Source organism: Parasteatoda tepidariorum, chromosome 6 (genome assembly GCF_982258835.1).
Source record: "Parasteatoda tepidariorum strain Cologne lab strain chromosome 6, Ptep-v5.0, whole genome shotgun sequence".
NCBI classification, from domain to species: domain Eukaryota; kingdom Metazoa; phylum Arthropoda; class Arachnida; order Araneae; family Theridiidae; genus Parasteatoda; species Parasteatoda tepidariorum.
Genome location: NC_141760.1, coordinates 5,085,296 through 5,373,653, shown reverse-complemented (window position 1 = coordinate 5,373,653; position 288,358 = coordinate 5,085,296). Strand labels below are relative to the sequence as shown.

The following is a 288,358-nucleotide window of genomic DNA, read 5'->3' as shown; positions in this document are numbered from 1 at the left end:
ATGGTTCTCATCCTTTTGTACATCTTTTCATATACTACACACACGTGAAGCTTCATCACTTAGGTGTTCAAATAGTACTTTCAGAGATTCGTTCCAACTTCTGGATAATACGAGGACGTGAAGCCATTAAACGAGTGCTCTATAAATGTCTACCTTGTAAACTCTCACAGGCATCTAGAAGTCAACAAATCGAAGCTCCTTTACCAAGAGACAGAATTACACCTTGCCTTCCATTTACTACTATTGGCATAGATTTCGCTAGCCCGCTATATGTTCGTAACTTGAAACCTTTAAATACAGCCTATATCGCACTTTTCACTTGCTCAACTACTCGTGCTGTACATATTGAACTAGTCTCTGACCTCACTACAGACAAATTTCTCATGGCCTTAAAAAGATTTGTAGGCAGAAGAGGAATTCCTCATACAATATACACTGACAACGCCACTACCTTCCATGCCGCTAATAAAGAGCTATCCATTTTATGGGACAACTTAACATCGTCAAAAGTTCAGCAATATTATGCCCAGACGGGAATTAAGTGGAAATTTATTGTTGCACGAGCGGCTTGGTGGGGAGGATGGTGGGAACGTTTGATCGGACTAACAAAAAGATGTTTGCGAAAATCCCTAGGTCGAACCTTGTTAGATGAAGAAGGTCTTTCTACAGCATTAGTTGGTGTTGAAGCCGCATTAAATAGTCGACCGTTAGTTTATGAACAAGGAAATGATGATCCTGAAGAAACATTAACACCATCCCATTTTCTTACCGGTAAAAGACTTACAACCATACCGTCACAACCTGCAGCATCCAGTAGAAATCTCAAGACCTGTTCAACTGATCATTCCTCTTGAGGTTGATCAGGGTGGGGAGGATGTTCCAGACGCAACTGCGTGAACGCAGATGCGTTGATTATTTATTATACTATTTATTATATTATTTCTTACATTATTCTTTTGTTGGCAACATGTATATATTCTTTGTGTACATTTGTGATAGTAAAAGAGTTTGTTCTATGAGATACTTGTTTTAGTGTTGATTGTAATTAGAAACATTTACGTTTACAACCAACACAAAAGGTATTAATTGATTCCAACCGGCGAATAAAAATTCATGAAATCATTCAGACATTAAAAGTCGAAGGTATAATCTTAAATCTTGACAAAGTCACGCGTTTTTAAGAAAAGAAGTTTTTTTTATATACATTGTATGTAGATCGGTTTTTGATTGGGTTGTCTGCAACAATGTCTCAATCAAATATTTTAGCATCATGCTTCTGCCAGGAAGATGGTAGAAGTTGCTGGACCAGAATGAAAAATATATGATTCAAAAAATTGTATGATTCAAAAAATATTTATTCACTATAAAAAAATCGCTTTTTATTTTCATAAAAAAAACTGAAAATATAAAATAACTTTCTGAACAACAAAATAAGAAATTCCTTAAAAGATTAATCTTAGCCCATTAAATTATAAGTATGTTCTACTAATACAAATTGAGTAGTTGAGTCTGTCGGAGTAAAACTTTTAAACTTTAAATATTTTTTCAGGAATTTTATGTGAGTTTGAAGTATAAAAAGATATCTTAAACTCGATCCACTATGCAGCTAGGGTTAAAAAAAAATTGAAAAAAACTTCATTCTCTAAACTATCACTACAGTTCAAGGGAATAGTAAATGGTATGTTTTTTTTTTTATTCCGAAATCAAAGAGTACACATATGTAGCAAAGATTACTTTCTTTCTAAAAAATTGTACTTTAAAGCTTTCATTGGGTACTTATGTCTTCTACTCTCTCCAATTGCTGCTGAAAATTGTAACCTTTCGGAGGAAACGACAAGAATAATAAGTAAGACGTCGTCGTTTATCACATTTTTTTTCGTAAACCAGTCCTTTCGGCAAATATTTTTAGATTTAAGCTGTTATTTTAAAATTTTGCCCACCAGATATTTTTATAACTTGTTGTTTTTAAATTTAATTATAATGGATGCTTTTGGGCGTTGAAAAGTCTACCTTACACAGACAATGTTCCTTTAAACGTTGAAATTAATTTTTTATTTTTAATATTTTATTATTTCTATGGATGTCATAAATCTAGCTTTTTGTGTTTACGCACGTATAAGAATCCTGGTATGCCAAGTATCATAAAGAAATACTCAAAATCTAGTGTAATATTAAATTAACGGTAAAACGTGTTAAATAGCACAAAATTAAAAATTATCACTATATATTAAGATAAATTTAGTTGTGCTTTTATCAAAGAATTAAGAAAAGGAGCAATTATGAAATAGTTGAGATTTTATTTTTATGATTAGGTACTTGTACTTCAAGAAGAAGATACCCGCACATGTGACTTATGACGTCAGCGTCAGATGGTAGTCATAAGCAAAATGGTGAGCTAAAGTTGAGCTAAGTTTCTCTTCATAAGTCAGAATGATAATTAACAGTAAGTTACTTAAATACAACGCCGTATCACTCATCGAATTTATTGAAATATGATTTATTCACTTCTACGTCTTTTTCATAACAGAGATTTATTATTTGTTTATGTGTTTTATTGTAATCGTAATATATTTTTTTTTGTGTACCTGGCAACTTCGATGCATAATTAGTTACAAGCGACAAGGGACAGGACGATTCCATAATACAAACGGACTTAGAAAATTTAGAAAGGGGAAAATGAGCTCGATATCGGGAAAACGTTGGTGGTGAGAGCTTTAGCTTAGCAAAATATCGCCTTATTTTAGCTCCAACATTGGAAGTCAAATTTTGGCGGGATTTTCTGAAACAAAAATGAAACTTAACTATAGTTATAATTAATTATAATTATGATGACCCTATAGGGTCATCAAAAAAGAAAGAATTGATTATTAGGCTTTACAGAGAAGACAGTCAGATTTGATTTTTTTTATCTTCAAAGAACGTTTTTTATGCAGAGAGACTAAAGGAGAGACTCAGTACTGTTGACAATTATCGGTCGCTGTTCCAGCAATTCTGTACATGTTGGATGAGCGTGAGGGGGGGGGGATCGTGAAAAGAATTCCGTGTATAAACCGGGCAGTGGCACTTGACCTTAAAAAAACATCAGTGTAGGGTATACCGGGCGCGAATTGACAAAACATACCGTAGATTGCAAAGGGTTGGCGAAAATTTCTATTGGCGTTAAATGAGCGTTCTCGCAAATCGCCAAACATCTGTGTGCTTATGATTTTGTTTTGTTTTCGGTATCGCATAACATTCAACAAGTTAGAGATGGGTGCGACATTTCAATTAAGCGGGTCTTCATTTGATTCTTCTGCATCAAATAAAATATAAAGCGTATTTTTTTGTTATAGCGCCGACATAATCGTTTGTATCTGTTGACTAAATTGTGTTTATTAGCGTTTTTTAAAAGGTCGTAACAGAACGAAGATAGAAAATTACACATTATTACATATTCTATAGTTTCATAACTTTCATTAAATGTATTTCGAGTAGTGAAATTCTTTTCCTACTCATCCACCAATTCGAATTAATAATTTCACAATAACCTTTAATCCTTAATAATGAAATGATTATTATAATAAACTTTGTTTACTTAAAAGATTTAAAAAAAATTTTTTTTATTGTTTAGCAGAGACTTAGTTCCCAATTCTATATTCATTAATTAAACTAAATAGTTCTGCTCGATAACCGTTTACAATTCTTTTAAAATTTTATTTAATATTCTCTTATTATGAAATTCTTTAAATATTTTTCGACGTAGAGATTATTTAGCAATAATGCCAAAAGCTGAAATTTATAAATGTATAATATTTATAAATGTTTAGGAGAATTTTTAGCAGCTATTTTGAACTAATTATTTTAATTGAAATGTTCATTATACGCAGTTTTATAATAATAATCGTAAAATTCATTGAACAATTGAGCATTACATTTCAAAATGCTAGTAATTATTATTTCATTATTATTTCATTACATATTCAATTATTATTTCATCACACGCATTTAATAATTATTTCATTTTATAACAGCAAAACGGTAGATAAGTAACTTCGTTATAAAGTTTTACATGATACGAGAATATTACACGATTACTTTATAATGAAAGAACAACAATATAAGTTTTAAACTTTTTGTGAAAAAGAAAAAATTGAAAATTTCTCCTGTCATCGGTGTTAGCGATTAGAGAGTCTTTTATCGTATAAATATTAAGTCAGTATTGTTCCCTTTTAAATAAAAATGCATTTTGCTCCGGAAAAAAAAATTACTTGAATTTTGTCGATAGAAATTCCCTAATTATAGCAGCAAAAAACTTTTAAATTTCTAATCAAACTTTCCTTAATTATAATTTTGTGTAAATAATTATTATTAATAATATAAATGACTATTGAAAGGAATTAATTGAGAATGTCCAATTTTAATGAATTAACTGTTTACGCAATCAGATTAATAATTTTTTTCATAATTTACAAATGGAGAAAAAGTCTTTACAGTTTAAAAGTGAAAAGAAAAATATAGTTGAGATTAAATTAATGAAGTAAGCACAACCCGAAGGAGATTGAAGTAATGGCATTAAAATCGAAATTTCAAAAGAAAAAAAAATCACGTTTTAGTGTACAGTGAGCAGTAAACAAAAATCTAAAACTAACTTTTTATCTAATGATCAGATGTTTACGTTCTAGGACTCAATCTTAATGGATCGAGAGGGTGAATTCAAATATGCCGCTTAATTATAGCAGACAATATATTTTAAGTTCGGAAATCAGACACTAAAACGAGCCTACTTTGAGAAATTTTTTTCCTGCGTATTCGGATTTTTCATCCCCAGTATATAGTGGTTGCGCAATCTGGAAAAATTATCCCAATAGTTTGGTCAGGAAAGCAATGCAATGTTAGGACCCCTTAGTGTCAACCTTACTTTTTGCGCATTTCACCATATCTTGGGAACTTTCCAGTGAACTTTTAAGTGAATTGAAAATTTTTTGCACTCAATGTTTTAATGTTCACTTAATTTAGAATTTCCTTCATTCCCTACCACTATTGCAAGATATTTACTTTTCACCTAACTTGTAAAATTAAAAAGTTTCGAAATTCTTTACAAAATCACTCAGGCGAAGTGATTGCCTTTTATTTAAATCTTATTTAGAAGGTATTTTTCTTAAAATATTTCATTTAAAGTTTTTATCATTTTAAGTTGAAATGAATGTCGCCCTGCTTTGCACAGTTCAAAAATTATTTCAAAGGAAACGTAACTTAACATTAAACACTCAGGACTTGCAATTATAAATCAAATAATCACTACTTTTATTTATTAAAAAACACTCTTATGAACTGATAATAAATTGATCTAAGTCCTAAATGTGAGTTCTATAATATATAATTTATTTAAACTCAGTATATACATCTGACCTCTGTTGTCGCCAATGGCTCAATTTTAAAATATAGTTTTTCTTTTACAAATTTTCGGATATTTTCATATGAAGGATAGTATTAAGTTTGAGAATTAAAAATTTTTGTTTAAAAAAGTTGTTAAATATTATAATTATTATTAATACTTGACAACAGGAAGTTTTAAATTAAAGGTTGAAATTTTTTTTAATCACGTTATTTTTTTATTCTGTTATTTTTTTAATTATGTTTTTAATTACCTAATTCATATAACAGTATTTAGGAATCTATAAATTTATGCTACGTATGATCGTTGCAGAATAACCTGCACCCAATATATGTAAATAAAATATATTTTTAAAATTGTGCATTTTCTATTAATTGCATTTATTATTCTTATACTGAAAGAGTATCAAGGTATCTATGACCTCCATAATAAATGAAGTATTTACGGACTTTTATATATATTAAGGAATTGAGTCAATTTTTCACGAAGTTCAAGATCTCATCCTATTGAAAAAAGAGTTATTTAATAAATATTTTTTTACAATAAATGCTTCTAGTAATAAAACAAACGCGATATAAGTCATCGAAGAAAAATCCCTTCATTTGTAAATTTTTCCCTTCTTGAAATTATTTCGCATATTTCTTTTTTCACTAGCGAATTTCCGATTACTTTAAAATTTTAAAAATATCGATTTTTTCATTTGCAAGAAATTTTTACTTTAAAGCGTGATAACATTTTTGAATACTCCAATTTTTTTTTCTAATAAATAATATGTCTTTGTTAATTTCTAAAAAAAATGTTCATAAAAAAGTTTACATTTTTCTTTTATCAAGATTGATTTAACAGAGAGAAAATCACTAAATTAAAACAGGTTATGTTTTCTTACAATAAAAGTTAAATACAATTAATTCTTTGAAATAGCGTTCCAATAAAACATGGTATTAAAATGTTACGTTATTTTTTGTGATTGGTTCAATAATATATTATTTTTATTTCTTCACAAACACAATTCTTGTAAAAAAAATTAAATCTGTTATATCAAAAACTAGATTGTTTTATAAAATATAAATTATTACGCTTAATAAAATATCAATACAGTTTATTTGTAACGTGATCCTGAGAATAAAAAGTTTATTTTCTTTTTTAATTCTCTACTAAAATGAATTAATGAGTTATTTTTATTCATCATGGCTAGTCGAGGAGGAGAAAAAAAATATCGAATTTCACTGTTTAGGTTAATGTAATTTCGTTCTCCCACCACATTTACGTGTAATCCATTGCTAAGTCCACTTGCAATCGCCTAATTTATAATCTACGGTATGTTTTGTCAATTCGCATACCGGGCAATGGCACTTGAGCATAAAAAAACATCAGTGTAGGGTATACCGGGCAGTGGCACTTAACAAGACCTTGTATATATTTCAGACATTTACCAAAAGTCTAGTCAACTAGACCTAGTATATGTGCCACTGCCAGGTATACCCTACACTGACGTTTTTTTAAGGTCAAGTGCCAATGCCCGGTATACGCTACACTGATGTTTTTTTAAGGTCAAGTGCCACTGCCCGGTATATATTTGCCCGGTATACCCTACACTGATGTTTTTTTAAAGTTCAGTGCCATTGCCCGGTATACCCTAAACTGATGTTTTTGAAGGTCAAGTACCATTGCCCGGAATAATTCTCACATATCATACTTTGCCTAAAAACATCCAGTATTCTATACAATGCCGGCAACATACATATATTAAGATCTAACTAATTTTAAAGTAAAAAAAAAATTAAAAACAAAAGCAAAACAGATAACAATAATAAAAACAAAGACATAACGAAAAAATTCAACAAATAACATATTTTATGCGTGTTCGAAAATGACAGCAAACGTCGCAAAAAATAAACCTAAAAACAAATGCGAACGGTGACGGTAAACCTTTGAAATTTAACCAATACGCCAAGGAAGCGAACAAAAAAATCCCCAATATTCTCAGTGTAATTTCCTTCTTTTCACTCTTCCGACGAAACTCTAAGTTTTTAACATTATGGAATCGTCCTTCCCCTAGTCGCATGTTAATTAGTTTGTTTATGTCCTACATGCCTTTGCTCCTGTCTTGATGTTAAATATATATATGTTAAAAGAATTGAAATCTTCGTGAAAGAATATAGATTACGCCACTTAAAAGAATTGATAATTGACGGGCTAGGTTTCCTCGAAATATAAAGGATAGAACAATTGCTGACGTTAACAAATGCCACGTTTCAACAACCAATCAGTATCAATTAAAGCTCCTTTACTATGAGAACTGAACTATCCGCCATGTTGAATCAGGCAAGTTCGCAAGTTAACGCTATGTTAGCATTAACGTGAGAGTTTAAAGACAATTTGGAAAACTAAAATAATTGATATAGATGCTTGTGCAGCAGTAAATGGTACAAACAGTTCAAAAAGAGGCTTTTGAATGCTTAAATTTCCTTCAAATTTGAAAAGAAAGAAGAAACGGATAATAAATTGCGGAAGATACAACTGACTGCCTGGAAGTGGAGCTCGCTAATGAGAGGTAAATGCTCATTTATTCTTAATGAAGAAGTGAGTCGTTTTTCTTCTTTTCTTTTTGTGCTTACTCCATTAATTTCTGTTACGATTCAAAATGCATTTTATTGGGTTTATTACATTTGCTTATATTGGGTTCGTTGCAATTTTTTAAAGTTTTGGCTCCATAATTTTCCATTGTTTTATTGAAATATCATTATGTTTTGGCCGTCATTCCTGTTACCACGGTGCTCCGCGCAAACAGGAGTGGAGCCAAACATAAGTCGCCAATTTCGCCAAGGGGCACCCTCAAGTATATTTTTACCTATAAACGATATTAGGTTGCTAGAATTAGTTTTTGAATGCTTGTTTTCGTCTATTTTTTTTCTTTTTAAAAATAAGTGAATAACTTTCAGGGTTACTTGAATTGCACAGTTTCAACTATGTTCCAAATATAATAATTTTCATTGAAAATTGCTTTTATTAAGTATATAGTTATTTAAAAAATGACTTTTGAACAACATTTATTAATTTATTTAACAAATTTTAAGTTTTTATGTGCAATAAAACCAATAAATTAAGGCAAGAGATTGGCTGAATAAGTATTCGCCAAACTTATTTCAGAATCGTCACGTTTTGTATTCACTTTTAAGTATTTCCTTTTGTTAATAACAAATATTTACCTGTTTTTTATTGTATTCCTTTTTATTTCACTAAGATCAAGTAGCTACTTTCTTAATCTTAGCTAATCTAAGTTTGTTTTTTAGTTATTTATGGTAATATATCGCCTGATGTTCAAGCGATTTATTTACATTTATCATAAGAAATCTATTTCATATGCGATCTTTCATGTATTTTTGGATCTACCAATGTTTTTTTTTTCTCTGTAATTCTTGTGTTGAATTGCTAAAATTATTAGTTTCTGTGTTGGAAAATTTCATGGGAGTATGTTTAAAAATTGTAAATTCAAAATTTTTTTAATGTGATTTGATTTAAGTATGAAAATAAAAAAAAAAAGTATTCTAACTATTTTTGCTGGTTCATTTTGAAGAATCTCAACTGGAAATAAACAGAAAAGATGCTAACAATAAATCAAAATCTGAAGCTATTCCAACAACTTTTAAACTTCCCCCTTAAAAATTCCCCCGAAAAGACTGAAAGTAATAGGCTGTCCCAAACCTGGATCAATTTTAGATAATCTTAAATCTAATGCTATTATAAATTTATTAATTTCTCTAAATTTCCTTAATTTTTATTATTTCATAATTATTAAAGAACCAAAAATGTGTAAAAACTATTTCTATCTAGCAATGAATAATATATAGATATATTTTTTTAAAAATTGTATTCCTTATTTATGTTCTACTTATTTAAATAAATGTTATGAAAATGTGATTAGAAACAAGATGTTTATCTAAATAAATTATTTAAAACATTTTTATGCTTAGTTTCTTACCCTCCCCATAAAACTCTAGTTTCTATTTACTTTATTAATTCTTTTTATATAATAATAATAGCTAAAAATCTTCAATCGTCTTGTCCTTTTATGTTTTCTTCCGAAAAACAATGTTAATCGATGCACGCGTTTCTTTACGGATTATTCTATAGTTGAGGTTAACGTCGTTTGTAGCGATAAGTTGCCAAATCTTGTAGCTCTTCATTATTGATGGAAAAGCTTTTGCTCTGAAATGAATGATAAGTCTCTAATTTAGGGGCTCTAGTATCGATATACTCGCACTACGTCATTAGCAGGTATCCCACTACCTATGGAACTTTTACATACTTAATAAAATTATTGAAGCTACAGGTAGAGCATATGTAGTTTTGTAAATTTGTGTTGTGCTTGATTTTTGATGATTGGTTGATGAATATTTTTTAATTGCTTAAGATTATGGCTTTTTTCCTCGCTTTATATCGCAAATATGTCCAAAAGACGTTTTTCATTGTAATCCAACACTCTCTAAGCTAACCAATGGTAGAACACACATAACATGAATTAGCAAATCAGATGCGATACATCTGTAAATTTATCCAAGCAAATAAATTTTTCTTAATGAAAATAAATTTTTTTTAAAATACAGATCTCAAATTTACTGTTCTTATGCAGATGTACTACTAAATGCAAGTTCATTTTTTTCATAAATTGAACACTACGGTTCTGTTCATATACTAAATTTTCATGTACTTTAAACGTACTTTGAAGAAAATAAGGTTTTTAAGGGGAAAAAAGGGATTGTTTTAATCAATTCAAATTCTTAACAGAAGAACTGAAATCGTAGATCATAGTTTCAAGTACTGTCAAACCATTACAAAATGAGTTCTTGAACTTACTGAAAACTTTTCGAGATGAGTTCGGGAAATCCAAAGCTGCTCAAGTTCGAAGAGTCGCTCATCTCCACCGAAGGAATAGAGCTCTCACATCCGAATGAGGAGACCCAGGTGCGATCCCAGTGATAACTGGTCAATTCGAATTTCGAAAACGGGTCGCACAGACCACAGTTCTAATGCAAAATATCCTCAGTGGTAGACGGATCATGGGTTAGAGATCCGTTACTGTCAGGCTAACCATAAAGGTTTTCACGGTCTTCCTCCCCAGGCAACGCAAATGCGAGTTAGTTTCATCAAACAGTCCTCCAAGAATTCAAAATCTTAATACTTGATCTAGGAGTTCCTTTGTCTTCCGGATTGGGTTCAGAATTACAAGACTACGGAGCTGAACATAAGTAGCCGCAAATCTTAAATTGGGTCAGCTCTTTAACGACGGTTGGTTATAAAATAAGATCCGAGTCCACCAGAGCTTGAGTGATTACTTAGAGTCTACCTGAGGATATACGTCGGAAAATTTCTTCGGTTCTTAGTGTGAGGACATCTAATCTTTAAAAATATGCATTGACGAATGGAAAATACATAATAATAGATTAATAATATGCAAAATGTGTGTGGTATTAAATAAAAAAGGGAAATCAATGTTTTACGTTTCTGTTAGAACGTACTTTTACGGACAAAAACTATGATATACTTGGAGGCTAAGCCTATGTTCGCTCACGCTCGCCAACCTTAAAACGGTGCTCACTTCACATCATTCACGATGCATTAAATATTACATTTTACTACTAGACAAAATATAATCTTTCACTTAAGTCATTTGAAAGCTGTAAGTTCGCCACACTTACTATAACTTTTGCTCAAATCGACCTGTTAAGGAATGACGTCATATGTCTGGAGTAGTATTGACGGAAACTCCAAAATGATTAAAACAAAAATTGAAAAAGAAGAAAACAAAAAGAATTAAAATTTTAAGCTAAAATTATTAATCGTAAGCATCACAAAATGAAAGCTCCGAACAGAAGTAGCAGATCTCTAATTTTTTGTACCTCATAAATTTTACAGTTTTTGAATTTAATAACTGAACCAAACGTTTGTATAGAAGTAGTGAAAAAGTTTAGCAAAATATACCTTATATAACTAATATATCCTAAATTTCCTGCAATAGTCATATTGCTTTTCTTTAATACCAAAGATAACTTTCTGAGCAAGGAACTTAATATGATTAAATTATCTGTGCTAACAGCGAGACTTTTCATAGACAGTTATTTGAAGTGCGAATTATATCTTGGAATTCTGACATTATCTTATTTTTCGGTTTTGGCATCAACTAAAGCAAACTGTCAACTTTGTTAGATATTCCTTGACATAAGTTTCCGCCTGGACGACCGCCGAATGGATTTCACAGAAAGGAACTATGTCTGATACAGCAGTTTCATGAAGCCACGACGGAGCTGCTTTTTGAGTTGCGTCGATAAATGCCTTTTAGCCATTTTTCTCCTAAATTCAATAAAACTAAAACATAAAAAAAAAAACGTTTCTATTTGTTCATCTTTCAATGTGCTATTGTCAACCGTATAAGAGTGGAAAGTTGAATTTCAACATTTCAAATTAAATCTAGCAAATCAAAAACTGTCTCTTAGAGGATAATAAAAATAATAAGAATTTCTTGCATGAATACATATTTCATTTAGTATGGGATTTGGTTCGTAAATTGAAGGAAAAAAAAATACTAATTGAGAGTATTTTCCTTCCTTTAAGAAATTCATGACTATTCTTATGAAATTTCATAAATCTTAAAATTCGTTTTCATATATTCAATGCTAATAAATTATAACCTATAGTTCAATTAAAAATTAAAAATTAACTTCAGAAATTTTTTTAGAATTTTGAAATTTATGTACAAAAAAAAAGTTATTTCTTATAAAATAATTTCAGAAAGCTAAAAATATGCAAAAATGAATATAGAAGTATGCACCAAAGAAAAATATGGGATAATTTATTTTAAGATTTCGTCTGAAAGAGAAAAAAGAAGTCCCTGGGCAAAGTAGAAATCGGGAGCCATCACCGATTTTATAGTTAATACATTCAATGTCAATTTCTCTTCTACTAATCAATTTTCAGGATCTCTTAAAACGAAAATCTTCGCTTAAGTTCCAATTGTTCATGCGATTTCCTGACAATTTTGAGGAATCTCAACTAAAATTATTAATTGTAGCATTTAGAAGAAGCAAACACATATTCATCGTCGACATTGACACCCAAATCTTAAAAAAAAGTTTTAAACATTGCACAATTTTATAAAGAATTATTAAAATAATTGAATATCCATTTAGTAGGAAATTATATTTAGTTTTTTTTGCATCACATTATTTTTACTAGAAAAGCGATAAAAACAAAGATAAAAGAAAGCTATTGTCTTTTCATATTCTAATTGGTCAGTTAAATGTGAAAATTTACGGAACATGTACAGAAACGGCTAAACCGTGCAAACACAAATTATTATTTTGTTCAAATTTAAAAGTTTTTTCGTTACTTGAGTGGTGAGGTTTAGCACTTTCTTGTAATATCTCGCATGCTCACGCACTCTTAATTTTTGATTCAGTGCAGTGCAGATAATAATTATTTATGTACGTGAACTAGCAAGAAGCTAAAGTTTTCTATTTTGTAGCAAAATCAAACAATGTATTGAAAGTAAATAAATAAATAAACAAAGCGACCACTCTTAGATCAAACAATCGCATTTTCATAGGACTCAATTCGGATAGTTCGGGAACCTGACTTTAAATATGCGAAATAATTAGTGTAAGGGTAGACGATTTTAAGAGTCAAGAAATTTCCCCCACGAAAACGTACTTGCTTTGAATAAACTTTTTCAATCAACGTTTAGAGCCTTCTTATGTTTGCGATTTGAATATTTTTGTTATACACAGGGCTGACGATTCTAAGGTTGTTAAGTGATGATCAGTAATCTTTTAATTTATTCCTTTTTTTGTGTACGTCAGACATAGTTTAATGCATTTTTTGCAGGTATACCTGGCTCAGTAATTACGATTTTTGTCTGACATTATTTACTTTCTATATTTAGTCATGTATTATTGAAATGCTTTTTCCGAACATTTTAATTTTCAAACTTCGTAGTTTACTTTGATTATTTGTCAGTTATTTTTAAAAATAATTTTTTTTCGGATTTTTTTTTTCTCTATAATAATTTCTATTCCTCTGTCCTTGTTATTTTTCAAACATTTTTAAGCTAAATGGGAATTTTTGTGATTAATTTTGTGACCAGTAACTCTTTATTCTCATTAATAAAATAATAAGTCTAAATAAAAGCTATGTTATAATCATATATGGCAACGTTACTTTTAAAAAGTAACGAGTAAAAGTACAAGTATTTTTAAAAAAAGTAACGAGTAAAAAGTAAAAAGTTCTTATTTTAAAAAGTAACGAGTAAAAAGTACAAGTAAAAGTACAAGTACTAAACAAAAAAAGTAACGATTTAAAAGGACATTTTTAGGAAATCGAAAATTCAAAGTAACCTAAAATTTTATTGAATAATATTCTTATGTTCTTTAATGTTTTTGCAAAATTGTTGTTATTTATTTAATTATTTTTAATTTTGAAAGTTATGGATATTAATTTATTTTTAAATTCGGAGGAATATTATAATATAGTTTTATAATATAATCGTATAATATAATTTTAATATCAAACTTTTTATGGATTTGCACGAAAAAGAAATTTTATCTATTGACTTTAATTTTTATTTTTTTATTTTTGTTTAATTAAATTACCATTGATTTAAAATTGTTTTACTCTTTAGAAACGCGTTTTAAAAACACAAACATAAACAAAGCAAACACGGGGTTTCAGATAGCTTTGTGATCTTTGAGCTAGTAAAAAAATAATTGAATGTGTGTATAAGTTGAAACAGAAGGTATTTAAAAACGAAGTTAGCTGTGAATGCATATATATTGCATTCACAGCTTTTTTTTTTTTTTTTTTTTTTTTTTTTTTAAGAAAGCTTACCGAGTTTTAGAAAAAAGTAACGATTTCATTCGATATTTCCGTTACAAATACTTTTACTTTTTCCCTAAAAAAGTAACGAAAGTACAAGTAAAAGTACTAAATTTAAAAAGTAACGAAGTACAAGTAAAAGTACGTACTTTTTACTTGTACCGGCGGTACAAGTAACGAAAGTAAAAGTACTGCCATATATGGTTAAAATACAACAAATTTTTAATAAGTACAGCAAATTTTTCAGATTTAGTCTTTGTTTAGTTGTAATAATTTTTTTAGATTTCATTTTTATCGGATTTTTGCTTTTACGCTTATGTTAATGATATTTTTGTTAATTGTTTTCTCTATATTTTGTTAGAACATTTTAAATTCTTTAAATATATTTCATTCAATTTATACTTGAAAATTTTTAAATATTTTAAAAGTATATAACATAATTTCCCAATATCACTTGGTTTTTCGAAAGATTCTTTTAAATTTTCATTAGTCTTTTTCGCTCTACAATTTTGTTTCGAATAGCTATAATTCAAAAAATAATATTGCATTGTTAAGTTAAAAAAGCACGTAGCCTCTAATATACAATAAAATTTTTGGTTATAATTTTATAATGTGTTTAGATTATACTTCTGTAAATAAGAAACATATTTAAATATAGCGAGCTGGAAATTAATTCCTTCATTTGTTTTAATTTTTTCATCCCTAGTCCTTTATCATGAAAACTTAATATGATAAAGTTAATTCTACTTCATTAAATTACTGCATATTTATATGTTTAAAATTGCATTTTTTTTCTTTGCTAACATTTTAAGCTTACCTTGGAATTAACCAGAAAAATCAGAAGACTTGTTAAAATTCAAAGTCATTTTAAAATAAGATTTAATTTTAGAAATCAATCTCTTTTACTCCTTCATTTATTTTAATGTTTTTATACCTTGTGCTTATCATTAAAATTATGATAAAGTTAATTTTCCATTTTTTTGTAAACTGAAAATTTATATTCATGATTAAATTCAAATCTATGCTAGAATCAAAATTTAAATAACAAGTTATTTTTAATTCAATATGTTTTTGAGGAGCGAAAAACCATTCTATGTCATTATGTTTAAAATGTATCGACAAAATGAATTGCTCAGCATTAACAAGTTTAAAGGAGTAAAATTACAAAATTCATTAATTAAATTTTTTACATTTTAATACAATTTTTTTCTTTTTAATTAGTTTCGGATTGATAAATCATTTTTTGTTAACTAAATTGATGTGGATGTAATAGTTAAATCATTGTAGTCATAAACAACGGAAATAGTTTAGATAATTACAATTAGACAAATTACAATATTAAAATAATACAACTAACTTTAAAATATTAAATCAAGCAAAGCTTATGACTTTGCATTGGTTCGCCCCCCCCCAGTCAAAAAAAAGTTGGCACGCCACTGAACTTCGATAACAGTTTTGAAGTCCCTGGCGGTAACCTCTAAGAACGACCCCCCACCTCCATCAACGACTGTAGAACGGAGAGGGGTAGCTCCCGTGAGGTTTCACTGTATTGTATTTATTTTTGTTTGCCACTATTTTAGCTCTGAAATATATTTAGTCTGCATAATAAATTCCATTAGTGAAGCATTTTTTTTCCAATGCCCACCTGGAGAATGACCTTTCGTCCTACGAGAATCTGAAGGGACCACTCTTTCTTGTTGACCATTCTTTCAGGGGACCCACATTAGGTGGGCCAATCTTACTCCCACAGTAAGGACAGATAGTACAGAGAATGAAAGAACATCTATGCATTAACCAAGATTCGAACTAAGGAACCTTTCTGATGCAAGACCAGTTTCCTGACCCCTACACAGGCCTGTCGGCTTAGTGAAACATTAGTTGTACCACTTTTTTTTCTTTTAAAAGAAAGATTAAAGAAAATACCTTTTTCTATGAAAACAATAGGCATAAGTAGGTTATGCGATAAAAGTTAACAATAAATGTATGAGTAGTAATATATAATTAAAAATGGTTTATGCTTATTACACAGAATGCAGATTACTAGAAATAACAAACAATTTCAACAAACAAAAACAGAATTTCAAATATACCCTCATATCATTTCCAATAGAGCAAACTAAAAAGCTATCTTTCGTAACAAAAATAAAAATAAAAGAAAGGGGGCGAAAATGTGCTATATGAAATTGACAAAGCAGGAAAATCGTGCAAATCCACTGAAAAAGTATTTCGCTGTGAATCCGAAAAAAGGGTTAAAAAAAATCAGATAAAAAATGGCGCGTAGAAGAACGTAGGTCTCCATCCTTGTAGAGTCTCTTTCATGGAAAGATGTAGATAAACGCGTGTCTACCATCTTTCATTCGTTGTTCTTTATTCTATAAAATTCCAATATGATAGAACGAAAAACGATAAAAAGGAAGAGGGCCTCCTTCTGTCAAAGTTTATTTATTTATGTCTACTTTTTAAAAGAGTGCATCTGTCCATTTTTATACTGTTTTTTTTTTTCTCTTACTGGTCAGAACGTGAAACTTTTGTGTGGAGGGGGGAGGGTATCCTTTTTTTCGCCCTTGCTCGTAAATAATGTCAAACTTTTAGGGGTGGAGAAGAGGTGAACATAAATGTCGCATGTGTGTATCTACTGGTTTTTCGAACAGGAAAATTTGAAAAGGAAAATGTGATAAGAAATGCATTTTTTTTTTTTTCGATCTTGGTAAAATTTATTTAGGGTTTTTCTTACTCACGTTTTTGATAACGGATAAAAAAGGATTTCTAAGTTGTTGCTGCTGGCTGCATATAAAGTTGAGCTATTTTTGATCAAATCGTCAAGTTTGTTTTAAACTTTGAATTGTAACTTCTGAAATGCGTGAGGACCCTGTATGATTTGAATTTCAAAGAACATTTCCTTTGCTTTTAAATGTAATGACAAGGATTTCAAATTATTCACGTGAGAAAACGGTTTAAATTCGCGAAAAAGGTTAAACATTTTGTGAGAAGACAAACAAGAAAAAATTAAATAAATGCACTGGATGACATAGACATAGTACGAAAAATGAATACGAGCGATCAAAAGAGTTGAGATAAAACATTTCTTTTAATTTTATACAACATAGATATTTTCATTCAAATGAACAGTGTTTTAAAATTTTACTGTACAATGCTAAAAAAACGGATCACACAAAAACGGAATATCCTGAATCATTTGATCTAATAATTGGATTTTCACGGTCTATGATTTTTCACGATCTAGGACTTCTCGAGATATAGCGAAATACGCAAAACGTAAAATTAACATTAAAAGGTCCAAACTTTGGAGCACTTTCCTGATCAAACTATTGTGACATTTCAGTTAAGACATTTTCACAGAGAGCCTTTTGTTTATAGGCATTTATAATAAAAATTAAACCCATTATCGCCTACAATACTTTTTTAGAATTTCCGGAAAATAATCTTACGCAAAAATATATTTACATTTTGATCAAGTTGAAATTCGCTATCGTTAAGGCTGTTATGCTTTAATAAATTTTGTAATTGCGCAATAGTGAGCAAGCTAATTTATAAGTATATTATTATCATCAAGTGTTAAACGTTGTCGAACCTAATGGTGTCAGAATCCTCTTAGCTATCATTTTTTAAATATAGAAAACGGCAAAATAATTATATGAATATTTAAAAGTTTAAACCCAGAGTAATATTTCATTGAAAAAGGAGCTACGAAATAAATTTTTAAGCAATCAGTACTATAACAATCAAGGAAGAAAGCATCTGCATAAAAAAAGCAGCTTCGCCGAATCATAAATTCATTTGTAGGATAAATAAATAACTTTTCTAGCAGTTTTTAATCTAAATATTTGTCACGAATTCAAAATTCCCTGTTGATTAAACATAAAGGTTGCTTTGAATGTTTTAGAAAATGATACATATGTATCCGAACATGAATGAAAGTCAATTTGCCAGTTTCTAAATTATGCATTTGTTTCTTTAGAAGAAGATATGCATGAAATATTACGATGTTTTGTCGAAATGTATATTGTTTTGTTCACAGTTTTTCGTTAAATATGCATATTGTTAGATTTCGTCAGCTTACATTTAGTGTTGTTTTATTTCAGAAGATATCGCATTTTTATAGTGAGCGCACTCGAGATATCGCATTTTTATATAGCGCACTCGAGATATCGCATTTTTTAGTTTGAAATAAAATGGATTTTAGCTAAACATGAATCGTTGGACTTTGTGGTGAAATATTCATAAACCACAAAAATAAAATTTGGAAAATGTCAACATGTAATAGAATATTTATGAGTGAGAGGATTGAATTTTTAATATTCGACTTTATAATTTACACATGTGGTGGCTAAACTAAAAGTCAGGCTAAAAGAAGAGAGTGGTAGCCAAACTAATTCGTTATCAATTTAATTGTGAGGAGGAACAATGGTGCTTTTATTTTGCTCACCCCCATTTCTTTTAAATAAAAGCCAGGCAAATAAATTTATAAAATGACTCACTATCCTGGTTGGTTTAGATCCATTCAGCCATCTGGTGACGTGCGTATTTGCACTAAATTTTAACTTACATTTCTTTGTCAGGGAAGAATAATTTATTTAGCTTATTTAATGTTTTTGATGATTGATGCTGTCGCTCTCTAAACTACAGCTGGTTTCTGACTCACCTCGTGCTGCTGCAATTGCAACTTTCAGATTCCTGACCGGGGGGACGATTATATTCATGACCACTTTTTTCGTTTGTTGCTGTTTATAATGCCACTTGCCCATACCAGCAAACCTGCTTGGTGAAACGAAACGAATTTTTAAGGCACAGAGTGGGTTTCTTGTTTTATGTGGTGCCCTCTATGGCCAAGAGTACGACTTCAACCACACAAACGCATCACTGTCCGTTTATAGGGCGGACCCATTCATGCATCCATTCATCCACAGATCGTAAGTTTTAACTGAACTAGGGAACAATCAATCTCCAATTCAGTACCCCCAGAGGTAAGATTTGTTATGGGAGCATGGAAGACTTTGTGACCCGACAGATTTAACGCGCACCAGTCACTATTTACTACACAAGGAGTCTTTGGAAGGTAGGGATCGAACTTACGGCTTCTTCGTCCAACGCCCTACCAACCAAACCAGGCTGTCCAGCCCCCTTTTTCGTTTAAACATTGTTGATTCTCCTACATATCTACTCCTCTGTAATTTTCTAGGTTGCGGGTGCTATGTATTTGGTGGGATGCATAAATGCAGGACTACCAATTACTACGCTTTTTAACGAAATATTTTACAGAGGTTTCAGTTTAGAGTTTTGAAAATAAAACGATTTCAAAATAAAAATTCAGTAAAAGTTTTTTTGTGCTGGTAATTTTGCAAACATTTTAAAAGCCTCACCATCAGATAACTGAAATAAGTGACGCTTCACATGAACTTTTGAATCGTTTTAATGCAGTGCCGCCATCTTTCTAAGATTATTGGGAAAATTTCTTCTAGTGGTAGCTACGTTTATGCTTAAATATACAATTCATTACTTTGTGAATTTGATTTAAAGTTATTTTCTACACCACTACACATAAATAATTCAAACCTTCATATAAAATGCGCGTTTGTTCCATCTCGCGCATGGTGCCGCTTTTAAAATGTTGGTAAATTAGTAAACTTTCTGAAAACTTTAGTTTTTAATGATCAACTAGTATTAAATATTTTCCAAATAGCGTAGAAGTTGGAAATCCTGTAAACGGAGTAGTGTGTAAAGTACTTTTAATGAAATTTGCAAAAAGTAAGAATTATACTTTAAAACATAGACAAAGAAAACTACTTAAAGAAAATGTGACAAAAAGCAAGTAAGTTAGTCTTCCTGTTAACATAGTGTATCACAGTGTAAAGTATTTTAAATCGACAAAGAATTATATCTTAAAACATAGACAATATAATAAAGAAAATTTGCCAAAAAGCGTAGAAAGTTGGCAGTCCTGCTAATATATGTAAAATGTGCAGAAAAAAGCAGACTATTTTGAATATTTTTTGATTTAGTAATCATATTTTCTTGGGCTCCGGCTCCATCTTAATGGTCCGAGAGGGGGGAGCACAAATATCCTAATGTATTAGTGCAGACGATATTTTAAGTTACGAAATCAGACACAAAAACGTACTTTCTCTAATAAGAGAATTTGGAATCTGGGAAACACGGCCTCAATAGTGTGGTCAGGAGAGCGGTTCATAGTTTGGACTCATTTATTTTTTGTGTGTTTCGCCATATCCAGGAATGAAAGCCTGTATATATACCCAGACGGAAAAGAACAAAAGATGGTACAAAAGGCATTTCATTCCATCATTTTTTTCGAGAAAATTTAAACTTCCGTTACTAAGATTTTTTTTTCATTTATAGCATTTGTATAAAATTGCTTCTGTCCCGAGAAGAAGTAGATATAGTTGAATAGTTTGAAGAATAGACTATCCTCCCGAAAACAAGTTAAAACAGATATGGTTATACTACTAGTCTTTCCTCTTTCCCGTCTCGCTTTCGCCTATGGCCATATCTCGAGAACATTTTAGGTGAATTGAAAAATTTTTACAAACAATTATAGCATTTATTTATCTAAAGATAATTTCATGCAAAAAATAACTTTTAGCTAATACTTATTGTTTTTTATTATTTTGGTTAATAAACATAAAAAAAATTTGAACTTTAAGATTTACAATTATTTACATCGTTATAAAGAATACAATTTTACATGGAAAAACATAAAAATTTAGCGAAATCAGTTTAATATTTCCTGAGAAATCGAGGAAAGACATATATTTCGTCAATTTTTTAGCGCAATATTTAAAAAGTTCACGAGATATGGCGAAATGCTCACACACAAAACAAAATTAACGTTAAGGGGACTTACTTTGAATCGCTCTTTTGGCTAAACTTTTGGAACAATATTTCCCAGATTGCGGGCACCCCCTATATATTTTCCGGATCAAAAATCCGAATCCGTCGAAAAAAGTTACGTTTATTCAGAGAAAGTGCGTTTTTTTAAGTCTGATTTCGTAATTTAAAATATCGCCTGCATTCATTAATTTGCATATTTGAGGTCACCATTAAGATTGAGTCCATTACCATTAACCATTAAGATTGAGTCCTACAACGTGAAAATCTGGTCATAACTTTATCAAAAGTCATTCAGAAGGGTTGATTTATTTTTTTGCGCATTGTACCTTTGAACCATTTAAAAGTTGTGGTGTAGAAAACAACTTTAAATCAAATTTAAAAAACAAAGAATCATACTTTAAACATAGACAATAGAAGAAATTTTCCCAAAACGCTGAGAAAATTAAGAGCCCTGCAAATGAATATTTTGGGACTGAGAAGGTTAGAATAAAATTTTATTTGATGCCGGAACCTGCATTAAATAACAGAATTCATCTTTCTTCATTTATTATATCTGATTTTTGCAAGTTACATGGGAAAAGTATAATTTCAATCACCTTGTATAATAATTATTATGACTCAATAATTCTCTTTACTTATTATCTTATTTTATATTTTTTTGCGAAAACAACTAATTAACTTAAATTAAGCAACTTTTAGATTAAAAATTTTATTTTTAAAAGAAACACTTCCATAAAAAGTCTATTGAAGATAAACTTCTCAATTGCTTATTATTTATTCATACTAATTTTGTAGAAAACTAAAGTCATTAAGTTTAAACGTTTCTTTTTGAATACGGAAAATTTAATTTCAGCTAATTAGTTTCTCTATAAAATCTAATTAATCTATCTCAAATGGATACAACTGTAAAATGTGGATAAAAATTGAAATTACAGTTCAGATTCTATTCTCTGGGATGAAGTAATTTTACAAAATAAGACCGACTAATTAGATTATGAAGTAAATTCAAATGAAAATCAAATTACTTTTCTCATCAATTGCAATGTAATGATTGTTTTCATTGAACTTTCGTCTTCATCAATTTTAAATGAATAAGTACAGCATTGAATTAATAATCCTATTTATATTTTTTGCTTAAAATTAATTAAATACTAAATTTCATCAATTACTGCGAATTCTGTGTTAGCGTATTTTATTTTTAAATTTTCTTTTAAATGAGCCTAAATGTTTATTTTTTGTTGTATGCAATTGTTTCACGTTATTTTTTTATTTAAAATTTTTTATAAAGGATATGAGGCTCCGAGCCCCTGCTCACTCCGTTCGCAAGCCCTTATAATTGATTCTCATTCATCATAGTTTATGTTTTTTTAAACGTCAATATTTTCTACAAAAACACGGAATAATTTTGTTTCAAACCATGCAATTATTTTAGCTTTATAAAGGAACATTTTGTCAACAATTTAATCATATCGAAATGGATTATTATATGGATTTGAAAATTAATCATCTGAACTTGAAAAAAAAACAAAGTTTATCCTTAAGAACACAGAATGTGTAACTCAACAAAAAGTTATGAAATGAAAAGTAATTTTACCTAGCTACGAAATTTATAACAATTCAAATGGGAAATATCGTTCTTCATTAAGTTTTTTTTAAAAATTTTAAAATTTTCACTATAATTAAAACTTAGTTTTGGCAACATTAATCTATTTTCTTCGCTCTCTGTCTTTCGACTTTTAGTTGACATCTCCTCCAACTCAAGTTTATGAAATAAAGAGTCAAAATAAGTTTTGTTCAACAATTGATAAATAGTCAATATTTAAAGCGAAAAGGCTGAAAACATCGCAGTAAAACTCCTAAATTTTCAACAACTTTGAAATAAATGGGAATTTTAAAAAAATTGTTAAAATTTATAATATAAAGTGATCTTATCAGCGCATTAAATTTCAACACTGTAGTTCCATTTCAATGGGCAGTACATCGACGAACTTTGTTTTTTTTTCCTATTGCAAGTTTAACAATTAATTCTCGAACTAACAATCGAATCGTATTTTTTTATTCCATTGAATTTCTTGAACAATTTTCTACACACCTAAACCTTCTGGATTTTGAGAAGTAAGGCAGATTGCAAAGCAAAAAAAAAAATAATAAATAAATAATTTTCTAAAAAAAAACTTAAAAGCGCAATATTTTCGAACAAAAGTGGAATTATTTTTTTATTCTACGCAAATAGAGAATCCTAAAATTATCCTTTTCAATTATTCTATTACAATAATAATGATTGACCACCACTACAAATAAATAAATACAATAAATAAAGAAAAGCAAAATAGTCTTTTACGTTAGAGAATTTCATCCTGTTTAAAATATAAAGATTTTTTCGAGTAAGATTGTCTTTTGGTAATTGCTTTACTACCACTTGTAAAATCTATTCTAGGAAAGAGTGAAAAGTTGGCAGATAGGTAGGTGCACTGAGAAAATTACTACTGGACTCGTATTTACTGGATTATTCGTTTACTTTCCTTCTTGTTATTTTTCATACATTGATACTGAGGGTATATATGACCGTAATATCACATTGCCTTCCATAGTATTATCGGGGCAATTGTCATCGTACCAAATTAGAGCTTTCAGTTAGAATTTAGAACAAATATACTAATATAAAATTGTCCATTAAATAACTAATAGAATTGCAACACCTAATTATAACCTAATAAATTCATTACTGGCCAATAAATAACTTATTACAGAAACTAACAGAATTTGTCCTTTTCTGTACATTTTTTGTTCTCCACATTTAAGCGCTGTTTTTAATCACGCTGTAATAGAAAAGATTCGAATAAATAAGTAATTCAGCTTATTTAACATCATCAGAAAACTCCATGAGAAATTATGATATCGATTACAAGTTATGATGAAAAGGGAATTGAGGAATTGGAGGGGAAGATTTCTCAATCGTTATGACTTGCTTCAAACATAGATCTGTGACGTTCTGTGCTGTTTTGAGCACTTTCAACTTTAAGGCTCTCCTTTTTTCTTGTGAAGGTGAATTTGCAATTTATAACTATCTGCTTGTACTTTATAGATGAAATCATTTTATTTTATAAACGTCGTTGAACAGCCTACCTAATGTTTGGGTTTACGTCAACTTATGTTCAACTACGTAGTCTTGTAATTTTGAACCCAATCCAGAAGACAAGGCAACTCCTTGATCAAGTATTGGGAGAAATATTTGCCTTCATGGAGGACTTTTTGATGGAACTAACCCGCATTTTTGCTACATGAAGAGAAAGAATACTAGAAACTTCCACAGTTAGCTTGACGACAAGGGGACTCTAACCCATGATCCGTCAACCACTGAGGATATTTCACATTAGCACTGTGGTCGGTGTGAGCCGGATGCGGAATTCGTATCAACCAGCCCTCGACGGGACTCATATCCGGTTCACGCTCAAAGACAAAATCATTAATATGATCCTCCCAGTTTAACCTTGTTCCGGACAGCAGGATAAATATTTTAGAGTTTTAGTCTTTTAATGTATGATTCTTAACTTAATAAATTAGATTTATAGAGTTTTACTGCCCAATACTTCTAAATAATTCAAAGGCTTATATGATATGCCACTTTATTACAATTAGGCCTCGTTGAGCTTTGTAAAAAGTGGAAAAAATTCTCTGAAAATCTGCAAATTTTAGTTTGTGGTTTTCTACCTTTTCTTAAAATATTTTGTCGAATCCGGATTAGTTGGCATCCCTGCAGAAGGGATTATTTTTTCTGAAAAGAATAAAAGGTCTTTTTTGGAGAATGGTTTTCCCATTATGTGGAATAACTTGGAAAATCTGATATTTGACCGTTAACTTAGAACTTTCAGCGAATTTCAAATTGTTTTTATTTGAGTTTAAAAAGAAAACTGTTTGGATGCATGGACTTCATGGTGATGTGCTTAAATTTCCTCCAGTTCAAGATGGCAGCTGTGTTTTTAACAGTAAAAAGCGTATAAGTGTCTAATTCCCAACTGATACTAGGAGTAGAACATTTAAACCGTGTTCTGCTTTTTAAAAAGTTGGTAAATCGAAGGTTGGTTAATTGAAAATCTGAAAATTTAGTTTATAGTTCCGTAATGTTTTTTTTTTCTTTTTTAAATATTTCGTCGAATTCGGAGCAGTTGGCAACACTGAATATGCATCAATGATATACTCATTGCTGCTAACTTTTACACTTCTTTCAAAATATTTCATAGAGTAGTTGACAATTAAAATTTAAGCTTTCACATTTTTTTGTAATTTTGCCAATGTTTCAAAAGCCTCATGATGTCAGAAAAGGAATGAAATGGCCTTTAAAATGCAATTTGAATCATTTACATGTACTGGCATGGAAAATAACTTTAAGACTAACTAAGAATAATACATTTAACCCTTTCCTTCTCGCTCCTGTCAAAATAACTGGGTGAAGTGTCATCCTCTATTTCTCCCGCCCGGGAAATTTCCGGGCTGGAATGTTCAAAAGTAACGCACCAAAAATATTAAAGCAATATGCACAATCCAGTCACATTAATGTGACCACCACCTACTTTCGACGTCAACGTGAAATAACCAATCACAGAAGGTAGGTGGCAGCACATTACAGTGGAGTGTATATAAAGGATGTCCAAGGGCATCGGGAAGAATTTCAATCGTTGGCGTAATGCAGAGAACATATCGATTTATCCGACCTCAAAAAGGGTATAATTATTGGCTTTCGGGCCAAGAAACTAATTTCGGAAACGGCTAATTTCGTGAACTTCTCGAGTGCCGCCGTGGTAAAAGTATACCATGAATGGCAAAATGGCACTATCCAAAATCAGTGGCGTGGCACACGTGGTGCACCACGGGCTATAGATGACAGAGGCGAACGAAGGCTACGGAGATGAGTTCGGGCGAATAGACGTGCAACAGTTGAGCAACTGACCGCCCAGATGAATCAAGAGGCTACCAAGAGTAAACCTAATTGACTCTCTTCCTGTAAGTCTCCCAGCGGTCCGCTCTGTCAAAGGTGGTTATTCTGGCTTTTGACAGGTGATCACATTAATGTGACTGGACTGTGTAATTTCCCGGAATCATGCTTATTTCTCAATCTGTACGCCAGATGGCAGCACCAGACTATTTGCTATGTGTTTAGAGACAGCATATATTAAACTAGATGTAAGCATTATCAACCACATAAGCTGAAAATTAACCCAAAAATTAAAAATGTTGCATATACAGTCCCTGGCCAAATTATTAGGCGCGCTATAAGATTCTATGCAAAATCTTAATTATCAGGTGGTACTATACAGCATTATTGTTTTTACGCTGCTGAAACCGGTTTACACTTATTTTTATTCGTGTATTAATTAGTTAACATTGCACTGCAATTCATTAAAAATAAATATGAATAGTAAGTATATAAAAAATCTCCTGAATAAAAACCCATTATATGTAGATGTTTAAGTATAAAAGTAGTAACTATAAACTCGCGCAAAACATGTAATTATTTAAATACTACAGTGAATCTAGTAATTTAGTTTAATTATTATAATATAGTAATAAAATACCTGATGTAATAAATATTCTATATTTATATAATATATCGTCTAATTTATCCAATCGTCGAATTTATATTATAAATCGCCTAATTTTAAAAAATTATACATGAGCGTAAGCAAGTACAAACCGGTTACAGTCGAATAGAAACAATTAAGCTGTATAGTATCACCTGTTAATTATTTTTCACAGAATCTTATAGTGCGTCTAATAATTTGGCAAGGGACTGTAGACTTTGTTCCATATAATTTTCTTGAATATGAAAATGGGCCCTTTTATGACCGTTTTCTTTAAAATTATGCGACCATTAAGGGGCTAAACATAAATGGTGTTACCATTAAAAGAAATTTTTTTCCCGAAAACGTAGAAAGTAGACAACCTGCACAATTACTACTATAAATGACAACAGATATTATTTTAAATATTACATATCATTGTAGAACTCTTTAAAAAGTCTTCTTTTTTTGCTGAATCCTCTGTAATCTGTGTATTTAGTTAAAAAGAATAAAATAGTTTAAAATCGTTGTTGAACAAAGAGACATGAGTTTACCAATATTTACTGATAATTGAAATTCATTCCGTAATGTTCAGAGCAATCCAGTATCGATTTCAAAGCAGGAAATCCGATAGTCGGACAAACAATTCTGTTTAATTTATTTGTTCCCGTTCTTTTAGTTTTGTCCCTCCAGGTACGAAAAGTTTAGTAAACTTTTATGTTGTTCACTGAAAGGTATTCATTTGCACTCATTGTTTGAACTCTTTATTTTCACTTTACGAGTAGTAAGAGTTAAACGAAATTCTTCTAAACTATTCAATTTTTTTATTGGATAATTATTCCAGACATTTTAGTAAGAAATAAAAGCCTTACAGTATGAAACCTGCCATCTTTTACGTTTTCTGAGAAATATTTTCTTAAGTAGTAGGATGGCAAGAATAAAAGTATTTTCACCAAAATCAAGCACAATACCCAAGAAAGCACAATATTTGTCAGGTCTTTTATAAGAACAGTACGCAAAATAAAAGAACAACTGGAAAAGAACAACTTTTATGGAATCATTGTATCACAAGATAGACCTCGAAGACTAGAGTTCAATTAAACAATCGTCTGCGCTACTTAATTAATGCAGATGATACTTTAATTTTCGAAATCATACAGGAAAACACACAAGAAAAGGTACAGAAGTTGGATAAAAATTCACAAAAAAACTTCTATAAATCTATGTTAACAATGCGTCTTTTAGCAGCAACTATTTTGAAAGATTTAACATTTAGATTTAGAGTTGAATTAAACTATCGCCTGCTCTATTTAATTAGTGCAGACGATATTTTAATTTTCGAAGTCATACAAGAAAAGGTACAGGTGTAGGATAAAAGTAAAAAAATAATAACTTCTATAACTCTATGCTAACAATCTGTCTTTTAGCAGCATCTTGGAATATTTAACATAACAAAAACGTTTCACTATTTAAAAGATTATGCTTAAACTTTTGGAAAAGTTGTCCTTTTTACTCATGCCAAATTTGTTTCGAATAAAACTATTGTTGAAAGTTAAAAGCTTTATTCCTTTTTTAATACCACTATGTAGCAACAAAATTAATAATTTTATTTCAAAATTATGTAGAAGCAAATTCACTTAAAACTAAAGTGGTGCTGGATTTTTTACGATTATCGAATGGGTTTTACTCATAGGACTAAATAATTTCTTCAAATTAAAGTAGAATTATTATTTCGTTGAAATTAGTTACAAAGTTCTTTATAAGATGGCGCTAGGAACTGAAAAATACTATAGCATAATTTTAAATCATTATCAGGAGCAATATTGTGTTTTTTTAAGACAAAATTAACAGATGCCAAAATTTAAAAAAAATTCAAATGTTCAAGAGAAGAAAAATTTTTAGCTTTTTTTTTCTATAAGCAGCACCATGCGAGGATGATATTTGTTATTAATTTGGAACTTTTAGAACAGAAAACCTAATAGGTTTATTGAATAGAACGCATGAAACTATTCATTTCTCTTTTCTTATATTTCGCTTTAATTGGTTTTTTCAAATTGTCGGTCATTCTTTGAATACTTGGCAGCTAACATGGCATTATATTCACTTTGTTTAACAGTTTGAATACTGAAGAATTTTCTTGTGTATATGCCAAAAGTGCAAAATAAATTATTTTATTTTATTTTTGTTGGAATACAATAAAAACTATTATCATTAAAACTAATCAGAAAATAAAAAGCAATTATTATACAAGGCACATAGGTATGATAATTATAAGGTATGCAGGTTATTTAGTATTGAGAATTAAATGTAAATTAAAATAGAAATTAACAGCAGCGCAATAACGCTTTTTTTAATATTTGGCGCAAAGCAAAAATTGACGATAGCGTTTTGCCTCACACAAACAAAATCTTTTTTTTCCTGGGAGCATCTTCAAAAAGAATGAATAAATAAATCAGTCAATAAATAAAAATAATAAATAAATAAAAATAATAAATAAAAATAATAAATAAATAAAAATAATAAGCAAATAAAAATAATAAATAAATAAAAATAATAAATAAATAAAAGTTATAATAATGATAAAAAAAAGAAAAATTAAAAAAATTGCCGCTTAGGTGAAAAATAAATGAAACATTTCTTCAGTTGCAGTTGCAGTACTTTATTTGCGTATCACTACAGCTGCACAATTAGCTATTGGTGACCTACCTGATGCCTGCTTGAAGAGGATCCGAAGACATAAGATCAAAGTTTTGATTCTCTGCATAGGGGATGGCATCCCGCTTTGGTAGTCCGACGATCTGCGTGTGAAGTCGACACTTTACAGTAAAACAATTTAACGATACTGCACACTCGAGGTCTCTTCGTAGTCTGATCAAAGTTTTCAAACACCTGCACACCAACAGCTGCCAGTAATGCTTTACTTTCGTAATCTGATGAGAACTGTCTACAGTGGGCCTAAAATTTATTCAAATTTAAAGAGTTTTCATTATTTTTTAATTTATTTTCGAAAAAGAACTATTTTATTTTCCAGAAACTATATTTTTTAAAAGTATTCCTAGCCCTAAAAGTTCCCATACGTAATTACAATATTCCCATACATATTTATGTTAATACCATTCAAAAATTTTATAAAATATCATTCCCGTGGTGCATCAACAATATGTTGTATTTAAATTAATGAATCCTTATAAAGGTAAATTCGTGTATTCAGATATCATTAAAATCCCATTTCCCCCCACGCGAGTCCAACTAATTATGTTCTGTTATGTAATGACTCCACTTTAATGGAACTTCTAATTTTATTAAAAACGCGTGTATTTTGCTCTATCGCTTTAATTTTGAGTTAACAACATTGAAATTTAATTTTCTGAATGTAATATTACTTTAAGCTTGCATATGATCATTAAAGCATAGTTGTTAACTCTTCTAGATTAAGGATTTTAATTTCGATGAATTATTTTCACTGATAGGTGTCATCAAAAGTACGGAAATTATATATTGTTTAAGATGATATGCAAACCTAAGTTGGTATTTTTTTTTTTCAAAATTAGATTGTTTGTACTTTTTGAATTCGAACTTCTTGAGAAGTTGCAACCAAGAAATGTGCAAATTACAGGTCATATATATTTTCCAATTAACCGATGCCAATGTGAATTTTGGGTGTACCCTTTCCTGGGGAACGTTTGCTCCTTCATAGAAAAATATAGTATTGATTGAGGGAAAAGAGGTGGAGAATTCGTGTTAGCAAATGAACATGATGAAATTAATACACTAAAAGGCTATGTACAAGATAAATCAAGGGTAGAATACAAACTATCTGCAATATTTACACTCTATTCAAGGTAGCTGAGAATAATAGAAAGAACAACTAGACATCTTGAATCCCTGCAGCACACCCTCGCAAATTAAAAGGTTGTCATAACCAAAGGTTTTAGAGAAAGTTTGGCGAGCACTGTGAGCTCTAAGGACTCTTCACCCTTAATGCTGAAACTGTTGGGTTTTTTTATCCATTGTAACTAACTTTTTATCAATTTTTCGCACCGATGCGGCTCGTACCGATAACAGTGCTGCCTCCCAATAGGCTGACGCGGGTTCGAATCTTGGCGAAAGCTGGTTGATTCGAATTCCAACAACAGTGCTGACGTAAAATATCTCAGTAGTAGACGGGTCATAGGTTAGAGTCCCTTTGTCTTCAAGCTAATCGTGGGAGGTTTTCTTGGTTTTCCTCCCTAAGTAACGCAAATGGGGGTTAGTTTCATCAAAAAGTCCTCCACAAATGCGAAATTTCTCCCTATACTGATCTCGGAGTTTTCTTTTCTTCGGGATTTTGTTCAAAATTACAAGGCTTCGGAGTTGAATATTAGTAGTCGTAAACCCAAAATCGGGTCAGCTACTCAACGACGGTTATAAAATAAAATAATATTTTTCCATCAAAGTATTTTTATATTTTTTATCCATATCATTATATCTTTTCCCAGATCTCTGTTAAAAATGATTTTGATATTTTTGCATTCCAGTCCTCGATGAAACCCGTTTCTTTTCTCCAGCGTTCGTTTTTATTTGTTGGTGAAGAGATTGCGACATTTTGATTAGCTAGAGTGCTCAAAGTTTAACGGTAACTCTGTACCGGATATAAATTCCCACCCTTTCTAAACTAAAATCAGAATTTATCCTTTATTGAAAATTTGATAACTATTCTTGATAAAAAAAAAACGAACAGACACAAAATTAAATTAAAAAAAGGTTCAATTAAAAAACAGATTGCGCTTTTCAAGTGGATTAAAATGGAGAAAATAATTTTAATTTTCTCACACTAAAAACAATATACAAGATAACAGAAAACTATTTCAATTGATTCTTTATTTCATCGAAAAGTACCCCTCGTTTTCAGTTTTAGGTGTGATATTCATTTCATTCCACTTAAAATATGCACTTTTTTATTAAATGATTTGAAATCAAGCAATTTAAATAAAAAATTAAGAAATATGCAAAACGGAATTATAAAGATATGTATGTTAGTAAAAACAGCACTTCATCAGGGGACACACTGTCTGCTAACATGATCCCCTGATGAAGTGCTGTTTTTGCTAACATAACATCTTTAAAATTTCGTTTTGTTTATTTTTGGTTTCGAACCTTTTATTAAAATTCTTTACATAAGAAAAATTTGGCTTCAGCTGCTTTTATCGCTTTTCCAATTTGACTTAATGTTTTAAAATTTTATCCAAAAATTTTAATCTTGAAATTTGTTTCAATCAATTTCATACTTTGATTGGATATTTTTAAATTACTTATTTGTTTTTTTCTAGTGAACAGAAAAGGAAAAAGCTATACAAGTTATGAAAAATATATTGAAATGAATGGAATTTTACTGGTGTGTCCAGCCCTCGATGTCACTTTTATTAAATTTAATGTTTTATTAAAGTTATTCTTAAGAAAAATATAAATAATTTATGATATAAATGCACGTTTTGATCATTTATTTTAAAAAAATAATATAAGCTTTGTTCTTAATTTTTAATTTCACTGTTCACAATCAGATCATATTTTTCGTACCTAACCTTAAAAACATGTTCTCAAATTGCACTGTTTCATTAAACTAAATCATGAGCACAATTTAATTAAATTTTCGTTTTTGGCTAAATGTTTGATATAATTTACTATATGAGTCTTTCATCTCAAAGTTATCAAAGTTTTTCAATTCCAATTTAAATTTTGCCCTTTAAAGAAATTAAAATTACGCATAAAGGCAATAAAAGTCAATTTTTGTATTCATATTCATGTTTGGTTGCATAATTAAGGACATAATTTAAACTATTTTTTTTCTTTTTCTGAAAATTTAACATAAAGAAAAATTATCTATTTCATAGTAATTTAAAAATTAAATAATATTAGTTACTAATTTTTCAGGGAAATAATAATGGTTAATTGGAAAATATTCACCTAAAAGAGGGCGAAGAAAATGTTCATTATTTATGTTTAACTTTTCCGTTTTGGGGGGGAGGGAATACTCACAGTCAATTAATGCAACAAAAATCTTCCAAGGAATTTAATTTTCTGAAAATAAAATTAGTAGAAGGAATTTCATTAATAAAGAAGAGATTTAACTGCATATTAATAAGTGCTTCTTACTTCGAAACTTTATCGTCTTGAAAATTAAATTATGCACTCCCTCCTAAAGTAGAGACTAAAAAAAAACTTTTTTTTGGTTATTTTGTTGATTTTATTTAATATATTTCAAACTGAGAAGAGTTTAACGAACAATCTTCAAACTAGGGAAAAGTTAAATTTGAAAAAATAATTTATATCATTTTTTTCCCTCTATCTTTACTCAGAGCATTAAAATTCATAAAAAATAATATTTTCTTAGTAGCTTTTACCTTCATGGAGAAATTTCGAGCAAACATCAATTCTTGAGATATTCAAAATTTTTAAATCTGAGGAATAAAAATCAAAAGAATATTAGGCATTGGAAGTTAAGCCAAAATTAAAGTTTTGAATAATGGAACGGATGTTTACAAAAATAATATTATTTAAATATTTATGCAGTATACAGCGAGAAATTTATTTTTAGAAATATTTATACTGTTTCAAAACGCCTTAAATCAGAATTTTAAATAAAAGTTTTTTTCAATGAATTTTGATATTTGCAATTCGTTATAGTTCGCAATCTTTATGTGGTGATATTAAAAATGCTAGAAATATGTATTTTGATCTTTTATGTAAAACATTTGCCTTACTATGACCGTCAAATCAAAAGACCGGCTATTTTATTTTATTTTATTTTATTTTATTTTATTTTATTTTATTTTATTTTATTTTATTTTATTTTATTTTATTTTATTTTATTTTATTTTATTTTATTTTATTTTATTACCGTCGTTAAACAGTCGGACCAATTTTTGGGTTTACGACTACTAATGTTCAACTCCGTAGCCTTGTAATTTTGAATCCAATCCGGAAGACAAGGTAACTCCTGGATCACGTATTGAGGGAAATTTCACCTTCGTGGAGGACTGTTGAATTGTAAAGTGTTGGTATGTTTAGTGTTAAAAACTTCATTTGCATCAAAAATATACAAATTGAAAATAATAATCGACATGTTTCAAGCGCTCAAAAACAGGCTCTCATTTGCAAGAAAAATAAAAGTGATTTGAAATACTAAATGTAAAGTTGGCAACGAAAAATGGAAAAACAAAGGTGAGAAACAAAACTAGAAAACTGCAGTCGAGAGCGAATCAGGGGGAAATGGTAAGATGTGTCACAGTAACAGTAATTACTAACCTAGTTTAGCCTTGGTTTCGCCAAGCATCTGATATTTAATACATTTAAAGCTTTTCTCTTCCAATAATGAAATGCATATTATGCACTGAATATTTTATTAAAGTAGTGCATAAAATGAAAACATTAATAAGAAACATCTTAAGACTTCGAATCTTTTGATCAAAATTTTTATGAAATACGACTTGATCGTCTTTGAGATTCTAAGATTAAATATGCTAAATAAATTGCGCTTTCAGGTGATATTTAAGTTACGAAAATTACCTTCATGGAAGATTTTTTGCTTGAAGCATTTGCATAACTTGGAAAGGAAAACCACAAGAATGTCCCATGGTTTGCCTAATGGCGGAGAACTCTAACCTATGATCTGTCTATCACTCAGGACCTCAGCACTGTGGTAGGTGCCAGCTGGGTGTGGAATTCGTATCGACCAGCCATCGTCGAGTTTCGAACCCGGTTGACATCTTTTGGAGGCTTGCGCTGTAACCTCTGAGTCACCACGACGTCGAATTTTTCCATTTAATATCTTTCCATTATCAAATGTTATAAGGTTACTGATGAGTGGAGGAATTTCGAATTCAAATTAATAATCATTTGCTTTTAGTCACTAGTACCATAATTAAAAATTTCTAAAAATTGTGTGAACTTTGTATGAAACATTCAATATCAAGCAACATGTACAAGTAAAATTTTCAAGGATGATCGTTCGAATTGAGCCAACAGATGTGCTATGTGGAATCTTCCAAGACATTTACTGCTAAAAGAAAAATTGTTTACATAGAGTCACTATGGATGATGTTTTCTATGCTGGTGAGCACTGCTAGCTCTTTAATGCCTTTACTTCCGGATTACTGTTTCCGGTATATTTGGAAGCCATTTGGTTCACAAAGTGATCCTTGTGTTTTGAGACTCTTTTGAGATATGTTTATTGTATTCGTGTATTTGTTATCTGATTTATTATTTGTGTTTGAAAAAAAGAATCGCGTCATTTCAAGACGTAGGAATCGTGATTGATTAAAAAGAATATTTATAAAACACTTCTTACCATGTCAACACTATACGAACTTCAAAATTTTAACCTAACTGATAATTTGTAAAATGAACTTGGTCTCACTGCTCGAATAATAATTAACACTAACACAATAATTAACACTAATAATGAACACTAATTAACACTAACGTATTATGGTGCAAGACTTGCAACTAACAAACAGTAATATACCAGCAAAAAAGACTATATCGGGATTGCCAAAAAAGAGAATTCTTTCTAAATCTGGCAACCATGTCACCTTTTTTAACAATAACATCTATAAATAACTAAAGCAAATTTTCACTTTAAACTCACCAGAATTACTTAATATCATTAATATCTTATGAAATACAGCAAATTTGAGCTCAGAAATAAGTTAAGGATTTCAAATTATTAGCCAGTAAATTGGCCAGATATCAAAAGTAATCGCCAATTTTCGAAACTCTTTGCCAAATGCAAATTTCGACAATTTTTTATGATAATTTTTTCCACCCGCAGAAATCTATTTTACGGTAGTTTGTTTCAGGCTGATATTATTTGGACCTAATTCTAATTGGTTATGCATTTACCGAAAATTACTGTAATCCAATAAATAATACTGATTTGTTAAGAAAAATTGATTTTGACGTAGTTTCGAAGATCGAGTTAAATGCATAATTTTCTTTCTCGTAAAAAAGATCATTCTCCAATACTTTTGCCAAAAAAAAATTTATTAGCTAAATTTACAATTTTATCGTATTTGGAAAGCTGGCGAATGCTTAGAATGTTTCTTTTATTAAAAACAGAATTATCTATTTGAAAATATCGCCCCACAGAAAAAGCTGTATACTTCCTAACAGGAAGTAGAACAGGTAAAGAGCACGAGATTGTTGTTGTTGTTTACATTTATGTGTAAAATACCATCCATAGAAGTGCTTCCATTATTTTTATCAACACCTGTATTTTTAGATCTTATTTAAATTGCAACAAAGAACTCGGAATATTTGATTATTTACTTTTGCACAACTATTTTTTTCGGCGTTGTAGGATAACATTTATTCCAAATAATACCAAACATTTAATAATATCTTATTCTTATTAATCGATTATTTAAAAAATACATATAATCGCCGACTAAGAAAAGATGACATTTTTCCAATTGATCCTCATTTGATTTTTTTCTCTAGGGAATGCCCTACGCCATGCAGGTATCTGAAGGGCACATTTGTTGTCCACTTTCTCAGGGGCACCCTATTAGGTGGGCCAACGTTGCTCCCACAGTAAGGACAGAGTATGAAAGAACATCCATTCCTTGAACACAGAACCTTTCTGATGCAAGGTCAGTTCCCTGAGCCCTTCACAGGCCGGTCGGCTCATTTGATCTAATAACGTTAATTTTTTTATCCAGGTAGAATTTACTTATATATTCTTTATTAAAATCTTATTAATTACTTAAATATTTTTTATTAATCCAATTAAATACTCTGTCATAATATAAAATAAATTCTTATTGTTTAGAAATATGCGAAAAATATAAGCAACTTCCGATTTCAATAACTCAAATGAAAAATATTAATTTTTTTTAATTAACAGGATCATTCTCACAAAAAGGTGATTTTTTAAGTCCCTTAGTAATAAATATTGGGAAATACAGCAGATTTCTTAATATTTTTCTTCATCATTTTTCGTAAAGTTCTAACTAACAAATCATATGCATTTCTGCTAAATGTATTTAATATTTCATTCTTATTTTTTAATAAATATAGCTTCAAAATCCCCTCCGAAGACGTCCCTACGTCTGTGACGCGAAATATTTTTTAATGGCTGTTAAACAATTTAAATGTTATTTTAATGATTTTTGAAGTTTTACCTAGTTAAATGTTTATAGTAACTTTTTATTTAATATTTCTTTTAAAAAAAATTATTTTCATAAAATTAATGACTAGTAAACTTTGTCCATCAAAAATGAAATCGCCCTCCATGGACAATTAATATAGTTCGGTAAATATGCAATAAAGGGCAGCATATGCGAAATCCCTATAAGACAGCTGCTGGGAAGGGTAACCATTCCATTTTCTAATGTTAACTATCAGTTGTTTTTGTTCTCTTTGGTGTCAGTTTTGGATTGTTGTGTTCTGCTGGGGTTTGGCAAAGTTCTCACCGTATACTCCATGGACATCGTAAAGAAGGTAAGAGAAAATTATTTTACTTTTGATGGATGAATTTTAGATTGTAAATAATGTAAAAAAAATGTGATAGTAAATTTAATAAAAAGAACTGCTCCATTTTTGTAACTTTAAAATTAAAAATCAGTAAAATTCAAGAACTAGTTTTTGTCTCCTCCGTGGACATAACACGACAGTCAATGGAAAAGACAATGTGTTAGATAAGTAAAATTAAAATTCAAGAACTAGTTTTTGTCTCCTCCGTGGACATAACAACAGTCAATGGAAGAGACAATGTGTTAGATAACTATAATACAATTTTAATAATTAAAAAACTATTTTCTTTTAATTGACATTTTTTAAAATGGAACAAATGAGTTAATTTGTTTGTATTTTTAAAGAAAATCAATTAAGTTTAACTTTTTCTTATCGGAGAAGTAAATATTGGCAATTTTTCTAAATAATTTCTGTGGTGTTTAAAATTTTTGCTCTCTTCAAATTTTAGGAAGAAAATGGCAAAACCAAAATGTAAAAAAAGAAAGCAATCAAATGTGCAAATGCAAAGGAGAAGGTAACAGAAAAAACTTAGTATGAGACAAGCTAGACAAAAATTAAAAGAAAACCCTATATTGTTTGAAGAAAGTTTAAAAAAAAAGAGCAAGAAACTTTAAAATCTGTATCAGAAAAAGATTTAACAGAAAAAGTGATTAAATGTACTTAAATTTCTAGAAATTGATAGAACAAGCCGCTTGTGCCCAGGGATAAAAGAAACAATAACAAGAAGAAAAGAGAACAAACAAAAACGTTATTTGGATGACAGTATATTTAACTTGCATAAAATGTTCATAAAAGAGCACCCTCAACACTCAACTTTCATGTGGAGTCTGAATTTTTTTTTCAATAGTCTTTACATTTTAATTTATTAATATTCAGTAAGAGTTACTTAAAAAATTGTACACCTAGGTTAAGAATGGATGTTTCCTTTCATAGCAGCATGATTTATCGGAAGTAGCTCTATCTCTAATAATGAAATATTTTATTATTTACTTATTAATGTTAAACTCATATCAGTTGTACCCAATAATTAATGAATTAGTCTTCATTGACATTTTATATTTCATAACATGAAATGTCTCCTCCGTTGTCTATTACTTCTCCTCCGTGGACAAGGCAGAATTTAAAATATTTTAAATATAGTTAAAAATAAAATAGAAAACTTGACCATTATTATAAGGACATATAACAAAAATAAATGAAGGTATATTTATGTAATTTTTATCACCTTTTTAATTACTTTAATTTAAGAAGTTTTTTAGTCTATTTATGCCTTCTCAGTGAGAATGACTCAACAGATTTTTATGAACTTCAAAATAAAAAATACGAAGTTTTATAAAAAGAAGTAGTGAATGTAAATATAATTAAACAATCACAATAATTAAAATTTCATAATTTTCAAACATTACTTTTTACATAATAAACATTGTTAAATAGAAAATAAATTTTTGATATGAGTATTTTTAGAGCTTAAATAACTTTTTTTTAATTAATATAATATAAAGTTTTAAAATAAACAATAATTTCAGTAGCTTTTCTGATTCAATTATTGTAATGAATGACACGATCTTAGTTTTTCGTCATTTGTTTCAACCAAAGTAGGGTAGATGGCGCTTTGTATAAATTTTATAGAAAATGTGGAAAATATTAGATGTTTAGATTTGTCGTTATTACACAATTGATAGATTTAATTCTAATAAAGTTAAAAGTAACCTTTTTTTAATTTTTCTTAGAATGGCTGATTTGGTTATGTATATTTTACTTATAAAAAAAGTTAAACAAGGACTTTTTTTTTCGAATATATTTTTGTACATGAAGCCAGCTCAAGTATCGAATTTATAACTATTTTGCAAAGGGTCATTTGGTTTCTTATGCCAATTTGATTTCACTGAAAAGTCATATGAAACGCAAAAAAAGTTATACTTTAGATTGCAAATGTTTTTTACAAGTTTTATTTAGAATAGCAATTTTTGTTTTCATTTTTGAACAATAATTTTTAAATGCGAACAGTTAAAATTAATTAATACTGTGAGAAATTGAATTTAACACGTTCATTGTCAGCCGAGTGCAGGTATAGCATGGAAAAGATTGATAATATATAAATATAAATTCGAACATTTATTGATTAACAACAGATTATGATTTTTTTTGCAGTAAAATAAAGTTTTTCAAATCTATTATGAATTTTTCACTTTAAAGAAATTAATATTCTCTTACGTCATTTCCGTTTCCTATCTACAGCGTTCATGTCTTTCAAGTGGAAACGGCACTTACCAAGTTCTTTATATTCTAGCTGTCTGTTAATGAATCTGTTCTACTTGTCAGCGTAAATTCCATTCTTTCTACGCGATAATATACATCGAGAATTTCTTTTTTCGTTTTATAACACTAGAAAAGTTATAACACCTATATATCACTATACATTTCCTAGAGATGTTATAATACGTACACGTATCTAAAACTTTTCTAAATCTTTAAGGAAAGTTATAATATCTCTATATCACTAGAAATCCTAGTGATATCAGTTGAGAAGTTTTGATACCTATATATTCCTATCAAGATAATATTTTCCATTTCACTAAAGGAGTTGTTTTAAGTTGTTAAAGGAGTTGTTTTAAGCTGCTAAAGGAGTTCACTAAAGAACTTATAGTAATACTGCAGAATTGTTTTTACGTTACACAACACTAGAAAAGTTATAACACCTATATATCACTATACGTTTCCTAGAGAAGTTATAATACGTGCACGTTGCTAAAACTTTTCTAAATCTTTAAAGAAAGTTATCATACCTCTATATCACTAGAAATCCTAGTGATATCATTTCAGAAGTTTTCATCATCATCATCATAGTTGGCCAGACAGCCCAATGCGAGCCAATGCCTTCCTCTGAAGATTTCTCCTTGACGACTTCCGGTTCATCTTTGATCTCCAATTTTTTTCATTAATTGCGAGAAAATCAGACTCCATTGAGTCGGCCTATCTCAACCGCGGCCTTCCCCGCTTTCTTTTTCCAGTATGTCTAAAAGGCAGTATCTTTTTTATTGCGATGTCGTCACTCATTCGAATCACGTGGGTGATCCAATTCATTTATTTATTTTTATGTATTTAATAATATCAGGTTGCTTATAAATCTTGTACAGTTCAAAGTTAAATCTCCTTCTCCAGTTATTGTTTTCATTTACACCACCAAGAATACCCCTCAAATTCTTTCTTTCAAATATTGCGATACAATTTTCCTCCAGTTTTGTCATTGTCCAAGCTTCAGAAGCGTATGTCAAGACTTGTCGGACAAGAGCTTTGTAGATTATGAACTATGTTTTTCTAGAAAGAAACCTAATTTAATAAATCTTCCCAACCCATAGACAGCCCTATTCGCCAAGTAGAGTCAGGTTTTTTTTTCAGGAGTAATTCTGTTGTCAATGGTAATAATTGATCCTAAGTAAGTAAAACTCCTCACTGTTTCAAATCTATAAGAAATTATTTCAAGATAGGGGTATGGGACTCTGTTTCTTGAGAATAACATATATTTTGTTCTCTCTACATTTAGGACCAAGCCCATTTGCCTTGCAGCCACCTCAAGGGCAGAAATGCCTCTTTCATAGCAGGAAGGGAACGAGCAATTATATCAACATCGTCAGCATATGCAAGTAGTTGTACTGATCTAGTGAAAATGTGACCACTTGTATTGATGCCTGGATCACGAATAACTCTCTCAAATGCAGTATTAAAAAGTAGACAGGAGAGAGAATCTCCTTGTCGAACACCTGTGAATGTGTCAAGATTTTCTGACAGAGACCCCAGAAACTAAATCTTACAATTTGCATCTTTCAATGCAAGTCTCGTCAATTTAATGAGTTTTGAAGGTATTTTAAAAGTATTCATTGTTTAAAAAAGATAATTTCTATTGATACTATCAAAAATAGCCTTGAAATCAATAAAAAGATGATGTGTTTCAATGTTAAATGAAATTTAGCTTACGAATGGAATTTATATTCCTATCACTATAATATTTTCCATGTCACTAAAGGAGTTGTTTTAAGCTGTTAAAGGAGTTCACTAAAGAGCTTATAGTAATGCTGCAGAATTGTTTTTACGTTACATAACACTAGAAAAGTTATAACACTTATATATATCACTATAAGAAGTTATAATACGTACACGTAGCTAAAAATTATACCACCACTAGAAATGCCTGTGATACAATTTGAAACGTTCAAACAACTATATAGTCGTAGCACTATAATTTTTCCACGTAACTAAAAAAACTTTTTTCAATCTATCTCAAAATGCACTGGTATTTTTTATGCAATATTAATAATTCATAACATTTATAGAAATAAATTTATAATTTAGTTATTTTAAAAAGACTATATGTTTTGTAAACTATATTTAAAAGTGTTGCTGATCTCACAAGTCAGTCTATAAGCTCTCTCGCCATTCCGATTTAGTTTTGATCTTCGAGAATCTAAAATATAAGCTTAAACAATATTGATATATTGAAATATGAAACCTTTTTATTTAAACTTGAAACCTTTTCCTTGCTTTATGTATATTTTCTTTTATTCTTGACTTTTGAGATCCCAATGGAATAAAAAAAAAGGATTTTTCAAAGTAAAATTCAAGAAAAGCTTTGAGCTATACGAGTTTATTATTTCGATATTTTATTAAGAAAAAAAAAACAATTTTGTAAGATACAGAAATAAATATTTATATTCTATGTGTTTCTGCCAAAAGCATGTTTTATAAATTTTTGTTCATTTTTTGTGTAAGAGAGCTTATTATCTTTCATTTATCTTTAAGTTATTGATAATCAGATTACTTGTTAAAATGCCATCGTCTAAACACTTCAATAATACCTATACATCAACGCCCCCTTTGAGGGAAATATATACAATATTTAGTTACCATATAACATGGGAATTAACATGTAAATACAGAAATAATAATAGTATAATAGTATATATTAAAAGTACGAAATAATTATATCAATAACAAACATCTCAACCAAAATGTTATTAAATTAAGTTAACTATCTAACTGAATGTATATATATATATATATATATATATATATATATATATATATATATATATATATATATATATATATATATATATATATATATATATATATATATATATATATATATATATATATATAATAAATAAATAAATACAAGAAAACACGAAGAAAGTTAAGAAAAGCAATAAGTTTTATTTATTGCTCTTAAGCTGCAAGTAAACAGAACTCATTAGATAAGTTCAAAATGAAGATAAAAGAAAGAAAAATTATAGACATATGAAAAAAAGGGAGGGGGGAAATAATAAGTAAAAAATAACAAACAACAGTTTAAAAAAAAGAAAAAGAAAAAAAGGATTAAATTTTAGTTAAAAGAACCGGAAAAAAAAGATAGAATCTTTTCATCAGCCCCACACGATTATATCCGCAAAATAGAGTGCTTTCGGATATAATCGTGTGGGCTGATGAAAAGATTATATCTTTTTTTCCCCGGTTTTTTTAAATAAAATTTCATCCTTTTTTCTTTTTTTCTTTTTCTTTTTAAACTGTTGTTGTTATTTTTTTACTTATTATCCCCCCCCCCTTTCTTCAAATGTCTATAATTTTTCTTTGTTTTATCTTCATTTTGAACTATAGACATATGAAATGTGTATATATATAATATATATATATATAATATATATATATATAGCTGTTGTTAGTGTCCACGAACCAGCTTTATTAAAAACAATCAAATGTACAGAACAAATTTAATTTATAAAAGCAATTAAACTGACAAAGGTTTAAACTATTTCAATTCTGCAGCAGATTGATGGAACGTCAAGATTGTCTCCACAGACGGTTGGATCTCAGGACCAGAAGCTTGTTCTTTGAATTCTTTCGATGGCTCTCTATTGAGTTGTACAAGATTCACACGTCATACACGTCGAGAAGTTTTTGTAACAAAATTGTCAATGACGGGCAGTAGACGTCGGCAGACATTAATCACAGAATTTAAAAAGAATGTACAGTGCGCAAAAAAGGAGCACCATGAATAAATTTCGATCTAATGATCGGATCTTCACGTTCTAGAATTCAATCTTAATGGTTTGAAAGGGTTTCAAATAAGCTAATTAATAAGTGAAGACAATATTTTAAATTATGAAATAAGACACAAAAACGTACTTTCTCCGACTAAACACACCTTTTTTTAGACAGTTTTGGATTTTTGACCCCCAAAATATAGGGGGTAGCTGCAATCTAGGAAATATGGTTCCAATAGTTCAGTCAGGGGACCTCTCCAAAATTTGGTAACCTTAATGTTAATTTTACATTTTGCGTAATTCGCCTTATCTCGAAAACTTTTTCAATTCCTTGCTTAAACTTTTCAATTTTCTTAAAAAGTTTTCGATATATAGTGAAATACGCAAAATGTAAAATTAACATTAAGCTGTTTAAACTTTGGTGCGCTCTCTACTAACATAACTATTGTGTACCCTATTTCCCAGATTACGGCTACCCTCAATATTTTGGGGGTCAAAAATCCGAAGCCATCGAAAAAAAGGTATGTTTATTCAGAGAATGTACGCTTTTGTACCTGATTTTGTAACTTTAAATATCGTTTAGCTTATTTGTGGTTACCCTCTCGAGCGATTAAGATTGAGTCCTAAAACGTGAAGATCCGATCATTAGATCAAAAGTTAATTGAGGTTGATCCGTTTTTTTTTCGCATTGTACATAGTTCGTATAGTAGAAATTGAAAAAATTGTTCCGATCTCTACAGATATTTATAATGATCTATAGAGCATCGCGCGCTTGACACCTCGCTGTGAGAAGCATTCGAATGTTTTGCTAAGCGCGTCTGCGTATTACTTGTAAGTTGGTTAAGCTTTCTAACCTATACACGTTTGCTTATAAACTTTTTTTTTACGGCAAGCACTGAACTTACGCTCTTCACTTCGGAAGATGCCAGAAGGTGTTGCTCATTTATCGTTACCCAGTGGGCACCTGCGAACCTAAGTCACAGAGGCGAGCAACATTACCCACGCCACACTGCCACAGATATATATATATCCTTTTATCGGGTGGGTCACATCCTCAGATCACACAACAGAGAGAGAGAGAGAAACATCCATGCCCTGAGTGGGATTCGAACCTGCAACCATTTGCTTCACAGTCTGGCACGCTGACTGCTCGGCCACCTGGCAGACTGATTATAAACTATAAACTTCTGCGTGAACCTCGTGGGCTAGAAATCAACTATATGTACAGTTGCTACAAAAATGTAAGTGCTTGTAGTAAATTTATTTAAAACAAAGCTTCGATGTAATAGCGTTTTAAGGTTTTGATTTTCAAACGATAAATTCGATTATTTTTATGTCTAACTATTCATTCAATGGAAAGTGACAACTGATTTTGTTTCGCACTATGTTTGCAAATTTAATTAAAATCCTATTTTCGAAACTTTTTCCTCAGAAATGAAACTAAATCTGAATATAAAAATCGGAAACAAAATTCTAATATTTATAGTTCTTAAATGAATTTAAATGTCATTTTGCGGATGCTTTCATTTCCCGAGGCAATTGTCTTATTTTGCTTTGAGTTATACAACATTCTTTAAAGAAATAAATTTTAATTTCAATCTTTTACATATGACAAGATATATTGGTTTTCAGAACTTCATTTTTGTAAAATGACAAATACTTTCTTTTTTCTCTTAAAAGTTTGAAGAATTTTTCTGAAAAATAATAAGGTTTAAAGGCAGTTTAAAATGTCACTAGTGAATATTGGAATGAAAAAGAAAATGACATTTTTAGTCACCTGATTAATAAAGATGAAAATGGTTTTAGGGCGATTCTTTAAAGACGGATGAACTGAACTTTAAGCTTAGACAACAATTATGTTTAAATTTAATTTACAGTAAAAATTTTAAAGAAAAATTTTAATTCTGCCTTCACTGAAAATAATGTGGTATAATATATATCCGAATATAATGTTGAATAACCGACTTGAGTCAAGGATCAGTGTAGTTAAAAAAGATAATTTTTAAAAATTTCCGCACTACTCTTTGCACCAAAACATGCATAAAAATAAAATTTTACTTTTTTTCGCTTAGTCTGTAACTCGAAACATGTGTGTTATATTCATAAAGACTCATAAAAAAAATTGTGGACAATTACCTCAAAGATAGCGTAAAATGTGAAAAAATCTAATTTTGAGATAAAGGCAGCTAAAGACCTAAAATAATTAGTCTATCCACTGTTATTATTGTGCACAAAAACTGCTCAACCTTTGTAAATAATTGATGTCATTCTACTTTTATTTTTTGCTGGAGTTTACCTAACATTATTAATCATCACTAGTCAGATACCTAAATTAGGAATGAAATTTTAACAATTGAAAACTTGGAAAGAAAATATGAATCTCAGGCCAATTAGCTGCTTTTTCTTCGTACTGATGCATCTTTATCTAAAATACAAGATATTGAAGGAGTTAGGACACATCACCAGGAATAAAATTGCAAAGTAACTCATGTCCGGAAATGCCGTCTAATAAGGATGCTTCCTTATTATGACCTGTTTAGAAACACTCGAAAAAACAGTTCACAAGGTGCCTATGCAATTTTAATCTTGATGATACTACTGACTCCCCTGGAAGTTTGTCGCAAAATTTAAGCAATCCCCTGTTACATATAACGTTTTTAAACTTCGAAATTTCGTCTAAAAGTCCATTTTTAAAAAAATATGTTACTTGAAGAGAGAAACCAGTTGCAGATTTAAAATCAGTGACTTGAAAATACCCAAGATTCAATATTAAACAAAATCTCATACAACAGAGAAAAAAATCGTTTTCCAGTGTTTTTAAGGAATATGCACTGAGGTCTGTTATCGATCAAACAATGCTATAAGCTCTCAAACATCACTGAGATAATATTGTAGTTAAGATAAAATAATATTATAATTAGGATTAAATAATATCGTAATGTAATATAATAATATCGTGAAAAATATAATATCGCAATTTTATTATAAGTAATTAAAAATAGAATCAATATCTCTGGAGGTACTGGATAGGAGATTGATCTTGCTCTGGTTCAGGTCAAAATCATGATCTGCGAATGGATGGGTGTGTTAATGCGTCTTCCCTTAAAACGGGCTGTGACGCGTGTGTGTAGCAGAAATCGAATTATTGACTATAGAAGACACCACTGAAAAACAAGAAGAAACTCGTCCCTCAGCATCAAAGTAGTTAATTTTAGTATAACTAATATACAATTTTGGAATTATTAGACAAAGATACATGGAAACACTCATAGACAAACTTTTTCCATTATTGCTATAGTTTATTTTAAATCATTTGAATTTTTCTGGTTAATTTGACGCATTTCATTTTTGTTTTTTAATAAAAAATCGTTTTTCAAGATATTTTAAGCAGCAGATGTCACCACAGTCTATAATGCATTGATCTAGATTTAATGCTATTGAATTATATTTATATACTAGCTGAACATAGGTTTTTTGAAAAGGGTGAAAAAAGGCAAATAATCAATAAATCGGTATTAATCAACAAATACTGATACAAATAATTAGGGTTAAGCTAGCTTTATTATTATTATTTGTTGCTTTTATCAGTGGTTATATGCTATCACGTTATACAAAATATGTTTTTAGAAGTTCATCCCTTCAAAATAAAATTTTATTATATTCAGAATCACTTGGCATAATACTATTGCTTAAAATTAACCCCGGATAGTCAAAAAATATAATAATCAATAATTTCGATACTTATTACTTTCGGTGGGTGGTAAAAACCTGATTTCACAGTACTACTTATAGCAGGTATCGTGATTCCAATAATAATATATTGAGTACCTATTAGAAACACCAATTAACATAATATCATTAGTATCTATTACTAAAATTAATTGAGAATCATTCTAAATAAATAGGTATCTATTCTACATTAATTTAGCTTTTTAGTAGAAAACTTATTTATTTCTCGATTTCAATTTGTATCGATTTCCAAAATTAATTAGACATCATTGTCGTCAGTAAAAATATGCCAAATGTTTGCAAATCTCTTAAGCAAATACCGTTTCCCTACTATTTAGTAATTTAATTTTAAAAAATTCATCTCAATTTGTACCTATCACCAAGTTTAGTAGCTTATTGTAATTCTAGAAAACTATTAGTGACGGTAGAAACAGTTTTAAAATCACTTTGGGTGAACGAGCAATTGCTTCAAAGACCGTAAGAAATTGCCTAACTATTATTGACTCCAGTTATGCTTAATTATATGTAGTATTAAATACTACTAGTATCACAGCTACAAGAGCTGTGACAATTAGAACCTTTCATACTAATAAAGGTGCCATATATAGGCACTGTGTTAATGGGTTTTTTACCTCACTCCGAAATTAATAAGTGCCCTAATATCCCCATACGACTCATTCACTGCAATCTTTGTTTTATTTTTATTATTATTTGCTGCATATTTTGGTGACTATTTTCCAAGACTTAATGCATAACTTTCAATCTATTTTATTAGTTTTTGTTAAGTTTCTATCATTTAAGTTTATAGAGATACGCTTTAAAAGCTTAAATATCCATGCAAGAAATTCGTGGTCTCATATACCTTTCGAAAATACAAATTCGAATGGCGTCAAAGTAGAGCTGCAAGCTAGAGAATCACTCATATTACAAAAGCTTTATTAAATCCTATGGAACATTCTTTCTTAGGAATGTAGCACACGGACCTATGGTCGGAAAGGGTTTTAAAGTTGGCCTTTATTTCCGCTTTTTTAAACTGTACAGATATATATTTATGCTAAATTTGGTGAGATTTAGTTCAGAATTTCGAATTTGTATACGTTACACACATACACTCACACGTACATAAACATTCCGCTTTCTTTATAAATATATAAATGAATAATCCGTTATAACAAGATCATTTATCATCCTGCAGTTTTAAACTAAGATGATCAGTGAAAATTAAATGCTTTCAGGTTTTTCTAAAACAATTTCAAAGCACGTTTACAATCAAAAGTAAAATTGTTGTTTTTGTTAATTTGCGTCGCACTAGAGCTGCACAATGGGCTATTGGCGACGGTCTGAGAAACATCCCTGAGGATGATCCGAAGGCATGCCATCACAATTTTGATCCTCTGTGGAGGGGATGACACCCCCGCTTCGGTAGCCCGACGACCTGCGCGCGAAGTCGAGCACTTTATGGTAGCACAGTTTAACGAGGACCAATACCGCACACCCTCGGTCCCTACGCAGACAGATCCAAGTGGTCACCCACCCGCACACTGACCGTAGCCAGTGATGCTTGACTTCGGTGATCTGCTGGGAACCGTGTCTTAACGATCAGTACACTGCGGGACCAAAAGTAAGAATGACTAAATACGATAACGACGGTTTATTTGAATTCCATAACTCATAGCTTAAAAAATAGTTTTATAGATACAAAACTACGCAAGAATAATTAAATAAACAATATGAAATATAAAAAAATAGATTAATTGTTTAACATCATAAAAAAATTAAGAATGAATTCTTATTCTTCTAAACTATACATTCTTATTCTATTAAATATAACGAAATATTGATTAAAAAATGGTACCATTTTGTATTGTTCTTTCTTAACTTGTTATATAACGCATTTCCATGCGAACGAAATTAGTTTATTAAATATTTTTATAAGATTTGAAGAGAAAACATGTTGGTTTATACTTCAACCGACTTAAAATGGTAATGTATAATAAAAATAATATCGTCCTATTAGTTTTTACACGGAGCATTATCGTAATACATTCATTAAGTTCTCGAAATGTCATTTTATTGCTGATTTCAATGTGATTTGAACATTATTCTGAGGTAAAAAAAAATGCAGAAAATGTACTCCGACGAATAAATTATTTAAATGAACTAATGAAACGAATAATAATATTGTTAATCTCAATAACTCTAGTTAAGAATATAGTTTAAAATAATTATCAGCCAAATTTTAATCTCAGCAGAAAAATATCAAACGTAACTTTTTTATTCAAAAAACACTGATCGTCGTTAATTTAAATGAGTTATTTTCCAAAAGTTTTCGTTTTCTTTAAGCTTTATTTTCTTCATTTCACTTTTTTTTGTTTATTAACGTTTCATTCGAATTCATTATTAACCTCTCATTTCATACATTCTATTATTGTATATTAGAGTCAAAAACTGCAGATAAAGTCTTATCATTAAATACAGCAAAGGTGATCCAAAAAATCTTTATTTATAAAGATTTTTCTTTTTAAATTCCGATTTATAAGACTCATTAATTAATGAATAATTGTTACATTATAATTCATTGAACAACTCGCATTTATGAAACAATAAATTAGTTAACAATAAACAATGAAAAGTCGATGAACTGAATTAATCAGAATTGATCCAACTCTGTATGTCATCCATTTTTGCATCACGTCAGAAAAAATCAAAACATAAAACTACTTTCTGCAAAATCATTTCAAGTATTTATACTTTTCTAATGCATATATTCGCAATGCTCCAATTCATCAAAAATAATCACTAATATGATGTGTTTTAGAAACATACTAACCCTTGTGTATGTTTTTGTGGCCGTATTGTCATTGTTATTGTAGTATTTCTTTGTTACCGTTCGAAAAAAGATTCACAAGCTAATTCAATGTATTAATACAAACTTTTTTTAACTTTAGCAGTTCATTTCGACAAAATAGGTACACAGTTAAGATGTGTATTTTTGCAGCGCTATTGTTGGTTGCTATCTTAAATCCTTAATTGTTTATTTTAGTATAATTAATCACCTTAAATGCTAAATTATTGAAAATAAGAATTTCCAGATTTCCCTTGATTGTTAACCGTATGATTCCATGGTTTATAATGCTATCGTCTTTTTTTTTAATATTTATTCGATCTGAACTTCATCAATACCATTTAATCTTAAAGCAGTTAACGCTTCGTTTCCCCTCTCAGAGGGTCATTTTAATATTCAAAATTAGCGTTTCAAGTACTCATTAATTTTTCATCACCGTCTTTTCTTCTTTCTATTTTCATTAGTGAGTAATAACGTTTGGGTGTGTTAATTAGTTGGGTGCGTTAGTTTGGCTTAAAGCGTGTTAGTAAAGTTTGGGAAACTTTTTCTAAGTTAAAATTACGGGCTATTACTTATAAGCCCATATGAGTAGTTTTTTTTCACAATCCTAATATTTTAAACAATAAATCTGCTCAGTACTTGAAATAAATAAATTGAATTAAATTAATTGAATAAATTAATTTCTCTAAACAAGCAATGAAATTATAAATCCAAATGATAAATCTACTCATATATACATTTTTTAACTACTGGGACCAGGATAGCCTGGCTGGCAGGGAGCTGGACTCATGTTCGTGAGAATGGGATTTCAAATCCAGCAGGCCGAAGACTCTCCGTGTAGTAAATAGTGACTGGTACACGTTAAATTTCTTGGGTCACGAAATATTCCGTGTTCTTATAGTGAATTATACCTCTGGGGATATTGAATTGGAGATTGATCGTTCTCTGGTTCAGGTTTAAATTACAATCTGTTGATAAATGAATGGAATGGGTCAACCCTATGAAACGGGAGTAGCAGATTTCGAATTCTTGGCTATCGATGGCGCTATTGGAATAGAAGAACGATAGCACCCCTTCTGACTTAATGGCCGACGACAACAACAACAGCATTTAACTAATATTAATCCGAATGCGAAATCTATTCATTTATCGAAATAAGTTATGAATTCATTAATACAAATTAGGAATGAAATACGTAAATATGTATACCTCAACAGACAAATTAAAAATTCAAATGAAATCTGTATTAAGGCAACCTATGATTATTAAATCAGTTTTGTTGATTAGTTAGCGGAGTAGCACAGTAGTGAATGAAAGTGTTATCTCACATAAAGAAACTTGAAGATTTAAACATTTCTTTATTTCGTACAGTACCATCTCGATACAGCGTACAACTGAAAATATTAAATATAAATACAGCATAACAAAAAGTTTGATACATCACCGGAAACAACAACACAGTGACGTGACATAGTGAAGAGACAAGACAAGAACACATGCTTACAACAATGCATACCTTATATACAGATTCCATAATTATATGCACGGACGACGTCACTTATGTTATATGAAAATAAAATATCTGTTGCCAACACACGACCGAAACTTAATTCTATTAATTTAATGTGTTCAGAGAAGTAACAAACCACTCCAACAAGTTTATTTGTCAATGCTGTTGAATGTTCAAAAGCTGTAGAAATTAAACTAATTAATCAAAATGCGCAATATTCTCGCCAATTCACATTCTTTATCTATTAATTATGAATTGTCTCAATAGCCCGAATAAAAAATAAATAATCAATTTGGGGAATCAACTGTTCATTGATCAAAATAATGAATCTACTCATCAATTTATAAACGATTCAACTGCCTAGATGTCTCTTACCTCATCGGACAACGTGTAAATACAAATGACATTTGAATTTCAACAACTTGTAATATATGTATGGTATAATTTAAAAGCATTTCAAATGTTGTAGGAAGTTTATTAATGCCTGGACAGTTGAGTTTGGATAATTAGATAATTGATAAATCCTCTTGAGTAATCATTTCATGTCAAATTATCAATCCTTCCGATTAAAGAATTTACTTAAAAAAGACAAGAGGAATCTATTCATTTATGCAAATATGGAATGTCCCAAAAAAAATTTGAATTATCAAGCTTTTTATTTATCCAAATGATTACTATACTCAAAAAAACTAAATAAGGTATGTACTCATTTAATATAAATTGGTAAATCTATTTCAAATCTGCTAAATAGTCAAAATAGTCAAAATCTAACATATAATTTAATTAAATGGTTTAGGGCAATATAATAATAGGCCACATTATTACATTGTTAAGGACAGTCTATTTTCCGAAAACAGCTTGATTTCCTACCAAAAGGATAAATAGTAAAAGAAATATCTCTTTTGATAGATTTTGTCTGGGAAAATTCTTGCTCTCACATTTTATTTATTTCAATAAATTGGACTAACAGATATTTCACTGTACTAAATAATAGACAATTAAAATGAATGATTTGAAGCATTGGTTCCTATTTCTTTTTGGATCACCGCCCACTTGGCAATGCAAAACATTTCCAGCCCCACCTTACCACGACAGAAACAATAGTAATAAATAATTATTAAAACTCTTTCGCCCCTTTTTTAATATATTCTTTTTAATATTTTTACGGTACAAATCTATAACCATGCCTTTTAGTCATTAAAAATGTTTTTAATAACCAATGTCTTTATAATGGAAACATGTTTTCCATTGATTTTGAATAAATCATTTTAAAAGTAAAATCCTTAGTAATATATAAAAAAAGTACAAATAATAAATAAATTCCTTAATAATTCCATATACATAAATTCAATATCTATTGCGAAGTTTAAATTAAATAATTAAATGTTACTTTTCATATACATTATAAAAAATGTGAAATAAATGACGATGTCGATTACGAATATAATCAGACCGACTTTGGCAATCCATCGGCTGTGCTTTAAGTACAGTTAATTCTGAATGAAGCAAATTTAAAATCAAATCAGAGAGTTAACAATAGGAAATTTGAAATTAATTTTATTTTAATAATATCGCTTTGAATTATGTAACAAGTGGAAAAGCACATATATTATACAAATAAATCAACTTAATATATTCTAAACTTCCTAGTCGAACGTGATAAATGTAAACAAAAGTTTAAATAATCTAAATTTCTAGGAAAATAAATATCTCACTCTTTTAACTGCCTGCAAAAGAGTGCATGTTTAATAAAGTTAAAGAATATATCAGCCTTAAAGGCATAATTTTGAAAAGCTGCTGGGGCTCAAAAATTACAAATCTGTGATTTCTTTTCTTTTTTTTTAAAAAAATAATAAAAATAAAAACTTATAACATGTTGCTGTTTCTGATAAAATTTAAACAAGCCAAGCTCTCCAGCCATTGGCCTTTCATGAATTAAGTCAGATAAGAAAGCAGCGTAGCACAAGAAAGCACTCGTTTGCCAAGAAAACACCGTAAGTATGAAAAAAAAAAGTGAAAGCATGTCTTGGCTGAGTACTCCCATGGATAGATGGCAGCACTACTCACTCGTGAAGCCACTTCCTCAATTTAGACATAGATCTATAGGGGAAGGAAATTTTCGGTAACGATTAACAAGATTGACCTTTGGACGTAGGCTTCATATACTAGATGTCTTCTCATTCTGGTAGATATGAATTTTGCATGGATACGTAATTATGTTTCCATTTCAAAACATACGCTCTAATATTTTGTTAAAATCTGCATATAGAATTCAACTAAAAAATTAACTTTTTATTAAAATGTTTAAAACATAATTTTCGAATGATACAACATCTTTAGCGTTTATAAATAATACATACACAATGTGGCATGCATTTGTTTTTAATTTTTAAACAATACATATATATATTTTAAATTTAAGCTCTTTTATCGATAAAATGTGACAGCTTATTTTGTCTCGTAATATTTAGACAAATTTAATTAAAATCTGATTTGAAGCCTCTTTCTATAAAAATGAAATTCAATTTTAAAAATGCGAGACAAAGTTCTAACAGATAGTTTTGAAACAAATTTGCTCAGTCACTTTGTCGATAGCTTTATCTCTTGAGGCAATTCTTTTGTCATGTTTTGTGCTACATATTTTCTTCAACGAAACAAAATTACATTTTAGTTATTTATAAATGAAAGGATATATTGGTTGAGAGATTTTTCTGTGAAAAGAAAACTAACCACTTTTAAGAAAATTCGGTAAATGTTTCAGAAATATAATAAAAATTAGAATCGACTGAAACGATACTTTTGAATCTTAAATAAAATTTGATTAAGCTAATCTTTTTAGCCAATAATTTTCTAAAAACTCGAATGTTTTAAAAAGCTTTCATTCGTGTTTATGAAATTACAACCCTTGTTACTTATTAACTGTTATTTTATGGAAGGATTTTATTATATTTTACGTATTAAAGGGGTAAACTCACGCATCGTGGTGCACTTTATGATAATTTAAATCAATTAATAGACTAGACAAAATCATTAAATATCATAATGCATCAAAATTGTTGTTTAGCTCCAATAGTCATTACGATAATTTAAAAGTGTTTTTAGCGATTATTCTTTTCTCGACTAAATATAATTTAAGTGTTTTTTTTTCATGTCAATAGTTAATAAGATAATTCTTTCTTTCTTTGTTATAAACTTTGTACACAATATTTTCCTTAATAAAAAGCACCACTAAATGGAATAAAAGTTTTTTTTTCAAATTTGATTGCTCATAATGTTTAATATTTAATTTCATTCGAAAAAATTAATTTATTATGGAAATGTTAAGACTCTGGAAAATTGAAAATAGATAATCACTTTATTTTACATGGAAAAATACTTCACTTAATTAGAATAGAGTAATCCATAGCTTAAGTTAACTGGTCTAATGTTAAAATCATATATAAAAATTCTGGTAAGCTCCTTGAGATTACACCTGAAAACTTAAATTTTCAGCTAGTAGCCAGTGACTTTAATGACGTAGTAGCCACTTTTTCCTCCAACTTAATAAATCTGTGACTGATATTAATATGACCTTTTCATTTAATAGTCACTTTTTGCAAACTTTTTATTTACCCTGATTAAATTTTATTTCTTAAAAAAAAATCATATTAGAAGTAATTTACGGACATAGAAATTAATTCAGAGATAAAAATAATATAAATATGTGACAAAATTTAGTTAAACATACTAACTATTAAAGAACTGTATGTGAAAATATTTGGAAAGGCAAAATAAATTTAATTACATTACAGTTTTGAAATATGTGAAGAGCTCTTCTTCCTTATGAATCTTTCCATCACAAATTGATGGATTCTGAAGGATCAAAATTCTGAATTGAGATAATAGACATTTTAATTGAAATTCTGTTTACCGGAGTCTCTTTTTACATTGATGTGTCTTTAATCATTAAACGATTTCTGGAAGAAGAAGAAACTGATAGTAAAAAGTGACCGGTTGTTTATTTCATTTAAGTCGCGACATTTTCTTATTGACTAGCCAGTTATTTTTCGAGCGGTTATTTTTAGGTCTATTTAAGATTATGTATTGTTAATAATATCGTATTTCAATTGCGCGCATATAAAGTGTTTTGATTAATAAGCGTTTTGGCTTTCACAGGAAGAATTTAAGACAGATAATTTGTGATAAAATATTGTTGAATGTAAGCAAGATATAATAACTCTAAACGATGACGCTGTTACATTATGAAATTCGCAGCGAGAAAATCTTATTATTTATTAGGTTTAATAGGAAAACAATTGACCTGGCTTTTACAATTTTGAAAGATGTCATAAGAATACTTATTCCATATGTATGAAAACAAAAAATGCTAACACCTTTGCATTGGATATCAAAATTTATCCTTTTTGGAAAGGTAAAGTTTTGTGTGAACTTTAAGAACAGAAAAGGTAAGGTTTTATCAAAAGTGACGGAAAAGTCTTAATATAATTCAAACTTCAATTGAAAAGTTGATTAGGACAAGCAATTGCAATTATGAATGCATAGATACTGAACTTTTTTATGATTATGGTAGCAGTGAATGAGTTATTTCTTTGAAAAACAAAAAGTCGACTAAATAGCTATGACAAACTGAAATTTATCCTTTTTGGGAAAGTAAAATTTTGCGTAAAACTTTCAGGAGACATAGGTAAGGTTTCATCAACTTTGTCTGAAACTTTTTAATATAATTCGAACTTCAATTAAAAAGTTGATTACGACAAGCAATTATAATAATGAATAAATATATACTGAACCATTTATGATTATGGTAGCAATGAATGAGTGATTTCTTTGAAAAACAAAAGGAGAATGAAATAGCTATGACAAGTTGCAATTTATCCTTTTTAGGAAAGTCAAATGAGGAGAAGAGATAGATAAGTTATAAAATCTGGCTCATACAAGGAATCTTCAGAAATTTCAAGAAGGAATTTTTTACCTATCTCGCATGAGAGGTGTTAATTAAAGGTTCTCATATAATAAGTTTATACAGATCGTTACTCACAATTATTAAAATAACAAACATATTGGAATATATGTATGTTAAAGACATGATAGCGTCGCGAATCTCCAATTAATTCCAACATTTTATATAAATGACTCGTACTAAAAACTTGGCGCTAAGCATAATGTCTGGAAATAAAAAGAAGAATATGAAAATAATTCAAAATAATAACTCAAATAAGTTACAGTTTCTGAAGTTTGTATAAAGCAAATATTTATGAACATAGAACTAAGTTATATGAACTTATTTAGGAAATTATTGAGCAAAACTTTTTATAAAAATTTGAATGTGGTTCTATCAATACAATTATAAAAATTGGAATGTGGTTCTATCAATACAATTATAAAAATTGGAATGTAATGAAATATTTATATCAGGTCGATGCCAATAAGGACAAACATGATTTTAATAAAGATCATTTTATAGATATCGGAAAATAATAAAACGTAAAAAGAAAAACGAAAGTAAGATAGATGATGAATTATCACTTAATATTAAAAAATATATGAATAACTCAGTCATTTTAATGAAAAATTATATTTTGTTTAATAACAGTACAGAATAAAACGTGTAAAGATAATGTACCCAGAAAGTATCTGATCAATCAACTTTTCAGTTTGACATGTATATACAAGAAAAAATCAGTTTTATCTCGTATATATTTTACTTCTCAACAGAATGAAACTAATTAAAATCAAATTTACGAGAGATAATTAATTTTTTAATGAAATAAAATTTAATAGGAATGAAAATTTGGGTATAATAAATAACATGTTATGATAAATATTCAGTTAAAAAAATTAGGAGAATAATTATACTGCTGCAAATCCCGCAAATAAAAGAAAATTACATATTTTATCTGAATATTGACCCTAACTAAAATATATAAGTAACATAAATACTATTTTGATTGCAGGAAAAAGAAAAATCAACAGAAAACCAGAGGCTAAAAAGAGCGCTATACTTATGGACATTTGTTGTAGAGAAAGACATTAAAATGTAATAAAATATATTTCAATATTGGGGGAACTAAACTTGTTTAAAAATATCAAAATTACTCAAACAAATTATAGAAAAAATTATTATAAACATTTACTAATTTCAAACTAACGTAGTAATTTAATGGTAACTAAATAGATGAGTTAAATGGATAAAAAATAAGTGAGATGTTGTATGAGGGCTGATAAAAGAAATAATTAAAAATGATATGTGAGGAAATTTAAAAGAAAATCAGTACTTGAATTGGACCAATCAAATTTAAATAAATAATAGATGAACTGAAATTTGAATTTAAATCTACAGGCCTCATTACAATATAATTCTGCAAAATATCAACTGTTTTGATTTTTTAGGAATAATGCATACTCGCCAAACAATGAGGCGCAAGGCTGTATTAGCATGCTTTGAGCCTACTATATTGTTTATTTTGTCACTAAATAGCATAAATATTCGATATAAAAATGCACATTTCTACAAAGTTATTTCATTTCTTTATGCTTCTTCGTTTCATGTATGCGTAGTGCAGCAAATTCTGAAAGGAATCATAGATAAGAAACATGCAAAAAACAAACTAACTTTTGCATACGTTTTGGTAGCAATATTGTCCTTGTTCCTCTGGTATTCTTGTCTTGCCGTTCGGAAAAAATTACACGAGTTCATTCATAGTATAAATACAAACGCTTTCAACTCAGACAGTTTATTTCGACAAAAAAGACGCAAAGTCATTAAATGTATTATAGCAATGGTAATGGTGGTCGGTTTTTTAAATAGTTTTCTATATGTGTACCTCATTATGCGAAACTTAAATATTTCAAATCACTATGAATACTGGGTAATTAAAAATGGAAATCAAAGAATTTTACGGATTTACCTTGATTGTGTGAGCAACTATATTGTTTACCATATGATTCCATGGTTTATAACACTATCCCTTTGTTTAATACTTATTCGATGTGAATGTATACTTCATGAATACCATTTAACCCTGAAGCAGCTATCGCTTCATTTTCACTCACAGCAGGCCATTAATGCGTTTATGAAATATTTTATGATTCAAAAATTAATTGCTAAATTAAAAAAATTTTTGTCAGTACCTTCGTTTATTTTGTTAGTTTTTAATTTCACTCAACTTTTTTACGTATTGGGAAATATTTCTTTGCATAACGAAAATTGGTATCCGAGTGACATTCTCGAAACATTCATAAATGCGATGTCTGCTTCATTCATGTTTGTGACATTCAACTTATTTGCGTCTCAGATACCTGAAAGTATGAAGAAGGTCAAAAGAGAAGTTAATAAACTGGCTGTCGCACAAAGAGTATCTTTTTTGCTCAACGCAGATGTCTTATACCTCATCGAGCGAATTGAAAATACAAATGAAATCTGCATCACAGCTTGTGGTATGGTAGAGTTTAAAAACAGTTTAGTAGTCGCCGCTGCAGGAAGTTTGTTGACGTATGGACTACTGCTCATCGATTCAAATGTTGGTTCGATCTCTAATCCAAATTTAGAATCTAAGTGATTCGACCAGACAATATAATTTATTTTAATACATATGCATAACGACTCAAGTTGTATTGCATTCTACGTATTAAAAAATATTTCTTTGGTTCAAAATATTTGGGAAAGATGGTTCCCAAATGAAATATACGGAATATTCATAAATACGTCTACTTCCCTGATGTCTGTGACATTTACCTCATTTGTATCTTGGACTACATGAAGAAAGCTTAAAAAAAATAATAAATTGACTTTCACCCAAAGAGTATCTTGTTTGTGCAACGCAGATGTTTTATACCTCATTGGACGAATTGAAAAATCAAAGGAAATTTATATCACAGCTTGCGGTATGGTATAATTTAAAAATACTTCAATAGTCACCGCTGCAGGGAGACGCATGGGCTACTACACATCAATCCAAATGAAGGTTCTACGCAATATCGAAATGAAAGTTTTATCTGTAACCCAAATGAATGTTTTATCCCTAATCCAAATTAAGGATTTACTCCTCATAAATATTCGTAATTTAGACATTCATTTGAATAATTTTTTATACTTTGCAAAAAAAAGGTGAAATTATTTGATATCTGTTCTACGTATTTCGAAGCATTTCTTTATATATAAAATACGATGGTTTATGAATCCAATATTGGAAACATTCCCTAACTTTTGAGACATTATTTTCATCTGTTTCTGGAATACTCGAGTACATGAAGAAGATTTAAAGTAATTTTAGTATTTTTTTAAAATTAGTTGTCACACAAAAACTAAACAAATATCTAGAGGGCATGTAACACAGATTTCTTATACCTGTTTGGATGAATTGTAAATACAAATGAAATTTACAATAAAACGTGCACAGTGATAAAATTTGAAACCAGTTTAGTAGTTTTTGCAACTAGAAGTTAATTGGCCAATTACTGCTCATTGATCAAATGTAGGTTCTGGTATTCTTATTTGCAATCTACTCATTCTTTCAAATAATCGATTTAGACTAATGCAAATAAATAATTCATCTGACGTAAATCCTATTTGCGTATTGAATAACTCAGAACATGATAAGGGTTAAAAGTAAATTTGATAACAGGTTGTCACCTAAACAACCCTATTTTTGTAACACAAATTCTCATACGTCATTGGACGAGTTGAAAATACAATTGAAATTTACATTACAGTGTGTCGTATGGTATTGTTTAAAAGGAGTTTAGTAGGGGCCTCTGAAGGAAATTTGTATGTATGGGCGTTTACTCCTCAATCCAGAGATTTTACTCATGAATTCAAACTTGTTTTTAATTAAACCATCCAAATAAATCAAGCAAACTATTCATACAAATTACGAATTCATCTGATAAATGCAAATGATTAACTTTAACTATTCCAGTTAATGAATCTATTTATTTGGTTTAATCTACTCAAATTTGTAAATAATGGATTTTCGCCTTTGTTTGAATGATTAATCTGCATATTTATCAACATCTTGAATCTAATTATCTCATATTTGAGAATCGATCGATTGATTACTTAAATTGTTTAATCTACTCATTGATTATGTCGAATTTATATTTAAATCGAAATATTAAAAATACTTATTACTTCAAAAAATGAATATACTGTTTACGTAAATTTACCATGTATATCACAGATATGGAAATTTTTCATTTATGAGATAATCATAGCTACAAATTATGAAAAAAGTTTGTCGACTAGTTTTAAATTATTTTATACAAAATACTTGGTTTAAAAACGGCATTAATTTTTTGCTTTTAATTAATTAGACAAAAAATTGCTATTGTTAAATTTTAAAGTGAAAAGGGGGTAAAATTACTTGTTTTGCTTCCTATTTAAAAAACGCTTAAAATTCCAAATTGATCATGAAATAGGGAACTTCTTCTTTTTCTACATTACAGCCCGACACAGGCCTTCTCAATAAGTTTTTGTCATCTTACCCTATTAGCCGCTTATTTAAAAAAATGAATGTGAAATTTATTAACTACTTAAAAAATGAATAGAGTGATTATGTAAATTTACCAAGTATGTCAAATGTGGAAATGTGTCATTTATTCGTTACTCGTTATTAGAAATTATGAAAACAAAAAGTTTTTTTATTAATTAAATATTTTTTATACAAAATACTTTTTATAAAAACTCTATAACTCAACTTCTAATTAATTATAAAAAAATTACTTTACATTTCATTTCTCTCGAAGTTAAATTTAAAAAAAGAAAGAGGTGAAACTACTTCCTTTGTTTTCTACATTAAAACATATTTAAAATTCCAAAAACAATTTATCGTAAAATAGGGAATTATTGCTTTCAAATTTAAAAGCACTATATAAACTAAAAATGATTGCATAAAACACCTTTAATGAAGTGCAGTCTTACATGAACCATTTTTTTAAAACAAAATTATTTAAAGCCCTTAATTCATTTATTTTTAGCTGAGTTGAAATTCAAAATAACTAAAATTGAAATTAAATTGAATGCTTTATAAATGTGGAATTTATGAAAGAATAAAAGGACAGAGTGAATAAAAAAGAAGAATAGTTCAAAATTGTAATTATGTTTTCTTTATCAATACGAAGGAAAGAAAAAGCAGTGTAAACAAAACGTAGCATTTTAAACGCAGGTGTGAAGAAAAATAATCCATGTGCCCAATTCCATTACTTCCGAAAGAAAAAAAAAGCGTGTCAATATTTAGAAATGCAAACACTATTTGCTCTTTTATCTTTTACAAAACGCTTTATCTCACTTACTTCTGCCAGACTTTCAAAACAATATCATTCAGTAACAATTTATTCAATTTCAATTGTTTTGCTTATTTATTTAGTCCATTTCTTGTCAGTGTATTGGTTCAAGTAATGCTGAAATATATTTTGTAAAATAATGGAATTAAGTAATGCAGAAATATATTTTGTAAAATAATGGAATAAACCTCAAAAACTAAAGAACAAAATAATTTTAAAGTGCTTCTTGTTCAATTTAGTTGGAGATTAAATTGAATGATAAAAATAATAAAGAAATCTAATGCTTCTTAAATAATGGAGTTAAAAATTGTCAGCTACGAAAATCTACAATCGAGAATAATTCCAATAGATGGAGCAAAGCTTTCTTTTCAATATTTCAGAAATAGAAATCTGTGTAAACAAATCACGATCATTTGAACAGGGCCAGCCATAAGAGAAAAATTACGAATGCCTAATTCTATTACGAAATAAATGAAAAAAACATGCCAATATTAGAGACTCAGACAATGCTTTATTTCTATCACCCATAAATTTCGTTTTTATACAACAAATCTTGAAATTTCAAGATAATATCTTTGTATAATGTGTACATTCAATATGAATTGTTCTTTTTATTTTTGTGGAAATTTCTATCAGTGTATCGATATAATAGAAGATTAAATACACAGTGAGAAAAGAAATGTGTACTTAAAACTTATGTCTTTCGTAAAATTGTGCTATCTGTTTTTAAAAACTGAAAAAAGTTTTTAAGCCGTTTTTTGCATGAACAACGGAACCCACATAAATACGTAAATAAATAAATAAATCCCATTACTTCATAAGAGATAGGGGAGGGGCTCCCTAGCAGAGCGGGGGAGACCGCCAAACGCTGTACGAAGCGCGTAGGTAGTGGGTTCGAATCCCGCTGTTTTCCTGGGTTTATCTTCGTGATGTCCTTATATTAAGAAAAGTTTCTAAGCAATAATTGAACACACTTGCCTGCAAATGTATGATTTATCAATAATCATAAAAGATGAATAAAGCAATCACCATGGTTATGATAGATATGAGTTTTGTATCGGTAGAACACTTTAATTAAACATTTGGAGCAATCATTTTTGTCCCATTAATCCTCGTTATAATTGCGGAATTATAATAGAATAAGAACTAATTAACAGTCATCGAACTCCTATCAACCATTTAAATAAATTACCATTTTAAACAAACCAGAGAAGTGTTAACAAATTATTACTCTTGTATTTTAGTAAGAGGCAAAGACATCAAAAGGTTTAAAATAACAAATATTCAGAAGAATGATAGATGATTCTTCAGATCATTTTGATAATTTTATCTCGATACTTTAGAGCATGGTATAAAAGCCATTTATTGGGTTACATTTACTTTTGAGATTTGTATTTGTTACTTAAGGTATTGAAATAAAAACTATAATTTTGAAAAGCATAATTTCCGGTAAACTGTAACAAGTATGCGAACGGTAAAATTACCATATGAATGTTTTAAATACCGTGTATTTTGGTTTAAGTCTAAGAAATGTGGTTTCTTTCCATGGATGTGTCTTTACCGTACAATCATGATGCTAAAATCATCATGATTATTTGCTGAAGATTTTTTTCTCCTTGGTTAAAACTAATGTCCGTTCAAAATTGACGAGAAATTTGTAAATAAAACTTTTTCAATTCAATTAAATAATTAGATTTAGAACGCAATCTAATGAATTTAAAAAGAGGAATTCAAAAATATCTTTTCCGAACTTCAACAACGGAGACATAATTTAAATTAATAGAATTGTATTTTTTTTCAAGACTTCGGGGAGAGAATTTTGGCAAATAAAATACGGTTTTTTGAACAGATGTTCAAAAGAAATTACTAGTGCCATTCGTTAACTAAAGAAAGAAAATTGCGTGTAAATTATTATACACACAAATAATCTTTGCTCCTCTGCTTTTGAAAAACATCTTTTCTCAACGCTATTATATTTTAATTTACAAATTCTTAAATTTTCGAAATAACATATCTCTGTGATACTATTCAATTTCATTTTTTCTGCCAATTTTCTGTTAAAATTTATTCCATCAACCGTTTTCAATTGTTCTGCAAGTTTATGCAAATTTTCTTTCTGACTAACTATTTAATTAATGATAAAATATTATTTGTAAAATAATAGCTTTAACAAAAAATAAAGACTTTTCAAAAGTGACAAAAATTTCAAATTAACTTGAGATTAAATTTAATAATTAAAATAAGAATAAAATCTAATTCTCTTTAAGAAAGAGATTTTAAAATCGTCTGAAGGTGAACTTGAATAACAGAGATTAATTCAAATAGATTGAGTTAGGTTTTCTTTTCAATACTTGGGAAAGAGAAAGCTGTATAAACAAAACATGAACTGTTCGAACAACGTTGTAAAGAAAAAAAAATATATAAATTCCCAATTCCATGACTAAAGGAAGAAAGTAAAAGGACGTGTCAATATTTAGAGACACAAACTCCATTAGCTCTTTCGTCTCGCACCAAACGCTTTATCTCAATTACCTGTGCTGTTTAGCAAGTCTGATACTTCAGAAAGAATTCTATGTTAGAAAAAGATTAGAGAATGAAGCGGTATAAATTAGTTTTATTAACAATGGAAAAGCAACATAATTTTCTCATTTATTTTTATTCATTATTATTGTGTGAATTGATAATATAAAATAGTTACAACTTAATTATATTATATTGTTTTTACTTTTTTATTGCGGTAGTATATTATTTTTACTGCGGTATATTATTGCGAAATATGAGATTTATTAAAATCAAGTAGGAAATACTTACGTGATAAATAATTAAAGTAGAGGTTTTTTGATGAACTAATTATTTTTACACGGCTTTTTTTAAACTATTTTAATATTTCATCACTTACTTGTACAGTTTTCATTCAAATTGTCTGAAATTTTATGACTTTCGTTTATTTAGAGAGAACAAATATTAGAAAAAATTTAATCAATTTTCAACTATTTTTTGTTTAAGTTTTGTGTTTTTATTCTATAACAATGTATTGAATAATTTTTGCGATCATGATGGTGATTGTACCGTAATACATATAAACTGCAAAATATTTTAAAGATACTTTTATAGAAGATTTTAATTTGTATAAAGTAACATCAATGCATGCATGAAGATTTCAAAAAAATATTTGCCTGTATATGAAGTTCTAGAGGGCTGTCTGCTTGACCAAATAAAATTGAATTGCATACAGTGTTATCTGCGCTTAGGATTGTAATGTTGTTGATGATGTCATAGTCGGCTATTAAGGCAGAGGGAATGCGACTGTTTTTATATTTCAAGTGGCGCCATCTATGATCAAAAAGTCGACTTCTGCCACACCCATACGTCACACTCATTTATAGGGCGGACCCATTCATACATCCATTCATTCATCCACAGATCGCAATTTTGACCTGAACCAGAGAACGATCAATCTCCATTTCAGTACTCATAAATATACTGATTTGTTATGGGATCATGAAGACTTAGTGACCCGACAGATTTAACATGCACCAGTCACCATTTACTAATCGGGGTGTCTTCGGCCGACTGGATTTGAACTCCCGCTCTCACGAACGTGAGTCCAGCGATCTGCCAATCAGGCTATTCCGGCCCCAGAACTGTGATGATTTCTAAATAATTCAGCTTTGGTAGTTACGGATACACGCAGTGAACAAACATTGAAATTTTTCAAATGGTTACATCTCTCTTTTTTTTCTGACCGACACATAATTCTCACTAAATTAGAGTTGGAACTATAAGTTTAGCTCAAATATTAGCGATGATACATAGAGACGTAGAAAATAAGATGCAGCATACAAGTTTTTGAGCCTTCGTTTTTGGTTTGCATTGCAAAGTCTCAAAATTTTGTAATTTTTTCCATTTAATAAAAGAAAAAATATAGGTTCCAAACAGGATATTTCAGTAATATACCTGTTAACCGCACAAATTATTAAAATACAAAATAGTTTTGAAAAATTACGACTGGGGCATTAATCTATTACTATCTTGAGATATCTTATTCGTATATAGTATACGTAGGGAGATGGTATATCCTTACTGGTTCTTTGATAGAATCTCAATCATTTGTAACTTTTTCACCTTTTTTGAATTGAACAATTTTTTTTTATTTCATGTCATTTTTTTCCTTCTGTTCCGCGTATTTGTTCTTTCAAGTTAGTATAAAAAGCAAAAATTATGAGTGCAGTATCATTTCTTGCAGTAAACAAAGTGAAAATAAAAATAAGATCAAAAACGATCTTTTGGATCATTATTAGAGAGAAAAGTGTGGTGGAAAAAAATCCAAAACCAGTTAGATTACCTAATAGATTACCGTTGTGTTTCAGTTTTCTTTTTATTTATTTCTCGGTCAGATATTAATTTGTGACCTCTAATTTGCATACCTTTTCTGGCAAGAATTCTAAAAATATTTTAAAGAGGAGGTCAGTACGACCTTTTTACTTTCCTTTCTTCTCAGAAGGTTTCTATTCTGTTTAACATTTGTGTTAAACAACAACAACAAACCTTGAAAGATATCTATTTTTCAGACTACAGTTAAGAGGTGTGGCCATAACAATCAGCCACCATTTCAGGAGCAATGGTCTAGTATTACTTATAAAGTTTAAAAGTCAAACTTCGTATTTTTCTCTTATCAGCTGTTTTTTTTGCATTCAGTCACCACTTTTTTTGCAGACGGCACTTCATTTGTCAAAGGGAAGCATAAAAGCTATTTCTTTAAAACTTTTATCAGTTTGTGAGGAATGTGCGTCTCGTACTTAAGAGATATCTGTGTTTTGGATTACCAACTTCGAGGAGTGGATTTGAGTAAGTTTGTTTATTGATAGCCAAGGTCCTTCTTCATAAACACTTAATACTGGCAGCATTTTTTTCAGATATTTGTGCTTTTCTTTTAATATAAATAAATAAATTTGTCACCTTGAGAGTAAAGGTGTTCGAAATTTGACCCGAAAAAAATCCAATTTGATATTTTTCTAAGAGTGATAAATCTACATTGGAGGATCTTTAATGTACTGAAGCAAGCTTAGAGTCTTTAAGATGCAATTGCAAGCGTATTAATTACATTGGAGGATATTTAAGATAAAGCAAAAGCATATTCAATTCATTTCTTTAAAATACAGTAGTAAGTGTATTTCTTACATCAAGCTCAGAATTTAATAGGTAAACAACAATTAATGAAAACAACAATTTAATAGGTATTTCAATACATTTTTTAATTAATATTGAATAGATATTATTTTCATACTTAGAACTAATATGACAATTTCTTCATCATTATACCTTACTATATGTATAAGATCAACGCATAGGTGGAAAACCTACTAAGAGTCATTCAAAAAATTCTATTTAAAATTTAAAACGAATTGCGAAACCTTAAAACAAAATAACAAAAAGATATGATCTTGTCATCAGCTCACACGATTATATCCGCAAATTTAAGTGCTTTCTAATATTGTATAATTATAGTCAAAGCAAAATATATTAATGCTATAGTGTGAGTACACTCACGTGCACACACACATAAATATATATATATATATATATATATATATATATATATATATATATATATATATATATATATATATATATATATATATATATATATATTTGTGATAAGTAAGTATCGCGCACACGCCACCTTTACTTTCTTTTACAGACAAGCTGATATCCAATTGATGCCCCAGTTGCTTACAATGAGAGTCAAGAAGCATAACATTATCTCGACGTTTTTTACCTTTTGAAACTATAGTGACAGTAGAATTAAAATCTTGACACTAAGGAAACTGGTCAATTTTTTCTTAAGAACTAAAAGTAACTATTATACAATTAATCGTTTTGAAATTTTTTTAAAAAAAATACACTTTACAACATACAACTAAAATTAGAAACCTGTAGCTCTAACTAAATTCATCAAATAATATATGAACACATATTAACTTGCATATGATACATAATTAGTTTTTAAAATATTTGATTAAATAAACAGTGTTTCACAGGAGCTCCCTTATTAATATTTCATACTAACTCTTTCATTTTAATGAATTTAAACTCTTCGCACATATAAAACTGAAAAGTAGCGAGAGGCTTATTGATTACGAATGAAAACTTTTTTTTCTTTCATTGAAAATACTGCATCGCCTGCGCATACTGATGAGAAATATCCATTAGCGAGATGGATATTTCGCATGTCTTTGGAGATTGCGAACTCTGATTTTATGTTAACAAACCCGAACTTTTGCTTTGACTTTATTCCTGTGTTATACATATCCAAACAGCTCTTCTGACATCGATTATTTGTTTGGGTTTGTAAAATTAAACAAGCCCCTAGAATAACTTATTAAAACTGGCATGCATTTAACATTAAATACACGTGTTCACATTGCAAAATCCATTGACTTAATGCGTACGTCGTGTCTTATATATTGATTTGTAAAATATTAAAGCGTTCGTAATTAGTATAATGTTCGGATTTTTCTTTTGTTGTCATTGTTTACTTTCCATTTGCTAGTTGTTGGAGCATAATAATTAATCGTTTGGTACCCTAATCTGAACAAGATTTGCTTTAATCGGAAAATATTAAAGGATCAAAGAAGGAAGTATATCTATGTAATGCAGTATTTAATAAAGAATTACATTAGAATGTTAGAACACAGATAATATAGTTAAACGATATATTTAACTATAGTAAATGATTTGTTAAATGATATATTTTAGTACTTTAGATTTACAAAGATGACTAAAACACGATTTATAATTAGTGCAACAGACACGCTGAATATTTGTATTGATTACGTTTCTTACAATATTCGGAATATAGTTCTATTCTAATTATTTAATGCCAAATCGAGATTGTTAGAGCATAAAACGTAATAATACAAAACTTGGATCCTTAGTCTGAAAAGGACTGGAAAAATAGAAAATGTAAATCATTGGTTTAAAGTGGGGCGGCACACAGAAAATATTAAAAATTTTACATTCCATGTCTGCCTACACGAAGAAAATAAATTCAGGAGAAATTACTGTGCTGTACGGTAATGACATTATTGGAGAAAAGAACTATAATTCTGTAAATAAAACCCAAATTATACGTTTTTTAAATCACGTATTTGGTTACTTTTCCGCTCATATGGTTTACTCTGGTTTTCAAAATTGTAGAGCTAAGGTGAAACGAAAATTTTACCAAATAAATGCTATTTATACCATGCTCTAAAGTATCATGATAAAATTACCAAAATTTACCACATTTACCAAATTTTTATCACGCATAATAAAACCATATTCTACTGTTAATTTTATCAAAATCATGACCATAGCTGTTCGGTAAAAATTATAGAGCTTCTTGATGTTCCCTTAGAGGCAGAAACATATGAAATTTTATTATATTCTGGTAGTTTTGATAGTACTTTTTTTCTTAGTGTGCAAAATACAGATTCGAACATGTTTTTTGATTACAAGGTAATGAAAACATATTGATTCACCTATTATTAATCATTCGAAAAAATGACCTTAGCGAAATTATATTTACAACAGCATTTGAGGTCAAGTCAGAAGTATTGGGTATTAATGGCAAAAAAGTAAGAAAGAAGTATTAGGCCCAAATATGCATCTATGGAATAAATGCAATGTATTATTGACAGAGACGATATATTATTGAAATTATTAAGTACTGTCGGCAAGTGCACATCTTCCGACATGTAAAAACGATGTTTAGTAAATTCCTTATTTATATAATTAAATTCGAAAATATTTAGGTCTTATCAAATAATTTCGATTTCTTTACTATTTCTCCCTCTTTGATTATTATCTCTCTCCCTTATTGGACACATCTTCATTTATGTCAAACCTTTAGGAGCACATCATCGGTATTTTATGGTATTCTTCAGGTTGAAATTTTAGCGTTGTAAGGGTATGTCTGATCAGAATTTAGTCATGCCCCGGCCATGCCGGACAATATAATTTTCGAGCCCTGATGCTGACAAAAAATTTTCTCAGTCAAACCAATGAGCTACTTTTAAGATTTTTCCGGAGAATAATTAAACATTTTAGCGTCTATAGAACAGAACGAATCTTTGAGATGCACTATTTCGTGAAGCAAAACAATGAACACACAGATAATCTATAATTCTGATAACCTGGTAATCTAACTCTGATAACCTAATCAACTACATTATTTGCTAACTTCATTCGGAAGCTTGTTTGTCACATTTACCTTCAATACAATAAAAATTGTTCCAAAATTAACACCAAATTGATTTTTGCACCGTTTGTGCTGTGAAGTTCTTAACTGTTTGAAATGCAGTGCCTAACGGAATCAAAATTTTAATCAATATTGTGTACCAATATTTTGAATATGGTTTTGTTTTTCCTCTTCGTATAACTAGTCCTTCTGGTGATCCAAATCTCTCCGATTTAACACTTTCGTAGACTTTTTTTTTTAATATTTACTACAAAAGGGTGATAATATGTTCCCATATATTGTTAGATGAAATAGATCTACTTACGAAGGAAAGTTTGCCAAATAAATGTAAAATTATCATTAAAAATTTCATTGAAAGAGTGTTAGCCTAACGGTGAGGCTCTCACTTCAATTATCCTATATGCTATGCCCAATGATTGGAAGTAGCGCACATCAAGTAGTGAAGCTACTGTAGTCGCTACTTTTAATTTGTAGTGTTGTGTGCTACTTTTTGGTATTGTAGTGAGTAGTGCGAAAGAAAAAAATAGTAGTTAGTAGGGATTTCTGACAACTACTTTTAACGTTAGTTTAGAAAAGAAACATGGTTCAAAAGCAACTATTTTTTTTTTCGAATTTGAGGGGTACTACGCTCGTCCGTCAAAGGATGCAATGAAAATGACCCTGTAGCTGCAACTGAGTGTTAACAGAAATTACGAATTTAAAATCACGAGTAACTAATATTTGAACAAACCATTACGCAAAGAAGCATAAAAAGTAGAAGGTTAAATGAACAAATTTGAAAAAAATGTCTTAGAATAACTGGCTCATGTAAACAGCATGAATAAATATATTTTAATTAATCCCTTTATGTTTAATCTGTAAGCCAATTTCTTGTTTAAAACCATAGGTGTAAATTAAATTCTCCAGCAAAGTTCGTCTCCTTATAGTAAGGAAGTAGATACTAATTCCTAAGTAATTTCTAGTCACTACATTTAAGAAAAAAATAGTTGTAATTAACTACATTTGTAACAAAGTAGTTGCAGTTGAAGTAAACTGCAAAAATAATGTTTTTTTTTACCGCTGGCTGTGCCTTACATAACACTATAACATGTATCCTTTTTAAATGTAAAAAAAGAACTATTTTTAAACAATAATCTAACCTGCGTTTTCTATCCAGCTACTTCTTGATTGATTTTTGGAACATTTTATGATAATAACAGTAAGAAAACAAAATGCAACGAATTTTACAACTAGCAATTTTTAATACTATTATTATTGTTATTTTAATTCCAAACGCTTCCAGAGACAATTCTGACACTTTTTTTATTCCTTTTTGACGTTATTTTTTCTGCCAAGGGCGATAAAAAAAAAGTTGCTTAGATCATATAAGTTTACTTTAGGCGGAAATTTGAATCCAACTAGCAGCCGTAAAAAGAGAAAAAAATGCAATATACAGAAATAAAAACAAAGGTAGAAACCGAATTATATCTGTCCAGAAAAGGAAACTCCGATTTGAAAGAGAGAGGGGGAAAAAAAAACATTTTTTTTTTTTTACTTTGTTGAGTTCAACCAATTTTTAGTTTATATAGAAATTTTTTTGTCCGAATGTATGAAAAATGCCCGGAAATAAAACTATAGCAACTAAAAATCTAGCAGAAAAAGCTCAGTTTTTTTATTGAAAATATTATTTATGTTTCTTTTTTCCTTTAATGGATAACGCCATTTTTGAACTATTTTCTTTCTAAGAAAACTTTCACTTGTTTTTCTGCTTTCTTTATGTAAACAATAACTGAGAAAATAAAACGAATACTTCTATACGCAGTTTCTCTTACAAGTAATACTAAATAAATAATGTGTAAAAGTTATTTTGTCGGTATTTCTTAGGTAAAAATAAAAAATTTTTTTCAAAAATTTTACGCATAATAATTTTCTTTGCATCAGTTGGTTCCTATATTCTTTTTAAATTTTTATTTATGTCATTTTTTTTGTAATATTAAAATCAGCGTTTATTTAGTTTTACGCCCTTGTCCCTCCCTGATTTGCCCCTCTCAGCCACTGTGGTTTTTCTTGTTCCGTTTTTTCATCGTTATTTTTATTTCCTCTCAGCAACTGAGGATATTCTGGTATTGTTTCTCACTTTTATTTTCCATTTTTCGTTGGCAACTTTACGTTCTATATTACAAATCCCTTTTGTTTATTTTCATTCACGTCTGTAAAGTCTTGAAAACGAGCGTTTATTTGTGAGCGCTTGAAATATGTCGACTGTTATATCCAATCTTTGAAGTAAATTTAGTTTTTTAATCAAGTAATATCTTACCGCTTTTGTTTCTTGGGATTCTTTACTTAAAATCCTTGGACTGTTTGTTGAAAAAGACTGCATTATTTTGGACAGAATAACAGTGTTGCAGCATTACAATTAAAGAACTGAATGGATAAAAAAATACGAGATTATTTTTATAATTTATATAGCCCGTGGAAGGTTCTTATTTTAATCTCATTTAATTATGCGTCAAAAAATCATTTTGTTAAGTCCATTGGGTACCGCAATGGACGGGTCGTAGAGACACGGTTCCCAGTGAAACACCGAAGTCAAGCATCACTGTCTGTGGTCAGTAAGCGGGTGGGTGACCCATTTGATCAGCCTGCACAGGGACCGAGGGTGCATGGTATGGGTCCTCGTTAAACTGCTCTACCGTAAAGTGCTCGAGTTTGCATGCAGGTCATCGGGCTACCAAAGAAGGGGTGCCACCCCCACTGTAGGGGGTAAAAATTACGATGGCATGTATTCTTATCATCCTCAGGGATGTTTCCCAGACAGTCGCCAATAGCCCAATGTGCAGTTATATTGCGACGTAAATAACCTAAGTCCATTGGTTTTTAATTGTCGCTGTGATCTTTCATTTCCGGTGATTTCACTGGAGGAAGGATCCAAGTGACAGTCACTGAGTGTTTTTGGAGCGCAAGTATAATTCAAGCGCTTTGACTGTAAGAATTCAACGTGTCACTTTAAGAACATATCTCTTTGCAGCTCCAAATTAATCTGCTAAGAATGGTAATGACACGATGTAAACATCTTGAATGAGTATAGATTCCGCCAATAGAAAGCGTATGATCTGGAAACAAGTCATGGCAAAATTTAATTTCCTACTGTGAAAATACAACCTTTAAAACTTATCTACAGAAATATACTAAACTGTCACATAGATAATAACCTTTAATAATTTAACTTGATAACAACTTTTTCAATTGTATTATAATAGCGCAGTTCCACTCGCAACTAATCGAACAACAGAAAAAAACAAAGAGTCATAAAATGCGTATAAAAATATACAGCAGAATTATCTATAGGAGTTAAAGCAAAATTTTTGCATACATTTGTGTGCAACTCAAAGATACGGCGGGTCTACTTTGAAGCTTCCTCCGATCACTGGTTTGCACTACACCCCTCCCCCCCCCCAAAAAAAAAATCCGTGGGAATAAATGATAAATATTTTACAATAATGAGCAGTGGTGGCTCAGAAGATAGAACTCTTGCCTCCCAATGAGATGACCTGGGTCCGAATCCCAGCGATGTCTGGCGATACAAATACCGCACCCGGGTCACACCGACCACAGTACTGAAGTAAAATATCCTCAGTGGTAGACGGATCATAAATAGAGTCCCCTAGCCATCAGTCAAAACGTGGGATGTTTTCTTTGTTTTCCTCTCCATGTAACGCTAATGCGGGTTAGTTCCCTCAAAAAGTCCTCCACGAAGGCGAATTTCACCCAATACCTGATCCAGGAGTTCCCTTGTCTTCCGGATTGGGTTCAAAATGACGGGGCTACTGAGTTAAACATTGGTAGTTGTAAACTCAAAATTGAGTCAGCGACGGTTATGAAGCAAAATATTTCATAATGTGAGTCATTTGCTAGTTTGCCCCTCTATTCAATCAAAAATTAGTTTTATCGCAAGTGAAATATTCATCTTCAGTTTCAATGTTAGGGTATCACAAGTAAAATCAACGTTACTAATTTCGCAGGAACTGACGTCACTGTATTCTGTATATCTCATTCAAAATGATATGGCTAGTTAATCTTTCTTTTAGTGAGTTTAACTTCTAACTCAAACTGTGGTGAATCTCATAGTATGGAGCCGCACCGTAATACACATCAAATATTTAAACATAAATAAAGGTTGTATATTAGGTGCCATGAATGAGAAGGATAGAGATATTTTTGTTAAAAGAGTGTCATCGACAATGCCAACCTTCATCCATCAGAAGGTGCCTCGTCATAGAATCGAGTTAGCAGGTCTTATATACCAGTGAATTGTTGTTAAATAATCATAGTGGTAGTTACGCCACAATACTCCCCTACCAGAATTTTATCTAGGATGTGATTCAATGAAAGGATAAGATCAATTGCCGTTTTTGCGGAAGACCGGGAGAGTTGTATTAAAGTCACTGGATTTTGAGCGCTTGTGGTGAGTGCTGTATTCAATTCACTGATTTGTTTCTTGAGCGCTTGTCGTGATAGCTGTATTAAGTACACGGCTGAGTGTATGTTCTCTCCTGTGTTGCTTTTAGTAGTCGAGTATGTGCAGGATTCCATTCTGTGAGATTGAGAATGAGACGCAGCAGCGTGAGGAGGACAATGCCGCAGTCACAGCAAGTCAACTGCTCAATGTGGACCATTCATCTAAGTGAGCTTTACTTTCGATGTAGGCGAGATCATATCACGTCCATAAATCGCCAATTTGGGGATAGTGTTATCGACAATGGCAACCTTTATCAATAAAAAGGTACCTCGTAATAGAGTCGATTTGGCATGTCTTATATATTAGTAAATTGATATTTAATAATCGTAGTGATATTTACGCCACATTATGCGTATTAGAGGAATGTCAAAAATATATTGCCACAGTACCAATATTATGCCACTTCGTAAAATAGGTTCTTATCACCACATTACTTATAACGGCAATTCCGGAAGTATTTTATACCGCATTTAATAAGGCATTACTGGCGTCAATAATAGTTTTTCGAATTCTCACGACTTTCGAAATGAGTACTGATGTAAGTCCGATCACCAATAACGATTATAAAATTAATAAAAACTATTTATTTCCGATAATTACAATTAACTAATTATTGTAATAGGCACAAATTGAAATAAAAAATAATCGTTAAATTAATGAATAAAAGATACTTATTCGAGTACATAAACCATAAAATATTTACATATTGTTATCGACGCCAATGGTGCATAATTAATTTTGGTAATCGGTTCAAATTGAAATGAAAAAATAAGTTTCATGCTAAAAAGCTGAATTAATGGATAAAAGTTTTTTGTTCACCTAGAAAAATCTTAAAAAATCTCCTTATTATATTAGCGCCAATGATTCTTATCTCATTTTAGCAATTGTTACTACTGCTTTTATGTTAATGAGTGTTTTTTCATAAGTACAAAAAAAACTAATATTGGAATTAAAAGATACCTCTGCGAAAATAGGTTTTCATGGTTTCAAGCGAATCGAAAGTTTGCGCACAATTCGCTAATCCGAAGAAAATTCTATGTTGAAAATAACATTAAAATAATAATTTTTTATTAGATACTTAATTTCATATTAATTGAAAAATTCGTAAATCGTAGGGTAGGCAATTTTAATACGATATTGAACTATGTGCTTTCAAATGAAATTATACGAAATTTAAACAAATCCAATTAAATATCATTTAAAAATACTTTTTTTACTCAGCTATTGTGCCGATAAACGATTTTATATTTACGTGCGATTCGCTTCAAAACATTCTAAAATAGATCGAAATATGCAAAAATTGAAATTAATATTAAGAGGCCTAAGCTTTCGACCGCTCCCCAGCCTAAAATATCGGACTTTTTCTAGATTGATTCTTCCCCCTCAAACATTTTCGATATTAAGAATTTAAATTTATCGAAAAAAGGTATGTTTATTAAGATAAATTAAATTCTTGCGTCTGATTTCGAAACTGAAAATTTCGTCTGCACTAATTAATTAGCATATTTTATGTCATCTCTTGATCAAGATAGACATTTAATTCGTAGGAATGCGAAAATGCGATCATTAGAGCAAAAGTTATTAAAGATATTCGTTTTTCCACATTTTTTTAATATTAAATCGCAGTATATATTGTCAACAAAGGATCAATCAATTTATAGTTCCAATATAATATTTATCTCGTAACAGATATCCTTCAGCGTGGTAGCGGATGTTGCAGATTATAGAGAGAATCTGCAGTTTATTTTTCATTTAAGTATCATTTTTAATTTTAAAAAGTAAGCAATCAAATGGGAGAAATTGCTGAGGCTCGTTTTTAAAACATTTTTAAATTTTTACTTTTACTTTAATCGTACATTTATTTTTTTAAACTTTTATTTAATCATTTACTTTTTTTAAAAAATTTTTAAAACTTTATTATAATAAAAATTGAAAATTTGAATTGCGAAAAAGAAGAGAACTTTTTCTTTCGATTACGGGCACAACTAGACAAATCAACTTAGACAAATTTTTGCAGACTTATTTTGATGTATAAATATAATGTCTCACATTTATTTCGTAAATTCAGCTACGTAGATCTTTATTGAAAGCATAAATAAATCATTAAACATTTTCAATAAGTATTGGAAAAAAATTATAATAAAACTCAATACGGTTTATATTTTTCGCTCAAATTATACGAGCTTTAACAAACATGGATTTTCGATCTTTTGGTTGAATCACTTTGATGTACAGTAACAAATATCCGATATTAAATTCCGAACTGAATTTTAAAATTTGCATCGAGCGTTGGTCTACTTGCACTTCCCGAGTTTCAAGTGTTTTCGATATTTCAAAAATGTAAACAAGTGGATGAAAAGTTTTCATCCCAACTTTTATTCCTTTGCGAAGGTGACCTGCAAATTCTGAAAAATTCCAATATCCAAGAGGGAAAAACTTATAAAAAGAAAATTGGTAAATATTTTTATTGTGAAAATACTTGTTAGGTCGAAGAAAGTTTCGCAATTTATTGAAATTAAGTCGTAGTAATTTTGTTTAAAATGTACTTTTTCAGTAAATGTGTAAATGATAGTCAGAGCTCCATGGCGTAAAATAGATTTTTCGGTGAATTTAAAAGTTGTTTAAGAGAAAAATTTATAGATTGAAAGGAAAATGATTAGAAAGGTCATTAAGCATTTTTAATTTTACTATTTTTAACCATTCAAGCGTTTTTTCAGATTTTTCTCTTCGTTTAACCTTTCTCCATTAAACAAATCGTTTTCACCTCATGTTAAACAATAGAAAATGTTTTATTTAAATGAAAAAATGAGCAGACATTCGTAGGAATCTCTGCTTAAAAGTGCTCGATTCAGATTTTTCTCCCTGATTAACCGTTTCTCCATTGAGCAAACCATTTTCACTCCATGTTAAGCAATAGAAAAGTTGTTATTTAAGTGAAAAAAGATTATAAATTCTTAGAAATTAATGCTTAAAAGCTTTTGATCCAGATTTTTCTTTCTGATTAACCATTTTTCCATAGAGCAAACCGTTTTCTCCCCATATTAAACAATAGAAAAGGTGTTATTTAAGTGAAAGAAAACGAGCATACATTCATAGAAATTAATGCTTGATATTATAATTTATATAACTGAATATTATATGATTAATGTGTCGTATAAGGCAGGTGTCCGCTGTAACTTGCTAAGGAGGTAAAATGTTGTTTTTAAAGATAGATTTTTAGGTTTGAAATTAATATGTAAAAAATTTATTCCGTCTATTGAAAAGTAAGTATAGAATTATAAATAGTTAAAATTTTCAATATTTTTCTTCATTAAGTCTTCAAGTTCTTTTCGTTCCGTAAGTCAAGTGCTATATCGATTGGACAGGATTGATTTATTTAAAGATTCTTTTTTCTAAGGATTCTTCAATGTATTTTGTTCTTTTTAATATGTATTTTAAAAATTGGTAATTAAAGATAAAATTTAATAGCGTGAATAAATATTCTGCCTTTTGAGGAGTAAAATCTAAAGTCTTTTGCATAATTTCGCAATTTTTAAGCATATTTAAGATTTTATTACATTTTATTTGCTGAAATTAAGTATTTTTCAAAATAAATCTTTGAGAATTATAATGAATTTTTTCACTCATCACCAATGAAATGCTATTATAAAAAACAAAAATAAAACCCATTGATAAAGTAATTGAAACGCGAAAATTTTGCTTTATTGGTCATAAATTAATTTTGGATAGAGATAGAATTCATTGTGCACGCTCTCCTATGGGAACCAGAGGGAAAAAGACGGAGAGGAACTCCCTAAACTAACATGGTGAACGATGATAGAAGGAAAGGCTGTGGCTAACAGAGGATAGTGGAGAACAAGACTGAGGGCCTTATGTGTGCCACTAAATATGAAAAGAAATGATGATTTTAATATCTAAATTTGAACTAAAACGAGACATCGTTTGAAATTTATATTTGAATATGATTACACATGGCTTTATTGGAAATATTAATCCATGTACAATGTTCAGCGTTTAGTGGACGTAAACAAGGAGTGAAAAGGAACAAAATTACACTAACAAACGCATATAAACACAAAAAACCACAAAGATAAAATTAAAGTTTTATATATATATATATATATATATATATATATAATATATATATATATATATATATATATATATATATATATATATATATATATATATATATATAAGAATGATGAGTAGTCTTTACAGAGAGTTCATGTGATCTTTTGCATCCCAGTAAAGTTTACAGAGATCACCCCGCTCTTGAAATTGTTTGTCCAGTAAAGGGCATACAAGCAAGTGGTCTGAGTTCATGGTTCCCGAATTGCAGATTTGGCACTCGCTAGATGGAAGGATACCTTCTGTTGAGGTGCTCTGCCAAGCAGTCATGGCCTGTTGAGAGTCTATAGTTTGCCACAGCCTTCTTACGAGGACTGTGACAAAATTTCTTCCAACTGTTTTGGATGTTAGCCCAGGGTTTTCAGGTGGATTTCACTGCTTGGCTGCACTTTAGGTCTGTCATAAGTTTCTCGGAAAATTGTTTTTTAAGGGATTCTGGTGGAATGGGTTTATTACATAGTGGTTCGAGTGTCCCTTTCTTGGCTAGTTGATCTGCCTTTTCATTGCCATTGATTCCCACATGCGAAGGGATCCACTGGAGCATAATAATTTTGTTGGCATTCTCGAGAAAAATAAAATTATCTCTAATTTCTGAAAGAGTCTGAGTATCTGAATCATGGCTTATGGCTACTGCCTGGATAGCTGCCTTAGAGTCGACAAGGATTACTGCCTTAGTGAAGTAATTGATCTTATTCTTAAGAGATATAGCGAAGATCAAAATTTGACATATAGTATCCCACAGGTGCACTGTGAGAAAAAAGCTTACTCCTGCTCCGGTGCTGTCTTGTATTTTTGAGCCGTCAGTGTACACTCTCGTCCATTCTGGGTTCAGGGTATTGTTCTTGCAGCATGCATAATGCATTTATTTTTCGTACTGTGTGAGGTATGTTTTTCTTACCCAAATCATTGGTATCTAGTTGGTGCCTGACATCTATAAATTTGAGTGGTTTTGTTATGTTCTTGTTACGGATAATTGGCTCATCTTCTTGGAAATCATGTAGTAATTTTTCACATACCTCTAGAGGAGAAATTTGGGTCTTCATGGAACTTGGTATGCATTCATTCATCCATTGCGGTCAAAGGGAGGCTTTCATTTTAACACAAGTGCCTACTGCTTGTTTTTTTTTTTTTAATATTTGAGTATAATTTTCATTGCAGATATTTTGTTTATAATGCACTGTTAATATTTTCATTCAAAAATTAAAATGTTTAGATGTTAAAATTAAAGTTTATGGTAAAAAAAAACTTAACTTTACGGATTGCAAATCATTCACAACTAGTCTGGTTAAAAAATCATGACTACTGAACTATATGGTTTTTTAACCATTTACGGCCAGCATTTTTCAAAAAACCATTCAAAAGGAAATTTACCAGGACATTGGAGCTAGGCTTTTCGTTGGGTAATGGGCATTGGAGTTCAGAGCACAGGACGCTAGTAACTCCACATGTATTAAAAGGAATGGAGGAAATATTGTGGTGTCAAGGCTGGGGCTCGAACCCCCGCTCCGTCCTTCAAGAGATAGCCTATCGGCTATAAGAAGTACAAAGCTGAATGAGAATAAGGAGAATTATATAACCTACTATAACTATTGTCACTTCTGAAAGTTTAATTATATCCACCTAAATTTATTTACTTTGAAACAGTAATAAATATATATAGAGAGAAGGAAGTGATTACGAGCGTCTTTTTATTTAATTCATATTTTCTTCCGATTTGCTTCTACTTCATTTAAAATTTATTTTTTAATTTAAAAAATTTATTGTAAAAGGAAATTTGCAATCGTCTAATTGCACCGAATCCGAAGTAAGAAACGAACGAAAGTTAGGCACGTAGTCAAAATAACGATGCTAAACGGTGCTATAGGCTGCACAAAAATAAATAAATAGATAAGTAAAAAAAATAAAGGAGAATAAAAAGAAAGAAAGAGTAAATGTATTAGAAGGAAATAGGAAGTCATCTGCACGTTTCATGTTAAGTAATTAACAGAGTGACTCGAAATTATCTTTCAAATATTGACGCGTAATAACGTATGAAATAAATAAGATAGTTAAGCTCTGTTGTTTGTATATGTGCATGTCATAACAGTAAATCATGTTTTTAACTTTTTTTCTTCCTTCTTTTTTTTAAAAAAAAACAGCGGGTTTTATGTTAATTTTGGCTTTTAGTATGCAAAAATAACGAGAAGTAAATAGTATACAAAAAAAAGAGACGAAGTCAAATTTTACTTAATTTATTCAGATGTGAGAAACAGCTACCTTAAAAATATTATACTCCGTTGCAAGTTAAGAAAAGACCATTACGGTGTATAGGATTTAAGCAATCATCTGCGACTAAATATAGTTCCGTTTTATTTCGTTATCAAATCATACAAATATCAACAGTTTCTTTCATCAATTTCTTTAAATTTGAACTTTCGATATTTTTATTATTCGATATTATATTTTGATTCGATATTTTTATTAATTCTTATTACTTGTTCATTGATTATTGTTGTTAATAACTGTAATTATTATTAATAAGAAAGCAAACAAAAAGGAGGTCGTGCAGTGTCGTTTCAAGAGTTTGCGATATTGATATACGTTCACGCTATGAGCTTGGCATCCATTTGGCTTGCACTTCGACACAAACAGGCTTTCCATAGGCATAATGGTTTTTTCATAACTTGCAACTGAGTATAGATGACATTGGCGATATCAAATTTCGTTATCAAATCATACAAATATCAACAGTTTCTTTCATCAATTTCTTTAAATTTGAACTTTCGATATTTTTATTATTCGATATTATATTTTGATTCGATATTTTTATTAATTCTTATTACTTGTTCATTGATTATTGTTGTTAATAACTGTAATTATTATTAATAAGAAAGCAAACAAAAAGGAGGTCGTGCAGTGTCGTTTCAAGAGTTTGCGATATTGATATACGTTCACGCTATGAGCTTGGCATCCATTTGGCTTGCACTTCGACACAAACAGGCTTTCCATAGGCATAATGGTTTTTTCATAACTTGCAACTGAGTATAGATGACATTGGCGAAAAAACTGAAACGAGACTTTGATCATGGATGCTAATGGTAGATTGATGGTTATTGCTTACAATAAAATAGTTTTTACTTTCAACTTTTGATCCCATTTAAAACATTTTTTCCTCAGGCTGAATATTATTTTTAATACGTATTATGCGAAATAAAAATAATAATAATAATAATAATAGCTGTACTTATTAATTATACTAACACTGTTTTATAGTATTTGTGGAGAGCAACTATTCACGATTTAAACATTTAGATTTTAAACTTTTCTATCACCTCAGCTCTTCTTAATAAAACGTGGAGAACCAAATTAAACAATTAAAAGATGCAGCAATTAAATGACGTTTTTAGAAATTTGGTTCCTCAGACAAAATGTGGAAAAACGGCATTACAACTTTTTTTTTCGTGAAACTATGGGTAGAAATGAACACTTTTTGTAAAATTGATTGAAAGCAAAATTTGAAGCTCTAGAGCTTTCTTCTTTTATTTAGAGATGAGTATTTTTTGGTCACAATCATTTGAAAAAGATCATAACGCTTTTTTTAATCAGAAGTAGATTCGTTATTTGCTTTTTTTACAACATATTTAACAATGGGAGAAAAAGTTTCGAATCAAGTACACACTCTTATTACATTTTAAACTATTTCATTTCAAATGACAAAATACAATATTTGAATTGAATCTACGGTAGAATAGTTTCTGAGGAAAAAATTTTTGAAAGAAGACTTATTGTTAAACTTTCATTTCTCATGAACTTTTGCCCAAATTTTGTATTTTGTCATTCATAATTATCTGAGTTAAAATGGTGATAAAGTTATTAACAAGTGTCTCAGTCAGTCTAAAATGCTTCGACAATTACTAAATAAAATATTATAAATAATAAACATTTATTTTTTATTAGTTTATAATTCAAGGCGCCACTATTATGGTTCATCCTTGAATTAATTGTTTTGATAGTTTATTACTCAAATTCAGCAAGTTTCAACTCTTGTGTGATAATAATAGAGAGGTTTTGCCTGGTACTACAGTTTCTTTTGACTTCGTTGTAAAATATTTAAAGCGCATGCTCGAAAATATCTCTACAATTCACAGAATCGTTCAGGGGAAAAAGATAAGGTTAGTGCTACCGTTATCGTAAGATAAACTCTATGCAAAATCTCTCTTTTAAAATTAAACTTTGTACTGAAGAGTAAAAATCCTTTAAAAATATAAATATCTTTGGATCAAAGAAATATCTTAGTATATCCATATGAGTATATCTAACCGTCTACAATCCACAGAATAGCTCAGGGGAAGAAGATGAGGTTAATGCTGCCGTTAACATAAGTTAAACTATGTTCAAAATTTATATAGCAAAAAATAAATAAGTAAAACACTATGTTAATTCAACGGCACCGAAACGATAGTGTTGTTCCACCAACGATATTATTTGCACCTTCACAAGTAAGATGCAGATCATCTTATGTAGTTTTCAGATTTCGTAGGTAATTTGTAAAATTAAAGTATATTCAGCGCTTTAACGAATCGCCCTAGTTAATCTGCTCATTAATTAATCTAAAGAATAATTGATTTCTACGCTCTAACGATAACATGCATCATCTTGGAAATGTATGCCTCAAGCATAGTTTGAAATGAAAATTCATTTAATATTCGAAAAAATAAATAAATACGTTTTCATCTATTTTATTTTAATTTCTTTTTTCTTCTATTAAATAAAATCTGAATAATTTGAAAACACTTTCATTAAGAATTTTTTTTGTTCAAGTTTTAAATAAAGAATTTAAGGTGGTGCACATCAACAACAAAAGGTCAAAAAAATGTTTATTTAGCTTGTTTATTTAGCTTGTTTACTTCTTTATTTAATACATTTCCTTTGGAATTTTATTTTAAAAATAAAGATTTATTTTAAAAAAATCGAACTTGACTTTAAAAATTGGTTATAAAAAAGATTCCGATTAAATGAGCTAATATTTAAATAAAATAAATGCTTAAAATTTTTCGTTTCCAATTGTGCAACCCTAATAAAAGTTGGGAAAAAACATTCATCTTTATTTTAAGAAACATCTAAGCTCTTTAGTAAGAAATAATATTAAAAAAAATCGTAAGTATTTAAAAAAAAAATTAAATCTGTTACCGAGTCATAAAAGTCAATATCCATTCAAAAACTCTAGAGAAACAATCTTTTGTTCTGTTGTCTCAAAAGCTTTAAAATCATTCATAAAACATAAGGGCAAAATGGAACTTCAAAAAAAAAAAAAAAAAAAAAAAAAAAAAAAAAAAAAAAAACATTTTTCCCGTTCTTTTAACGGAAAGAATAGAGGAATGTTATTTTTTTTCTAGTCTTGTAATAATCCTTTCTTTATTGTTTATATTTTACCGAAAAAACAAAATGGAATAATTATGCCGTAACATTAACTTTTAGAATGAGTGAAAATAAATATTTATCCTTTAAAATTCTATTCTCTTCATAATTGAGTTATTAAATGTTTACATTAAACAAATCTCAGTTTTTAAAAAAAATTTCATTAAAGTTTCTTCTTAAGTATTTAATCTTTTATTTAAAAAAAATTTCAACCCAATGCAAAAAAATTCACCATACTTTAACATAAAATTGGGTTAAAAATATTTCAGTGCGCAAGAAAATAAACAGATAACGCTGAATAACTTTTGATCTAGTGATCGAATCTTCACATTCTAAACTCAATCTTAATAGTTTGAGGGAGTGACTTCTATCCAATAGGCTAATTAATCAGCAGTGACAATAATGAAAATGAAATCAGACACAGAAACGTACTTTCTCTGAATAAATAAACCTTTTTTTCGCCGAATTCGAATTTTCGACCCACAAAATATAAGGGGTAGCCGCAGTCTGGGTTCCAATAGTTTGGTAAGGAGAGGGTTCCAAAGTTTGGATTCCCTAATGTCAATTTAATTTCTTAAGCGAATTGAAAAATTTTTGCAATCATTTATAAAATTCGTTTGTCCATTCCATGCAAAAATGGATTTTAGTAAATATTAATTATTTTATTTAGCAATAATCAGAAAAATTGTAAAGTATAAAATTTTTTGCCTCATTTTAAAGTACGTAATAGTTCCTGAGAAATAAGATTTTTAAAGATACGACTTTTTTAAAATTTGATTTCTCTGCAACTAATTGATCGATTTCGCTCACATTTTCTGATTTTTCATGTAAAAATACAAACCTTAATAAGATGAGGAAAAAAAAATGCTATTCCTTACCACTCAATTTTTTTTCGATTATTAGTAAATTAAATAATAAATATTTTAAAAAAAATTTGTTTTGCATGGAATTATCTTTGAACAAATTTTTATGTTTTCATTTGTGTGTGCAAAAATTTTTCAATTCAAAAGTTTTCGAGATATACTCAAAAAAATAAAATAAGTATTAACTGGTCCAAACTTTGAATCCCTCTCCTGACCAAACTATTGAGACCATAATTTATAGATTGCAGCCCCCCTCCCTATTTATTGGGGAGAAAAAAATGTATATTTATTCCGAGAAAGTGCGTTTTTGCTTCTGATTTCGTAACTTAAAATATCATATGTACTCATTATTCAGCATGTTTGAAATCACCCCCTTCAACCATTAAGATTGAGTACTAGACATTAGATAAAAAATTATTCAGGATGGTCGTTTTTTTTTTCTTTTCTTTTTCTTTTCTCCCTGTGCATTACATTTTTATAACTTTCTCTTACTTGTTTCTTATCTTATCAAGTAGTGGTAAACGAAATATTTCAGAGCACGGATCCTATTTCTGATCCTGATCTTACAGCTTCTTGCGATTTTACGAACTTCCTGCAGAAATGACATTATAATTTTACTAAGAATTTATTTTTAGCGCTGTTATCAAAATAATCTACATTAAACTGGCTACTATTAACCATTTGAAGCAGAATTTTTATTAAACATATTTTCCATACTTATTTTCATCATTTTGTACTAGTTTGGGTCAAAATAAGTGAAAAATATTATATTTAGCATTTTGATATTGGTATGACTGCAAGTGACGCAGTGAGGGCATCTCTATCCTGATGGTTTGTTAAAACGTGGCATTAGTTTTCGTTAGCAATTGATCTTTCCATTCTATTTTGAGTATGCTAAGTCCGTCAAGATTCAAGTCTCTTAAGAAAAAATAATAAGTGCATTCCATATTCTTTCACGAAGATTTCAATTCTTTCACTATATATTTCTTACTTAACACAAAGACAGACACGAAGCCATGTAGAATATAGACAAACTTGTCACGCATCGAAGTTGCCAGATGCACGAAATAATATTATATCAAAGTTACACACAATAAAAGATATTATCAAATAATAAATCTAAGATAAATAAAAGTAGACGAGAAAGAATTATGTTTCAACAAATTCAATGTGCGATACGGCGCTGTAATTAATTAATATCACGTTAATTAACATTATGAAGAGAAACTGTAACTTTGATTATAAAAGATCAACTTTACGCGAACCTCATAGATCAGTTGTGTGAGCATCTGTAATGCTCTTCCTCTTGAAGGGCAAGTACCCAATTTATGGTTTGAAATGCACCATGAACCACAGGTGTCTTTTTCTGTTTTAAAGGTAAAATCTTCCAAACACGGCTCAGTTCCAAACAAAATGTTTTCAAATTTGCACTTATTTGCAGTTCCTTAAATTTGAAAAAAAAAATGTTACTTATTATTGAAATTTCCTTCATTTACAAAGTCAAATTATGTACGGGAAAAAAAGGAAATATTGAAGAACATTTTTTGGAAATATGACGAAACATCGTTTGCTAACAGAGTCATCTGATTTTCAAAAAACGAAGTACTTTAAGAAAATAAATTTCTAGAAATAAGAATGTATCTGGTGCTTTCCGTAAATGCGGGTATTGTAACAAACTAAACTTCTTGAAACAAAATTCATCAGAGGAAAACTTTCTAATGATTTCCTTAAAATTATTATTATTATTATAGACAAATTCAGTTTCGAGAAATGATTATTTATCTGATGATTGACCTCTATGTCAGTTTCCTTAAAACTAAATTTTCTTTTAACACAGTAACTTTGTAAAAATGATAGTTCCTCTAATTACATAGCCACCAAGTACCCCAGATCTTACACCCTATAATTTCTGCTTTAGGGTAATATAAAAGACACAGTTTATGAGCCCTCTATGGTAAAATCAGTAAAGTGAAAGTAAAAAAAAGGAATCACTTAAAAGAACATTTGATAAAGGAACAAAAATTTAGTGTACTTTTCTTCAATTTTGCTTACAATTCTTTTTAACATAAACATAAGAAGATATAAATACTTAAACTCGAAGGTATATATATTTAAACTTTAAATAATTATTATATATATTATATTATTCATACTTTATATTATTTATTTCATACATAATCAGCGATTTGCGCTTGACCTGTTTTATTCTGAGACTTGCCATATTATATCCATAAAAAATAAGTTAAGAAATCTTTATTGAGAAAATTTCCTAGACATAAAAATAAGTTCATATAATTTTATTTTAACACAAATATAAAACAATATTAACAAAAAAAGTCGTTAACTTTGACATCCTGTTCTTAACATCGCATCATTACTTACTAGAATGAAATGACAAGTTCATTTTTCAATAAAACTTTATACTTATCTTTCTCTCAGATTGTCAGCAATATTGTATTTAGAAAAATACATAAATTTCCATTCTCGTTCAAATATTTGTTGCGACATTCGCCGACTGGTGCGATTTAAACCGTTTTGCTAACATCATCATTGCTATTTATTCAGATGAAATATTTGCCCTTGTGTAATATTTATTATTGGTGTGATTTATAACTGTAGTTGCTACTAAAAATACAGATAGTTTTATGAATATAGCTTCATACGGTGTGAAATAGAAGTATCAATAAAATGACGTGAAATAAAATCTGGTGTCACAAATGGATAAAACATCCTGGCATTAACACTTAATACTGTTAGAAGCAGGTGCTGTCATCATTTTTATATGATAAAGCGGATTCTCATTTTCTTAAATAGAAGTAAGTAAGTAAATATATGTATTTACTGAACAGTTAGCAAACACTTCATTATTTTCCTTCTGATCTCGACTTTTGTCCATCGTCATTGTTCTCTAATGCTTAAAAAAAGATTCTTTTAACTTTCAACTGATAACATGAACATTATCTTTCCCCTTTCTATTGTTTGCAGTTTGTTATCATTCGGGGGCGAACCCGAACACGCAAACAAAACTGCTCGCGCTAACAATAATCATTCCTTTCAAAAAATTTCTGTCACTTAGTGAACAGAGCACCAAAATTTGTAGCCATGGAAACTGACATTTTAGTTGCCAGAGTTGTCTGTTTATTTTTACTCTTAATTGGAACACTTATATTTGGAATATTACCTGTTTTTGTGAAAAAGACCTTGTTCCAATGTGATTGCGTTGGATTAGTCTGCAAGCCAAATTGCCGTGCCCGTAGGGGTAAGATTGTGACATCCTTTCTTATTTATTTTGGAGGTGGTGTCCTTCTTGGAACTACTTTCTTGCACCTTTTGCCTGAAGCACGAGAGGGTTTCGAAAAAGAAGAAGAGGCCGTTAATTGCACTGCTGAGTTCCTGAATCCGAAACCAACAGAACCAACAAAAGGCGACGATCATGACCACGAAAAGTTCCCAATCCCGGAATTCATTGTTTGTATTGGTTTCTTCGCAGTTTATCTATTCGAAGAAATCATTCACTTCTACCTCGGTGGACACACCCACGTTCCCAGCGAAAACAGGGCCATCCGATCATTTTCCCGTTCCAATTCCTGCTCACAACCAGGATCTCTCGAAAACAGCATGCGCTCTAAGAGAGCATCAACGATATCAGAAAAAGCAGCTGTCGATGTTATACAGCACTCTAATCTTGGACAAACCTTCTCCCTTGCAGCTCTGCTGACCGTTGCAGCTTTGTCTTTCCATTCTTTGTTCGAAGGATTCGCAATAGGACTACGACCAGATGCCACGAGCACTTGGATTGTTTTTGCCGCCATCTCCGTCCACAAATACGTGATTTCTTTTGTTGTGGGACTCGAAGTCCTTGCAACAGGTGGTAAGAACATGCATGTGTACACATACATGAGCGTCTTCGCTTTAATGTCTCCTCTGGGAATGGCCATAGCCATGATCACAGAAAGCAACCTGGAAGAAAGCAATCCGCTGACCGTAAGTGTTCTGAATGCCATTGCTACAGGAACACTTCTATATGTCACATTTTTTGAAATTCTGCAACGAGAAGAGCACAAGGATATTGCAACTTGGGTGCAGTTAATAGCAACGCTAACAGGGTTTGTTGTCATGGCAATCATGCAATATGTAAGCACTCTTGCATGAGAATTCACAATTAGAATTATCCAATTTGCAATTTTTTATTGACAAACAATGAACAGAAATATCTACTTGAAACTTTTAATGAACACTCCAATAATAGTATGAAACTTCAATAATAGAAATCTATTTGAAAATTTTAATGTGAAAAATAATATGAATAGATAATATGCAACTTTGATTATAATAATCTACTTACAAAGTTAACTCTCAAAATAATAATAATGCTTAATTCCATTTATTATAGTCAATTCGTCAAACGAAATAATAAATACTTTAATATTTTTACTTGCAGAAAAAATATTAATTGTTATGGAAAAGTTTTTAAAACCAACTTTGGAAATTTATTTTGTTAATTTCAATTTGAAGCAATAAATAATGTTTGTATAAACAATTTTTTTATGGTTATGTGTGTTAAAAATGTGATAAGACGATTGTAGATTCCTCATTTTCTGTTATTACAAAAGACTTTTCATTGTTGATCTTGTTTTTGTTCTATTTTTACCTTATCGCATTTATACTATCATAGTCTTTGAGACTGTTTTTTTGTGAAATGTGGCTGAAGTCTTCGGAGTTTCCTCTTTCATTATTCAGATTACAATAAATGTTTTAATCTTACTAGTTTCATTTAATGACTGAAAACATGTGACTTTATATGTGATGATGAGATTGTAAAATTTAGATAAAGCCACATTTTATGCAGGGTGTCACTTATCAACAGCTTTTAGTATATGTATTTTTTGAATCCCTCCGAAATGGAGATGAAGCTTGTAAACAAATAGCGGTGTAAAATTAATATTCGAGTGAATTTAAATGAAAACCATTATGAAAGTTTGACACATCAATAAAAATGAAAGCGAGATTCAAAACATAAGACCTGTTTGTTTAATGAACGATTGAAAAGCGTGTGAAATGCAACTGTAAAAAATGTATTTAAGTTTTTTTCAGGTACTCAAAATGATTTTGATGCTTTAATTTTGTCTTGCTTAAATAGTGATGTTGAATTTCAGAAAAAAATATTTTCTCGCTTAAATATCAAATTTCGATCACTTTAGGGCTAAAAATGAAGAGAATACCTTGCATGCAAAAAATGAGATACAGTCTAAAAATCCCAATTGTGCTGTTCATAATAAATAAAAACAAAACATGACATTAATCATTATAAGATATTTAGAATTTTTTTTTTAAAGTCAAGAAACATAATTTTTCTCGGTAGTGTCGTATAGTTAAAGCTTAGAAGCAACCAAATAACTTATAGTAAAACATAAATTAGCTCAGTGCATTTTAATGTTATTATTTAAGAAGATTTGTTTGCATTTCAAATATTAATTTAAAAAAACTTATGAAAATAAACATTTTTTTATAATTCATAAACGCCTTTTAAAAGGAAAATGAATTTAATAACAATGAGGTAAATGATACCCAATCTGAAATTTTATATTGTGTAAAATTTTTACATTCTTCGTGAAATTAAATCTTTTTAGCATTATGTTTTAAATCATTTGCAAGAAGATACTTTGTTCTACTGAAATATATATATATGTATATATATATATGTATATATATATATATGTATATATATACAAGAAAAGCATATATATATATATATGTGTTTTTCTTGTTTGAGTTAATTTAAGTTAATTTTCAGGTTATTAAAATCGAATGCAAATCTGCAAAAAACGAGCATTTTTGCGTCTTCTTTTTGTTTTTAATAGAGGTTCTACACTGTTAGAATTTTCTATCTAAAATTATGGCAATTATAATTCAGTCTAAAATAACTGACAACAGTCTATCATCCAATTAACCGTAAAGTTTACGGTAAAGAACATTTTTTACCCTTACGGTTATGAAACCGTTTGCAACTAGTAGAATAGCTAAAAAAAACATGAACACAGAACTATAATAATTTTTGACCATTTAAAACTAGCATGATTTTCAAGTCTAAAATAGAAATTTAACAGGACATTGGAGCTAGGATTTTTGTTTGGTAATTGGTGTTGCAGTTAAGTTGTGTTCAGTTGTGTTTTATCAAATGAACAGTGGAGTGTGGTTTATCTGGTTGTTTCACCTATTGTAAGAGATATGGAATACTAGACTTCATTGTGTTAAGCAACTTTATGGTGCTGCCATTTACGCATGAATGAGACTATCTCATTCTAATAGTCCAGGGTCACAAATGGAAAGTGCAAGATACTGGAAACTCTTCACGTATTGAATGAAATGGGAAAATATTGTGGTCGTGTCAACGCAAGGTCTCGAACCCATGCTCTGTATGTCATGAGCCCTCTCTACTATAATATGTTCCCATCTGCAAGGAACTAAGTGATTTTATTAGGAGGGCCTAGTTGGTGTGATAAAATTCTGGTTCTTTAAAGGTATTAGATGAAAGCAGTTAATAAACGTTTTTTCTCACAATCAACAGTTTGAATACCATATTATTTATGGTTATTTAACAATTTTGTTTAAATATGGTAAAATAACAATTAAGTAAATTATTATTTTACCTTTTTTCCGAGAAACTTATAACTATGTAAGATCACTAAGGCTGCTCGTGACATTTGTGATGTGTATGGAGAAAATGCAGTAGCTGCTAGAGCCGCTTTTAATTGGTATACCAAGTTTTAAAATGAAAGTTTTGACAGCTAGGAAAAACCTCGCTCTGGCCAACTAATTGAGTTCGTGAAAAGCGATTGAAACCATGAGGGAAAGGTAGAGAAAACAGAATGTTAGCGCGCTTTAAACTTAAAAAAAATATTTAAAACGTTGGAAACATTTTTCCGACCTAATACATTGCTAATTATGTTTGTGTTAACTGTTATACTTACTTTTCATGTTTTCGCAACATTATGAATCGTTGAGTCATTATAGGTTGGCTCCAGGTTTTGACCCACACATGCGGCATAAAATTATATAGTATATTTGTCAAAATAATATTTTGAAAATATGTATTTCTACCTAAAAGATTATATATGAATAACTTAAAGCAATATTATTCATATCAATAGAAAAAAAACAGCGTAAAATTATAATACCTAACTGTCCCTCTGCTGTATTTTGTTATAAGTAATAATTTCGTAGCAAAATCTAAACAATAACTCATAATTAAATAAATAATCCTAAGAAACTGAAGCTGTGAGATATTACATGATTAAAAACGTCATTCGCTTCAAAAATATAAAAATAACAGTCGGCATGTTTCAAGAGCTCATAAACAGGCGCTCATTTTCAAGACTTGACAGACGTGAGCAGACACAATAGTGATTTAAAATATAAAACGAAAAGTTGCCATCGAAAAATGAGGGTGAGAAACAAAACTTGAAAAACCTCAGTAGCCGAGAGAGAAAAATGATGAAAGACAGAAAAAGAAAAAGCACAGTTGTCGAGAAGAACAAATCAGGATAAAATGCAGTTCCAAGCACTATGGAGAAGTAGTGAAGAACTCATGACATTTTATCGGAATGACATTGTTATCGTTAACGTAAATTGTTATCGCTAAGATCACGCTTTTAAACATTCGAAAATTAGTTGTCAAAACTTGATCGCTGGAACAGTAGTTATTCAGAGGGGCATCTTTATTATTGCGCTCACTGTATGTTCGTAATTTTATCCTATTTAGAACTAAGCAGAATTTTTTATCTTTATGTAGCCCAGAAAAGTCTTTTAGCGGGTAATGCGAATAAAACAGCTCTTTCTCTCTGTATAATATGATAATGGTTTATCCAACCATACAAGTAATTAATTCTGTTATTGTTTAATATATATTTAAGACAAGTATATAGTGGGCCGGATGCCTAAAGAAAATTGATGGACGTTACAGAACTTTGGAAGGTTGACAGCATTTAACTTTATAATAACAAAAGTTTCTTAGTTACATCCCTGCTGCCACTTTAGGTTTTGAAAAAGTTATTTCAAGGCTGTTCCAACTGGACGACAACATCGATAGTTTATACTGAGGTGTTGCCACCGTTAAGCTAGTAGCTTCAGCACTTATGTCACTTAACTGACATTTTCAGCACCGGAAGATTTATTATGAGTTTTCTTTATTTTATTATTTTTTCAGTTTTTATGAAACTGCATTCGTGAAAGTTATCATCAATCTCTATTTTTCCAAGATATAAAGTGCTTGTATCTCCCAGTATATAACAATTTTTGAACTGAATTGTTTTTGTTTTTTTAAAGTTTTTGTCATTTTTCTTTTAACTGATTGCACTGCGGTTTTAAAATAAACAATATTTATATTATTGGACATGCTTTCAAAAACACTAGACTTGCTTGCATTTCGGGTTTGAATGATTTAAAGTTATCAGGTTAATTTAAAAGTATCAGGTTATTGTAAAATTATCAGGATATTAAAATTATTTGCACTCCTAAATTATTTATGTATTCGGGGGGGATGGTATTGCGGTTGAAGCTTTGCGACAGTTGTTTAGTTTATTTTTTTATTTTAAAACTGCTTTTTCTACAGTTTTCTCTTCGTATTTTATTAAACTTACTTTTACTCAACTTACTGCGTAACTTACTGTACTTCTTATTTAACTTACTGTGCATTTTTTTACTTAGTATTGGTGAAACACTGCTTTTCCACTCTATTGTTTTTTATCGTTTATTTATAATTATTTAATATGTTTATTTTTAGCTTATTTATTTACTTTTTAGCTTATTTATTTACTTTTTAGTTTTTGTTTTCAGCTTATTTGTTTATTTTTAGTTTTTTTTCGCTTATAAACCTTCTTCTTTTTATTTACAATTTGAAAATTTATTGTTATTAATACTATTATTTCATACTAGGCGGCTTCGCCCCCTGCTCGCTGGCTCTTGCCAACCCCCAGAACTGCTTTTGCATTTCATTTCGGATTGCTTCGCAATCCAATGCTCGCTTTGCTCGCTCATTTGATACGTTCTTAACGTCTAGCTTTTGTATACTTTTTTGAATATTGAAGTTCCGAAAACTTTTCACTGTAGAAAATTCTAAACCTGTACATTGAAATATTAATTTGAAATTGCAAACAGTTCACATATTTTTCTTAATCACACTATTCTAAATTTCAGTTGTTGAGAAAAGTAACTGTTGTTGTAAGTTTTGTTTTAAAGTCTTTCCCACCAGAGGGTTAAAGACACGTGTTGTAAAACGATATGAAATAGTAGTCTGCCACTGAACGCCGGATGTAAAGCATCGGCTTCGATGAAGATAATTTTGTATTTTTAATTCTCTGAAGGGCGCCACCCTAATAAAATGGAATTTGTAAAATAAATGTATATATTTTTGATTGTTGATGAAGCCCATCATTTTGTGTTTTCATCAGTGTTCAGAAACAGAACAACTATAAGTTTTTTATTTTATCACAAAAATATAAAATTTATAAAAAACAAAGAAATGAGTGTAGTCATAGAAAAAGTTAAAATTATAATATAGTATTTGTCAGTTAAAATAAAATTTTTTGTTTAAGTCATTGTTAACAATTCAAATTTCTCCGAAGTAATTCTAAACCTTAATTTTGCTCTAAATGTCAGTATTCAGACACACAACAGAAGTTTAATATAAAGTTGTAAAATGCAAAAATTTGGGCATTTGGCGATACAACACTTATAGAATTTGTTACGTCAAGCGTTCAGGTACCATAATTTTGATCTAGTTGCGCTTCTATGTCATTTTGATTTATGTTGCTAAGTTAACTTTCAAAAAATTCTATGGCTGGCAACAGCATTTTTATTTTTTAAGTTGTTTATTTTTATTTTTTTTAGAATTCGTTCTTTTTTTAGCAAAATGTTTTTTAACCTAACAGAATTCTCTGCCGACTGTTCTCTCTATAAATGAAGAAAATAAAGTAAATGTTATTGCAATAATACTTCACAGCTCTTCTTAAATCCATCCTTAATTCTTAATCAGAAACACATCATTAAAAGGCAGAATGCTTTGGTGTTTTCAAAACGTAAACAAAACAAAGCAAACGTTGCCACCGGTGGAAAAGAAATACAGCCAAAATTTGGGAGCCACGTAAGAGAATTATATATATTAGATGTTTAGTTATTTATTCTTATTAATGCTATTATTTTATTTTCATTTATTTGTTGTTAGAAATATTATTTTTTGTAATTTATTTATGCTTTCATTGTTCTTGATTTTTTTATTTAATTCATTATTGCAAGTATTATTATTTTAAATTTTAATATTTATTTATTTATCATTATAATTTTCCGTTTTTTCCAAATTCCTAGTATTTGATTTAATGGTGTTTTAAACAAATAAAATTAGACGTTGCAAAAATTTAAAAAATCTTGAATTTGAATTGAATTTTGATAACGACGAATTTTTTACATGGGTATTTTTTTTTCAAATTTACTTCAAAGTAAAATTCGCAACAAAAAAAATTTCTTACATAATCTCATGATTATTTTTTTTTTCTTAAACTGTTTTCAAGAAAAAGTAATAGAGAACACTCAGCATTAGATATATTTTTAATTAGTTTCTGAAGAAACAAAATCTATCCCAAAATTAGGCATGTATCGTAAGAATTTCTAGCCTATGTTGTTAACTTCAAAACCTATTCAATCAAAACTAACTTTTTTTAACTACTAGGAGCCGCCACCCCATACTCGCCCCTAGCACCAACTCCCCTAATTGTTTTTCATTTATCATTGTTTTTTATTTCTCAAAAGTCGATATTTTTTACAAAAGTAAAGTTTTCGATTACTTAAGTTTTAAATAAAAAATATTTTGCAAATATGTTTATTAGACTACTACATGAGTTTGAAAAATACTCAACTATACTCGAAAAAAATTTAACCAAAGGAATACAAATACAGTGAATGAATAAAAAGAAATAAATGAGAAGTAAGTTTACTCGTTAAGCAGACTTATAGCTCCTCATATAGGGTACGGTATTAATTCATCTCATGTTAAGAAATAAAAAATTTTTAAAAATTATCATCAGATTTATATGCTCTAGCTTATAAAATAAAGATCTTGAGCGAGAAAAATAAATTTCGCTGTGACAATGGATAAGCAGTCAGTTCCCGCAAAAAGCATTTAAAGTTCTTATAACTTTCAAACAAACTGAAATTTCAAAAAAGAAAAAAAAACTATCGTTATAAGTTTATAATTGCGCAATTTACAAACAAATTTATAGAAACAGTGACTTGGTTCTTAAGCCATGTGACTTTTACATGAATACAGGTTGTTTGATCTGCAAATACCGTATTTATTAAGTATTTCTACCATTCATCCAGAAATTAAGAAAAAAATCATACACATTGATGTTCGCCAATTAGTATATAAGGTGGGACAAAAATAAAAATACTATTGAAGTCTATAGTCTGTCTAAGCTAAGAACTCCTCCCGCCACAAAGTCTGAGGCCGTCTGGTGCTATTGAAAGAAGAATGGTGCATTTTAGGGAGAGTAGCTGCACTCTAGCACTAACACAATAGACTGAAGAAAAAGATCACCTTTCTCCCGCCGACCCGAGCCGAAATCACTCCAAAACAGTGACCCCTACTTGAAATAGTCATGCCTCATAACCATAGTCACCGCCACAGGTCCAGACGAATGTCTGGAGGAGCTCTTATTTTAGACAAACTACATATGTGTTGAGAAAAGCAGGTGCATAAAACGGGGTCGCATTCATTTCATCGACAATCACTTCATCGACACACCATTTCATCGACACCACTTCATCGACAGGCCGTTTCATCGACTAGGTCATTTCGTCGACAGGGTCATTTCGTCGACAAGTCATTTCGTCGACAGGGTCATTTCGTCGACAGGGTCATTTCGTCGACAAGTCATTTCGTCGACAGGGTCATTTCGTCGACAGGGTCATTTCGTCGACAAGTCATTTCGTCGACAGGGTCATTTCGTCGACAAGTCATTTCGTCGACAAGTTATTTCGTCGACAGGGTCATTTCGTCGACAAGTCATTTCGTCGACAAGTCATTTCGTCGACAGGGTCGTTTCGTCGACAGGGTCATTTCGTCGACAGGGTCATTTCGTCGACAAGCCATTTCGTCGACAAGTCATTTCGTCGACAGGGTCATTTCGTCGACAAGTCGTTTCGTCGACAGGGTCTTTTCATTGACAGGATCGTTTCCTCGACAGGGTCATTTCATCGACAAACCATTTCGTCGACAGGGTTATTTTGTCGACACGGTCGTTTCGTCGACAGGGTCTTTTCATTGACAGGATCGTTTCCTCGACAGGGTCATTTCGTCGACAAGTCATTTCGTCGACAGGGTCGTTTCGTCGACAAGTCGTTTCGTCGACAAGTCGTTTCGTCGACAGGGTCATTTCGTCGACAGGGTCATTTCGTCGACAAGCCATTTCGTCGACAAGTCATTTCGTCGACAGGGTCATTTCGTCGACAAGTCGTTTCGTCGACAGGGTCTTTTCATTGACAGGATCGTTTCCTCGACAGGGTCATTTCATCGACAAATCATTTCGTCGACAGGGTTATTTTGTCGACAGGGTCATTTTGTCGACAGGGTCATTTCATCAACATGATCGTTTCATCGACAGGGTCATTTCATCGACAAATCATTTCGTCGACAGGGTTATTTTGTCGACAGGGTCATTTTGTCGACAGGGTCATTTCATCAACATGATCGTTTCATCGACAGGGTCATTTCATCGACAAATCATTTCGTCGACAGGCCGTTTCGTCAACAGGTCATTTCGTCGACAAGTCATTTCGTCGACATGATCGTTTCCTCGACAGGGTCATTTCATCGACAAATCATTTCGTCGACAGGGTTATTTTGTCGACAGGGTCATTTCGTCGACAGGGTAGTTTTGTCGACAGGGTCATTTTGTCGACAGGGTCATTTTGTCAACAGGGGTCATTTCGTCGACAATATTAAGAGAAGATTATTTTGTAGGCAAAGTCATGCGTAATTTTGAAACTAGTCTTATGATTCTTTTACAATAGACGTTATGCCCCTTGCACTTTTTTGTAATTTAGTATATTTCTGATGAAGCCTAGCCTGATGCAAAATCTTAATAGTATGTTGAAGTTGCCGGAAAAAAGCATTTCATTTGAAAATTGCCTACTCCTCTATTCATATCACGTTGCAAAAACGAAACATTAATTGTATTTTACGCATTTAAGTTGTATATTACACAATTTTTTTCTAATCATATTTAACACATTTGTTTCTAAGATTAATTTTTAATGTACATTATTGTAGATTATCATCGCAAAAGCAATTGCAACAACTATTGTGAATGATTCTTGATGTAGGGATTGAATGATGGGTGAAATTAGGAAGGAAAAAAAGACGGTATAAAATGAATCTGTGAGATAATGAAACCATGTGGTTGATAGATAATTTCAATGACAAGGTCTTTTCGTTAACAGGCCATTTCAGCTGCAAAAATTTTCTGTCGATAAAAAAGAAAATTATACTTATATAACGTTCCCCCGCAATGAGTAAAACGCATTAATACAGTTAAAAATCTTGTCCAAAAAAAAAGAGAAGGAAAAGGAACTAACTTTTGCAATGATATCAATGGTGATGTTTACGAAGAATTTAATCCGAAAAACACAAACCTTTTAGATAGTTAGCTAGTAAGATTACTTCTTGTTTTATCAAAAATTTATATATTCCCTGTGTTTAGATATTTATTTTTTTTCAAGCTCAGTTGATTTTTTTATATGCAAGTAATCGTTAATTTTGTTACTATTGACATATTAATAAAATTTTCTTACATGAAATTTCAATATTTATATATTTTCTCTTTAAAAGAAAGATCGATATAGGAAAAAAACAAACTAAGTTGTATGAGTGGCTATTACGAAGGTTGGCGAGCAAAGTGAGCAACGGGCTGAACTTTATAGTATTATAAAATTCTTGGGAAAAAAATGCATGAGGGGAAAAATAAAATGAAAATCCAACTTGGAAAACATATTGGGAAATAATGTTGATAAATTTTTTGTTCTAATCCTCTTCCTCATGTCTTTGTAAGCTATTCTGCTGAAGAGGGAAGTTTCTGACAATTCTTGTGAAATTTAAATGAAATATTATTTTAAACAAAAATCTTGTTCTCGCATTTCCAGTCTATTTTATTTCTTATTTAATTAATTATTTATAACGTTGTGGCGTTTAATATGTATTTTATCCTATATGTTCCCTAAACATTTATAAATTCTTTTACCTTATAAAATAAACTTCGTTAAAGTAAAAAAAAAAAAAAAAAAAAAAAAAAAACTCACAATGACTCCACATCCTCGGTATGCGATGCAATCGAAATGATATAAAAAATGGTTCTAAATCAGAGGAGGGGAGGAAACCTGTCTAATTGGTTTTTATGATCTAAAACATTTGGGGAAAAAACGCAATTTACTACGATATAACAAATAAATTGACTTTTGAGTTTATAATTGAGGAGAGTTATCTATATGCATCTGATTTTATTCCCATTAATGCTTTATTAAAATAAGTTCAGCAAACTTGTTTTTTTACTCAAATATTAAAATGCTTTTCTTTTCGATTTGCAAGAGAATAAAAATTTATTTAAATTAATAAAATTTGCAGGGAGAGTATATATTTTAAAGGCGAGCAATAAGTCCTTTAAAAAGTGTAAAAGTGTAAATTTTTAAATATCATGTTTGATATGTGTCCTGATAAAGAAATGTGAATTTTCGTTACCAAAACGAAAAAAGTGGAATTTTGAATGTTGATAGAATATTTTGTGAAATTTTGTCCTTGTGGTTTTTGCTATGCGTGAAAATTTTTATAAATTGTTTTTCTCATTTGTAGTCTATTGAACAAACTTGATATTTTAAATACATATGCATTTTTTATTTTCATTTTTTCTACATTTTAGTTTTGAGTCTCCTGGCTTGTTCAGGCAGAAAATAATCAAAATTTTGGTTGGCGATAAGTCGTGCTAATAGTGGTCAGTAAGTGTTTGAAAATTGTGTTTTCATCCTGTGTAGAAAATCAGTTAAAAATTTCAGCAATTATACTAGTAAAAAATTGGTCAAATTTTAATTGCAAATTTTTTTTTTCTTTTTTGTAGAGTAGGAGTTATTTATTCTTACATTTAAATTCCAAGCTTAACTTTTTGTTAATTTTCTTTTAAGCAAAATGTGTCTAATTTAAATCCTGCAAATAAAAAATGAATTAATTCATCATTTACTTACTACTATTATTATTCTTATTAAATTATACTATTATTATTTAATTATATAATAATAGTATAATGCAAAAATAGTATAATTTGATAGTATTAGATTAGAATTGAATAATTAATACTATTATTAAATTCACTATTCATAGAAAAAACATATTTTGTGAAGACCAAACACTAACAGGCTTGCAACGTTACGCCCGTGCTTCTAAACAATTTTGGTAAGGTGAGTAGCACTTTAAATATTGTGGGAATCTACAACCGCCTCGGTAAATACCTAAACATCAATCTTGTGTTCCTATTGTTCTTCGAAATCTCTAATAGTAGTAACGAAACTAAGACTCAATTCGATTGTTCGAATAAGCATATTCCTGTCCTAATGTTAAAGATGCTGAACAAAAAGTTCAAAATTGCAATTAAAGTGAACATTAAGAAATTACTTTTCCATCATTAAAAACCTAGAATTTTTTTTCTACTTAAGCAGATATAATAATTAGGTCTATGATTATTTTCATTTCTGTGAGAATTCGACTGATGTCTATGTTTTTGTTAAAATTTATGTAAAAATGTTGAAAATTTTTACAGCAATAAATTTAGCTTTCCTTTCCTTGAAATAATGTCTACATTTTCATTGTAATATATTTTTATTGCTTTCAATTCTAAAAATATATTTTATTAATTTGATTTGATATTAAAAACAATTTGGTTGTTAACGTCACACTATATTAACTGTAGCCACGGTCCGGATATCATGCTTGGCCGGATATCATGCAATGTTCTGAAGACAATCCTTACCTATCCTAAAAATAAGTGTCGAGCTATTACGATTTAGATATAGAAAAGTAGATTTCGATACATCAACCGTTTAAACGCTTCTCAACTACCTATTAATTAATTTAAAAAGCGAACTTCTTTTAGTGCAATTGGAACAATAAACCGCCATAAAGAATTTTACTTTAGTATAAAATTAAATAAGTGCATTTTTCTAATTAATAATAGAAATATTTAGATTAAATCTCTAAAATAGTTTCAGAATTACGCATGACACTAGCAACGAAATGACCCTGTCGACGAAATGACCCTGTCAACGAAAAGACCCTGTCGACGAAATCACTTGTCGACGAAATGACCCTGTCCACGAAATGACCCTGTCGACGAAATCACTTGTCGACGAAATGACCCTGTCGACGAAATGACCCTGTTGACGAAATCACTTGTCGACGAAATGACCCTGTCGACGAAATGACTTGTCAACGAAATGACCCTGTAAATGAAAAGACCCTGTCGACGAAATGACCCTGTAAATGAAAAGACCCTGTCAACGAAATGACTTGTCGACGAAATGACCCTGTCGACGAAATGACCTTGTCGACGAAACGACCCTGTAAATGAAAAGACCCTGTCGACGAAATGATTTGTCGACGAAACGACCCTGTCGACGAAATCACTTGTCGACGAAATGACCCTGTCGACGAAATGTCTTGTCGACGAAATGACTTGTCGATGAAATGACCCTGTCGACGAAATGACCTGTCGACGAAATGACCCTGTCGACGAAATGACCCTGTCGACGAAATGACTTGTCGACGAAATGACTTGTCGATGAAATGACCCTGTCGACGAAATGACCTGTCGACGAAATGACTTGTCGACGAAATGACCCTGTCGACGAAATGACTTGTCGACGAAATGACCCTGTCGACGAAATGACCCTGTCGACGAAATGACCCTGTCGACGAAATGACCCTGTCGACGAAATGACCCTGTCGACGAAATGACTTGTCGACGAAATGACCCTGTCGACGAAATGACCCTGTCGACGAAATGGCCTGTCGACGAAACAACCCTGTCGAGGAAACGGCCTGTCGACGAAATGACCTAGTCGATGAAATGGCCTGTCGATGAAGTGGTGTCGATGAAATGGCCTGTCGATGAAGTGATTGTCGATGAAATGAACCAGACCCCATAAAACGTTAAAACCAGTTTACATACAGAAAAAATTGTGCTATTGAAGACGATTATTAGAAATACTTTCAAGTTTCAACCTGCAGTCAAGCAAGTTATAATGTTTTGTACACCTACCTTTCCTTACAGCGATTTCACAAAATTCACTGTAATTTGATTTTATAATCTGCAATAAATCTTCAACTCATAGATTTTTTTTGAAGAATTTTAAATTTACACTAATTGTGATCATTATTGTTGCTTTCAAACGTTATTATTAGATAATTCTACAAAAATCAGTTGGTTGAACCTAACAGTGGGTTATTAAAACTTTAAAGGCAAGACAAAATTTTAATTTTCAAAACAAGTATTTCAGAGTTATTCAGCTAAAGTAAAATACCACGAAATTCTATCTTTATGCTTTATAAGAGAAAAAGTCTGCGTGTGTTTGTTTATGCGCCTCACTATTATAATTACAGAATCATGTGTGTCAGTATCCTAAAATTGGGAAAACGGGAGCAAGGGACGGATTTAGCCTATGATCCGAAAACTTTTTCGAAAATTTCAATTTGTTTCTTCAGGAGGAAGGAATGAAAAAATTATTTTTTCTTCATAGATTTAGCGGTATTTCCAAATTCGACTGCAGACGATTCTGTATTCACAATTATTAAATAGTGAAGCATCAATGACAATCGCTAGTTTACAGCTCTATTCATTAAAAACGAGTTCCACAGAAGTTTATTGTACATTCTTATACACCACGGGTGACGTTACCCGAATGTAATTGTGAAATCAATCTGAAACCATGTGCATATTTTATTTCTATTTTATTTATTTATTATTTCTATCCATTTATTATTTCTATCCATTTATTATTTCTATCCATTTATTATTTCTATCCATTTATTATTATTTTTTTATTTATTATTTCAATTTGTTAATTATTTTTATTTACTTATTTGCAACTATTTATTTATTTGTAGCTATTTATTTATTCATTTAATTTTATAGATACGTTTTATAATTAGTCTAAGATACAAGCTAATGTATCTCCATATGTGTAAATAATGTAAAGTTAATAGCAATATAAAAAAATTAAATTATGTAAAGTGCAAATTCATCGGAAAAATTGCCTAATTGGTACAAATATATTTAATAGTCTTATATTCGATGTCTAATTATTTTAGGCATAATTAATCCTTCCTTTGACGAGTTAGCCTTTTCCTCCTAATCGACCGGAAAAAGCAACGGTAAGACGACTCCGCAACGAGCAACCTCCTAATCGACCGGTAAAACGACCGGAAAAAGCAACAAATAATGATAAAAAGGTAAAATAATTTTTAATCGTTTCAGTGTTTTAGTTTTGTGCATGATTACACAGAATTAATTCATAAAGATTTATTTATTATTTTTACCCTTTAAGAAAAACAGGAATTCAATTATTTCAATTTATAATTTAAATGATATTGAAACGAAACCACACAATATTTAAACCAGGATAATGCGGTCTGCAAAAAGACAACATGACGACGCTTAAGAAGACCAGGAGGTCAGAGAAGAAAAACTGACAAAATCCATAAGGTGAACAAAGCTGCTCACTAAAGAAATCACCAAAGCTGACAAAACCTCTTACAGGAGAAAACTAAAAAGTAGATAGAACCACTTATGTACAGATGTCTTGAACTGTGCACTAGAATTAGCAAACCCATTCAAAATCTAAGCAAAACTTTTATTCAAGAAATAAACAAAAGCCATTAAATTAATTAAATCGCATTAGCATTTTTATCAATTAATTTATTTAGCGCAATCTCCTAATTAATTTGATTGTTTTCTTCGTTAGCCGGTTAAAACTTTAACTTTGATACTATCATTGTGAACATAATGCACTCAATGGGTAAAATTTGTCGAAGTTTTCTCTAAACTTGTTTCAACCTGTTCCAGCTAAAACGCTTTTAGAAAATCCAATTTCCTATAAAGCCTTTTTTTTTTAAAGAAAAAATGCAAATGAGTTTTAAAAAAGAAATTACTTTTTTCTCTCTTCTCTAGTTACACTTGGGTCTTTTGTTGTTGCTTTGAAGATGTTTTAGAATTACGAAGCTCACTTAAATAATCAATTGCTGATCTCAAATTATTCTCAACAGATTAGAATTTCTTCAAAACTGAGAAAATTACTTCGATTAAAAGGGAATGAATTTTAAGTTGTAGGTTTAATTCATTTAAAAAAAATTTAAAACACGAAGATTGCTTCGGAGAAAATTTTAAAAGAAACGAAATAAATGGAGCTTATCAATAAATAGCGCAAATTAATTACCGTTTCATAGGCAGCTGTGCTAAGTTAGACTGAGAAAAAGAGGATACCCAAAAATTCAATTTTTTTATGTTACTTTTATTTTTGCCGCAATCCTAAAAACAAAGGTTTGAGAGCCGTGATGACTCAGGGGATAGAGCGTTCCCCTTCCAATAATGCAAACTGGGTTCGAATCCCAGTCGATACGAACTCCACATCCGGCTTGCGCAGATCACAGTGCTGACGTGAAATATCCTCAGTGGTAAGCGGATCATGGGTTAGAGTCTCCTTGCCGTCAGGCTAACAGTGGGAGGTTCTCATGGTCTTCCTCTTTATGTGACGCAAATGTGGGTTATTTCCATCGAAAAGTCCTCCACGAAGGTAAATTTCTCCCAATATTCGTTCTAGGAGTTCCCTTGTCTTCTGGATTGGTTTCAAAATGATAAGGCTACGGAGTTGAACATAAGTAGTCGAAACCCATAAAATTGGGTCGGCTGTTCAAAGACGGTTATAAAATAAAATAAAACAAAGGTTTGAGGGCAACCTGAAATTGACCTCCAATAATGAAGAATTCCAATACCATTTATTTGACCACAAATGACAACCTTTTAATTTTTCACCACCTTTATTTTAACCGTTATCCTAAAAATAAGGTTTGAACTTGAAATTAGCTCCCGAAAATGAAGGAAATGATAAATGTCAATACCATTCGATTGTTCACTGTTTTACCTCAAAAAAAAAACTTTTAGTTTTGCACGACCTTTATTTTAACCTTAATCCTAAAAATAAGATTTGAGAGCAGCATGAAGTTAATCCCCAAAAATGAGAAAAATCAAAACTTTTAACCGCATTCGTTTGACCACAAATGACCTCTATCAGAATACGATGACATTTCCAGTCATGGATTGGTATGCAGTTCTCTATCTTTCATATGTGCCATGCCTCCCCTTAAAGTTTTTACCAATATTTATGAGACACCCTATATTTATTTTTAGCTTTAATCTTTCGTCTATCCTGTACTATAATAGATATCCCTAATTTATTATCGGTTGTTTGCGTCATTTGGAAAAACGTAAATGTGGATTACATTCAGTTGCTTAGTATATGCATTGATATCTATTTAAAAAGAAAATACTTAATGAATTTACTCGTGATAGTAATCATCTTAGAAAGTTAAGCCCATTTAGAAAACAATAGGTTTGATTAAGGGGAAAAAATTAGTTTCAGTTCAGAAATTTAGTTGCCCAACCGACATCAATAACAGATTACTGATATTGATAGCTGAACAGTTGCTTTTAATTAGAATTTTACCCACTGATGTTTTAGCAAATGGGAAAAATTGGGAGAACGTTTCTTCCCTGTACACTATTCTCCTATGGAAAAACCAGCTTTGCTATGCGAAGAAGACTGCAAGTTAGAATACTTTTTTCGTGCAGAACTGTCAGTGGGTTAAAGAGTTGCTGCAAATCGTAAACGTAGAGAATTTCGGAACACCTTGGAAAGTCTTTTCTAAAAGTTTTTATGTGTAATATATTAACATGAAAATACTTCACATGTATATCGTCCATCTGTATATGAATCGGCTGTTCGTCGAGGGAGACAAAACTAAAAATCGATAATATTTTATTTCGACAAAAAAAATAGTGATATTTTAATACTTTCTAAGTATTGTTGCCACATAAATTATTACTGAAAACTGTTCAAATTAGTATACTGTGGATCATATTTTTTTCAAATAACGGAGAACTGTATGTAAGTAAGTAAGTATAAATTTTCCCAAATGAAGTTCAACCTTCGTGCAGGTAAGACTTAAATGTACGATACTAAACTTAATTCCATTCAACTTAACTTTATTAAGTTGAAGCAAAATTTCTTTTTATGATAAAAGAACAAATATTACGGTTCAATTTTATGACCCATTCTTAATAATATAGAGTTCAATTCCTAAATCAATTTTTCAGTGCTCAAGAGCAAATGTATATTGGTGTTAAATGAAGAACATAATGAAAGAACCAGATAAATGATATTTTCAGAGTGGTTAAAATCAAGTGGATAGGAAAACATGTCACATCCGAGCTATTTAATTATAGATTTATTAGAAAGCGGAACTTATTCTTTGCCTTATTTTATTTACCACTACCTAATTTAAAATACAAATCATGCAAGTATACTCAAAGCTAATGTGGATTAGTTATGTTAAAATTAGGTTGAAAGCAAAGACATTTCTGTTACTTGAAAAGTTACCCATATTGATATTACCTTATTACGTATATTAATTTATATACCACTTAATATTATTTTACTGGATTAATAAATACCCCTGAAAATGTCACTTATCTGCTTCTTATCACTTATCTTCAAATGTCACAGTATCAGATTTTTGGTTGCGAGATACGTAAAATTCTAAATCCGACAAATGGAAAAAGTTCTTCTGAAATCAGTATTAAAAAATATAGCATTGAAGTTTTTACACAACGATCAAAAAATAGATTTTCATTTTAAAAAAACTAAATATTAACACGAATATCAGTTAATTTTTCAAAGCAACTTAATGATTTTTTTTTTTGTCGAAATAAATATTAAACTGAAAAAATTCCCTGGTTAAAACACTCTATGTCTAAATCTTGATTCATTTTTGACCCGAGCAGTCCATTGCTCGAAATACATCGGTGGATTTTATCTATTAAAAAGCTTCAAGTCTGGTAAACAAGGGTTATAAATAATTTTAGAAATTCAAAGCATCTTACACGAGATTTTAAAAAAATAAGCTTAGCAAGTTAATTAAAATGCTTTTAATGTATTTGAGCTCTTGGGGCACCTTCTTGAATTATCACTCTGTAAATTCATACAGTAAGTGCTTTCTAAAAGTTTCAGTGCGATCTTTGATTTATGCTTAATTAGAAGAGGGTTCATTAATAAAAAGTGCATAAGTTATGCAGCAGTTTTTTATGGTTTAATGCATCTCAGTATGGGCTTATTAAAGAAAGAAATCAATAAGCTACTTTAAAAGCGGGAAACAACATTTCTCCTTTTTCTTTATTTAGAAGATATTTTCAAATGTTGTGCAGCTGGCAAAAATTAATAGTAATAATAAATAAAAATAATAATTTTTGCTTTAATTATCACATTTTTATGTATTAAGTGCTAATTTTAATAATTCGGAAAGATGACTTTAAGCATGCTATGTGTAACATTATTTAGAATCCGCTATTGATTAAGCCACGAAATCAGGCATGAAAACGTGATTTCTCTAAATAATCATGCCACTTTTTTCAACGCCTCTAGATTCTTGCTCTTCGAAATATGGCATCATCGTGCATGCCAACACCTCTGGTTTCTACTGGAGATTTTTCCTTACATATCTATAGAAGTAGTAAATTTTATGCTCAACTATTTTGCTTTGTATTCAATAAATATGTGATACGATGATTTTGCCTTCCGCTTATTATGAACAATTTAAACAGACACGTTAGACATCATCATAGCTCAGTGAAGTTGCTCATATTTTTAATATTCTCAGCATGGCAGAAGGAGCATGCCAAGCACTCAAACCCATTATTAACCATAACTCAAAATTGACCCTGAAGAAAAAAAGAATGCTTTACTTGCAACGTATACGCTCCGTTATAAGCTATGCTGCTCCCGCATGGAGTACACAACAACGGAAACACGGAGAAAATGTCTCGTGATAACACAAAATAAATTCCTGCGGAGGATCACTGGAGCTCCCAGATTTTTAAGTTCGGCAGACTTAAGAAAAGACCTCGAAGTTAACAACGAGCATATCGCACGGCTAAGTACCGCATTCTTCAAGGATGCACTCAAATGGGACAAATGTAATTACAAAAATATCTTTGCATTTTAACTATTAGAGAAGACACAATAAAATACAGTTCGGCAACTGCGTTCTTCTTCTCGGACGGTGTACTATCGAAAAGATTCAGTTGAAAACATGTAAATTACGGATAATTTCTCCACTTTTATTTTAAAAATGACCAAGACATCTCCTGTGAGCCAGTAAAGCTCGGGGTTGAACACCCGGGGGGAGGCGAAGCAAGAGATGTTGAGATTAATAGTTATTTTTATTATTTCTGATTCACAATTCGAGAATGTATAGTTTTTTCTTTTTATCACTCAACTCGGCAATTTATACTTATTGCCCACACAGATTAATGAGTTGAAGCCTATCGTAGGGATGGGATTTGGATAAACAATGCACATAAGCATAGACTCAGCGAAGTTATCGAGGGCTTGCAAAATTAATTATAAATTATATTTATTTTGGTTGTTACCACTTATTTTGTTCAAGCGGGGGGCCGAAGGCTTCTATTGGGCTGTCCACTTTCCACACTTTTTGAGAAAAACAAATTTCTAGTGGTAGCTAAGTTTATGCATTATTGTATTATTATTCTTTGTTTTACAAATTTTATTTAAAGTTTATTTTCCACACCCCCAACGAGTTAAAAGTTTAAAAGAAACACCACGTTGTATCAGCTCTATCGTGGTCAGATTTTTAAAATGATGGTAAAATTATGAGAAATTATGAAGGCTGCAGTTTTTCTTTATAACAATAAAATTTCTTGCAAAAAGCGTAGAATTTCGAAGCCCTGCTCCCCAGTGGAGCACATTTGGGGAGAGTTTGAGGGACAAACTCCTCTCCGAAATTATACATTACTTGATTAATGGGCTCTTGTACTGTAAGTAGGATGTAGTTATAAATATATATATATATATATATATATATATATATATATATATATATATATATATATAAGTTCAAAATGAAGAAAAAAAAAACAAAGAAAAATTATAGACATATGAAAAAAAGGGGGTGGGAAATAATAAGTAAAAAAACAACAAGCAATATTTTATTTTTAGAAAAAAAAAAAAAAAAAAAAAAAAAAAAAAAAGTGAAATGTTAATTAAAAAACCGGAAAAAAAGCCGGAAAAAAAAAAAAAAAAAAAAAAAAAGATATAATCTTTTCTTCAGCCCACACGATTATATCCGCAAAACAGAGTGCTTTCTGATATTGTATCAATAAAGCCAAAGCAAAATATATTAATACAATAGTGTGAGGAGCACTCAAAAAATTTTTTTAAAAATAACTACATAAAAATAGATCATAAAAAGTAAATATAACATGTAAAAACAGATAATAAAATAAAATAAAAAGAAATAATAAAATAAAAATAAAAAACATTAAAAAAGGGGGGACTATAAAGCGAGTAGCAAAATCATCACAACTTACATGGACAGTTATTTTTCAAGAATGATTTAGAAATGTTTTCGCAGAAAGATTGCCAGATTACAAAATATGAAAACAGAAGATGAAAACAAAAGCTCAAACCGAGTGTAACAAAAGGGTTCTAAAGTGTCGTTCTTACTGCACTGCTGAAGTGATTTGTTATTCTGAGTTTTGATTTGTTAGTTACCAAGGATGGGCCCGAAATGGATGTGCACAAGGTAATATTATACTGGATAATTTTAAAAATTGATCATAAATAGTTTTAGAAGATAGATGTTTATTTAAGAAAAAATATAAAATAGAAAAGAGAAACATAAATTGCCTGCTTTGCAAATAATTTTAGCCGCGGATTTGCACGATATGGATTAGTACATAGAAATATTTAAATTATCAAAGAAAAAAGTTTTAATAGATAATTTTCAACAATTATCAACAATCTATTAAAACTTTTTTCTTTGATAATTTAAATATTTCTATGTACTAATCCATATCGTGCAAATCCGCGGCTAAAATTATTTGCAAAGCAGGCAATTTATGTTTCTCTTTTCTATTTTATATTTTTTCTTAAATAAACATCTATCTTCTAAAACTATTTATGATCAATTTTTAAAATTATCCAGTATAATATTACCTTGTGCACATCCATTTCGGGCCCATCCTTGGTAACTAACAAATCAAAACTCAGAATAACAAATCACTTCAGCAGTGCAGTAAGAACGACACTTTAGAACCCTTTTGTTACACTCGGTTTGAGCTTTTGTTTTCATCTTCTGTTTTCATATTTTGTAATCTGGCAATCTTTCTGCGAAAACATTTCTAAATCATTCTTGAAAAATAACTGTCCATGTAAGTTGTGATGATTTTGCTACTCGCTTTATAGTCCCCCCTTTTTTAATGTTTTTTATTTTTATTTTATTATTTCTTTTTATTTTATTTTATTATCTGTTTTTACATGTTATATTTACTTTTTATGATCTATTTTTATGTAGTTATTTTTAAAAAAATTTTTTGAGTGCTCCTCACACTATTGTGTTAATATATTTTGCTTTGGCTTTATTGATACAATATCAGAAAGCACTCTGTTTTGCGGATATAATCGTGTGGGCTGAAGAAAAGATTATATCTTTTTTTTTTTTTTTTTTTTTTTTTTTTTTTTTTTTCTAAAAATAAAATATTGCTTGTTGTTTTTTTACTTATTATTTCCCACCCCCTTTTTTTCATATGTCTATAATTTTTCTTTGTTTTTTTTTTTTTTCTTCATTTTGAACTTATCTAATGAGTGCTGTTTACTTGCAGCTTAAGCGCAATAAATGTTACTTATTGTTTTTCTTAACTTTCTTAGTGTTTTCTTGTATTTATTTATTTATATATATATATATATATATATATATATATATATATATATATATATATATATATATATATATATATATATATATATATGTATTAATAATTTTTTTTAATAAAGCTTATTAATTTTCTTCGTTTTTCTCTTTTTTTATTGTGCTATGTTATAGTGATCAGATTTAATGCAATTTTATCACTTGATATTATCTACTATTAACTTACTTTCGTTTTCTTTTTGTTTCCCTTTTTAGTTCGGTTTTCTTATTTTAAGTGTTTAGGGCATTGCTCTATGAGCCTAATTTTTGGATTTATTGAATAATTTTCTATGGAATAATTTTCTTCTCTTATAATTATTTTTTTATCATTTTCCATATTTTCTCAATATTTTAGCTTATATATATATATATATATATATATATATATATATATATATATATATATATATATATATATATATATATATATATATATATATATATATATATATATATATATATATTAAAACTACAACTTTTTTTTTCTTATATATAATTGCAATGTATATATAATTTAGAACCGGTGTTAAAACCGGTAACTGAACTGACACAGAGAATTAAACAGATAAAAAGTAACTTTACTAAAACTTCGAATTAAACTAAATATTTAAAAGTGGAATTATCTATTTCTAGACGTTATATAATGTACATACAATAGCTTGACTCTTTATTTCAGACAACGTTTTTAAATTTACACTTTTACAACCGCCGAATATTGTCTTGAAAATGCTCGGTATTGCATGCTGATTTAATTCTTCTCCGAGCGACGATTTGGGTGAAATGCTTCTAATTCTATCATATTGTTCGCTCTATCTATCACTTGTGACTATTCCCCAGATCCATGCCGCATCGGAATTAGAAGCGAGATAAATTTTAAATAAGGGCCGTCAACATCCCCCCCGAGATGGTGTAGAAAGGATATTGAAAATTGAATTATTTTAAAAGCTGTAATGGATGAAAGGGGTAAGGAGAGCTGGCTGCTGCTTTTAGATAAAAATCTATTCACATCCAACGGATTGTTTAGTGTAAAGACAATTTCTTACTCTCTCTTTATAAAAATTTAACATTTTAAAGTTGATAGAAAAATATTGTTATTTTTCACATTTTGCACGAAAGTATAACTAAATAATAAAAATTTATTTTAATATCCATTAAACGTAAATTTCTAATTTTATCACAAGGAGTAAATAATGCGAGTGTCATTGTTTACAGCAGAATTGCGAAGGATATGAGAGAAATATGTCTTTAAATTATTTTTTCCTGAAATCAAGTAACTGTAGACAGTTTGAATGAAACATAATCTCAAGAAATAAACAAAGCGACTGTAATTATTAACAATTGAATTGTGAAGGATACAGATGAAATTTTTTTTAATTATTTTCCCCAAAAATCAAATAACTGCTGACAGTTTCAATAAGACTTAATCATAAGAAGTAAACAATGGTAGCGTTATTGTTAACAGCAGAATTGTGAAGGATATGATTGGAAATGTCTTTTAAATATTTTCTCCTAAAATCAAATGTCTGCTGAAAGCTTCAATAAATCATAATTCTTTTAATCTCAAGAAGTTAAAAATATGAGAACTATTATTAATTGCATAAAGGACATACTTAAAAAGCAATTTATGAAATCAAACAAATACAGATAATAATGAGATTTTTTATCATCCTAAGCTAAATATGCTATTCTCATACTCTTAACGATTGCATTTTGATGGATTACAATTTACAAGAGAAAATTTAGTTAATTTTTTCCTTGAAGCAAATTAGAAGTCCAGCTTAGTTAAGTTCTTTTACTACGGTTTTCCTTAACGTTTCGCGCTTGTAACGGTAAAATTTTGCAATTGAGATTTTGATCACTTTTCGACTTGCTAGAATGTTCGAGTTTAAACTAAAACTTTGTGCCCTATGATAATGCAAAGTTAAATCGTTATCTTGATCGTTACAGGCAGAATTATTCTCGATTTATGATTTATTGCCGAATAAAATAAAGGCCTATCGAAATTCCGATCACTTTAAAATTAGCTAGCTGAAACCGTCTGTCTAGTGATATGACAAATTTCAATCTTTATCATCAATTTTTCTCGAAACATAGTTTATCGACAGTCAAAATGTTAACCATTTTCTATTCTACTTAAGAGTTACAATTGTAACTGCACTTATGAGCTTCACTACAACACAAATACCAATCGGTTATTGACCTCTGAAAGTAAAACCTCTGAAAGTTAAGAATTGAACCAATTCTGAGTTTACGACTATCAATGCTCAGCAAAGTAGCCTTGTAATTTTGAATCTAATCCTAAAGACAAAAACACTCATGGATCAAGTATTGGGAGAAATTCGCCTTCACTGAGGACATTTTGATGAAACTCATCTGCATTTGCGTTACATGGTATGGAAAAGAATTAAAACCTCCTATGGTTAGCCTGATGGCAAGGCGAATCTAACGCATGACCCGTCTACCACTGAGGATATTTCACGTCAGCACTGTGTTCATATCGACTAGCCATTGCTGAAATTTAAACACGATTCACCTCATTGAAAGGCGAATGGTCTATCACCGGAGCCACAACGGCTCATCACGTAATATTTTATTTTATAACCGTCGTTGAACTGTCTATCCATTTTTTGGGTTTACGATTACTAATGTTCAACTCCGTAGCCATGTAATTTTGAACCCAATCCAGAAGACAAGGGAACTCTTGGATCAAGTATTGGGAGAATTTTGACTTCGTGGAAGACTTTTTGATGGATTCAACTCGCATTTGCTTTACATGGAGAGGAAAATCAGGAAAGACCCCCACGGTTAGCCTGACGGCAAAGGGACTCTAACACATAATCCCCCTAACACTGAGGATATTTTATGTCAGCACTGTGGTTGGTGCGAATTCGTATCGGCCAACCATCACTGGGATTTGAACCCGGTTCACCTCAATGAAGGTGAATGCTCTATCCCCTGAGCCACCACTGCTCTCAACACATAATAATGTAATTTCCATAACTTGAGCTTATAACAGAATAGCAGCCTCTTTTTTTCTCCATGAATTATACATTTAATCTAATTCTAAACAATCGCCAAACTTCAGATTCAAATTTTAGCGAAAAATTTAATCGGTTTATACAACATCAAAAAGAAATTATAATTATTTCATGTATAATCAAATGCATTATATGAAATGCGAACTATAGTTTTTCTATGAATTTTAAATATATTATAAAAACTAAGTATATTATAATGTAATTCCTTATGCGTTACAAGTATTATATTTTATAAAATATATATATTTGGCAATTTTGTTAGTGCTACTTGTAAAAATCGTAAAAATTTAAATTTTTGCAATTTTTTTTAGTTTATTCAATACAAAATTAAAGACATTCTTAAAAAAATTCTTAGATTTAAAACATTTACCTAAAACTCTTTTGAATTTAAAACAAAGCAATAGTAAAAGAAGGCAGCAATAGAATAGTCCTGAATTCATCTTGTAATGAATCTGATTCAAAATGAATGCATTTCAAAATAAGGAAATCAGTAAAAAGGTTTCGCTAGATTGCAAGATTGCTATTGAGTTAGGAACCTATGGAATTATCAGATCTATAGAAATTCGTGAAATTCCTCAACTCTAAAACCGTAAAAGTTTCAAAGAATCGTAATAGCTTGAAAGCTTTGACAATACGGTTCTTCTGATAATAAAGAGGCTAATGGATTTCTGAAGCATTCGTCGTTATTTTTAACCAAATTAAAAACTTAAGAAGCGCGTCTTAAGCAGGTGGATTAAAGACTTAGTTTGGAAACACTGTCTAACAAATCAAATAAATTGGTGAGCGATTTACTCAACCTTTTCTTCAGAAGTACTAAAACTAATACTTATTTGAGTGTTTTCAAATGTTAAATTTGTTAACACTATTCTTGCATGGAAATATTTAACACTTTCATAAACCTGCTTCAGGAATGACAACTGCTTCGCCTCTACAAAAGATTTTTTATAATGGTAGATAAATTATATATATATATATATATATATATATATATATATATATATATATATATATATATATATATATATATATATATATATATATATATAATAACTATTTAAATTGGAATATTAAAAATAGCATTCAGGTTTTAAATACACTAAAAACTTTAAAAAATGTAGATTCAATTCACTGTTTTGATTTCGAAAACCTCTATACTTCCCTTCCAACTAATAAAATTCATGATGACCTTCTTCAAATTCATAGCATGTTTAATCTCAGTGATATTATTAATGAAGATAACTGGAACTTTCTAGTACATATTAACCTTAACAACAATTATATTCTTTTCAATGACCACCTTTTTCAACAAATTAATGGTATTCCCATGGGAAATAATTTCAGTACTAACATCTGCAATATTTTTCTTTTTCTACAAGAATATAGATTTGTAAAATCACATGTTAATCTTCCAATTGATTCTCTCTTTCTCAGATTCATTGATGATCTATTAGTTATTAATTTTAATGATTTCGATATTCTAGCAAAACATATTTATCCAAATGAATTAATTCTTAATAAAACAAATAATAGTAATTCTTCAGCAAATTTTTTAGATTTGACTCTTAATATTAATGCAGATAAAAATATTACATTTAAACTTTTTGACAAAAGAAATGATTTTAAATTTCCAGTTAAAAAATGCATAGATTTCAACTCTAACTTAGCCAATAAGGTTTTTTCCAATATTATTGCCAATCAAATTCATAGATTTTACAGGAATAATTCTAACTATAACGAGTTTTCATTAGATACTGATATATATAAAAACGATTTAATTAATAGCCATTTTCCTAGTTCATTTCTTAATTTCTATTTTAAAAAAATCTTAAAAAACTTGGTACATTAATTTTTAATTTTTATTTAATTTTTCTGTTTTAAGAATAAGCTCTGATTTTTTCAAGGTAGGAACTAACTATGATAAACTATTCCTAAAGCCACTGGACGGAATAATTTGGATGTATGACCTTTTATACTGGATTAGTTAAATATTTTTTAGTTACTTTTTAATATTTGTAGCCTCTAAAAATTAATTTAATTTTAATTGTCCAGTATAATAAACAGTTTATTTATTTATTTATTTATTTATTTATTTAATTATTTATTATTTTTGAATAAGTGGAATGGGCTCTGGTTCCTAAAGAACCACCCCAAATGAATGCAGGTGGTACGTGTATACTTTAAAATTATGTAAGGTTGTATGAATGAAGAATAAAACCTATAAACGGTTTTCTATTCCTGTATGCAGGCTCTGATTTTTAAATAAGTCACCCTATGAAAGATGGATATGTGTATTCTGTAAAATTATGTTAGAATTTATGAATGAAGGATAAGTCTACAAACGGCTTTCTGTCCTGGCAGACTGACTTTTAAATTAATTTCCCTATAAATGATTTTTTTTTTTTTAAGACTGCAAATTTATTCAATCCGTTAAACATTTTTATTATTATTTCAATTTTATTACCTTTTTACAAATTGTTTCTCATAGATGGCAGCACTAATATTTTACCTAAACATTTTTTTCTTCTTCTTCGATCAAATGTTTTTTCAATTTTATTATATTCGATTCAAGCTATAAGCAATATTTTACATCTTCGCGATTTTTGTTAACTGTTTTATTATTGTACTTTTAAACCTAAACCGCGTTTTAATTCACGCCGGTAAGTTTGATTTCCTTTTACATTTTTCTTTTATTTCATGATTTTTTACAACATAAGGTTTTTTGCGATATCGACACATATAAAGAATAATTTTTATCTTAGGATAATTATTCTTTATTCAGAAATATCGCATTTATAGCAATAGATGTGTCTTGACAACGACTATTTGCTTTTACCATTCTTGTTTCTCTACCATTTAGTTTTGTATTTTATTCATGTTTTTCATGTTAATTTGTGTATATATATATATATATATATATATATATATATATATATATATATATATATATATATATATATACTAGAGGGCTCCGCCCCCTGCTCACTGCCGCTCGCCAACCCCCGATAATTGCTACGCAATTGCATTTTCGTTAAAACTTAAAGTCGTTTTCCTGGAGATTAGCTGGCAATTTTTCTGCCCCAAAATCACATAGAGAGAATATGATAGGATTGTAAAATGTCAGAGAAACTTATTATCAACTTTATAAAGTTATATAAAGCAATTTCAATACAAACAATATTATAAACTTATATAAAGCAATTTCAATTCAAACAATATTATAAACTTATATAAAGCGAGGAAGCAATATTATTTTACACATTACTACCTATAGGGCATTAGACGGAGATTAATCTCCGTATCCAAAGCACGCGTGGTAGAGCCTAACTAAAATCATTGTTGATCTTACAGGATGCCGGACGCTCCCTATATGGTGCTTTATCTCTCCCCCCCCAACCCAGTAATTTAAATTTTAAACTAAAAACAATTAAAACCTGATGAAAAAAACTTTACAGAAATTACAAACAAATTGAAACATGTAATATTAATAAGTTGATTCTAAGTAATATTTCAAAAGCAAATACCATTGCAAGTAGTTGCTCAATTAACTTTAATACTGACAAAATATTTTAGTTTCAATCAGAAGAAATTCGTAAGTACACCAAGGTATTCGTTTTCATTTAAACGTCTTGACTTTTCAACGTTTCTTCGCCGAGCATTCCGCCGTTGCATATTGATATAGCACTACGATTATTTTCCAGTTAATTTTGTGCAGCTAAATCATGTTCAGATCTATGCCGCTGCTGATATCGCCTAAGATATTCACGGCGATCCATTTTTAATGAAAGATGTAAGTATTTTAAAGTAAACTCTGTTCAATATATTTTGATAATTTGGAATGTAAATGGTTTTTTGAGAGAGTGTTGATTCGTGCTTCCAATAACTCTACCCGATTTATCAAAGCTATTAAAATATATTGGAGTTCTAAAATAAATAACTGCGTTCTATCAAAACAATCATTTTATTATAAAACTTTAGAACAACTATCTTTTTACATTGCCACTCAAAATTATTAATAAACACTGGATAATATTGCGTTAATGACACTTTTATCTAATGACGTCATAAACAATCGTTTGCATAAAGTAGAGCCCCTGAATTAGGATAGTATAGGAGCCTCATAATAATCAAATATATTTGTTTGAATAAATAATCGTTCGGTCTTTTTATAGCTTTACGTTTTATATACGTTTACTTTTTATAGCTTGTGGTCATTTGTGACTCATGATCAGCTTTTAACATGAAGGAAATGAAATCAGATAGGAATGTTATATCAGTGACTTCTTAAGAGATAAAAGAGGCGATTCTAAGAATGGAAGCTCTTGGGGTGGTCAGCAGTGAGTCTTCTTTTGTCAGAAAAGATGAAAAAAATGGCAAAAGATGATAAAATAATATTTTTTACAGTAATTGAAAACAAATATTAAATGACGAAAATAAGGTTGAAATTTGGGGAAAAAAATCGTTTTACTAGGGTTCATTGCATCAAAGATTATCGTAACATTGAGAGGAGCATATTTATTCATATGCAAGTTCATCGGGACACGAAACATAATCGTAATAGAGAGAGTTATTGTTGTATTGAATATCGTTGTAGTGAGAGTTCACTGTATATATATTTTTACCGATAATTTTATTCGATTTAGGTTAAAAGCACATTTTTATATTTTTTCTTCCTAGCGATTTTTGTTAACTGTTAGATTAATATATCTAATATTAAGGCATTTTTATTTATTTCATTCCATATCGGTAAGTTTGTTTTCTGCTTTTCTTCTTTCATCTTAAACTCATTTTCAATTTGCATTTTTTAATTATTTAGTGATATAGACACGTAATAAAGAATGATTTTCATCTTAGGATAATTATTCTTTATTTCGAAATGTCGCCATTTGCCATCATAAAAAAATTATTTAAAAAAAAAATTCTAACTCTAGTGTATGTGTGCGTGTGCAATCTCTTACACACATTCCGTAAACATTCACTTCTGTAAACATTCACACATTCACTTCTATAAATAAAAAAAAAGTAAATTTATTATTTATTTCATCAATGTAGAAATATATTTTATTTGAACACCATTGAGCTTTACTTAAAAAGCGAATACAAAAAGCGAAACGGTGATTTTTCTGAAATGTTCAAAAAAGCTACCTTTCAGCGAGATAAAAAAAATATTTAATATAAAAAAGGAGTCGAAGAGATTAGAATATTTTTTTTAAAAAAATAAAGCTTTGTTTGATTAGTATCGCAGCATAAAAATAAATAGGGAGTGTAAATAAATGTATGTTTAAAAGCAGTAAAAAAAAATTAAATCCAGAGAAAGATTAAATGTTATTTCGGGTAGAACGAAGTCTTTAAGGTGATTAAAAAATCAATGAGGTAATTAAACCCAAAATAAAAAAAATCTTTTTATTTTCTTAAAAATTTCCATACAAAATATTCCGTATATTGAAATAAAAGATAACAAAATAATAAATAACTAAAAGGCAACTAAAAGTATTACTGATGAAACAGAAGATATATATCTATTAATTCTAAAATAATGTGCATGATTTATTGATAGAACTAATATTTTTATATTAGAATAGTAAATTAGGCATTTATCTAATAATAAACTTTGTTGATTTAATATTTTTATTTTAATTCAAGATTGTTGAATTGTGGAAGAGATAAAATGGAAAACATTAATTTTAAAAACATTTAATTTTTTTTAGAAGATGAGTTAATTAGCAACCAACTATAGTCATCTGTTGCCTCACATTGTTGGAGTCATCATAATTAATTTAACTTTGAAATGACCCAAAATTATTTCCACCTTTGTCATATCAGCTGATCTTGATGATCTGCAATCTTGTTTCATATAAATGCTAATTCATTAGTTGAACGAACCGTACACAGAGGGAGTGACCGGAGTTTAAGAAACATACAGGAAGGCGAATACATGTGTAGGATGCGCAGACAGGATGCGCGAGAGGAATTAGTCTCCTTTATGCCTTTTGTAATTTACAACAGGTTCACGACACGAGTCCTCATCAACTTTCCATACAGCTTGGAAATGCATCCTCTTCTAATAGACAGGGTTAGTCCTACGTCATCAACGACGTCACTAGCTCTCCTCGTTCCAAACTTTGTTTCGGACGGAGCAAACAATATGGCGTTTCTCATGTAGTTAAAAGTGGGTCAACTAAATCGTTGAATATATAAATATAGAGTCGAATTTAACCACTGAAATGGCAAGAAAAAGTGTTGCATATATTAATATTATGTTAATCTATTTTTATAATATTAATTGGAGTAGCTTATTAATTGTAAATTATTAGGAAAACTTTTTATTGTATATGAATGGGAGAATTTGCATTTAATATTTTCCATATAAATTGTATTTATAATCTGGAAATTGGAAATTTGGGAATTTTATTATTTGGAAAATGTTATTTCTATTTTATGCTTAATTTTTTTTAAAATATATATTATATTATATTATATAATTTTTTATTATATAATATAAAGTTAAAAAACTAAAAATATATTATATAATATATTTTAAACAAAAATAAATATTAAAAATAAATATAAAAATATAAAAAATGAATTTTAAACTAAAAATATATTATATGACAACTAAAAAATATATTATATAATATATTTTTTATTATTATAAAATTATATATTATATCATATAATTTTTTTTTATAATATTGAGACAACTTATTAATTGTAAATAATTATGAAAATTTCAAAACAAATTAAAAATTTATGTAAGGAGCATGAATAAAGTCAGATAAATTAGCGAAAATTATAAAGCATTTAAGATACACGTTTTTAAAATAGCTCCAATTTATTGGTAAACTTACTAAAATGATATGAAGTAAAAAAAATATATATATATCAAACTTAAACAAAAGTTAGAGAGTCGACAGATCTTAAAACATATTTACAACCAATTAAACTGTAGGTATTCGTATTATGAAATTAAAAATAAATTTGGATAATGGTGACTTGAATGTTACGTTCAACATAAGCCAAAGCACTGTAACAAATAAAATATTACTATGAAGGTAATTTAAAAATTTTTGATTTAGACTGTCAAATGCAAATTTTATTACATAAAAAGTGATAACCGTAACATTTGCCAAATATAAAAGCTGGTAACTAAATATGTATACAAACATTAATTAAAAAAGAGCTAAGTTTCTAAATTAAAAAATTTCTTAAAAATGTGAATTATATTTACTTGAAATGCATGTGAAATTAATATTATTAAATAAGTAAAATTTAAACACCTATGTGTTTACATAGATTAATAAATATGAATGTTAAATAAAAGTTTATGTGTGGGATAAGTAAGTCTTAAAGAATTCTAAAAAAATTAATGTTGCACTTTCTTATCGAATAAAATAGGAATCTGAGATTTTTAAGATAAATTCATATATAACACCTAAAAAAAATTGTTCCTCTCACATTTTGAAATGAAAATTAAAAATTCAAAATTTTAAAATAATTTAGATATTCTATGTATTAAAATTCTGGAAACTAAACTTAGTATTAACACTGCACTATCATAACACTACACATTAACATAGCACTACAGTAGTTACGTTAAGAAATAATCTAATATTAATTATCTAATAATAAGGTATCTTAATTTTCTCAAAAAATTAAAGCATAAAACTACTGTTAAAAACTAATCAATGATGTATACAACAAATATAAACAAGAAAAAATCTCAAGTCAAAATAAATCTGAGTTTAAACTAAAACTCTGTGCAGATTTAACCATACGTATACATATTAAATTAGCCTGTTACATAATTTATTCCTATTTAGTAGTTAGAAACTAAAGGTTATGAGAATTAGCAGCAATAATCAGAAAATCTTAAGCAAACACAGTTTACAATAACTACAAATTTAATCATCAGACATAATTAAATAAAAAGATATTAGTATTGATAAATACAATCTAATTACAGATTGAAAACTAATATCAGAACTTTTTAAAACAGTGCATGCCTTTCCATAACTAAAGAAAAAAATTAGATATAGGTCAAGAATATGTAACAAATTCTAAATAAAATAAGACATTATTAAAATCATGAAACAAGAGTTAAAAATATTGACGCTTAAATTTTTATACATCAAAACTAAAGATAACTTAACCATTTTGAAACTTTTTTTATAACATTTAATGCACTTAACTTGTAAAATCTACTGATACCCCGTATAATGAAAACTACCTAAATTAGGAATAAGTCCCTTAGAAGCGCTATATAAATTTATTTATTTCAATAATAAACTAAAAATCTTGTCGTCTTGAATTCATATGGGAAATGCCATTGAAATGGTTCGTTCGACATATTGTTTGGAACGCGTTTGGAAGGAGGCGGGGTTTGACGTCATGAAATACGTCATCACTGTCCCTGTCTATTTGCAACTTTCGACTATCGACGTTTCCCTGGGAAACCACGTTTTTTTTTTCTGGTTTTGACACATGACAAGTTTTATTTATGACAAGTTTTATTCATCTCATTCACATCTGATGGGACATCAGAACTGGTACCTTTGTACTGAGCGCACGAAACTCATGGACAATTTTTGAAGATAATGAAGTTTTTCCATTATCGAATGACTAACACTATTCATAAATAATTGTATTATACAAATCTTTTCAAACTTCATAAGATCGTTAAGCCCTTCCTCGTCCTATTTTTTTTCGTAGTTATTAGTAGAAAATATATATTTTTCAACAGTTAGTAAGCAGTAGTCGTCGAGCCGCGGTGGCTCAGACTATAGAGAGTTTGCCTCCCAATGAGATGCCCCGGGTTTGAAACCCAGCGGTGGCTGGTTGGTACGAATTCTGCTCCAGCTTGCACCAACCACAGAACTGACATCAGTGGTAGATGGGTCATAGGTTAGAATGCGTTTGCCTTCAGGATAACCATAGGAAGCTAAGTCAACTTTACCCTGCCCAAGGATCGAACCAGGGACCTGCGGCATGACAGCGCGAAGAGCTATAGCTCAGCCACCGGGACCCTAAAGTGGTTACTGGAACAGGTAAACTTCCATTGCTTTGATAAGTTAATTACCACTACAACAATTTTGTGGCACCGCTAAGATGCCCTGCATTAAGCCTGAAATGTATCAGCCTCATTATAAAATACGGGGAACATTTCCAACTAACCTGGAGAAAAGCAACGGTGACTATTTTCAAAGAGGCATATTATTGAATTAGCCTACGATATATACTTAAGCGCCGCTGCTGTTCCGGGTATTCAACATAGCGTAACATTTTGTTCTGTTGAGCAAGAGTTATGAAACTTACGATCTGTTAAGTATGAGAGTTTTCAAAAAATAGACAGGGTTTGCTATGAAATAAAAAAAAATTATCATGCGTTGATTCTAGAATTATTGACTGTTTAACTTGTAAAAAAATAACATGAGACCTCTCTACAGAATTAAAATTTTACGAGCGAAAGTGAAATTTTCATTAATGAAAATTTAAGCGAGTTCATTTCAAAATTGTAATTTATTCGAAAATTATTTCAATTTTAAAAACTTTTTTCACAAAAAATTAAAAATGTGTAGTTTAAATGTGGACAGAGCTAATTTGGCAGAGACTTATTTTGCCTTCGTCTTTATCAATGTTAGTATAAGCACATATTTAATTAGTGATAGTTCAAAGTGTTACTACACATTTTTTGAACTAAATTATGGTGATTAGAATAAATCAAACTATTATAACCCAACCCGCAAATTAGAGGCTAAAAAAAGTAATTTGGCTAACAGTTTCATCATCTTACATTGATTCAGACCGTTTCATGCTAACACACATTCCTGCTTTTGCATGAAAGGACTAAGAAACAAAAAAAATAACATTGGTGAATGCGAAGCCACCACTCAAATTTTAAAACTGAATCCGAGGTTGAGTCCCAGCGATAGCTGGTCTATACGAATTCCGCACCCAGCTCGCATCGAACACAGTGCGGACAAAAAATAACCTCAGTGGTAGGCGGATAATGAGTTAGAGTCCCTTTGCCGTCAGGCTAACTATGGCAAGTTTTCGAGATTTTCCTCTCCATGTAAAGCAAATGCGGGTTAGTTCAATAAAAAAGTCCTCCACGAAGGCAAATTTCTCCCAATACTTGATCCAAGAGTTCCCTTGTCTTCCAGATTGGATTTAAAACTGCAAGGCTACGGAGTTAAACATTGGAAGAATCAAACTCAAAATTGAGTGTCTGTTCAACGACGGTTATAAAATATAAATAATTACGGATAGTTCTTTAATATCAAGAAATAGTGAATAATTAAATGAGAGTAAATACAGACCAATACTTTCCCAAAGATAAATCTATGCATCATCAACATTGTCCTTCTATTTATTCATGGAATAAATGAAATACTATTTCTAACTGAAAATACGTTTAAACAGACTACATTCTTTTTTAAAAAGAATTATTTTATCCATTCTCTTAAGAGTTAATAAACGTTAAATTGTTTCGATAAAAAATATCTTGGCAGAGACAATCTATTAATGAATCTTTGAATGGTGTTTTATCAATCAGCGCCGATACGGAAAATGAATAAAGTATAATAATTATCGCCAACAAAAGCCGTCATAGCTTTCATTATATTACATGCGAAAACTCTAGAATGGAATCCCCGATTAGAAAAGATTAAATTATCCAAAGAAAAAGGCTTTGTAGATTTGAGTACTTTCAAGTGATTTAAATTAATTAAACTGTCAAGTTATGCGTAAAAACCGCCAAGATTAATGTCGTAATTGATTTAACTTCCAACTATTTTATCTTTTGTTAAAAGAAAAACGGAGTTATAAGCGTTTCGAATGAAGAAACAGGAAAAAGAGTTTCGTCAAGAAAAATAAAGGAAATCCCTTCAAACTTAATTAATTTATTCCTCAAAGGCAATGCAGTATCGTTTTAAAGTATTGTTCTACTAATATTTTAAAATATGTAATGATTGTTTTTAAAAATAGAGCACTTGTATTACAACTTGCATTCTTTTTACCTAAGCTCATATTTAAAAATTTTAATTTATTTTATAAAAACTATATAAAGACATATCTTTTCATTGCAATTATTATTGTTTTTTTCTAACTAAATATTCACGGAATTTGTGATTAAATAGACAACATTAAGTACTGAAATAACTACGTTGCCACATTTTAACAGCAATGTTTAAATAATTATGTTAATACCAGCGTGACTACATAATTTCTATAGATCTTGAAATTTTTAACATGCCCTGGTAGTTAAAATATTTGGTTTCACCTAAATCTAGGCAAAAATCTGTTATAGTTACTCTGCCACTATTTTATTTTTAATAGAACGCTACAACCACTCCTAAAAGCATTTGGAATGGTTTTTTTAAAGTAGTCCGAATAGCTCAACAGAAAAGTGAGTCAGCTTGCCCATAGGCCGTTTTATAGGAAATCATGTGCGCACAAGAAAATGGAAGCAAATACTTATCATAAAATCTACTTGATTAGAGAATTAATAAAGTGGAGAAAAAAATTGATATTTCTCACTTCTTATTCTTATATAGCAAATATTAATATATAAGAATATAAATATTGAAATAAAAAAAAAAAATTCGTGCTTTCTCGTAACAGAATATGGTTAAATACGCCGACTGATTCACTAACTGCTACGAGGGTGTGCGGTATTGGTCCTCGTTAAACTGTGCTACCGTAAAGTGCTCGACTTTGCGCGCAGGTCGTCGGGCTACCGAAGCGGGGGTGCCATCCCATACGCAGAGGATCAAAATTGCGATTGCATGTCTTCGGATCATCCTCCGGGATATTTCCCAGACCGTCGCCAATAGCCCATTGTGCAGCTCTAGTGCGACGTAAATTAACAACAACGCTAACTGCTACGTAGTCTAAGCTGAATACCTTTAAGAAATCGTGTTCAGATTCCCTGGGATTACCCTAAAACATTTTCAATTTAAATTTTATGATAAATCTGTTTGGTAATTACACTTTTATCTTAATTTACTCACATGGCAACCACTATTTCTAATCGGATTTGAACTCAAATTTCGATATTAGTAAACAAAAAACATAAAATTAGCCAAAATAAAGATATTTTAGATAAATAAAAGTACTGTTTCAATTGCTCACGAATAGCCAGTCCATAACATGAAGCTATTCCAGCGGCGTATGACAATATGCTGTGCAATGGTGTTTTCTACATTCCCTGCTAGTTCACGACATATAGAAGGTCAGATAGTCAAATTGATATGCTTTTAAGAACTGATGAATGTTCTATAAGGAGTTGTTCAAGTATTACGTAGGCACCCAACAGTGGTAAGAGGTTAGTGATTTCTACTTATTTATGCTGATAAGGAGGGAGGAAGAGTGTGAGTGATGCTTACGAAAGATACAAAATTATTTTTTAAATAAAAATAAAATGTAAACAAAAAAAATACGTTTACGAAAGTTTCAAAATTGGAATAAAGTCTGAATTAGGGAATAAGTTTTAAAAAAAATAATAATAATTCTTGGAAGTTTTTCAAAGGTCAAGTTTTGAGCACAGAAAGAAAACACACAAGATTCCTATAATTTTAATTAAAACGCAAATTATGTTTTATGCAGAGCTATACTTGAATTTTAAACTAAAATTAGAAAGTATAGTTAAAGCAAAAATCAGAGAGGGAGCGTTGTGATTTTCTTGTGTAAACAAGGAAGAAAAGGAATCCAAAGCTGCCAAATTGCCTACGTATTGTTTTAACGGACCCTAATCGTATAACATTTATTAGTTCTTAAAATATCAATCTATATGATATATAAAAATTATATCTGCCTGAAAATTTTCCACACGAAAATATTTCGCGAAAAGCTCAATTGAAGGAGGGTTTTGTAAAAACATTTAAAATGCAAAAAAATTATCTTCAAATTAATTTGTATCATTTTCAAATCAAAATAAATAAATATATATATATATATATATATATATATATATATATATATATATATATATATATATATATATATATATATATATATATATATATATATATATATATATATATATATATATATATATATATATATATATATATATATATATATATATATTAGTCATTAAATCTCGTACAAGTTTATTTTAAAAAAATCGAAGCACACTTTTTATTAGCGTAAAAAGTACAAGCTTCTTAACCATAAATAGCTACCAAGTTTATGCACTATAAAATGTATTCTTCATATGCTATTCTTTAACACGGGTCTCGTAGTAACATAAGTTATAAAAGAGCAGCTGCAGAAGTGAAATTCAGATTTGCATATTGCAAAGGGACTTAAACAGTTTGATTGAATAGTAGTCGTTCGGAAAAGTTTTGAGGGATACTCGTACTATGAAAAGGCACTGTTTAAATATAAATCGAATAAAAAATTAAATTTATTGAAATAAGTTGGTGGCCCGAGTTCTAAGAACTACAGCAGAAAATTTTATGAGTTAAAATGTAAGAAATAAAAATTTTATTTTAATTGTAAATAAAAAAAACTAAGTAAGGGGACTAGAATCTCATATGTTCTTTATTATTGCTTAACACAGTGCTAAACAGAAATGTTACTCAGAAACTGTGTCAAGTCACAGGCAATTATTTTGTAATTGAATATGGAAGTAATGTAAAATATTGAAAATATTGACTTCATGCTCGTTCTTGCGATTCTTGTAAGTTCAAAAATCAAACCAGCATTTATAATGTGGTAACAACCTTACCACATTAGGTTGTTAAGTTAAAAACCTTTTAACATATTAAATGATCAAAATTCCACCAGATTGTATTTTTTTTTTAATTAAACCCTTAGTTTAGCTATGATTACGCCTTAAAAAGGCCATGATGGAAGGAAAAAAAACTTTAAAAGTACATTTCTTGTATTATTTTCTTTTTTACACTCTATCAAAAGAAAAAGAAGAAATCCAAATTTCATAGAAAGAAAAGGAAAAATGAAAGAAAGAAAATCATTAAAAACTAATAAATAGAGAATATAATCATTACGAACAAGATTCTTCTCTGTGCAAATTTTACACTGTCAATGATAAAATAAAATGTAAGTCACATTTTTACTCTACATTAAAATCAGAAGGAGAAAAATAAAATTCAAACAAGTTTTTTTTTCAAATTGAAAAATAAAGGAGTAAAATATAATTAATAAAAATGTAAATATATATAAAAAAATGAATAAATTCTTCTCTAAGCAAATTTTACATTAAAAGTTAAAATAAATAAATAAATATTAGTTTACCCAGTTGTACGTACCGGAATGATTATTTTTGACACTTTGAAATTCTTTATTGTAACATAAACTCGGAAACTATGTAAAACCCAAAAACAAAAAAAAAGGTTAGAGAAAAAGGAAGAAATAAAACAGATTATCTGGTCGATCTTTGTTGATGAAACGCACCTTTCACTTAATTAACACAGTAATTATAAAGTAATAATTAAAACTGAAATATAGCTCAAAATTATCGCGCTTAAATTAATAAGGAAAACTAAAACGAAAATATGGAACAGTTTATTTACATGAATTGTTCTCTTATAACCTCTCATTCAAGTCAAACATGTAGCTTGAGCCACGATGGCTCAGGGGATAGAGATCTCGCCTTCCAATGAGGCGAGCCGGGTTCGAATCCCAGTCGATACGAATTCCGCATCCGTCTTGCACCGACCACAGGGCTGACGTGAAATATCCTCAGTGGTATCGTGGGTTAGAGTCCCCTTGCGGTCAGGCTAACCGTGATAGGTTCTCGTGATCTTCCTCTGCGTGTAACGCAAATTCGGGTCAGTTTTATCAAAAAGTTCCCCACGAAGGCAAATTTCTCCCAATACTCGATCCAGGAGTTCCCTTGTCTTTTGGATTGGGTTCAAAATTACAAGGCTACGGAGTTGAACATTAGTAGTGTCGTAAACCCATAAAAATGGGTCGACTGTTCAACGACGGTTATAAAATAAAATAAAACATGTAGCTTGGCCAGGATAGTCTGGTTGGTAGGGCACTGGGCCCATGTCCAAGAGGTCGTGGATTCGATCCCCGCCGGCCGAAGACTCCCCGTGTAGTAAATGGTGACTGATGCATGTTAAATTTGTCAGATCACGAAGACCTCCATGTTCCCATAACAAATCATATCTCTGGGAGTACTGATCCAGGAGTGTCCTTGTCTACTGGATTGGTTCAAAATTACAGGAGTTGAACATTAGTAGTCATGAACCCAAAATTGAACGTGCTGTTTAAAGACGGTTATAAAATAAAATAAAAAAACGTGTAGTTCAGTTTGTTTCACCTTTTCATTCCTTACGTGAGATAAGAATTTTCATTGAAAAATTTTATTTTACGTTTAAGCGTTCACGTTTACGACTGCTAACTTTCTGGATATTTAAGTTTTTTTTTTATAGCCAACGCGAATAAGAAATTTCCTCCATTATACTACATAATGCATACGCGGTAAGGTTTAATATAATTTAGATAGGTAGATAATTTAAAGATTTTGCAAAGAGTAATCTCTAACAATAGCGTTGTTTTAGCTTCAGAGTGCATACGCAAAAATGTTCCGCTTTTTCGCTAAGAAGATCCAATATACGCTTTAAGTATAACTGAGAAAGGATTTCTATTTTTTCTTAGATTTTCAAAATTTTAGAGAAGTATGAAAATTTTAGAATAAAAAATTTGTAACTTTTTTTAAAAAAAAATATTGATGTTAGTGACGTAGTGTGGCAATCTCGGCCCTGATAGGTTATTGGAACGTGGTATTTATGATAGCAACTGTTCTTTTTATTTCAAGTAATCCAAACCAGTCAAGTATCAGTTCTTTCAAGTGACAATTCTTTCTCCAAGACTTCACTATATATTTTCACAGAGACTTAACACGAGGACAGGTATGAAGCCTTGTGGAACATAAACAAACTAATTATGCATCAAAGTTGCCAGGTACACAAAACAAAAATATATTACGGTTACCATAAAATACGTAAATACATACGGTTACCATAAAATACATAAATACATACGGTTACCATAAAATACATAAGTACAAAAATACGTAAACAAATAATAAGTCTAAGTTAAGTGAAAGACGAGAAAGAATTTTATTTCAAATAATTCGATTTGCGATACGTCTCTGTATTCAATTAACTTATGGTTACTTGACATTCTAACTTATGTAGAGAAACTTCGCTTAGCTTACGCCCTTTGGCTGATAAAGATAAGCTGACGTCCTAGGTCACGTGTGTGGGTAAGAAAGGTCTTCGTCTTGAAGTGGAAGTACCCAATTCTAACTAAAACTGCATTTCAAATAAATATTTCCTTAAAATTTAAAATAAATAACAAAAAACAAATAAACAAAAAGGTCGTTGACAAATACCATTTTTTTACTTTTTAAATAATATTTATTTCAATAAAAAATCAAATTTGTAAGTCGATTGCATTTTTATTGATATTTCTTACAAAATCTCCAAATATTATATGTAACACTTAAACAATCTGCCGAATATCAGCTTACCAATAATTAGTGCACCCAGGGCTGTAACTTCACGAACTGCGGAAACGAAAGAATTCGTCGATATGACCTTATGTGCATCGGTTTTAATTACTTGTGTTTGGTCGTGGTCAAAAATTTTTTAGTTCTAATTTATTAAAATATAAATGCATTAACCTAGTGGTAACCTCGTTATCACTAAGAAATATATTTTCTAAAACCACGGAGAATCCGTAGGAGTCTCTGCCAACTATTCTCCTTCTAGTAGTAGCAAAGTTTCTTCTAATGGTAGCAAAGTTTATGTTTTAATGTATGATTCTCTGTTTAAAAAATTTGATTTAAAATTATTTTGATCACCACTACGTGTGAATGATTGAAACAGCATTCATATAAAAAGCCACTTTGTTCCAGTTATCTCTTCTAAATTGTTGGCGAGATATTAGCTTAGTTGTTGGAAATGTAGTAGCTGTGACTTTCCGTTCATTTCATTCTCCAACCATCTCCGTGATGGCCTAAAACTGTAAGAAAAGAGGACTTATAAAAAGCAAAAACCTAATAAAAGAGTAAAAATTGCAACTTCACTAGCATAATTCTTTTGACTTCCTCTTGAAGGTCATATTTTTGTAAGGATATATTTTTGCATAGGTAATATTTTTCAAGGTCATATAAGGTCATATTTTTGCATATATATATTTATTTTGCAATGCAAGTCACGGTAGTTACGATAAATTAACTAAATATATTAAATAAATAAAGATGAATTAAGTTTCCGTCGCTTTTCCTACATTTTTAAACCTCTGCCATCTCTAATACAACTTCAAATCCAAATAACTGTATAACGATTGAGGAAAAGGGCCGGAAGCAGTTCTCTATACCAGGGCTTCTTAAACTGTGGGTCGCGACCCCCAGGGGGGTCGCGAGACTACTGAAAGGGGGTCGCAAAGATCTGATACTTTTCAATCATTATAAATAAAATTTTAAAATTAGTATACACACTACGTACAAATATAAATACAAATAAAAATCATACAAAATACTATTGTAGTTTTATTATAACTATTTTTTGAAAAAAGTGGCAATGCAAAACTGTTATGTAGGGCCTATAAATGAAAATATGGAAGTAGCATTTAAAATAATAAATACAACGCGCTCCTCGATTTTCAACTGAACGTTCGACATTGATGTCTGGCCGCCGGCGTCAGTGTTTGCAAGATAACTTAGTGATTATAAGTACCCAGACGCCGCGTCGCCTTACAGCTTACACATACAATACGGAAGCATAATCAAGCTAGGCTAGGCGAATCGGCATATTATTTTTATAAAAGAATAATAAAAAAAATTAAATGAAAGCTTCTTTTTCGGCGTCTTTGTGATACGGTGCCTTTGTGCGCTGCACACTTTGAACGCGCCATGCGTCGGGGTTGATCTGATCGTAATTTGTTGTCATTGCACTGGTAAAGATTCGAGTGTAGTTATTTTTCTGTTTGTACTTCAGTTTGGACTCAGCTTTGTCTTCGTAGTGACATGTGTGTATTTACTGTGTAATTTTCAGTTGGTGTTTTTAATTATTACGTTAAAATTCAACTACATTTTGTTTAATTATTTATTATTATTTAACCATCATGGATAAATGGCTAATTAAAATTCCAACTAATAAGTCTGCCACGCCGTCACAACCAAGTTGCAGTGCTTCAAATCCGACTTCTAGCAAAACAAAAAAAAGAAAATATGACAAATAATATTTGCAGTATGGCTTCACATGCTCTTCTCACAACAATGAAGAACAACCAGTGTGCTTAATTTGCAAAGAAGTTTTGGCTGCAGAAAGCATGAAACCGTCAAAACTGCAACGACATTTGAATACTAAACATGCAACGTTATCAAAAAAGCCAATAGAATATTTTGAGCGTCTTTTGCAAACATCAAATAAAGAAAAGAACACTTTGGAGAAGTATGTTACTTTGAATGATAAATATCTATTGGCATCGTATGAAGTTTCGTATTTGATAGCAAAAACGAAAAAGCCTTTTACTATTGGAGAGCAACTTTTACTACCTGCAGCTATAAGAATGTCTGAAATTGTTCATGGAAAACAGTATGCTGCTGAAATTAGTAAAATTCCATTATCAAATGACACTGTGTCCAAAAGAATTTCAGACATTAGCAATGATCAATTTCAACAGCTTCTTATGAGGCTTAAAGACAGCTCAAAGTTTGCAATACAACTGGACGAGTCGACAGACATTTCAAAAATGGCACAGTTGTTACTTTTTGTAAGATATATTTATGAGGGAAGCATTCATGAAGATATACTGTTTTGTCGTCCTCTGGAAGGTCATACTCGTGGAAAAGATATATATAAAAAAGTAAATGAGTTTTTTGAAAAAGAAGGATTAAATTGGAAAAATTGTGTTGGTGTGTGCACTGACGGTGCTGCAGCAATGACCGGACAAGATCTTGGTTTTACAGCATTTGTTAAAGCTGGAAATGATCATATTACATTTACACATTGTATGATTCACCGAGAGGCACTTGTTGTTAAAAAAATTGCACCAGAATTAAACACTGTGTTTTTTGATGCAGTCAAAATCATTAACTTTATTAAAAGTCGAGCACTTAATAGTCGATTGTTTAAAAATTTGTGCATTGATATGGATTCGGATTATACAAGTTTATTGCTACATGCTGAAGTTAGGTGGCTATCAAGAGGTCGAAGTTTGAAACGATTATTAACTTTAAAAGATGAAGTTCTTATATTTCTAACAGAGCAAAATTCTAATTTGGCCGATTATTTTCAAGATAATTTATGGCTTCTCAAGCTATGCTATTTGGCAGATATTTTTGATAAAATCAATGATATGAATTTATCAATGCAGGGAGTCTGAGTTAATATGTTTATGTTAAAAAATAAACTTGAGGCCTTTGTTAAAAAAATTCTTATATGGAAGAACAGAGTGGAAAGTGGATCGCTCGAAATGTTTCCATTTACTGACGAGTATATAATTAGTAACAATATTTCAAAAAAAGATACTCCTATAACAAAAATTATAGTTAATCATTTGAAGGATATGGAAGTTTACATGCATAGGTATTTTCCCAATGAAATCGATACACAACAATGGATTTGCAATCCATTTTCAATTGAAATGGAAGAAATTAATTTTTTAAACTTAAAAGCACAAGAAGAATTTGCCGAATTAACAAGTGATACTACCTTGCGACTTAGATTTTCTCAAGTGCCTGTGCATGAATTTTGGATAGAAATCAAATCAGAATATCCCCTACTATCGGAAATGGCAATGAACAAATTACTGCCATTTTGTACAATATATTTATGTGAATCAGCCTTTTCCACATTAACTTACATAAAATCAAAATACCGTTCAACTTTAATAAACGTTGAAAATTTATTACGATCTGCACTAACTCAAATTGAGCCTAGATTTAATTATTTGTGTAAAAATAAACAATCACATCCGTCACATTAATATTGTTTGATGTTAATAATATGTTTTTATTAAAAAAATTGTTACAAAAGTTTATTTTTTCTATTGAATAAATATATATATAGTTTTATGTCATTCTATTTATTGTGTTTTATTACGACCGATATCCCGTCAACGTTTCCAATTATATATATGTGAAATGAATGGGTACGTATTCTTTAATCCTTATTTTATTTGCATTGTAAAATAGTGCGATATTACATCTACATCTACGGTTAATATATATTTCATTATATGGAGGAGGGGGTCGTTTAAAATTTCCTAAGCTTGAAGGGGGTCGCTATATAAAAAAGTTTAAGAAGCCCTGCTCTATACATATGTCAAGACGGAAAAGAGCAAAAATTGAAGCGAGAGACAATTTATTCCAGCATTTTTTTCGAAAAAAATATAATGTCTGTAAATATATATATTATTTTTACAGTTATAGCATTTATGTAAAACTGCTTCTTTCCCGAGAAAAAGTAGATGTTGTTGAATAGTTTGGAGAAAAGAATAGATTTTCTCCTACCGAAAACTAGCAATAACTGAAGTGGTTTTACTACCAGCTATTCCTCTTTTGCGTATCGTGTTCACTCCTAGCCGTAAATGCCAATTTATCAACAGTTACTGTTATATTACTCTTATTATATTACTGTTACAGTTTTTAATACAATTCTAAATGTTATTGAATTTGAAACAATTTTTGCTCACGTTACTTAAATCAATTGTTTTTGACCAACTACTATAGGGAAACCTCTCGTTGGAAAATGTAGCTGTTCGCAGCTATCCTAAACCTATTGAATCTGCAACCATGTAGTATAGCATTCTCTCAAACAGCCCGTTGTGGGCCAGGGAGTTACGGAGGGATATGCTAATCAATTTCATGACCAATGTCCTGATTGTAGTAATGTGGTCAGTACCGCATTTATGTGTCCACCTTTACTTCCCAGACATGCTGGCACTTATCGATTTGTATCGATCTTCAAGCCGCCACCGAGAATCAAACCTCCGTCTTTCCCGATAACAGCTCAGTAGGCCGGGAATAGCCTGGTTGGTAGAGCATTGAACTCGTGTTCGTGAGAATGGGAGTTCGAATCCAGGCTGCCGAAAAATCCCCGAGTATTAAATGGTGACTGGTGCACGTTAAATTTGTCGGGGTAACAAAGTCCTCCAAGTCCCCATAACAAATCAATACTTTTAGGGGCACTGATAAAGGAATTCCCTAGTCTTCTGGATTGGGTCCAAAATTACAAAGCTACGGAGTTTGACATTGGTAGTTGTAGACCAAAAATTGGGTCTGCTGTTCAACTTCAGTTCTTAAATAAAATTAAGAAATGACAGTTCAGTGCCTTTTACTACTGAACAATCATGGTATCGACGAGAGAAATATCAATTCATCTCTGTATAAGTTTTAAAATGAATCACCTATGCCAGCGGTTCTTAACCTATGGGTCGCGAAGCATATTTCTTGGGTCACGCTGAGTCGAACCAAAATACACCAAATAATAAGTAATACCAACACCTCCTAGAAGAAGTCATTGTGGCTTACTCAGCCTAGGCTTAATGAGGTACCTGGGTAACTCAATACCCTTAATCCTCGTTCATAATAATTAAAAAAGGCACATGACTCTTATTGTAAAATTGTAATCACCCTAATAATGGCAAAACGTGAATACAAGGAAGCATTTTTAGAATTAGGTTTTACTTGCATTTATGATCGAGGATTGAACAAGCCGCAATGCGTGTTGTGCAATGAAATATTAAGTAATGAATCGATGAAACCGAACAGACTTAAAAGACATTTTGATGCAAAACATAAAAAATTTTCCTTTGAGGGAAAAGATCATACTTTTTTCGAAAGAAGCCCATTTAAAAAGACAGCGTTTGGATGCACCAAGTAGTAGTGGTTTCATAAATTCTGCCAAACAAGCTACGCTTGCTTCTTTTCATGTGGCTTGGCATATTGCAAGACAAAAGAAACCCCATAATATTGCTGAAAAACTTATAAAACCTGCTGCCATTGACATGGCACGTATCATGTGCGGAGATGAAAGTTCAAAGAAATTACAAAAGATACCATTATCAAATGATACAATTCGTATACGAATTAATGATATGTCATTTGATATTAAGAATCAACTTATTTCTGCTATAAAAATTGCTGGTTTATTTAGTATTCAACTGGATGAAACGACAGATGTAAGAAAAGATGCTCACTCATGGTTTACGTGCGGTATCCAGGTTTAACAGATATACAGGAGGACATTTTATTTTGCAAACCAATGTCAACAACAACTAGAGGTGAAGATATTTTTCTTATGGTCGATTCGTTTTTTAAAGAAAAAGGATTAAATTGGAATCAGTGTTTCAGTATTTGCACCGACGGTGCAGCTGCCAATGACAGCATCTCAAAAGGGATTTTCGACAAGAACAAAACAAATGAATTCACAAACTATATCGATTCATTGTTTGTTACATAGACAAAATCCTGCTTCAAAAAAATTATCACCCGAATTATGTATCGTTTTAGATGAAATTGTTGCGGTAGTCAATTTTATCAAATCAAGAGCTCTTAACTGTAGAATTTTCCGCGAACTGTGTTTCGAATCTGGTGCAGAATACGAACATTTATTATATTATTCTGAAGTTAGATGGCTGTCCCGGGGCAAAGTTGTTCAAAGAGTATTATCATTACGGACAGAAGTCGAATTATTTTTGAGTGAAAAGAAACACCCGTTAGCATCTAAATTCTCCGAGTTGAAGTGGATTACTCAAGTTGCTTATTTGTCAGATATTTTATTTGAAATAAATAATCTAAATACTTCTATGCAAGGACGTAATCATACTATTATTGAATAAACTGAAAAAATTACATGTTTTAAAAATAAACTCAAATTATGGAGAAATAAGGTTGAAGTAAAGAAACTTGCTTCATTCGCGACTCTTAATTTACTTGTTGAAGACAATAATATTGATATCACAGATTTTGAAATACAGAAAATTATTATTAATCACTTAGAAAAACTAATAGCAGACTTTGATCGATATTTCCCTGCAGACGATGTTTTCAAATATAATTGGGTTCGAATGCCATTTAATTTTGATGTAAGTGATTTGCATGAGGAATTTGTTAATATTAATCAATTTCAAGAACAATTAATAGAAATACAAAGGGACCAAGCACTTCGATACAATTTCTACAAAAACACTGAATCTTTATGTGCTTTCTGGTTAAAATTAAAAACCGAAAAGTCAATAATTGTTAAAGAAGCCCTAAAAGTATTATTGCCCTTTTCAACAATATATATGTGTGAGGCTGGGTTTTCGGCTCTGTGTGTAATCAAAAACAATTACCGGAACAAGTTAAATCCTGAAATAGATATAAGGTGCTCCTTGACAAGCATTCAACCGAGGTTTGAAGATCTTTCAAAATGTATTCAAGCACAAGGTTCTCATTAAAACTGTATGACGTGCATTTAAAATTTAAAAGACTGAACATATGTATTGATATTTCATTTTTTTTTTAGGAATAAGTTAAAATGTCAATAATTTTCAAAAAGTTATAAATATATTTTAATTTGGTCAATAAAAATTATTAAAAACACTTGATTATTAATTAAATTTTCCTTGGATCGAAAAGTACTTTTGTTTATCTTTATTACTAAAAAAATAAATAAAAAATTTGTAAGTTAAAAAAAATCATCATCGTAGGATTACAGATTTTTTAAAAATACAATCTAAAATAAAGCAATGAAAAAATTTTGACTTTTTTTTGGGTCGCGACATGAACATATTTCTCAAATTTGGGTCGCGGCATAAAAAGGTTAAGAACCACTGACCTATGCTGCCTAACAACCACTAATGTTGATTAACAACCACTAATGTTGGCTAATAACTATTTATTCTGGCTAACAAGCATTAATGGTATCTAACTTTATTCAACCCATTTTCTGCCGGAAGGCATTAAATGCAAACGTTTGTAAAGACGAAATAGACAAGTTTGATATTATTATCTACCAAACTATTATTATCTACCAAATTTAGATTTAAAAAAACGTATTCCATATTTTTTTTTAAATAATAATCTTGTGTACGGAATGCAAAATAAAAATAGAACACAGGAAAAAAAATTTTTTTTTATCAAAGCATCGAATTTTTGCATAAGCATGCAATCTTAATCGGATTTTTCTGACTGATTTATACCTAATATTTGAGCTGATGATATTTAGAGATTTATCTGAAATACCTAAATTAATATGTGCAGACGATATTTTAAGATTATCTGAAATACCTAAATTAATTTGTGCAGACGATATTTTAAGATTTATCTGAAATGCGTGCAGATGATATTTTAAGCTACAAAACCAAACACAAATTCATATTTTTTTTAAAAAGAAAATGTAAGACAATGTAAAAAAGTTTGATAATCTCCTTTATTAGCCAAAAATTTTAATTAAAAAAACTTGTTCGATATTTTTATTATAAAAAAATAACCTTATGTACAGAATGCAAAATAAAAAACAGATTAACACGAAAATTTTTCTTTTTATCAAATAATCGGATTTTCATGCATTAGCACTCAATCTTAATCGTTAGATGGATTTATCTGACGTTAACTAATAGCTAGGCTGACGATATTTTAAGATTTATCTGAAATATCTAAATTAATTTGTGCTAAAGGTATTTTAAGCTACGAAACCAAACACAAATACATACCGTTGCTTGTTTGTTTTTTTTTGAAAAAAAATATAAGGATAAGGATTTTGATTTTTGAATAAAAATATCGTTCAAACTCCAGTAAGGTTCTAAGCGGAAGTTTCTTTTGTAAGATAGTCAGTCAATACCTTTAAACAAAGGGAGGCAAGTCATAGGTTGGCAAAATATTTCAATAACCTACGAGTGTGCAAGACTAAAGTTTGATCAGAAATCACTCTAATAAAATTTATATAATTTTACTACATTTTTTTTCGAGCGACGATCTAGGTTCAATCGAACTCAACCACGAAACGGTCAACTTTTTAAATGCCTCCACCCCCCCCCCCCAAAAAAAAACGCTCTTTTACACCCGCAGGTATAACTTCAGTACCGGGAGAGAAAAGGAACTGAAAAGGACAGACTTCGACTTAAATTTTCGCTTCAACCATCAAATCCACTCCTTTCGAAAATTGACTCCATGCTTCAGGCTATAGTCAAGGTGGTTGAAACAGAAAGCGAAAAGAAAAAAAAAAAGTGTTTTAAATTGAAATTTCTGCTCACTTCTATTTCTTACTGACTTGAGTAACACCTCAAGAAAAAGGGAAATTTTTTGGTGGATAAAAGAAAATCTTTCTTATATAAAGCTCACCGGAGTAGAAAGACTTTCGAAAATAAAAGAATATTGTTCGCCATTTTTCTTAACTTCTATGTTGAATTGAGAAGACATTTCTCCCGTTTTTATTATTTTAATTTTTTTCCCCGGCTTTTTCGAAAAGTAATATTTTTTTTTTCTTCTGAAACTGTCTTATTACAAAACCATTGAAAGATTAGACTGCAATGAATTTAGTTGAGTGTGAACGCGATTTCAATTGAATTTTAAAAAGTAGAAAAGGATTTTAAAAAAGATAAATTCTTTTCCACGATGCGTGAATGCGTGACAGTCTTTTGCGAAAGCACAGTTTATTAAGTAGTCAACATTTTTTTTTTCCTTTTGAAGGTTCGTAAAAACAAAGAAAAATGAAACAGCTAAACTGCTTTTGTTTCAAATGTATTTTTAATGACTCTTTAAATGCTTAAGCATATCCTAGGGACAATTTTTTTTTTTAATATTTGTATTTAGCTAACACTTTTATTATCATATTTAAGGGTAGAAAAAATTAAAACAAAAAATTATATGCTTAAATGAATAATACACTTGTGTAATATTTTACTCTTGTTTAACAAATAAATTGAAATTATTTCGAAAAAAAATTGTTATAAAAAATTTACTACAGAAAAATAAGTTTAATTTGTAATGAGCATTTTTGTTAGTTCATTTAAAATAGATGGATTAAAATTACAATATTTTGAAGTCACACGAGAAGTGTTTCTTTATAAAAAGTGACACCTTTATATTTAAGTAGTCATTTTCAATTTAGAACAACCAATATTTTTATTTTTTAAAAAAACGCATTTGAACTAATTTATGACTTTTAACAATAAGGACACTTCGGGGTCGCTACCAAGGAACCAGTATATCGATAACTACAGTGAGGTGAGCAACTCAGAATACGAGTAGTTTTACCCAGGACTCCTGGATCTTCACTTCAGCAGAACTACAGACAATGTAAATTATACTTATTGGTTCTTTCTATCACGTTAGTTTCACACATTTTTTTTTGTTTGTTTTTTCCACGCCTATACGTCACGCCCGTTTATAGGGCGGACCCATTCATACATCCATAGATCGTAATTTTGACCTGAATCAGATCAATCTCCAATTCAGTACCCCCAGAGGCATTGATTTGTTATGGGAACATGGAGGACTTTTCGACTCGACGGATTTAACGTGCATCAGTATTTACTTTTTGTTTTTAATATATTACGATACGATTGACACAAAAAACGAGATCACTAGTAGTAACTAAAAAATAAAATCAAATTTTAACTCTGTAAAGCGTTATGATAATGTCACGGAAGATTCTAATATTACGGTTTTGGATGACATGATTACGGTTTTGAGTTGACGCTTTTCGTGCTTCAAATTTCCCTACAAATCGATTGAGAGAAGAAAATAAATTAGACGTTGCGGTTTAAGTAAGAAAAACGATACGCAAAATCTCTTTATGCATAGCATTTAACTCTAACAGTAGCGGGACAGGTTATTTTGAATGGGGAAAAGATTTTTTTCTCCTTACTCCTGTTCCCTTCCTCTAGTCCTGCTCACCTTCTTACCCCCGTTGACTCTGACCTAACGCGTAAACTCCCAGTTCCGAAACCCCCGGCGATGCCGAAACATTTAGACCGACGAGTTCAAAAGCGATTCCACCATTAGACCGTCGGTTTCTTAAATTGTTTAGGTGCATTCTGGACGCAGCTGTAGGTTGAGCAGAAGAAGGTTTTCGATATTCTCAGGCAACGGGGTCTTTTAAACCTGGAGTAGGCTTTTCTACACTAGGGGGATCATTTTTTTAAAACTCAAAATCGAACTTTTTTTTTTTTCTTGAAGAAATGTATCATTTTTTTCAATATTCGATTTAGCAAAATTTAAAATAATCTGCAGAAATAGTCAAAATATTTCATATAAAAAAATTTAAAAGTTTTGGTGTTAGTAAAACAATATTAATTGAGGCAGTGCTGGGAATTTATGCTCCTTTTAAGACTCTCCATATCTTCTAGTGTTTTGAAATAAGTGGTCCCCAGACTGAAGACACGACGTTGGCCAGAGTTTATACAATATAGCTATTTTTATTTAATGATGAAATAAAAAAAATGATTATTTAATAAGAACTTGCGATTCTTTTTTTTCTTTGTTTTTTAAATAGGGAGATTTTGAAAATTTACGTTAGCTTCGGTACATACGATTTAAAGTAATTGCACAAGCGTCAGTTCTCGTGAAAAGCGTATGCGCCAGTGAAAAAATATCAAACTTACGAAAGTGAAAATAAGAAAATTTGCAAAATTCCGTAAGTTGAAACCCCCCGCATACGTAGTGAAATATCACTTTAATTTCGACTACAAAATCGAAACCAACATTTTCAATGAATGTAGTCTATATCTTTAAAGCTGTGGCCTATTATTGAAGATGCTTTACTCTGAGTAAAAGTGAGCTTCTGTGAGCAGACAAATTTGGTAAATTATAGATTTTAATGATTTCACCGATAAAGAATGCAGCTTATTATTATTAATAATATTTTGAAAAAATATTATTGAACTTTTATTGATTAATTAACTTCTTTCAACTAAAGTTTATAGTTAAGATAAATAGTATAATTTATAATTTTAAAATCGCGAAAATATATTTAGTTTCTTATGAAATTAGATAGCCATATTATTAAATAAAAACCAATAAAAATTTTTTTTTATTGAATGAACCAATTGTCGTACGATCACACGATTCATTTCTGAATTTCATTAATACATTTCTTCAAATTCGCATTCCATGTTCAAGCTTTTAGTTCGAAGGCAGGCTTAAAGAGAAAACAACATTTAACAATTAGCATACCTCAAATCATAAAATCCTTAGTGCACGAAAGTCAGATCATGTGATCAAAAGTTATTCAATGTGTTTCTTTTAAATTTCCTTTTTTTAAAAATAAAAAAAACTCCACAAGTGTGGAACAATTTTTTTTTTTTTTAAATTACGCCCGCCATCGTCTTCTCAGACATAAGGCGTCTTGCAGTTCATAGTGAAGTAGCTCCATAAGATGTGGAGGCACGAAAGTCGTCACAGGAACGAATGTCAAGAAGAGAGGGGCAATCAAATAGATGCTCCCCAGTCATAGGCGAAGTGTTACAGAGCACACAAAGAGGTGAATTGACCAGGGTAATTTTAAATAGATGGGCCTGCAAGTAGTCATGTCCAGTAATAATTCTAAGACAAGCAACTCCCTCTACCCTGGGAAGAAGGGAAAGATGAGAGCGCTGCTGGCCATCAAGAAGGCTAGCCCAAGATTTTAGATCAGCTAAGTCCCTAAGAGCAGATATTGTCCTGTGTCTGAATTTGCTCTTAAGAAGCCGCCTTGCATTTCTAAGAGGAACTGGATGAGAAGGTGGATGCAATGCTGAAGCCTCTCTAGCCAACATGTCAGCCCGTTCATTTTCGTAAATGCCACAATGGCCAGGGATCCACTGGAGGACTACCTCTCTTCCAGAACAAAGAAAAGAGTCGAAGCGTTGTTTACACTCAGATTCAAGTTCAGGGGGGTATAAATTACATTCAAAAATGGTCTGAATCGCAGCCTGAGAATCGATGAAGATAACAATGTTTTGTTCAGATGGTTCACCAATAGCTGTAATAGCTATAAGGATTGCAAACATGTCTCCATCAAAACTATCTGCCCAAGTGTCAAGAGGTTCTCTAAGGCAGAAATATTTGGAGTAAGCACCGGCTCCAGCTCTACCAGTTGAAAAAGTGGCGGATCCATCAGTAAAAACCGGCAGCCATTCCTGACAAGGGTATCTCTCGTGCATAGTGGCAAGAGCAATGGGATACAACTCAGTCTGGTGGAAGTCCGATTTCCGGACAGGCTGTACCAAGTCAAATCTAGCGGTGGCATATCTCAGAAGGCCTATAAAAACAGGCTGCCTATAGATGCAAAGCCTGGAGTTGGAGACCTTAAAGATCTCTGCAAGTCTCCGGTACTCAAAAAGAAAAGAATGTTGAAATGTAAGTCTAGTTTGAGGAAGAATGTGTAGTATGGCCAAAAGTGCTCCTTTCTCAACAATCTTTCACCAAGAGAAAGGGCAGCATAGCTCAGTTGTGTAGAACAACTGAGCTATGTGTACCAAATATTTTCAATACAATTTATTTGAAATAAAAACACTGCCAAAGAAAAACTCAACACATTTAATATAGTTTTGAAATTATACAGACCTTTATTATAATTTCGTATAATGCAATTTTTACAGTGAATCAAAATTACACATTTTGAAGATAATGAAAATTTAAATGGCAATTTAAAAAATTGTATTGCTTGGATCAAAACTGAATCTGCAATAAAAAACACATAGAGATACACGAAATAATTGACGGTTTTGTTTTACGGCCCATGTAACAAAATGAATTAATTTTGTATAGAGTATACGGTTTTAAAAAGGAAAAAATATTCTACAGAATAGAATACAGAAAACTGCCTTATACTAAAATTTAGACTTTTTTCAATACACTTCTAAAACCAATAAACTGAATACAATATATTACGCTTGATCCTAAATGCTTATTTTTAGAATTCATGTATGGTGGATGGATTCATTAAAACCTACACAGTTTATTAACCCAGATAATTATTAAAATAAAAACTATGTAAGAAGGGGATGGTGGGAATAGTTGTAATAAAAGAAATTATAACTGTATAAAATTGTTAGCTAATTGAATAGATTATGATTGATATCACTAAATGGCAATTTATAACCTTCATTGTTAGTGAAGTTATTGAGCACACCGATTTCTCACAGAAGGAAATAGATCAAAAACCATTTTTCAATTATATATATATATATATATATCATTAAGCAATTAAGCAAACAAAAAATCTCAGTTTAAAATTTAATTATTTTAGAAATTGAACCATGCCGTTTTCACAAACAAAGTTGGGAAAGCAAAAAATAAATAAAGCATCAGGAAACATCATGCAATCTAAAACCAAAATTAACCTTATTTACACCTTAAGCGAAGTTACTTTTGCTTTAATACATAAAAAATATTAAATTAAGTTTAAAGAATAATGAAATTTCTCGTAATTGCTATGATGCTCTAACATCTATGACCTGCAATAAAATGTAACTACGTAGCAGTTGGGTTGCCATAAAATATAAAAAGAAAACGGATTGAACACTTTTGATCATAGTGGTTGTTAGATTCACTTTTTCAAAATAGACACCAGTATATCATTGTGTTAATGTAATGATAACATTTATGTAGGGTAACATCAACTGGTTGACGTTATCAAGTGCCTATTATATTACTCAATGTATCATTAGCATCCATCAAATTAAATCATAATTGAGAAAGAATCACTACTAAATAAAATAAATATAACATTTGTGATTTTTTTTTTAAACAAAGCAATAACTAAAAACTTTATCGTTTTATATTCGAATAAATCACAGCCAAAAACAAGTCAACAAATATTTTTTTTTTTAAATGGTGTGCGATATGAAAAGTGCCAGTTCTAAAATCCCAAAAGCATATTTTGGATACCCCTTCCTGTTATGAAAAATAAGCATATCGAGAAAAAAAAAAATCAGTTTTAATATCTATTATTTCAAACAGCATCAAGTGTTGAACAAACCATACAGTTCAAAACTTCAAGAAAACGCTTAAATATAAATTCCATCACTAATTAAAAATAATTATTACTTCTAAACTGTTTGGAAAACATCTTTTAAAAAAAAATTAGATTAAATTATTTCATCCAATCTAGCTTAATTTCATTAAAATATTAATAAAATCCATATTTTCTTCTTTATAAATGCTACTTAATATTTAAACAAAATCATTATTTAAATACATACATGTTTTCAAATACAAAAATAACTGATTTTGTTACACAAAGGAATTGACAATACCAACAAAGAAAACTGTTACATCATAGGTTGCTAGTTATACAGTATTGTTATTATACTGATTTCATATTTTTCTTTCAATTTAAAAAATTCCAAAGGTGATTCCACTAAATGTTACCTTAAGTTATGGCCACTTTAAGTTGAAAGCTTAAAAAAACCGCAACTTAATAATTTGAAGGAAGATTTCTGAGTTATAATTAATATTCATTATATTTTGAATTTTAGTGTAAACACTGATTTCTTAAGTGAAGTTTGTTATAAACATTGTAATTTTAATATTTTTCATAATAATTATGAATTTGATATGTTTGAAAAGTTTATAACAAGAATTAAAACAAGATTTATGAAAATGGAGCTAAGATTTTTTTTTTAATTTTGAAAAATAGGTTTTATTTCTATAGTTCAATAATTTAAAGTGCCAAGTAGCAAAATACATATAGCAAACAATGCGTTTAGAATTTAAATTAATCGGAATTTTGGAAAAATTTTGTTTCAAAATAAAGACTTGCCCAATTTTTTTTTTAAATTTTTGATTACATACAGCGGTTTCACAGAGATACGCCGCACCCGCAAAGTTCAACTAAAATGGCATCAGAAAGGCCCCACCATTGAATACGCTGCACAATATATTTTACGTTATGAACGATTGCGGACTTCACACTTGTAATAAACAATTAATTATGAAAAAAATTATTAAATAGTAAAAAATCATTAATTATAAAATTAATACAGGCGAGCTCATTTTAAATCAGAAAACTTTGATTTTCAAAAAAACATTTTTCCATGTACATTAAAGGTGAAACATCTATTATATATATCACCTTCTCATGAGGTTTGAATCCCAGCGATGGCTTGCACTGACCACAGTGCTGACGTAAATATCCTCAGTGGTAGACGGATCACGGGTTCGAGACCTCTTGCCGTCAGGCTAACCGTGGAAGGTCTTTCTCTCAATGTAACGCAAATGCGGGTTAGTTCCATTAAAAAGTCCTGAACGCAGGCAAATTTCTCCCAACACTTGATCCAGGATTTCCCTTGTTTTCTGGATTGGGTTCAAAAATTTATATAAAAACGAGAGATTTTTCCCCTCCGTGAATTGAAAACGTAGACAAAAAAATTATATATAACACTTACGCTTTGTTAATGCAACAAAAAGTAGATTTCTTCTCCCATAGAACAAAGAAAAAGGCAAATGATTTTACAACCGCTCTTAGTTTTGCCCTCTTTTGTTACACCATTATGACTTCGTAGGTTTTGAAAGTTTCATCATTGAGAGGAATTTGAAATTTATTTTATTGATTTAGAATTTTTAAGTTATACAATATTTTACTTACAATTTACATTCACAATTTATTTATTTAATTTCTTTTTCTACGTAAGTTATATATGTACTAGTCATAACATAAATTTTAGAAATTAATTTTGATGTTTGGAAAATTTTTCAAATATAAATGGCAACATTGTGTGAACTCACCCAGTAATCAATACAAAAGCGATTACAGTTTTTAACAGTGTAATATTACAGGTGATTACAAGGACTTGATCAAAATGGCCCCAAAATCGAGAAAGTTCACATCTATACATAGTATATACTCACAGAAATAATTACATTAAGAGTTAAAACTTACCCAACTCTCAGGGACATAAATTACGGGTAAGTTACCGTGCTTTGCACAAACGAGACACTCATACCATAAGCCAGTAAAAAAAAGACAACAACATACTATAAGCTATCTAAACAAACAAGTATACTATTGTGTATTTATACAAAATCTTAGGAGTGTCTTTAAAATAATTGGCCGTGAGCTGAAACCATTTATGGATCAAACGTAATTTAGACTTCATTTTTTAATTTGTAAATAATGTATCATAGTGCTTCACATTAAAATAGTTGCATATTATTTCAAAAGTTGTTTAAGAAGTACTAAGAAAGCTGTATTATTTTAGTAAATAATAATCCAAAAGAATTAGTACTTATTTTAATCACATTATTGTGCGATGACAAATGAAATGGCTTCATTTTTTAAAAAAAGTTCTGTTTAAAAAATAAATTCCAAGTTAGTTACAAAAATAAATTTCAAAAACTTATTTTTAATTTAAAATTCCTCCTCATTCCGTGTGTTTAGTCAAGCTTCCCAGTAATAAACATCGATATTGCATGACAAAAAGGTGCAGCTATAAAAGTGATCATTTTCCATGATGACGTAATGGTACAACAGGTAGATCACAGTTAATAATAGGTACATCTGGTGCGAAACCAATGTGGGTAGTCATCGCCAGCAATTAAGGCAGAAACGAGCAATGCTCTTTATTTCAAAAATTAGATTTGTGATCGAGTTACACGTACATTTATGAAAAGAAATCTATATTTAAATAGTAAATCTTGGTAAATCTATATTTAATAGTAAATCATTTGATGGACAAATGTCCAACAAAAAAAAGGACATTAAGACTTCTGACAGAAGAATTGTGGGACAGCTTGCTTACAGCTGTACATCGAACTTACAGAAGAACGCTAATTAGAATCGTGAGATTCTTATATCAAAGCAAATCATTACCGCAACAGCCCTTTATAAACCAGGGGTTCATAGAGGATAAGGCTTCAGAATTACAAGGCCAAGAGCAGAAGGTCGCAAACTGGTCAGCACGGTGCACTGTTTTATTAAGTTAACTTCGTAGACAAAGCTGGTAATCATGCCATAAATATAAAGATGAGTGAGCTTGAAGCCGCAACCTTTTCTTTCATATAAACAGCTCAATTCCAGCTTTCATATAAACAGCTCAAAGGCATTGTGGCTCATTCTGTTCGTTAATGTTCTTTAACATACATGATTAGAAATTTTTTATTATAGTACCCACTGAAAATGAATAAACTTTAACATTTCCTCTTAGTAGTCAGAACAAATATCCTTTCTATGTTGATCTTAAACATTCAGCTCACGGCTTAAATTGGAACATGAAAATTTTATACAAATTAATAGATTTTATAAGAGCTAACGTTTTTCTTAATAAAAACACTCATAATTATAGACACAGAATTAACAAATGAATGTAAAGGAAAAAAATTTAGTAAGATTAGTTAAACGTTTCAATGAATAAAAAACTCATAACAAAAACAAGTTCACTCAAAACATACATAAATATATTTTCCATTCAGACTTAAAATTTAAAAAAAAAAATATAAGCTCAGAGAACATATCAAAACAAACAATCAGTACAGATGATAAAATTTAAATATAATTAACAAATATGATTACAATAAAGCAAGCTTATAAGTAAATAATAAATTTTGTAAATAATTTTATAAATTGTTGTTTGATATATGAATAATATTTTTATTCCAGATACAATTATAAAACATTACAAAATTCATAAACTAAATGATTAATACTTTTTAAATCATGCATATATATATAGAGAGTACACGATATGTATTTTCACATAAAGACAAATATGGTTTTTTATTGTACATAAAGAGTGAGTATTATTTTAAATAATGGACATAGTACATTGAATAAATTTAGATTTAATACACAATCTTTTCAAGTATTCTAAAAGTATCATAAATCAATACTGATTAGGGTAAGCTGAATTTTTTTTTCTAAATCCTCTGTGTAGAGCAGACCAGAGGAATCCAAAGAGGGAGTTCTATGGGTACATCTCTTCAAATTACTTAAGCTCCTCACTAGCGCACAAAATAACAGAAAAACCAAATTTTTTTAATCAATTAAAAAATTCAATCACATTGTTCTCATTAAATTATAACTCAAAATCTCTCTGGTAATTTATCAATTGCAAGCTTGAGATCTTTATAATGCAAGTCTTGTATTTTTAATGCAAATCTTTTATCTTTATAATGCAAATCGTGACGTTTTGCGCAATATAGAAAGTTGAGTTCTATAGACCATTTCGCTTATCATTAAGCCTACCTTTTGAACATTGCAAAATATGTCTGGATCAGATTATTATTTAAAAATTTTAATATAATTTTTCGATGCAAATTACTTTGAAGCACAAATTATCACACTTAAATGCTCCTTATTTACCAAAAAAAAAAACGTAATTTATTAGGAGCATTAGAATAGCAAAAATAATATCAAATTTGGGCTGCTTTTGAAATCATAACCTCTTAGAAAGTATTTGTTCTTGCTCGGTTTCAGAAATTTATTCAATGTGGTTTTAAATGTTTACCTTGCAAAGTTAATCTTCTACTGAATATACAATTTATGATTAATTTTTTGACGACAAGTGTTAGTAGTCAAAAAAGTATAGTGATTCACTAAAATAGAAATAAGAAAATTGGAACAAAAATGTTTTAAATCCATTTTTTTTTGTCTTGTTCTTAGCTTTTGCTATGCTGAAAAACTGAGAAATTTATGATCCTTTTTCAACACAACAATGCATTTTATTATTATATATTAAGCATTCATATACAGTTCTGCAATTAAAAACTTCATTGTTTATTGCTCATATTTAAATCTATTAATAAGTTCAGTTTTGAACTTACTAGAGTGCATTGAAAATATACAACATTATTGGGAACATATTTCACGTGGGGAAAAAATTGTCAAAGAACAAAATTATGCAAAAACCTAAAAAATATTTTAAAAAATAGTACAAAATAAGTTTTTTTTCTTCTTGAATTAAAGTAAGTTTTAAAAACAGTTGATGAAATCATAGAAGAAAAAAAAGGAGTTTCAGCTCACTCTAACCTATACTGAAATATAGTATTTTCTACATATTTTTCCCCCAATAAATGGTCGAATAACTAATTTTTTAGATACAAAAGGCACAAATTATTATAGTCTATATATATTACATAGAGAAATACAATATACAAAAACGGCAGAATATAAATTTAAAACCATTTCTGCACATATCACTACAAAAATAATCAACACTCAAAATAAGGAACCAAAATAATTATTACCAAATTTTAGAAATTGAAAGTATATATAACATATAGGTTGCTAAGTAATAAATTACTATACAATGTTTTTAAATTATTAATTAAATTATATTTTGTCAAAAGAATAAAACTAAAATGTTTAAAACATTATTAAATAATAATAAAATAATGATAGGTTAAAGTTCTTTAAATCTAAGTTTTTAATTAAAAAAATCAACTACAAATATTAGAAACCCAAAATTCAAATTTTTAATATGGTATTAAATCAACTAAAAGAATAACACATAAAAAAAATATTCTTACATAATTCATAAAAATAGTTTATTATTAAAAAATTTATCAATCAATGATTTAAGTAATTTACAATTATTTAATTACAAAGTTTACACTATATATTTAGTTTAACATTAAAGATAAATAATTAAATCATCAATAATTAGATAATTAAGTTTATATTGATAGAAAAAAACATTGAAAAACAGTTTTTCGTAATAACAGGCACAAATATCCTACTTTAAAGATACATTATACCACAGCATTTTCTATTATAGTTCCTTATAGATTACAAAAATTTAACTGTGCTCACATTTTCCAGAATTCAAAAAAATTAAATTTTTATCTTGAGCCTGTTCCAGCAAATTGTATAACACCCACTTACACTTCATAATTATTTTCTAAAACCACAAACTTTAAATAATATAAATAAAAATGTGTCAAAAACAATTAAAGTTTGTTTTTTCTTTAACAAACATAATTGGTGAAAGAGTAATTTTTTTTCTTCAAAAAATGCTTTAATGCATTTATTGATTTTAATTAGTATGTAACTGAAATTTCTGTATTTGAGAAGTCAGAAAGTCAAGTCAATGCAATATATATACATATATATATACATATATATATAACTCAACCTGCAAATATTTCAGACCACATGTTTCTTGAAAATATCTCAAATAAAAAAATATAACCTTAACATAATAATAAATAACGTGTTTCCTTAAAATGCATAATAGAAAGCTAAGATTAAATGACACAGCAAAGTTGCTGATGATGTTCATAAGCCTTTAAACAACCATATCACGTGATAAAAATGAGCCAAATATATGAATTGAAAAGTCTCATTAAATTTTCATTATAAAAATTACTAACCTATTTCTAAATTCAATATAACTGATGTCTAATATCTAATTAATTTTAAAAAATGGCAGGATTTTTCACGAATGTAAAAATTTTCATTTTAGAAGAAAACTTTATATGATATAAGTGCGGTTCATAACTATATTGTCACATTTACTCTACATTATACTACTAGTTTTAATTTTCATATCCTAATTGTTAAATTATTATTTAAAGCAAGAAGCACGCATTTTTTTTACAGATTTTTTTGATAATAAATATTAACAAGCTTTATTAAATGACTTAAAATGAAACATCATAGCCCCAATAATATAAATTTCAGAATGATGCAATGAATAATAAACAAGTCAATGAAAGAAATGATAATGCAAAATAAATTATTTATATTTATTATGCAAGATTTTCTCAATTGATAATAAAAACCAATGAAAGTACCTTATATTAGTTTAATTTAAATTAATCATTATTATGGTCTCCCAATAATCAGTGTTTCACTGAATCTTAGGAGGCTCAGTATAGATTTTATTTATATAAAAAAAAAAAAAAAAAATGAGTAAAACTTAAAATTACTTGAATAGTAATTGATTAAATTACTATAGATATTGATAGAAGCAATACATTACAATATTTCATTTATATATTTCATTATATAGTATTTATAATGAAATATATAATAATTTCATTTTTATAATATATTTCATTATATATATATTTCATTAATATATTTCATTTTTTAGTATTATTCAAATGTTCTAACATTGTGTTTATTACAATTAAAAAGTTTTAAGCATATGGTGAAAAGGAAATAATCAACAATAGTTTATAAACAGATTATTCTTTTCAATGTATTAAAATTGGCTTACTCCAAATTGATATAAGTTCTGATGAACTTATATTGAATTTTTAAACTGAATGTAAACTTATTCATAGTTATAAAAATTGAAAATACATAAAATGGACTTTTTTTTTTTACTGCATCAATGTTCAAGTCTTTAAATTAATAGGCAATCTGGATAATCTGAAGAAAAAATTGAGGAAATCAAATAATGCAGACAGTGTTAAGAAAGATTCTTATTTTGTCAATATAAGAATCAATTTCAATTACACAATTCATAGTTCGGGTAAGAGATTTTTAGAAAGATAACCCACTTACTTAAAAGAAATAAATAACTTAAATATTTATAACTTTCAAATGCTTTTCTATAATCTGAACAAAAATACCATAGTTCTCGGTATCCCTTATATTATAAAAATGTATATGAATGGCAAATATTTTTAATTTTAATACTCCTTAGAGGGTAATGAGTATAAAAAAAATCTAAATGTATTATAATTCAGGCATTATTTATTATTCATGATACATTCATGTTTTCCACAGAGAATTTTGCTTTTATCAACCCACAAATTTACTTTTTAAATGCGAATAAATAGTTTAAGAATGTTTAAAAAAGGGTAAAATTCAATGATAATATTTCATTGCACATTGGAGGCTATTTCATAGAAAAAAATTTATTTAAATAAACTAGAGAATATGGATAAAAACAGTTTATTTTTTCTACAAAGAGCTAATTCAGATCAAACCATAAAATTACATTGTAAATGACCAAATGTAAATTAACAGATCATGTATAATTTAAAAAGGTAAAAACACTACAATCATATTTTCCTTAAATGAAAATTTCACAGATAAATAACAATAAAACTATAAAATTTATACTCATTTAATAAATTTTGAGAATGAAATAGAGCTAATTTTAATAACACAGATGTAAAAACACAAAATTCTTATTTACAAGAGTATTTGATTCACAATTTCAAATAAAAGATAAATAATCAGTCTCATGTATAGAAAACTTCAATAAGCGTTACATTCGCATTTCAATATGCATTACATTTGCATAATTAATACTTGTAGCAATAAGGCAACCATTATTCAAATAGACCAGCGATTCTCAGCCAATAAGAGTCCCAAGACTTGTCGTGAACCTAAACTTATAAAAGGGGAATGTAGATTTAGGTCACACATCTAGTACTTTCAGCATTCTGTTAAGACTCCATAATTGCTTTTAAACAACTAACTTAATACATAAATGAAAACATTATTTTCAGATAACACCAGTAACCTTGGTGGCATTTTTTAAATTTCACACATTTGAACTTTTAATTAGAAAAATTGCTTTTGGGCAAGATTTTGAACTCTGCAACTGATGATTGACAACTTTAATCCTTCAATTGCTTTCGGACAATTTTAATTCTACTATTAAAGCATTGCTTTCAGAAACAGTTTTATTGACAGCTTATATTTTTAAATACTCATTGACGGATTGCTTTCAGTGAACATCCTTAAATTCTAAAATGTCTAAAAATAAATAGGACTTTCAGTTTAACCAAAATTGAGCATGATCTTATTCCAGAACAATCTAGCTAATATTGATCACCAAAAAAGGAAATCTTTAAAACATTATCTTTACTTGAATATATTTTTTATGAATAAAAGAACTCAACCCTATTCCTCATGGTAGTTCTACAATGAAAGTAATTTTTTTTGTCAAATATATAAGCAATAAAAATTTATACTTTTATTCTTATACAGAATAAGGTTATTTATGAACCATTAATTATGAATTACTTATTTAATTATGGCTGATTATGAATAACTTGTTTTGTAAAACACTAAAATAATGAGAAGTGCTTAATTTTTAATCAGCACACAATCACTACAATTCGTAAGACTTTTTTCACCTAAAATTTTGGTCTTTTTTTTTGCACAGCAAAGGGTTTAACAGTCTCAATAAGTGATTTTGAACATCAACTTTTATAACGCATATTTTTTAGACAAGAGTAATTATTCATTTTTAGCATAACTTTATTTTGTTGTTAAAGCGTATCTGATAGCTTTAGTGAAAACTGCAAGCTAAAAAGAATGTACTGAAAGCTAAATATTAGGATAGTTAGTTTGGATTATTCCAATAACGCTTATGTAACCTTTTATTAATAAAAAGAGAATAATTTGATTTTGGAAAAAGATAATTGATTAAATTCCTAATTGATTGAATAAATTAGATTCGTAATTGATTAATAAGATTTAATCTTAAATACATTTTTTAAAATTCATCTAGGATTAAAAAGTAAATCAGAAGTGTGTTGTAAATTGCATAATCTTATCACTGTAACAATGTTGTGTATTTTAGAAATGCTGTATTAAAGAAGAGGCTGAGAATCCCTGAATGAGGCCCACACAAGTCAAGAGATGAAAAAGAAAATCCATTTCATAATGTTTGTTTTTCCTTATCTGTTGTTGAGATTATCAATATGGAGTTGCAACACACATGAGAAAGATTTCTTATTTAGAGTCATTCGAATGGCACTAATGGAAAGAAACAGTTTGTCTGCATCAATATCCTCAGGAAGTTTGGTCAGAAATTGTGCTAAATGTATAAAATCCATGTCTAACAAAATCTCCTCATACATCCTCAGAAGACCTGAAAAGTTAAATAGAATTTACTCATATGCATAATACAGAACAGATACAGAAACAAATTAACAGGTCAATAAAACAAATGTTAGTTTTACTGAACAATGAATAATAATTAACAAATAAATCAAAAAATTTTTTAACAAGTTTATTCATAATAATACTAACTAATAGTCTGAAACCAATAACAAATATTTAAATAAAACAACTTTTGCTGTACCAAACATTTATCAAATAACAGTTAATGAGTAAAATAATAGCTTTTAAAACAAAAAAGCATTGATAAGAATTCAATGCTAAATACATTAATCAATACAACATCTATCTATTTATAAATTTTTTTACTGATTATAAGAAATTGCTGCTTTAAAAAAATGCATAGCCCATAAATAGTTAATGGATAAAGTAGTTTAATTGTTTCTAAGTAAATAAGTTCTGTTGCTTCATATATTTGTCAATAACATTCAATAGATAAAGTAACTAATTATTTTTTTTTAAATTAAAGTTTGAAAAATGCTGTTTATAAAAAATTATAGATCAACAATAATTCACTCAGAAATCAATTTCTTAAAATTAAAAAAACTAATTATGTGCTAAAAAAATGTGTTTAAAAGTTAATTTCAAATTCATCCTCAGCTAACATGTCAATTGATAAGAATTTTTTAAGAACCAATTTTTTAGATTTTCAAGTTTTTAGATTTTCAAACATGTAACGACATAATACATGGAACATCTTATAGTGTGTATTGCAGGGATGAGATTAGCCAAAACGCAAAAAAGCTGAATTTCCACGATAGTAAATTTTACGCAAGCGCAACCCTTTAATAATAAATTCCAGACAGTTTAAGGTAATAAATAATGTGGCGACATACAATTGTGTACTAATCTATTATTATAAAAACGATCACATTGATACTTAACATTTAGTGAAAAAAAAATTTACCAATTGAAAAAATAAAGCTGGAAATTATATTTTTCCTCAGTTCACATAAGAGACAATTACTACTTGAAAAAGTACCTGGTTTAGCAAATTAAAACTACTGAGAATATATATTAATATTTCATTTCTTTTAATAAATACTGTTATGTGATTTACAGGAAATATATCAGTAATATTACTTTTTAAATTGTATTGGGGGAAAAAACTTTAACAATGGACTGAATCATTATGTTCATATTATAGTCTAATCTAACTACAGCCCTCTGAAACATATTAATAACAGTGAAGTAGAAATATATATAGTAACTCCTTAACATACAAAAATTGCTATTTTAGTTTGAAAAATTACATGACAATCAGCAACTGTTTAGATAATTGTTTTTTATTTGATAAGAATTTTGCATTTTATAGCATAAATAACAGCAATTATAAATAAAATTTTGATGATGAGTTAATTAACTCTTTTTCCCCCCAAAATTTTTTTAATTAAATCCCTTTTTAAGTGATTGCTTTTGTTTGCTATATCTTTTATGTTTGCTATATTTAGTCGTTAGTCCATCTTCAAACATCTTGTGACAAATCCTATTTTTTCTTCTTTGCAAGCACAGAATGTAAGTTTTGAATACATTCCCTTCCAGTTTCTCTGATGTTGTAACACTTACATATACTAATAATCGTCGTTAGAAAAACAGTCATCTTTATAGTAACTAATTTAAAAAAAACTTTACTTCTTACAAGAATCACGATTGTTGATCTTAAAATTGCGTGAATATGAATAACAATTATGGATTTTGAAATCACATGAATATGAAACTAGATATACGATTTTGAAAATGAGAAAATACAAATTGGGAGATAGAATTTTTAAAACGCGTAAATACAAATCACGATTTATAATTTTTAGATCGCGTAAATACGAATCATGATGCGCAATTTTTAGATTGCATAAATAAGAATTATGATGCATAACTTTTAGAATGCGTGAATGCGAATCCCAATGCCTTATTTTAAAATCACGTATAAATACGAAAATCAATGTTTGATATTATAAACCGCATGAGCAAATCAACACATTGAATTTTAAACTTGCATGAATACGAATCACTACATAGGTTTTTAAAAAAGACGTAAATACGAATCACTACATAGGTTTTTAAAAAGACGTAAATACGAATCACAATATCGGATTTTTAAATCTCGTAAATAAGAATCGCAACGTACAATATTCAAATCGCTGAATAAGAATCGCAACATGCAATATGAAAAGCTATGTTTGATATTAAAATCGTGTGAATAAGAATTGAGATATTAGCAGATTCCAGGCTTGAGACCTCTAAAAGGCTTGTCAGAAGCATCGTCGTTTGAACTAAGAAAATCGGATCTATCTGGAGGGCGTGTAAAAAATTCGGAAAATCTTATCTGCTGCATGTAAAAGGGGAGAAAATAGGTAAAATAAGTAAAAATGAGAAAGGATTGGTATCTATGTTGTTTGAATTTTCTGTTTCTCTTTGAAAATCGGTGAATTTTCTGAAAAAGCGGAATACTTATTAAAAAAAATGAAATTTTTAGAAAATCTGAATTTTTGATAAAAAAGCTGAAATTTAAGAGATAAAAGTGAAAAAAGCGGAAATCCGCTAAAAAGCAGAAAAATCTCATCTCTGGTATTGAAATTGATTCGTTAATCACCCAAGTCTTTCGTAAAAACACTTTTTGAAACAATTTGAAAATGAGGGCAATCATTAAATGGCTCAAAGTCCTTCATATGTTAGACTTTAAAATACTGCTATTTTCCTTTGGAAAAAAAACTGCCAAATTAATAAAAAAAATTCCAAAAACTGGCATAGATCAGGGGTAATTATTACACAAAGTGAAAAACCTGGAAACTTTTATGTGCAAAAAGTGGATATCAAAATATCAATTTATATACTATAACATTTCTCGCATTTAATATAATTTTTTTTTTAAATATTACCTACTAATGAAGAGTATCACACCTTTATAGTAACTAATTTAAGAAAAACGCTAGTTCTTACAAGCAAAGTTGGAATTTTAAAATTGCGTGAATATGAATTGTGACATTGGTTTTTTAAATCACATGAATACGAATGGCAGTGTATGATTTTTAGACAACGTGAATACGTATCGCAATGTGTAACTTTTAAATTAGGTAAATACAAAAATCGATATTTGATATCTAAATCCGGTAAACAGGAATTGCGATATGAGCAGATTCCCGTGCATTTCTAAATATTCAGAATGATGAAAATCCATCAATTCAAAAAAATCAAGCGGTGGGGAAAATCACGTATATTTAAGCATCTCGTTAGCGGGAATTAGCGAAAAATTCAAAATTTTAATTGAAGATTGAGAAATTTAGTGAAAATTTTATCAGATTATAAGTTTTGAATAAGAGAAAGTATGAGAACCAATGGCCTGGAGAAACGGGGAATTTTGCAATATTCCCAGAAAACTCATATGCTTATTCCTAATTTTTAGACCTGGAAGGATAATATGAAAAACCCGGAATTCCTGGAATACAATCACCTCTGACAGACAAAACTTTTTATACATATGCAAAGTTAAATAGCAATTCAAATAACAAAAGTGAATAATTAGTACCTAAAGCAGTCTTGACCAAAAACTCTTCCCCATCTCTCAGGTATACATCCCAAACTCTGCATGCAACATCAAGAGGCAAGGATTTGCTATATAAGGTATACAACCTTTATGAAAGAAAAAAAAAAATTCTTATCCGTAAATTGATAATTTACTATAAACTATAGTTACGAACACAACAGTAAAGAAACTCATATAGATTAGAATTTTGAAAATCAAATACTTAAATCTTTGAACAATATAAAATATTTCATGTAATATTTGTAAGACATTAAAGGTAGTATATAAAAAAAATTTAGACATATTGAACATTAACATTAGTCTTCAATTGCATATAAGTCAAAAAAAATTCTTCATATACTCTCATTTCATATACTCTCTAAAATAAAAAATAAAAATTGTAGCAATTGTTCTAGGTGTTTAGCTTTACATTAGATTTTGATGATTTAGAAACTTGAAATTATAATAATGTGTACTTAAATGTACATGGAGTTAGTTGGAATAAAAACCAACATTCAATATTAGTTCGATAATAATTAACTACTTGACTTGTAGTAATAGATACTCTTGTAGTCCCTTACAAGCTGCAATGCAGCCTGGAGTGCACTTTTGCGATATTTCAAATCTTTGGCCACTGGAACACATCTAAGAAGTGAAAATATGACTGGCTGAGAGAGCAATTTTTTAGTTTTCTTTTTCAAAATTCCAATTTGCTGCAAAGTTTTTTAGCTCTCAGTTAAGTATTTTATCCCCCCCCCCAACTTTTTCTATAGTTTTTTTTTTTTTTGCTTTGAATATTGACTATTTGTCCTTTCTTATGGAAAATTTCATTTTAGACTCAAGATAGTTATTTATATTTACTCTTAAGTTGATGTATGTCAAAAGTAAAAAAAAAAAATTAAAAAAAATGAAAGAGACTGAGAGGATAGATCTTGTCAGATAAAACTCCTAACATTTTACATTAAAAAAAAAAAAAAAAAAAAAAAAAAAAAAAAAAAAAACTAAAGCAAAATAGATGAAAATTGTACCATATTTTAACTGTTATCAGTCTCGTTGACACGTAAAATTAATTCTCATTTATTTCTTCTTATTTAGTCACGCAATCTGTATTCTTAGTTAAATTTCTTTTTCAAACACAGATGATTTTTTTCTTTTCAAATACAGATGATTTTTTCTTCTCAAATTTAAATAATCATTCCTTTTGTTACAATGAACATAATGATTTACAAAAAATTATAGCAATTAAACACATAAAATTATAGCAGGTAAATATAATAATAAAAATATATATTTTACAAACAAAATTATTCTTTTTTTTCTGAAAAATATCATTTTTTAAAAAAATCAAAGATGAACCTGAAGTAATCACAAGGAATAGTGGTAGAAACCTCATAGTTTTATAAAGAAATAGCTATATAAATTATAAAAATTCTAATTCCTATTTAATCCTAGTTTTATAAATTTTTTGTAAATTGTCAAGCAAACAAGTAGCCAAGAAAAATAAACTGACTTGAATTTTGTCTTACTTCAACTATGGATTTGTCTAAATTATAAAGAAACCAGAAAAATTCTAAATTTAACTAGTAAATTGGGAAACACTAGATGATCTACTAGATTTGCAGCTATGTATGAACATGAAACAAAAAACATTTCTATTCAATGCCTAATATAACATTACAAAAATAATTGTTTTTAAATTTATAAATACAGGATGAACACATGGACTAAGGAAAAAATAATATGTGGAATTTGTTTGCACAACAAGACTCAACCTACAGAAGCAGGGGTAAAATGATAAGTATGCTCTTAATCATTCTTATTTAAAAAATAAATAAAAACTTAATTTTAAAATTTGAAAGATATAGAGAAAAAATTCAATAGTGCAAACTGCATTTCAAATTAAAAGTTCACAAGAGCAGCTGAAATGCATTTGAAACATGATTTTTATTTTTAAGATTCCATAACACAAACTGCATTTCAAATTAAAAGTTCACAAGAGCAGCTGCAATGCCTTTGCAACAGTAAGATTACTTTTAAACTTAGTTTTAAAACAAAACTCAATTCTACTTTACATAAAAAACATAATTAAAAGCATTAAAAATAGAAATTATTATACTTTAGACAAACATTAGTACATAATTTTAAACAAAGATTATTTGAGAAATAAAAAAAAGGAAGAAAAAAAAACTAACCAATCAACCAAATATAAATCTGGTGTAAGATTTTGCTTCTCAAACAAACTGAATAGCTTAGGCAAGTTTTCCTTGAAAAATTCTTCATAAACTGAATAATAAGCAGTCATCTAAAATGTAAAAAATAATTATTATTAACAAATACTGAAAGTTTTTTTAAAATTATTTTTTATAACAAATTCAATGCATAATTTTTTTACACAGTACATACATGAATTAGGCAACCTTAAATTTAAAAATATACATTATAATTTAAGTGTAAATAGTTGATCTTTAATTTCAGCTAACAGAAAAATTTCACGTTAAAATTATCTCACTTCCCTCACACAAAAAAATAAGTTACCTTTTTAAACAGTTTAATAGTCAAATTTTTTAAATTTAATAGTTTAATAGTCACAATTTTTAAATTTAATCACTAGTTAATTAAGAATGCAGATAATTACTAGTTAATTAAGAATGCAGAAGATTAATTTTAATTTCTTAAAAATCGCATTTATCTATTTTTGAAAAAAATTTATAGTTAATTATTACTTATTTATTACATAACTTGAAATAAATATATTTAATATTTCATTAAGGGATTATCAACTACAGTGCTTATTACTTTAAAATTCTCTGTCTAAAATATATAAGTGTCACCAAACACGAAGCATTGTTTTATAACATGTAATAAAAACAAAAAAAATTTTTAGTAACTGTTTTTAATGTTAATAAAAGACTAATTCACAGAATATTGTTAAAATAGCACTATTCTTAACAGAAGATATCTATAGTTATTAACTTTTAAAAATCTCTAGCCTGTTTTCAGATAGCACAAAAGAAAATTACTTCCTGTCAAAAAATTTCTATTTATGAATAATTAAATTTTAACCGTATATTAAGATTTAAAAACTCTTTTCAATAAATTTCTTTAAACATTGGATGAATTCCATGATTATACATTTTGATAGGCGTTCTTATTTTTAAAATTTCTTTCCTTAATAATTTTAATAATTATTTAATTATTAATTTTAACTCAACATTTTTTTTAAAAAAATAATATGAGATATTTTTTAAGAGCCTAATATTATGCATATAAGAAAATGGTGAGAAAATTAAAAATGCTTTATTTAGATTGAAAATATGAAATGTCACAAACGTTATATATATATAAAGAAAGGACATGAAGTGTAATATTTGTTTTTTTTTAAAACTTATTTACAAAAAAAAATTTAATAATAACAGAAAACATTGAACGTAACTCTTATGACTAATGTTACAGATACAAACTATATTAAAATTTTAATAAATTTTTTTTCATTATTACAAAATATTTTAAAACTACTATTTTTTATTTTATATCTAAAATAACTAAATAAGAAATTTGTTAATGGAGGGATGTAATTAAATGTTTATTTTTTTGTGATGTTCTGCTTTGTATAGCCTATTGATGTCAACTGATTACCATTTTTTGCTCAATTCTGAAGAATGACAACTGGCATTGCCTGTTCAATAAATTACAGAAGCTAATAAATGTATCAACATCATCCATATTTAAAAGTAACATTGCAGCAAGAAATGACATTCCCTGGACCTAAAAAAAAATTTATGGTTTATATTGATTAAAAGACTGGAAAATCTGATTCACAAAAGTAAAAAATATTAATATCTTAATTTATAAATGAAGTAAAATGCATTGTTAGAGAAAGTATGCACATTTAAGCAACACATATTCATAGTATAAAAGAAATATTTTAGAAAAAGCTAAAAAAATATATAAATAAATAAAAAAATTAGAATAAAAATTCCTTATATAAGTAGAATACTATCACTATAAAAAAAATAAAAGTAAAAAAAATAAAGATATCAATATAAAAAAATCAAGTTTTAATAACAAATCAAGTTAGAAAGAATAACTTAAATTAAATTAAAAACAAATATGGAGCATGGAAAGTATTACTACAATTTTATTTCTTGAATACAAAGTATGGCAATAATATATGCATTAATTTTTGCTTTAACCAGTTATAAGTTTTAAAAAATTATGTGTTGTATTAGATATTACAATAAATTGCAAGGACTTAAATTTCGTTCCATCCTAATTTGAATCCTAATAAAAAAACTAATTAAAAGAGAATGAATATTATTCAATTGAGTATATTATTATACAATTAAATTCCAGATCTGTAAATACTACGAATAACAAAAATTGAGAACAAAAGCTATTTTAAAATATGACAATACAACTTTCATTTATTAAAATTTTTAGCACCAGTTAGATATCACAATAACAATTTTTATTTAACTTTCTTAAATTCCCACATAAAATTTCCAAAGAAGTTTTGAAATAATGTGAACTCATTAAACATTTAAAATTCAAAATTAAAGCAAAAGCACTTTCATTAGAGCTGTACAACGTGCGGTCATCCGCCTTGCAACCAAAAATGAATTGCAGAAACCTCATAGAGTCGGCATCAAACTTAACATCAACCGCAGATAATTATTTCCCAGATTTAACATCTTTTCAACTTGGTCCCCTTTCATATCTTAAAGCAATAGCGTAGCATCAGTATTTCAGAGAAATAAGAGTTTTCTCATTATTTCTCTGAAATACTGATGTTCCAGAAAAAGAGTTCAGAAAATAATAGTTTTACACCAGTACTGACCACAGAACAGAGCTGAAGCCAACTTTATGGGGTATTTTTAATGTGATAACTATCTAATGACTTGATAATCAGAGGAGATTTCAATAGCTGAAATTATGGAATCTAGTAGTGGAATGAAAAAGAAAAAGACTGAATCTTCAGATTCACCAGCATCATTCAATGAAGCAGCAGTTATGCCGCAGACACAGACATTTTTTTTTTCTTCCAAGGACATGCAGCACAAAAGAGAAATGGATACCCTTGAATTGTTTGATAATTCATTGTGCACTTTAAGACAAACAAAAAAGAAGGTAAACAATGTCAGATTATTTTTCATTAAAATAGTTACATTTTTTCTTATCAACTAAATTAATTAAGAATACACAAGTGGGAGACCTTTGTGCTAAAATACAAACTAAAGTAAACAACATTAAGAGCACAAAAATATTTATAAATGCAGACAGCTGTTTCGGTTGCTCAAAGGGCAACCTTCATCAGTGCAACAGAAAGAAATGAGAGAAAACAGGGTAAATATATAGAGAAAGGTGACGTCACAAGGAGGTTAGAGCAACGGCCAATAGGTGGGAAGGGTGAATGGATGACGACAAACGGGAAGCAAGGAACAAAATGGGGAGGGTTAGTTAGGTTTAATCATAGATTTCCAAACAGGAGAAGGATAGGGAACGCTGGATAGGTCATTGACCAACAGTTTGGAATTTTTGAAAACATTATAGGACTCATAAAAATCTAAATCATGATTAGAGTCCCAACAATGTTGGGCAATAGATGCGCGTTTAAATTCTTGTTTTTTGACATAGGCTCCATGTTCCTTGACACGGCACTTTAAGACACGCTTAGTTTGGCCAATATATGAAAGGCTGCATTGGCAATTGATTTGGTATATACCCCAGCTACTTTGACTGTCAATGGGCTGTTTGAGATTAGAAAATTTTATCTTATTAATGGGACAGAAAATAATATTAAAAACAAACTTCTTTAGGATACTAGCAACTTGCCGACTTATTTTAGGAAAATAGGCTAAAATGACTAAATTGTTAGAAAATTCTTTGTAAGGTTTATCGGTAGGCGATTGTTTAGTTAAGTTTTTATAAATATTATCAATAATGTTAGGAGAATAACCTCTGTCATGAGCAATCGCTTTGATGTAATTTAATTTTGCATCAAGAAAATCAATGTTAGAACAGATATTTACTGCACGGTAGACAAAAGACCGAAAAGAAGCAAGTTTTTGATTGGGAAGGTGGGAGAATTTGTAGTGAGGGGGAAGAGAAACAGCAAAAGGTTTACGAAAGACAGTAGTATGGAATGAATTATTCCATACAATTATTCCGAGTCACAAGAACATCTAAGAAAGGAAGTTTTTGATCAGTCTCTAATTCAAAGGTGAACTGAATGCAAGAATCAATGGTTCATAACATTAAGAATTTGATCTAAATTACAATTATTTTCCTCTAACAAAGCAAAACTGTCATCAACATATCTTTTTTAAATAAATTACATTTAAGTTTCCGATTTTATTATTGTATTTAACAATTAAAAAATATAATAAAAGTTGTACAGATTTAAATTTCTGTTTCCCTAGGAATCGCTATGTACCTGATACAGCAATGTTATTGTCCAGCCATTACGAAAGTTGTTAAATCGAATTTCTACTGTAACTTTTTTTTAAACCAATTTCAACAAACTTAGGAGAAACCTGGAGTCAATGGATAAAAAATTCCATAATGTAGGTGTCATAAGAAATTTTTAGACATTCTGATTTTTTTCCCTTTAAAATAAAATTCTTTACGCAAATAATGTTTAAACACATATATGTAAAACATTTATTTAAAAATCAAAGAAGTAATTCAGATGCAATAAAAAAATTTATAAAAACAATTTTGCTACATAGAAAGTTAAAATATTACAATAATTTTAATATTTTCAAATAAGACTAAATGAGCCAAATTTAAAAGGCTTTTAATTTGAGAATGTTACTCTTAGACTTTGAAAATATTTTGTACAATTTATCTTACGCCGTCTCTTTATTATTAAAATAAATCGATATTGCTCTAAAAAAAAAAGTCAAATATCACTTAATGTAAAAAATTAAATAAGTGTGGACCCCTAAAACTAGGAGATATTATAGAAAATGCATTAGCCTTAAAAGATTACTACTATCTTATGCAATACAAATCATCACAAATATTCTAGAACAAAACAATTATCAACCTATATTACAAATTAGGGATGTAACAAATATTCAGCCATCATTTTGTATTCTGCCTATTACGCCCTTTTGCCGAATAATCGGTTGGCCGAATGTTTGCCTAAATATTTGGTCAAATATTCAGCTAAGTATTATTTGGAAAAGTATCTTTTGACAAAGTTTTTTTTTTTTAAAGGGGAAGGTAGGGAAATTTGAATAGATTCAATAACGAATAATCTAAAATCGTATTTCTTACAATAAATTATCCGAAACTTTTTTAATATACATTTAAATAAGTTCTAAAACTTGTTAATTTATGCTTTGAAAGACAAATGGAAAAGCATCATTTGAAAAATCGAAACTAGATTACTCTGTACTGAACCATGAGTTGTATTGCTGATCTATCTGTACATATATATTTTTATTATATTCAGGCAAGTAGTTTAGTTGCTTTTTCAACACTTTATGTTTTAAAAATTGAAAGTTTTTTTTTTGTTTCATTTTTTGTTGTCTATCTATATTAACTATTAAACACAGCATTTCAATTGAGCGTTTCTAATAGACTTTATTCTTTTATTCTTCCCTTTAACCTGTATGGTAAGACAGATAACAGATAACTTACAAAACTGCGATTCTCAACGATAAAGATATATTTCAAAGCTAAGAACAATTTTTCTTTCTGTTTCTCTTTTTATAATCTGTTCTTTTCATCAGCGTTTTCTTTTAATATGACATCATTTTTTAAAGACCATTTCTAATGAACATTATTCTTTTATGGTCACTTAAAAAATAAAAAAAGCAAAGTGAAAAAGTTAAAGTGAGATTTTTAGCGTTAAATCTTTCATTTAAAATTAAGAACAATTTTTGTTTTGGTCTTCATCTAGCTTTTTCTTTTTCAAAAAACTTTTGTTTTTATAGACATTTTTATTATGACGCAGCAAATAAGAGGGCTTCTATTAGACTTCAAATTCCACTTTTTCTTGACATACAGAAATTGGAAAACTGAGATGTGTCGCTTAAAAATTTTTTTTCAAAAACTAAGACCATTTTTAATTTTTTCTGTTTTGCTTTTGTATTGTAATCTTTTTCTTTTTTGGATGATAGCGCTGCATTTTTAAAAGCATTTCTGATAGATATTATCTCATTTAACATTTGATGGAAAATATTTTTAGCTCTAAAGTCCTGTTTTTAAGACAATGCTTTTTTTTTCTATTTTTCAACTTTACAACTTTTTTTTCATAGCTATTAGTCAGTTTTTTATTTATCTTAAATACTTCTAAATGCCTTTATTTAATTATCTTTATATCGTAAACAATTTTATTTAAGTTTTTTTCCTTTAACTCCATACCAATAATACAACTAAGTTTTGATTATTTTTAATAACTAAACTCATTTATATATAAAAATATTTATCAATGATTTTTTTCTTTAAAGTATTTTTCGACCGCCAAACATTTGGGATTCAGACGATATTTTTGAATGAATATTTGGTATTGGGCCAAACCACTATTCATTACATCCCTATTACAAATAGAAATTTTAGACATGCAAAGGGAGTAAGGAGAGGTTGGATCAGTAAGGAGAGGTTTAAGGACGGGTAATAGTTTAAAGGATTACTAGTTTTTCATATAACTTACAAAAATATGGAATATGGACTACTGATTTTTGTGGAATCTTGGAGTAGAATTTAGTTAAGTGCTAACAAAAAATCCTAAAATTAAATAAGAAAAAAAATTACAAAATTATTATTTTGTTCACACTTACATATCCAATGTCAGGTCTGTAAATGACATAGGCACCCAAAATACCCTCTAATGTATTGTGGTATGGTCCACCCTAAAAAATTAAAAGTTTATTCCAAACACATGAAGGAAAAAAAAATAATCACTTTATTTTCATTCAACTATAAAACTTGAAAACTCAGACATGGCACAGCAAACTACTAAAGTTCAGCATCCATTGCAAAAACTGATCACTACTGTAATGGATTGCAGTAAATGTTTACTGAGTAATTACTTGTATTTCCATGACATCTGGATTACAAGAAATCGAATTCAATATTTAGATGACAATCAGGACAAAAAATATTCACAATTATGATAAATAAATAATTTTGATAAATGACAAGTAATAGAGTAATCAGATTCATTATCATGGATATTTAACAATGCCATGGTTAAGTTGTTTATTACATTAAAATTTGCTTCATTTTGGCAAAAAAATTAAGTCACATTAAACATTTTTTTTAATTTTAAATTTTTAGGTGTAAACAGGAAACACTCTTAAGAGAAAATTATAAGTAGACTACATGAAATTAAAAAATGAGAAAAAATTAAGCTTTTATTTATACCTTTTGAAATATACCAAGTTGAGGAAAAGTTCTTGAAACATCTAGCTTAATAAAATCTGCAGCATTTTCCATAGAGTCTGCTCCATCTGCAAATAAATGTTTTCAAACAAATTAAGGAGTGAAAAAAGAATTTGCACAAAATTTAGTAAAAAAAGAAACATTATTATTTTCAAAATATAATCAGGTCTTAAAAATAATGAAAAGATTTTTTTATACACAAGTTAACTAGTGAAAAAATTAATAAATAAAAATATAAATATTTCTGAAATAAATTTTAAATTCCATCTTCATTCAAATTTTGATTTATTTCTATTTTAAACTAAATTTTTAAAATGTGGTTTTAAAATTCAAATTTCTATCCTAAACTACATTTTTTCTAAATTACATTTTTAACTATATTTCCACTTATTTCTATTCTTAACTACATAGTCTAATAGTGAGTAAACTAATTTACACACTTTGATAACAGTGTTTTATATTGATGTTTATTTTTGAAATAATGCTGTTCAATAATTAAAATATTTTTATTTTAAAACTGATGTCCTCTTTTTTTCAAATATATTCATTCTTTTGTCATCTTATGTAATTAAATTGTTTGAAGATTTTAAAAGACTTTTTAATAAAAATTTCAAATGAACAGCATACTTGTTATTGAGGAAAGTTTAAATCAAGTTCACTTAGCTATCTTTAACAATTATACTATAAAAGTATGCAAGAGAAAAAGAAAATGGCAATGAAGTTTTTATCATTTTGGAAAATATCTTGACATTTCTGCGAGCATTCTTTACTTTAGAATTTAATAACTTTGAGCTATTCTATTTCATTAAACACTTTTTCAACACATACACCTTGCTTTCTTTCCACACTCCAGATATATCCTACCCCGCAAAAAAGTTAAAATCCAATTATCAGTAAGCAAATATGTATAATGATAAGCATTAAAATTGATGTTTATATCATTCTACTCTTTAAAAAAAAAACAAGTCTAAAAAGTTATAAGAAAGACCTGAAATGGGATTCAGGGGACATGGGGGAAAAAGGGGGTCAATCAAATTCATGACTTCTATCAGGTGTTACCAAAAAGCAGAGCAAGACTGCAATCCTGTAAACGTTGAGATCATCATTTCAAAATTTTAACTGAACCATTTTAATAAAATATTTTAAGTTATAATACATAAAAAAAATTATAGAACAATGAATGATTTTTTAAGTACAAATATAAAACTAATAAATAAATTCAACTTTTGAACTTTCATCAAATCAATACTTCATAATTAAAAATAGAAAAATAGAAAAATTGTTATGAATTGATTTGTATATTTCTATTGTTATAAATATAGATTACTTCAATTGCAATGCTGAATTTATAACCAAATAAGAAAAAAGAAAAGTTTTTCAATCCTAGCGAATTAATAAAATTATCTAGATAGATAGAGAACTTAAATTTTAGAATTTTCCACAAATTACCTTCACCATTTTCACATGATGTGACATCAGTGGTAACCCAGATCTTTTCTTTGGAACGTGCAGTGCAGATTTCAAATAGTTCGTGGGTAATGTTTAAATCATTTCCAATAGCCAACTTCCAGACACGTCCCCGAATGCTTGGAGGTAGACCTTTCCACCACAAATCTTTCGTTTTTCTATAATCCTTACTGGAAACGAAAGGTGCACAGGTTAATAAAATTATAGATTCAAAAAAGTGAATAAGAGAAATTAATATTAATAAGCAAAACATAATTATGATTAAGAAATATTTTAGTATGTATGTCATACACATAGTAACCAAATATACATGGAACATAGCAAAAAAAATCAAACAAACTTTCTCTCGTCAGTGTTGGTTTTGATAAAAGCATTCAATCAACATGACATGTTATAGTTACTGAAAAGCATATTTTGCTACATAAACAATCGATTTCATACTCAGAATAGTTTAGAGATGAATTTCGCTGATTTGAATCAAATTTATGCATTCAAAGGTTAATAAATTATTTTACAATTCTTCTTCTTCAGGAGCGCAACAGCCCTTTGCAGGCCTTGGCTGCCTCAACAGCACGCCTTCTCCAGCTCCCTCTGTCCATGGCAACTCCCCTCCAGTTCTTAAGTTTTAGGACTTTGAGGTCGTTTTCAGTGTCGTTGAGCCATCGAGTAGGTGGTCTACCTCTAGAGCGGGACCCCTGAGGGTTCTTGAAGGTGGCAATTTTTACAGGGCTATCTTCAGAGCCTCTCCATATATGGCCGAGCCATCTTAGTCGGTTGCTTAGGATTATCTGCATAATTTGAGGATGTTTATAGAGCTCATAAAGTTCAAAGTTGTACCGTGTTCGCTAACATCCCCCCTCTGGTATGGCACCAAAGATAGTTCTAAGTATCTTTCTTTCAAACGTTTCTATCGGGCGTTGGACGTCAAGGTTTAAAGTCCAGGTTTCGTTTCCGTATAGCAAGACAGGCAGAGTGAGTGTCTTATATAATTTCAGTTTTGTTTTTCGGCTAATAAAATTCGATCTTAGTTGACGTTTTAGTCCAAAAAAACATTTGTTGGCCATATTGATTCTATTGTCAATTTCAGATTTCAGTTTGTTTTGGTCATTGATAATTGTACCAAGATACTTAAATTCTTTAACCTTTTCAAAGGAATGTCCGTTTATCTGCAAAGGTTCACTATAGTTTACAGTTGAGCTTGAAATCTCCATGAATTTGGTCTTGTCTTCGTTAATGGAAAGGCCCATATTTATAGCAGAGGCCTCAAGGGCTTGAAAGGCATCTTTAACAGCCCGTTCTGATCTTCCTATGATATCAATGTCGTCCGCATAAGCGAGGATTTGGAGAGATCTGTTCCAAATAGATCCTCCTCGGTTTAATCCGCTATCCCGAATGCATTTCTCCAATGCCAGGTTAAAAAACAGACAAGCAAGAGTCTCCCTGACGCAGGCCTCTTTCGGTAATGAAAGGTTCAGATAGATGGCTTTGGATTTTAATCCTGCATCTCACATTGTTGATAGTGGCACGGGTGAGACTTACGAGTTTTGTAGGGATTCCGAACTCGTTCATCGCTTCAAGTAATTTATCTCTTTTAATACCATCGTAGGCAGCTTTGAGGTCTATAAATAGGTGAAAAGTCCTGATGTTGAACTCTTTAGTTTTTTCAAGGATCTGTCTTAGAGTATGAATTTGGTCAATGGTAGACCTTTGAGGCCTGAATCCACATTGGTAATTTCCGACCGCTTTATCAGCAAAAGGTTGGAGCCTTTTGAAAAGAATATTGGAGAAGATTTTATATGCCGTATTGAGGAGTGTTATACCTCTGTAGTTACGACATTCAAGTTGGTCTCCTTTTTTAAAAATAGAGCAGATGGAACCTTCTTCCCATTCAATGGGTATATTCTCAGTGTTCCAGATTTCAATTAGGAGTTTATGGATAGCATCAATAAACTGGGGTTCGCCGGTTTTAAGAAGCTCAGATGGTATACAATCGGGATGAGCCGATCTGTTGTTTCTGAGTTTTTTAATAGCCATTATCACTTCATCGATTGAAGGTGGGGGGTTATCTGCATCCCTCAGTATGGCTAGATCTACTGGGTTGTTGCGAGGGACAGAAATATCATCCTTGCCTACTAGCAAGTCTTGGAAGTAACTCTTCCAAACTTTGGTTACCTCTTGAGGCTCACTTACAAGTTCACCTTCGTTGTTTCTGCAGGTAATAGTTCTTGGTTTAAACTCACTTCACATATAATTAACTTTTTTGTAAAACTTCCTACATTCATTTTGGTTATTCATGGTTTCCAGATCTTCAAGTGATTTCTCAAAGAAGGCTTTCATTTTTGCTTTATATAGTTTCTTTTCTATTCTTCTCAGGTTCTTATATTGTTCTTCAAAGAAACGTGTGCGATGTTTCTGTAACATTAGTCTATATGCCTTATTTTTTTCCTCAGTTGCCTTATGGCAGTCTTCATCGAACCATTCGTTTTTGGAAGGACGCCCCAGTTCTGGAATAGTATCACTAGCAGATTTCAAGACAATGTCTTTTATTGTATTCCAGTTAAAAACAATGTTCGGTCTTCCTTTTTCTTCAGAAAGTCGGTTGGATAGCTTGATGTTATACTCTTTAAGAATTTCGTCGTTTTTCAGTTTAGAAATGTCAAGTTTAAAGTCCTTGTTTTCCTTCTTTTGATAAAAACTTTTACAGAGTCGAAGTCTCACTTTGGACACGACGAGTACATGGTCTGTATCTACATTTGCACCCCTGCAGCTTCTCACATCAAGTACATTGCTGCGGTGTCTCTTGTCCACAAGTAGATGGTCAATTTGATTATGTGTAGAGCCATCTGGGGATCGCCAGGTGTGTTTGTGGACTTCGTTATGTGGGAATGCTGTGCTAGAAATAAACAAATTCTCTGAGACTGCAAGATCAAAGAGTCTCTGTCCATTTTCACTGGTGTAGTAGTGCAGGCTTTCAGCACCCGCATGGTATCTAAGGTGTTGCTCTTTTCCAATTTTAGCGTTGAAGTCTCCGATAACGATCTTCATGTCTTGTGCTGGGCACGAGTTAATGCTTCTCATCAACAGGTCATAGAAGATATCTTTTTCAGAAGCATCTTTTTCTTCAGTTGGTGCATGAGCACAGATTAAGGTGGTATTGTAATGTTTTCCTTTTAGCCTGATTTTACAGAGTCTCATGCTAATAGCCTGGAAGTCGATGACAGTATTTCTTAGTCTTTTGCTCACGACAAAACCTACACCGAATTGGCGAATTTTGTCCTGGCAACTGTAGTATATTCTGCAATCCTTTTTATCCATAATTCCATTGCCCAACCATCTGATTTCTTGGATTGCGAGGATGTCAAGTCAGTAGTCAACAAATACATCTATCAGGCTCTTTAATGCTCCAGCTTTATACAAGGTGCGAATGTTCCATGTTCCAAATCTCAAGTTCTTTTTCGTTCCAAGTCGTCTGGGTGGATGTGAGCCGGGTTTTGCATTTTGTTGAGGTTTCTTAACTTGAGTTTTTTTTTCGGGGTTGACTTGAGTTTAGCCCCACGTCCAACCCCCAACCTGGAGGACTAGGGTGTTCCTCTTGGTCTGGTGTCTCCCCTCCGACCTGTCCGGCTTGGGTGACCCTGCCAGTAGCTAAGCTACCGCCGACATAGCTCTTGGGATCGACAACACACACAAACCACACCACCACGATAAGGATTTTACAATTAGTCAATCAATTTAACTGGAATAATCTTTACATTGTAAATATAACTAAATAATACTCAATTGATAATACTACTTAGAAAATTCTACATTTATAACCAGAATTTCAATGCCATGTTAAGAATGTTTATTTCATTTATTTAATTATTTTGTGCATGCAAGAAATAAATCAAATAATTTTAGGCTTTTTTTTTTTTTTTTAAAAATCGAAGTAAATTGATTTTTCTTATTGAAATCATATTTTTTTCATTTAAGTCAAATTGTTTTTATTTGTCAACTAGTAACTTTTTAAAAATATTTAATTTTTTATCAACACAAAATATGCAATTTAAATGTGAAGTGTAGTTAAAGATTTTGAATAAATGTAATTAAGACACATATGTAAAATTTTAAATGTTATTTAAAATTTTAAGCAATAACATTATTTCAAGTAGACATATAATAAAATAAAGTTGTTTAAAGATCACATTATAAACTTTACTATCTAAGAAAATGAATTGTTGTTCCATTTATGAGAATGCATACACATTTATTGATTTATTAATCATCATAAGATCACAAATATTCAGAAAAAAAGTAATAAAATGAGTAATATTAAACTAGAAAGGAAGGAAAATATCAGAGAACTGTAGGAAAAATTTTAACATGTGCTTTTAGAATATTGTTCAAAAGTTATAAATTATAAGGGGAAAAAATTTAATACATCAGATAATACTATAATATGTTTAGCATTTTCAAAAAATAACTAAGGCATGAACAGTTTGTTCAAAAATATTAATTTTCTGGCTTTTTTATTTCCCAATTTATTTCTAATCTTTGAATATACAAAACAATGCACAAAAATGATAACATAGCCATTACAAATAATGACTAGTTAAATGAAAGAAGAAAAAAAATATTTTTTTTAAAAAAATTCAAGTGTTTTAAATCATGATTTTAATCACAACTCAAGTCAAATTCATTGGTTGATTTGAATATAATGTGACATTTAACAATATTTTCACAATAATTAGTCTTCAGAGAAAATTTTTTTTAAAGCTCTAATAAGATATTAAAATTTATTAAATTATTTTATAAATTTGTTAAATTATTTAAGGAAGAGACTTCATACAAATTGTTTAAGAACTAATGATGAACAAAAAGACTATAGGCAGACATAAACATAATAGTACATAGATATAAAAAATTTCCTCTAAGACATCCTCCTCTTTATCTATACACGAATAGATTATATTTGTAATACTTTTTAACAATCATTTAAAAAAAATAAATAATCATTTCGATAACTCACTTCAAAAGAAGATTTTTTTTTCTTAATGAAACACAAAATTATTTAAGACTTAACATGAAAAGTTTTCCTCTATCTGATGAATTTTAGGCTAGTAAAATAATGATTTACAACACATTTTTTAAAAAAAAATCAAGGCTCTAGATTTCTTTTGACATTATCTAAACAAAAACAATGTACATACGCAGAGGTCCAATTAGGTAATATATCTTCATTCCAGGCTTTAGTGGCAGTAATTAATTGCTCTTCTAGCTTTTGTTGGTGATATGCTTGCTTTTTTCTAATCTTAGCATCTTGTAATTCTAAAACAATTTTTAAAAAAAACAAGATTGCAATTATTTTAACTTTTGCAAAAACAAAAGTTTACAAAATGAACAAAAATGCTCACACCTTTTTTTCTAGCTCCTTTAACCATTTCTTCATAAAGCTGCTTGTGCTTAATTTCTTCCTCTACAGATTTTGCAGGGAGATTCCTACAATATAATTTTAAGCATATACACATTATGCATTTTTTTTTTCGTCCAAAAAAGCAAAATATAATAATTTTGAACATTTTACAGCCAAATTCAGTCCGATAATAAATACATTTAACATGAAATTACACAAAAAATACCTCATTGAGAAAGTCAATTGGGAAATTTAATCTTTTGTTAGCATATAGTGCCATAGTGGTCGATATTTCAAGCAAATAAAAGGACTTTTTCAAGACATTTTCTTTTCAACATATGATAATTTCTATATGAAAAGTAATTTAATATTTAGCATTATATGATGTGCAATTTAATGTAAGAATAATAATATTTATACCAATACAATATAAATGCAATTTCTTGTGTTTTTGATGCAGATGTGACACTGAGTTTGGTTACAAAGATGTGAAACTCTCATAATACACCATTTAAAACTTTTTCATATACAGCCACATAATGTCACAATGTATTTAAAAAGAAAACTGAAAAGAAACAGCTACTGGATAAAAAAAAATGAGCATCAAGGAATGATGTTTTATACTTTTAGATGTAACAAAGTTTTACACTCACGAGGGTCGGTTTTCGAGAATAAGGGCAGTAGTAGAAGTTGCTATGCATTCATCACTTCTTCGACTGCTTGATGAACAGGCTGAGGGACAACGCTGCAGCTGGTCTGATATCTCAGCTTCACTTTCAATAGTAGGTTTTGACTTCCATGGCAATCTAAAAAAAAATTAAAAACTCATTATTAAAAATATGATTAGCACAACTCAGTCAAAATTTATACTTTCAAACGATACTAAAAATTTACACTACACATTACTTACTTTAAAAGAAAACTTGAAAGACCCCATTTCTTTGGTTTGGTTCCTTTCTGGAAATCTTCAGGTAGACTCTGTAAATTATCACAGGAATAACAGAGAGATAGGTTGGATCCTCCTTGTGAGCCTCCGATGCAAAATGATACTTCCGTTCCAGCGGAGGACATACTCGTGAACGATGAAGTGTCAGTGTGCTGAAGAGATGCTGAGGTGGGAGATTGCGAAATGTGATTCTCAAAGTTCATAGCACAAACATCGTCATTAATCTCGTCCATCACGTCCTCTTTCTCCTCCTCTTCCACTTTTCCACCCATCGCTTCACCTTTCTCGGAATACAAAAGCCGACATTTGTGCTGGTTTTTGTGTGCTTCTTCAGCACCGGCGGCCGTGATTCTGTTTTCACCACAGCAGTCCCTCGATGCAAGGGAGCCATCACGATCCATTGGAAAATGGGTTCCATTTCCAAACCTATGAGGAATGTGTTTACAGTTTTTTGTTTGTGATTTCGAGCGAGATTCGAGCTCGAGTTGTTTTGTGAATGGATTGTACACGAGAGGTATGCTTCCTAAAACCTCGTCTAACGTAGGTTTCTCCTTTTTGCCTACTGTGTAAACTGGTGATCCCTTCCTGTGTATGAGAGGCCTTTCGTAGGGAAGTTTAACGTCGACTTCACTGCTTTCATTTCCTACGGTATTTATAAGCCTGCATTTTAAATGCAGCAAATCATCGAAATCTTCTTTGGTGTCGAGTTCAGATTGTGGTTTGGCAGGAGACTTAATTGTTAAATTCAGTTGCTTCTTCGTCCAAACTTCATTGAGAGAATGTATTTCAGTCCCAGAAGAAGGCATCGACCATCACGCTGATGAGCTAAGTTGAACCTGAAATTATAAAAACTATTTAAGAAAAACAGCATTTACTGTACTGAAGTGTTTAAACTTTACTAAAATATCGGAAAAGATGAAGGATGGGTTCAAGTAATACACATGATAATATACAAATTTTTGCCTCATTTCATAAACAAATCATACAAATACGCAGAAAAGCAAAAGAAAAATTTAAAAAATAAGACACACTTGCTTAAAACAGACATTTGATTTGCGATATCTTTTAAGATAAAAGAAAAATGATTATTAATTTTTTAATTTATGAAAATCTTTTTTATAAGAGAAAGAACAACAGAAAGAAATACAGTACAGAACCCGTTATCCGGAAATCAGAAAACCGGAAAACCAAAAAACCGGAACGAAATTCGATAAATTTTCCCGCCATTTAAAAAAAAAAAAACTTTTTTTTTTTCCTCATAAGATTTTAGGAATTTTTTCTCTCGTTTGAAAGATGTTTACCTTACCATCATTTTGGAAATAATCAGTAGTGTATTACTTCATCGTTTTTTCTTCTTTTTAAGATTATTTCCAAATATTTTTTTTTAGTTGGGTTTAACAATAAAAAAACGGCTTTTTGTAGATTTTCAGAAAACCGGAAAAATCAGTTATCCGGAATAGCGATGGTCCCGATCGTTCCAGATAATCGGTTCCCTACTGTACAAATGGCATCAACATGGAGTAGACTGGGAAATTAGGGCATAGAAATGCACCAAAACATGAGGAGGAATTAAGTTGAATTAAAACTAAATCTTAAAATAGAAGAATGATTATCTCACATTAACGGTCAAATGTAAATTTTATTTTGTTAGGAACAAGATAATTGACAACTGAAAACTGACAGTGGCATCAGAAAAATAAAAAAACATCATAGAAGGACATACTGAAGGGACATGATGCGTACCCTCAACCAGCTAAACCACTATATATATTTTTTTTAATTTACTGCAGGTAGTAGAACTTAGCAGTGGCTTTTTGGTTTTGGGCTACTTGATAATTGCACTTGGCACGTGTAAGTACTGTTATCCCCATTAAATAACATATTTTTCATTTTAAAAAATTTGTTTAACTTGCAATTTTTTAGTTTTCAAGTTTTTAAAGAAAAATAGTTCTTTAAAAAACTTTCACCACATTACTATACAGATAAAATTAAATAAATAAAAAGTCTTAAATTTTTTAATATTAAGATTTTAATGAAATAATCACTTTCTCAATTTTTCTTACATAAAATTCTTATATATATAAATTTCTTTCTTCCATTAATGTACTTAATAATTAATAATAAGGTTAATATTATTTTAGATCAATTTTAAAGGAAAGTAATTAAATTACATGAATTTACTTGTTTGGTTTTTGTACTTCTCCGCATAATGGGAACTAGCAGTTAATCTATTTTTTTTAAAAGCATGTATAGTTTAATGAATCACTGTATTTAACAACACAATTTAATCAACACAAATAACAAATTATTAAAAAATTTCCAAAAACTAATGGCAACAAATTTACTAGTAAAATATATCAATTTTTTTTAATAAAAGGAGAAAAGAAAATTAAGAAAATTTTTAACCATATAACCCTTTTTTTAAAGTACGTATAATTTTATTTCAAAAATTTGAATATTTGCTTTACTAAAAATCTCTGTTTTAATAATTAGTCAAATACTAATCTTGAACTATGTTTTTAATCTCTTCATAATCTCTCTAAAATTCAACTCTTTTTAAGATTTAATCTTCTAATGCATAAATTCTGTTTCACTCCTTTAGAAAAAATAAACAAATGATAGTATAAAAAAAACATTTATGTAAAAAAATATCTTCTATATGTCACAGTAATATATAAAATCTGGCTCTGCTCATTCAATTTAAGAATATTTTTTTTAAAATGCAATTCTAAACAAATTATAAATTCGTAATCAGAAATCATGACATTAAATTTTCAATTATAAAGCTATAAGTTAACAATATAAATTTCAAGAAGTAGATTAATGTATGCAGTTTTACACGACTATATTTTTAAGTTGGAATTAGAAATTTCTTAACTATTTGAAACTGAATAAATAATTTCATTCACCTAAAAGAAAGGCACCTAAATATTTCTCATTAATTATAATATTAATGATTTTTTTTAAAAATAAGACTTAAATATTGATTTAAATTTTCAATTCACTAATTGAATTAACTGCTCTGGTTAATAAAGTGTTAATCTTATTATATTCACCAAAAATCTTACTCCTATTATATTCACGGAATCTTATAATAAATCTCTTATTATTTTAATCTCATCATATCCTTATCTTATATTAATCCTTAAATCTTATATACACCTAGAGTATTATTCAATTTGATTAAGTTTCAAAGAACTGTTAAAAATTTTATAAATTATTAATTTTTCTTAATTTATTAAAACTTTCAAAATGCGGACACTTTCACAAAAATTGTTAAAAACAAGATTTTTTTTTTGTTTTTTGATTAATTAATTTCATTTTAACAGCAATTAATTTTCCTGAACTTAAAAATTAATAGTGAATAATAAATTGAACTTTCAGGAGAATAGATCAATAGCAAAATGACAATAATCCGGTCTTCTTACCCCCTGGGGTGAAATATTCACAAGAATAGATACCATACCTACCTGAAATGCAATAAGAATTTAAAAAAGTGGAAAAACTAGAATAATTTTAATAGAATACAATATTTTATAATTTTGCCCATTTAAATAAAAAAATAAATATTGCAAAATTTTCAAGATTTATTTTTACCTAGTATATTTTATTACTTATACAATGTTTACATCTTTCAGTGCATAATTTTAAGCTGTTTTCATATTCCTGGATTACTTAAATTTAAAAGAATTTTGAAGACGTGAATCCTACAACAAACTAACCCTAATTAAAATTACATAATTTGAATAGTTTTATGCGAGTAAGCAAGCTTTATTTCTTATACATTTCCTACAAAGTGTTAAGTAGTTATTAATTCTCCCATTTTGCTATTTCTATAACAAATAAAACTTTATGGCAAACTTTAAAAAAAATGGAAAAAAATATTAAAAAAACACTATTGTTTACAAAATGTGGGATATTTTAATATCAATATTTGTTCACACCAACAGAAATCAAAAGATGCAGCAAATAAAATTACCTGGTAGTTTAATTTGGAATAAATGAAAGACAAATATATAGTGATTAACTTGGGGGTGGTTATGAATTTCACTGAAATTAATTTGGGGGTGGTTTTTTGTATTTTTATGTTTGGCTCATACTATTGTCTGGAAGTTGCTAAAACTTGGTGACTATTTTGGTGCAGATACAGACACAGAACTCTTCTCAATAAATTAATTTTTTCTCTTTAAAATTAAATTTTATTTGTACAATACACTTTCTTACATTTAGCTTTCAGTAGCATTTATTTGGTCAGATTTATCTTATAAAACAAAGTAGCTATCAATACAATTAAACTAATATAGGATATAAAAAATTATTTATTTGCATTAACTAAAAGAGTTCGAATAGCGGCTTTTCACTCTTTGCTATTGGCCTTAGGTCATAATTCTATAAGTTCAATTCTGTCTATAACCTACTATAGAAGCTAGTCAGTGAAAATGTAAATATTTACAGGAATAATTAGGAGTTGATGGTAAAATGTGTTTGAAAATCTAATTAAACAATTAAAATTTGCAGAGACTAACAACGAGCAATGTATAGAAATATGAGAGTCAGTTTCAGTTTTAAAAAACCAAGATAAAGTATTTCTAATCTCAAATTAATGTTTTAATTTTAGCAATTATAATTTAAAGTTATTGACTAAAACAGAATCAATATTGATCATTCCATTTTAAACTATTTAGAGATGATCCATAGCAGATATGGATTTATTGAAATGAATCACACATTTAAGAAAACAAATACAGTGCAGAACCTCTTATCCGGAAATCAAAAAACCGGAATGAAATTCGGAACTGGAAATTAATTTTCTTCCATTAAAAAAAAATTTTTTTTCCTGCAAGATTTTGAGCCCATTTTGTTATTTAGAGCGTACGGCGTATCGAGTTGACGAAAGAACTGATTTAGAGGACGGATTAAAAGGCGTTTGTAGACGAATTTCACATAAGCACAAATAGCTTATAAATGTTAATGTTAATAATAACATTAATAACATATATAAGCCTGTATATAATTTTTTTTTTCATAATTTCTTTCCTTATTTAAACTTAAGTGTATTATTATTTATAATTTTTTTATTATTTCTAAAACTATTTCAAAATAATTTTTTTATTTCGTTTTATAAACATTAAAAAAAACGGCATTTTGTAGCGATTCAGAATACCGGAAAAATCAGTTATCCGGAATCGCGATGGTTCCGATCGTTCTGGATAATCGGTTCTCTACTGTATTAAGAATTTCCTTAAAACATCCATCGTTTTTGACAAAACTATAATAAGGATCTCCTTAAAATATAGTGCTGAAGTTTATTCAAACAATAAATGTTAGAATTAAAATTCATATAATTATACATAAACATACAATATAATCATACAGTGATGTGATGTTTTATAACTGAAAAATGTAACAAAAACAAAAGATTAGGTAATGCACATTGCGCAATGGATCTCAAAACTGCATTAAAAACATTGCGATCAAATTAAGCATTGCATACATTTAAAAAAAATATCTTGGCGCTCTTCTTAATACAGTAAGTACCTATTAAGGAAGGGAATACTGTTGCGATACTTTTCCATATATTTTAAAAACAGGAAGGGAGAGGCTTTTAACATGGAATCTGTATTCACCCAACTCCTTAGATGGTGTATTCGAACATTGTGATCATGGTTTCTATTCCAAATTAGAAGCAAGCTCTGTATGGATTACCATTCTTCCATTAAATGTGAGGAGTAATGGTCGTGGGTTTGAATCATGCCACGTTATATTTTCCGAAAATAGCTGAATACGTCAAAAATATTAATGGAAAATTAAAGGAAAAAAAACTCTTCTCTCTCTAGTTTGAAATGTTACATGTCTAGATTAAGTATAGTAAATTTTAAAAAAAAAATAAAAAATATTCAGTTTAGAAGAGGCAGAATCTCAAGCATATTTGGAGCTAACATTAAGGGACAAATATTGTGTTTCTTTTCTCCTGCATCACATAATTTATATAAAATTAATTTAATATCCATTTAATATATGACCTTCACAGTTTTTGAAAATATCCATACAAGATTGCAAATATTATTGAAAATTTTTAATGTAATCTTAGTAAGTACAAAACACACAAAAGCCAGAATGTAGGTTCCTTTGAGACACCCATCGATTTTGGCAAAAAAATATAATAGGGATCCTTAAATATAGTGTCAAAATTTAATCAAACAATAAAAGTAGGAATTACAAATCATATGATTATATGTAAGCATATGATACAATATAATCGTAGTGATGTGAAAAAATGTTTGTTTTAAAAGTAAAAATGATCAAAAATAAAACATTAATGTTGGTTGCACTCAATTACTTAAAATTATATCAATTATAATGTGAAGTAAATTAATGAAAAGAAAAAAAGAAAGATAGACTAATCCTAAGATAGCTAATAGCTCTTTAATGGATTGAAATGGACTGCATATTATGTAAACAAATATGTAGTAAGAATTTCCCGTAAAATAGGGATCAATGGCATATGTTATATATATATTTATACAGAGGTCTGCCGAGGCCAAATTTACTACCGTTTAGCGGTACCTTCACAAATTCAACTCTAGGAAATATGGTAGTTTCACAAAATACTTTTCCTTAAAATTTTATTTTTGTATCTCATAAGAAACGATAAATCCATATTTTTGAGTTGATGTTTTAATAAAATTTTTAATTTTCACAAAATAGGTGTAAATAGGTACCCCTCAAAAAAACCTAAATAGACCCCTGATAAATAAATATATATATATATATCATTAGGTATAAGATGGACAGTAGGCCAAAATTTAATCAAAAGATAATTGCAGGAAGTACAATTCACACCAATAAACAATGAGCAATGTAAATGCACAAAAATGAGAAAATAAGATTATTGTATTAGTCATTATACACAAAATATAAATGACGATTAAACACTAATATAAATGACATCAAAAATAATACATTACTTACTAAAATCAAATTAAATTTTGATCAATCCATATTAAAGTAATTATAGAACACCCATAATGGTTTGTAAGTCATTGAAATGGGTCGCATATTTAAGAAAACAAATACGTATTAAGAATTTCCTTTAAAATAGGGGTCAATGGCGAAACTTGTTTATAAAAATCCAATCAAACAATAAATGTAACGATCATAATCACAATCACCTCCGAGCTATGAAAGCAAGATGAATAATCCGCATTATTAAAATGATTTTCAAAATAGTGTCACGGGACGATAAGTCGGGATGTTTTGATAGATCAGCTGTCAAAATGTATGACGCATAACACACAATAGATCTGTACTATATAAACTTTATAACACAGAATCAAAGATTTGTAAATTATTATAGGATGCAAACAAGTATTTCTGTAATATTTCTAATGCAAAAGTTTATATATTAAATAATTATTATTTAATATGCATAAATGACTTACCCTAATAGGTTAAATCCATTTATTTTACAATTATTTAAATTTACGAGAGAGACTTCATAGGGTGAGAAAGATTTTCAATGGAGAAATATTAGAATCTAACTACAAGAAGTAATTTCTCTTGGTAAATTCTGTAACTATTTACTACATTCCATGTTCATCACTACTCACGCTTAACTTTTAGGAAACACCCATTCAACAACAACAAAAAAATTAGTGACGCTCGTAATCTTATCTGAATCACATCACTACTCTAGAGAATCTGGTTGAATACATCTTATGCGAAAAAAAGAGGATTTTGATAGTTGAGTGTTTTGACGCATGAGGACAGCACATCCATTTCTGGAAAGAGGATCGTGAGGTGGTTGAAAATGGAATTTAAAATTTCACTAATTATGCAACATTCTGTGTTTAATCATATATTGACATTCAGTGAGGTAATGAAGGTATTTAAAATAATATGGTGAATTTATGTACGTTTTTAAATGAGTTACCTCGTAAGGAGCCATTTTAAATGATGCGCCAGGTGTAATATGAGCTATAGGTGGCGCATAGCAGCACTCTTTTTCAATGGCAACATTTCTGAGGATTTCACTATTAGTTTCATTATTATTGACTTCTTTCTTGATTTTCTAACCAATTCAAATAACTTAAATTTCGAACTATATGTATCTCAAAACTGCATTCAACATTATGCTCAAAGTTATCACACATTGTGGTTATTTTAAAAATTACTTTCACTATCTTTTAAATACGGAAAGCATTAGGGAAGGGGATAACATCGCGCTTCTTTCCCATACATTTAAGAAGCGGGATGCTCCTTTGGAGATTGTGTGTTCTCCCCAAATAGTGTATTCAAGTATTGTGATCATGGATTCTGTTCCAGATTTGAACTATACTATGTATAGCCATCCTTCCACAAACGCGAAAACGTGAAGTGTAAATGGTAGCGGGTTCGAATCACACCACGTCAAGTTTTTGAAAGTAGTCATATATTTCAAAATTATAAATAAACATTAAGGAAAATAGTCTTATTTAGTTTCAAATACTTGATGTCTAAATCGTGCAGAGTAAATTTGAAAAAAAAAAAAGAATTTTTGTTGAGGAGGCGTAAAATCTCGAGCATATTTCGAGCGAAAATTAAAGTAGATACTTCGTATTTTTTTGCACAACATGTCACATATAAAACTAATATCTGATTAAAATATGACCCTCATAGTCTCTGAAAATATTCATACAAGTTTGGAAATGGTATTGAAAATTTTTAATATTATCTTATGTCCAAAGCAAACAAAAGTCAAGCCATTAGCATTAACAAGGGTTTGTAACGTAATATTAACAGTACACTGTGTAGCATTAAAGTAAGCGTTGGCATTTTGCATGTTTTTTAAACTTTTTGAAACGTGGGATTAAATTGAAACCGGTTTAATATTAAAATATGAGATTCCTATTTTAAAAAAGTACTTTCCTATTAAAATAAAGATGTGATGTTTTTTTAAAAATACTCGAATATGTCCTAAAGTATTCATATCCCCTTAATACTATTAACACCAGGGTGGACAATTTGCTTATTTTTTGTAAATTTGTTGTAGTGCATGATTTGTTTTAAACATGTAGGCTTTAAATATGATTTATTTTAAACATATTTACATTAAACATATAGATTAAAACATGCATTTTAAAACAAATATATAAATTCAGAAATTTTCATCGAAATTTTTTTAATTTTTTTAAAAATTTAGTACCAAAGGCGATAGTCAGAGCATATATATGACTATTTAATAAAAGTGGCTATTTTGCGAATTTTTTTTAAATGATTATTTTTACTTTTTTTATTCGCAACGCAGGATTCTGTTGAAGTAGTCAGTTCTTAATAAAACATGAACTTCATATCTTCGAAAAATTACCATACATATCGTGAAATAACCTTAAAACTATTTACCAAATTCTTATCTAGTACAGAGCACGAAAGGATCATTAACATATAGCACTAAGAGACGTTTTCTCTTACGAACTCAGCTGTTAAGGGGATGGAGGAAGAAATGTTACATTTTGCTTCGCAATTTAGTCTTCACAAATTGATTATTGTCATCGACAGTATATTTTAGAATATGTAAAATAAAAGGCCTTCACCTAATCAGAATTAAAGAAAAATGTCACTCAAGATTTAAGAAATTCAATACAATTTTCTGACATATTTATTTCAATACAATTCTAGAACCAGCAGAAAGTTAGTTTAGCATTATAAATATTTTCAGTCCATTTGTAGATTTCAAAAATTATTTTTGTTTTCGAGTGCATTACGGTAATAAGCACTTTCAGCATCTTCTAATTTTTCAGTTTAAATAATAATAAATGCGATATAAAGCAGATCTATTCGTCCATTAGTTAATGAATTATTAATGGAAAATTATTATACAGATGGTTGACCGTATAAAGTTAATTATAGATAGTGCAATTAATTAAAATTGGCCGTAAGACTTTCGGGCTACTTCTTCCGATTTATTTTTACGACTAAGTTTGAAAAAGTGCGTCATCCAATATTATTATAGTTCTAGTGTTTTCAGGGGGGGGGGGGTCGGGATTTTCATTATGTGGCAAATTTTGTCTAGCCATTCGGTATATTTACAAAAATTGGATTTTTAGAAAATTTATTCCCAGTAAATATGTAATTTTTTGCAGTTTTTTTTCTCTTAATAAAGAACTAATGAAAGCTTAAAAAATTCTGCTTTTTATGTTTCTTCATTATATGTAAAAGAATTGCAGTAGCTAGTTTTTGATACGGCCTCATTAGGAATTTCATTCAGCAAAATAAAAAATTTCCCTAAATCAAAAATACATGTTCACGGCATCCCTGAGTGTTTTCAATATAACGCGTTATTCCAATTTAACTCTCAACGAAACAAACAAAAAACGAGTTCGAAAGAACCCGCAAACTTGCTATGATGTTACCCAAAATAATAACAAATGTTAATATTCGTTGCACAAATAGGGAATAACATTAAAAACATGGCATACCTTACTTTTTTTTTTAATGTTATGATTTTAATTTTCTCAAAAAATTTTTTAACGGCTAACGACGACCTTTTAGAATAAATTAGAGAAAACTCTCATGATTAGTAAAATATCTCGTAAATTTAAACAGAAATCACAAAAATAAAACTTCCTAGAACATCAAGCCCCAATCACACATCTGCTTGCAAACATAACATAAGCGAAACTTTCAAAATTTCCTCCGTTTTCAGGAAGTTTGTTATTGTTTACGTTAAATCAACCATCAATAATTTAATTGCTTTATTTTTTATCCGTAGAAGTCCTAAAAATCCATTTAGTTCAAAACATGCGAAGGCTAGATAATAGCAGTAACATCACATAAAGCAATTTTTTTTTTTATATATATATATAAATGTTCGCATTCAATGACTTATTTGAAACTACTTTCATGTTAGGAAAATATGGACATCATGTTTTACGAATATACTAAATGTCTAGGAATATTCATGGCTATTTAAAGAACCGTCTCATTTATTCTAAAGCACGAACATGTATTGAACTAACACCAGGGTGGACATTCCGATTATCTTTTGCAACGCATGTTCTGTTTGAAATGGTTTCTTATTGAAATATAGGAAACATATTTTCCAAAAAATTCGCATATAAGTCTAAAAATAAAAATCAAGAACAAGCACATTCCATAGCTTAAGGGGCTAACAATCCGTTGATTTTTAATCATTCCTATGCAACGCCTGATTTATTTGTAATTCGTTTAATATTAAAATATGATAATCATATTTTTGGAAATTCTCATACAGATTTAAATGTATTTAAGGATTTTTTTCTAAAAGAATCTTATTTTGTTAAAAACACACTAAGGAAAGGCAAGACCCCGTTTAGTATTAATGTATAGGTGGATGTTGAACTTACATGAATATTTTGTTCCGATAAATTTGAAAATGGTTTTATATTAAAATATGGGCTTCATATTTTACGAAATACACTTATAACTAGAAACACGCAAAGAAAATTAAAAAAAAAACTTTTTTTGTCCAAAGGGCTTACAGGCCAGGCCAGAATATGTATAGCCTTAACATTGGGAGAAAGGAACCAATTTGATTATTTATTTATTTATTTTTCATTAGTTAATTTTTGTAACTCGTCGCACACTTGAAACTGGTTTCATATTAAAAAACATCGATAATAATAAAAGGAATGTGTATTTTTTGTTTTTACTTTTTATCTCATTTGAAATCTTTTACTGAATTTGATGTGGTTGTTAATGAATCAACAAATGATTCTGTGCCAGTGACATTATAGAATATAGATAATTATTTTTTTTTAAATAGAGGAATAAAAATTTTTTTCTTTATGAATTTTTGGGTGAGACACAATATTTTGACCTCAAAACAAGTTAATGATTTATTTAATTACATTTACTTCTAAAACTTGAAATTAGGAAAGTTAGTATTTTATTAAGCAAAAAATTGACTATCAACGTTTTTATTTTTGATAGAGTGTTGCAGTTACAGTTCTGCCTATGTTCAATCGTCTGAGTACAAAGAAGCAGTCAAAATATTACCGTTTATAAAATTATTTTAATCTTTTCCCTTAAATAAATAATAAAATAAAAAAAATGCGTATTTCGCACTTGCAGCATATAAGTACCCGAGAAAATTCTTCAGCCTTCAAATGGTTAATGACCTAAAGATTGAAGTAATAGGACAATGGAAAATTATAACATTTTTGAAACTGAGCGGTTTTATCATGCCAATTTCTCGTTTTTTTTAAAAAAAAAAAAAAAAAAAAAAAAAAACTTGTTAATTTTTTTAGTTTTTTTTAACATTTTAAAGGGCGCATCCTATTAAAATTAAAATATTTTTTTTAAAAAAAGGGAATGGATACCTGCAACTGACGTCATGATGCTTAAGTTTTGGTAATTTAGTTTAAAAGCTTTATTTGTTTCTAAAAATTCTGCTGTAGTTCACCACCACAGAAGTAAAATAATAATTCGGAACATTCTCAAATAGTTGGAGTCTCTGGCGTTATCTACTCAGTTGACGTGCAGACACATAGCTGCCAACAACTACGGATTGTCTATAGTAATTCATTTGTCTTTTCAGAGTGGCAATGAAACTTACAAATTTCTCTTGAATTGTTTGGTTCATAAACTTAATTTAATATTATTTAGTCCTCCACTCTCAATGTAAATAAATCAATATCTTATATTCTATTGATATAATATCTTTTATGTAATCTCATACGCCGCCCAGATGGCCGAGAGGGTAGCGTACCTGACTCCGGATGGTCAGGGCATGAATGTTTCTCTTGGTGTTGTTCTGTGATATGTGAATGTTGCTCACCCTAACGGGTATCTGTGTCAGTGTGGCGTGGGTAATGTTGCTCGCCTCCGTGATTAAGGTTCCCACCGGTTAACATTAAAGAGCAACACTTCCGGCATCTTCCAAGTCAAATGAATCTGAGTTCAGCATCTGCAGTTAAAAATAAATAAATAAAAATAATCTCTTATTCTATATAATCCCTTAACGAAATTGATTGTAAAAAATTGTGAAAAGTTAATTTTATTTACAAATGTATTTCAATTATTCATTCATTACCACTTGGGATATTCTTCCTTGGAAAGGGTACAAGTTGGCAGGTCTGAGTACAGTTAGACGAAAGTAACGATAAATTAGAAACAGAGTTAATGCTAGTGTCTGGAACGTAACAAGCATTAAAGTTAAAATAACCTATGTAATCACAAATTACAAAAAACGAACCGTCGTAATTTTTTATTTTTTCAAGAATAATATTATATTAAGACAATTTGCTATTGATTTACCATCGCGAGAACAACCCTCGCTGGAACAGGCATGAAAGTAAGACAGAAAAGAGCAGGAAAAAAATATTTGCAAAACCATTTCATTTGTATCTGTTTTTTAGGAGCTGTTATAATCACATAAGCATAATATAAATAAATAAATAATACAAAAAATAATATATCATTGTAATATAAATAAATTAAAATATAAGCTGTTTTTTTATCATAAACTGTTCATCACTATTTACTGTCTCACAGATCAGTAACAATCCAACCTATATGTAAAAACTGTTAAAAGTATTAGCAGTTGTGAATACTTTACTTTTTTCACAAACAATCTAAAGTGAAATAATTTTCGCATCAGTTTCTGTTTTTCTGCGTCTTGATATAAATGGACTCTCAGCCCTATAGAGGAAGCCTTACCCAGAAATGGAAGGAAAAAAATCGTAGTAAAACCATTTCTTATCTTGCTTGTTTTGGGTAGGCTTGCTTGTCTACTATTTCACCGTTTCTATTATGACTTATTAAACAATATATAGATTATTTCTGAAATAAATCTTGGTTATCATGGATTTTCTAATTCTTTCGAAAACAAGCTAGAAATGAAATGGTTTTACTACCAGGTTCGACAGTTTTTCTCTCGATGGTAAGTCAATAATCACGATGGTTAGCTTACACATTTCCTAGAAGAAAAAAAAGCCTCCGCAAGGATCAGTTTAGCAGCCTGACGTAACGAACACGAACTGCGCAGTGAGGGGCAAATGAAAAAGATGTCACAACGATCGGATTTCTCGTTGAAGTTAACCCTTGCGCAGGCTTTCTCTCTTCCAGGGGGTGTTGGCATACATCAAATAAAGCGTACATTCAAGTTACACAAGAGTATCATATTTTTATTTTATTTCTATTATAAAAAGTACAGTATTCTAATACAAAGCTACTCTGAAATGCATTGTCAGGTTATCACTGTTGGTTTGGGCAGGCATCATACGCTGGTTTGCCTTTTAACTATTTTCATTGGTGCAGTTTTATTTGGATTCTGATCAACTAAAACATTCATGTTCTTAAATTTAGACGTTTAAATTCCTGGTATGTCATTGTATTGTGAATGTGAATCTGATAACACAAATAAATTAGAATCAGTATATGAGTTGCCGAAATTTTGAAATTAAATTTTTCGTATCGCCTACTCTTCTTCTACTGCTGTACCACAGATGACTTTTACATAGGATCCTATGTCGATCATTCCATCCCTGTCAATGGGAGCCTCTTTGAAAGCTTCATCCACCTGAAAACATATTAAAGAGATATGCAGTGTACAGCAACATTACATGTACGCAATTTATGTCCCGCAGTGGACTGATCGTTAAGACACGGTTCCCAACAGATCACCGAAGTCAAGCATCACTGGCTGCGGTCAGTGTGCGGGTGGGTGACCACTTGGATCAGTCTTCGTCGGGACCGAGGGTGTGCGGTATTGGTCCTCGTTAAACTGTGCTACCGTAAAGTGCTCGACTTCGCGCGCAGGTCGTCGGGCTACCGAAGCGGGGGTGTCATCCCCTCCGCAGAGGATCAAAATTGCGATGGCATGTCTTCGGATCATCCTCCGGGATGTTTCCCAGACCGTCGCCAAAAGCCCATTGTGCAGCTCTAGTGCGACGTAAATTAACAACAGCAACAACAACGCAATTTATTAACTCAGTTTTTATCAATTTTATTTATTTATTTTACTTATATGGCTCAACAATTGGTTACTTGTACTTCAAGAAGAAGAAGACCACGATGCTCACACATGTGACCATGACGTCAGTGCCAACTGATCGCTTACAAGCAAAATGACGTGTTAAAGTTGAGTTAAATTTCTCTACATAAGTTAGAATGTTAATTAAATATAGTGCCGTAGATTTATTACTTGCTTATGCATTTTATTGTAGACATGATATATTTTTGTTTACTGTACCTGGCAACTTCGATGCATAATTAGTTTATGTTCTACATAGCTTCATGCTTGTCTTTGTGTTAAGTAAGGAATATATAGTGAAAGAATCTTTGTGTAAGAGTATAGAATGTATCATTTAAGAGAATTGGTACTTGACGGTCACCACTTACTCGAAATAGAATGGAAAGAACAGTTGCTAACGTAAGCAAATGCCACGTTTCAATAACCAATCAGGATCAAGATACCCACACTGCGACACTTGCAGGTATCCCATTAAGACCCTATAAGAGTTATAGTTTATTTAAACTACCTGCTCAGGCTAAGATGGATTGATTTGTACCATAAGTTTATTGATTATTTATTTTTGTTAATACAGTACATAATCAGGGCTTGTGCTAAGGATGTGATTCTGATATTTGTCAAATTATTTGCCAAATATCAAAAGTATTAGCCAAATTTCAAAATTCTTGGCCAAAAGCAAATCTTAACAATTTTTATGATTGCCGTGATGTCTATGGGAATAGAGCACTCGCTTCCCAGTGAGATGAACCGAGTTCGAATCCTAGCTATGGCTGGTTGATACGAATTCCGCACCCGGCTCACACCGACCACAGTGCTGACGTGAAATAACATGGTTAGAGGATCATGGGCTAGATTCCCCTTACCGTAAGGCTAAACCATTGGGTTTTTTTTCGTGGTTTTCCTTACTATATAACGCAAATGCGGGTTAGTTCCATCGAAAAATACTCCACGATGGAAAAATTTCTTCCTATACTTGGCCCAGGAGTTCCCCTGTCTTCTGGATTGGGTTCGAAATTACAAGGCTGAGTTGAATATTGGTTGTCGTAAACCCTTAATTTGGTCCACTGTTCTACGACGGTTATAAAAAATTTTATGATTTATTTTTTACCCATAGTAAACTTCAAATAAAAATAAAAATATATTAAAGATTGAATTATTTTATAAAATACAAATTCAAATTAAGAGTAATTTTGTAGTTAGGGGCGGAGTAAATGAGCAATGAATGGGAGAGAGAGTATGAAAAATGTAGATGTTGTTTTATCATCTTTGAGGGAAAGAAATAGGAATAGGTTAGGGTAAATTTTTGATAACTTCTTAGACTAGAGCAGTAAATATAAGGATAAACCAGAAGCGACGTTATGTCATCGTCACGTTATTGTATGCGTTATTGTCATGGAAAACATATTTTCTGGAGAAAAAAAATATTTGGATGATAATATGGATCTTGCTACTGCTTAATCTATTTTAATGACAAAAATTAGAGGGAAAAATTTTCGTCACGCGATATCACGTGATTCGGTAATGGACCTGGTGATCTGTATTTTACCGTAATTTGTCTCATGCTTATATAAACTCATTTGTTGCTTACATTATTTGGAATTAATATAATTCTCATTCGTTATGGGACGTATCGAATGGAAATTACTGTAATCGAATAAAAAATACAGAATTTGTTTAAAAAAATTTACTTTAACTATTTTTTTTTTTTTTTTTTTTTTTGAGATCGAGGGGAACATATATTTTTCTTTTCGGTAGAAAAATCATTCGCCAAAACACAATTTTTTCCACCGTATTTACAATTTTATCGCATGCGGCGAATACTTAGCGCGGGCCCTGCATAATACGAAGCTTTACACTACTTGTGTTTTACAATATAAATTAATATATGTATAGATATTACAGTTATTTCTTAGAATAATGAGGTATTTCATGAAAAAACTAGATAAGTCAGTTAAAGTATAGAAAATTATTCTAATTCGTTATGGGATGTATCTAATGTAAAGTAAATAAGAATTGGTTAAAAAAAAGTTCAATTTGACTTTTTTAACTTCCTGAGACCGAGGGGAATATGGAATATATATTTTTCTTTTGTGTAGAAAAATTATTCGCCAATACTTTCGCCAAAACACAATTTTTTTCGCCGAATTTGCAATTATGTGGCGAATGCTTAGCGCGGGTCTTGAATAATAGGACACTTTACAATATAAATGTGTTTTACAATATAAATTAGTATACGTATATATGTTACCGTTAAATTGGGAAATGCGCTATTTCATAGAATAATTAGGTATTTCATGAAATAACTAAACAAAAGTCAGTTAAAGTATATAAAATTATTGAATTCTACGATTTAACCAGGTTTTCTATAGAATAACGATTGCTAAAGTATAAAATAAGGCACTCGAAAGTTCTTTGAACCGGTTCTAGCCGCTTTTAGGCTGTTTCGAACGAACCACTTACAGCTGCGTTGCAATGACGTGTGTGAGAGTACGCTTCATACCGTTGCTTTCTGCACGTAAAAAGTTGCATTTACCTGTAGTCTACTCTGCGTAGCAAAACCGGTTTTTCCATGTTAATGGATAGAGGAACAGTGTATAGGGGAGAAACATTCTCCCAATTTTGCCCATTTCCTTAACCACCAGTGGGTTAACGTAGAATTTAGATGGTGCATTTATCTTAGCTTATGTTGCTTTTCCTTATTATTTATCAATTAATCAGTTGCAAAAGAAATAAACTGTATTTTTTAAGAAAATTCAGCTTTTTATGATCAATTAATTTGTAAAAGTAACTTTGAAATTGTTCATATTTATTTATTTCATAGAATTTACTGGGTAAAGTATGAAATTTTTTATTCATTATATACTTTAACTGACTTGTCTAGTTATTTCGTAAAATACCTAGTTATTCTAAGGAGTAACTGAATTATACACTTTAACGGTAACATATATATAAAACATAAATCTACTCCTACCTCAGATGATGTCAGTTTCTCTCCCCACGTGATGAGAGCTTTCTTTAATCTGAAAGACAAAACATAAATGTAAATGAGGAGCATTCACGTTTCATAGTTAAATGTTTCTGTTATATCGCTTAATAAAACCCAAATCTGTTTTAAAACATGATATAATTTTTTTATTTAGTGAAATTTGAAATGAAGACTGCATGTAATTATTTTTTATGTGAGTTATTTTTCTTTCTGTCACATAATTCAAAATAGATTTTATATAAATTCAATTGAAAAAATTTTTTTAATTTTTTTTCGTCCAGTTTAAAACTCAATTTACATGCAGTACGTACATAATTTTTTACCACTCGAAAATAGTTCGTTACATTTACTACAATATTACATTTACTCTCAATACTTGATCCAGGAGTTTCCTTGTCTTCTGGATTGTGTTCCAAATTACTTGGATCCGCAAAATTAAAATTGGGTAGACTGTTCAACGACGGTTATAAAATAAAATTGCTTGAAGCATTTCAGTGTTTAAGTTTTGCTAATAAATAACTGTAAGTAGGTTTTTAAGAAAACAAGAGTAAAAATGAATAGGTAAACAGAAATATTTAGAAAAATTACGGAGATTACACTAAAATTAAAAAAAGAAAACCAAAGCAAAACTCACTTTGATAATTTCAGATGATTTGTTATTTGTTGATCAAAAATTATCTTTGTTAATTTTAAATTCTACCCGCCTTCATGGTGAATTTCGTTTCGGTAAAAAGAGAGAAAAAATTATCGCTAAAACACTGCACATTATTTAATTTTTCAATCATAAAACCTTTCCGCAAGGAATCTTCTTGATTTTCTTAGTACCAAATAAATACATGAAATTAAATTTATTTCCATTTGTAAAAATCCTTCATCAAACTACATAAAACTATATAAAATCAGATCATCCCCATACTGACGCACTAAAAAGTTATTTTGAGAGATAATTCTTGTTATTATGTAACAATAATGACACATATTTCACCGTTCATTTGATGCACTCACAACTCCAATAAAACTATAACTCGTCTATTTTATCATTCGACGATCATTTCTAAAGTAAACAACTTTTACTATTTTTAAGAAGCGAAAGCACTTCACGTACAGGGAAATTCCTAACGAAAATAACTTTATCAACTATGACACAAAGATTATGCCACTATTCAGATATTATATTTAGATTAATCAAACTTTCTTATCTGTACTATGAATACTCAATGAAATCACAAAAATGAAAATTGAGATGCAATTATGACTTCATTTTTTGAAACGTAAAGGAAAGTGATAAGATAAAAATAGAAATTCCTTAAAACGCTTTCGCATCATTATATAGAAATCATACTAGCTTTTCTATAAATTATGCAAATTTAACTATAATTGTAAATGAAGAATTCTTTTAGTAAACAACTTTAAAAGGAAATGATTTATTAAAATCCATTGGATTTATTTTGAATCATTGTTTGCTCGTAAAAATAATTCTTCGTTTCTTTATTAGCATTAGCTTGAAAATGTATGTTTTTGTTTGTAGACTTTTTCGGTCTTTTTCCTTCAAAAAAATGTATGGAAATTTTTTATCCATTTAAAAATTGAATGGTTTCGGCTACTTAACTGCCGAAATTTTACTCTTTATTCAAAATGAACAGGGATGCCAACTGCTTTCTGCAAACGTTTTAATAAATTGGTAGTGAATTGAATGGTACAACTTGTAGAATAGGGATTAATTACGCTTGCTCTTTAAAAGTGGCACCACGATAAAACTGTAACAAAGTTGCATTTCATAAGACAGATAGAATTTTCAATATGTAGTGATGGAAAAACTACTTAAAATGAAAAATATTAAACTTGAAATAATTTAAATTTCTTTACCACTAAAAAATTGTTTTTACAAAGCTTAGCAAGTTGGCATCTCTGAATGAGTAGCATTGTTAATAGTGGTTACAGCATCTTTTTAAAAATACTTTTAAAAATAAGTAAGTGGTATAAGAATTGTGACATTTTTGTGTATCCATCTATTTGTCTAATTATCCTTGTTAAGTACGATGTCAGTAAAAGGTTATTTTTAAATTAGAATGAGATCTAAAATTTAAATATTATGATAGTTTTAAAGTAAATTAATACTTTCGTTAGTTTAATGTAAATCGACTAACACTTTTTAATCTTTTATAAAACTTAGTTTTCACAATCGGGAACAGCGGAGTCTGCTTCTGTAATAAACATTATGATTTTTTTTCTTTCTAATTATTAGTTTTTTTTAATGATTATTTTTCCAGAAACATTTTAAAATAATGAAGTACTATTTATATTTCAAATAAAATCTATTCACTGCCATTTTGGGTTAAATTAAATGAAACGTTGAATTAAATTAAATTTTGTTGAATTAAATAAAACTTCCTTGCCTTGACTTAAAGTAAATGACAAAAAATATGGATTTTCATTCACTTGGATTTTTATTCATGAGACAAATTCATTCAAAATACGATATTACTTTTGCTTTTATTCTAAATTATTTAGTTCCATTCACATATTTCCAATCTAATTTACACAGCTTTTATCACTTTGATTAATTAAACTTTTATAAAATATTAATTAAAACCTACAATTAATTTTAAAAATTCATGATGTTTTACACTTTTTATTTGGTTAACAATGTGTTACCATAACTTTTATAGTCTTTTGCGCTGAAAACTATAAAGTTAAAAGAACTGTGCTTTATTAAGCCGTACATCTGAATAAAATGCCCAACATGCGACACTAAATGTCTAAAAGACAAAGGAAATATAATTTAGATATTATCTTCATTTTTAAGTTCTTTGATTTGATGCGCGTCAAATTATTGCTTGCGCGTCAAATTTAAAACATTTCTTATCGAATAATAATTTTATAGAAGTATTGTTGCAAATTCTTAAAGTTAAACATTTTGTAATCGGTTAACAATATGCTGCGGCGAGCTCCGTTGTTTTTCTCGCTGGTCACTATAAAACTAAACAGTTGAGCTGTACATCCGTTATGTGAATTAAAACATTTATTGCTTAAGCTTATATAAAATGTCTAAAAGAATAAAGACAAATGACTAACTTCTTACTTGGACAAAAATTGTTTAATCATACTTTAAGAGTGCCTCATCGTTCTAATGAAGCTTAGCTAACAAAAAAGTTTCTAAGGAATGAAATTGATCAAATAAAAGACTTTTGTGTTTCAAAGAAATAGATTTTATTTCTCGAATTTACTGAATCATCATATCTTTCGGTTGAACGAACGACTATAGGGACAACAGGGGAAATTGACCTCGAACGACAGGTTCTAAAATCCCAGAACAAATTGTACACTTCATTCCTGAATGATTGTTTGCGTCTGGCGTGTTAGAAAAACCACGTGGATCGAAAGAGTGACTCAACATCAAAGAAATAAAGAAGATGAAAAACTCTTTTTGTGTTTCTTACTTCTTTTCGCATATCTTCCCAGCACCATCAGGGTCGAAAGTATTGAAAGCCTTTTTAATGACTTCCTCTTGATCCGTCCCTGAAAAGGAATAAAATAAATATAATTTGATACAGCTAAATGAGAAAAAAAAAAGAAAAACACCGAAATAAAGAGGCGCGAGAAAAAAAGAAGTAAAAAAATGAGAAGAAAGAATGATTCAGAGTCATTGATAAAAAAAAGTACAAACTATCTATTTCAGATCGAATTGCAAAACTGAATTCGAATTTAATTATTTAATAACTAAATATTTAATAGTTAGGAAACGTGAAATCAATTAAACATTGATCCGTTCCTGAAATGGAATAAAAAATATATAATTTGATACAGCTGATAAGAAAAAAAGAAAACACCAAAATAAAGAGCTACAAGAATTGACCGGGACAAAGAAATGAGGTGGTGGAATCAATATTCCACACTCAGCTCAATTGTCAAAAAACGGACTACGTGGCGCCATCTCTTGTTGAAGTTTGAACTTTTAAATTCATGAAACATCTATTTTTTTTTTTTTTTTTCATCGCTTCATTTTAAAACAGAAAATATCGTAATGGAAAATATCTTCTTTTTTTTCAACATTTTATCGTGATTTTTTTTTCTCACATTGCTTAGATTGATATTTTGTGACACAGAATCAGCTTCATCCATTTTTCTTTTCTTTTTTTTACAATTTCAACATTTCGTTTATTAGCAATATTTCTCAACTTTAAATATTTAGGATCCGAAGAAAATTTTCCAAATCGTAATTTGCTCTAAATTAAAAATGTCTAAAAATTCTTTTCTTTTTTTTCTTTTTCTTTGAGTTACATGCAGATTTGCAAATGAATAATTTAATCTATTCTATCTTTCGTAATCATGAAGTCATATTTGAAGTCTTTAATTTTAAAAGTGGCTCAGTCAGTCTTGAAACATTTTTCAAAATATTCTGAAGATAAACAGACATAAAAATAGCTTTTTCTTCAAGAAGTTATTGCTCTGATTTGTAAATATTGGTGTCTGTATTTATATCAAGGTGTTTTGTTTAAAACAATATGTTTTTATTCAGATCAGGTATCGTTATTTTTTCGATTGAACTGCATAGCGATAGAACTCGATATAGCGAACGTAAGTGGATTAAGAATTATTTTTACTTAAGAAAGTTTGATTGTGATAGCTTTGGCAATGTCTAACTTAAGGTATACTTATGTTTCTTTTATGTGTATGCCTCTGCCGATGAAATCTATTATTCTGATAAGTTGCTTTGTGGATATGACTCGGGATTTTTCAATAACAATAATAAATAAGTAAATAAATAAATGCGCAAACACTTTTTCATTTTCAGAAAGTAAATTTAGGTGAAAAAAAACGGTTTGCCAGAAAGTTGATCAATTTTTACGAAGTAAGGAAAAAAAATATTGAAAAACATCGGACCATTTCAGAGTCAGTTTTACTTCACGTATCGCAATAAAATATTAAGAAGGTGTTTTGAGAATTAAATATTTTCTGCTTACCGGATATCCTTTCGCCGAAAATGGTGAGGAACATTGTGAAGTTAATTGGTCCGGGAGCTTCGGCAATCATGTTGTTGAGGTCAGTTTCACTCACGATTCTTCCTGCATCAAAATGATATAGATTATGCATCATAATAAACAGAGATACAAAAACGCTTTTGGGCATAGAACATTGCTAACGAAGGTATAGTTTGCCTATCGAAAGAAATCCCCTCGCTACGAAGTCTAAGGCGGTCTGCTGCTATGGAAACAAGAAATGGCACATTTCAAAGAGAGGAGATTCCTTCTTCCCCGATACCCCTTCCTCGTCGACCTGAGTCAAAACCTGTCTTAAATAATGACCCAACTTGAAATAGTTGAACCTCGTAACCATAGTCACCGACTCCTCTCCAGACGAATGGCTAGGGGAGTTCTTTACATCGACAAACTATAGCTGGAAGAACGCTCTGCATCAACAAATCAACTATTGACTGCAACCAATAAATATAGTCTGAGGTTAATTATTGGCTGTGGCTTAAACTAATAGTTATGGCGCGTCTTTAATTCGATAGTCGTTTGAAATTCTTTCCCACCATCCAAGACATATAATGGAACTTATGATACTTTTATTATTTTTTTAGAGTCAAATCCTACTCTAAATTGTCCATATCCTCACAACTCTACGTGAATTTAAAAAACGGGAGATTTCTTCTAACTACAGTCTGCAGATTTTTGGTTAATTGTGCCAACTTTTTAAGGCGCTCAACACGGCTTACCTGCAACAAAAGGGCTTATCATATAAGCTACAGAAGACAAATAGAATGGAACTTATGATACTTTCATCATTTTTTTAGAGTCAAAGCCATCTCTAAATTGTTCATAATGATAATTCCACAACCCCACTTGGATTTAAAAAACGGTAGATTTCTACATTGTAAATCGGTAGATTTTTGGCTAATTTTGTCAACTTCTTAAAAAGGCTTCTAAACACGGCTTGCCTGCCACAAATTTTTGTACCACATAAGTCGTAGACAAATAGAAAGGAACTTTTGATACTTTTATTATTATTTTTTTTAGAGTTAAGAGTTCGGCATTAAATAGTTGGTCCAATTCTAAGTTTACGACTATCAATTTTCACAACAGCTAGGCTAGGGGATTCGAATACATTATCCGTCTACCCCTGAGGATATTTCACTTCAGCTCAGTGGTCGGTGAGAGCCGGGAGCAGAACTCGTATCAACTAGCTGCAGTTGGGATTCGAAATTTCGTCTTCTCATTGGGAGGTGAACGTTCTATTCCCTTAGCCACCGCGGATTTTCCTGTTCATATTAGACTGTCAACTTTTTACGCTTTTTGAGAAATTTTCCACTAGTTGTAGCTAAGTTTATATTCTACTGTATGATTCTTTATTTTGTAAATTGGATTAGAAGTTCTTTTCTACACCATTACACGTAAATGATCCAAAAGTTTATATGAACCGCTACTTGGCACCAGCTCCCTGGTCGAGCGGTATCACCCTCCAAGCGCTGTGCAAAGCGTAGAGGTAGTGAGTTCGAATCCTGCTACTACCCTGGAAGTACTTTTGTGCTGTCCATCTCTGCATTGTGCTATCTGTCTTTCCATTTGACAAAAGTTTATAAGCCTAAATTGAGCGCACAATCTTTTGGGGTAAAGCTTTTAAAAGCTTTAGTTTTTAATTGTCTAGAACTCTCATAAAACATTTTTTTCAAAAAGCGTAGTAGTTTGGCAATCTGCTAGTCCCTAATTTTTATTTTTTTAATAGATTTTCATTCTTTTTATTAGTAACCATTTGTTACAGTTTTTAGCGTGAGTGCCATTCCTATTGTTCAATTCTACTTCTAGGATAAATGTTTTCTGAACCTACGGAGGTTTTGCAGTAGCTAGAAGGCATGTCTAAACTAATTGAGCATAATTTACCTAACATAACATACCTAAGGAGTCAAACGTTGCTCTCAGATCATTTTTGTCAATAAGACCATCTTTATTGGAATCAATCATCTGGAAAGCCTGAAATTTAAGTTTAAAAATAATGATTTTTTTTGGAATATTAAATTTAAAAGCATAATTTTTATAATTAAATACATATATACATATATAATAAATGTTAGTTTCAAATTAATGTTAAGAGAATTAGGTGATTAACTTAAAGACTCCATTACCTCTTTGAACTCGGCTATTTGATTTTGTTCGAACATAGCAAAGACATTGGATGTTGCTCGTCTTGCAGTCTTTTTTTGGGAATCACTCTTCGCCTTTTTTGACTGTAATGAAACATTTCTAATAAATTACACATTTCGATGTAATATTACATTCATTCAAAAATTGGTGACTTTCAAAAAAAGTTGTAATGGATAGAAGTTTAAACCAGGTTTACCATGATCTGGAGAAAAAAAAGTAGCTAAGTTTCCTCAAAGTTACAGAAATAAGTAGACATGTAGCTTCAGAAAAAAACTACGAGCAATTTCAAGTTTTTCTTTTACATCCTTCTTCTTTCTTCTTATCTAAGTCTTCTTTCATTATATATATTTTTTTGTTGATGGATTCAAGTAACATGAAACAACTATTTTTTTCTCTATTTCATTGGTTCTTAAAAAAAAATTCCAACTTGTGCTTGCGCTGTTGGTGACCTAACCTTCTTGTCTTTCCTGGCCCTTAATGGGCTGTTGTGGGAATGCTTTACTTTGACGACTCCTGTTTCTCCAAGAAGCTCCTACGAGGTTTGTAATAGTTTAGTATCGGAAGCAAACTAGTTAACAGGAATTTTTTTAAGATTACATTATAGCATTTAGAAGATTTTTTTAGAAGAAACTAAGATTTTTTTTTTATAGTTATCACTTTAATTTTCTGCCTACCAAACACTCAACATTTTATAAGTAAATTAATTAAAGATATCCGTACGATTAACTTTTTCCGCTCGAAGCTCTTTCGACGCTTAAAGAAATAGACTCAACCACTGAAAAAGGTTTACAAGATAAAACTCAATGTTTGCATACGTACTACTCTGAGCCCACTAAATAAAGTGGTTACCAAGCACAAAGAAATTAACATAATAACATTCAGAGTAAAAGTTATTTGATAATTGGCGGTGAGAATTAGCCCTTGAATCCAAAGGGCTAATATATCATGATTGGCACAAATGTCTTTTAAAATTTAGCATCCCGTAGCCATTGGATAACCTTGACAAACATGCTTGTTATTAATTAAAGATGTCTACATTATTAATAGTAGATGAAAGGTGTCTGATAAGCGGTAGTTTCTAAACATACAACTACCGAATTGTAACCGAAGGAGATGGTGAACTCAACTAAATACATTCTAAAACACACGCAAAGGTTGCTTAAAAACGACAGTTGAGGAAAAACGGTCCTATATTGGCTATATAGTGCAACAAGGAATTTGTTTGAAAAAAATTTCAAAAGGTGATTTTTTAAGTATGTCAATGAAAACAGTCTAACCCCTCTATAATGAATCTGGGATATGGTGAAGACTCGGTTGTAGTGATCGGTTTTAGAAGTCTTGTCCGAACTAATTCAACTAATATTATTTCGAATGATTAGAGTGAACAGCTTAAATGGGCAGTTCGTTTTTAGTGGACTCAAACTTTTTTTTTTGCAGTTATTTAAATAAATGATACAAAATTTTTAGTTTATGTGGTTAGTCCACAATCATATAATTATGACTCGTAATTGAAAATGTTTCTGTATTGGAAAGATAAAGCAATGAGCAAGCAAATTACGAATGATTTTTTTAGAAACTTGAACTACCAGTTTTAGTTTTCACGAAATGCTGATCAACTTGTTACATACCTGCAAACTCTTACTTTTCCCCAAGGATGAATTTTCTAAGTGGTAGAAAATATATAATCAAAATACAATAGAAAGCAGAAATGGTTTTATTTCAGACTTGCCAACTAGCTTAAGTGTTTGCGAGTGGTTGTCTTTTAATGTATAATTATTTGTTTAGTAGATTCTATTTATTGAGTGTTTATTCGCCCCTACATCTAAATAATTCAAAGTATTATGTGATAGGCAACTTTGTCGCAGCTATGCCATTTTGAGCTCTTCGAAAAAATTGCAAAATTAACCAACAATCTAATTTATTGCAATCAAAAATCTAGTTTGTAGCTCTTTATCGTTTTTTGAAATATTTTGAGCAATCCGGAGCAAGTTGGCATCGCTGTTATTATTCGACATAGCTTGAAAAATTTATTCGGTTTCATATGGATTTGGACACCTAAATTGAGTAGAGGCTTAAATCACAATCAAATTAGATGACCTTTTAAGATGAGATCGATGAAATCAGCAGAGGACGAAGCTCATAGGCTAGAAACTAGCCATAAGAAGGTTAATATTCTTGATATTATTATTTATAATTAATTTATTTGAAATGGTGGTGAACCCCTAAACGCACTCGAATTAATTGAAGCGCGCTAAACAAGACAAACTATGCACACTCGAGATAATTCGAGCGGTGTTGTATTTTATGCTGCTACAATTTTTCGCACTCGCGTATAATCGAGAATTGAAAATAACAATGTGAAAGCTAAGAAAAAAATCTTTATATCGATATTTATCATTTGCATAGGATTGTAAGCTATGACACTTATTTATTCAAGAATAAAATATACAGAGATGCCAACTTGCTACGGACAACAAATATATATTTTAAAGTGGTAGTTTATCAATTGTGATTCTTGGTTTAATAAATTCAATTTAGTAGATTTTTATCCACCACTATTTCAAAATAATTTGTAGGTTTATATAATTCACCACTTAATAGTAGGGGAGAGGGGGGCACATGTGAACATGGTATGTTTTACCAATATGGTTTGAAATAAAAAATCTCGAAAAATTTTCAATTGATGGCAGTACTAGTCCTACCTCTCTGAAAAACTTTCAGAACAATGAGACATTTTGTTGTTCTATTCTGACAATTTCTTTGTATCAGCTGGTGTTGTATATATTATAATCACTCGCTTCTTCAAGCGAAAGCATAGTATAAATCAACTAATAAACTAAAATTAACTATTGCAGACCATTATATGAGCATTCAGGTAAATTTATGACAATCATTCTTTTTTTTTTACTCAATTGAAAATTCTTTATTTTTCAAGTTAGGTTTAAGAAGGATGATGGGGCACTTGTGAACAAAACATCTGGGGCAGATGTGAATAGTTCACATGTACCCCTACATAGTACTAAGATTATTATCCTCATGATATTATAAGTTTGAAAAATATGTATGCATTTAAAATTATTATTATTTATTTTTTCCTTTAAAATTTTTTTTTATTAAATGTTTGATCGCGTATCACGCATATTAACTGATACACCTGAGAAAACAGAATTGCTAAAGCTACAAATGAAAACATACAAAAAAAGAAAAAAAAGCATGAAAGAGTATTAGAGAAGAAAGAAAAAGGCCCATTACAACTCCCGTGGAACATGAAGTTGCGAAAAACCCAACAACGGAAAAATTATTGCTCAGCTGAAAAATTATTTTCTTATTAACAGTACTGTTGTACAATTTAAATTCACATAGTAAGTTACAACCCCTTCAGTATAATGCGTATCTATATCTGTTATATTAAAGATTTTTTTTCCTTGAAACATGAAGATTGCTTTGTGTTTTTAATCTTGTTCATATGTGCCCCAGGCATGTTCACATGTGCCCCCAATAGGGGCACATGTGAACAATTGAAGTCATTTTTCTAAAATATCATAAAGTAAAGAAATATTTTATAGAAAAATCTCAAAAAATTCCATAAGACAAAGAAAAGACTATTTAAACATATGGACTTCTTTACTATGAAAAATTTATGATATTTTTTGAAAAATGAAGAAATAAAAAAATTTGTTCACATGTGACCCCCTCGCCCCTACTTATGTGATGCTATACCGTTTAAAAAGCAAGCAAAAATAGTCAAATACTTGTAAAATTTACTTTGCAGTTATTTACCGTTTTTTTAAAATTATTTTGGCGTGTCCGGAGCAGTTGGCATTTCTTAATGTAGTCTTTTTCCATGGAACAAAAGCGCAGTATATCAAAATTGTCCACCAAAAGAAAAGACAATGTTCTAAAGTTTGTTTTTTTACATAAAAAAAATTATTGTTTTTTTTTGGCCGGTTTTTTTCAAAAAATCTGTGCGTTAAGGGGTTAAAATCACTATAAATACACTTTATAAAAAGAAGAATTGAAAAAGAAAACATAGTTTAAGTACTACACATACTAATAAATACAACCATTTTTTCCTATGGGTGTTTTTCACATATCCAGCATTTTCGAGACTGGGTATTAATGGGTAAATATTAAACTATGAAAAATATGCTTACGTCGTCAACTTTTTCTATTCATTTTTCTGTAGTGGTGATTAAATAATTTTAATTCAAATTTATACTTCAAAAATGAAAAAGAAGGAAAAAAGTTTCGTTAACTATAATAATTAGTTATATGTAATATTTGTTTAAATATAATAATAAAATCTTCACGAAAATCAGGAAGAATTGACTATATGCCAACGATTGAATACCTTCAATTAAAGCAACTTAGGAAGAGATAGGAAGAAGCAAATAATAAACTTTGAAGTGAAGCTGTAGCTCGGTAAAAACATTAAAAGCTGTATACCAGTTTTATTTCGTGATAAAACTATGCTAATTATGAAACACTTAAATTTAAATTATAATACTTTTTGCCAGTTTGTTCAGAAACTTGTAAAATTTTAAAAGCAAACTCATTTTCATTGTCAACAAAATATTATAATTGAACTTGAGACACTAACAATAAATAATTAAATTTTTAGCAATTAAAGATATAATTTTTTCAGTTTACAAAAACAGAGATTTCTTACTATAAAATGCGCAAAGTAGGCAGAAACAGCTTTTTTGTCAGTCTTATTAAAAAAAAATTATCGAAATTTCCAAAAAATACTTTGCAAACAATAAGGCCAATTTTCTAAATAATGTAAGTTAGAATTATTTATTATCAAGATCAAACATCTGCTTTCTCGCAAATTTTACATGTCTACAAGATCGAATTTTAACTTCTAATATTTTATCACTGTTTTACATGCTTCTGTAAAGTTTTAACATTTATTGGTTTTCGGGTGATTTTGTTCTTTGACCCTTTTACTACTTTACTATTTTAATTGGTTTACACTTGTTTAATAGAATTGTATTGATCATTATTTTAGATATTCTGATTTTTATACTCGCTGTTGATGTAACTTTTAGAGATTTAAGTATTTTAAATGTATGTTTTGTGTATGTATCTACCCTTAAATAGGGCGGAGAGACACAAATAAACTATATCTACAAGATTCTCACAAATGTTTTTTCACAACAGTGTTATAACAAAATTCCTTTGAAAATAATTTCATTTTAACATAAGCAGTTGATTCTATTTTATTTGCTTCTATTTCTTCAATACAAATGTTTGCAAATAACTTTAGAATGAAGTTTTACTCGTAAGTGTAAAATCAAGTATATCTGAGATAAAAAGCTTTCATTTTTACTTTCCAGTTCAAATAATACAAATTTTAATGCTTTGTTTAAGCGTGTAGAATCATTTCTGCACTATGAACATAAAAAAATCAACATAATCAGAATTTAATAAAATAAAAACATCAAAAACAATGCACGCAATGGATTGACAGTATTTCTAGTTAAGGTTTTCATTGCATCTATAGATTTTTTTAAAATTTCCAGACGATTCCTTGAAAGGAATGTTATTATTTATTCTTTTGGCTGTTTTTTACCATGATAATTGCATTTAGTTTTTCTGCAGTTTTTTTTCTCCTTCATGGAAAATCTCTTTAAAAATCGTCTAACGTGAAATATCAAAACTTTCGAATGCTGTAATTGTTAGCACAATGTCACATGTTTTTTACTGAGCCGAGAATAAATACTCTTAAACATTCCAATAATGCATAAGTTCGAAAACTAGTTTAAAAAAATGAAGAAAAGAGTTATGCAAAAAATATATTAGATTATGAGAAAGCTGTAGTCGAAGGCAACGGACATCTTTTAATCGATACTTTTATAAAAATAATGTATGGTACGAATCCAAATCTTTTCATATCCGATGATAAAATCCCATTTAGCATGATTTCTTTCTACTTACGAAAAAATGTCTGCTTGCAGACTGGAATAAATGTTTTTGTTCCACGCGCATGCTATGCAGGTTTATATCGGCAATGTTTTAGGAAAAAAAAACTATCGATACAATGAAAAAATCGACGAAAAATAATATCAATCCAAAACACTACTACAAATACGGTTAGTGCATGATGTTTCTAGTGTTAGTATTTTATTACTTTGTTGTTATATTCTTTTTCGTGTTGATAGTCGAAATAATTCTGAGCAAGAATACGAAGCATTGCAATTTATATTATTCGAATTGGAAACTTTATAACTCAAACATACTTGATTTTTATCTTTAACCCTTTCGCGCCGACTGTCACAAATACGTGCCAGTACAAAACCGTATCAATCAGGGTAAAAAGATAAAACTGGTAATCAAAGTATTTCTTTAGCAGTTTATTTGTGAACAGAGTTAATTGTTTGCTTTACTTAATTCACCATTACTTTGTTCAAAATAAAACTATTTAGTTATACTTTGAATTAACATTGATTATATATATGATTAAACTAACAATAATTAAAGTAAAAGCAAAGTAAGTCTGTCAAATTAGCAACGATTACATTTAAATTACCGCTTTTTATTTAATTACAACTTGATTCTGATTTTGTACGAATGCTTTTCTGAACCACCCGTTCCCAAGGGGTTAAGACTAAAACCTTCTTCTAAATATAATAGTAAATATTTATAATGGAAGAATAGAAATAAATAAAATGATATTAACTGTAATAATATAGTTATGTTAAAATAAAATGTTTTCAAATGCATGCAAAGCTGTCAACTTCCATGCTTTCTGCAAACATTTTAATAAATTGGTAGCAAATTGAATAGTAAAACTTGTAGAGTAAGGGTAATCATGCTAACACTTTAAAAGTGTCACCACATGATAACTGCTATAAAGTTGTATTTAATTTGATATTTTTAAAATTTTAATATGTACAGTAGTGAAGAAGCGACTTAAAATCTAAAATACTAAACTGAAAATTTACTTAAATTTCTTTACCACTAGGAAATATTTTATTACAAAGCGGGGAAAGTTGTAGTATTTATTAATTCTTCTTTCTTTCATTTTTTTTTGGATGAACCACTTGTATATGTATATTCGATTATCTCTGCAAACAATGAGAAGAACTAATAATAATCTGCGTTTAATCTTACGTTTCTCATTGTTTAACTACACAAAAAAAGAACTTCAATGATTCTTTTTTCCTTAACATCTCTATTTACGATAAAAAAATTGAATGCCATCAGGTGCAAATATTTATAACAAGTAAAAACCCAAACAATCGACTGAACTTAAAACTTTATCTTTGTCGTGTTTGTGTATCTTTTCCGAGTGTTTATTTTTTATGCAAAGGTTTTGTATCTCTCGAATACGAGATAATAAAAAAATAATATTGTGAGCAGATTGATAATGACATTATGTTTTTACAGTAAAAAGTTTTATTTGGATTATTCAAGGTCGATTTATGCAAAAAAATATCGATAAACAATAAAATGTTTTTTGAATTAACTATAGATCTTTATCAGTATTTTTTAAATTATCGAATATTTTTAAATAAATTATAGATTTTAGATATGTAGTAATTTAGTTGAAACTTCCAATAGAATCTTTGGAGCAAATGGACAGAAAGATAGAAATTTTTTACTAATACTAGAGTTATAAAATGCTTTCAATTTGTTTAAACGTTCCATTTTTTTCAGATATAATTATTTGTGTCTTACTCGAATGACAGTAGAAAATTTTTAACTTATTAAAGTTGACTTGTTTACAATTTTGGTCACACTTTTTTTTGAAGTGACCTTTCAAAAAAAAGTGTGACCAAAATTGTTAATATTATGAAAATTGCCACAATATATTATGCTACAATATATTATTACAATATAAAAATTGCTACAATATATTATTACAATATATTATATTATACCAAATATTATGAAAATTGCTACAAAAATTAAACTTGAAATTACCCTCTCATAATTTATCTTTCGTTCCATTTAATTTTTTTCATAAATTTCTGCAGAATAAATTACTACAGAATTAACTACAGAATATTACATTACACAATTTTTAGAGCAAGCTTCAAGTCTTACTTTGGATTCCTTTTTTTTTTTTGACAAGTAAAATGACTAACGGTTTCCGGGTCAACAAATTAAAATGTTACAAAAAAAAAAATACTTAACATCTTTTTTATGTCCCTGACCAACCTTCAAAAGACTCTTTTATTTATTTATTTATTTATAGAAATGCCAGGGATTTGACTACGGAACCATTAGCCATAGTTCCCGATATTTTATATCACTAGAAGTGGTTGTTTCTAATGAAACTTGATCAAGTCAAGTTCACCAACTATTGGTTTTTTGCGAATTAATTCAGGAAGTGCGTCTTTCGTTTGACAAGAGAGCATTGCAAGAGTACGTCTTGGCTCAGAAACTCAAGAAGAAATGACAGCACCACTCATTCGTGAGGCCACTTCCTCAATTAAGATAAATTTAGACTTAGATCTTAAGGGAAAAGAAATTTTCTCCAAGTCCCTGTACACACGGCACTGCTCAGCGACTGACCACAGGACATTCCATTTCACAGATTTTAAGAGCACACATATTACCCACCCCCACAGGGGCATCCGGGTCTCAGGTCACGAAAAATGTGTACATATCCCATCAGTACAAGAAAACAAATAGATTGTGATGAACAAAAGAGGCCTGAAAATGATGAAGCAACCCCGAGAGTGACCCTGGGTTGCACGCATGGATGTAAATGTACACATGTAAAGATGTGCTGTTTACAGATGATATAACTGAAGTATGTTGTCATTAAAGTATGAAATTGATTAAAAAAATTTAATATAAAAACAAATTTTTATATACTTTTAATATAAAAATTTTAATATAAATAATAAGTCAGAATGGAAAAGTGCTATGAGCAGCTGAAAACATATTTGTCTTATGTAAACAATTTAAATAAAAAGTTAGTAACCAAAAATAAGCAAAACGAAATTTTAAAAATATGTATACTAGCAAAAACAGCACTTCATCAGGGGACACACTGTCTACTAACACACTGTTGGATTTCTGTTGTCAGTGGTTAAACCAAAAACTGACTGTGAACCGAGGCCCCATAATGGAAAAACTAAATGCGAAAATGCAATACCTCAAAAATTTAAATATTGAAATAATTATGAAGATCCAATGGTACATAATCCAATGGTACACAGTATATTCCGTAATATAAATTGACAGATGTTACAAGACCTATAGGGCCTGATAACAAAATTTAGATCATAATATGAACATGAATTTTTAACGAATAATTTAAATTACAAGAATAAAAAATTAATTCAGTCTTAATCGTTTTGAAAAAAATTCCTATGATTGGTGCTTCTTAATATAGTGGTCGCTTCGGTTCATCAAAAATAAAAAAGTGGTTATGGAGAACTAGGCAATGTTTCGTTAATTTTTTACATGGAAAGTGATATCTCAACTAACGGCATATCTCAACTATTTAAAATATTATACTTAATTTTAAAATTGGACTGTTCGTTAATTTTAAAATAATGCAGAAGCTGCATTTAAAATACACAGTCAGCTTTGAAGATAAATTGGATACCACTTTTTAATTTTTTCGAACACTGCGAGTCTTAATAAGACAAATTTCATTCTTTCCGATAATGGATCTTCCAAGCGGTAGCTTACTCAAAAATATATAATGATATTTTGACGAGGTTGATTTTGACTATCGTAAAGATTATTATGCTTTTATATATATTTGTTGTAATTATTTATAAGTAGTGGTGTACAAAGTCATTTATAATTATTATTATAATTCAAAAACACGTCTAATGTGAATTAAATCACATTTAATGAAAAAAACACGAGTTTCTCGCTACCACTTCAAATATAAAAATAAAATCTTTGGGCAAAAGCACGCAATAGTCGCAGCTTCTGCATATACTGAAAAATCTTCGGATTATTTTTAAATTTAACAGGATAGAAAATTTCTTTCGTTCATATTTATTCGTAATTTGTTGATAATATTTTAATAACTTCATAAAGCATCCATATGTATAGTAATAATCATTTGGCGAAGGGTTTAAGAAACTGATGAATTCGAAAGAAAAAAAAAATGCTGCGATCAACGTAGTTGTGATATTTCACTTCTACGACGGAAATAATCCCCAGGAAATTGAAAACATAGACGGCTATACATTTGCATATCCAAAAAAATTCTTTCAGTTGTGTAAATGACACGTTCGGGGGAGGCATGAGGTTTAAGGGCGCACTCGCCATAAAAATAACACTTAAAACAGTAATTTTTGTTTATAAATATTTTTAGCTCACTTGGTGAGTACTAATAACCTTTAACTAAGCTTTGAATATTATGATTATAAGATATTGCTTTCCTATTACTAAAAAAAAAGATCATTCAATATGGTAAGTATATTCAGTATTTTCATTTAGTAACTTAATTCTACCTTTTCATCACCATTACTATTTTCATTTTTTTAAAAATTAAAATAAAATTACTGATTATTAATATCCGAATATCTCTTCACCACAGTGTTTTGGTTTCATATTATAATTTTACATTTTTTATGGAATGTCTAAGATAGGGCGTGCTAATTAATCTTGCAGAGGCTCACCTAAGTCTATGGATGATACTGAGTACCTCGCAATTTTATTTATAACTAGCCGCCTAAGGCGGCCAGCTGTCCGCCACGCTAAAGGTTTCCACAAATAAAGTTTTTTAAAACATAGCAGGAAATCTGAAGATTAGTGGACAATTAAAGTGTTTCTGTCCTGCAATTTTGTCTTCATATCCAGTTCTGCTGCAGATGTGTTATAGCTCTTGAGGATGTTTGAAGATGTAACTTTGCTATGGTAACCTAACCTATAATATAACTATCAGGTGGAGACTTGTTTTTTTCTTCTTAAAAAAAGGCCTCAGAAATTGTAAAAGCATACAAAAGTTGCTTTAAATACATTAAAAGAACACGAAAACGAATTAATTTTTTATGGTATCTATTTTTCTATAATTTTTTTATGGTATCAATTTCTATTTCTATATCGCTACAAAAATTAACGTCGGGTAGACTATATTTGAGGGTGCCCCTTGATTCTCGCCAAGTTGTGATCGCGGTTGATCGCCAAGCTGGGCGATGTTGAAACACAATCGTGATTCTCAACGGTTTAGATTTTAGCGTTATTAATGTTCAACGGTATGCGTAATTTCAGAGGTCCATTAGTTCTTCGTTAGATACCGGCTGGTAAGGTTACTTTTACTTCTGGTCAATAAGATCGAAGGTATGTGGGCAGTCGTAAAAAGGGACTTTATAAAAAAATGTCATCACCAGATCGGTACCACAAACGCCATTTTCGATTCATATTTCGCCGAATTTATGTGACGATGGAGGTACACAGATTCTATTCACGATAAATTTAGACAGTATCTAACTGTTATTAGATAATTCTGTGCACCTAAATCTGAGTATATTCAAGCTTAATGAAGAAGTGAGTTTTTTTTTTTTCCTTTTCTTTCTGCACCTACTCCATTAATCTTTGCTTCGATTCAAAATCCTTTTTATTGGATTTATTAATTTTGCTTATATTGGGTTCATTGCAAGCTTTATCCGATGTTTTGTTGAAATTTTCCAATGTTTTTTGAAATATCATTATGTTTTGGCCGTTATTTCTGTTACCACGGTGTTTCGCGCAAGCAGGAATAGCGCCAAACATAAGTCACCAATTTCGCCAAGGGGCATCCTCAAGTATACATTTACCTTATCGTCTTCGCTTAAGAAAAAAAAAAAAAAGAGCGTGGAAAGAAGAAGAAAAACTTATTATAACAATTATGAACAGCGATAAATATATCAAAGCGTAGCGTTCTATTTACGTATCTAATATGTTGCCACATTTTTAGTACAAAAGTTAAAGTTTTATCCACTTTGATAAATGTAAACTAATGCGAATCTTACAATTAAATTACTAATTCCTTCTTATATCATTGGTTTAAGTTGTCGAAAATTAATATTTCAATTGTAAGGTTCGCATTAGCATACATTTATAAGAGTGGAGAAAAGTATATGCATTTTTTAATAGTTTCTTGAATATGGCTCTTTGAAGACGAAAAAGCATAGATTTTCTTACAAAATGACTGATAACTAAGAAACTAATCCAAATTTTTGAAAAAGAAAAAAAAATACTTCTTCATTATGTCAAAACACAATTATGTGCCGAGTTTCGTGCCTGGGCGATGCTTCTGGGGCGATATATTGTGATTACAGACACACACACACACACACAGCCGCGTTTATTATTATGTATAGATGTATAGACAATTTTATGTGATGATGCGTTAGGCATTTTCAATAAAAGTTTATTTTTTTGGAGAGTGAAGATAAAAAATAATAATTTTTAAACTATTTACTTTTTTTATTTCATTTAATCACGACACATGTTAATAAAAAACTTATAATTAAAAAAATGCATAATTGTAAGAATTTGAATAAAGAATAATTATTAAACCAACTAGTTTATGCAGATTAAAATAATTTAAATAGTAAATAGTGTAATTTATATTTTTTTTAATTAAAAAACAACATTCCTGGGACATTTTTTGTTGCATTTTTATATATACTTGATCTTACTTAATTCAGGTGTGAGAACTTTAAATCTAAAAATAGTTTTTTCAGAAAGCTGCAGGCTTTTTTCAAAATGATATCTTTAGCTTAGTTTATTTTTTGTTTGAACAAGCTTATAAAAAAAACTTATATCTTTATATGCAGACATATAAAATTGTCTCCTTGAAAAAAAAATTATGACTAATAACATATGGCCTTTACTTATCGCATCATAAACTAAAATGTATTATCTCCTTTTTCCTACCACTTCCTATGTAGCAGAGAAGTGGACACGTAGTATTATTCATCCGAGTGAATTTTAAAATATCCTGGCTGGGAATATATAATTGAATTTCATAAAGACTGTGTTTGTCGGTTGAAACAGAAAGAAGATTTGAAATTAGTGACGCGGAAATAAAAATACGTTCAAAAATCTTATGCAATAGAAAACAAAAAAAATTTCCTACCCCGTGTTATTAACAACTAAGTAAACAAGAGACAAAACACTAACTTAAAAGTAAAATAAAATTTTAAATAACAAAAGTTTCATTAAAATACGCATACGAAATTTTTTAAAACCTAAAGCTTTAAACTCATGAAAAGTTTTTTTAAAAATCAAATTCCAATAAATATAATCCGAAACGAAATTTTCATTTTACCATAATTTTAAAGTGTCTGAATTGATGTTGTTGAACATAGAACTCAATTATGAAAAATATTGCGATTATAATATTCGATTAAAATTCCAATAGAAAATTTCAACTTACCATGATGTTACAGTTTCTGAATTGAAGTTGTTAAACTTGGAGTCTCTATGTTGAGGAAGGCACAGAGTCCAAAAGAACCTTTCTAGACCTCGAAATGAATTTTCAGTCAGAAGAAGTAAAAGAGTCAAGCTGAGTCGCACACGTTTGTGTTCATTTCCTAATCCCATATTTTTCCTAACACCCCACTTCTGTAAAATACAAAAATAAATAGCAAAGGAAAACATTCGTCTGCATATGATTCTGAAGCCAAATATGGCTTTCGAAAGAAAATCCAAACACATCTTGGTCATTTCTTATGAATTTCTTCTTCTTACTCATCCCACATCCACAGGTTTCTTAAAAGTTTTTAAAGCAGGTTCTTTAAGTCGGATTATTTTTATGGAAAAAAGAGTGTTTACTTCAACTTTAAAAAACAGGTACATATTGTTTATTCAGTTTAATGAGTACTTATTATTTTGTTTCCATAATACAGCAAAACAGGATGTCAATATAAATTTCGTAAAATATTTGATTATACATGAATTATGTGCAAATGTTCTGATTAATTTTATGAAAAAGAATTGAGGAAAAAACAGTGTTTACTTCAACTTTATAAACAGGTATATATTGCTTATGTAGTTAAGTTAGTGCTAATTATTTAGTTCCTGTAAGACTGAAAATACAAATATTATTATAAATTTTGTCAAATATTCAATTCGATAAGAATGATGTGTAAATGTTTTAATTATTTTCATGAAAAAGAATTGAGAGATAAAAAGTGTTTATTTTTCTTTAGAAACAGGTATATATTGTTTATTCAGTTTAATGAGGGTTAATTATTTGGTTTCTATAATGCTGCAAATACAGATATTTTAACTTTCGTAAAATAGCTAATTCGATAAGAATTATGTGTAAATGTTCTGATTATTTTCATGGAAAAGAATTGAGGAAAAAAGAGTGTTTATTTTATTTACTTTAAAAACAGGTACCAAATAGTTAGAACTAATTAAATTGAATAAACAATTTTGTTTATTTTGTTTAGGTTGTATTAGTTCCAATTATTTGGTTTCTATAATTTTGCAAATAAAGATGTCATTATAAACTTTGTAAAATAGTTAATTTTATAAGAATGTCTAAGTATTCTGATTATTTTTATGAAAAAAAATTGAGAAAAAAAAGAGTGTTTACATCTTTAAAATTGAAAACAGGTATATATTGCTAAATGCTAATTACTTAGTCTCTACAATACTGCGAATAAGGATATCATTTTGTAAAATAGTTTAAAATTTTGTAAAATCGTTAATTTGATGAATATTATATGTAAATGTCCGGATTATTTTTATGGAAAATAATTGAGGAAAAAAGAGAGTTTACTTTTTCAAATTTAAGAACATGCATATATCGTTTATACCGTTTTAGTGCTAATTATTTAGTTTCTATAATGTTGAAAATGCAGATATCATTATAAATTTTGAAAAATAGTTGATTCGATGTGAATGATGTGTAAATATTCTGATTATTTTTATGAAAAATAATTGAAAAGGGGTTTATTTTACTTTAAAAACAGATATATATATTATTTATTCTGTTTAGTGAGTGCTAATTATTTGGTTTCTATAACACTGCGAATAAAAATATCATTTTAAATTTTTTAAAATAGTTAATTTGATAAGTATTATGAGTAAATGTTTTGATTATTTTCAGGGAAAAGAATTGAGGGAAAAGAGTGTTTATTTTTTCAATTTTAAAAACAAATATATATTGTTTATTCAGTTTAATTAGTTCTAACTATTTGGTTTCTATAATTTTGAAAATGAAGATATCATTATAAATTTTGTTAAACAGTTAACTCGATAAAAATAATGTGTAAATATTCTAATTATTTTTATGAGACAGAATTGAGAAAAAAAAGAGTGTTCACTTCTTCAACTTTAAAAACAGATATTTATCTCTGATTCGGTTTACTTAGTGCTGCGAACTTAATTTCTATAAAACTGCGAATAAAGATATTATTATAAATTTTGTAAAATAGTTAATTCGATAAGAATGATGTGTAAATGTTCTCATTATCTTATGAAAAAGAATTGAAGATAAAAAGAGTGTTTACTTCTTCAACTTTAAAAACAGATATTTATCTCTGATTCGGTTTAATTAGTGCTGCGAACTTAATTTCTATAAAACTGCGAATAAAGATATTATTATAAATTTTGTAAAATAGTTAATTCGATAAGAATGATGTGTAAATGTTCTCATTATTTTATGAAAAAGAATTGAAGATAAAAAGAGTGTTTACTTCTTCAACTTTAAAAACAGATATTTATCTCTGATTCGGTTTAATTAGTGCTGCGAACTTAATTTCTATAAAACTGCGAATAAAGATATTATTATAAATTTTGTAAAATAGTTAATTCGATAAGAATGATGTGTAAATGTTCTCATTATTTTATGAAAAAGAATTGAAGATAAAAAGAGTGTTTACTTCTTCAACTTTAAAAACAGATATTTATCTCTGATTCGGTTTAATTAGTGCTGCGAACTTAATTTCTATAAAACTGCGAATAAAGATATTATTATAAATTTTGTAAAATAGTTAATTCGATAAGAATGATGTGTAAATGTTCTCATTATTTTATGAAAAAGAATTGAAGATAAAAAGAGTGTTTACTTCTTCAACTTTAAAAACAGATATTTATCTCTGATTCGGTTTAATTAGTGCTGCGAACTTAATTTCTATAAAACTGCGAATAAAGATATTATTATAAATTTTGTAAAATAGTTAATTCGATAAGAATGATGTGTAAATGTTCTCATTATTTTATGAAAAAGAATTGAAGATAAAAAGAGTGTTTACTTCTTCAACTTTAAAAACAGATATTTATCTCTGATTCGGTTTAATTAGTGCTGCGAACTTAATTTCTATAAAACTGCGAATAAAGATATTATTATAAATTTTGTAAAATAGTTAATTCGATAAGAATGATGTGTAAATGTTCTCATTATTTTATGAAAAAGAATTGAAGATAAAAAGAGTGTTTACTTCTTCAACCTTAAAAACAGATATTTATCTCTGATTCGGTTTAATTAGTGCTGCGAACTTAATTTCTATAAAACTGCGAATAAAGATATTATTATAAATTTTGTAAAATAGTTAATTCGATAAGAATGATGTGTAAATGTTCTCATTATTTTATGAAAAAGAATTGAAGATAAAAAGAGTGTTTACTTCTTCAACTTTAAAAACAGATATTTATCTCTGATTCGGTTTAATTAGTGCTGCGAACTTAATTTCTATAAAACTGCGAATAAAGATATTATTATAAATTTTGTAAAATAGTTAATTCGATAAGAATGATGTGTAAATGTTCTTATTATCTTATGAAAAAGAATTGAAGATAAAAAGAGTGTTTACTTCGTCAACGTTAAAAACAGGTATATATAGTTCAAACAGTTTAATTAGAGCTAACTGTTTTGCTTTTATAATACTGCAAATAACGAAGTTTTAAAAATTTTTGTAAAAATGCTAATTTCATAAGAACTACGCGTAAAAATTACATGAAAAAATAAGTTAGCTTAAATTTAATAAATGCAAGTCTGAATAGTTATAGAATTTTGTTCAAATAATAACTTGCAACGCATGTAATGTGGCGAATTTTAGTTTTGCTAAAATTTTTAACTTTGTCGAATGAGATTTTAAAATTAATCTAAGCTGTATGCTAATTTAAAATTTAGGTTTTCTTTCATAGCATAGTTATAAATAACTGAAATAAAGTAAATCTATAAAATGTCTATTTTAACTTCCATCCGTTTTGGCCTCAGACGTAAAAAGCAAACCGACAATAAATAGTTTCGAAAATGAATTCACAGGTTTCTTAGGTTTTAACTTTGAGATATTAAAACTGACAGTGTTTATTATTTATTTATTATTTTGGTTATGTGTTGGCCAATACATTTCCAGGTAGAACCTTAACTATTATATCAAAATATCTTTAAAGCTCTGTTTTTGTTAACTCTGTTTTTGCTCCGATATAGATTTCGCAATTTTATTAATCAAATATTATTCTAAAGTATTTACTTAGATGCTTTATGCGTATTTACTTTAATTTAATAAATAAAATCATAGAGTTCAAGATTCTGTTCCTTTATATTACATAAAAACATAAAGATCTTAAACCTTTTCTCATTGTTTTAGTGCAACTTATTGGTCACAAACCATAAAATTCTTAATTAACTAAGAAGATCCGGAAATCTCTGATTGTCAGTAGCTTCAAATTAAAAAAAATTTTATTACGTTATGTACCGGCAAATATTTATTTATTTATGATTAATATTATTTTACTTTTTCTTCATATATACAGTGGTTCCAGATACTATGTTTCTTGCAAAATATGTTAAAGAACAGTTGATAATTAAAACCTAGAGTTTTTAGTATCTTTGGCTATTTGGGCAATATTTTAAAATCCTGACCGAGAGTGAGCTGGATTAAAGTGGCGTTTTATATGAATTTTACAATAATTTGCATATAAATGTGTGGAAAATAACTTTGAATCAAATTTTCTAATTCAAGAATAATACATTAATTCAACTACAATTAGAAAAATTTGCCCGAAAAGCATCGAAAGTTCTCTGTTCTATGTCATATATTTTTATCAAATATATTTTTATCTAGCGAAGTATCTAATATATTTGTATGATCTAACATATCCTTACTGAGGTAATCAATAAAGCTTTTAAAATGTTGGCAAAATTAGCAAAAATTCTGAAAGCTTTGGTTTTAAATTGTCTACATTTTCTACCACGGATTCGGATGGAGTTCCACAGTTTGGTCAGCAGGAGAGTTATCCGATGTTTGGACTCCTTAACGTTAATTTTACTTTTTGCGTATTTCTCCATATCTCGAGAACTTATGAAACAAATTGAAAAATTTTGCACACAATTATAAAAATTCTTGGATAAAATATTTATCTAAATTCCCTTCAAAAAATAAATTTTAATAAATATTTTTCATCATTTTATTTAATAGTCGAAAAAACTTTGAATTGTAAGGCATAAAATTTTTTGCATCATTTTAAGGTATGTAATTTTACATGGTAAAATACTATTTTTTATATATATGTTGCGGACGGGTAGTGTCGAGGGTTAGCTTCAAAGTAATCTAGGGGAGTTACATTTAAAGCTTTTATTGTGAAAACGTTACTGGACAACACAAAATAACTATGCCACTGGCATGCGCATAAGAGTCAAATTATTCAAAAATATCCCAAATTCTTAAACAAAGACACTAAATGTGTGTGTTTAAGTTATGTAACTATAAACTTTTTTTTAAATAATAATAAGCATTACTAGAGAAGTAAAAAATTATAAAAAAATTTGTTTAATAAAGGTAATATTTAGGTTTTAAGGTAACATTAAGGTAATATTAAGGTTTCAAGGATTTTAAAAATAATATTTAGGTTCAGTAATATTTAGGCTTTATCAAATATAATCAATTTTCTTTATTATTTTTCGCTTGGGTGCCCTTGATTTTTTTTAAAAATTTTACTTCCGCCGTTGAACTGCCGACCCAATTTTTTGGGTTTACGACTACTAATGTTCAACTCCGTATCCTTGTAATTTTGAAACCAATCCAGAAGACAAATATTTCTGCTACCTTAAAGTTAAAATATTTCACTTGCCTTGATTTGCAAAATTTTTAAAAGGATTTTTCTAACGAGTGCGAAAATTCGAATTTTAAATAAGACAAACGATCTTTTCAAAAGACTAAACTTCTGGACGAGTGTACATTATAGAAAATGGGTGCATTACCGAAGTTTCACATAGTAATCAACAACTCCCTTAACCCTTTTAAAAACATGGACTAATATTCACTTTACCTTCTTTTGAAAACAGCTGCTTTCACCAGTACCCATGATTGAGTACTTGGAACAGAAAAATACCCAAAAAAGCTTCTTAAAGCAGAATAGCAATATTTTAAAATCTCTTTCTCCTTTTAAGGTGAACTTTTATCTTTGATGAACTCATTAGAATCAGCCAAACTAAGTAAAAATAAAAATAATAATAAGCGGGTAAAGATATAAATAAAAAATACAATAGTAGATGTTAAAGTCTTAATTTTTGTTCAGTCATTAAAAAAAAGTTTTTTTCTTAATTATGCAATCAACTGAGGTAAAATTTTTGCATTTCGGCAAAATATTGCCCCTCTCTGTCCCCCTTCCCCCGACACCACGGCCATGGCCCCAAACTCTACAATTAGTGTTGATACAATATCAATTTATATCCATTTTAAGCGTTTCAAAAAAATTATTCCATGACTTAAATGTGCCTTTTGAGAAATTATTAAAGTGAAAATCATTAAAAAAGGACGAAACGCTCAACGCAATGATTTTTTAGAATGCAGCTTTCACCATTCACATGCTGTGTTTCAAAAAGAATATTTCAAAACAAATGCTTAGATTTCTTTCCTTTTCAAAAAACGATTTCATTGTCTATATTATGTGAAAGACGAGTTGTTTCTCTTACGTAGTATTACTGCGCAATCAACCATTTTAAACAATTACCTTTTATTCTCACGTGATAGTAAAAATAGAAGCAAAATATAAACGATATTAGATGTAGATGCGTTTTTGAAAAAAAAGTGAATTCTACTTTATAATGGGCAATACGTAACGTATGTTCAAAAGAGAGAGAAAAAGAAGCATCTTTAGTCAATTTTTTCAATTATTTTACGAATATTATATTTTTAGCACAATTTATGCCTCAGAAATATCATTCCTGCCAACTTTTACATATTTTAAAGAAGTTTTTTTTCAGTTAAAGAAGAAAAGGATTCTCGCAACAGCTAGGTGTGGGTCAGGAGGAGGGGGTCATAGATGATAATTCTCTATAATTTCGAGACCAACGGTATGATTGTGGCAATGAGGTCAGCATTACGCACAGGTCGCCTTTACTTCCCAGACCATAGAGTTGAGACCCCCAGTATTTCAACTCTATGTCCCAGACAAGTTACCTTTGATCTTAGCTCTAGGGGGGTCACGTTTGAATGAGTGATTTGAACAACTCCAGTTAAGCGGTAAAAATATGACAAATAATAACAATAATAAAATGATAAAAGCAATTAGTTATCTTCCAAAATATCCAAACGAGTTGACAGATTTAAGTATATATTTTCTGTGCTATTAATGTATCTACATCGATGTGTCTAAATTAAATAACACTGGGGAATATCTTTTTGTTTTGTTTTCTGTTATATGAGATTCTTAAGCGGATGCTTGATATTTTCGCAAAGCTGATTTAAAATTTGCATGCGTTTTTCTTACTAGTTACAGTTTCAGGGCCGCCAACTTTTCATGTTTTGTCGCAAAATTTCTTCAAGTGGTAGCAAATTTTATCTTTTAATATGAGATTTATAATTATTTACTAAGCATGTGAACAAAAGATTATAAAAAAGCTACTCTGTTGCAGTTCTCTCGTGGCAAAGAGTTAAAATCTTGAACAGATGCCAACTTGATCCCCTTTGTTAAAAAAAAAAAAATCTAGTGGTTTAATGAAATTTTAGTTATTTGTAGTTAAGTATTTTTTATTTTACGTATTTTTTCCGCCACTATCAAAATATATCGAAAATATATGTAGTTTATATCAAAAATTCTAAATGTCATATGAAGTGTAACTTTTTTGCATTATGTCGTGGTGTCACTTTTAAAGAATGGGCGTAATTATCCTTTTTCTACAAGGGTTATTAACTACTTAATTCGCTAGCGATTAATTAAAACTTAGCAGAAAGCGGATCAGTTGGCATCTTCAATGTTCGTAAAACTGACCGAACAAATGAAAGCTTGTGTTTCTGATTGCTTATCTCTCTATAAAATATTTCCGAAAAATTATAATAGTTGGCAGCCCGGCAGTATTCATGCAATTAAATCCTTTTCACTCAAAGTATTTTCACCAATTAAAAAAAAAAAGGACATGAACACTTAAAAGACAAATATAACAGCTTTCACAATTAGACTATAATGCATAAAGACCATGAAATAAACTGGTTACTACACATTTGTAAAAATGTTAACATTCAGAGTGGTGGGTAAATTATAATGCTGGAGAGGCACTATTGAGTGCAAAGGGTAAATAATATGTTTATCACCATGAGTTTTTAAAAAAAACACTCGAGTGAATACAGAGTGTCCCCACTTCTCCACTACATAGGGAGTGGTAGGAAGGAGGTAATACATTACAGTTTAAGATGCGATACGTTAAGGTCACATGCTTCTTGTCTTATGTGTTATTTTCAAAAGAACAGACATCGGGAAAAAATCCTTTCTAATATTATATTAATAAGCCAAAGCAGTATATATATATATATATATATATATATATATATATATATATATATATATATATATATATATATATATATATATATATATATATATATATATATATATATATATATATATATATATATATATATTATACGTTCTTTATAAGAGAGATTTTCAGAGAAAAAGTAAAATAATTTAAAAATATCAATTTGAAATTTGTCAATTTCTCAAAGAGACAAAGCTCACAAAAATAACGAACAAAAAAAAACAAATTTCCCTTATGTAATCCCACACCCGAATCAAGTAAAATAAAGTACTTGTATAAATGCTACAAAAACTTTTTTCTCTAGTGTTATTAAATAACTTACACTACTAAAGAAGTAGGCTCAAACACTACTAACACTGGGTAAACAAACACTACTAATGAAGTAGAAATAAAAAAAAATACAATTTAATAACCGAAATGACAGTAAAAGTAGAAAAAAAAAATATTCTGCTTGACATTTAAAGTGTTAGTATTCAGTTGTTTTTAAATTCACCTGCTCATTGTTTTACGAACGGAAATGAATACAAATTTATGGTGTTGCTCAGATAACATTTATTGTTTGTATAAACACTATAATCTTTATTATTAAGCTGATTACTGCCTGACTTTGAAAGATAAGGAGCAGTTCAGTATGTGTGGCGGTATTATTGAAGCAAGTAAATGACTGAACGCCGAATATAATTAAAAAAAGCAATTCTGCTATTACAGCGGTTACAAAATCTGCCTCTTGTTAATTTCAACTATTACAACGCTCTTAAATGTAATACTTGTTAATTTCAGAACAACAATTAACCTGTGGCACATTGTACATCTGAAAATAATAAGACGTCATTTAATAGGCACAGAGAAAGGAACGCCATCTCTAATCCACTGTAACGATGCCTTATGCTGGGATGCCACAATGGGTGACTAAAAATGTAATAAGTGGTAGAAACTCAATTCAATTTTATCTTTTTAAATATTTAACAATAAGTTATATATGAGTCGCTCAGAAGCCAATGCGGTTAAGTCCAAAACACAAAAATTGAGAAAATTAATGTTTTTTGATACATTAGTTTTTAAAATTCTTGGTTTAATAATTTAATTAGAAAAGTGTATAAAGTCTTTTTTCGAGGTGTAAACTCTGCAAAAAAACAAGATATGTACAGGATGTGTAAATAAAAACGTAAGTATTTATTGAAATAATGACAGCATCTTAAAAATTTTCGGACTTATACCTTTTGGCAGCTGAAAAAGATAAGAAATTTATGTAAAAAAATATTGATAAAAAGTGGACTTATTCACAATGGCTTCTGAAATTATTATACAATATATTCAGAAGCTATTAAAAAAGGGGCTGTCTAACCTAGAAAAAAGTAACCAACGAGTAAATCCTTTAATAACTAAGAAGATTATTATTTATTTCATCAAAATTTCCAAAAATCAGAAAATATCAAAAAATGGACTTAACCGCATTGGCTTCTGAGCGGCTCATATATATATATATGAAAAAAATTATGAAAATCAATAAGTTTTACTAACTGTGCATAAGCTGCAAGTATATAGAACTCGTAAAATAAGTTCAAAATGCCGAGAAAAGGTGGAAAAAATTATAGTATAATGAAAAAGGAGAAGAAAATTATTAAAAAAAAATAAACAATTCAATAAAAATCCGAGAAAAAAAGATATCTCTTCATCATCATAACCTCTTCAAAAAGCACTCCTTTTTACGGATGAAATCGCGTAAGCTAATGAAGAGATTATGTCTCCCCCCCCCCCAGATTTTTATTGAATTTTTTTTTTAATAATTTTCTTCTCTTCTTTCATTATTCTGCTATTTTTTTCCTGTTTTCTCTACATATGAACTTAAATATATATCTAATAACAGGGCAACAACCCCGTTATTTTGGTAGTGTTTTTAATTTACATTTGTAGAAATAATAAGCCGATGGACTTTAACAGGCTTTATTTACTGGAGTATGGTGTAAACAGAAGTCTCATCCACTCTCCCAGTTAGAGGGGGGTGGACTGATATCCAGACAGTAGTGGCGATAGTTACGTTGGCAACATCGTACAGCAAAAGACACGCAATAACAATCGCTCCTGCTTTAAATACTAATAGAGAAGGAGGTGAAAAGGCTCAATTCGTACATACCTTCTAACTCTACGCATCATCGATAATCATTTAATGCTTCCTAATATGGAAGTGAAAGAGGGAAAGATTTTAAAAATAATCTTTGAAATATAAATCTAATTATAAGTCAATGATATATTTTCAGTTCAGAACACATTATAATAGGACGTGCCAAAAAAAATTTGTTTTATTTAAATTAAGTGGTGAGAAATTATATTTCATACGAAATGAATTTTATAGGTAATAATTATAAAAAAATTTAAAAAAAACTGTCAAAATGTACGGAAAATTTTGACTTACAGAATTTAAATTTCTAGCTTAAAACATTGTAATATTGTTTGCTGCTATGAAATAAAACTTTGTATATATTAAGAAGTTGTGAAAGCCTTTACCGCCTCTGTTTGGAGTAAGAGACTTGAAACCACGAAGGTGTATGTTGAAAATTGTACAGGGATTACCACGGAATAAAAGAATTTATAATTAGTCCGAGATTAATAAACTGCTAAACTTGTAGCAAAATATACCATGCTTGTCGCTCTGCAGGTCGAGGTAATGCAACTGTAGAACTACAGAGTTGACATTTGTTGCTTTAAAAGGATCCTTTTTGGTTATAAAAATAAACGCAAGCTCTTTTTTTTTTTAAGAACTTGTTCTAAAAGATTTATGAGGATTTTTTTTACGTACATTTAGTTTTTCTGCTCAAAAGCTAAAAGACTTAGAAATTTGAAATTATGAAGCCGTATAAAATAAGTTAGGAAGAAAAAGTTTCAATTATTAGTTGAAAAATTATCAACAGCTAAATTTGAATTTGTATAACCATGCACAATTTTCAGACTTAGAATGCGACGTGCTGAAAGGTTTAATCTCATTTATAAAATGATTGTGGTTGTTTTTGAAATTCTAACCAGTTTGAAAGTTATCACAATTTTAAGAGATTTTTTAAAGAATGTACTTACTTTTTTTTCTTCTTTAGATAATAACTGTTACTCATTATTGAAGAAAAACTTATTTTTCGCTCTCGAGATTCTTATTTTACAAGCTCTCACTTGACTTAATTTCAAAAGCAACAAAAATTTTTATAATTAAAAAAAAAGAGAAAGTAAGAATTGAATGCTGCCAAATATGCATCCTAATATTTTAATCGACATTTTTAAGAAATATGGAAAACTCTAGAGAGAAAAAAACCGTTTCCAATTTGAACAGTTTTATAATGTACAAGGGTTGGACAAAAATATGGAAACACTTCTATACTAACTCTACGTAAACAATATTTCTTTTATCGGCAAATGTCTTGGAAGATTTATATGGCAAAACTGTTGACATAATTTGAAAGACGCGCTTGAAGCTTTTAGAAATGACGTGCTTTTTACGTATGCCAAATTCGGATTGATCAAAATGAGGAGATGAAAGTTAATAACTTCCTTCAAGCTTTAATGCCAGCAATTTTGAAATTCATTTTATAGGATTGCGATATTTATATAAGTAAAATTATAGTGGTCTTGAAAAAGAGAATAAAACTTCCTAAGCTTATTTTGTTTAAGGCAAATTTTGACCGGAAAAAAAGACACCATTTGTAAAGCTTCAGACATGATCTTTCAAATTGTTCTAAAAATTTTGCATGGCAAAATTTTTAGAACTATTCTATCGCAATGTAGGCAATCTTATCCAGCAGAAAGATTGTTTTCATAGCGTTAGAAGTGTTTCCATAGTTTTGTCCAACATCTGAAGATTATCGTTATATATAGTTAACAATTAAAATTATTTAACATTTATTTCTTCTTAGTGTGTCACACCTTCTGTATTTTTTTCATGTATAGTTGAATATTTTTTAAATTCAAGTAATCGTTAATTTTGTTGCGATCAACATAATAACAAAATGCCCTTACACCAAACTGATATTATTATATATTATCTGTACAATTATTGTTTTTTTTTTTTTACAAAGAAAAAACAACTTTTGAGAATAATAAAAATTTAAAAAAAAACCAGAGCTGATTGAAAGGTAACCACGGGGGATGATAAGCGGTGCCTATTATTAAACTAAAAGGATGCTTTTGATAGTAATGTAAAAGGTTGATAAATAGTAATTACAACGAAGAAAATTATATTGTGCATAAACTAAACAAAAAATTGCCTCAACCTGCGATTGTAATGTCTCAGGTTGATTAATAAATAATTTTCAAATTTTATTTCATTGAAAAATCATTTGATTGTTCTTAAATTTTGTTCCATTGAATTCATGTTATAACAATTTAAAAAATAATTTTTTACGGTTTGAAAACTTATACGGTTCCACATACTTAATTAAGTCTTTTCCCTAATGCAGTACAATTCTCCTCATCGTAGAAGCTATATTTTAGATGTACGATATTTCGAGCAAGTCGCATAAGTAATAAAACTTAATTTTCTCGAAAATAAACATCAATAAAAAATTTAACTTTTACCTGGTAGTTTGAAAACTTCTCAACTGTTTTTTTTTAATTTTAATTGTTTAATTATGTTAACAGTTTTTTTTTAAATGCAAGATTATTTATAATTTATTTCATTGATGTTTATACATGTTCATGGATGATTAGCCACCTCTTATTTAAATGTTTAGTTGTCCATTAGAGTTTCATGCAGTAAATATTAATATTAACTGAGAAAAGAGCAGCTAACGGCTCAGGTGCCCAGATAAATTTTGATGATGATGATTAATATAAACGACCCACGTTTAAATCAGAAATGTATTTTTCTGAAGAGATTTAATTCTTTTAAACAAATTACTGTACATAATATTGTGTAGTACCGCAACATGTAGGATGATACTGCAGAAAGAGAGTTTTTATTTATTTATTTATCAACTTATTTTTATCTTTCGTGATAAATGGAAACTGGAATGAAGAAAAGATGGATTAATAAGAACATAATGCCATTTTTTCGAGTGTTATAGTATTTTAAAGTTCTTTTTCGATATAAATTTTAAAGAAGTTAAATATTCAATTAAATCTTTAGAAAGAATTATTTGATGGCCAAAAAATATATATTAAAAAAAAACAAGTTTAATTATTTAACGTACTATTCAATAAAAAATATACAGGGGTTGTGCAAAAATATGGAAACACTTCTATACCATCTCTATGCAAACAATCTTTTCTTATACAACAAATGTTTTGGAAGATTTTACTTGGCAAAACTGTTGGTACAATTTGAAAGATCATGCTTGAAGCTTTTTAGAGAAGGTGTTTTAACAATGCAAAATTCGAATCGACCTAAATGAGGAGAGGAAGTTAGTAACTTTTTTTCTAGTTTTAATAGCAGCAATTTTGAAATCAATGGGTGATGCTGGATATTGATGTTAATTCGGTAACTGGTGCGAAGCGCCACCAACCGTTTCATATGTACTAAGTAAATTATATACAATTAAATCATGTAAATTATTAATCTTATGCTGATTTTTGAAATAAATCAGTTGAATAGCGACTGTCATATTAGAATGCCACGTTAATTTTACATGGCTTGCCCGTCTGACCAAAGAACTACGACTTAAATTTGGATGAAAATCTACTAACTTAAATTTATTAAGCAAAAGAATCACAATTAATATACTACCACTTGAAAATAAGTATTCACTGTCCGTAGCAAGTTGGCATCTCTGTGTATATAACTAAAACTATTTTTGGGTGTTTTATACTGCATTAATTTCTTCAAACCATTTCAATAACGATAATAATGTAAAAAAATTAAAAATTTACTTGAATTATATGTTTCTAATAATCTTGGCTTCGCCGGTCAGCGGTCACCCCCGTGGCATTCAACGTGTTAATTATTGAGTGTATTGGAAAAAGAAAAGGGCTTTAAACTTCCTTCCATTTTGGTCGTAGCAATATTTGTATTGTGTATAAGTGAAGAAGTCTTTGTATAAGTGAAAGGGACAATTCTAAAAGCTTCAAGTATGATCCATATCAAATCTTCAAAAACATTTGCTTATATAAAAGAGTTAGCATAGAAGTGTTACCATAATTTTATCCAACCCCTATATATATTTGATTAAGATATATTTTGTGAAAGTTGGGATTGGTCTAATAAGAAAGAAATATGTTAATTTTATTTGTTTTTTTTTTTTTTGCATCTGTAGACTTATACCTATCAGGACGATTAACGTCCTTCATCACTTTTGATCTTTCTTTATCATCTTTGCATTTTGATGTTATGGGTTATTAATGCTTTTCTGTCATTTCTATTACTGGTTTTTATTCGTGTTTATGTGCCTTAACCGTTGGAAATAAAAAAAAAAAATGCTGTTTACATTCAATTAGTCTATATTTCAATGGTTTGAGTCATACAGGCTGTTTCGTAATGACTATTCTTAATTTTCATTTTTAGAATCTTAATTGAGAATAAAGTATAAAAACACGCATTAGGGATTGCAAAGTAATCTTTAAGCGAGGAAGAAGCAAAAACACTATAAAAATCCGCCCGTTATCTATATGAATGATGGAAAACCAAAGCCGATCACCAACGTAGTCACCAACGCCGATGGCATGTGGATCGGTGCTACGTCACCAAATTAGTGTTCTTAAAGTTATCTGAAATCACGTGTTTGCATAGCTAAGAGTTTTGCTTTTAAAACGTGTTGCTGGTGGAAAAAAAAGGCATTTTTTAAAAAGAAACTTAGGGAATTTTAAGACGAAAAAGTATGAACAATTTAAAAAAAAGGAACAACTTTTTTTACGGGTTTTTGCGAAATGTAATGAATAAAGCAGTGCTTGTAACTTATAAAATTCGAGTTGATATAGTCTCGGCTCTCATTCCAGCAATTATGTTCATTTTATATAAAGTTCATCTTAAAATGTATGGCAAGAATTTCGTATAATTTTCTTTTTAAAGAAAACAGACGAAATTCGACGTTTTCTCTTTTTTTTTTTGATTCGTCTGTTTTCTATAAAAAATTTATAAGAAAGTTTTGTAACAAACTATTAAGATAAACTTTATGTAAAATAAACATAATTACTGGAAAATTAGCCTAGACAATATAAACTCGATTTTTGCAAGCTGCACGCACTATTTTATTTTTTATTTAATACTTTTTCGTGCAAACCTACTAAAATGATGTTATTTTTTAAAAAAGATTACATCAATTTATTCACTTTTCTCATTGTTGACGAAAAATAACAAGTCCTGCATAACATAATTGTTTGTACATCTTAAATAATTCGAAAAATAAGTTTGAGTGAATTACATATATTACTATCCACAAAGTGTTCTTTAAAAAAAAATTTTATTCAAATTTTAAAATAATTATTTTATGTAAATTAACGTTTCTCTCTATGATTAATTCTTTCATATTCTGTTATGCATCTTTATCAATGAATGTTTCACATACTATTTCGTACACAATCAAATACGAAAACATGAAGATTTCAATGCGCCATTTTCATAAAACCATCGTAATAGGAAAAATATTTATAATGATTCAGTATAATTGCCATAATTCGTGAGAATAGTAGTCGTTGTACAAAAAGATCAGTTAAAACAATCTTTCAATTGTCAAAGCAATAATACAAATGCATCTCGTTAACATTGAAATGTCACAGTCTGTTGAACAGCGACGATGAAAGGTCACCAAGCAAACAGAACACTTTTCATTTTGTGCCTTTTCAGGAACAGCTGCTTTTTTATTTTTCACTTTCGTCATTGTTGTCGTGAAAATGAGAGTTGTGCGCAGGTGTTAAAAGAGAGAGTAAATGAGCTGCGAAGTATTTAATGAATTGGAGCATGAAAACAAGAAATTGAAATAATAATTAGTAGCCTTGATTATGAAACTTTAAGCCAAATCTGTAAATTAAGCACTAATTCGAAATATAATTTTGTAATTAAGGCCAAGTGCTAAAACTAATTTACTGTTTCCAGAAGTAACAAGGACATTTTTAATGAAAATCTGCAAATTTATGTTATTGAAAAAATATGTTGTCTTTTCTTTATAGTCGAGTAAAATTAGAATTTTTCATCGAAAAAACTAATACGTAAGTTGTTTTCTTTTTTTTTTTTTCAAGAAACTTTGTTATATTATCATAGATAATGTCTGTGAAATGCGATAATCTCGGGGTATATGGGTATTCATTCATTCATTCGCTAATCCATATTTCGTTAATCCCTCTCAGTGAGTTTTATAATTTTGAACAAAACGCTTTAGAACAGAAAATATATAGTTAAAAACATTAACGTAGAATGATGTGTTAATGTTACCATGTATAAATGACATCTGAATATTAAATAACTTGTGCATCACCTGCCCAGAGCGCCACCTGTGAGAATGAGAAACATTATTAGCAGAAGGAAATGTAAAATACAATAATATTGGTGTGCTCTATAAGTGAGTTTTATAATTTATAACAAAACTCTTCATAACAGAAAAATATATTTAACACTAGAAAGACTGAAACTTAGTATATACATATATTGGCCTAAAGCAGTCAAAATGACTGCATTGTGAAAGAATAACTAATGCGTAAAGAAATTTGCTTAATTAATTCTTAATATTTTTTAATATTATTTACAGTTATATAACAAGTTATTAGTAAATATTAGCAATAAAAAATTTACTTCACTTGGAAACAAAGAATTTTTTGCATTATTATTTGTGCGTATTTTGCAAATGAAAAAGCAGTCAAAATGACTTCCTTGGGCTATCTAGTGTCAAAAACACTAGCGAAGAATAGTGCTAATGTTACGATGTATGACTGAAATCTAAATATTTATAAAACTTTTAAATCGCTGCACAGTACACCATCTGTGAGAATGAGAAATATTATTAACAGGTCAATGGTTATTCATTCATTTATTCGAGAATCCATATTTCGATAATCCCTAATTTTATAATTTCTAACACAAAACTCTTTATAACAGAAAAATATTGTTAATAACAATAACGAAGAATGATTTTAATTGTAGTGTCTGAATAGAATCGAAATATTAGCTGACTTTTACATCACCTGCCATCACTTTGATACACTTTGTATCAGCTCTTTGCCTGCCAACTATTACACCTTTTGCAGAATATTTTACTGAGTGGTAATCATTTAAAAACCTAAGTTTTCAGAATTTTTTATAATTCTGCCAACATTTTAAAAGCCTCACCATGAGAGATCTAAAACTAAAAGGTGTTGCATATGGACTTTTAAATCATTTATCTGTAGTGGTGTGAAAAATAAGTTTAAACAAATAAATATTGCATTAAAATATAAACTTAGTAAAATTTTTTACGAAAATAGTAGGAAGTTGGCAGCTCTACTCCTATCTCTTGTATGATATCTATAAAAATGGGACACTTTCTTTAACTCGTTAAAGCCCTGGACACGTTCCGATTACGTGACCATAAGAGTCATTGCTTGAAAAAAGTTAAATTTTTGACAAGATAATTCTATTACACAATTTCCACGGATTTTAGAAAAATTAAATATTGATTTTGAAAACAAGACTTATCTCGATTATTTAATGTATTTGTAACCAGCAATATTTGCTACTTTCAAATGAAAAAAAAATCTGAAAAAAGTTAAATTTCCGCCCTACTAGATCTTTAAACATTAACTAATTTTATACCTGCCAATATTTGCACTCTCCTAGAATGCTTTTCCAAGTGGAAGTGAAATGAAAATTTAAAAATTACTTGAATGCAAAAATATATAAATGGTCACATATAAAATGAAATCGAAAAGCATAAGTTTTGCTATCGCATTAAATATAAAAATAAAACCTTGATAAATATCCAGGAGATTTGAAAAAGGTTTCCCCTCCCTGTAAACTTGTACTTCGTTTAAAAGAGATAAATCTTGGTAGCTCAATTATTTAAGCTATAAAATTTATTTTAGCGAAATACCACTACATTAATTGTTTTATCATTTGTTTGAAATTGTTTGTAAATGAACCTTTAGAAAGGAAAGTAGTGGCTAACACTAAAATATACGTAATTAGATTAAGCGCAAGTGCCTGACTATCATTTTAATAAAGACATAGATCAAATCAGTAAAATAAAATGATTCGGTAGGAAATAGTTAAACTAGTATCCTGAAAAAATAAAGGAACCCCTTTCAGCAATAACATGAGCTTATTGCTGAAATAAAGTTCGATGAACCGTGGAAACTCTGTCGTAGCCAAATTATTTCATTACAATCATTATGCCTAAATTGGAAAGACGGTTTTCAGAATTTTTTACATGAAAATGGTTAAAATAATAAAAGAATATGAAAACTCTTGCAGCAAATTTAAGTATCACACTGTAAATGTGATTTCCAGAGTTTTTGAATTAAGTTCAAAAAATTTTAGACAGATGGCGGTGAAAGTACCTTTCACTATTTTTACCGTTGCGTTTTCGTAAATCGTCATCCGATTATTAACAGGCTATTCCGGTTACTGATGGACTTTTTATATTAAGTGTATTTTTCATTCATAAAAGATATCGATAAAATTTTGATGTGAATTTCAGTTATTTTTCTGTGTTTTTTTCGATTTTACAAACTCTAGTGCCATCTGTCCAAAAATGTTTGAACTAAAACAAATATATTGTAAGATAAAAATTCCTTTTTTCTTTAATTACTTTTTTGTTGTACATTTTTGAACCCGTTAGTCTAAATTATAACAACCTGACAAAACAAGGTCTGCATACCTAATTGATATATTAGATCAGCTAATATGGTTATTGAGAGAAATGATCTGGGTGTTAATTACTTATATTATGAGTTTCTATCAACCTGGCATCCTACCAATTATTCATATTTATATATGTTTGAATAGTTGTTGCTACTAATTTAGATGCCTGAATATTTGATTTTTAAATTCGAAAAAATATTTTATGCACACTACCCCTAATTAGTAATAAAATAATGAGTAAATTATTTCAGTTAGTGACAGGACTGTTAATTTTCGAAAAAATTCGATGCTTAAGTTGTAAAAAGATTTCATTTAGACTTTCTGTTTGTAAACAGTAGGAGGCTACCACTATTTGTTATAAAATGTGTTTCGGAGCAGCTAAAAGAATAGAGTGACTATTTAATGGATGAAATAAATATATTTCTGGGAGTTTATAACTTAGAAAGGCAAAACCTTAATACTCCACTGGAACCATGTATTATGAATATCTGAAAGAGGAATTTTAAATAGATCGTTTTCAATTTTCTTTTAAGGCAAAATGTTGCTTAGAATATTTTATCATTTGCGTCTTTCAAAACATTGTCAAGATTTTGCCAATCAATGCTATCAACTTCTTGGGAATATTGCGCGTACAATTCTGATTCTAACCAATTATGAGCAACTAACAAGCAGGACGAAAATTCTAGTTATTCGGAATTCTAGTTATTCGGAATTCTAGTTTTAGCAAGACTCTTTTCCCCTTTTTCTTTGAAAGGGAGAGAGGTGTCTCGAAGAAGAAGAAGAAAAGGAAAAAAGAAGGAAAGAACGTGTCTTCGAATAGGAAATGGGAAATGTTGGAATGTTTTGGTGTACTGAAAAGAAAGAAACTCTTGCTTGATAGTTTTCTACCTGTTTCTTAACGAATAAGACAGTTTTTTGTAATATAGTAAACCTTCTCTTAAATTTGATGTAATTCAAATAATTAACAACAAATAATAATTTTTATTAACAAAATAATTACGAAGCATTACTTGTACAAAATTGTAAATAAAAATTTCTTTATCTATTATAATAAAATAAAACATTTTGGGGGGAGGGGGTTAGAACCTTTATATCCTACCCCTTGGCTACGGCCCTATTTGAAACCTAGCACCTGAGGCCACTTACGACCCTTTTCCCATCCATCATTAACTTGTAGAGCTGTAGTCATTGTGATGGTCGGAATGCAAATGGAATTGAAAATAAGCATTTTGTCACTGTATCTACATAAGTGAAGTATTTACTTTTTCTGTATCTTGGAGAGGATGCAGTTCGCGAATTCAAAACTAACGATATGCGCAATAATTGATTATAAGTCTAAGTAATTGCTCTTTTTGAAATAAAAATTAAATGTTCTTAAGACCGATATTCTAATTTTTTCGAAAATTATCAGTGCTTAGTTAAATTCAGGACTGAAAGTGAGACGTAATAGAGGAAAAACTGGCAGTTTAACCATTTCAATAATAAATGGTTTTTGGGCTGAGTAAATCTCTTTTTGCCAACAAACTAATTATAGCTATTAACTTTTCTCTCAGGGAAGAAGCAGCTTTATATGTGTATTGTATTCATTAAAACATTTTGGTAGTCAGGGATATTTTATTCTTCAGAAAAAATTCTAGAAATTAAATTTCATTTTTACCAGTTTTTGTTCTTTTCTGTTTTGATATATCTGGGTTCCCACGGTCATTGAAAATTTTTTTGGTAGTAGTAGTAAATTCAGGCTAAAGGTTAAGGTTTAGGCTAAAGGTTAACGCTAGAATATATTTCTTATTTTAATATACCACTTTATCGTTAAGTGGATTAGCAAGCTTGAAATTTCATGCATATACACCGAAGACCCATTTACATTATGACCACTTTGCTAATAGCATGTAGGACCACCTTTAGCCCTCAAAACTGCTAGCACCCGCAGTGGCATTGATTTCACAAGGTGCTGATAGGTCGTCTGATGTATCTGGTACCAAGCGCTCACCAACTGGTCCTGCAATTCCCTCACATTGCGAGGGGGTAGCGTGGCAGCACGAATTTGGTTTTCCAAGTAGGACCACAAATGCTCTATTAAATTAAGGTCAGGTGAATTTAGGTGCCAAGACATGACTTGAAAGTCACTGGAATGTTTCTCGACGATTCGACCCTTATTATATGGTGCATTATCCTGTTGGTAAACACCATCCCCCGCAGGAAAAACTGTTGCCATGAATGGATGAACCTGGTCTGCAACTATGTTCAAGTAGCTTACAGACGTCAGGGATCGTTCTATGAGGATTATGGGTCCTAATGTGCCCCATGAAAACATTGTTCTTGGGCGAGAAACCATGAAAGCCTAGGAGAGCCCATTGTCATAGATGAAGGGTGGTCATAATGCAATGGCTCTTCGGTGTATACTTTCTTTAAGAAAAAAAATTTTAATGATGGTTACACCGAAATTAAAATATCGGCATTTGTTTTATTTTCGTTACCACTTTTTAAATTTCTCAAGGCCCACCGGAACACTGTATATATCGATTTTCAACCCTGGTTAAATTGAAAACTTTTGAATCATTAAAAACTGAAGTACAATTGGAAATGGAGAAAGAGAAAACACTAGTAACAGAACTATTTCAATAATAGATATTTTTCGAGAGGGGTAAATTCTTAACAATTAACAATTCACTGCTATTAATATTCTCTCGTGAGAGAAGGAATTTAATATATAAATCATTTCTGTTAAAAAAATTTGGTAGTTATGGATATTTTATTCCTCCCGAAAAAAGCTAAAAATGAAATTTACTTGCTTCCAGTCTTTCTTTTTTCCATTTTGATATTTATGGACTTTGAGCCCTATTTCAGCAACACTTTGCAATGATGTAAAAAGTATATTTTGATAGAAAGTGGTAGGGAATTAACGCTAACGGAAGTCCATCATATTTATCAAGACAGAAAAACATAAAAACTGGTAATCAAAAAAATTTCCATTTTAATTTTTTTTTTGGGGGGGGGGGTGAACAGAATAAAATATTAATGACTACCGAAATTTTTAACGATACAATAAATATATAAGACTGCTTCTTCTTCGAGAGAAATTTAGTTGAAATGTATGGTTTATTGTTAAATATAGATTTATTTACTCATCACGAAAGCCATCCAATATTGAAACATTTTAATTACCTGTTTTTTCTCTTTTTCGTCTCACTTTCAGGCCTGCTTAAGCTCAGTTGATAATTTTTAGTGGTGATATACCACTTTAGTTTTAAATAAATTATGCACAGGCATCATTTTCGATCCAAGTGTTCACAAATGTACCAAAAACTCAAAGACAGAAAATATCAAAAGAGAGAAACGTATAAAAATTAAGGCTATGTTACTCAGATATAGTAAAATATCACTTAAAACTGTTTTTAAAATTAGGCTCTTTAATGTATGATATTCACTAAATGAACTTATTTTTCTGTACCCATTTATTAAATTAAATGGTTAAATATATTGCATGTTCGTAAAAGAATACATACACGTAATGTTAATTGTTGTAAATGGTATCAACAATACCCATTACAATTCTCCCCTTAAAAAACGATTTGAGGCAATAAATCATTGTAACCTAAATTGTTTTATACTTTTAAATATGCCTTAAAACTTTTTTACAACCGGATTACGATCAAGCAACACATGCACTTCTTTTTTCTTAATCCATTTATTAAATCAAATGTTCGAATACATGAAAGGTCACTGAAGGAAGTTAAATATCAAGTTACTGATATCCACAATTATGGTTATTATGAGCTTCTCAAAGAATAATTTGCAGAGCTATTCCACGTTTGTTACAGTTATGAAGAAATGAGACAAAAATGGTTTTAATAAAAAGAACGATTAATTATATTTTATTCAAATTAAGATTTGTAAATATATTAATTTGGTACAAAGAAGAATTCAAGGCGAATGATTCACAAGCAGTCCTTTTAGCGAAGAATAATGTCCTTTTGTTTGGAACATTTTCAAAGAAAAATGTCGTTAAACCAAATGTTGGCAGTGCACGAGATGGAAGTGGAGATTGCGTGCAGACAAAAAAAAATCTTCTAAGCTGTAAATATTTCTCCTTGAAATCTTCGATCTGAAACGAAAAAAAAATTAAGTTTAGAAATATCAAATAAATGCAAGCACAGTCTAGCATGATTTGTTGATCACCTTAGCAAGTTGAGTTATAGTCTTAACTGGACAGAAAGCACCAAACTCGCGAAACAGTTGTATTCTTACGATCACCTAAGGTGACTATCACGTTGGTTCATCGCAAGTAATCAACTTATACAGGATTCACTGAACCACAAGACAAATTTACTACAGGTTAAACAATTATACAAATTTATATTACTGAATTGCAAATTAGGGCAATTATGTATGTTGACAGCAAAATAAGTGACAATTATAAGCATCGATTTGATGGTGCGAACTACGTAAACAACTGGTAAACTTATAACAACTGGTCTTGTTAATTTGATATTACGTAATCATTAAGAAAGGTGATCAACTTACTAATGTGACCAACTTAACAGATAACATTTTAGTATGAGCTGAATTGCAAATTAAGAAATCTATTGTATTGATCTACACATTAGCCATAAACTCGCTTATGCACTGACATAAATAAAAATTATAATGAACTAATTTACTTAGATTACGGAAAATTTTTCTTTTTTTCGATTTATCCTAGACTTTCCTAAAAATTTATGAAACACTTTAACAAAAAATCAGTTTTAAACTAATTAAGGAACAGTCAGAATCGTGTGAAGAACTTTTACGTATTATCCTTTCAACTACTCAAATTTATTCATTAAATTATTTTCAACCAAAATTTTAAGTCTCGAGGCGAGAAGGTGTGTTTAAGTTTTATTTATACGCTGTTGCTTCAATTAAATAAAAAATGCAAGACAAATAAAGCGAGATTCATCTACTATTAAAGATATTTTGAAATCTTGTGCAAAGATAGACTCTACGGCTAGGGTAGTTAAAGAATGGAGTCAGTGGCATTCGTTCAATTTGTGTCCGTCACTAAGTTCATTATTTCGTTCGTGAACCCATTTACAAATATAAAGTACAGAGATATAATTCGTACGATTTGAGTTATTCAGTTTATGTTTATAAGCATTATTTTGACAAATCTGTTAGAATGATGTTGCTTACCTGAAGAAGTAGATAGAAAAAGAGATTTAACCGCCTTCTTCTTCTTCTGCTCCCTTGGTAAGGATGTTGGCGAATTTCTTGATGTCAATGTTTCCGTTGTTGTCAACAGGTGCTTCAGCAAGAGCCTCGTCGGCCTTTAAAACATAAAATAGAATCTCAATAATAGCCGTAAACACAAAAACAATTAAGCTAATTTAATTGCATTGGCTTAAAAATTGCAAAACTCTGTTTAGTTCTTATTTTTAAACTGACTATAATAGTTGTTGTAAGAAGTTAAACTTAAAATATTGACTATGCTTCTGCAAGTATGCTAAGAACGAACCAAAACGCGTAAGCTAACTGATTGAACAATTAGGCAGAATCGTAAATAACTTCAGGATTTAAGATGTGCTAGAACTGAACTGCAACTTGTACATTAGCTAATTGAACTATTATGCTGAGTTACAAATAACTTCAGCATTGAAAGTGTGCTAAAACTAGACAACAACCCGTATATTAACTAAATGAACTATTTGGCTGAGTCATAAAAAATTTAAGCATCGGTGTGCTAACTACAACACACATATTTAGCTAATTGATCTATTAGATTGAATCAGAAATAACTTCAGTATTGAAAGTATGCTAAAAATTAACCATAACACGTTAATTTATTAATACTACTAAGTTGAATCTTAAAAAACTGCAGCGTTTAAAATATTCTAAAGAAATTAATCGAAGCATGGAAATTAAACTGAAGGGATTTATATCTTATAATGTAAAAAGGACGCTTATCTGTGAGGAAAGCAAATATTATTTTGAAAAAAAAAATCGCAATTTTTTTCAATGTACTATTGAAAGTAAAAACAGAGAATGTTTTTGTTTCAAATACGAATAATTTGTAATATAATCATAGCGGTAGCTACGGTTGAGTAATTAAATAGATGATGAACAATTAAAAAGGAATCGAGATTCTACCACTTTTTACATTTATAATTGCCTGTGGCATTCCTGCAAAACCTAATCTTATGGGGCTCTTTTTATTTGAGAGTTTTTCTTTAAGGAAAAAAAATCTAATGATATTTAAATGACTTTTAATGAGATTTTTCTATCACTAAGAAAAAAAAATGTTGACATTGTTTCACATCTTTATAGAATTCAAATGCAGTAGTTATTTATTGAATATTTTATTTATCTTCAAAACGGTAGAATAAAATTTTATTTACCTCTTTCTCAGAGAACTTTTCTCCCCAAGTTGTTAGGGCGCGCCTTAGCCTGAAAGGAGAAGAAAATTATTGAGTCTATAAGTTGATGAATACATGCGGAATATTCATTGAAATGAATGTCCGAAATGGGTGGTTGTCGACTTCCACTAGTGAATGTTGACAATCAATAAGTCGATTTGGTAAATGTCCGAAATATATACTAGGTCTAGTTAAGTCCCTGCCCGGTATTCCCTGCGCTAATGTTTTTTTTTTTTAAATGTTCAGTGTCACTGCCCGGTACTTCGACACTTCGAACACCTCAACAGATATTAAAATAATGAATAAATATAATAATTTCAAGGAATAAATTAATATGGGATATAACAAATTATTTGAATCATTCACCAAAGTGATTGTTGACATTCACCTGTGAAAGTCGACATTTTCTTGATTTCGGTCGTTCACGGTAACGATTAATTATTTCTTAAATTAATTGATATTGTTTTTTATTGATTGTGCTGATAAAATTATTTTATTTTATGCACTTTTCAAATTATTGTTATTATACACAATGTATTATTTTTAAGATTCCTTGAAGTAAATGAAGTAAAAAAAAATACATTAGGAGACATTATAGTGTATATTAGAAGACAAAAATTATAAATTGGGTGAAGAACGAACTAAAACGCTATCAGAATCTGTGGAAAATGAGGAAGTATTGATGAAAAATATCAAACCTAATTTTATTGAAGGTGATAAAACTTGGGGGTGCTTCTAATAACCGTCTCTTATCACCTTTCGATTTCATCCAGCAATGAAACATGATTTTATTCCGTCCTTTTGCAGCTGTTATTTATTAAATTTCAATAGGTCTACGTTTTTTTTTTTTTTTGCTTAAAAGTATTATCCTCTCACAATGATCCCCTTAATAAGTATATTTATAAGTATTATCCCCTTATAAGTGATCCCCTTAATAAGTATTTATATGACTTCATAACTGTCAAGAATTGAAGGTGATTACAAACCCTCTGTGATATAGATTAAGGGTGGTGATTAAAAATCTCCAGATGTATGAATTTAAAAATTTTACAATATGTTAGTTAAGTTTATAAATAAAATGTTTTTGAAAAAATGTTTTCACACAGAAAGTTTTTAATATTTATTTGCCAAAATATGAAAATAACTGGCGGTTTTGTAATTGATGAAAAAATATTTCATTGTTACAATAAATAAAGTTTTATGAATATCATATTATCCTGTAATTATTAATCCTGTTTTATGAATATCATATTATCTGTAAATAGCAAAAATGACATTAATTTATTTGAAAATCACTTAACATCAAATATATAGTAGTTATTTCCAGATAGTTTTATAAGCAACTTTGTATATGCATTCATCCCAATGAGAAAAAATAAACTTTCATGTTTTTAAAACTATAGTAATAAATAAATGTTGAATATATATGTTTGTGCAATAATTTTAAATTTATATTTTACTCTAGTTGCCTGTACTTCGTTTATAATTAAAAAAAAGTCTATTAAAATAATTACTTATTAACGTTTTTAGCGTAGTGGTTTCGCATAGATTCAAATAATTGTGTTAATATAAACTGAATATATTGCGCTGAATATGAAATAGACTTCATATATAGTTTACAGCTTCCAAATTAACTTACGTTTCTTCTTTGCATTTGCCATCTCCTTCATCGTACATGTTGAAGGCGTTGACAATTACTTCTTCCTCATCAGTTCCTGGTTGAGAAAGAAACAATTGTTTTATTTGTTTAAAATAGCATATAGCAATTTTTTCACTTTAAAATTATTTTCAAAAATTTGTTTTTGTGTAATTATATATTATGCGAGTAAAAACAATTTTCATGGAGAATCTTTTTATTCTCGTTATCTTTTTTTTCACACTTTTTGCCATTCAGTTCAATTTTTTTTTGCTTTTGAATTTGTATTTCCTCGTATTCATTCTTCTATTTTAAAGATTTTAAATATTTCTAAACAACGTGAGACCCCTGTACAGTTATCAGACCTAAGATAAATTACCGATATATGTATTAAATCAGCTCATAATTTAAATTAAATAGAGTGTTTATCTTTAAATTTTTAGCATGTATTGATGGATGAAATATCTCCTACATAGGTATATAGTTTACTAACTAAATAAGGCCGAGTTACTCTGTAGATAACATGCGCATCAAATTAAGCAATTTTAGTTTTTATGATACAAAATTAAAAAAGTGAAATGGAATTTGTTATGTCCCCTCTAAATGCTAATTTCCAACTATCTCCCTTCTCCTTTTTATTTTCCCCCCAAAACCGGGAGCATCAATAATATACGCATCAATAATACTGAATTGAAGAAAAAGTGAAAATATAAGTTTTTACATTTTCTTTTTTTTATTTGTTCAGAAAGAACAGATATAAGAGGAAAAGTAATTAAAACAAGAGTACATACTTTTTTTTAATTGAAATTATTTAAAATGAAAGTTAAATACTAATTGATAATTAAAATTAAATAATTAATTGATAATTAAAATTTAAAAACTCCATTGTTCAACTTTACAAAGACTTTACTGCTCTCTCAGTTAACGGATGAATATGAAAGGTCCGCTTTTAAAAGCAACTGTTCAACCTATTTCTCTGTTGCTGAGAGGATCTGGAAAACAAATCTTTGTTTAACCCAATATATAACTAAAAAGTTCAGAAATTTTAGAATTTTTATTTATTTATTGCATTATTTTTTTTAAAATCGTAATTCTTCGTCTGAACTTTTAGTTTCGTATACATTTTCAATTTCAATATTTGCTAGCTTTTTATCATTATTTTTACTTATTTTCCTTTTAATACTCATCACCCCATACAAATCGCCCACTTAGAGGCAATCGCCCCCAGTTTAGGAACCACTGTTATAGAAAATCAGAGTTGTTCTAAATGAAATTGTCACTAGTTTTAAATAATTGTATAAAATCTTACCAGCTATCCTGTCACCGAAGATGGTAAGGAACATGGTGAAGTTGATGGGTCCGGGAGCTTCAGCAATCATAGAGTCAAGCTCGGCTTCTGTGCATAGACGACCTACAAACACACAATTTAATAATTCACACTTAATAAATGTTTAATCATTTTTGAAAAAAACTATTGCATCTGCCGACAATCTTTTAACATTTTAATGAATTTAGATGCGCTATATTTAGTTAAAAACATCTTAACTGAATATTTAATAATAAAAGAATTACTAATCTGGGTACGTATAATTAAACATGCAGTTGCAAGTTCTTTCACTGATAAATACTTAAAAATCAAAAGTATGCTTTAAAATTTCAAACATATCAAAACGGTGAGTTGGATCAATGAATGAGGCTCTGAGAATTTATATCAACTGACGTCAAAAATGGAATTTTGAAGAACTTTAATTTATTTCTCTCTTTACTTCGGGTCAGCTGGAGCCTTATGGAAATCATTTTCAAAGATGAAAGTCTCAGAGAAATTATGCTTTGAGTGGATTAAGGGTTGCTATTTATATCATCAGATAAACAATTGAAATGGTTTTGTAATCAAGGAAATACAAATTTACCGAGGGAATCGAATGTAGCTCTGATGTCATTTTTGGATACGAAGCCATCCTTATCTTGGTCAATGAGTTGGAAAGCCTGCAAAAAGGAAAAAAAAAATGTTATTAGACACAAATTATATTTTCTATCTACAATTCAATCTATATTTTCTATCTAAACTATATTTTCTTCAGTTTTTTTTCCAAAAATTTATTCCTAGTTATATTTCCAGTTAGTTAAGTTTATTCCTAGTTAATAGAAATGTATGCATTCTAAATTTATTCATAGTAAATTTATATATTTTTTTATTTCGATTTTTTTTATCCTTTACAGATGTAAATTTTTCTAAAGAAAGACAATTAAACAGCAAACAATTAAAGAAAACAATAAAATAATTATCAATTAAAGTTTATATACGTAAAAATAAACTGTACATAATTACGAAAGTTTCATTGAAGTCTTATACTTTTTTGACTTTCGAAATACTTTTCTATTTTTTATACTTTTTTGACTTTCGAAATACTTTTCTACTTTTTATACTTTGTCGACTTTTTCCGTACTTTCGAAATTTAAAATAAAAATTTTACTTAAAAGTAATGCTTTAAAATTATTCAAATTTCTCCGAAAATCATAAGAGATAATTTATTATTACATAACTGTCATGAAAAAAAAAATTTGCATTTACTTTATAACTGTTTTTTACTAGGGGGTTTAAACATTTACTTTATACATTTTAACTAACAATAAATTCTTAATCTTTAAAAATTTAATCTTAAAATAATTTTCAATACTTTATTCTTTAATTAACAATGTTAAGAAGTATTAAACTTCTTAACATTATATCCCAATAAACATTTCAATTTATATAAATATTTTTAGATAAATGAATCAAAATAAAATAACCATACATGATTCTTAAAAAATATAACTTCAAAAATGTATATTGAAAAATATTATATTTGCTGATTGTTGAAAGAATAATTATTCTTTCTGATTTGTTGATATTATATACAGTTTGATGTCAGTGATTAACTCGATCAAATTTCTTTGTATACACATTAAAGAAATGTTGAAGTTGTGAATGAGAAAAATGCATCTAACAATTCCCAATTATAGTACGAATATTTCTAATGATTGTTTTTTACTAGGACGTTAAAATAAGCTTATCGATCTTAATATCATTTGTGAGTTTGTATATTCTTTTTAGTTAAAGGAAACGATGCTAATAAGTATGAGTTTGTTCTTAAATGATCGTTTCTTTCATTGATTTTCTTACTTCTTTGAATTCTTGTACTTGGTGAGGTGTGAACATAGCGAAGACATTACTGCCTGATCGCTGCGCCCTCCTCTTGGAAGAAGATGGCTTTGCAGGGGCTGGAGCAGGGGCTGCATCACCCTCATCTGCCTCCTTCTTCTTCGACTTCTTCTTCTTCTCTTTCTTGTCTTCGTCACCCTGAGAATCATCAAATAGAAATTAGAACGGAATATCTACAGAACTTTTATTTCTTCACAGTAAAATAATATTCTACAATAATTATAAATATGGGTAGTATATAAAAATTATAATATCTGTATCATATATGGTGCGATTTTACACCCAAAATCGCATTGTATGTTTAAATGTCGATCACATTGCAATTTCGTTGTCATTGCAATGCGATACATGAGTATTGCACTGTGTGATTACAAAGTACATCAATCACGAAAGAATTTTTATTTTGTTATCAATGGATAGAAATTATAACGCGTTTTTAATAACGCGTAATCTATATTCTGCTAAATCATTAAATGTAAATTGCGGCTATGTTTAAGTAGGTTTTGTTAATCAGCTCTTAGATGGAATGTTAATATTTCTACTATACTATACAAGGATTGATCAAAATAATGGAAACACTTCTATACTTATGTAAAAAACAAACAAACTATTTTTTATCAGCAAATGGCTGTTCATATTTCATAACTGCTAACTGTCAACAAATATATTCGAAACTGTTGTTATAGTTCGAAAGATCATGCTGGAAACTTTTAGAAATGGTGGTCAATGGCAAGCAACATGAGAATTCAAAGTTAAAATCTCATTTTCTTTTTTAATATCACTATAATTAAATAAGCATTCTTATATCTTTATTGCAGTCTAGTAGAATGATTTTAAAATTGCCGGTATTAAATCAAGAAAAAAGTTATTAACTTTTTTCCCTCATTTTTGTCGACCCGAAGTTTACATGGGTAAAAAGAGCACACTATCTAAAAGCTTCAAGCATGATCTTTCAAGTTGAGCCAACAGCTTTGGCATGTATAATCTTCCAAAACATTTGCTTCAAAAAGAAAAATAGTTTAAATAAAGTTAGTACAAAACTGTTTCCATTTGTTTGATTAACCCCTGTATATTAATTAACATAAACTGAATCAAAGACTTATCTCTTTGAAAATACACTTTGATATTATTTTTTCTACCTTCGACTTTTACTATTTTTTATGTCTTTAATCATTGCTTTAAAATGTTTTCATATGATCTTATAACCTTCATTTTCATAACTTGGAATAAGGACAGATTTTTTCTATTAAGTAAGCTAATTTCTCGAATACAGAATTTGAACTCAAATACATATCATCCTTTTTTTTTACTTTTGTTTTTGAAGGTGTGAATGGATTTTCAGTTTTTTTGGCACGAGTTTACTTGAGTCAGAGAGTTAGAATTTTTCTGCCTCCGTCAGTTCTTTCTTTTTTTTTTCTTCACCATCTCACTTTAGAACAAAAATACCACGAGCGCCTGAACAAGCACTTTATTCCCGAGTTCTTCCCATTCTCTCACCAGAAATAGATATTCTCTCAAATCACCCTCGAAATATCGCGTCTTAGAGAGAAAAAACATAGTCGCGTGAAGGACTCATATTTCTTATAATTTGGATAACTTAAACATCTATTTGAAATAAGTAAATAACAAATATTTTAAATTATCCTTAACATGTTTTGAATTCCAAAGTTATGATTCTTCTGGTTCAAATAGCATTTAACTTGAAACTTTCAACAGTTATTGTATAGTTAACTTTTGGAAGTATTGAAGTTATTTTTAAGGGCTTTCAAATTCTGATGTTCTATTCTTTATTTTTCAATCCATAATTAACATACAAGTTTCACATTCAAGTTATTCTCATAGTCTTTTAAATACTGATGTTTGATTCTTCTGATTTAAACGTTATTTAACTTCTAGGTAAAATTTTTTAGGTTCCTAAAGTCTTTTAAATCCTGATGCTTGATTCTTCTAGATCAAACTACAATTAACTTCCAGGGTTTCGTTTTTCTAATTTCTTGAAGTCTTTTAAATCCTGATGCTTGATAATTCTGATTCAAACTACAATTAACTTCAAGGTTTCCCTTTTGAAGTTATTTTTAAAGGCTTTTATAGCCTGATGCTTGATTCTTTTTGTTAAATTTACATTTAACATGTAAGTTTCATGTCTAAGTTATTTAAGTTTATTAAAATTATAATGCTTGATTTCTTTTGGGTTCAAACTATTGTTAACTTGCAGGTTCCCTATTAAATTATTAATGAAAATGTCTTTTGAATCCTGCTGCTTGATACTTCTGGCTTAAACCATTATTAACTTGTAGGTTTTATACTTAATGTTGAACTAATTTTCCAGTTTCAAATTAATCTTGCAATAAGTTTCCAAATTTCGTATTCAAAATACAATTAATTTTTATGTTACATTTTTAAGTTATGATTAATTTTCAGGTTTCAGATTCAAATTCAATTAATATTTTAGTTCAAGTTTTAAAATTAAATTTCCTAGTTTAAAGTTCTATCAATATTAGGATCAAAAGAATTTAGCCAAAAGATGTGGGTTATTTATTGAAAATCTAATAAAGTCAATCTTATATTTAGTTTAAATTTCTTTTCTGTTTTCGTTACATTTTCCGATTTTCTTACAGTTTTCAGAATATTATTTTTTTTTCATAAATTTTTAGAGTTAATTAAAATTACTATTAAAATATTAATTTTGTCAAATAAGAATCAATTCACTTATATATTTTTATAAGCAGTATTTTAGTGTTCTTAATGAAATCAATCATTCAGAATGATATCATTTCATTTTGCTATAAATTAACAATTATTATTTATCTGATTAGATTACATTTGATGCAGACTGACTGAGAGCGTATATTTTACCTTGAATAATTCCTTCAAGCCAAAATGATTATTGAATTTGTAAACAATGTGTAAAACTGACTACAAATAAATGTTCTCAGTTATACCAATTCAACGTGTTATCCTCAATCAATTGTCATATAATAAGAAATTTTAAGTAAAAGTAATATTATTTATTTTAAGTAAAAGTTAAAAGTAATAAATTTTCAAATTTTGAAATTTTATTAAAATTACACGATTAAAAATAATAATTTTCATTTAGAATCGTCCCTAAAAAGCTTTTTTTTCTTCAAAATTTATAAAATTCTACATTTTTATTTTCAATTTCCTTTGCGTGGACTTAAAAAATTAATATTTCGCATCAACAGAAACTTAGTACTTCGCTCTCACACCTCTTTACAATTCCACAACACAATATTTTTAAAAGTTAGTTTAATTTCTTATTTTATTTTAAATACGATTTTTGATGCCTCATTCTTATATCATATTTTGAGTACTAATCTGTATATTTTTTGTGTTTTAGTTTTGTCTACCATCTTTTGTTTTTACTTTTAATAATATAAATGATATCAGTATTATTTCATTTTTACCTAATGATGCATTCAAAATAGTTTCAAACATTGTTAAATCATCTTAGATTCTATGATTTTGAATAATTGCAATTGCTTTATCCAATATTTAGACAAATTTTGATATCTGTTGTTTAATATTACTATGTTGTGCACAAAGATTAATGTATAATATGCTTTATAACTTTAAAATATCACTTTTATATTCAAATTTTCATTAATTTGTGTGACTAATTAAATATTTTATAACGTATAAAAATGTATAGCGCATAATTAGATTTGCGTATAGTTGTAAAAATATTAATTAACTTCATTCTTATATCATATTTTGAATACTAATTTTGTATATTTTTAAGTTTTAATTTTGTCCATCATCATATTTTTATATTTTTCATAATATAAATGGTATCAGTATTATTTTATTTTAATCTAATGACGCATTCAAATTAGTTTTAAATATTCTTAAATCATCTTAGAATCCATGATTTTAGCAATTGCAATTCTTTAAAATTGTTCTATATAACATTTAGTCTGATTTTGATATTGCTTAATATTACCATGTTTTGTACAAAGATTAATGTATAATAAGTTTCATAATTTTAAAATACTACTTTTATTTTTAAATTTTCATTAATTTGTATGACTAATTAAATATTTTAGAACGTATGATTAGACGTATGATTAACGTATGTAAAACGCATGATTTGATTTGCGTATAGTAGTAAAAATATTAACTACCACTCAATATGGAGCATTGGTGTCTGTGATAAAAAAGCATGCCAAAGCAAATAAACTGAAACATCATAATTGGCGTGCACTCCCGATTTATCCCTAGACACCCAGATATGGTTTAAGAAAAGAGAGACTAAGGGGAACGGAAAAAAAAGAAGGTAGGGAAAATATTCGGGCCATCAATCCTTTTCTTAAAATAAACGCCTTCCCAACACAGAATGCTGAGAAGCTAGAAAATTGAGAGCACAAAAGAATACGACCGCCATTTTGAACGGCCATTTTTGGCGATGCTATATATAAACAGACATGGAAGGTGCTTGGTTTCATCCACAGAGAATACTGCTGGTTTGAGATTACGATACGAACTTAGTTTATTTTGACAATGCAATGTCACAACTTAAGACTTATTAAATTTCAGTTCATTTTTTTTTCTCCATTCATTTTTATGTAAAAGAACTGAATTCTTAATTGAGAGAATTGTTATTGATGTAAAAGAACTGAGTACATAATTGAAATAATTTCAATTTTGGTAAGAACTGAATAAATGAAAGAATTTTAATTCATGCAAGAATTGAACGTATAATTAAAAGAATTACAATTCTTGTCACAACTTAATGCAAAAATGAATTCCGATTTAAGTTTGGAACAATAAATTCGGAGGGAAATTACAATCCAGGACAATTATTGAAAGCTCTTTCGACTGTTTCCTATGTAGAATGTTTCAATAATTAGCTTAAGTATAATGTAGTATAATTTAGTTTTCATTTTAATAGTCTTAAATCCTATAAATCAACAAAACTTTAAAAGAGGCTTTGTGTAATTTTTAAAATTACTTACCAACAAAATAAAAAGTTAAATTTATGCTAAACTCCATTTTTGAATATAAAAATACTTATTATTTTTTCCATTATAAATTATTTGCTTATTTGTGTGGAAATAATAGTCAAATCGTTTTGACGAACACGAATTTGAATATAGTTTCTTTGATGGTAAAGGAACTTCTTATTTAGTTTAAAAATCTTATTAATGAAATTTTAATTCTGAAATCTTCAAGTTCAGGGCTCTGTATTAAGATAAACAAATTAGATAACTTTTAAATAAAAATAAAATTTCAGGATGTTCGAGGTTTTTATTTTCAGTCTAGACGTTTTTGATAAACAATTTTTCTAACGTTCATGGAAACTGCAATTCTGGAACGAATTAAGTTTCTCTACTTTCTTTTAATTTTTTTTCTCTTTTGAGGTAAATAAAAAAGCCACTTTTATATGAAAGCTTTTTGGCTTGGTTTTAGTTTTTTCTATCATATCGCTCGTCATCATTCCGATTCGCAGCTTAATTTTGTGAGTTTTTTCTTCCGACTCCCAGCACCTAATCTAAACATTCGCGTGCTATAACTGTCATCATTACAAACAGATGACTGCCTTAAGATTAATTTTTGCTGTGAGTTTTCTTTGACAAATTAAGATTTAATTTCGATGATTTATAGGAGTTTAATTGAATGCTTATACTCAATCTAGGTGTCGAGTTATGGTCCTCCAAAAGTTAATGAAGGAAATACTTTTTGATCATGTAGTCTTCATCATTTTTATATCGGAATTGAAAACAATAATTCTTTGTAACAGAATTTTATTTCTAGCTTGTTTTCGCGTGGAATAAAAGATCCTTGTCTACACTGTAAAAAATTGCGGATCAAAATACCTTAAAAAGTGCCGGCTTTCCGGGTGACAGTTTTTTTTAATAATAAAATTCATTTTGTCTGGAGCATGTTACGGAACAAAATATCCGATGTACAGTAATTTTTACAGTAATAATTGCATTAAAATCACCGACACTCTAATTAAATAAATGTTACTGTAAAATATTACGATATGAAGCTTTACGGTAAAGTTGGATATTACGGAAAAATGGTCTTTCGGTAAAATGGATTTTACGGATGATGCGTCCAAAATGCCGCTTCTCAATACCTTTTTTTGATCTGCAATATTTTATTGTGTATCACGGAATTTAAGAATAATAACATGTGTAACAGAATTTTCTTCGCTGGAAATGAAGTTAAAAAAAAATAGAATGGTTCATATCCATGTATAATAAAAAACTTTAAATTTTCGTATTCATTTTGTGTTTTCAATAATAACGACCCTATGAGATTTCACATGATTTTACACATAAATATACATGATACATTCATAGCTTATTCTATAAACTTTTTAACAGTAATAATTTAAATATTTTAAACTATACAATGTCCTATAATCATGATTTTTCAAAATACAAAGTGTAAGCTAAATTGCAGAGCTTTAATTTTTCTTAATTATAAACCATTCTCAATTGATAACTTTTTCCCTGTACAAAACATTCCATTATGTACGTTATAATTCTTAATAAGTCAAGATAGTCACGAATATTTTACTCCTAGCGAAAACAAGAATGATATGAAATAGCATTTCCATCAGATTTTTTTTACAAGAACGAATAATTTAATAGTATCGGATAACTAGATAATTGAATGTTATTTCATCCAACTATCAAATTTTTAACAAAAGGTTTCTCCTGGTGGTAGTCAAATATATTTTTTAATTCCTGGTTTAAAGAATGTGATTTTTTTTATTAAAAAAAACAATTCCCTAGTAGCCTTCTAGATTATGCTGAACAAGTTGATGAAGTTTAAAAGAAATTCTATTCATTTTCAAATTTTTGATCTTCTTTTTTACGACTACTACGAAAATCTTCTGTAATGACTGCCCTTAATATGGAGTTTTAAAACCCTTGTTAAAAATGAAGACAAAGTATACAGGGTGACACAGAATATTAAAGCAAAAAATTATTCAAAAAGAGGCAAAACTGCTATCAAAATCGGACGAATCACAAGAAAGGCAGGCGATATGAAAAGGTGAGTCGAGATTGGAAGTCTTTCTAGTAATCGCTTTTTAACTCTTTGCTGTTTTCTCAAACAGTAAAACAGGTTCAATCAGTACTACCTTACTCAATAATGATTAGTTGGATTTCGGTAGCGTTTTTTTCTCATTTAAATATTAGTTTGAGATCACTAAAATCATATCATGCTTTGTTGATACTGATTTTTAAAATGTACATTAAGGGTGGTTATCACGGAACGTCTTGTATAAGTGGAAGTGTTTTAGTGTTTGTAAGAACTGAAAATGGGAAAAATATATTTTAAATGAACGAAAGCAATGTTCGTTAAAGGTACTTTGGACTAAGGTACTTTTTTTTAAAAAACAAAAATCGAACTGTCTTTTATTAGTTACTTTTTTTAAATTATCCCTTTTTACAAACAGCTTAAATTTAACAAAGTAATATTATTTTATTTCCTAATTGTTGGATTTCTATAATAAAAAATTATAGTTCATTAATAATTAAATTAATTTGGTATGAATAATAATTTATGAAAATTCTCAACAAATAATAGAATATCAGCGAAAATCGATATTCGAAACAGGTAGTTATTTTTACCAAATTAAGAAGAAAATTTAGAAATTATAACGTTAAACTTTTTGAAAATAAGTCTTATACGTTATCTATTTAACACGGTTATAAATTGTTTTAATGAGTTTGAAAGCCCAAAGCTGGTAAACTCATAGTCCATAAATAACATAATTTTGTTGCTGTACATTTAATTTATTTGTTTTATGTGATTTTTATACTTTATATATATATTTTCTATTTGCAGTTACATACATTTCTGGTTCATTTCACACCATGGCTTATAAACCCTTATCAATCTATCAAGTCTTAGAGAAGAACACCATAAAGATACATCCAAGTTCGCAGCGATATTTGAGCCTGCTTCCACCACGTTACAGAGCATTTAGCGGAACGGCAACCCAAAGACACTTTTTTTTTCTCTATTTTTTCTTTAAAAAGGTTCATACAAAAGTTATCCCGTTGTTCAAACAGGAGTTCTCTTGAATTTATTTCAGTACAATAATTTTAGCTAGCATGTTTCATTCAAAACTCTTAAAATCGTTTAAAATGGATTGTCATTACCGAATTTTATCAAGTAAAATATTATTATATAAAAATCACATTTATTTTCCTATCATAAGTCTAAACGAATATGATACTCCCTTAAATTTTTTTTACAGAAAAATTGAAAAAATTAATTATTTTCCGGAGTTTTAAACTTATTTCCACAATTAACGCATTTATTGTGTGAAAAAAAAAATTTATCAGAAAATATTTATGAACTCGTGTTTAGTTTATTAATTGTTTATTAACTTGTTTTCTTTTAAAAAATATCATATTTAAATGATTTATTAACGATTAAAAGTTTTTATATATACATACTAACTTTATTTCCATTTATGGATATTCTTATGAAAATAAATATATTGAGGGAAAAATATGATTTTTTTTGACATTAGCTCCAAAAAAAAAGTTTCTAAAGTAATTCTTTTGTCAAATAATCTACAGAATGATTTATCATAACATTGTTTGCTCTTGCAAGATGTAAATAAAGATAAGAAATAAAAAATTTAAGTAATAAAATAAGAAATTCATTGGAAATAGAATTATAAGCGAAATCTTACGATTAAAAAATAAATTTAAAATATTTACAAAAAATCTCTCAGATTGGTTTAAAAACATTAAAAATGAATTCTTCAATGTGAATTTAATTACAAAAGCTAAAATCACTAATTTCGCTCGAATCGGTACCTTATCAAATATTTAAAATGATACACAAAACCATCATGCAATTTTCATCAATAAAATCCAAGCATTTTAAAGTTGATTCTTAAGTTAATATTACATTTTATGTTGTTATAATAAATATAACTTTGATGAACATTTTAGAAATTGTTTTATAGGTATTAATGTTTGTGCTTATTTGCACTTATTTAATTAATTACTCGAAATAAGTTTTTAAATTATAAAAGCATAAAACATTAATTTAAAATATTCGATGATTTTATTGATGATCACAAATTCACAAGACAATATTAATATTTAAGTTGTTAAAAAATGGAAAAATATAAATTTCGAAATAGAAAATTTTAACATTCCAAAATTCCAACACACATAAAGTTGAATTATTAATGTTATTGAGAACATGAATTATTAATAACACTATTCATATATTTTTGAAGCTTTACTATTTTTATATTAATTAATTTGCTAAAAATTTAGTTTTAAACCTTAAAAAGCAAGCATCACACAATGTTTTTGAAATTTTAGGAGTCATAAAATTTTAAGAAATATTTCCAAAAATAGCAAACAAAATGCATCCAGTTGAATATACTCCAAGGCAGTTCTATTCTAATATTGAAATTTATTTATTTATTTCAAATGGCAGAGGTAATTGACATGAAAAAGCAAAAACATAGGAACAAAACAAGAAAGTAAAAAGTCATTTCCTTAGGAGCGCTCTTGCTTCCCAATCTAATATTAAAATAAAATTAAAAAATAGTTTTATCAAATATTTTGTTTGAAATTTTAATCTCTCTTTTACGTTTGTATGCAAGAATAACATTGAATAGATTTAAAAATTTTATCTTTCATTCTTATATTCAGATCCTTTAAAAGATTCTTGTTTATTGTTCTGATTTATTCCTTATTTTCAGCTTAAAAACTCGAAACTGTTTCCAAGCCAAAATTTATGAAATATATCTTTGCTTGGAAGTTAAATAATTACTAGAAATTTAATTAAGAAATATGAGCCAAAATATATTAAGCTTTAACTGCTCTTACAAACGTGTCCGAAGTAAACTAACGGTAGAATTAATAAATTAAAAGAAACTCATTTTCCCTGCGTGGAAAAAAGGAGTTCGGTAAATAGTAGTGCTTCCATGTTTCAACTACATGTTTACGAACCGTAACTTTTTTGACTGTCACAACGTATTCCACAATTTACTCCATGTAACGTATAATCCCAAGACAGTTTAAGAAAACATCCGAAATCAAGTGAAGCGTGAATTGAAGAGGAGTCGGGGATGGGAGAAAAAGGTATGTATCAAGCAACTAAAATCCACATCACTACTCACCATGATGAGTTACTAGTTGATGAGGAGCAGAAACTAAAGAGAAGATGCTAGGTCGAACCCCGGCTCAAGAAGTGAGGATTCCGGCACCCCCTCTAGTAGCCTATCTCCTCGAACTCCTCCCCCTTTGACGTCACCTACTTCCAGGTACCCCCTTGCCAATAATACTCTATGAGCTGTTAGTCCCCTTACTTTTTTAGGGATGTCTGCCAAGATGTGGCGTTTCTTCTCCGATGAAGAACATCACATACCAAAGAAACTGGCAATATACAGATATAGAGTGTTCTAAAATTGGATTCTGTTGGAGGACTTCTTCCTTCCACCAAATAAAAGACATGGATAGTTGTTGTTTTTGCAAGACCTTTTTGTTTCTTTTTATTTTTAGGGTATTGTGTGGTGCCCCACTCACTAAAGGTCTGTCTATTAAGAGGATGGAAAGTTTCGTGAATTTGATTGGTTTTGTAGGCCAACACGTGAATAAAACTGTAACTGGAGCGTGCCAGCAGCCATAGTAATGACCTGGTAGAGTTTAAAGAAAATAGCTGAATGATTTAAATGCTATTTATTAACTAGCGATAAATTATTCTGATATTTGGAATATTTACTAAAAAACGTCATGAATACATTATGTCATGTCACGTGTTAAATAAACTGTGACTTATTTTGTCAGATAGAATTTTAATAGCAATGTGAGGAATGTAGAATACATATTTTTAATTCATAAAGAAAAGTTTGAACTAATTATTAAGCTAATAAAATGTAAAATAAAAATAATTAATTTTAATTGTAATGATGTCAGTAAAGAAAGCAAAACAAATAATTCTAATTCGTCATGAAATTAATATTCTCAATGAAGTTAAATAGCCTAAAGTAATTATTTAAGAAGGAAAATTCACTTATAAAATTTATTAATAATTATGAAAGCAAAAAAAAAAATATTTAATAGCAGCAAAATCATTAAGTTGAACGTAAAACATGCATTCTTAATACATTATGAACTTAATATTACGAATGTAATTAAATGACTTGAAATTATTATTTAACGAGTTAAATTTAAAATTGAAAACAAAAATTTCAATTACACCATGATTTAGCGTTAAATGAAAAACATATAATTCTAAATCAGGAGGAAATTAATATTTTAAATGTCATGAAATTGCGCATGTAATTACTTACATAACTAGTAAAATTTCGAAACTATTTTCAATCGCTGCGAAATAGCGATGAGGAATGCAGGACATAAATCTTTTATATTCATGATAAAAATTAAAATGTTCAAATTAATTAAGCAATTCGACTTAATTATTTAACTTGTAATATGTTACAAAAAAAAAGAATTTTTTTAAATTTCAATAGCAATGATATCATAACATGGAATGTGAAACAAAGATACATGATTTTAACCATTACATTTTCTTAATTTAAGCATATAAATAATAGGTTTGTTAGCTTTCTAAAAGTGTTTCAAGCGTTAATTAAATTTTAACGAAACACCTGCATGCAATCTGAATTTAATTGGCTTTTCCCTTCCATTAAGAAAACACGTTTTTAAAAAGCCTAGAATTCGGGAGTATGTATTTCTTTCTTTTTTTTTAAGAAATTAATTTCGAGAAAACCAAAACAATCATGTTAAATATGTATAATAAATGGATATTATGCAGTTTTTAAAAATGAGGAATAACACTGGGTGCCAAATTTTTGTAGCATTTGTACAAGTACTCGATCTTACCTAATTGGGGAGTGGGGGCTTCAAATCTGAAATAAGCTTTGTTCGGAAAGCTATGGAATTTATTTCTTTCAAAATGATATTTTTAGTTCAGTTTATTTTTTGTGTGAATGTACAAGTTTATAAAAAACGTATAGGTTTAAATACATAGATATACACTAGTCTGCTTCTTTGAATATAAAACTTAAGACAAAAAGCATATGACCTTAACGTATCACATCATAAACTGAGATGTATCATTGTTTTCTTCCTACCACTAGCTAAGTAGCAGAGAAGTGGTGAAACTTAATATTCCCTACAGTTAATTTTAAAAACCCTTTGTGAGAATATATAATTCAAACTTGTAGCTTTTCAACTGTGCAAAGGGACGCTGTGAATGGTTAATCATAGGAGTAGTTATATTTTGATCTGAAGCTATGCATATGTAATATTTTCTTAGGTTTTAAGTTGATCATTTATAATGTGAAAGCGATATTAGAAATTATCATCTTTGTTTGAGTGCTAACTCCGAACTATTTATAACAAGATTGTAATTTTTGCATCACTACAAATTGTTACACAAAAGCAACGACATCCACTGAGTTGCTCACGTGGGGTCGATCCATTGATGATTTCAGTGTGATGTCCAATCCAGAAACGAGTGAGCCTGGACCATCACTTTAGCAGAACCACAGACCTACTTGTTTGTTAATTGCTAATTTTGGTTTCAAATTGTTAATTGCTAATTGGCAAGTTGGTAAATTATTGCTTAATTACCTTTTGCATCTTATGTTTAGTCATGCCTGTTTTCTTAGAATACAAATTATTGAATTTTCTTTTCACTCAAATTTGCATTAGAGTTACTTGAAATGACCAGTTTAAAATCAAAATATTGTAGATGAATGGAAAAAGGCCGTAAACGGTCTCAAACGCCCAGATAAAGTTTAGTAATGTTAATGATTACTGTATGTTGTATTACATTTAAACTGACTTAGTACTACCGTTAGTTTAAATATTTATGCAGTCAGAAGGGTTAAAAGAATCAATTCAATCAGAAGAATTTTTGTTAGCAATACAAGTTTAATTTAAAAAACTAGTAATATGAAGAAAAAATTTTAAAGTCAATTCCTACTTAGGTCAACAAAGAAGAGTTTTATTTTAGTTATTTTTTATTCAATAATTACAATATATATATATATATATATATATATATATATATATATATATATATATATATATATATATATATATATATATATATATATATATATATATATATATATATATATATATATATATATATATATATATATATATATATATATTCTATATATATATATATATATATTCTATATATATATATATATTCTATATATATATATATATATATTCTATATATATATATATATATATTCTATATATATATATATTCTATATATATATATATATTCTATATATATATATTCTATATATATGACAGAATCATAATAATAAGTGGCGAAATATTTATTCCTAAATTTATATCCTGCTAAATATTTTATGTAAGAGAATTTTTTTTCTCTCATATAAAACTAAAATTAATTAACTAAATTTAATTAATTACATTTAATGAATGAATTAACGTTTGAATAAACTGTATATTAACATCAAGTGTCTTCCACTACAAGTTTAAAAAATGTATTTGAACTTGAGTAGAGGAATAAAAATTATTTTATTAACGATTGAAAACTAGAACAAGGTACATAAATATTTATAGGGAGAATGTGAACTAATAGTAGGAATTGAACGAAAAAACATTCAAATTTTTTTTCCTTGGATGGGACAAAAATAAAATTATTCTTCCCAACTGAAACTCATTATTAGTTTCTTTAATAATTTGGTAGTTCCAACCCTTTTAGAGAGACAAACATCCGCCAGAGGAAAACTCTTATTCCCAGGCAACAACAGTAGAATTTAAAATATGTAGTATTTACGAACATGTAAGATTAGTAGGTTGGGGACTAGAGCCGTTTGGTTAAACCCAAAAGGAACGTAAAATTTTTCTGAAAGGTTTTCTTCTTGGTCATAGCTGAGGAAAGTGGGAACACCCTGAGTGAGGCTTGCGGTGATTGTTTATAAAGATCGAACTTTTTGCACTCAGAGAGGTGACAATGATCACGCTAAGTTCACGAGCGCGATCCCGTTCCAAATTGAATTTAATTGAATTACGTTGCTTCCAGGCTTGACTGTTTTGTTTCATTGAATTTACATACATTTTCAGGCTTGTGTGCTCAATTCAGGCTTATAAATCTTTGTCAAGCAGAAGGACACTTAGCACACTATAAAGAAGGACAGCACGAAGATATATCAAGGATAACAGCGGGATTTGAACTCGCTACCTCCACGCTTTGCACACCGTTTGGCGGAGACTTGGCTGCACTTCGGTTCGATGAAGAAGAGGAACTTCGTTTTTATCCTCTGTGTTGTAAGAGAGAATTCAGTAGAGTGTGATGTGTTGATGATGATGGAGAAGTAAGGGTGCATGATGATCATGAAGAAACTTTAAACTAATTCAATGCAAAATTTAGAGTTGGCTGTAAAAAAGTAGCGTATTATATAGGCCTTTAAATTATTTAAAGGTAGAGGGGAATAAAAACTTTATAAATCATATTTACTAAACCAAGGATTTTGAACTATTTGTTGCAATTGCAGTGCCACTGTCTGAATCGCAGCACCAATAAAAATCAGAGTTATGTATAGTTAGAGCAGTTGGTTGGTTGGTTGGTGTCGTATCCTCTATTGAATTATATTTCATGGTGTGCTTGAATAGTTTTTGTTATTTCTATGGCATTAAAAGAATACAAATCCTCTTCTGTGGGGTAGTTTAAGAGGTGAAGGCCTGCAGCGACTGCAGGGCAGTTAAAAACATGATATGGTGTCAGTTCCACATTAAGACAGTTGCCACAGTTTTGATATTTTCTAGTCTTATCTGCAGAAATTTTCATGTTTTTATGATGTTTTGTTCTTAGTCTGATGAGAGTAGTGGCTGTCTTCCTACCGATGTCAAGATTAGTTATTTGATCGTGGGCTTTGATTTTTAAAGGGGTGAATAGTCTTGACTTTGTAAAAGCATTTGCATCTGCCAACGTGGTTGGGATTGAATTTTGATTTAGATCTCTGGCATTTTTAGCCAAGGAATCAGCTATTTCATTGAACTCTAGGTTCACATGGGCGGGAATCCACTGCAAGAAGCAATTTTTCCGGAGACGCTGAAGTTGTCCAAGATGTTCTATGATATTCAGGACAAGGCTTGAGGTACCTTTGCTGAGGGCCTGTAAGGCAGAAGGCCCTCAGCGATGAAGATGGTGATACCACTAAGCTGCTCCGAAGGTTCAAGATGGATGTACGTTTCGATAGCCGTAAAAATGGCTATCAATTCTGCTGTAAAATTAGATGCGATTTTTCCAGCACCAGTTGTGAACTCTCGTTTTTGATCATCAGGTAGGAGCAGTACCACTCCCGCACCTCCGTAGTTAGAGCAGTGTTTCCCAATTTTATGACTTTTGTGTACCCTTTCTAAATTTTTTGTAACGCTGTGCACAACCAATAAAAAAAAATGAATGAATTTTTTACTGTAAAAAAATTGTACAAAAGTTAAAATGCACTACTGGCTGTTGGCACCAGTAATTATAAGCTGTTAACTCTGCAAAAAAATGACCATTAGAAAAATACGTAATCATAAATTTTCATGGCTAGCTTTGTTTTTAAATAAAAATTTTTGTAATTTTCGTTTGTTGCAAGATATTTCGCATAAGAACAAGTCCCCCGCTTAACTGTCCCCGTACCTCTGGGGGTACGCGGACCACACTTTGGGAAATACTGAGCTAGAGGAACAACTGCAGCGCCAATCACTAGTAGTGTTATAATTTCAATTTATAAATTAAATTTGTAAGTACCAATAAAAGATTAAAAATAGTGAAGCATTATTTGAACTTATCTGATAAAATAGCATCACAAGTGAAAAAGTCGGCTACGGGTCTGATTTCGAAATCTTTAATTAGCATTTCTGATTTAAAAATAGCGTTGTAGTGTGTGGCTGAGCATTTTTGTGTTTTTTTTTTAATGAAACTGTGTGCTTAGTGTCATTAAAGTTTCAGTGAGAGTCTTTAATTAAAGATCTCTGTGTATGTCTGTGTTTCTAATAAAACATGGGACTCCACTTATTTTTCTTTGTAATATATTTTTAATAGGTGTTCAAAAATTAAAGATAGTGCATTGAACTTTCGATAGTGTTCAACATAATGGTATGGTTAGTTAATCTGAGCAACTAACCACAAACACTTCTACAGGCCATGTTTTTTTTTCCAATGCGTTGCACCTTTGGACTAAATTGCCGTAGGATACCTTAAGACAAATCACCTTAGGGCCAATCCACTAACTTTTTAAAATGGGAAGCAACACTAAGAAATGGATGAATAAATAATAAGTAACTTGGCTTCACCGTCAGCAACAGAGTTGTCATAAGCAATCACTCAAGTTCTCTTTGAAATTCAGTGCGTATGCCAAGCCCATGAACTAATCTGGTAAATAAAGAAGACTTTTTAATATTTTTTTAATAATGTTTTCTATTTTTTATTCATTAAATAAAATTTATTTGTTATATTTTGTTTATTTTTCATTGAGTACCAGTTACAATACCCTGCATTACAGGATACAACACCCTGCATCCATAGGTTCAACATGATGTTGTATCTTGGGCATATATGGCAACGTTACTTTTAAAAAGTAACAAGTAAAAGTACAAGTATTTTTTAAAAAAGTAGCGAGTAAAAAGTAAAAAGTTCTTACTTTAAAAAGTAACGAGTAAAAAGTACAAGTAGAAGTACAAGTACTAAACAAAAAAAGTAACGATTTAAAAGTACATTTCTAGGAAATCCAAAATTCAAAGTAACCTTAAATTTTATTGAATAATATTCTTATGTTCTTTAATGTTTTTGCAAAATTGTTGCTATTTATTTAATTATTTTTAATTCTGAAAGTCATGAACATTAATTTATTTTTAAATTCGAAAGAATATTGTAATATATAATTTTATAATATAATCGTATAATATAATTTCAAAATCAAATATAATTTTAATGTCAAACTTTTTATGTATTTGCAGGAAAAAGAAATTTTATCTATTGATTTTAATTTTTAGTTTATTATTTTTATTTATTTAAATTACCATTGATTTAAAATTGTTTTACTCTATAGAAACGAGTTTTAAAAGCACAAACATAAACAAAGCAAACACGAGGTTTTAGATAGCTTTGTGATCTTTGAGCTAGTAAAAAATAATTGAATGTGCAGTATAAGTTGAAACAGAACAGTCTACAGTTTTATTTGTAACAATGGCCAATGCTGAAGTCATGCGAGAAAATCATTTTCCGAACATTTCTGCCTAATGGAATAATTAAAATTTATAAACGAATTTTAGTATCAGCAGCTAAATTAATACCTTCAATTTTTCAAGAGTTAAAGTAGTAATTATAATAGTTTTCAATAGCACAAATAGTTCTGAAGTTCTTAGAGATTTGACTGGGCGTTGTTTGACAAGGTCGGGCGTAAACATAATTTTAGTAAAAAATGTACTAGATAAAAATGTATTTAGTAAAAAATGTATTTAGTAAAAAATGTATTAAGACAAAAATGTATTATTAGTGAGTTCAAAACGAAAATTGAAAAACGTAATAACAAAATCCAACATTTTTTATTTAAAATGCATTAAATAAATGTATAAAACTCGAAAATGAATGGAAATAACTTGCTAATTAATATTTTTATTCATTTTGCAAAATAATTGCATTTCGAAAGCGGTGTCACTGAGTCTGCAGGGAGAATTTCTCAGAACGTGCTTAGCCACGCTGAATAAGCGCTCCACGGGAGCACTAGAAGGTACTGCGGTACTATATTTCACAAATAATTTTTTTACGATTGGATATCGATTCAAAATTGATAAGCTTTCCGTTTCGACATTTGAGCTCATGTATGCCATAAATTCTTCTGTCGCTGGTGATTGGCATGATGTTTTCAGCTTTAGAAAATTGAAAATCCCTGGGTTTTTTTCTGTTACGCTATTAGTTATAGCAGGGTGTCCAGCTTGGACAATTCTTTCCAATTTTTTTGTAGCCTCCTCCCTAGCTTTTTTCTTCCAACCAATTAGATTTGATGCAAGGTACCAGACCTGCACCAAACAATAAATCGTCCTGCGATTTCACATCGCGAAACCTTTCGTAGTTCAAAAGAGCCGTTATTTCCCTTTCCTGAAAGGGAAAGGACGGCTTTTTTGAACTGCGAAATGACAATTTTAAAAGGTCAAAGTATTTAAGCACGAAGTTATCTGTGAGTGCATATATATTGCACATTAATTTTATAAATTAAAAAAACATAAGCATTTTTTTTAATTAATTTTTTTTTTAACCGAAACTTACCGAGTTTTAGAAAAAAGTAACGATTTCATTCGACATTTCCGTTACAAATACTTGTACTTTTTCCCTAAAAAAGTAACGAAAGTACAAGTAAAAGTATCAAATTTAAAAAGTAACGAAGTACAAGTAAAAGTACGTACTTTTTACTTGTACCGGCGGTACAAGTAACGAAAGTAAAAGTATTGCCATATATGATCTTGGGTCATTTTGCAAGAGTGTGAAAAATATTTTATTACTCCCTTTTAAACTAGCACATTTTCAATTTTAAAATTTTTATAGAGTCTTTAAATGATAAGCAATAAGATATAATAACATTTCTATTATAATTTTAACCCAATTAAAAATAAAAAAATTTGTTTTCAGACTATTCCAAGGTACAACACCTTCGCTTACTTAATATTTTTCGGAAGTTAATATGATGCATTCCAGATCAACACAATGGTTCTATAATTAAAACACATATAGAAAGTTGAGCTAAGGACAGGGTGAAAATTTATAGCACTTAATTGGTTGCTGAATCAGCTGTATTTCCAGTGTTCGATTATAAGTTAAATACCATTACAATAACATATATAAATGCTTAAATTATTAAATGTGATAATCAAAATTCTTTTAAATCAAATGTCAAACAGGGTTCGTACTCACTGATATCAATTTTGCTTCTAAAGAAGCTGAAAAAATTTTAATATCAGCTGTCAGTTCGAAATAAAATTTCATCTTTGCTACTTTCGTATTTATAAATGACAGAATATGACATACGTATTTATATATGAAAATGAAATATTTTAGTAGCTACAAACATAATAACGTAAAAAAAAAATTTATAAATAATACTACCACTTTTTCACTTTTCCCAGTTGCGCATGAACCCTGGTTAAAGCATACCTACCCATCATTATTTAACCCGAGGATTATTTCTCTTGTGACATTTGTACAACAATCGCGAGAAGAAATAGTATTACGAAAAATTCGATAAGGTATGCAGTTGTGCTAAAGAAAAGACTTTACTACCACTTTAATCCTTTGCTCTCAGAGTACTTTAAAATGCTGTTTGAACATTAAATGCTATATAAGAACTAAATCATTTTAAATACATAATACAGTATTTATACATATATTTTAAAATTCTTAAAATAATGTGGTGACTAATTATTGAGGTGTAAAAAGTTTTCATTTCAGATTAGTGACTGTTGATTGCGACTTAGAAGCGACGTCGGAGTGCAAAACATTAAACGGAGTGCAAAAAGTTAAATATTTGGAGAAAATCTCTACTTAAAAAAAGCAGAAGTATGTGGAAAACCTAGTCCTTGTCTACTTAGATATTAACCATTTGAAGCAAACTTTTTATTGAAAATATTTTTTTATACTTTTTTTTCATTATTCTGTATTAATTTAGGACAAAATAAGTGAAAAATATCATATTAAGCATTTTTATAACATATGGTTAAGAAACACAAGATGAAACACCGCTATCTTTTTCCGCGATTGAGGTAAAATTTTCCAAACAATAATTTTTCAAAATTGCATTTATTTAAATATTGGAGAAACAGTTTTTCAGCAATGATACTTCTTTAATTAAAAAAAAATCAATTATTGATTAATTTTAGAATAAAAACGAGGAAAATAAATTCCTACTACTTTTTTGGATTTTTATTTTAGTATAAATACGATTCCGATAATCTAAAGGATTTTTTTAGTAACTATTAGACTGTTTCTTATAATTAAAAAATACCAAAATATATTTTTGCATGTAATTAGGTAGCCAGAAAAAAATATATAAAAGGGACACCTGCGTCCTATCTGCGTCAAAAGATTAAGGGTAAATGATTTTTCAATTAATTTAAAGTAGTAATTAAAACAGGACTGGGACAGCCCAGCTGGTTGGTCGTTGGACCCATGTCTAAAAGGTCGTGAGTTCGATCCCCTCCCACCGAAGACTCCCCTCGTACAAAATGTTGACTGGTTCACGCTAAACCTCTCGGGGTAGTTGGTTGGTTCCTTGGCCAGAGAAGGCGTCTCTGGAGAACAAGTAGAAGAGCACCCCTCTGCTTTAAAAGAGGCTTGTTAATATTCGCAAGTAGCATAAGACAACAACAACAATAAATTAAATAAAATCATGCAAATTTGTCTACTCGCAATTGAAAACAGATTCTTTCTTTTTGTATTTTTAAACACTTCTTATGTTTGGGGCTTAAGAAAGATTGGATTAATTTTCTGTTGAAAAAGTTTTTCTGGGAAAAAATAAAGTCTCATCACTTTCTTGTACATAGAAAATGCCGATTTATTATTTAAAAAAAAGGAAGTAAATAAAATTGCTACTTAACTAGAGCAGACAATATTTGGAGTTACGGAATCTAACCCAAAAAAGATTTTTTTTCTAAATAAACATGAATTTTTTTTGTTGTTGACGGATTTGAGTATTCTAGAATCTAGATCCTTAAAGTATAGCCGCAATCTAGAAAATACCGCCATAGCTGAGCAGTCAAACGTTTGGGCGCTTTAATGTTAATTTCACCTTTGCGCATCTTGAGAGCTTTTCAAGCGAATTGAAAAATTTGTAAAATACACAATTGTAAAATACGTTTATCCAATGTTAATATCATGTTAAAAATAATGTGAGAAATCATTTATAATTTTTTTAATATTGTATTTTATAATAATCAGGAACTTTATAAATTGTTAGGTATAAACATTTTTACATCACTTTAAAGTATCTAATTTTTAATGAAACAATACAAAATTTGTACTAAATCGAGTTATTAAATTTTAAAAAGTCATATTTTTTAAAATTTCATTTCTCAAGACATAGTAACATTAACATTAAGGAGTTCAAACTTCTGACCTCTCTCTTGTCTTTGTAATGAGTGCACAACCATGTGTAACAATGTATAAAAAACATATGTGTATATGTGTAACAATGCATAAAAAAACAATCTTATCACTAATAAAAGTTTTCAAAAATGTTATTTGTCATTATATTTCCTGCTTTAGTTTACAACTATTGAAAAAAATTTACAAAACATTACATTTTGGAGGAAATGCTCATTAGTAACTCTGTCTTTAAAAGTGGTTATTTTTTTGAAAAAACGGTTCTGAGACATTTTCCCGACACTCGGTTTCCCGACTGCTCTTTAACAACCAGATAACTCATAAACCCGACAAGTACATTTGCTCTACAGCTCTTTTCCCGACAACTCCTTTTCCAAACTGGTACGTTTACCAAACAGATTCGTTTGCCTGACAGCTCATTTGTTTGTACAAAAAATAAAATAAATAAAAAAAATACAAAAAGAATAAAAAAATTTAAACCAAAGAAAAATAAAGTGAAATAAATAAAAAAAGCAAAAATAAGCAAATAAATAAATAAAAGTTACAAACAAAAAGAATTTAAAAAAAACGTTTTAATGGTACCTTGATTTAATTATAATTGTGGAAGGTCTGAAGGGGAAAAAAGGAAAGATCAACACAATAACAGTTACTACATAAGCAACCATTAAATTTCCTTTGCACTCTCTTGTCATAAGTAGTCCAGCCCTATTTAAAAAGTTAATAGATAATCTTATACTCAATTCGCTTACATGCCAGCCCTGTTAAGCAAACGAACACGCCGAGAAACAAGTCATTGGGCGAATATACAAATCGGAAAATAAATTGCAGGGCAAATGTGCAGGTTGAGATATAAATTTTAGCGCAAATATTCACTTCGGGATATAAATTGTAGGGCAGACGTACAGGTCGGGAAATTAGTTGTTGGGAAAATGCTCAGGTCGGAATAATGAGTTTTCGGGAAAACAGGATCGGGCAATTGAGTTTTCGGGCAACTGAGTGACAGGCAAGTGACTGGTTCCGATTAAAAACATTTATCTGAAAAAATGAGTTGCATAATATTTATTTCTGATGCAAATATAAATATTTAAATTATTTATATATTATGGCAGACAAAACTATCTAATTTCTTAAAAAACAATTTTAATAATGTAACCACTAAGGATAAGAAAAAGAAAAAAAAAATAAACCTTTTTTTTAAAAAAAAATGAATTTAAAAAAATAAGGTTTTGAGTCTCCAAATGGATTTATAGTTCTACATGCTAAATGGATTTATAGTTCTCGTTATACATGCTATTTTTGCTCTTCTAAGAAGAGGAATTTTCTTCTTGAATCTTTCCAAGAGATGCTCTCCAATTTGATGTAGCTTTTGTTTGCTGGAGTTCTAACACTTCGCTTCCTTGTCTGAATTAAAACTAACTTCTAATCCTCATTTGTGTTTCGTTTTAAACTAAAAGAGAAATTGTTACGATGAAAGCATCTTCAATCTTCATCAAGCTTTCATTTTTGCAATAAAAGAGAGGAACTTTGTTGACGGTTAAAATAAATAAAAGCAATACTCTTGGATCAACGACCTCATTAATTTTTTTCCCTTTTATTACGAGACACCGGAAATACAGGAGAATTTTATGATACTAATATAAAAAAAAGTATGTTTGATATTTACAATTTAAGACTTCTACATTCTAACAGATGGCAATTCATTTGTAAATAAGCATTATTATTAATTTATGAAATTTTTACTGAAAACTTTTTATAACACAGTTTCTTTTGTTTTATTACTGTTTTAAAGAATGTGATCAATCGAATTTCTTCTTAGTTGTTTTCTTCTTTTCGAGTTTCTTCTCTTAGTTCACTTAATGGTTTTGATACGTTCGTAATATGCGTGTAATATGTAGTTCATTTGAGTGTTTTTATTTGCTCTGAAGTACTAAAATGATTCTAAAACATATTTTAAATTAATAAAAGTAGACTATAACTTAAAAACAAACAATGACAAAACATGAAAAAAAAAACATATCTCTGTCACCAAAAAAAAAATCTTTACTTACAATTGAAAGCTTGTTGAAACAAAGAAAATGGAATTTTAATTACGAAATCTAGATTAAAAAAAAAAAAAAAAATCAATGGTGAGGTTTTAAAAAAAATAGAGTAAAGAAACGTCATGCTTTTTATACTAAATCAAGATATTTTATTAAAAGATATATTTGACAAATTTACTACACTTATTACAAGTATCAACTTGAAAATTTTAATTTTTATTTTATATACTTTTTGAATAGTTCATCTACTTCATCATTTATCGAACTATAAAAAAATGGACCAGAAATGGGGGTAACAGGTTTGAAACCTGTTTTGATTTGTTCGCCACCTAGTCTTTAAAAAATAAAAAGTTTAATAAGCTGTTTCTTGAATTGAGCTCTCAAGTCAGAATATATCTAAATAGTAATAAATTGAAGAGTTTGCCTGTCTGTTTGTGTGTCTCTCTTCCAATTTAAGAACCGTTTGTTCTATCAGCCAAAAATTTGGACAGCGGCTGCAAGGGGAAAATTTAGCTTCCAATCCTAAAATTCCTTCGAATTTTCCATTAGTCCGTTCTGTTCGATAGTGTGAAAAATATTATTTTTCATATTATGCCTCCACACAATAGGAGCTCCTTTTTATCTATGGCAATTAGAACGTGCCATAGATAAAAAGGAACTCCTGCTGACGATTTTCTTACTTTCAAATATTTTAAAAATTATATCAGTGTATTTGCCTTCTTATAGCCCTCATTAAAACACAAAAAAAATTCCCACGCCTTTTAATAATTAATTGTGTTTTATTCGTTATGTCAGATAAACTTAATGATCTAGACAAGCATGATAGCGTATGCGGTTCAAATTACTAAATTATAATTTCTGAAGTTATTTGAAACCACCTGTTTATTTTGTTCATCATAATGCTGTTAAAAAGGGATTTTAAAATTAAATAATTTAAAATTGACAGAAATTGAAAGAAAAATAATAAGCTATGTGTTGAAAAGTAAAATTGATAGAGAGTACAAATTCGTATAGGATAAATGCAAAAAATTCACCATACTATTATTGGCGAAAATGATGCTTAATTAAATTTAGTAATAGGTTTTAACTGAAATTAAAAAAAATATAGTATGCTCTAAAATTCAAAATTAACTGAGAAAAGGTACGGAACATTTTAAGGGAACCTTGAAAAATCGTCCTAATATAATTGATTCTAATGACTCGTAATTAATTTTGGTAATATGCGCAAATTGAAATAAAAATTATGCTGCGTGTTACAAAGAAAAATTAATGGATAAATGGCATTAATCCGTTCAAGAGTAGCGTTAAAAATCACTTAACTATTATCGACACTAATAATGAGTATTTAATTTTGTAATAGGCACTACTGGTATTATGGGTATTGGTGCATTTTTAGTAGGTACCAAATGTACAAGTATAGGTACAATGTATTTAGTTTAAACTAAATAACTAAACTAACATAAATAACTAAACTAAATAACTTAAACTAAACTAACAAGCAATTACTTGATGCATATTAAAACCGTATCAATACTGGGAAGCTTAAATATAGATACAGCAAAAATAAGTTTTGTATGATCCCTCTAAATGTATAAGTAAGGAAGAAAATAGCGTGATTGTTGATAATTTTGACTTTCAAGAGTTGGCCTCGAACATCAGCATCGTGCCACATGATTATGAATACAGTTAAGCATTATTTTAATTGGATGCACTTCTAATAACGTGATTTGCTTAATCTAACTACTACTTAAAGATAACGGGAAGGTCAAATTAAAGTAATAAATTTAAAAAATGGAAATGTTTTAGCTTAGTTAATTGATTTGGTATATGTCTTTCAGTTTTGAGCATTATTTGGTAGTGTTTTTCAGTTCTGAGATAACAATTTCTTACTTTTTTTTCACTCCGTATGAAGAACGAGCATATATATATATATATATATATATATATATATATATATATATATATATATATATATATATATATATATATATATATATATATATATATATATATATATATATATATATATATATATATATATATATATATATATATATATATATATATATATATATATATATATATATATATATATAAAACTTGCACTTTGAGAGCTACAACCAATTTCTTGATAATCATACCTACGAACCTGTACGGTGGTTGAAAAAGATTTTACAAAGTGCTAGTGAAACAACAGTTAAGTTTGAAAGAATTTTCTAAAAACGAAACTAATAAGACCAGAGCCGGATTATGACTTTCGTAGGCCCTAGGCACAGCCGTTTTTGGACCCTCCCCTCCTTCCCCCACTCTTCCCTCTTTTCAAAATATATGCTAAAATTTTCTTGCATATTTTTTTTTACATTTTTATTAATATGGATTTTAATTTAAAAATTCGTTTATCAAACTTTATTTGCAATTCGACAGCATAATACAAGATTTCGTTGAATCCAAAAATCGCAAAAAAGTAATATCTTAGATCATAAGATTCTGCAAAATAATTTATTACCGAAAAATATTATATTTTTATTTGTATCTTCATAATTTTGTGCAAAATACACCTGTTGTTTTTAAAGCTAAATTATTTTTGTCAACAAATTTTTTTCTCCCAAGTTTTTCGTAGGCCCCTGAATTTCGTAGGCCCTAGGCACGTGCCTAGTGTGCCTATAGGTTAATCCGGCCCTGATTAAGACATCTATAAGCAAAACCAGCCAAAAATAGATCTTATCAACATATTTTTTTAAATTAGTGATTCGTCGCGGTAGTTTAGAAGGTTTATTTGAAACAATAAATTTCACGATTTAATATGCCAGAATTCTAATTTTACTACCACAAAGAAAATTATTTCTCAAGTTGTACAAGTTGGTAGCTATGCATAATACTCTCTTGGATTAAAAATTTCTTGGATTCGTCATATTAAGGATTGAAAAACTTGGATTTTGTTTTACAATGTTTACTATGACAACAAAATGGTACAAAATACTTGATACAATATGAGATGTGTTTTAAGGTTTTGACACCTTTATTTGAGAATTAATTTGAGATCCCTTAAAAACAATAACATGATCAAAATTTATCTGGAAGCCTGAGGTTGTATATGGCTTTTTTCCCCATCCATCTTGAAGTTTCAACTTTAAGGTGGTACTTTCTGATTACTGTAGGGCTAATTGAAGTGAAATGAAAATTAAATCTTTTGTTTTCTAGATAAACATGCGTAGCTACAAAAATAAGCAGTCATTGGTCTGAAATTTCTGCTTTCTTTCAGGTTTTCAAATCAAAATCATTATGCTTTGAAAAGCAATAGTTATGACTTTTAGTTACAATCATTTAGTTATGGCTAACAACAATTTCAAAAAGCTTTTCAACATCTTTTTCGCTTCACTGAACGATTTGAGACAGATATTTTGGCGACGTAAATAAGTTGTTGAAGCCAGAATTAAAAGCCAAAGAATTTAGCTTACATTCAGAGCTTCGGAAAGTAGAAGTTTCAGAAACGTCAGGATGAGCAATAAAATCCTTTCTTTTTTTCTTTTTTCTTTTCTGACGACTGAGAGAAAAGAAGAATGAAAGGATAAGGAACAAGAGAAAGTTTATTTTTAAATCTTACCAGCGCAACCAGACACTGCGGAAGAGTTCATTTTTCAGTTAGGAAGAAACATAATTATTCTTTTTGTAACGAACAGTTGTGTGATTGGTTATGATCTTTAAAATAAAAGGGTGTGCCTGAGAGTTATGTTTTCAAAAACATTGTCAGCGAAAGCACAGAATGTTTTTTCCTTTGTAATTTCAATATGTATACAAAGATAACAAATTTATGGATTCCATAAAGATGACGAAAATTTTAACGCATTTATCTTATACTATAATACGAGGAATGGTTGCCAAGTCGAAAATCGCCCCAGAATTAATAAACTCCGGTAAACTTGGGGGTCTGGGGTTTTTGGCCACGAGGAATCGATTGGCGCCGGTTTTGAAGCGCTACGGTCGAGCAGTTCGGAGTTACAGATAGGATATTTTCAAACTTTATTAGTTCGCCATAATGGCTATAGATACTTTTCTCCACGCTTATAAATGTATGCTAATGCGAACCTTACAATTGAAATATTAATTTTCGACAACTTAAACCAATAATATACGAAGGAATTACTAATTTAATTGTAAGGTTCGCATTAGCATACATTTATAAGAGTGGAGAAAAGTTTAACTTTTGTGTTAAAATCACCGTCAACAAAGTCCGATATTTCAACATTCGTCAAACGCAGAGCTATAAGCGATAAGCAGAGAGCTCGCAGCACTTAACTATACTCAATACTCAACATTCGTCCGATTTCAAGCTACATTTTCAACATGCAGAACGCACCTCTACATGAAATTCTTCAAGGAGCCGGAATTTTGGAACAACAAGCGATCAACTCAATTCTACCCGCAAATGGACAACTAGAAAATACCGTCATGGTCAGAATGCTTCTCCATTACGCCGAACAAGCTTACCCGACCGTCAAAGTTGCCGTACTTCATCCTGAATTTGTCGCACGCTTCTACGTTACAACAGCGGATGGCGCTTATGAAGGAATGGCTCTTCTCAACGATATCAGCGACCAGAACAAGGCTTCCAACTATCTATACGGCGTTCAACAAGGATTCGACGTGCTACTCATTGCCATTCACAAGAGAGCTCAAATGGATAGAGGCGAGCACTGGATGCTAGGAATTTACGAAGCAAGCTATGGAGAACGTCAACTATTAGTCTGCGATCCAGTCGACAACCTGCTGCCCATCGATGCTGTTTTGAGAAAAATACTGCGACACGTTTTGAATACCGTTGTTACGAATGAAAAGCTGAAAGGATGCATCGTGAAACCTCGCAACGCTTACAACCACCAAGATGACGCGTCTTCCTGCGGAGTTTACATCGTCTTTTATGCTCGACAATACCTCTCTCATCGACGCCTTTTCCTGGACAAGAATTTTCAAGAAGCGGATGAACGGAAGCAAATTTACGAATTCGTCGTGAACAGTGTCTTTAATTGTATAATTTTTTGTTATCAATTACATTTTATTTCCTATGACTTTTCAAACTTTACCTTTGTATAGAATAGTTCCCTTTCCAAACTCTAACTTTGTTTAGATAGTTTACAATGGTGCACTTTAACCGGTTATCTTTTCACCAATGGTTTCACAAATTTTCTTATGGCATGTATTGTTTTGATAAATCACAATTGAAAATTTAAATCTTCGAGTTAGCTTCGATACCTGTTTTCTCCGAGCGGAGCTCGGTCACCCGCTGGTTTAATTATAAAACAAAGAATTTTCGAGGAGTCTTCTTTGACTTTCTGATTAATAATTGCATCTTCAATTAGCTGGAATTCTGCACTGTGAAGTTTTATCTGAGAAAAAAAATCAATCATGATCAGGGATCTACAAATTTCAGGTGCCTGATTACCACGGAGAACTAAATAATTGGAGATAACATAGAGATCAACATTTTTATCAGCAAGGATTGTATCTTTAGCTACCTAGAACTTCGCATTATTTTTACAAACATCGTGATGGATATCAATATATCGCAAGATATAATGTACCTTAATTCGCCATATTTTATAACCATCGTTGAACAGCCGACCCAATTTCGGATTTACGACTACTAATATTCAACTCCATAACCTTGTAATTTTGAACCCAATCCAGAAGACAAAGAAACTCCAGGTTCAAGTATTGGGAAAATTTGCCTTTGTGAAGGACTTTTTGATGGAACTTTTCCGCATTTGCGTTACATGGAGAGGAAAATCACGAACAACACCCACGGTTAGCCTGACGGTAAGGGGACTCTAACCCATGATCCATCTACCACTGCGGATATTTCACGTCAGCACTATGGTTGGTGCAAGTCGGATGCGGAATTCGTATCGACCAGCCATCGCTGGGATTTGAACCTGGTTCGCCTCATTAAAAGCCGATATTTATGATGGATGTTTCACCTTAGTGTGGGTGTAAAAGGCGCAAAATTATGTTTTTAGAAAATGTAATTCTGATTTAAAATGAGATCGCTTTTATTCATTTTATAATAAATGAATTTTAACTATTAAATAATTTATTTTTTTCATAATTGTTTTATTGTAACAGTCCGCAATCGTTCACGTCATTGGAAGGCGAACACACAATCCCCTGAGCCACTGCAGCTCTAATTCAATAATTTAAAAAAAAATTTAATTACTAGAAAGTTCTGTCCCCCACCCTTTCCAACCGCCGACGCCTATAATCGCTCCTCATTCATCAGCGTAAAGATTTCCCACAAAAACACAGAACATTTTGGTTTCAAAACATACAATTATTGTAGTTTTGTTAAAACATTTTGTTAATTGTAACGAAATGGACAATTACCTAAATTTGAAAAATAATCATCTCTACTTGGAATAAAAATAACCCAAGGAATACAGATAGTGTAACTTAAGAAAGAAGAAATAAATGGGAAGTAGTTTTACTCGTTACAATTCATATAGGGAACGGTTTTTTATTGCTATTTATTAAGCTTTTTTTCTCAGTTTTAAAAATAGGAAAATAGCTATGTATCCTAATAGCTAAGACTATGTATCCTGAAATTTATATCTGGCAGCAAGAAATCACTTTCTCTCTTTTGATTGACATCTATGCGAGCGCGAACTTCTAAAATAAAGACCTCGTGAGGGAAAAGTGAATTTTCTACGACTATGAATAATTAGTCAATATTAACGCAAGTCAGTATAGAAAGCAAATAAGCAGAAAAAATCTTACGTTGTTAAGACTTTCTTTGTAAAAATCTTAACTTTGTTAAAAGTTTCGAACTAGTAGAAATTTTGAAGAAAGAAAAAGGGTCGTTAATGAAGGTGGGTCGTTCTTAGGGGTTACCTCCTTTGAATTTAAAATGTTATCAAAGGTACGTGAATTTTCACAAACGATTTTAATTTTAGTCACTGTCATTTCCTTGACGTGGAAATGCCACTCGTGTTGTTTTCCTGCAAATTGGATGAATGAACAAAATTTAGCGTCAATAAAAATGATTCCCACTGATATAATTTTCATTAAAAACAAATTTATCAATTATCGATGAATAATCGGTAGTATTCGATGAATAAAATTTAGGGTCAATAAAAATTATTCCTACTGATATAATTATGAGTAAAAACAAATGTATCAAGTATGAGTGATAGAACTATTTAAAATAAATGAACAATTATGTTTTTTGTTTAAGTTTGTATTTAATTTAATATCATAAAATTAATTCATCTTCACAAAATGATAAGAGGTTTCGTCTGTTTGAGATGCTTAGTTTTTTCTAAACTAACTTTTTTTTTTCCTAATATAACTTTCAAATCTAAAAATAAATCATTGATAGTATCGTTTTTAGTTCATTCAACTACAACATGAGTTTGTAGATTTCTCCCAGAGGTTGTCAAAAAGAACCTCAAACATGTATTTTAACTACATTTTAATCTACTTATTTGCTTTGTTAATATTTTTTGTTCTTATATTTCTTCGTGTTTCCTTTTTTGACCTTTTGGTGCAGTTGTTTTCCCGGTGATTGGGAGAGGTTTTGATTGTCTCTCCTAAAGGTTTTGCTTCACCGATAAGTCCATGGAAAAAATTCCCTGCCTACCCAAAAGGGATCACAAATAGAGGAGGTCTTTTCTGGAGGTGTCACCGTATTATAATAGAAAATTGTCCTATGAGTAAGTTTAATTTCAGCCCTGTGGTAGCATTTCAACGGACAGTAGATAGAGCAACATTGTATTTTTTTACTACAAGTTTAATAGTTAATAACTCTAAAACTAATTGGGGAGTCAGAAATTGTTTTATTCCGTTGTACACCCAATCCTTTTTTTATTCACTTTCGTAATTTCAAGTTTTTAAGTTAAAAAATACTTAAAATTGAAATAACTTTAGAAAAAATTGAGATTTCGATAAAATCCAAAATTCATCTCTGTAGGTGCATTTATGCTGTCTTTAGAGCAGCCTCTATGGCATAGATTCTCAACCTTTTTAACGTTGCCGCCCCCTCAAGGAGCAAAAAACATTTCAACGCCCCCCTTTGAGAAAAATCCAGTTATTTAGAGCATGGGGACGGGGGGAGGTGTGCTGAATTATAAGAGGCAATATTTTTAAGCAATTTTTTTGCGCTTTAAATTGTTTTTTTTTTTTTTTTTTTTTTTTTTTTTTTTTTTTTTTTTTGAATAATGTGTACATTAACTCGAAAATTTTCTCTTTTTGTTATGATCAAAATAAATACGTTTAATGAAAAAAATACAAACATCCAAAATTTTTTAACACTAAAAAGTAGATCAACAAAACATTCAAGTAAATATGTTAGTGGGATGATTGTACTTAATGGTTCAGAACCAATTTCTTAAGGCTCGGTTCAATACTTTTACTGAGATGAAGACACAAATCCCCTCGTTGAACGATTTCGAGTAGATTTCTCCTTTTTGTGACAAGATACGTAACAGCACTGAATCCACGTTCGACAAGTTAGGAGGAAAGGAAGGCCGAGGGCCTTCAAAAAAATTTTTTTGCGATAGTCTACAGTCCAGAATAGAGACGACTGATAAAACCTTTAAACAAAGATTCTGTGAGACGATCACTTCTAAGTTTCATTAGTTAGAAGTTCGACCAATTTCTCGTAAATCTGAACCTCAGCTGTATCAATATTCACAAAATAGTTCATAACCCATAAACCCATTGAGGAACTTTCAGGGAACAAAACAATTTTAAAACGGACAGAAAAATCCATGTGCAAAGAGTAGTAGCCATGTGCAAGGAGTAGGTGTTGACAATATTCTTTTGCATCATCAAAGCGAATTTCGCCTTCTTGGCTGAACTCATTCCAACCAAAATTCTGCTTCCACAAAGTGAGTTTTTTTAGAAAGCCAGAAATAACTGATTTCGTAGGAATGAAATTGAGCTCGTCGCCTTGAAGTTGTAAATTAACGCCATTAAATTTTACAGATAAATCAGCCAAAGTCTTTCTTAAATTCTAGAAATCTCTCTCTCGGAGCTACATCTCTGCTTTCGAGGAATTCAAGCACAGAGTCGAAAAGATTTCAATACCTATTGAGACAGAAGCTTTAGGAAAGTCAGCGAATCTCGGTGTATAGTAGCAAGCGATTGAATTCTTCATTGTTTTTCTTACACAACTGTCTGAAATTCATCTGTCTGAATAATCAATCGTAGAGAGCATTACTGTGAATTTTGTTCACAGCAGATATGGCATATTGTAATGATTGATGCAAACAGTCGTTGAGATTTTTTCCTACTAAATGCTGTCAGTGCACAGCTAAAATATCTGGTACCTCCCTTTCCAAAAGGGCGATAACGACCCACGATGGTCGACCCAACATTGCAGGAGCCTATCAGTGTGCAATGGACATAATATTCGCAAGAGGAATGTTTTTCTCTTTAAAATAATCTTTGACAGTATTAAAAATAGATTTACCTTAGATATCTATAATCAATCTTCTTGCAAAAAGCATCTCTTGAATAATTTTTCCTACCTTTACAAACCGGACCTATGCCTACAGTAAAGCCTACATTACCTGGCAAGGTTGATTCATCAACTTGAAGGGAAAATTCGTTTGATATCAAAAGTTTGCATAAAGAAATTTCAACGTCTTCAGCCATCTCATCATTTCGTCGCCGCACTGTATCGTTGCATATGGGATATTTTTTTATTAAATTGGATGCGGCTGGATGGTGTAAAACTGTTTCTAAAACGTCCTTAACAACCGGCAGTATTACCTCTGCTCCAACGGTACGAGCTTTCCCAGGTTCAGCAATAGATTTTGATACATTATAAGAAGCTATTGAACCATTGTCGCATTTTTGTGATGAGGTTGATGACCTTGAAACCAAAGGTGCCTTCAGAAACGTGAAAAAAGATGTTCGTGAAAAATGACAAATCTTTCTTCTGTTTGTCATGATGAGTTTTTTGCTAATGCTCCTGCTAACGGTAAGATTTCATTACCTTATCAGATAAAACTATATCACAAAGTAAACACATGGGTAGTTGAGAGTTCAACAGTGATTGAGCAAATCCCAATTTCAAGTACGTGGCACTGTATTTATAACACTCCTTTTTGTTAACCGACATTGTTGGTAGCAGAAAAATACAAACATGAAAGAAAATCAACTATTTCACAAAATTAATAAATAATTTATGATAATGAACTAATCCGCTCGCATACTTGACTAAATAAACTATGATATCTAATCGAAACTGGGGGAAAAACCGTAAGGAAGCTAACGAAAACCATTATAAGAAACAAGGGTCCAATCAAACATTCATACTGAAAGCGCATGCACTTCAATTTCCACCAAATGACTTGAATGAATCAGAGACAAAAACTACTGACTCATGCGCTACTGACCATCGGAGAATAGGTGTCCTATAAGTTCGTTTTATTGCAGGTGCAAATGGTGTATCGGATAATCTGTATTTATTACATTAATTAAATCTTTCTTTCTTTAATATTAATTTTAGATTAATTTTATTCATGAAATAAATTTTAATTTAATAATTTTATTTTTAAGTTTTAAAATTAAATTTGAATGACAAAACATGCACATCGCCCCCCTATCGCCCAAAACATAACCAACGCCCCCCTACCGCCCAAAACAAGTTCACCGCCCCTCAGCATACTGCCACCGCCCCCAAGGGGGCGTTATCGCCCCCGTTGAGAACCACTGCTCTATGGTATTTCATTCAAACCAGTTTAACAGTTTCTTGAACAAATTAATGAATATTAATTCTTTTTCTAATGTTATCTCCCTACATTTTTTTACACATCTTAGTAATTTAAATTATTTTAATTCTTATAGCTTTTGAGCAACAAAACAATAATAATACTTTCACACACCTCGCAGCAATTTAAAGTATTTAAGTCTTAAAGCTACAGTATTTAAGTATTTAAGTCTTATAGCTTTTGTGCATCAAAACAAAATGTAAATTTGAATTTTCTAAAACAGCAACGGCGTTATGGTTCTTTAATATAGAGAAAAATATTTGGAGATAAGATAGGAAATATGTCTTATCAACATTTTAGCGTGAAGATTGTAACTTCAGCTACTCAGAATTTATAAGCACATAATATTTTACACTCTGGTTATTTCAGTTTTCGTTTTCAAGAGTGCTATATGTTGAGCCACCTAATCTAGATTTGGCATGCGACATTTTTAGCGGCAATCATTGGTCGATTTTCTAGCGTTGCATTCGGGGAGTTGTAATGAGGCTTTTTTTTGTCCCCGTGTAAGAGAAATATATATATATATATAGATTTATTCGAGTTAACAAAGGAAATAGATCTTGTCAACGTTTTTATGCAACACGTTCGTATCGGTATTGATTTTGATAGTTTTCATCAAATATCACCAAATTGGAGATTTTTAAAAAAAAATTTTTTATAAAATATTAATAAACTTTGCGGCACGATGGCATATATAGTTTAAAATTATAGTCTTGCTTCAAGTGTAACCACAGTTTCCACAGTAAGTGTACTCTAACTGTGGAAAACCATGGTAAGTAAAAGATTCTTTTAGAAGCCTGTGGTTTTTTTTTCATCTTTCTTAGAGAGTATAACCGAAAAATTTTCTCTCAAAAAGCTTTCATTATATCTTTTACTTTGTTGTTCCCTCTTTTTATCAGTATTGAATTTAGTTTTACTTTAATACAGATATAATTTTAAAAATTTTATTCTTGAACTTCAATTTTGTACATTGATTCATTTATTGTTTAAAAAATACATGAGGCATATTTCATCTTCATTTCAATGAAATAATCACAGCTGCTTTGAAAAATGGTGGAGAGATTCAAAATTGTTTTGCGGATGACTCTCTTTCGAAAAGTAAACCTTTTTATTATTTTTACTCTGTTATAGTTCATTATAATCATTGGGTAGTAACGCTGTAGTTGAAATTTTTAATTGAAGGAAATACAATACAGATTCTATTTTAATTTTAAATTTTATAGCTATACTTGGCTTACGGCTACACTTTTTAAAAATGCTGTACTTAGTATAATTTTTATTTTTAGTTTGAAAAATAGACATACATAGATATGCTTTAGAAAGCAAGGATTAAAACTGGAAAATCAGAACGCATTGCAAAACATTGTAATAATCGCTTGAAAAATTGTTTATATAGTCCATATACCTTTTCCCTACCCTTGTTATAAACTGCTTGGATGACGTCACATGGAAGTCTAGAGGAGGTGGGGGAGAACTCTGAAAGCGCTCTAACACATCTTTTTATTTTAGAAACATTAGATCGGTAGAAAATTTTCATAATTATCAAGGGTTATAAAAATCAAACTTTTTTTTCAAAAAAAAAATATATTTAAATGCAGCACAAGTCAAAATGTTTGATGATCAGCCATTGATGGGTCAACATAATCATAATGTTAACCATTAAGTGGTTCCATCATAAGCAATCACATTCTGTGATGATAAACAACATAAGTGACCATTACCCCAATCTACTTCCCTCTCCTTGAACATTTAATTAGCATTATGTTTACTGCAATCGTTTTAATGAATCTGTTAGACTTCAATTAATTCGAAACTAATTTTCCTTTTATTCCTAAGTACATTCTTATATTAATTTATAAAAAATCCTTCCCACTGGAATTTTTAAGAGATTCTGTGCCTGAAACTGAAGGGTTGGTTGATTGCTTTGTCTTTTTAATTATAATTTGTTACACGCAGAAGTTTTTGTTCGCTTTTCCTTACTACTAAAATCTCATGTTTCTTTTTTTTTCTTGCTAAATATATGCTTACTATATGCATTTTTGAAAAAGCCAAAAACTAAGATGAAACCTTTAACGTTTATTTTATTTTATAACCATCGTTGAACAGCCGACCTCATTTTTGGGTTTACGACTACTAATGTTCTACTCCCGTAGCCTTGTCATTTTGAACCCAAGACAGAAGACTGGGGAGCTTCTGGATCAAGTATTGGGAGAAATTTGCCTTCGTGGAAGTCTTTTTGATGGAACTAACCAGCATTTGCATTAAATGGCGAGGAAAACCACTCTAATAAGCCTGATGGCAAGGGGACTCGAACCCATGATTCGTCTACCACTGAGGATATTTTACGTCAGCACTGTGATCGGTGTGAGCCAGATGCGGAATTCGTATCGACCAGCAATCATTGGGATTCGAACCCGATTCACAGCAATGGAAGGTGAACACTTTTTCCCCTGAGCAACTACGGCTCTATAATTCGCAAAATAGTTTTTAAAAAAAAGTGCGCGGAAAATAAATTGATTTTTTTGATTACTTTAATTACTTATGCGTTAATCGTAACGAAGTAGACAATTACCTAAATTTGAGAAATAATCTTCTGTACTTGGAACTCTTTATATCCTAAGCGACCGCGGCACTAATATAAACATTGAAACACATGACTTCGTTAGTGTGTTTCAATGTTTCTATTGGTAAGTCAAGTATAATTAGTAAGTCAAGTTTGCCACGATTTATTTTAAGAAAACCCCGCCCTACTTCTTACGCTAGTAAATTGCGAGGAAAAAATTTATGAATTTATTAAATGTATTGTTGGCCATTGCACCGTAAAGAGATATTACCATTGTTCTCTAATTAATAATCAACTAAATATTATAGTTCACACAAACTGGTCCATTTTATCAGCGATATATCAAAATACTGATGCAAGGTAATAAATGTGTTGCGCAAAACAGAAAACCACATAGTACCAAAGACCATGCAGAAAAAAATAATGTATACAAAGTACAAAAAGGAGGTATTGACCGGGCATCCGCAAAGGTAGTCAAGAGGGTGCTTTAATACCCTGTGGAAATCTTATAAGTGTGCTTTAGTACCATTGCCAAACTTATTTACTAAGTAATTTCTTTGTTAATTTGTGTAATTTTTCCATGTGCAAATCCATTTCGGGCAAATCCGCGGGTAAAATTATTTACTAAAAAATTCCTTTACTAAATAATTTCCTTTGTTAATCTATATAATTTTTCTATGTGCCAATCTATTTCGGGCCAATCCGTGGCTAAAATTATCTACTAAAAATTTCTTTATTAATTTATACAATTTTTCCATGTGCAAATCCATTTCGGGCAAATCCACGGGTAAAATTATTTACTAAAAATTTCTTTATTAATTTATACAGTTTTTCCATGTGCAAATTCATTTCGAGCAATTCCGTGGCTGAAATTATCAACTAAATTTTTTTCTTTGTTAATTTCTCCATGTGCAAATCCATTTCGGGCAAATCCGTGTTAAAATTATTTATTAAAATTTGTTTTCTTTGATAATTTATATAATTTTTCCATGTGCAAATCCATTTCCGTAAAATCCGTGGCTAAAATTATTTGCAAAACAGGCAATTTATGTTTCTCTTTTCTATTTTCTATTTTTTCTATTTTATATTTTTTCTTTAATAAACATCTATTTTCTAAAACTATTTATAGTCAACTTTTTTTAAATTCTCCAGTATAATATTACCTTGCGCACATCCATTTCGGGCCCATCCTTGGTAACTAACAAATCAATGCACAGAATAACAAATCACTTCAGCAGTGCAGTAAGAATGGCACTTTAAAACCCTCTAGTTACACTTAATTTGCGCTTTTGTTTTCAGATTTTGTAATCTGGTAATCTTGTTGCGAAAACATTTTTAAATCATTTTTGAAAAATTTCCCGTCCATGTAAGTACATCTGATTTCGCAACTCGCTTTATAGTCTATGTTTTATACTGTTTTTTCTTTTTATTTCATTTTCTGTTTTTACATGGTATTTTTACTTATTTTAACACGTTTATATAAACTTGCCTTCGTGTATGTCTGTCCGGGTGGAATTTTGCAATCGATTTTAAACTAACTTCCCGACTAGCCACAAACTTCAAATTTGGCGCATAGTTCAGAATTGGATGACAATGCATGAAAATGAAGAGAAAAAAGACATACAAAGTAAAATAAAATTAAAATTTAGAAAAAAATCATTTTCGAGATTGTCTTTTGTTGTCGATTCCATTATTTCAAATTAGTATTACATGTCAGGTGAAAAGATTTTTATCGTCAGAGTATTTTTATTGGCTGAAAAATCACGTGGTAGGATCCAGTTTTTCCTCATTCATTTCCAGATCGTTTTGGTTGTCATCAGCATAAAACTAATGAAAGTCGTAAAGGTATTGTTTTTCTATAAAGATTTTCGGATCCCTAATATAAAATGAAAGTTCTATTATTTTAATAGTGGTCTTGTAGTAGTCTTGACTACTCTTGACTAAGAAAAATAATCTAAATAAAAATATATATTTTTAAAAACCACGATTTTTGTAGTGAAGAATAATAATTAAAAAGTAATAATTTTAAAAAATATGAAATAAAAATTAAAAAAATTATAATTTAAAATAAAAAAATTCAAAATAAAAAACAATATTTTTAAAAACTACGTTTTTGTAGTGGAGAATAATAATTAAAGAAAAATTGAAAAACGAAAAACGTGGGGCGAATGAAATACATAACAGAACATATACGCATATATATACACATTTTCTGTACACATTTACACATGCACAGCTACATACATATGCATATACACAAGCATATTCCACATCTACATTCAGATACAATTACAATTACAGATATACATACACATATTCTCAAGAGCACACATACACACACTAATATAACATTACTGTTCAAGAGCCCCACGTTTTTCGTTTTTCAAATTTTTCTTTAATTATTATTCTCTACTACAAAAACGTGGTTTTTAAAAATATTGTTTTTTATTTTGAATTTTTGTTCTATTTTATTTGTTGTAACTTTTGTAAAAAAAAAATTTTAGTGCTCGTCACACTATTGTATTAATATATTTTGCTTTGGCTTTATTGATACAATATTAGAAAGCACTCTTTTTTGGCGGATATAATCGTGTGGGCTGATGAAAAGTTTATATATATATTTTTTTGGTTTTTTTAAATAAACTTTCATCCTTTTTTTTAAACTGTTGTTTGTTATTTTTTTATTTATTATCCTCCCCTCTTTTTCATATTTCTATAATTTTTCTTTGTTTTATCTTCATTTTGAACGTATCTAATGAGTTCTGTTTACTTGCAGCTTATGCAAGTAAACAGAGTAGGGAAAAAGGGTATTGTAGTAGGGAAAAAGGAACAGTCGTACCAACCTAAAGTTTATAAATTTAAAGTATTCTAAATTTTTTTATTTTGGCTTAATAAAATTTTTTTTTTGGGGGGGGGATGTAATACAAAAATTAAATACTTTTGTATTAATAAAAGAATTAAAACTCTTTCGTTTTCATAAAATGTCTTTGTTAAAGAATAAGCGTAGAGAGATTCTATTTTGGGAATTCAAGGCTGAAAACATACCATTGAAATATAAATAGATTTATATTTCAAAGGGAGAGTTATTTTTAGAATCGTGCCCTCTTTCACTTCCATATAAGGAAGCAGTGAATAATTTTCCTTAATGCGTAAGGTTACAAGGAATGTACGAAGTGTGCCTTTTTACCTCAAATCTGTGTTGGTATAAAACGTAAGAACGCTAGTTTTTGCGTGTCCTTTTTCATCATGATGTGATCCTGATAAGCTGTTCCGGAATTGTCCGGAGTCTTGTCCACTCCCCCTCCTTTGCAGGAGTGGGGACGTGAACAGTTATCAATACCAGCCTACATTTAAATAAACCTGTTTAGAACGTCTGATGGCTTACGACTGCATTATTTCAAGCTAAAGACTACACTGATAACAGGGTTGTAGCCCTGTTATTACACACACACACACACACACACACACACACACACACACACACACACACACACACACACACACACACATATATATATATATATATATATATATATATATATATATATATATATATATATATATATATATGTATATCCATAATATTAAAACGAAAAATGTATTATATTCCATTCTCAGCAAATCAGACTGAAAACCTTTATTTATTAATTACTAGCTGAATACCCGTTCTTCACAGGGGAATATTTAAAAATAAATAAAAAAAATTAATATATCAGTGTTGAGAAACACTACGAATCAAACTGAAAATCCTATGCCGACACAATGAAAGAACTTGGAAGAACCAGATAAGTGATATTTTTAGGGGAATGAATGATTCAGAATTAATGATATTTAAAAAAAAAGTGACTGATTATAAATACGGGTATGTTTATTGTAACATAACTGCTTTTGCTTTCACTTAAATTTTAATTTAACTAATTACATCAGTTTTCAGTATGCTTGCATGATTTTTATTTCAAACTAGCCGCCTAAGGCGGCCAGCTGTCCGCCACTCTAAAGGTTTTCACAAATAAAGTTTTTTAAAACATAGCAGGAAATCTGAAGATTAGTGGACAATTAAAGTGGTCTTGTCCTGCAATTTTGTCTTCATATCCTTGGGCCCTAGCACTCCTAGTAGAGACACGATCCTCTTCCAATCTTCTTTGACGTTTCTCTGATATTTCTCGGACCCTAGCATTGCTAATTGAGACACGATCCTCTTCCAATCTTCTTTGACGTTCCTCAGGTGTTTCTCGGGCCCTAGCATTGCTAGTTGAGACACGATCCTCTTCCAATTTTCTTTGACGTTCCTCAGGTGTTTCTCGGGCCCTAGCACTGCTAGTTGAGAGACGATTCTCTTCTAATCTTCTTTGACGTTTCTCTGATACTTCTTGGGCTCTAGAATTGCTTGTCAAAATTTGGTCATGTTCCATCCGTCTTTCACGTTCCACAGACGTTTCTTGGGCCCTTCTTCTTTGAGAATCTCTTAATATCTTTTTCTTTGACAAAATACAAAGTTTTTTGGAAGGCGGTTCTGCCATGTCAGTAATCGGGTTTTTAAGAAGTCAACGAATACTTTAGAACATTAAGTACTATGAAAGCAAATCATGAAACTTCAATATTAAAATCTAAGTGCTTACCTGCAAACTGAAACTTTTCTGAAAATAACTAATTACATTTAATAAAAACTGTTAAAATAAAGAATAGAAAAACCAAAGAGATCCAAGGTAAGTGTGATCGTTCCTTCAAAAATAATTAAATTCCTATTTTATATAGCTACAACGCTTAAGAAGAAAAAAACTAAAATGCTAAATACATGAAAAGAACATGAAAACGAATTAATTTTTTATGGTATCAATTTCTATTTCTATATAATTTTTATGGTATCAATTTCTATTTCTATATCACTACAAAAATTATCGTCTTCGCTTAAGAAAAAAAAAAATAGAGCGTGGAAAGAAGAAAAAAAACTTATTATAACAACTATGCACAGCGACAAATAAATCAAAGCGAAGCGTTCTATTTACGGATCCAATACGTTGCCACATTTTTAATACAAATGTTAAACTTTTATCCACTTAAACTAATGCGAACCTTACAATTAAATTATTAATTCCTTCGTATATCATTGGTTTAAGTTGTCGAAAATTAATATTTCAATTGTAAGGTTCGCATTAGCATACGTTTATAAGAGTGGAGAAAAGTATATGCATTTTTAAATAGTTTTCTGAATATGACTCTTTGAAGAAGAAAAAGCATAGATTTTCTTACAAAATGACTGATAACTAAAAAACTAATCCAAATTTTTGAAAAAGAAAAAAAATACTTCTTTATTATGTCAAAACACAATTATGTGCCGAGTTTCGTGCCTGGGCGAGGCTTCTGGGGCGATATATTGTGATTACAGACACACACACACACAGCCGCGTTTATTATTATGTATAGATGTATAGATTAGGTCGTGGTAAATAAATAAAAACAAAGGAATATTTGTCCCACTTTCTAATAAATTGGTAAGTTCAGATGCACCTTTTTTTTTGTTCTGAAAATGTCACTAACTTGTTTATTCCACTAAGTTTTTCAATTAATACAGCTAAAATAATTTAATTTTTTTAGTTTAATGCTATATGCTGTTATCTTCGGTGGCTTTATGTTTTTGAGGTAAGCAAGGCTCGTTGTTAGTAATTCATACCATTGAATACAGTTAAAATGTATTTAACATCTCTTTGCATGATGCTATTGCTCACGGCCGATTCATGATAGTTAAAATTCCCCTTAATTTAAGCACTTAATTCCAAAGTATAGGTATTAAAACTGCTTGGTGCAGTTTTAAAAATCACCAAATATATCAATATAATATTTTATACCTATATGAGTATAATTGGTACTTATTATATAACCCTTTAGCATTTGAGTTTATACATATTTGTCAGAGGCAGCCAACTAAAGCCGAATTTTTAAAAAAATATATACATTCGAACTGCATAAGGATTTAGGAGCCTGACCATTTTTCTATCTGACTTTAAATTTACTGTTAAAATATTTATAAGTAGTGGTGGAAAAAATTTCTTTTATTTCTATTTTTTTTAAATATTAATACACTGGATATTAAAACCATTGGAAAAAATATTTTCTGAAACTGCGGAAAACCTGTTGTAGAATTCTTATCAGAACCTATTCGCCAATTACCATAATACCAGTATTACATATTGAATTAAGCGTCATCTGTGAATGGAAATTTTTTACGGTTTTCTTAAACAAATTTCCCATTAATCTTTCTTCTATGAGCTTGGCTCTTGATCACATAGCTTATTTTATTTTACTTCAATTAATACACATTATCAATATTAATTGAGATTTAGTGTCAATAATAATATGCAGATTTTTTTTGCGGTTACCCAAAACGCGATTAAGTATCTTTTCTACATAATTTTGCTTTTGAGTTCAGAAGTTACTTTTTTTATCTCAATTAATATATATTACCAACATTAATTAAACATCATTGTCGTCAATGATAGCATGACGATTTCTTACTATTGTTCTAGGCAAATAAGTACCTTTACTCCATTTCCTTTGTTTTCTAGTATATTGCTTATTTCTTTTATTTCAATATACATATATTATCTTAATTAGTTGAGCATGATTGGTGTAATTAAGCCTCATTGGTTCCAATTTTTTATGCTTCTCCTAAACGAATTAATACCACTTTCCCATTAGCACGTTGAATGACACGCTAATTTTACACGGCTTGCCCGTCTGGCCAAAATGATTTTCTAGTATGAGTTGCATATTTTGATGAAATATTATTTACAACAAAACAGTTAATTTTTGTAATCATTCGTGACACATTTAATTCACTGAGGTCACCGGTGCCCCGTGGTGCTGCGAACAAACTTAGCGCCGATCACCGGTGACCCCCATGGCATTCAATGTGTTAATTTTTGCTTTTGAATACGTAAATATTTTTTTCTATTCCATTACCGTTGATTTTGTATAAGTAATTATTTAGAAACACGTTTAAAAGAATTTAAAGAAGAAGTTTAAATAAAATAAAAGCGTGTGGTATCAGACAAAGTGTAAATTTTGTGAGGTAGACCACGCGTGCTACCACGTAATGTTCATTGAATTCATCTGGCATAGCGAATATAAAATAATTAAATATTTAAATACTTGCAATAAACTATTTTTGATCAAACGAAGCTTTAAGGTACCAAATATCACTGGTGTATTTTTAAAATATGTGAAAATTGATTCGTTAAATTTAAAACGATGGCTAACGCTTAACCAATCAGAAAATGCTATTAGGTTTTTCGCTCATCTTGCTAGAACGGTTTATCGTAGAATGTTCTAATGTTGACAGTGACCTTCCTCGTGCTTGAAGCTATGTGTATGCCAAATTCCATCGCTTTCTACCAGATGGTTTAGGAGTCTATAGAGGACATGCATACACACACACAGACATACTACATTCATTTTTAGAAGATGACAATAGACTTTTTGACAAATTTCGTGATCTTAGATTTGTCCAATAATTTATTGGACACTAAAAAAGTATATGGTTTATACCTTAAAGTTATTTTTCGAAGGCCTTGATGTCATATGAAATTAAACTTTTTTGCGAATAATATGTTACTTTCATAACGGCTGTGAGTTTGCAACAGTGGCCTACTCATGACTGTTAGGACAAGTTTAGCCTATTTCAGGCTAGCGCTGTCGATGCTTATTCTAAAAATGGCGCAAAATGTCAATATGAAGAAAAAATG

General features: G+C 29.4%; 5 protein-coding genes and 1 long non-coding RNA gene across 7 annotated transcripts in view; 3 read left to right on the top strand and 3 right to left on the bottom strand.

Moving 5' to 3' along the window:
• Positions 1–854, top strand: part of LOC147807521 (uncharacterized) — a 4,155-nt gene extending 3,301 nt beyond the window's left edge. Inside the window, exon 1 of the mRNA XM_087166565.1 lies at positions 1–854. This exon is cut by the window's left edge and continues 3,301 nt beyond it. Coding sequence (XP_087022691.1) covers positions 1–854 — 854 coding nt within the window.
• Positions 855–66,164: 65,310 nt separating this feature from the next.
• On the top strand, positions 66,165–154,700 carry LOC139425187 (uncharacterized). The gene is made up of 2 exons (XR_011636475.2): positions 66,165–66,430; positions 154,320–154,700. It is a non-coding gene; the product is annotated as an uncharacterized LOC139425187 (long non-coding RNA).
• LOC107438414 (zinc transporter ZIP1) lies at positions 87,690–89,477 on the top strand. The gene has a single exon (XM_016050704.5). It carries the CDS (start codon positions 87,816–87,818, stop codon positions 88,863–88,865), a length of 1,050 nt encoding a protein of 349 aa, XP_015906190.2. The 5' UTR covers positions 87,690–87,815; the 3' UTR covers positions 88,866–89,477.
• LOC107438413 (TBC1 domain family member 12) lies at positions 152,659–183,070 on the bottom strand. Of its 2 annotated transcripts, none has more exons than XM_016050703.4 (12): positions 182,800–183,070; positions 175,322–176,193; positions 175,065–175,217; positions 174,415–174,497; positions 174,209–174,326; positions 169,002–169,189; positions 167,535–167,620; positions 166,949–167,020; positions 161,796–161,924; positions 160,352–160,461; positions 158,163–158,266; positions 152,659–154,610 (listed from the first exon to the last, which is right to left on the bottom strand). In XM_016050703.4, the coding sequence occupies exons 2-12, from the start codon at positions 176,161–176,163 to the stop codon at positions 154,417–154,419; spliced, it is 2,079 nt and encodes a 692-aa protein (XP_015906189.3). In that variant the 5' UTR covers positions 176,164–176,193; positions 182,800–183,070; the 3' UTR covers positions 152,659–154,416. The 2 variants fall into 2 exon arrangements, with proteins under 2 accessions (XP_015906189.3, XP_042903448.2); XM_043047514.3 differs by lacking the exon at positions 182,800–183,070 and adding an exon at positions 182,330–182,588.
• Positions 183,071–189,480: 6,410 nt separating this feature from the next.
• LOC107438410 (myosin regulatory light polypeptide 9) lies at positions 189,481–214,007 on the bottom strand. The gene is made up of 7 exons (XM_087165343.1): positions 213,823–214,007; positions 200,459–200,560; positions 200,231–200,306; positions 198,300–198,401; positions 196,776–196,854; positions 193,321–193,369; positions 189,481–189,896 (listed from the first exon to the last, which is right to left on the bottom strand). The coding sequence occupies exons 1-7, from the start codon at positions 213,823–213,825 to the stop codon at positions 189,795–189,797; spliced, it is 513 nt and encodes a 170-aa protein (XP_087021469.1). The 5' UTR covers positions 213,826–214,007; the 3' UTR covers positions 189,481–189,794.
• Positions 214,008–236,746: 22,739 nt separating this feature from the next.
• Positions 236,747–254,331, bottom strand: LOC147807520 (myosin regulatory light chain 2, ventricular/cardiac muscle isoform-like). The gene is made up of 8 exons (XM_087165342.1): positions 254,266–254,331; positions 244,092–244,268; positions 242,839–242,914; positions 242,238–242,339; positions 240,932–241,007; positions 239,275–239,323; positions 238,073–238,206; positions 236,747–237,005 (listed from the first exon to the last, which is right to left on the bottom strand). Exons 1-7 carry the CDS (start codon positions 254,266–254,268, stop codon positions 238,099–238,101), a joined length of 591 nt encoding a protein of 196 aa, XP_087021468.1. The 5' UTR covers positions 254,269–254,331; the 3' UTR covers positions 236,747–237,005; positions 238,073–238,098.
• Positions 254,332–288,358: the final 34,027 nt, after the last annotated feature.

Coding starts and splice junctions, on each gene's coding strand:
- LOC107438414 (XM_016050704.5), top strand. CDS start 87,816: ATGGAAACTGACATTTTAGTTGCCAGAGTTGTCTGTTTATTTTTACTC.
- LOC107438413 (XM_016050703.4), bottom strand. CDS start 176,163: ATGCCTTCTTCTGGGACTGAAATACATTCTCTCAATGAAGTTTGGACG. Junction 169,190..174,208: donor TTACCTAATTGGACCTCTGC/GTATGTACATTG, acceptor TTTCGTTTCCAG/TAAGGATTATAGAAAAACGA. Junction 158,267..160,351: donor GATTTATATTTGGTTGATTG/GTTAGTTTTTTT, acceptor TCTTTCATAAAG/GTTGTATACCTTATATAGCA.
- LOC107438410 (XM_087165343.1), bottom strand. Junction 200,307..200,458: donor AAATAGCCGAGTTCAAAGAG/GTAATGGAGTCT, acceptor CTTAAATTTCAG/GCTTTCCAGATGATTGATTC. Junction 189,897..193,320: donor AGAAACTGACATCATCTGAG/GTAGGAGTAGAT, acceptor ATATGTTTTCAG/GTGGATGAAGCTTTCAAAGA.
- LOC147807520 (XM_087165342.1), bottom strand. Junction 241,008..242,237: donor CTTCGGTGACAGGATAGCTG/GTAAGATTTTAT, acceptor TTTCTCAACCAG/GAACTGATGAGGAAGAAGTA. Junction 239,324..240,931: donor GGCAAATGCAAAGAAGAAAC/GTAAGTTAATTT, acceptor TTCTCCTTTCAG/GCTAAGGCGCGCCCTAACAA.